Here is a 288,358-nt window from a genome sequence, read left to right on the forward strand (position 1 = left end):
GTCATTCAATCGTGTGGTGACAATTCTTTGATATCTACGTAATATAGTTCTTCATTGTCAGTCCTGACTCTTCCGTGTTCCTTTATTACTTGTCGTTTCGCTCTGCTTGGTTTCAGGTGCTGACGTTGGATCTAACCGGCGGCCTTTCGGCAGATGAGTGCCTCGCGCGTGGATTCAGGAAACCCGACCTGATATGCTCGTCGTGTAGGATTTTGCCTAATTTTGATCTCGACTTTCTCAAAGAAGACTGCAACAAATGCTGCGTGCAAACTGAGGAGCGAGTCACTGCAAAGGTAAATAACGTGATGACGTGCCGTGCATACGTTACGAGAATTGCTCACGGTGCTCCACTTAATAGTGTTCGTATTTTCTCACTTTGATCTCTAAACGCAAAACCAGGCATTTGAAAGAAAGGTAGGGACTTTCCTGCATGTTTCTATTTGTTTGTGTTGACTTCTGACACATGAATCTGCAAATTGCGGGTGTCGTGTCGTTATGTTTTGCGCATACGTGTCAGTATAGCAGCTCGAAGCTCTAGCCTCCGAAACGGTAAAACCTGCGACACCGCCTGTTACAGTAATTGAAGAAATATTTTGTGATTGCAGGAGCAAAACGAAAAAAAAAAAGGCATGTTTGATAGATAGCTGAATACAACTCCAGAAAGGAGGCAATTTGCTGAAGTCTAGAACTACTTAATTTTACATGCTGTTGTCTCTGCATACATACAAGGTTGTAGTGCAAATTGTGTACACTTGCATCACAGCAGCTTTGATTGGGGCAACAGTGACATATGCCATTGCGGTGATTATCTCTATGTAGTTGCCATCTTAAAGTTCAGTTTTTAACACAGGGCGTTTATATTTGCTTCATAATATGATGAGCTGCATTTGCCTTCATTAAATATTATTGCTTATTGTGTTCTTGCACATCTGTTTTATTTAAACTGCAGAGGTATGCCCGTGCTGTGCTGGAAGTATGTGCATGCAAGTTTGGACATATGCCTCAGATTGAAGGTAATGGAGTTTTACTCTTATCATAGAATTCACATGTAGAAGTGTTGACCAGTTTTTTCAGAGTGTTAATATGTCAAGAGGTGCTTCATCGTATTTTAGACTGCCACATAGTTCAGAAGTACACTGTCGTCCTTTATGAAAGGGAACACGCGAGCGCGCGGCCTGAGCTTTGCTGCGGCTGCCTACAGTGCCATCAACCGACAGCGAAAGAAAGCGCACCCGCTTTTGGCATCATCTATTGGCAAACAAAATAACGAGTCATGGCCGGTGGACAAGCGCTGCTAGATTACGCTCCCGCTTCGATCGCGCAGCGGGCGGTGCCGCCAAAAGCGGACGTGCTTTCTTCAGCTCTCGGTTGATGGTGCTGTACGCTAGCTGCCGCAGCGCTCAGGCCGCGCGCTCGCATGTTCCCTTTCATAAAGGACGACAGTGTATATTACTCTGCATCACAAGCACTGTCGTAGGGCTGCATGTATTGTCTTGTGAAACAATTTCACCGTTTTATGGGGATGTCAAACACTCTGGGAGAGCTACACTGACAAAAGAAAACAAATTTTGTCAGAACCGATCTCGTGATCAATTTTGACATTAATGGGATTAGCATTAGTATTGCCATTACTGGAACGTCATGTATGAGGCCACCGTCTATGCGAGTTTCTTAAAGGGCGCTGTGCCTTCAAAGGAATGACAGTATATGTGTCTGCAAGGTGTTGAGTGAGGCTGGGCCTCAAAATGTGTGGCTGCATGAATAAAGCTTATCTAAAACAAAACCTTCATAAACGGATCTCATTCACCTGTATTATATTCTAGATAGCTAAAAGTTAACTCGCTGGCAGGGCATAACCAGACGGTGAAAAAACAAGACAGACAACTAACTGTTGCAAATTGAATAGTGACCTTGTCGTCTGTCTTCCAGCTTTAGCAGCCGCTTGCTACTTTTTGCGTTTCGTAAAGTTGTACGTCAGTGCAGAAGTTTTCAAAGCTAAATGAAACTCCTTTCTCTGTAATGCTAAAAAAAATAGCCCATTACGTGCTGTTACAGTACAAGACTAACCATTGTGGTGCAAGGAATGCTTCTAGCCAGATGTGTCTCTGTAGTGTCTGGGCTGTTCGTGAACGATGCCAATTTGAATATGACACATCCCAGCATTCCCATGAATACAACAGCGTCGTAGCGCCAGTTTTCCCTCTAGGTAATCGTAAGAAACTCTATGGGGTCAAGCATGGAAGGCTGTGCCAAGGCTCATGTTCAGATTGTCACTTTCTGTTTGATGTTCTAGTGATTGCTGAGTGTGGGCATGCGTGCCTCAAATCTTAGCCGCCATAGCAGTTCATTAGTCACGGTGCTTGGCTGCTGGCCCAAACCATGCGGCTTCAATCTTGGCTGTGGCAGTCGCATTTTGGTGGTGGCAAAATGCTAGAGGCCCATGTACTGTGAGATGTCAGCGCACATGAAAGAGTCCAAGGTAGTCTAAATTATCCGGAGCCTTCCACTGTGACCTCCCTCGTAGCCCGAGTCGCTTTGGGAAGTTAAACCCCATAACCCAAACAGCCTTAAATGTTGCAACCTTGTACCGTTGGAGGACTTAACAATAGTGCAAACCTTTTTAATGCACCATTAAATTTATTCTATCTGCCACCATGCCCTGCCCGACTTTGTCGGAGAACTGCGAAGTAAACCACTTCAGCCCGGTGCCTCCAGCAACTCTGTTTTTTATTATTCCACGATGGATATATATACATACGCATGTGTCAGCTGACCTGATAAGGTGCATGCCTAGTGCCATCTATATTACACAAACATAACCACCGAATACCACGAACTTCAAGTACTGAATTTGTTTAGATTAATAAGTAATTCTTTCACTCGTTTGTTGTTAATTTCGTGATTATAGAATCGTTATGAAAGTTGAAAATAGTCAAAATTTCATCTTATGAATTTTGCACTAATACCCAAATACTGGTAGTGGTGCAGCAACAGCTCAAGTTGCTCATGAACCATTAAACTCTACTTAGCTAACCAAGAACTGGTAGGTCAATGTGACATAACGGATTTCAAAGTACTTTTCTTGTAGTCTGACCACATTGGCTCAATAAAAGTTCCAGAATATTGTCACGTTATGTCTCAGGTTTCCTCAGAACACAATCTAATGAATTTTGTAGTGATGATACAGGCCCTAACAGTGACAATCAAAATCTGATGTCACAGTGAGCTCATGCAGGAATGTCATGACAGCATTGACACCTGTCCTTTCTCTTTGAATCTTTTCTGGCGTACCAGACATCTCTGACGGCGAGAGTAATTTAGTAACACAAGTGAAATGATTTTTCTCTTTTCCCTTGAATGAAAAATATCTTGACTAAGCTTTATAGTGTGGGAATAATGCAGTAACTAAAATTATTGATGTAAAAATTGAACTTTAAAAAAGATTCAGGTCCATGACTATATTGACGACATATTTGTTCCACCCTCTTCGATCTTGAATAAATGAAATGCCAAACCTCTAATAAGAAGGAAAGTGCTGGTTCAGTTTGGGTTCAGTGCCCTCCAATTTTATTCTGGCTTAGTTCCAGTTTAGGAAATAGAAATTTACAGGGGTTTGCAAACCACTTAGCAACACTGAATCAGTTCACCATAGTAATCTTTATCTTGCACTGTGGTTACACATTGCACAGTACTATCGACTTGCATACGTCATGCGTGCACAAGTTCTATCAGGAACAAAAAAAAATTAGCTCGTTAGCACATGCGATATAGGGATAGATGGCTTTACCTAAAGATCAGACCAATTCAGTCTGATACAGCTACAGCAGGCATGCTTTAGGTAAACACTGCCATCATAGGTAGTGGTGTTGCAAAAGTGTTCAGTGCACAGTGTGGGTCTTCAACACATCCATGCTTGAGCTCCCTCTTTTCCATATTTATTTTTATTGTTGTTAATAGTGCCGAGTACAGGCAAAAGAGCAAAAATTTGTGAGGTTGCTGAAGTAGTGAAATTTTGAACCAGGTCAAGTAAAAATATGCGTGAAATCTACTTGGCGACGAAAGACTTGCTTACAGTAATAGTATACACGTGTGCCACACATGTGACCATCACGATTACATCTGGTGGCAAGAAGGTCACATAGAAGGTAAAAAAAAAAAAGCTGCAAAGTGATGTTGAGCAGTCTGTGACGTTTTTGACTGTGGGAAAATAGAGGGGTTCTCTGAAGCAGCAGGGAATAGGGTGATTTTGGCCCCCTGATGCTTGCAGCAAAACAATATTTGGCCAATTCGAGCATTGCCTGCAGATTGTGAACATTTTCTTGCCATATTCAACGAGTATTGCAGCACTACTTAAAGGAGTACTGACAAAATTTTGAAGGTGAGATAATTTGTGGGGTAGATTTGTTTGGACACACACACATCATCTACAAAATATTAATGGCCAATATAGCTTACAACATATTTAAAATCAATCTTAAAGTGCATGTCATGCAACTGTATGCGAAATGCCCCACCTTATGACGTCGACACCAACTTGGTTTTAGTGTAAACAACCAACTGCCACCTGCATCACGAGTTTTTTGTCTGATATGATTCAAGCGAGCACTCTCTCCTTACAGAACTTTTCCGTGGAAAGAGGGGGCACCTCCTTTATGGACTTGCACAGGAGTATAAAGGCTGACATCCTTGCCTGGGCAGTACATTTTTGGGGGGGTCACGCATATTTACAGCATCCTCGAGGTTATTATAGCAGCACCCAGGGAGGCTTCGTTGATAAGAGTTGTCAACACAGTGTTCATGTGAACGCAGTTTTGCGCGCTCACGTAGCCAGCTATGTTTACATGAAAACCATTCTGAGTCCAGCCTCACTCGGTGCTCTTTGAAACCGAAACTGCGACAGGGTTCTATAAAATTCTCTTCAAATAATTAACCGTCATGCGCTCGAGCAAACGAGGTTTTCAGCTGTGATAAGTGGGTCGTTAGCTACTTATTGCTGCAGAAAAAACAAGATGCAAAATATTTGTGTTGGTACTCCTTTAAAGCACTATATAGTGTATGAGTCAGTGGCGTAGTCAGGGAGCTGTCTGGAGGGTCACACCGCCCCCGAAGTTTCTACCTTTTGTATGTGTATACACTCAAACCTCGGTATAACGAACACAGATATAATGAATTATCGGTTATAACGAAGTAATTGAAGAATAGTCTTGTCATAGATACAGTGTTACAAATAATCAGTCATAATGAATTTTCAGATATAATTTTTGTGGCAGATGTGACTTTGTTATAAGGTTTGAGTGTGTATACATGCTCACATACAGACACACACGAACATACATAAAGGGGCCGTTGGACACCCCCCCCCCTCCCCCCCCAAGAGTTTTCTAGCTACACCAGAAAAAAAAAAGACCACGTGCTATGCGACGGAGCTGGCAAAGAAAGAGTGTTCCACACTTGCCGTCATGACTATGAGTGGCGCTGACTAATGCTCCCAGGTTTGCAGGCACATAAATACCTGATAAAGGTCGAGAAGAAGACCGCTGCCGTAAAATTAACGTCCCCTATACGTTCCTTGGCTTCATTATCTGTTGGTTTTCATTAAGGTTGTATCAAACAACGAAACGAGTTCTCAAAATTCTCTTCTTTGATCGGTATGAGTATGGTGACGGTACTAAGTTTACAAAATAGCCATCAGAGAAAAATGGCTGTGATGTTTACATGTATGACTACACTTTGCCTAAGCTTGTAAATAATGACAACTTTGGTTTTTCAGCATTTTGCCGTGGGCCCAAGCCAAAGCAGTTTCCCAACCTAAGCATCAAGTACCTAAGAGGTGCAGATCCAATCATCAAGCTCTATGATGAGACTGGAGAAGTGCAAGAGGAACTCAGCATTAAGAAGTGGGACACAGACACGATAGAGGAATTCCTGTTTGAGCACTTAGCTCCGTGACGTGGCTTGGGAAGCTTGGGTAGCAAATTTTCTGTAGATACGCATGAGGGTGTAAAAAATGGAGCTAACAGTTGAACCATGAATTCCTCCTGTAGGATACCTTTTTAATGCTGCTATTGCAGTAAGTGCCGACACATATTCAGGGCATATCGCGCCAAAATATTTCTGAACTGCTTTTATGCAGTGGTTGCAGTTTTGTGTTTGGCTCCTTCATATGCATGGAAGTCTTTAGGCACAGTTGAAGGGATGGGGAAAAATATATCTCCAGGCTCGTTTCTGAGATATATACAGACGTGTATAGTTTTTGTAAGGTAAGATTTTAACGTCTGTGCTAATGCGACTTTTGCAAATACTTTTTTTAACATCTGTGCTAACTCGACTTTTGCAAATGCTTTTTGAACTACTATAACTATAGCATTGTGTTAGGACTGGGACTGTTTTTGATGAGCGATGTGTTTACTGATGTTGAGAGTAAGCTTTATACATTGTACTGTTTCATTTACCAATACTTTATTGTTGAAAGCATTGTTTTTTTTTCTTGACAGTTAAATAAACCATTCTACATTGAATTCAAATGTTTGTTATGAGTATGGTGACGTTGGTACTTTCCATTCATTTACTGACCACCTAGCTGTTAGCAGCAGTGTATAAGCAGAAATTTGCATTGTCACATGGCAGCCGCTGGCATGATTGTCAAATGCACATTCTGTACATGTCAGACGGCGGTTACCAGCTTATTCAATGTCTTGAAGGCGGAATGAACCATGAAAACTGGTTTTGCTGTATATTGCATTGCAGCTGCATTGTAGGGCTAATTTTAGCCTGCTTTTTTGCTTTGGCTATTAACTTGTCACACTGACTGACTGCCATTTCCTTGTTTTACTTTGTGAAGCATAGAGGCACACTGTGAGGCAGTACAGTCTATGTGCACAGCCTCACCAACAACATCAGTGGCTATGATTGCCAGTGCAGAATTATGGATCATGCATTTTAAATATTGTCATTAACAGGCCTATTCTCACACCCTGGGCCTTTTGTGAGACTGTGACGTGCAGTCAGAATATGCAAGGAGGCAAAGCACTTCATGTATATTGGCCTACGCCTTGTTGATATGCCAGCATATACGTATACACTAAAAAAAAGGAATTGAAGGAGTGCAAGAGGCAGATGGTTCCAGATCTTGAACATGAATAGCCCACAAGACTTTGATAATGAAATACTAAAGATTAAAGGGGCCTTGCAACACTCTTTGGATATAGTCAGAAAGCAAGGCCAATCAGTAGTCAAGGCTCCTCTGAATATGTGAGCCAAAAATTATAGCACTGCGTGCAGCAGGGAATTTACAATAGTGTGTGAAAGACTGAAAAATTGCTCCCTCTCCTTTCGGCAAACTACGCTGCCAAAGGGACTGACTACGTAGTAAAACTGAGAGCTGGGCGAGTTGATATGAATTCATGTTGAAACTTTTTTAGCGCGCACAAAAGACGGAGGACATAGAAAGAAGGTACAAAACGAGCGCTTACAACTGATTTATTTTTTGAAAGCGACTAAACATATAAGCACAAATAATCATCACAAAGCATGCGCGGAGCAAGTCATGAGGCATATTAGCAGATTACAACAAGTTAACCACAGTTCAAAAAAGACATTTCTTTATCAGTAAGCGCCACCGATGGTTGACTAATACAATTTTTCCCACACCTACTTATATGGAAAGCTTCCGTGACTTCACGTGTTAGTTTATCATTATGAGCAAACAAAATGTCCGTCTCACTGAAAACAGGATTACAATGACATGATTTGCAATGATTGGACAAGTGCGAAAACATCTCTTTTCCCAAAGAACTGTTATGTTCTTTTAGACGAGTATTGATGCAGCGACCTGTTTGTCCGATATACATATTTCCACAAGTTAACGGTATCCTATAAACAACCCCTTTTCTGCATCCTATGAACTTAGAGTCTTCTTTTAGCCCACAACTACATTTTTTCTCTTTTTTGTTAAACTTTTTGGCAACTGCCTGGCACAACTGTTACACTTTTATGGGAGCGCTGAAAACAACATCAACGTCATACCTGCTGCCAACATTCTTCAAGGCATGAGAAAAATGATGAACGTAGGGCACAACTGCACAGCGCTTTTTTACTCTGTTCAGGCTGTTTCTTGAAGATGAATGCACACCCTTTACAATGCGTATTAGTTTATCAACCGCTCTGGTGATAACCGGTTCTGGGAAACCCGCTGACGTTAACCTACCTACTTGTTTAGAAAAGCTATCTTTCATTAAGTGACCGCAGGACTTCACTATAGCGCCTTTTAGGCACGACACTGCTATTCCGTTTTTTACGATTTTCGAATGCCCGGACTTGTAGTGGAGTAAGGGTTTTTCTGATCTAGGGCTGTACATCCAGCACATGTGGTTAGGTGAAATTCGCAATGATAGGTCTAGAAACTGTAGTTGTTTTTCTTTTGCTATCACATGGGTGAACTTGAGACCCAAGCCACATTCACGAAACATTTTTAATACATTCACCGTGTTAGGCCCATAATCAGCCCCATCAAATATAACCAAGAAATTATCAACAAAACGGAAGATTCTTTTTGCCAGACCGTGTACAGCACGGTGAATTTTCTGGTCCACTCGTGCTAGAAAAATGTTACTTAGTAAAGGTGCTACCTTCGAACCTATACATATGCCAGATTTTTGCACAAACATTTCTCCATTCCACCCGACAAAAGTGGAATTCAGGTAAAACAGTAGCATTTCCATGAAACTTTCCACTGAAATTCCGCATTCGTTCCTAAACTTGATTTCGTCATTATCTTCACAAATGCACAGTTTTACACTTTTCAGATAGCTTTTCTAAACAAGTAGGTAGGTTAACGTCAGCGGGTTTCCCAGAACCGGTTATCACCAGAGCGGTTGATAAACTAATACGCATTGTAAAGGGTGTGCATTCATCTTCAAGAAACAGCCTGAACAGAGTAAAAAAGCGCTGTGCAGTTGTGCCCTACGTTCATCATTTTTCTCATGCCTTGAAGAATGTTGGCAGCAGGTATGACGTTGATGTTGTTTTCAGCGCTCCCATAAAAGTGCAACAGTTGTGCCAGGCAGTTGCCAAAAAGTTTAACAAAAAAGAGAAAAAATGTAGTTGTGGGCTAAAAGAAGACTCTAAGTTCATAAGATGCAGAAAAGGGGTTGTTTATAGGATACCGTTAACTTGTGGAAATATGTATATCGGACAAACAGGTCGCTGCATCAATACTCGTCTAAAAGAACATAACAGTTCTTTGGGAAAAGAGACGTTTTCGCACTTGTCCAATCATTGCAAATCATGTCATTGTAATCCTGTTTTCAGTGAGACGGACATTTTGTTTGCTCATAATGATAAACTAACACGTGAAGTCACGGAAGCTTTCCATATAAGTAGGTGTGGGAAAAATTGTATTAGTCAACCATCGGTGGCACTTACTGATAAAGAAATGTCTTTTTTGAACTGTGGTTAACTTGTTGTAATCTGCTAATATGCCTCATGACTTGCTCCGCGCATGCTTTGTGATGATTATTTGTGCTTATATGTTTAGTCGCTTTCAAAAAATAAATCAGTTGTGAGTAAGCGCTCGTTTTGTACCTTCTTTCTGTGTCCTCCGTCTTTTGTGCGCGCTAAAAAAGTTTCAACATGACTACGTAGTGGAAGGGACAGACACATCCATTGGCTGATTTTGTGATTGTGAAAACATCCACAACGTAGCACTTCTATTGTTTTGTGTTCAATAATGAAAAAATATGTGTCTATATCTTTAAAAGCACTGAAATAGCATAAACATATTGCTTCTGGTCTCGATCAACATTCGTCTGCTTAATGTTTTGTTTTCTCCCAAGCAGGGTGTCTACTGAGCGGGTAAACCGGGAATTCTCGGGGATTTTGGATAGTCTGGAAATACTCAGGGAAGACTCAGGGAAATCTTGCTCCCATCGGGGAAAATCCACAGTATCCTTATTTAAAGGGAACGAAAGTCACGGTAACGCTGGCTCGAGATTTTGTGAGCGCATTCTTCAAATTGCTGGCCGCTGCGGCTGTGGGGAAAGGGCGCACCTCGATGCTCTGCTCGTCTCCCGGGCGGTGGAGTGGGAGAGAATCTGGCTAATGCGTAGCATACGGCAACCATGAACCATGGCACATCGTATCTCGCAATGTTGTCAGGGTGTTCTGTGACTACACGATGTATTCTTTGTCACGTGTGCTGTGCTTCAACGCCCCATACAGTGTTTTTGTTATCGCCACGTGTCAAGTAACAAGCATGATTAGTTGTAGAGGCTATAGCAGTAGATGTAACGAGCTTGAGTTATCTTGCAAGCGATCGCGATCGTTCAGGAAGCTGATGTCGTCGACAAGACTGGTATCTTGCAAGCCATCCCAGTAGGCAAGAAAAAAAGACGACGCTTGTTGGCAGTTATCGGAAAGCTCACTCGCTCTTATCCCGAGCTTGAAAGATGCTATTTGGGACTCTGTGAAGAATACAATAAATTTCCAGGCGAGAGCGAGCATAACTAACAGGCTCATTTACAGCAAGTTCAAAGCCTTTTAGGGGCGTAGCTCCTCTTAGTCTAACCTTGTCACGTCTCCGTTGTCCGGCGTAAACGGATCTCCCGTACAGTACGTGATATGTATCGCCCTCTCATCTCCTACGCTTCCCCCTCTTTCTCCTCTCCTACGGTTCCCCCCCCCCCCTATCTTGCCTCGCGGCGCAGCGGCGCCGACGCAGGCAGCGTCGCGAGGCAGCGTCGCGGCAGCGTCTTGATTGAAAAAACCGACCGCTCGCGCTGCACAACCGTTCACTGACCACCCCGTATATATAGGCACTGGATTTTGACCTCCAAGGTAGTGCGTGTGTGCGATTTCTCCTGTGCATGATTAAACAATGAAAATTCACAGCGTACATGTAAAATTAAAGTGAGCTGCAAGTCGTCATAACTCTCATCGAACCTTTAGTATAAGCGCGCCCGATCTCACGTCGGTGATGATATACTGGGCAGAATTCACGGAAGATTCACGGTTTACCGATGAACCTCCGCAGCTTCGCCCACTCATCATCATTCACTCCGTGGATATGCTGTGATTTTTTTTCTTTTTTTTTTTCGGTGAGGCCACTGCTGAAACAAGTTTTAGGCAGTCGACTGATGCTTTTTGGGGCTGTAGCTCGCATTTATCAGCCACTATTTATGTGGATGTTTTGCTACAAAGCTGAATTGCAATACTTTTCAGAGCCAATGCGTAGCGGTGACTGAAATTCGCACACCGGTATGGGTCCCACTCGCTGCATTCGGCACGCGATGTCGGAAAACAGAAACGTGGCCACCATAATCGGATGTGCCGTAATTCAGGCTGTGGCCGTGCTTCCATGCGATCTTAGCCCACAGCTATCTTGCTTTTTTTTTGCGACAGCAATTATATAGACATTCCAGGCGAATTTTCCTCCTTCGCCATGATCTTCCATGTCAAGTGCAAATCGCAGTTACATTATCCCGCGCGTCGTATACTCCATGTGCGAGTGAAAGCGCGTGAGCGCTGCCGACGAACGGGGCTCCAGCAGAGATGAAACGAGCCGACCGTCTCCTTCGCGCCATGGGCACATGGAGATAGGAGCCGGAGGGTTGGGGAGAGGGGGACTGCATGAGTCCGACAGGAAATGCGTACTAGACTTTGTACCACCGGGTGTGGTCGCGTGTGCCGCGGTATCTGTAGAGGGGATCAGCAGACGGCTCATGCTTTTGTAGGTGTTGTGTTCTAATTGTAAAACTTCCGTTGAAGCCATAGCAGTGGCGGATGCAGAGGTTGGGGGGGTGGGGTGCGATCGACCCCCCCCCCCCTGCCACTGAAGCCTGTGCCAGCCCCCGCACCCTCCCTTCAGTGCCTGTTGTCTACCTCCTTTTTGTCAGGCTGCCTGTAGAGCTTGCGCCCTTTGTCAGGTTGATTTGCTTACCACTGCCCAAAAGTGGTAAGGAGAATCTTATCCCCGCTCTCTACCTCTCTCCTCATCGCTCCACCCTTTCTTGCTTCCCTACGCACATTTCCAACGAAGGCTCCTGGGCACAGCCATAATCCCCTCTGGGCTGTTGTAAGTATGCGTGACCCCCCCAAAATTACACTGCTGAGGCTGTGGTGTCAGCCTTTGTACTCCACCCCTCTACCCAATCATATGATGGAACCCCCCCCTCCCCCATCCTAAAGAAGGCACCTGGATCCATCCCTGAGCCATAGATAGGTCACTTCTCTTACTGCAGCGGCTGTGTTTCCAGAAGGAGTGAGCTGCTAGCCTATATTCGTATAAAATTCCTATTTGTTGCTATCGGATTCATTATTTCACGCTCGCGGTGAAACTGTGACTCTTTTTTTCAAACGTGCGATGGTTTTCGATGTTGCGCATTCATGGAGAGCAGATGGTTCAGCTGAGCAACATGATAGCATCGGCGTCAAACTGCTCTGGGCAATGGGCGAGCATTTGATGACGAGCCACGGCAGCAGAATAAGTGCAATTGCGCGGTTGGTTAAACCTGTTTGTTTTGTCCTTACATGTGACACTCTGGCAAGGCATCTAATTGTGATTGCTGCACCTCAGGCTCAACAAAATTGATTTTTTCGTGCAAAAAAAAAGTTTTTTCACGTTGTCGTATTAGTCGTGCATTCTTGTGGCATTTTCAGTGTAAAATGAATTCTTCGGTAACTATGCCTTGCGTGAAAGATCGAATTTCAGTTTAACGAAGTTTCAATATAACGATGTCATTGCCGCTTTTACCGACTTCACTATATTGAGGTTTAACTGTACTCTGTACTATTCAAATGGGATTGAGTCATTTTTATTTTTAACGTGCACACTAGGGAGTGGCATCATCGAGCGACATGGTGTCTACCCATCTTGACATAAAACAAAGTTCTGTTTCACTCAGGGAATTGTAGCAGAAGCACTCAGGGAAAAGCTGGAAAGCTCAGGGAATTTAGTAATGTCAACTTGGTAAACACCCTGCCAAGTTCATGTGAGGCGGCACTGGGCGTATTGCACCCCTGCTATTTCCAACACTACATGCCCGAGTGGGTCACCTGTCTTGTACTGAGCCTGTTATGACAGTATTTAGCAGTGGATGTCGTCATTTTCAAAACCATCAGTACGTTTGCCTGTGCACACTTGCTTTCTCCTACATGCCTTGGCTGACATCGCTTGATGTTTATCCAATTGAAAGTTGAAACTACTACAAAATGCACTATTTGGATTTGCCTACTATCCATCGGTAAAGCTAATGCAGGACAAGGTCAGTGTGCACCATATGCTTACGTAGCTCGACCAAACTTTTGCACAACAATTTTGATTGTAATAATGTATGTACATTAAAATTATGGACATGATACACAGGGTGGTCAATGGGTATGGTCTGTGGATGATGTGATTTCGTCATAAAATGTAAAGAAATGGGTACAGCACTGTCGTCGCACCTCTGTCCTTGTGCACAAGGGCCAGGAGGCAAGTGCTTTGTGTAAAAGAAACTGTCACAGTAATGGCCTCTCGCAAGACGCTGTGCTGTGACCACACAGGTTCGTAAATCTTGCATATCTGTACTATACTACTACTATGCCATACTTATAACTTATTTAGAAACATTGTGACATCCAAGAAGTTCAGGGGTATCGGTCAGGGGTATCAGCACTTCATATAGAATGAACATGGCGTGATGTGGAATGCGTAACTTGTGCAATGAGTGAAAATGTTTGATGAGCTTATAAATGCACTCACGTGAGCAAAATGTGCAACACTGTTAGCGGTTCACTGCATTTATCACATGTTGGCTGTTCTTTCAGTAGGTAATTATGAGTGATGTGTGTGTGACCAATTCGAAGATGACAAAGGATTACTTCAGTAAAACGTTCTAGGTGGTTCAGGTCTCTCTACAGCCACACAACATTGTATTCATTTTATTCCATTAGTCATCACTAACCATGCATTCATAGTTGTGGGCATTGCAGTGAAAAAATCACATGAAAAACGATGCATAACTTCCTCCGACTGATGGAATCAGTTTCTCAGAGAAAATAGAGTTTTTAAATTAACCTTCACTGCACAGTGTATGCTGATTTCACTAGAGAAATTTTTTCACTCTGTGGCTGGCACAGCATAGCTGTAGTTGCTTTTGCGCCACTAAACCCAGCATAACTAACAATTTTGGTTGTGCTGTACAGGTACCACAGGTTGCCACCACAGGCTGCCAGTGTGCTCATTGTCATACCAGAAGCGTATAAACCCGTTCAAATAAAAAAAGGAGCAAATGCTGAACACCATGACTCGTGCTGGCGTACCTTCCTACCCCCTTGTGATTTCTTCCTCTTCAGAATCCGACACACTTGCCAGGACTAAAAAACAGTGAAAAGATCTTTCAGCCTGTGACAGATCTCTGTAATTCCGCTTATACTTTCCGGATTTCAGAAACTCTTGCGGCAAGAGATTTGTGAGGCAAACTCCTACAGTGAAGTCATTCGATAATTACTTTCGAAGGGGATCCTAGGTCTTTTAGAGGGTTTTTGCAATGTTGAAAAAAAGAAAGCGTGAATTACTTCTTGTACTGAAGGGTATCGGTTTACGAATCTTCTCGAGCAAGTTTTTATGCAAAAGCAGTAATGAGCTGAGAAATGGGTTTGCTTTTGTATATGATATAGTCGTACCACAGCACTACCTTTCTTGTAAATCCAGATGGCCTATGTAGGGCTAAGTAACTTTATAAACTGCTTCCAAGGGCATAATCTGTTTTTGTTTGCAACAAACGTGTATTTCATGTCAAAGGTCTCATCAAGCACACTATGTGCTCTGCCTAAAGTGCAGCCATCCAGATTCGCTGCTCTGATTTTAATTTTCTGGTTTGCATTTCCCGTGTCCACAATAGTAGCTGCTCTTATATGTAGAATATATATGTATATACACACTAGTTGCTCATTAATGCAGCCAATTGCTACCCATTAAAGCAACATAGGCTTTAATGAGACCAGTTAAAAGATGAGGAACAACGTAGGTAATACAGTTAAACCCATTTATAAAAAACGCGCACTGGGCAGCTGTTTTCGTCCATTATACGAGGTGTCTCTTACAAGCAGGGTACCGTGTTCTCATTTTCCGATCAACCCCTATTTCGATGTCTTATAACCCAATGGTCTGTTACATCTGCGCCTCATAATGGGGTTCAACTGTATATCGAGGCTACGCCATTTCTCCGCGAGGAATTCAGATTGGCTACTGGATACAAGCATCTGCCTAGGGCACTGCAGTGTTTTGAGTATGGTTGCAGATAGCATTAGTCACCACAATACGCTACACAAGGCACATCAGAAGATGCATACCATATATTATCCTGCCTTGCTCAGCAACTGTGTTCTGGCAAGACTCTGGGACACCGCCTCCCATCATGTGTGTCCTGTCCTGATTACACGTTGTCTGATGATGCTGCATGAAGCCACTTAAAGTAGTCGCAAATTTTAATGCGAAGCATTCTGTGGCTGTCCATCTGGGATTTTTCAAGATAATTTCATCATTTTTTGACTTGCCTCAAAACACCATATTCTAGGTGAAAATTGAGAACGGTTACTTTAGAAATGGGAAGTGCAGTATAATATTGTGCTAGTCAAACTAAAATAAAGTCGATCTCTAGTCAATGATTAATGATTCAAGTTTAATATTTCTCATGTTTTTGAGGAATGTGGCTCATAAAACAATGTTTTGATTAAAATCTGCATTGATTTGTCATTGTTCAATGGCCCTCTAAGCAACTATTTTTTTTAGAAGTTGAGTATTTCTCTTTGACTTGACGTATTTGGTTGTTCACTTCTTCACTATGCTTGCTGCTGTTCTGTGGTGTGGACACTGTGCAATCAAATCCAATGCTATGCCCTTAAAGCGTGAGAACAGAAATGTTTTAATGTCTGAGAGTTGTGAGGAGGCACTGCACTGGGGCTATAAAAACAGATGCTGCTTTGCTCCTTGCATCTGTTTTCTGCTAGCTGTCATATGTGTGCCTTGTTTTGTTAACTGCACAAGATGGGTCACCCGAAGAAATTGTTTTTCTAAACCAACTTGTTCGTTACGGCTAGGGTGCTTCACATTCGACTATTCCCGGCTAGGTTGTTTTGGCCTGGAATATTATAGTTGCATTTTTTTGGGGTCGATTTGTCTGTACTCAAATGCTGACTCACCCATGCTTTTCTCACCCTCTCCACTTTGTAATTTGTTGCACTGAAAGTTGTACCCATGTTGCACAGTGCCTGTCCATTCTCCCTGTGCAGGTGTGTTACTAATCTTGGAGGCATAGCTTTCAGTCTCCAGATATAGGTTTGTCATACTCATTTCATGGTGATGAGGCTACAGTATTGGCACTGCCCTGTGTGATTGCTTTTGACCCACAAATGGAACTCCTAGCTAGTAATGTCTTTTCTTTTTTTCTTTTTCGTCCTGCTGGAGGCAGTGTTCGTTTGTAACATATCATGATACAGACACAAAATACCCAGAGGAAGACAGTGTATACAGTACATTTGCTTTGATACTGCCCACCCCTGCCCGCTACACCAAAAATTCATAATTTTGCAAATTAACAAAGTACCCGCTACGCGTCAGTAATGTGTGCATCTACGCAACTGTACACTTTGTCAATGTTGTTGCTGATGATTAATTATGCCTGAGCACTTTGTAATGGGTGGGCCTTTAAACCATCTACTTGTAGCACAATTCACATTGTGTGATGCCTGGTGCAATTCTACGCTTCTGCCACACATTACATGTGTTAACATGACTCATCTTACTGCATGGTGCCTTTCCAAAACAATTTGAAGCACTGGTATGGCTCTGTGGTCGAACGCCTGACTGCCATGCAGAAGGGTTGGGTTCCTTTCCGACTCGGACTTGTGATTTTTATTGCATCCATCGAGATTTTACAGTGACACTGTTAGAGCCGAGCTGATTTGGGCACAGCGATGTTTGCAGTAGTGTTCTACAGAAATTGGGCAAGCTGCACTACTCACCTCCGGTCCACTACAAAATGAAAAAGCTGTCTATAACTAGCCTAGCGAGTGTGCCACAGAAATCAGGCGAGCCCCACTACTCGCCTCCGGATTGGGCACAGCGATGTTTGCAGCATAGCCCAGCTGGGAGAGGGCAAGTGCTTAGCTAGAGTGAAAACGCAGCATAAGCCAAGTGTAGGTGAGAGTGAAGCCTAGTGTAGCAAGGGAGGCGAAGGAGAGGGTAAATCAGAGCTAAGCAAACAGTTATCCAGGCAAGGGAGAGTGGAGAGAAGGTGGAGGCGAGGGGAGAAGTGCAGGTGGTCGAGCGGAGAGGAGAAGCTGTGGCGCATGTGGTAGGGCGGAGCCGGGCGAGCGAGAGCCTGCCCAGCTATGCCGAGCACAGTGGTGTGACGTTGATGATCGCGTCAGCTCTCCTGGGTAAAAGGCGGGAAGGTGGATGGCAGTGCTTAACTCCTCTACTTTGCCGAGCTTTGCATTACGTTGCGCTCCATCGCTGAGGCTTTAACTCAGATCCACTGTTCCTTGGTCTTTACGACATTAAAGGGACACTAAAGGCAAATATTAAGTCGACGTTGATTGTTGAAATAGCGGTCCAGAAACCTCGTAGTGCTACTTTTATGCCAAGGAAGTGCTTATTTTGAAAAAAAGTCACAGTTCCGCCGCAGCGGCGAAGCAATGAATGCGATAGCAATAAATTGTAATGTAACGCGAAGAACGGAAACCAGCTCGAAATTGCCAGCGCGTCGCTCGAGCCCAAAGGACACACGAAAAGAACGCACACAGGACGAGCGCGAACTATCATGCGTCACAGCTCGATACTTGAAGCGCACTGCTGAAACATAAAGCGCGCTCCTTTCGCAAACGCGGCCGCTGCAGCGGGCTCTCTCACTTCAGCGCGGACATCGCGGGGAAAGCACAAGACACACAATCCCCCGCTCCACCCGACCCTCGCCCTCCTCCTTCTTTCCTCGAGATAAGCGCACGAAGGCGACCACGCCCTGTAGGGCGAAGAGCAACGGCGTTCGCAGGAGCGGGGCGGCGACCTTTAAAGCCCAGCGCGCCATCTCGCTGGTAATGAAGAAACGCCTAAAAGCGCCTGCCGTCTCTGAGTCCGGCCAGCGGCAAAGGGCGTGCATATAACTCTCGCCGTTAGCTACCTAGACGATGTGCGTTTCGTGGCGTAGTGGCTAGCGCCGCGCGCTGCGGAGCGAGAAGTCCCTGGTTCGATTCCGCGCTTCGGAAGCATTTTTTCTGAATTTATTTTTCTTTGGGGCTTTATATATATATATATATATATATATATATATATATATATATATTGTTAAGCGGTTTATTGGACGGGACTCGGCGACAATTCGCTATGGCGACAGTCCAGGCCAGAGCACGGGCTCCGAGAGCGAGCGGCGTTTACAAGAGGACGATCCACTAGGAGCCGCTGGAGAACGCAACCGTTAAACAGTACCAATTGCTTCGCCACAATTACCCCGGGTACGAAAAGGGAGCCGTCCGGCGACCTAACAGCTCGTCACTATGAGTGGGTCATAGTAGGCCTTGAGGCGCTCCACGTTGACTATGTCGCGCCCTCGATGGCGCATGTCCGAAGCTGGTTCGATGGGTTCGATCAAGTAGTTGACCGGGGATGTGCGCTCGACGACCCGGTATGGGCCTTCGTATTTCGGCAGCAGTTTTGAAGAGAGGCCACTTGCAGTGGTAGGGACCGAGAGCCATACGAGCGCTCCAGGGAGGAACGTGGGCTCAGAAGTGGTGGTGCCGTCGCGAATGCTCTTCTGCAGCTCTTGTTCCTGCGTCGTAAATGTCTTGGCAAGCTCGCGACACTGTTCAGCAAGCCTGGCTGTGTCAGAAATAGGCGCACACTCAGATGGATCCGGCTTGTATGGAAGTATCGTGTCGATGGTGTGCGACAGGTGCCTTCCGTACAGTAAGAAGAAGGGTGAAAAACCAGTAGTGCTCTGAGGGGCGGTATTGTAGGCGTAGGTGACGAAGGGCAGAATGGCATCCCAATTGGTGTGATCGGCGGCGACGTACATTGACAGCATGTCGCCGAGCGTGCGGTTAAAGCGTTCGGTTAGGCCATTCGTCTGCGGGTGGTAAGCAGTAGTTTTGCGGTGAACAGCATGGCACTCTTTCAGAATGGCTTCCACGACTTCCGATAAGAAGACACGGCCTCGATCGCTGAGAAGCTCTTGGGGTGGACCGTGACGCAGTATGAATCTGTGTAGTAGGAAGGAGGGAACATCGCGCGCTGTAGCCGCTGGGAGGGCGGCGGTTTCGGCGTATCGCGTTAGATGGTCAACAGCGACGATGGCCCAGCGGTTACCAGCCGAAGTCAGAGGAAGGGGTCCATACAAATCGATGCCCACGCGCCCAAACGGACGGTTAGGGCAAGGTAATGGTTGCAGACCTGCTGGCGACACGTGCGTTGCAGGTTTTCGGCGCTGGCAATCGAGGCAGGAGCGAACGAACTTCTGCACGTAGCGGTACATCCCACGCCAGAAGTATCGTTGTCGTATGCGGTGGTAAGTTTTGGATACCCCAGAGTGCGCGCATTGCGGGTCAGAGTGGAAGGCTTCGCATATTTCAGAACGCAGACTGCGGGGTATGACTAGTAGCCACTGGCGGCCGTCGGCGTTGTAATTGCGTCGGCGCAGGAGGTCGTCACGAACGGCGAAATGGTGGGCTTGACGACGCAACGCGCGAGTGGATGGTGTTGCCGACGGATCAGTGAGCAAGTCGATCAGCGAGGTGATCCATTTATCCTTGCGCTGTTCGGTAGCGATGGTGTGAACGTTGATTGAAGCAACAGCCATGTGAGATACTGAGCAGGGGGCATTGTCGTCAGGCAAGGGAGAGCGCGAGAGGGCGTCGGCGTCAGCATGCTGGCGTCCGTTGCGGTAAAGCACGCGGATGTCGTAGTCCTGCAGGCGAAGTGCCCAGCGGGCGAGACGGCCTGAGGGATCCTTCAATGACGACAGCCAGCATAGTGCATGGTGGTCGGTGACGACATCAAATGGGCGACCATACAAATAAGGTCGAAACTTTGTAAGGGCCCATATGATCGCCAGGCACTCTTTTTCCGTTACTGAGTAATTGGTCTCGGCTCTGGTAAGCGTACGGCTTGCGTATGCCACGACATATTCGGGGAACCCTGGTTTGCGCTGCGCAAGGACAGCGCCGAGGCCTACACCGCTGGCGTCCGTGTGTACCTCCGTTGGGGCCGTAGGATCGTAGTGGCGTAGGATGGGAGGAGACGTCAACAAACGACGGAGCTTTGCGAACGCGTCGTCACACTCGGACGACCACGAATTTAGGGGTCCGTTACTTCCAAGGAGCTTCGTCAGCGGCGATATGATGGTGGCAAAGTTTCGTATGAAGCGTCGAAAGTACGAACACAGTCCTACGAAACTGCGCAGTTCTTTTACGGTCATAGGTTTGGGAAATTCGGCCACGGCCCGAAGCTTGGCCGGATCAGGAAGGATTCCGTCCTTGGACACGACGTAGCCGAGGATTGTCAGCTGCCGTGCTGCAAATCGGCACTTCTTCAGATTCAGTTGGAGGCCGGCGTTGCGCAAACGCGTCAAAACATGCCGCAGACGTTGGAGATGCGTGGAGAAGTCCGGAGCGAAAACCACGACGTCGTCGAGGTAACACAAGCACGTGTGCCATTTCAAGTTGCGCAGAACGGTGTCCATCATGCGCTCGAAGGTCGCGGGCGCATTACACCAAACGGCATGACGTTGAACTCGTACAAGCCGTCGGGCGTGACAAAGGCTGTCTTCGGTCGAGCGTCATCCGCCATGGGTACTTGCCAGTACCCCGAGCGCAAATCAAGAGACGAAAAGAATTCGGCTCCTTGCAGGCTGTCAATCGCGTCGTCGATTCGCGGCAGCGGATAAACATCCTTGCGAGTGATCTTGTTGAGCCGTCGGTAGTCCACACAGAACCGCACGGAACCGTCCTTCTTCGCAACGAGAACAACGGGAGAGGCCCATGGGCTGTCCGAGGGTCGAATAACGTCGCGTCGAAGCATATCGTCGACTTGCTCATTAATGACCCGGCGTTCTGCGGGAGACACGCGATATGGACGTTGCCGCAGTGGTGGTTGGGCGCCGGTGTCGATGCGATGCGTAACAGCGGAAGTGCGGCCGAGAGAAGTTTGCCCGACATCGAAAGAAGAACGAAATTCTTCCAGCAGGCACAGAAGTTGGGAACGCTGGACCGATGTGAGGTCGTCAGCAATGGAGGACCTAAGCACATCAGCAGGTGACGAATCGGACGCGGAAACAGCACTGAGCGTACCGGAACTGGGGCAGTGCGTGTCATCGGGTGCGTCCATAACTTGTGCGTCTTCGAGGGGTTCCACTCTGCCAAGACATTCCCCTCGCACCAACGTAACAATGTATGGAGATGGGTTGTTAACAAAAATAGCGGTGCTGCCCTGAGTGACTTGGACGGTCGCGAAAGGTACCAGCAAGCCTCTCCTTGTGCAAACGTGCTCAGATGCCGAAATGAGCGCAATGGTGTCGGAGAGACCGGCGCAGTCGACTGACACAGCCGTCGACGAGTTTGGAGGCACTTTGGTATCGTCTTTGACGAGGATCTTGCTCGATACCGATGAAGTGTATGCCGGCGTCAGATCTGAGAACGGGGAGAGTTCGATTTCGGCTTGTGCGCAATGAATTACGGCATCGTGGCGGGAGAGAAAATCCCATCCCAGGATGACGTCGTGAGAGCATGCAGCAATTATAATGAACTCGACGTCGTACAAAACGTCCTGAATGACGACGCGAGCTGTGCATATTGCTGTAGGATGAATTAGAGCACTGCACGGGCTCGGGCCTACCCGGAAACCCGGGCCCGGCCCGGCCCGTGGGCCGGGCCGGGCCGGGTAAAGTAGCTTTCACGGCGGGCCCGGGCCGGGCTCGGGCTTGAAGCTCCGGGCTTAGGGCCGGGCCCGGGTTTGAGGTGGCGGGCTTGGGTCGGGCCGGGTTGGACTTTTGTTCGGTTCTTGAATGGACACTATAGTGAAGCAGTGAATCGTTTTAGACTGATTAAGTGTACTCTAAGAACCCGAATATCATTATTTCGCCATCATAAGTTTATTATCAGACGAGAAAATGAAGGTCAAAATTCCATTTTTTAATGTCGCGCCGAAACTCCGAGCATGACGTCACGGATTTCAAACTGTATTTGTCATACTTGGGAGACATTGGCTCTATAGAATTTCCTGACACTCGGTATGTCAAGTCTATGGCCCCCTCAGAGGTTAATGTACTTAATTTTTAGTTATTAGAAACTACGTTGGCCTCAGTAGACGCTGTCAGAATCTATGATGTCACGGCGTCTGCTGCGCGAATTTCAAGGGGCATTTATCTTTTTGCGAGTGTTCTCACTTAACAAGAGTCTTGTCACGGGGATCGGGGTGATTTAGGCATTGCAAAAATAGTAATTTACTGATAATAGAAAAATTGTTTTGCTTTTCTAGTGCACCTTCAAGTTTGTTCCACATACGCTGTTCATACATATATGTTTCCCATTTTCGCTCGAAAAAAACGATTTTTTATGTGGGACAAGCTATTTGGATAAATTTCATTAGGGACAAGTACTGAACATGTTTTGCTCCTTGCATATGGGGCTACTTGACTTATCTTAAACTTATCTTATACAGTTAACATGTCGTTATTCTGTGTTTTATTTGCATTCGTTATTAGGATTATAAAACTGCGCTACAGTTACTCGAAATACGTAGTTAGGGGGGAGACAACCCCCCCTACCCTTTCCCTAAACCGATCCTTCCCTTTCCTAGACGTCTTCTTACCTTCAACTTTTCTTCAATAAAATTCAGTTGATAGTTTGCGCTTGTAGTGTCCACTTCGTTTCGTGTCTCCCGCCCTACCTTCAACTTCGTATTTCGCAGCAGTTGTGAGTGAGTGAATAAACTTTATTAAAAGTCCGGGCGAGGCGGGGGGAAGAGGGGATTAACCCCTGTCCCGTCCCACTCTCCGTCGATGATGGCGTCAGGTGACGGCTTGAAGCCCTTGGACCCGGGCGGCATCCTCGCAATTTTTATAATCATGAACAACCGACTAGCCCAATACCTCACTTTGCTTGCATTCGTTATCACTTCATATCCAAAATGCTAATGGGGGAGGGGATAGGTCGTATCAAATATCAGCTAACGTTGCCATTTAAGAGAAGAGCTTTCCGATATATCACATATGGGTCGTTTCTGAAGGGTATTTGGCGGCAGGAATCCAACAACATATCGATACCTATCTTGGATATGACTAAAGTCTGGACGCCGATTTTAAAATATAGAGTCTTGTTTCACGGTTATGTATCAACACGTGATAGCCGCAGGGGATGCCTCATGACAGCAAAGCTTTAGACCTGTCATGACTGTGTAGCTTAAAGGGGTACTGACACCATTTTACAGCGAAATCTGTTATGAGATCATTTCAACGGTAGTTTTTGGCGCCGTAGTTGTCCGCCGCCGCCGCCGCCGGTGTCCGTAACCACTATCGCTCGAAATAACAAAAAAAAACGAAATAAGAAAAAATTTCCAGGATGGAACGAGGTTCGAACCTGGGCCATATGCGTGGGAGCCCAGTGTTGTACCTCAGAGCCACGCCGGTGCTTGGAGCTGTCTTGCAAGAAGACGCAATACAGGCTTCATCTCAAGAAGGAACCACATTAACATATGCAATGTAGCGTGGTAGAAGAGTACAATAAGCACCAAGCGTCGCACAACGCGAATTCTGTAACCAGGCGTCACACGAGTGGGCTGTTGGATGCTTCCTACCCATTACAAGGGGCTCTGCAATAATTCTTCATTGTCATCAGGCACAACACCAACAAAGTGCGCATAATGCCTTACATGTTTTTTGCGGGTACCACGGCTCTCCGTTGAATGAAGAAAAATGGCAGAGTGGCTGTTTCCCTACTTCACGGAAATTATGATGAGTTATAGCGTAGTGGGTTCCTTGCAAGTGCACTTCCATTGGTTGCCTAGGGAGTCCATAAGCCCATCATACATTTCCTCAGGGTCTCAATAAAGTTCTTCCCTCCTCTCTCTGTCTCTCTTTTTCACGTCAATGTATGTTCTATTGCATGGTGGGAGAGTGAAATAGCGACCGGGCGTCACCTAATGCGAATTACGTAACTGGTGAGCCGTTTAAAGCTTCCAACCCATTACAAGGGCTGAGCCACAATTCTTCATCGTCATCAGTCGTCACGTAAACAAAGTGCACATAATGCCTTACATATTTGTAGCTGGAACCTCGCTTCTGCGCACAATGATGAATAATGGCGTTGTAGGTGGTTCCCAACTTCACATATATTGTGATTTATAGCGTGGTGGGTACCTTACTAGTGCACTTGTATTAGTAGGCCCAAGAGAGTTTACAACGGGCTCTAGAAATGCCGCTCTTCCAGCTTTCGCTGTGACTGTGCTGCGCTTTCCGCGCAGGCCTGGCGTTTTTTCGTAGGCGAGTTTGCTCTGCCATACAAATCTCCTATATGCAGTGACGGCTATGAGCAAGTGTGAAGCTCAGCAAATGCTGATAAGATGGTTTAATTTGATATTAAAGTCAATTTTTCCATGGCGCACCTACTGACATTGACAATAGCGTGACGTCAGGCTACAGTACAAATTCTGGTGACTTCACGCAGCAGTTTGACTAGTTGTGATGACGTTAGGTACCAAACCTGCCAAGATGGCCGCTTGTGCATCATCAAAACTTCCAAAATGGCCGCTTGTGCGTTGCCAACGGAGCCAGAATGCGGAGCGGCCGTGGAAACGTCACTATATATTGTGCGAGCACGCGACGAGAAGCTCATACCGTGTTGTGACGTCAAGATACAGTAGGAAACGAAACTAGCTTTTAAAAACACACTGTAATTAATTTTTCAGGGCGCACTCGCGCTTAGCACTACCTTTTCAAGGCTCTTGAGGGTTTAACCTTTCGTTTGACGCCAAAAAACGACAACTGGAAATATTCGTGTCAGTACCCCTTTAAAAACATACTTATCTAGAAAATGAAAAAAAAAAAATGAAACGAAGGCAGTAATGTGTGGGCCGCGGACCTGTAGGGAGAGGCCCTCAGGCCGCGTGTTTGGGTCCCCTGCGCTATACAGGTATAGTGTGAGAACTACACGATACTGCCGCGACACCGTTGGAATGTGGAGGAATAGCATAGGTTCAAACAGCATAAGGCGTGTGCCAAAACATATTTGCTTGACGAAATATTACGCTTGAAAAAAAAAAAAAAAAAAAAAAACGCCAGGCCTGCGCGGAAAGCGCAGCACAGTCACAGCGAAAGCTGGTACAGCGGCATTTCTAGAGCCCGTTGTAAACTCTCTTGGGCTTACTAATACAAGTACACTAGTAAGGTACCCACTACGCTATAAATCACAATATTTGTGAAGTTGGGAACCACCTACAACGCCATTATTCATCATTGTGCGCAGAAGCGAGGTTTCAGCTACACATATGTAAGGCATTATGTGCACTTTGTTTAGGTGACGACTGATGACGATGAAGAACTTTGGCTCAGCCCTTGTAATGGGTTGGAAGCTGTAAACGGCTCACCAGTTACGTAATTCGCATTAAGTGACGCCCGGTCGCTATTTCACTCTCCCACCATGCAATAGAACATACATTGACGTGAAAAAGAGAGACAGAGAGAGGAGGGAAGAACTTTATTGAGACCCTGAGGAAATGAATGATGGGCTTATGGGCTTCCTAGGCAACCAATGGAAGTGCACTTGCGAGGAACCCACTACGCTATAACTCATCATAATTTCCGTGAAGTAGGGAAACAGCCACTCTGCCATTTTTCTTCATTCAACGGAGAGCCGTGGTACCCGCTAAAAACATGTAAGGCATTATGCGCACTTTGTTGGTGTTGTGCCTGATGACAATGAAGAATTATTGCAGAGCCCCTTGTAATGGGTAGGAAGCATCCAACAGCCCACTCGTGTGACGCCTGGTTACAGAATTCGCGTTGTGCGACGCTTGGTGCTTATTGTATTCTTCTACCACGCTACATTGCATATGTTAATGTGGTTCCTTCTTGAGATGAAGCCTGTATAGCGTCTTCTTGCAAGGCAGTTCCAAGCACCGGCGTGGCTCTGAGGTACAACACTGGGCTCCCACGCAGAGGGCCCAGGTTCGAACCCCGTTCCATCCTGGAAATTTTTTCTTATTTCGTTTTGCAGCGGCGGCGGCCGCGGCGGCGGACAACTACGGCGCCGAAAACTACCGTTGAAATGATCTCATAACAGCTTTCGCTGTAAAAGCAATTACGAATTCCGTGCCGGGTGATGTCCCTTTACATCGAACCATATGCATCCATTGAGTAAGCGCCGAGAAGCTTATTGAAGCCTTTATTACCAAACTGTAACGAACACCGAAAATAGATCGAAATCACTTCGTCCACCTCCTGCCAATCGTATACCCGCGTAGTCCAGTGATCACCTTCTACCAGTACAGAATCGTTAGGAAGGCATAGAGCATTATGACAGAAACAAAAGAGCGCGGTGCAAGCCGTGCATAACATATGCTGCTGAAAACTGCAAGGAGAAGCCCTCAAAGAGGAGTTTTATTGGTCATACTGAATATTGTCACGACGTTCGGGAACGATAGAAATGAAGGGATAAGCTGCACAGCTACGTTCATTCTGCAAAGGTCCACAAAGACATCGTAAGTTTGCTTCACAATTCGCAAGGCCGGTGTTTACCCCTGCGGCTAGCGCATGTAGTGCAAGAAACTTTAGCGTGGCAGGATATGTCATACAACGGTAGATGGCGTGCTTAAAGCCGGAATCTCTAGATAATTTGATTTTTTTGCACAATAACACGCGAAGAAATAAGCCATAAATAATGCCACAAAAGACTTATGGACTGTATATAGTAGCACTGGTGTGATATATGAAAACAATGCTACCACAAATATTTTTTTTCGTCCTTTCGGGTGCCTATACGTATTTCTAATATTACATGTGGTGTACACGGTTAGTTATAATTTTTGTCTAGGTTAGTGTATTTACAACAAGGTAATAAACTTGGCTTTCGTCCTCTATCTTGCTGTGGCAAAGTGCTACAATGAAGACAGGCATTACATATCCAGAAGCCGGGTGCATAATTGCCTTTGGCGTTAGAGCATGTTTTAGGTTTAATTAAAGAGCTCAATAAAAACTAATTGAAGAGAGCATTCTGTTCTGTCTCCTCTGTTTTTATTGCGCTTCCTATCGAAACTAAACTCATGCTGCAAATCACTTTCCTTGCTGCAATACCTGCTACAAAACGCTCTTGATGATCCCCATTGCATATGCAAAAAAAAAAATACAGTTATAGTATACCATTGCCTAGCAAACCTTCATTGTACCCAGTATGTCCACGCAACTGTTTCCACAGTGAGCCCCTTTTTACACGAAATTACCGTAGGTTAAAGTAGAATTGTTAGCGAAACATTTGCCATTAAAGCGTAGATGTTTGCTACTTAAAACTTTGCTGTAGATTCTATGTTCTGGCAACACCACCTATATTATTGGATCGGGCCTATGTCGGGCCTGACGTGCGGTCGGGCCGGGCCGGGCCGGGTAGGCGAAATTTTTTCTCGGGTTCGGGCCGGGCCCGGGTCGCGCATTGAATAACCGGGCCGGGTTCGGGCGGGTAAACTTAAACGAGTTCCGGGCCCGGGCCGGGCCCGGGCCGAAAATCACGGCCCGTGCAGTGCTCTAGGATGAATACTCTGGGAGCTCGCTGTACGGAGAGACATCCCAGAAAGTGGCGTCCTCACTTTTCGCAGTAATCGGCTCAATTTTTGGTCCATAACGGATACGGCGGCTCCAGTGTCGACAAGGGCAGATGCGGGAACACCGTCGACAAACACGTCTATCACGTTCGATGGGCTTCGCTGAGGGCTTTCGCAGTTCGATAGCGTCGCAGCCCTTGCCTCCTGGACTGCGACGACTAGTTTTCCTGGTCGCGAGCGACCGGACGTGGGCGCATCGGCGACAGTGAGCGACGTCGTGGAGACGGAGAGCGCCGAGTAGATGGAGCTGGGCGTGACGTCGGCGACAGAGGCGTAGGTGGGGCGTAAAATGTGCGGTTTGACTGGCTGGTGGCGGGCGACACGACTTGAGGCGGTTGGACGCGATTGCAGTAACGCGCCACGTGGCCGGCGTAACCGCATGCGAAGCATATGGGGCGGTTGTCAGGTGTGCGCCATCGGTTTGCTGGAGCAGGGCCCGCCCATGGCGCAGAACGTGATTGACGGGGTGGCGACTGATATGACTGCATCGTTGGCTGCAGTCGTGGCCTCTGCATGACGTCGGCGTAGGTAGCCGGCACAGCCGCTTCGAAGGACTGATGTCTAGGGGCGGCTTCGGCGTAACTGTGTGGGGCTGCCGCAGGTGTTACTGGGGACGTCCTGGCGACAACTTGGGCGTAACTGAGTGGTGCAGGAGCTGGATGGTGCTGGTGGTACTCAGGCATGACCTCCGCGATTTCCTGCTCAATCACTCGACGGAGGGGAGGGAGAAGAGTGGTTGACGGCTGTTGAACGTACTGAGGTTGAGCAAAGTCCAGCAGCGAGAACTGGCGCGCAATTTCCTTGCGCACGAATGACTTCATGCACCTCTGCGAGCAAGGCGGAGTGGTCGGATATGGTCGACAAGCCAGCGAGCTCGGCGTCGCGGGATGGAGAGCGACGGGTCATCGACCGCTGCCGGCGCAGCTCCTCGTAGCTCTGGCAGAGCGTGATGACCTCGGCCACTGTGCTGGGGTTTTTGGCGAGCAGCATCGTGAAGGCATCGTCGTCGATGCCTTTCATAATGTGCCTCATCTTGTCAGATTCCGACATGGTGGCGTCGGCTTTCTTGCACAAATCGAGGATGTCTTCAATGTAGCTGGTAAAGGTTTCGCCGGCCTGCTGAGCTCGTTCTCGCAAACGCTGTTCGGCCTGCAGCTTACGAACGGCAGGGCGGCCAAACACGTTGATGATGGCGGTCTTGAAGTCGGACCACGTCGTAAAATCGGATGCGTGGTTGTTGTACCACAGGCCGGCCACACCCGCGAGGTAGAAAACCAAGTTGGTCAATTTTCCCGCCTCGTCCCATTTATTGGGGACACTCACGCGTTCATAGATCGCGAGCCAGTCCTCCACGTCGGTCCCATCTGCGCCAGTGAAGACTGGGGGGTCGCGGATACGAGGGACACCGGGGCATGAGGTCGGTGTAGGCGGAGGCGTCTGCTGGGCGGCGTCTTGAGGCATGGTAGCTGGTAGGGTACGGGATCGAAGCTCCAGAGGCATCGAATGGGAGCACAGCACTCTCCACCAATTTGTTAAGCGGTTTATTCAACGGGACTCGGCGACAATTCGCTATGGCGACAGTCCAGGCCAGAGCACGGGCTCCGACAGCGAGCGGCGTTTACAAGAGGACGATCCACTAGGAGCCGCTGGAGAACGCAACCGTTAAACAGTACCAATTGCTTCGCCACAATATATATATATATATATATATATATATATATATATATATATATATATATATATATATATATATATATATATATATATATATATATATATACGGTGAATGACGGCGACGGCAAAAATCAGCCGAGACTGTCCATATAATTGCTATCGCAATAATAAAATCACGTTTTAGTGGTCCGCATCGCGTTAGCGCACTTCAAATCACCCGCCTGAAATCGGACTTTCATACGTCACTGCTGCCGTGCCCAACGTTGCCCGCCTTTACTGCGCGGCCGTCGACACTAGTAGCAGCAGAGCGAAAGTAGCGGGACGCACAGCAGCAACAACGGCCATCGAAGCTTGCCGCAATCGACGCAATGGATGTGGACGGAGAACTTGGCAACGAGACATTGGCTCGCGACGCTGGGCTCCAATTCAGCGACTTGAGCCCCGATGAACGCGGCATGCTGCTGAGGGCTCGTAGAGCCGGCGTCGTTGCTTTCACGAGCGCGCAAAACACATGCGGCAGTACGCGATCCCGAAACTACAACTGAGACGCGACCGCGTGAGCCAGGGCTGGGCAAAGATACTTTGAAATTGTATCGCGATACGATACAAGATACTCGGGCAAGAAGTATTTCAGATACAGATACAAGATACTACAATACTGGTTGTATCCGATACGATACATTCGAAATGTATCTTAAGATACTTCGATACATTCGGAAATTTGTTTTTATATATCTATGCAATGTAGCACTAAACGCCTATGCACTAAATTATTCATTTGAAAATTTATTAACTGCTACCAATTTAGCTTCATTCGAATGAAATGTTTGTTAGTATCTGAAAAGCTTTGTACTTCTTGCTCAATGTATATTCGTTTCATTCCGAAACAACTTACTGGCGCTGCATTTGCTGCTTAAAGGAGTACTGACACGATTTTGAAGTGCAGCAAAACGGACGTTTTTGGTTTCTTTGGCATGTAGTATTAAGGCTCTCTCCACACCGTATCCGCGAAACACGTATAAGTATTTAAGTTTAATTTTAAAGCTTTTCCATCTCCCAGCATCTGCAAGGCAGCTTCACCGCATGGAGAGCCTTATGACGTTTCAAGTCAGCTCACTTGGTTTGCGAAGTCTGGGTTCTGCATGCAGCCTAAATCACAGAAATCGCTGTCGGAGGCACTGGACGACAGTTCACTCATCATGAACCACGTTCGACTGACAGCAAAGGACAGCAGGTGCATATTTCGTGGGTTGCAGTCTGCCCGTGACGTCACGGGCAGACTTGACACGTCACATTCTAGCCACCCTACCTGTAGGTAGCAGAGTTGCGCATCTGTCTTCCAAACGCCGCTAGCAACCACGCATTGCGGAGAAGCTGGCGCTCGGGCTAATTTTTGTATTTCTCTACGCCGCCGCTGCAGCGAAATGAATTAACACTATTCATCGACAGCCAATGTTTATCGCCGATCTTCGACACGCGAGACATGTTAATCGCCGACACGGTAGGCATGTCGCCTGCACAAACGGAGTGCGACTTCACCGCATAGCGTTGGTTGCTAGCCGGACCTATGCGCAACTCTGCTACCTAAAGGTAGCATATACAGTGACTCTACTTACTTGGCCGTAAACGTGTTGCGGTTTTCCTCAATAACGTATCACCGGACAGGTGTACGTCGCTACATGTGCAGCCCAGAAACATTTCAGACGTACAGTACACTTGCCCAAAGCGCCGCAGGACACCACCGCTGTTCACACTTATTGCCACTTACAGCTCCGATTATCTGGTGATTAGTAACAGTAACATAATTTAAGGAAGCCTGAAACAAGGAAAACAAATATATCTAAGTAAAATAAATAATCGGTTACGTATCAAACACCGCGAATAAGTATAGAAACACGATACAGGCGGCACTCACAAGAACTAATAATTGTTGCGTTTTACGCGTCCTAAAACCGCGATTTGATTACGAGAGACGGTGTAATGGAGGGCTCCGGAAATTTCTACCATCTAGGGTTCTAAAACCTGAATATAAGCACACGGGCCTCTGGAATTTTCCCTCCATCGAAATGCGGCCGCCGCGACCTTCGGGTCAGCAGTCAAGCACCATAACCACTAGACCACAGCGGCGGGTAACCCGGCCCTAACAGCTACGACAATTAAGTTCAGTGCCTATGGAAAACAGCGCAAAACAGTTCGTTGGCACGCTTGTCAGAATATTGTGCCTGGCGCAGCATAGCCTCGGCTGCTTTTGCGCCATAAAAAAAAAAAAAAAAAATCGAATTAACTAACTAGGCTTATCAGAAAAACGGAGCATATGGAATAACACTTTAAAAGGACTGAGTGTTGGGCGAGTTGGTAGTCCATTACTACGAAAAACTGCGCAAAATAAACAGGGACAGGTGAGACACACGCTTGTGCGTGTGTCTCACCTGTCCCTGTTTATTTTGCGCAGTTTTTCGTAGTAATGGAATAACACTGTTTCTCGTGTACCTTTGCTAACATAGTCAAGATGGCAAGATGGCTCCTAATCATTTACTTCATCATAATGCAAAGTCAATTTCGCTGTTTTACTTAGTACTAAGCAGGATTCTTGTTACTGTATACTACAGGCGCGCCCGGATTATTACATGTTTGTTCTCAACATCGCCTTTACATAACAGTAAGTTCAAGTGGAATATAAGTATCTAAACAGAAGAAGAAATGACGCAGACAGTTAAAAGTAAGGATAAAGCAAACAGCTTACTTTTGCAGAACGTTAAGGACATATCGCAGTGAGCAGACCGAAAAAAAAAAAAACAATATAGACATATATGGGTAATCTATTCGATGTAAAAGGACAGCTAAGAAAGAACTCTTGCTATCAGTCAAATTATGATTTTAAATCTCTTTGAATAAAAGAAAAAGAGACGTACGCCAAGATAGAGTCTGTTAGGTGAATGATTGCTCTGTTAGGTCCAGCATCGATACCGGCGGTGCTGTAGCTGTTAGAATGTTCTTTGCATATAAGTCAATCTCATTGCGTGTAAGACAAACTTACATCCACGAAATCCTTCAAATCACCGATTTGTAAAAGCCACGAGACGCGAAGCACCCCCCCCCCCCCCCCATTCTCGCATCCTTGAGCCTTCGTAACGATCACCACGCAAGAGAAATTTCGATCATGACACTACAGCGGCATCAGAATGTGTGCGTAAGACGCTGCACGCATTGCAGTACGCGGCACAGAACAGTGGCTAAGTGCCAAGTGTCATGGAACTCACACAACTAAAACAACGAGAAAACAAAAGGGTCAAAGCACTTCGCGCGCATGTTTTTCGAGACGACGCGCGCGTCAACACGTGACTTTGACCCACCAATAGGGGCGCTCAGAGCTCATAGCTTATCCTCGCTGGAAAGCTCTGGCGGAAGGATAAAATAATGTCACTGCCTTTAGTTTAATTCTGGTGGCAGCAGTATCAGCTTGAGAAGCGGAGTTCGGCCAACGTTTATTCTTTCGCACGGTAGTTGTCCGGTCGCAGTATCTTGTATCGTAAGATACACGATACATTCTTCAATGTATCGGAAATACAGATGCTGATACACGTCTTGCGAGACGTATCGTGATACAGATACAAGATACCCAAAGAGTATCTAAGATAGTATCTAAGATACATGCATCTTCGATACTGCCCAGCACTGGCGTGAGCGAAGCAGGGCGCCGGGCGAAGCGCAGTTCGGCGAAAACGGAACCTTTGAACCACGCGCGCCGTTCCCCATGGCAACGCCACAGAGGTTCTTTTTTCCATGAATCAAACGGAAACGAACAAACAACATTTTATCACGTCTTTTGATGCACGGAAGGTTCTATTTTTATTGCTGCTAGTTTGATTACTAGTGATTTATTGTAGGCAGACTATCTCACGTCATCGGGATCACTTCGAAAATGTCCCACTCGTGGCGCTCATCATGTGATATATTTAGCTTAATTTCTCGGTAAGTATAGGGCACTGCTGTTGATAATATTGCCGTTTTAGAAGTTGTCATACATTGAACTTTCACTCTGACATAAATTGTTATTTGCCTTTAGTGTCCCTTTAAAGGGGCCCTGCAACACTTTTCCAAGTAATCGACCGTCGCAAAAAATTTTACAATCTGTTAAGTACGAGTTACAGGGACTGCCGCGCTTTCTCTCTCCTTTTTGTACCAGTGAGCGCGCTGAACAAGGGGGGATGACAAGCGGGCAAGAAGTCGGTTTGTCAGCGCGCGTCATGACTTAGAGCACTTTCTTTTCTTTCTTCTTTTGTTCGAACGCGCGCCTTACTTTCAGTGTGATCACGAGCGAGCGCGCGGGCACTTCGCGGTTACGATGCTCAAATGAGGCAATGGCCGTGGACTTTGGGTTTATGGCATCATTAGTCGTGAGAAGAGCGAGTGATTTCTAGCTGAGTTAGAATTAATCGTATATTCCAGACCGCGTGCTGCGCTGTAACGTTTGACATGTCCTCAGGAGCCTCGACTACCGATGAGCAGCGTTTTCTGAATATGTTGAAAAAGTGTTGCAGGGCCCCCCTTAAAGGGACACTAAAGAGAAACAATGAATCGGTTTAGATCGATAAACTGTGCTCTGAGAACTCTCATGTCGTCATTTTGGCCCATCACAGGTTTATTAATAAAGGAGAAAATCAAGTTCAAAGTATAATTTTTAAATTTAGCGCCGAAATCTCTCCGTGTTACGTCACGGATTTCAAAGTGTATTTATCGTATTTTGGCGCCATTGGCTCAGCAAAAGTACCCCAAACTTGGTATGTTAAGTCTATGGCCCCTTCAGAGGACAATGTACTTCATTTTTACCGATTAGGAACTACGTACTCCCTAGTAGGCGCCGTCAAAACATGTGACGTCACGGCGAATGGTGCAGAAACTTCAAGGTGGCGTCGCCACCCACATTTTATTTTTGCGCGTTTTCTCGCTTACTAAGCGTCTTCTCGCAGCAAGCGTGGTGTTTTGGGTATCGTGAAAGAGTACTTTATTAATATGAGCAAAATCGTTTTGCTCTTTAGTGTTCCAAATTTAATTTCACTCACAACTGACGCCGACAACGACACCGGAATTTCTGCGGCACGGGCACTTTAAGGCTTTCGCGCTTAAAAAATATAGCGCCGCACCTGCGCTTGTGCGTACTGTGCCGAAGTTCACTATGTCCTCCTGCTTACACGCAATGGAGTGCTATTGGCCTGAACAATGTTCTTGGTTTGGCACCAAAAACCCCAAGCGCTCTTTCCAGATTGCCGTGGAATTCCTCTCCCTCGTTCCACCGATGTGATTTTACAGCAAAGCTGTATACGACTCATTGGTGGGATTTCTTCATGTCCGCCGACCGGAAACTCCCAGAAATAAGTGAATGAAACAAAATAAATGTTCCTGGCAGGGCTGTATATTCTATAGCCCGGGCCTACCCCGCTCCGAATAAGGCGAGTGTGAATTAACCAGTGGGCTGCACACCCATGCTTGCAGAAAGTGAATATGTACGTCTGAGTCATATGAAGAAAAACTCCCAGAAATAAATGAATGAGCCAAAATAAATTTCCTGGTGAGGCTGAATTCGAAACCGGGCCGCCGCGCTCCGAAGGTGAGCGTTTTGACCACTGGGCTGCACACCGGTCTTTTTTTTAAATTTTTTTTTAATTCTAAGCAGACACCATTAGCGTAGCCAGAAATTTTTTCAGGGTGGACCAACCATACTTTATGTATGTTCGTGTATATATATATATATATATATATATATTTCCCTGCAAAGTCGCAGCGTGTACAACAACATATGTCGTCCCCCAGAGTCGTCATCGGCAAAGGTTCAAGCCAAGCTCCAGCGTGTACAACAACATAGCGAACGACCACGTAGACATAGCCAGTTTCGGCCAGCGGAATTATATTTAACAAATTTCAAGACGAAGTTCCAGCGTGGCCGCGTCCGGCCACTCCGAAACAGTCACTGCCGCCCACCAGAGACACTGTCGGCAGCCCACCGCGCTCGCAGTCATGGCCGAGTGTGATGACCAAGAACGACGCTGGGCACCGGGCGCGCAGCCAGCATGCGAAGGCAGAGGAAGAAGAGGTCGGAGATTAGAACAGCTTGCCCGAGAAACGGGTGTTGTCTCTGTCTGAGTTCATTACAATATATATATATATATATATATATATATATATATATATATACTATGCAATACTGAAAATTGGGGGGGGGGGGGTTGTAGGGGGGCAAGTGAATGCTCTGACGCATACATTGTGACTCCATGAATCCGGTGTCTAGCAGGTTTTTGACAATAAAGGCGGCCGTGGACCCCTGATGTTGCTGTTTACTTCCCACGTCCGTTACCCTCAGAAAGCCGGGGACCAAAGCCAGGCCCGGCCATTGTGTTGAATAGGTTGTGGCCAGGCCGTTGTGAGATGCACATCATTTTCATTTAAAGGGGGGGGGGGGGGCGAGGGGGGCGTGCAGTGGAGCTCCGCACCCCTAATGGAGAACCAAGCGCACGCCTATGAGGAATCCGATTCTATCAATGTCTTTCCTACAGGTATGCTTTCTTAAAATCAGTACTACTCTAAATGTCTCTTGCTTTCCTAAATTGCTGAGCATGCAGTGAGCCCGCGAACTATGAAATATAGACGCTCCCGTGCGCAGCTACATAAACGCTTCCAAGCGAACTTTCATAGGTACACACGGCTGCAGTCGTTGTCGACTGGTCCAAACGGCATTTACGGAACATAAACATTGGAGCCAATGTCTTCCGGTACAGCGAGGCATTGTCGGCGCCGTGGCTTAGTTGGTTAAAGCGCCTGTCTAGTAAACAGGAGATCGTGAGTTCGAATCTCGCCGGTGCCTTTTATTTTTTTATGCGTTGATTTCATACGCTTATGTGTGTCAACAATTTTTCGTTTTATTTTTTTTTTTTGACGGGAAACGAATATGCTTATACATATTCGCTACAAATTTGCTGCGAAACATTTTTTTCGATGCAAAGCATTACAAGTTCTGCGCAAGGTCACGCAAGGTCATTAAAGCTTTCCGACTTATTTTCGGTCCACCTAAAAAAATAACTAAATAAATAAATAACGACTGTAGCTCACAAATTTCTCAGATGAATTCTACTTTTCGAAACTAGAGCAAGTAAGGGCTACTATTCTCGAAAATCATGAGGATATATATGCAGTGCCGGAATCTTGGTTTTCTGAGGTGTGTTAAGGCACTAAAGTAAGGATTCTGAAAATAGTATATCTTCATTATATGCGTCTTAAAGAGTCATTTATGGTGACTTAGAGGCATGTGTCGCGTGCCCTCTGGGCATCAAGCCAAAAACTTACGCATTCCAAATCCGAAGCACCGCTGTCTTCAGGCACGAGCCGCTACTTGGCAGGCAACTGCCGAGGAGGCGCGCGCATTGCCGGAAATGTTCGCACAATAGCTGATACAGGCGTCAGTGACAACTTGATGAATAAATTAATGAATTACATCACGGTAAGTCATTCGAATTTTGGTGCATTTTACCCTTTCTTTTTGAGCGTGCACGCACACACGCACACACATACATTACTTATGACTGGGCTTGTGCGAATAATATACCCATTGGCTAGACCACATGCTCTGGCGTTGCCCCTCGTTACGGGGCACGGACCAATTCAATGAAGACAAGTGGCTATCCGCTATCAAGAGCCCCGATGTCGGGGCTCAACTATGGGCTGTCCAGAGGGCCCACGATGCGGCGGTTGGGCTTGGCCTGACTGTCCCAACGTGGGAGCGGCCCGCTGCGCGTTGATTCGTGCACCTCAGGGCTTACAATAAAGTTTCGCATCCATCCATTGGTTCGAAGCCAGCTCGAAGCATATAGCAAGTTAGTAACCAGTATCGAGTAATCCTGAAGCGAATAGTTTGAATAGTTGTATCATTTGCATAAAACCTAGACACAGGTGCCAGATGTCAAATCATTAACAAAAATCTTTCAAGAAAAGCTAAACTTATTTTAAAAACACTGTTTTCAGATATCTTTATGAAAAAAAAAATACATCTTCGACATTCCTCACAAGTATAGGAACACAGAGAATAATTTTGCAGATGTCACTCATAGACACATACAAACGCTCGAGCGCTAGTATACGTGTTTAGATGGGTCTAGATGTGTCTTTTGTTTTCGTCTCAGTCGCGCTGCATATAACCAAATATGAAGCAACTCGCCCAAGTCAAAGTGCTACTGCTAGTATTTTAGGCTACTCTAATCAAGCACAATGTGTGCTTCAACCAAGTTTTCGGAATTTCCTTCAGGTATACCTTAAACCGCCGGGGTCCACCAAGACTTCAGTGACGTATTTCCGTCACGGAAAAAATGCACAAGATCAGATGGCAAATAAAAAAAGTTCCATCAACGGGAGTCGAACCCATGACCTCTCGATCCGTGACGACAGATGCCGGGCACGCTACCCACTGCGCGGCGGGCACACACTCTGGAGGCTTTACAAACGGTAGGTAGGTGTGGTTTGTAGAAGAAAAGGCGCCTAATTTCTGCAGCCCGGTCGGGAGCACGGCGCAGCGCCGTTTACAAACGCACCTCTTCTATCTCACACTTTCCTCTCACAGTGCTCTTGGTCGGCGGGGTGGTGTCGCCCTCTGGCAGCGGTAAAGTGAAGTAATGCATTATGAGTCTAGGGGTGTGCGAATATTCGAGTTTCGAATTCGAATCGAATAATACTTAATCGAGTAATCCGATTCGACTTTCGAATAGCTAGTATTCGAAGTTTCGAATAATTCGACAGGACGAATATCTAAAACGCAACAAAGACCAATGATGCAACTTGGTTAGGGTAGGGTGGTGTTATGCCAGGGCTCCCAACCCAAACTTCCTTGCTTCGACAAGGAATTCAAGCTGGTAAAACGTCTGACGCAACCAGCGTCGACACCCGCTGATGCAACGAAGCGGGAGTCTTACGCATTCGCCGGCAACTCCGGCGATGAGGCTGACTCAACCAGCGTCAACACCAGCTGATGCAACGAGGCGGGAGCCTTACGCAATCCCCGGCAACTCCGGCGCTGCGCCGGACGCAACCGACGGAAATCTCTCCCGCAACGTGCGGCAAGCCCTCCTCCCCGCGGATCCGGTTCGAGCCAGCGACCAACGGCGGTTCCTGATTGGAGGCTTCGCGCTCCTGGCTGATGCAAGCGATCGCCCAGGGCTATAAAAGAACCAAGCTGCGCGGAGAGAGGGAGACAGCGAGACAGCGAACGAAGAAGTCCCGGGTCGTCGTCGCACCGCTGTGCGAGCCAAATAAGCTGTCGGCCCCAGCGCCGAATATGTAAAGCCTCTGTATAGATGTATATAAATTTGCCTTAACTCACCGTCGCCTTGATCGCTCCTTCTATCAGCTCTGCGCAGAAGCAGTCGCAAGCTGAGACACCTGTTTCCCAACAGTGGATGGCAGCTGTGGGATCGGCCGGCGTCAGCTACCTCGATGCGGTGAGTGCCTGATGTTTTCCCTTCAGTTCACCAGACTTCTCTAGCACAGGTTATCGTAGTTTAGAGAAGGTTGTGTGAAGCATTGGAGTGAGCTTTGATTGTTTCGAGCCAAGTCGGAGCGCTTTGAAACCAAAGTTAATGCGGAAGGTGTAAACACGGCAGGTTGAGAATTGCTTGCGTGTCTTTCTAGTAGACTTATAGGGGATACGGCAAGTGGATTCTAACGAGGGCAAATAGCAAGAGGCTAGTGTGAACGATGGAGAACCTTAAAGTGAAGGAACTCATCGAAATTTGTGAAGAACTCGGCCTTACTCTGGGCCGTGCGAAGCGAAAGCAAGCGATCCTTGAGATCATGCAGAAGGAGGGAGTAACGGCTGAGGAAGTCGATGAGGCCTGGGCGGATATCAAAGAACGCCGCGAGGAGGCCGAAAGACGAGAACTTCGTGAGCGTGAAGAGGCGGAAAGGCGAGAACGCCGCGAGCGCGAGGAACGCGAAGAGCGCCTCGAGATGAAAAGAATAGAATTGGCGCTCCGTCAGTGTTCGCAAGCGCCTAGCGTAGCTTCTGCGACGGTTCAGGCTAGTGGACATAGAATTCGGGACCAACTGCCACCGTTCGTAGTGGGCGAGGACATGGCGAAGTATCTCGTGAAGTTCGAACACGTCTGCGATAGGAATGGCATCGAGCGGTCTCTTTGGGCACAGAACCTGTTAGCTCTACTTCCCGGAGAAGTATCCGACGTGATAACGTGCTTGTCGAGGGAGGCGTTTGAGAGCTATGACGAGGTTAAGGAGGCTCTGTTGAGAAGATATAAATTGTCACCCGAGGCTTTCCGGCAAAGGTTCCGGTATGCAAAAAGGGGGAATGAGTCAAACGTTGACTTCGCGTTTCGTCTTAAAGCCGATTTAATTGAATGGCTCAAGGGCGAAGATGTCTATGAAGATCGCGATAAAGTGGTAGAGTGCATAGCATTGGAGCAATTCTACCGCTGTATCGAGGATGATGTCAAGCTTTGGCTGCAGGATAAGCTTGGAGAAGTACAGCTAAACAAGGCAGCAGAGTTAGCTGAAGAGTACTACACTCGTAGAAACTTGCACAGTAGGGCCGTGCGTGTTGAAAAAGCTGAGAGAAAAGAGGGCTTTTCAAAAAAACCTGATGACCGGAAACATGCTCCGCACCGTAATTTTAGAAGAGACCCGTCTTTTACGAAGGAGACTGTGAGGGAAGGGCAAACGGAAGCGCAGAAGTCGAGTGAGCTTCCCAAAGAGCGCACTGATGCTACACGGGCGTTTGAGTCACGGAAGCCGCTAATCTGTTACAATTGCAAAAAAGAAGGGCACATCGCGGTAAATTGTAAACAAAAGGTTGCTTTCGCAACGATCCGTGAATCAGAAAAGAACATGCGGTTGTTAGAACCGTATATTCAGGAGATTAGCGTCAATGGGAAAACGTGTCGAGCACTTCGAGACTCAGCGGCAACTATGGACGTTGTCCATCCTTCATTAGTGTCTCCGAACGACTTGACAGGAGAATGCGCATGGATCAGGCAAGTCGCCGAGGAGCAGAGCACTTGCTTGCCGATCGCTACGGTGATCATTGAAGGCTCTTTCGGTAGGCTTCACACCGAAGCGGCTGTGTCTGCTGCTCTCCCAGATTGTTTTCCTTATCTTTTTTCGAACAACTCGGAGCAGCTTCTCAAAGAGCAGGGTAAATCGTTCTTTCCCAGCGTTGCGTACATGGCCCTCACGCGATCGCAAGCGCGGAAGCTTTCACAGGAACTTGATCTCGTTCCATGTAGTACGCCACCACCGGCAAAAGCGGTCGAGCTGCGTGACCTTGGCAGCGAGTCGAGCGAGCCTCGGACAGAAAACTCTCGGGGTGGGTTACTCGAGCCGCCGGCAGCGGAAGCGGGTAGCGTCGTCTCCGTCGGCGGAGAAACCGAAGTGGCGCCGTTGGGCGAGGCGGGCAATACGCTCAAGCCTGTAGCTGAAAGTTGGTGTGAGCTGTCGAGGGTTGATCGAGCGACGCTCATTCGAGAGCAGCGTGAAGACATCTCGATAAAAACGGAACGCGTAAAAGTGAGAGTAAAGAAAAAGAATGCCTCAGAGGACGAAGGAGCACAAGTTCTGACTTCTAGGGATGTAAGCGAAAGGGGTTCTGAGGTGATGTTGGAACAGTTGAACCTGGAGCCAAGGTTAAGTCAAGTCCAGAAGGAGGACTTGAGAAGAGTGTTTCTGAGTTTAAAGACGTGTTTTCCAGCCGTCCCGGAAAAACGACGGTTATTAAGCCCGACATCGAGCTCACATGTGAGGAACCAATCCGTAGTAAGCCATATCGATGTTCCCCTGTGCAGAAGCAGAGCATGAAGGAGGAAATCGATAGAATGCTTGAGTTGGGAGTCATAGTACCGGGTGAGAGTGACTATACATCTCCTCTAATCTTGGTTCAAGTGCCGGGAAAGGATCCTAGGCCATGCATCGATTATCGGCGCCTTAACGCCATAACTCGAGACCAGACCTATCCGATACCAAATCTAGAGGAAAGGGTGGAAACAGTGTCAAAGTCAAACTACATTTCCACGCTAGACCTCGTGCGAGGTTATTGGCAGGTCCCTCTTACCGAGCGTGCTAGCCGCTACGCCGCGTTCGTTTCTCCATTCGGAACGTATCGTCCCCTTATGCTGAGTTTTGGACTGAAAAATGCGCCTTATTGCTTTTCGGGTCTAATGGACCGCGTTCTTAATGGCCTGTCCGAGTTCGCACTGCCGTATCTCGACGATGTCGCCATCTTCTCGAACACCTGGGAAGAACATGTCGAACATTTACGAGTCGTGCTGAACAAGTTGAAAGAAGCGGGTCTTACAGCGAAACCTGCTAAATGTCACCTAGGATGCGGCGAGGTGTCTTACCTGGGACACGTTGTGGGGCGTGGCCAGCGTCGACCTTCAGAGATCAAGGTAGCCGCCGTCGTGAACTACCCACGACCAACCACCAAGTCTGAGATAAGGGCTTTCTTAGGGCTAGCGGGATACTATCAGCATTATGTGCAAAACTACTCTACCATTGCCAGCCCTCTAACTGACGCACTTCGAAAGTCGGAGCCAGTTAAAGTGACATGGGACTCGGAGAAAGAGAATGCGTTCTGCAAGCTTAAACAAGCCTTAAGCGAAAAACCCGTTCTCATGGCGCCTGACTTTTCCAAGGGCTTTATCATTCAGTGCGACGCGAGTGATCGCGGAATGGGAGCTATATTGTGCCAGGAAGATGACACTGGTCACGAAAGACCAGTTTTGTATTTAAGCCGAAAACTGAGCTGCAGGGAAGAGGCATATAGTACCTCTGAAAAGGAATGTGCCTGCCTCGTGTGGGCCGTTCAAAAGCTGGCCTGTTACGTCTCCGGTTCCAAGTTTGTGGTCGAAACGGACCACTGTCCTCTTACCTGGTTGAATAACATGTCGTCCAAAAGCGGCCGGTTATTAAGGTGGAGCATGATACTCCAACAGCACAACTTGAACGTTCGTTACAAGAAAGGAAAGCTAAACGCGAACGCAGACGCACTGAGTCGCGCGTTCTAATCAGTGCCGTCTTCGGCTATCCTTTCGGTTTTTCGCAGGCAAATTGGGGCAAAATTTTGTCCTCATTGCGGCCTCAGCTGAGCGCTTCCGTCCTGAGTGATCTCAAGGGGCCAACGTTATTTTGAATTCTGTTTCATTGCGTTTGTTACACGTGTAATATTTTGAGTTCTGCTTTTAAGAGTTTTGGTGTCCCACATGTGCCTCTTGATAAAGAGGGAACGAAATTTCGACAGGAACGTAGTTAGGAATGTATTATTCTATTTAGGTCTGGTGTTCTGTCGGGTGACCGAGGGCACTTGCTTGTGTCGTGTGTTGTTTGTTGTCGGACCGTTCTTGACAAGTTGCAGAACGATCAACAAGTGCTGATACGAAAGATCGTCAGAAGAGACGAGCAAAGCAAGTCGACACATCTTGGCGACAAGCCACTGGAGCCGGGATCCGGCCTGGCGACTGGGATCTGTTCACGGAACGAAGCGTGGAGCCAAATGAACCCATGGCCCTGGAGGTGAACCTGGATGGACCTGGCGAACGAGCGCGCCCGGCATCCGAGCCACGTGGAAGCAGCTCGTCTTACCGGCGCATTGTCTGGCGGCGGGGGTGCTGTTATGCCAGGGCTCCCAACCCAAACTTCCTTGCTTCGACAAGGAATTCAAGCTGGTAAAACGTCTGACGCAACCAGCGTCGACACCCGCTGATGCAACGAAGCGGGAGTCTTACGCATTCGCCGGCAACTCCGGCGATGAGGCTGACTCAACCAGCGTCAACACCAGCTGATGCAACGAGGCGGGAGCCTTACGCAATCCCCGGCAACTCCGGCGCTGCGCCGGACGCAACCGACGGAAATCTCTCCCGCAACGTGCGGCAAGCCCTCCTCCCCGCGGATCCGGTTCGAGCCAGCGACCAACGGCGGTTCCTGATTGGAGGCTTCGCGCTCCTGGCTGATGCAAGCGATCGCCCAGGGCTATAAAAGAACCAAGCTGCGCGGAGAGAGGGAGACAGCGAGACAGCGAACGAAGAAGTCCCGGGTCGTCGTCGCACCGCTGTGCGAGCCAAATAAGCTGTCGGCCCCAGCGCCGAATATGTAAAGCCTCTGTATAGATGTATATAAATTTGCCTTAACTCACCGTCGCCTTGATCGCTCCTTCTATCAGCTCTGCGCAGAAGCAGTCGCAAGCTGAGACACCTGTTTCCCAACAGTGGCTAAAACTAACGCTAACGTCGTTACAGTAGGCTTTTCGTTAAAACTGTCCCCGATATTTCGGTTCATAAGCGAGTGCATGTTTACTTTAAAAGAGATTTTGTCATTTCCGCACGTAATGACTCAAGCAAAAGAAGGCCAGGGAACAGTCTGGGAGACTGTCGAACTGCTAGCGTCAAAAAATAACCAGTACCCTGAGCTGAGACCTTATAGTCAAGAGGTTCAAAAATGCCAAGAAAGGATGATCCTTCGAAATACTGGAAAGAGCATGGAGCTGCACTTCATCCAGGTGTCACCGAAATTGCTTTGCGATACCTGCTACTGAGGTCCCCAGTGAGTATGCGTTTTCAACTGCAGGAAACACTGTAACATCACGGCGAGAGAGCCTGAATCCAGGTCATGTGGAACAGCTTGTGTTCCCGCGTAACAATTTGCAGCCTTTCGGTCGCAGTCGCTCACCGCGTTAGTAAAGTTTCTTCCCTTTTTGCCTAAGTACCGACAACTGCCTCTTCTCCCGGCCCTCTCTCACGCGCAGGCGGCGTCTGCCGCCATGTTCTTCCTAACTTTGAAGATTTACAAAGCCACGTACATTTAAGTACATTACCCACGCACCTTTCAGCGGACAATATGCGAACGCGACGCGCCTTTCTCCTCCTGCTAATCCCCCGTCATTAGTGAGCGGGGGACGCGTTTCACCAGGACCAGGCGCTGGAAAAGCGCGAGGAAGAACATGGCTACCGCAAACGTGCGTTAGCCAATGAGATTCGTCGGTGGCGCTTCAATGGTGGTCGGTACTTAGCAAGGAAGAGGAAAAATCTAGCGATTTACGCGTTAGGTGCTCGAGGACATGAGCAGATTTCATTTCTTTCAATTTTCAATAATTTTTTTTATTCGATATTCGATATTTTTGGCCACTATTCGGCCCTATTTGATTTGAATTCGATTCGAGATGAAATTTCACTATTCGCACACCCCTAATTATATGCCTAATTATGATCCTGGCCTCCGCGATCAGCTCCTGCAACGCGTCGTTGCTCTGCGTGCGTCCCATTCGGCGTGTTTGCAATAGAAGAAGTGCAATTTTGTCAACGCTTTGACACACCGCGAGGTGTCGACCTTATCCCAAGCCTCGTCCTCGCTCATAGCATCCATCCATATTGAAAACAGCTCTATAGCTCTGCGACGCGCGCCTGCGTTGCCTGGCTGTCACCGCGTTCACCGCTTACGCTCACCCCGAGAAAATATCGCGGCCGGTTAGAGGGTAGACACGACGCGCGTCGCGTTTCCCTCTAGTTCCGCCGTAATGTTCAATAACTCTTTAACATGCAGCGGGATGCCGCATGCCCAAGTTCTGCGTCCAGTCAGCGACATCTTCTGGCTGTGACTCCACTTTCTCTGATTACGCTCACACCGTTAACTACTACAGCTATACCACAAAAGTTTGTTTAATCATTGATCATGGACGTTAGTCGTCGGGATGGAGACGTGCCACGGAGCGTCAACGTGGGTGCATCCACGTTTAACGGTGCTATAGCTGCCAAACACCAACAGACATTGTGCAAGCTTTCTTATATCAATGTACTGTAAACATTCAACTACTTCTGTAAAGACACGGTTTATTTTCGTGTTATACCGATTCCTATGACCGAGGGATCAACCATGTTTTTTTTTCACATTTCACTCACAAAATACGGTGACGATCATCGTTGGCGAATGCGGCAGCGCTACGCCCCACGGGAACGCAACAAATAATAATAAAAAAGAAATATAATGTCACAATTTCCCACAATGGCGGCAACGAATGCGATAGCAACAAATTGGAATGTTATACGAAGTAAGGCTAGCAGCTAACTCATTTAGGATCCTACCTGGCCTAACTAAACAAACTCTGGCGGAAGGAAATGCGCCCGCTGCAGCGAAGAAGCGACCTTCGCAATATATAATAATAACTGTTGGGGTTTTACGTCCCAAAACCACGATATCATTGAGGGACGCCGTAGGGCTCCGGAAACTTGGACCATGTGGGGCTCTTTAACGTGCACCTAAATATAAGCACACGGGCCTCCAGCATTTTGCCTCTATCAAAATGCGGCCGCCGCGGCCGGGATTCAATCCCGCGAGAAGCCATCTTCGTGCTGTCTATGAGTTTATTTACGTAAATTGAATGGTGAGAACACATCACGTAGAAAGGTACGCGCCGTCTGCTGAACCCTGTCAAGATAGAGCGCGCGCGACCGCGCCTGGCCGGTCAAGGTGCGCAGTTCATGCCGGAGACACACAGCTTCCCACTCCGGGAACTCTCATGGGCCTTTCACGCTACGGAGGACGGCCGCTGCGTTTCCTCTTCGCTCGAGCCGCGATCGTCGGCCGCCCTCGCACGCTTACATTTGCACATGGTGTATATGTAGGGGACGCGCGTATCGCCTTTGAACTTTATACGGAAGCCCACGGCGACGGCGACAGCAAAACGGCGCCACGAGTGTCCACATAATTGCTATCGCAATAATAAGAATAATAATAGCTATAATCCTCTAATTTCCTTACCTTTCCGGTGCCTCCGTCGCTCGTCGTGATGTCAACTGGGTGCTCCTGGTGACGTCACCAGGATGGCAGTCGATTCTGATGCAGGCCTCCATGCATGCAGTTCGCACGTCTGCTCTTCCTCGTTATGCTGCTTGCTTGTGCGTCCAAACTGTTGCTTGTTTGGTTCAACATTCACAGTGCCACATTGCTCGCGTGTCAGGTGCATTCATTCTCTAATGTATTGTTTGACGGTGTGACTCAGGAGGGGCACATGGTACGGCAGCTGTACGTGGAGGTTAGTGGCACAGCCTCACGCTGCGTGCTGTTTGCCATTCGCAGGCCGACGTTGGTTTTGCTGGCGAATGGCAAGATTTCCGCGTCTCACAGAGACAGGGCGTGCCCAGTATGCTTCGGAGGAGTGGTCACTATGGATAAGCTATGCCGCCTTCGTCAGTCTCATCGGATGTGATCACCCGCCGTCGATGTCATCGCCACGCCTTTTCCTGGCTCGCTTCAAACATTGGCGTAGCCAGGGGCGTACGTGTGCGTATATACATATAATATACAGGGTGTTCAAAGCTAAGTTTTATGGATTTCTTAAAATTGAGCACTGGGAGGTACGTGAAAACCACCTTTGCAGATAAGTTTTTTATCCAGGGGGACTCAAAGTGAGACAATAATTATCGTTGTCAGCCGCCCAGTTAACTAAAACTGAATAATGAACTTTTTAATGAATGCAGCAAGCGGGCATGTTTCTTCTGAAAAGTTGGAGGCAGTCGCGTTTCTACACAGTTCCACTTGGACGAATCTTTCTGGCATGTCTGAGCCCCGAGATATCCCGCTGAAGTTTAGGCCGAATTGTGGTTAATTGCGTTGAATTTGGGGGATATTCATTACTTCGCAGTTATTACTAGAGGCCGCTTTTTCGAAATCTCGAAGCTGCAGTGGTTTCTTCGCATGAAGGACTTCAATTCTCCCATTTGACTTAACCGCCTAACTCCACTAATTAAAAAGTTAATTAACTTAGCTTTCTTAATTACTATCCCAAATGGTGTCTTCAACCATCATAAGATGCCTGCTGCTACAGAAAAAGCAATTGTGAAGACAGCGAGCAAATATAGCGTTTTCCTTATTTCTTTAGGATTTTGGACACATTTCTTGAAACACCCGGTATAGTACCATCGATAGTTCTGCATCACTACCTCTCTATGCGACACATGCATGGAATTGGAATCGATAGAGCACTTCCTTTAAGTGCGGAGCACTTCAGGGGCCCGAGCTGTCATGTGCTGTCATCGTATGCTGTCATCTAATGTCGTCGCTTGTCGTCACGCAGGCAAAACCATGCATTACGCAGCCATGTATATCATAGTCATGTTAGTATGGTATAGCAGGGGGTCGGGAAAGAGATGTGAGGGTGAGGAGGAGGGAAGGAATAAAGGGAGAGGGTAAATCGTAGCATAGCTATGTATGGCGTCACACAGGCAAAACCATGTATAGCACAGCCATGTAAGTATAGCAAGGGGGCGGGAAAGGGAAGCGATAGGTGAGCAGCAGTGATGTGAGGGTGAGGAGGATAGAAATGAGGAGAGGAAAAGGTAACGCATAATATAGCCAGCATAATATAACACATCAATGTGTAGTATAGTATAGCAATGTGTGGGAAAGGGAAGTGAGCTTGACGAGGAGGGAAAGGGGGAGGGTAGAGCATAGTATACCCATGTATAGTACCATATAGCAAGGGGTGGGAAGGAGGTGTGAGGAGGAGAGATGTGAGTGTGAGGAGGAGGGTAGGGTAAAGCATAGCATAGCCGTGTATAGTATAGTATAGCAAAAGAGTGGAAAAGGGAAGTGATAGTGAGGGGGAGAGATGTCGCTGAAGCGAGCATCGCTGAAGGGCAGGCGAATCCACTGCTGCGCACTTCCTACAGCTTTCACGTTGTGTCCAACTGCGCACATTTTTTTTTATCTTATCACAGGGCTCAAAGTCAGGAGGGGGATCTCGGGAGTGGCTCGGAAGAGGAGGCTTGTGTGTACGTGTGTGTGGGGAAGGGGGGAGGGGAGAGGACCCCCTCCCCCCTTTTCACGTGCCTGGTGATCAGAGTTGCCCCCAGCCCCTTGCCTGGTTATCAGCCATGCATGCACACATACATACCCCTCTCAAAAACACATAACGCACGTACAAGCTGTTCGTGTGGATTCTGGGGACCCCCTTGATGTTGAGTAAAGGAAGACTTTCAGCCCTGTCAGTCTGACCAGCCAGTGAAGAAGGTTAGTTGATGTTCCACATTTCCGCAAATTAAGTGTTGTTATTTCGGGCCTCAACTCTGTGTTTCAACCACATTAGATTTTATAAGTGAAATTAAACGATCACAGTGCTAATTCCTGTTTTTCAATCTTTGCTATCTTCCTTTTTTCGCTGCTTACATTAAGCTTCAATGAATTTAATTTATTCTCCAAAATCTTCTTTATTGCAGTCCTTGACCACTTTTTTCCGTGAACCTCGTTTATAATTTGATTCTGTTTGTCTGACTGCTTAGTCAAGTACTATTTTCATCTTTCTGGTCTTTCCTTTTGTATTTTGAGTTGTAATGATTAATGGTTATGCCGATGACGCGCTTGTTCAGCCACACAGACCAGGCTCGACGACTTGCACCGTTTCCTTCCACCACATCCTTCGCCTATCCCTGTAATGGGCACATGCCATGGTGCGTCACCATGATAATCGTCACTGTCATCATCAACACACAGTATTGCTATATTTATTTACACCTCTGACAATTCACAAACAATAGGGAATCGCTCGCCCCCAAATTACTGCTATCATCTCATCGTACACGAAAATCTAAAAATTAGGCTTGTTCGAATACTCGAAAGAATATTACAGTATTCGAATTCGCTTCGACACGAATTTAAATTCTAGGAAATTTCGAAGTATTCGAAATGAACGAATAGACCTAACAACCGCATGTAACCCCCTTTGTAAAGGTGGTTTCACTGCAGTGGAGGGGTGCTATATCGTGAATGCCCCTATCCAGAGGAAATCGGCACTGCCGCGAAGCCACACTTCAAAGTTAAACGAACATATATTACCTTCACATTGATTCATAATTTTTTAAAGTTTGTAGCGTCATCATCATCGCCATTCATCATCATCATCATTTTTACCACCTACGAGCCGCGCCTCTCGCGCAGCTCATGCGCAGAGCTCGAGGCGCGAGGAGTTGAGGAACGAGCTCACGCTCCTGGGGGCTGGACGCCGGCAGCCGCTGCCGCTCTGCTTGTACCAGGGCCTTCGAATAAAGTGGCGAGACTTCGGCACGGCCACGTCGGCCGCCCTCACGTCTACCTCTCTCGCTACAATTGGTGACCCGGAGAACACGCCCTTCGCCGAGCGGCCCCCTGCCATGCTTCCGCGACTCTGCCCGCCAGTGAAGCCGTTCCACCCGGCCTACCCCCGAGCGTGGTTTATGCAGCTCGATGCTATTCTCGCACTGAATGGCATCACGGCACAGCCGATGATGCACGCCGTCCTACTCCAAGCGCTGCCGGTTGAGCTACACCATCTTGCTGCCGCAACGACATCCAGCCCGCAGCCATACGACGACCTCTGCGCTGCGGTGCTGGCCCGCTACGGCGAGACGTACCGCCCGCTACCGGGGACCCGTGAGTTCCGGGTTTCCCCTCCGCCAACGCGAGCGGTACCACCCGGCCCGCAGCCCTCCTATGACCGCGACCTACCTTCCCCGGCTACGTCTCTTTCCACCTCTCGTCCGGCCACCAGCGCGGTGGTTCCCGCGCCGAACGACCCGCCCGACGATGTTCAGGATCCCACGCCCGAGGTTCCCGCGCCCGACGACGTTGCTGCTGCCAACGACCAGTCCGCCACGAGGTGCGTTTCTTCGACGCCCTCGGCCGACGGTCCATCAGCCATGCCCACCATCCGCCCGTCGTCCCTGTCCTCGCCGGCTCACGACACGTCCCTGACCTCGGCTTCCACGCTGGCTACCTTGCCGCCCGAACTGGAAGCTGACACGGACAACCTCTCGCCCACTGTTCGCCCCTCGCTCGCGGAGGTTTCGCCGTCGACGGTATCCGAGCACAACCTTTCACCGACCGCTAAGCTCTGCGCCTCTTGCCAGCAGCGACCAGCGTCGCCCTCGACGTGTACCGCAGCAGAAGTTCGTGCCCCTTACCAACTCCGGCCGCACTTGCAGGACGCTGCTACTATGACGGAAGCGCCTGAGGGCGACATGCCTGCTGGTTCGCCAATAGCAGAACAAGCCACACATGTGACGCCTGCCACGTCGGCCGGCATCCAGCATCCTGACCTGCGCACGAGCCCTCGTGTGCCACCTGCCCTGGGTGCTTCAACGCACACAGGTGCATCATCCGAGCCCGCAGCGACTACGCCTGCTCGGTGTCACCGCAGATTTGCTCCGGACCCCGTGGCACAAGATGCCGCCCACCCGACATGTGGCCACTGTGTAGGCGAGCTGTGCAGACCTCCTTCCCACGTCTACAGCCACCGTACTTGCCGGTATTTCGTCTCGCGCCGCAGACAGCGTGCGCGGAGTGCGCCCAGCAGTCACCGGCATTGTTGTGGCCTGTGCAACGCCTCTCCTCATGCCCACCCGACTTTCTGGGATCGGTTCCAACATGCAGAGAGTCGGGCGCTCTTGCTCCTGCCTACAGCGTCCATTCCTCGCGACCCCCGCCCGCTACGCAGCTCCCAGAGCCGCCCGCCAGAGAGCCACTGGTCTCCGATGGTCATCTCACGTTGACAATCTGGACTGCCCACGGACCCTATCGTTTCGCGACATGAACATTCTTGTATATACACCCCCATAGTTTTTCATTCCGGGCTCATTTCTGCGGGGGGGGGGGGGGGGGGGAGGGGGGAGTAATCTGTAGCGTCATCATCATCGCCATTCATCATCATCATTTTTACCACCTACGCGCCGCGCCTCTCGAGCAGCTCATGCGCAGAGCTCGAGGCGCGAGGAGTTGAGGAACGAGCTCACGCTCCTGGGGGCTGGACGCCGGCAGCCGCTGCCGCTCTGCTTGTACCAGGGCCTTCGAATAAAGTGGCGAGACTTCGGCACGGCCACGTCGGCCGCCCTCACGTCTACCTCTCTCGCTACAAGTTTAAAGGCTCATTATACCAGCTTATATGCTCTAATTATAGTAAATTTTAAAACGTAACGTATCTTACAGGTTATGACAAATATGCTCATTTTTCTGTATAATATGTGATATATACTATTCGAATTTGATTCTAAATTATTCGACCAAATCGCTATTCTCTTCGAATTCGCTTTGAACCTGAAATTTAGTATTCGCACAAGCTTACTAAAAATACATTCGAAAGGCAAAATGCTCACATTAGCATATTTTTTTACGTGTTTTTGAACTCGGTTTTCTAAGACCGTGAGTATACCTGTCATCGAATAGTCTCGTGTCATTTACCGAAGGAGCAGCGTAAAATTCTCTGTCGTGTCGGGACAGCATCTTCAAGGCTGGCCTTGCTTACGAATTCCCGAAGAGTTCGCAGGCCGTCGGCTTGGAGGTGCAGTCCACGCCTTCACTGAGGTGATACCGCGTTCCTCGTGTTTGTCCCTTACTGTCGCGATCCGAGACCTGTTGAATCACCCTTCGTATTTATTTTCTCATTCTTAGCGAGTGAGCAAGGCCTCGAGGAGCACAACGCACGAGACTGACGTAATGGCCGCGTCTCGATGAAAGCTCGTCCTCCCTGCGTGGAGGGAGCCTAATCGTCTCTGTAGTCAGTTTCATAAAGTTGTTCCCTCTCTTCTTTTTCAATGCGAAGCATTTCTTAACGAACCAAAGGCACTTTGAGCGTTTCTATCTACGTATCTACTAGCCGCCTACGTCTAGGTGCTCCCGTGATCGCCTCCTTAACTTGGTTAGACCGAAATTGGCATGGGACAGTAAGAGGGTTTGACGAATATGACTGTATGGTCATGACATGAATAACGTGAAAATCCTGTCGCGTACGTCGTCAAACCCTTTCCTCCAGACATGTGTGGCACATACCCGTATACCATGGGCCGCGGTATGCGGGTATGCGCCACAGGTGACTGACAGTTTATATCTACCCAGAGCAGCCATTTGTAACTTAAATGCGAGGGTGTTGAGAAAAATCGAAACCGACATCGGCAGCGTTGACCCGACGAATGCAAAGAATAAAAATCAGGATCCCAGCAGGAGTCGAACCCAAGCATTCTGCGTGCCAGTCAGGTATTCTACCACAGAGCCACGCCAGGTCTTGAAACTGCTTTGGAAAAAAACCCTGTGCAGGCGTAATGTCGGTGCAACGTCAATTGTGGTTGAAGTGCTGGTTATCTAATTTTATAACAAAGCAGTAAACATTACACATGTACTCATATGATACAGGCGTCATGTCGAGTTAACGTCAATTGTGCTTATAGTGTTGGCTCCGCTTTTATAGCAGTCTAATACAACTGTAACATTACATTTGTATCTCTGTAATTCAGCAAGCTATATTCAAGCGTTGACCGACCCCGGAGGAATACGCTAACACAAGTTACGTATGATATTCAGCACATCGCATCGTAAAGTGAACTTTGTTTAGATAATACTGACGTCTGTGCTCTAACGTGAGTGCTGACGTTACGTTAGATTAGAAGTTACCCTTTAAACGCCAGTGCAGTCGACGTGCCTGTTAAGCTCACGATGTGCACACTACTACACTAACAAAAACACGTCGATCCACCTCGTAACGCTTGTCTCAAGGCCAAAAAATGCAGCATAGACTACTCGCTGACTGCTTCTCATGAAACCGATTCCCACAAGGCGTGAGATTTGCCGAATTTTTAAGCTCTACAATCCTCTGCTTGTCTCTGCCGATATTGAACTTGCCTTTTACAAATATAGAAATATATTGCAATACAACTTTGGTTTGGCTCAGTTGATTCGTACTTTGACTTTTGAAGAGCAGCGCAAGAAAACACAAACAAAGAAGGCATGAGCACACGCGCCCGTCCTGTGTACTTGTGGATTCTATGTATTGCGTTTCTTGCGCTGCTCATCAAAACTCACGGGAATATAGTCAATTTCGACTGCCTAACAAAAGACGTGCGATACTTGGGCCCCACCTCTTCGTAGGCCTGGAGGCTGTTCCTGTAAATAAAGACTCTTTCACAGCCAGCGTTGCTTAGCAACGGGGTGCGAGTTTTTCCATCTCCACAACAAAGACACAAAGAGTGACTTATATGAGCTTTATTTCTTACAAAAATTAGGTTCGTTTGCGGCAGTATACAAATATTCGCTATGTACAAGTCATACTACACTGCACATAATATGACGATGAAGAGAATTTTTTTTTAGTTAGTGAACAAAGAACGGCCGGACTTTTCTCACTGTTTGTGGCAGCGTTTCCAATTACATTACGTTGCAATTGTTCTGTCAGTAAATTTGGCGCACTTCCACGTGCATGAAAATAAAAATGACTTACACGCCGGGACTACTCAGTTTGTGGCGCTTCCGAGAGATGCACAGTCATTCTGGAGTATGTAAGGGAAGTGATGCTTCGGCGAGAAAAAAAAATGCCGCTAAGCGCGAAAATCGAGTAGCTTGAATTGTTCAGTGAGTTGCTTGAAACATCGACGCGTTTCACATGCACGTACACAGAATATCTAAGTGCCCTAACATGACTGTACATCTATAGGTCCAGATTATAGTTTCGCTCGTGATGGAAATGACTCGTGCGACGACAAATACGACAGCAAAAAAAAAAAGAAAATACATATTACGGGGAAACGACACGACGAAAGACGCGTGTGACTTCTAGTGTTCAAGAATTTAAGCATACTGCCGCCGCGAAAAAACGGTCGAGAAAAAAAAAGTACACCTGAGTTAGTGCTCTCTCTCTCTCTTTCTTCTGACATTGTTATGGACACTGAGAGATGCAACCCTACAGGAGTGGAACAACGCGCGGCGCGAGTCTATAGCGACGACACCATGTTTTTCATAGGCCCTGCCCGGGGGGCCCAGATGATGCACGGTAGAGCCTGCTCTGTTTGTTGCGGGTTACAGAGGTGGAGAAGACGGAGTGTGTTCGCTGGGGCCCGGAGCCAGCACAAGCGGCAAAGGTTCGGTGCGCCGCTACGCGTTATAGTTAGGTGGTGCCCCTCCAAATGGTCTCTGCCACTACACACAGCTGCGCGTCGGGCAACGCAACCTTACGCGAGCTAAAACATGCGGGCTGCTACGACGCGCGAGCGACAACACGCGGTCGCCGCTATTTTCACGCCATCAAGTTTTCTCTCCACCTCCGGCAGTGCTCGGTCGTGCAAGCCGCGAACAGTTGGCGGCGGCTCGCCAGGCACGCCGCTCGAAGCAAGCCGCCGCGGTTTTGGCAATAGACTATTTGTTCTACATGTGTATAGCGCTACAAGTATTTTTTTTTTATCTGAGCATGCTCACAGGTTTGGGTCGCACGAAAGAGAAAAAGAAGAAAAGAGACACACACACGAAAACACACGCACAGATGTGGCCCACGCACGCGCGTGCTCGGTTCCCCAGTGTTCATCCGCATAGCGGAACGAGAGCCGATGCAGCGTGGTGGCGGCGACGGCGGCGGCGGGCGTGACGGCGGCTTGGAGAAGGCACTTTCTTTCGTCGCGGAATGCATCCACTCGCAGAGCACTGCACACCCAGTCTGTTCAACAGAGTCCAGCGTCTTGGGCTTCGTCACAAAGTCCAATGACTAAATGTGCGTAGCACTGGAAAAACAGAATGCGTGTTGCTCATTCGAAGAGCCAAGGAGGGAGGGAGGGACGCGAAGAAAAAAAAAAATAACAGTGAGGGTAAAAAGCACAACGCGCACTTGCGTAGTCCAAGAAGCCGTTCTTGGATGGGTGACGCCTTGGCTTTGCTTAATAGCGGCAGCACGTTGCCGGTTAGCGCTTATTAGTCATATGAGGCTTGCTGGTTGTTACTGGTGGCTGGCCGTCCGTCGTGGGAGGCCCGGTGGCACCTGCTGCGCCTTCTCGTTTCCCCTCTTTACGCCCGGTTGTTTTTTTTTCGTTTTTTTTTTTCGTTTTTTTTTTGCCAGCGTTTGCGTTAGGGCGAGGAAGTAGGAGAGGGAAAAAAAATTCTGACGCACTAGTCGGCGACGCTTATGCGGTCGGCTCATAACTCCGTCACAGGTTTGCTTCGTGACTGATGGGACCTTCTCGAAGACCAGCTCGTGAAGTTCGAACCAGTCATGTCAGATTTTCTGAAAGGGTGTTAACAGTTGGTTACTCTCCCATGCCGTTAAACCGGAAAACAAGAAAAAAAAAAATACGCACAACACAAAGCAGGCAATAAGTAAAAAAAAGCATGCAAAGTGTGTCAGGTGTGTTATAAAGCCCAGTGTTGTGATAACTTCGCGCCACGCTGTTGTTACACTGACTAGAGCAAAAAAACTGGTTAGCTTTGTCGCTGCAACCAGGCTCAATGTTTTGATCTATACGTAAAAATGTAGCAAAAACGGCCATGGTTCGCCCAGCTGCGCAGAAGCAAGACTACGACAGTCGCGATTCGTTACAGTATCTCTAGCTTTGTAAAATAATAAAAAAAAAGTACTGTATAAATATTTCGACCATAGGTGCACTCAATGTATATTACTTCCGCGAAATCTGAGTTCTGTCAAAGCTTTCCAACTGAATACGCTACAATGGATTCTAATGGTCTTGATTTTGCTGCTGTAGTGCGTGGAAGAGAGAAACGATACAATTGTCTTTGCTTCAATATTTTTTTTTTCACCAACGCAAAGAGCCGAAGAGCACAGTAACTAGGCTATGATAAATATATCGCTAATGCCGCAACGATTTTTTATGGCGTATACTTAAGGTATCGCGAAATTGATTATAACGATTCAGATGTCGCAGTGTGGGCAGATATAGCGGCGCCTGCGTGTTTCTTTTGTTATAGCGGGTACCTCTCGAAGCAAAGCCTGTCAGTAGCTGCCATTCTGACTTTTGCTGCAACAGCCATGCTATACACGTGTTGTCTGCATCGAAGGCGCGGCGTGAACAGTGCAAACACTTACACAGTCTCCACATCCCTATTGTCGTACCAGCCGTTCTCATTCTTTCCGTATCTCTCAAAGCGTGGGCTACGCGGCGGGTTGAGGGATGATGCGCCGTCAGGGGCAGTTTGCCGCAGTTTCATCCTGTTGTGTTTATTTACAGAGTAGGTGTCTGTGATGCTGTCATTGTAATCCATGCTGTAGAGACGAGGGAAGAGAAAAAAAAGAGGAAAGGCCACAGTTAAGGCGAGGAAAGTGACCAACGTAAACTTTGGCGACGACACCAACGTTTCAAGTTTTCACAAAGCATCTGCACCGACTCACTGCTGCTGTGATAGGTGCAAGTGCTTTGGGATAACAAGGGTTACGCTTCGTCACCGGGGGATCGTGAGGATAAAAAGACAACTTCACCGCACCACAACCTCTTTCGGAGAACACCTCAGACACCATGCCACGTGAGACGTATTAGTCGTGAGTGGGATCTTATGCGATAAGTTAGTTTCCACGAAGGCCCAGTCCCAACGTGTATGCACAGAGATTTAGATGGCGTGTGACAACGGTATTATTGTGCCGATTGAAACTTACCGGTTTGAGCGCATGAGGCTTACACTTCACGCGCGATTAGCTTCACCATTTTTCACGACGAGCTGAACTTCTCTAAATTGAACGCTCTTCAATAGAAAACTTTCTTCAGGTATAATGCCCCAATAATGTTTCGTGGTCATTGATGCGTCAAATTTCTTTTGCGAATGCGTTTCTGCATGAAGTTACAAACGAATAGCCTCAGGACTATTTTTTGAACGATGTATTGAGGACTACATACCGAGTTTACTGGGTCAGCTCTCTTGTCCCGGCTTTTCGAACGGAAAAAAGCCGTGGTATCGCTCGCTGAGCATTCCATGTTGCTGCCAGCTCAATATGCGAGTGTGAGTTTTTGAAGTCAGAGGTCCTGCGACACCCACCTAGACTGTCTAAATACCCGCCAAATTGTCGCATTTCTTGAAACCATTTGTAACCGTTTACAGAGCATAATCACTGTGACGCCCATAATGCAACTATAGGGGCGTTGAATAAATAAAAAAGAATGTCTCCTGTTTTCCACTCCAGTGTTATTCGTTCCTGGCAACCCTTCGCGCAACAGCGCTGGAGAATCGAGTACTGCGGTCCGACATCTAGTGAAATTGAATAATATATATATATATATATATATATATATATATATATATATATATAGTGTTACATGCTACGTCGAAAAGCCACAATCATGGAATGAAGAGACGCCGAATCGCCATTGTTTGGTGTTAATTTTAACACTTGGAATTCTCTTACGTGAATTAAAAAATTGGTACAAAGACTGTTTTCGCAGCTTGAATCCATCGCAATGCGGCCGCGCACCTATAGGATCGAATCTGTGACGTCATTCGCGCTCAGCAGCTGAATGGTAGCCATTGAAGTACAGCACCGGGTAAATATAAACAATTTTGACGCGTTTCCTCCAGCGATCTGCTCTCAGGCAGGCCTTTTCATTCTTCCGTAGTCACTCAAGTGACTTACAGGAACGGGGAAACTTCAACAATGTTGCACTTGTATTGCGTGACAACAGCCTTCTTTTAATTTTTCAGTTATAGATCGTCAAGCGAGAAACGTTTTCGGGGAAGTTATAAAGTTTAAAACAAGTTAGCTAGCTGAGCAAACGAGTTTGGTAGTAAGGTCATGTAAAACGGTAACTATACTTACGGAACGTCATCAACGTTGTTGTACTGCAGATTGGAGGGTGGCACTCCGATGGGCGGAGGGCCGGCCGAGACCCTCCCGCCGCCGTACGGGTTGGCCACTGCTTTGCCCATCAGTGGGTTCTTGATGCTGTACAACCGCTGCTGCTCCCAAGTTTTCTGGCGTTTACGAAGCTTCCTGGAAGGTACAAAAAAAGGGAAAAAAAAGCGCTACTTGTCGCGCGTCCCCTTTTGTCTGTTTCAGAGTACGACCATATACGACGACACATCTGGGTTGCGCCTCTCTCGCTTTTTTAGTGCAAGCAGACCGGGGTGTAAACGAGAAATCAAAGCGGCCGTCCTATGCAGCTGCTCGCAATCGCAGGTCTGCGCACAGGGGAAGGGGTTAGGGGGGGGGGGGCGCCCCCCTCCCCTAATCATCTAAGGGGGTGCCATGTATGCCCCGTGCGTTTACTCAGTCGGAGCTGTCCCGTTATTGTCTAACGTGCAAGGGCTACGGCCATGCAGGTTTTTGACGATGATGGCGGCCGAGCGCTGCTGATGTTGCATTCCAATTAAGAACTGTTGACCTCCCACCGTTACCTCCGGAAAGCCGATGACCAAACCAAAGACAGGCCGTTGGGAGAATAACGTCATTGCTTCATTTTTCATTTTTGCACCTATTGCGAAGCTTGTTTTATTTCGGACTTGACTGCTTAAAATGTACTGATGGGCTAGTTGGTGAGCCATGATTTTCGAATAGGCAGCGCACAAAAGGGCAACGAATATGTACACATAAAGAGACGCAAACACAAGCGCTGTTCGAAAGTCAGGACTTGACTGAATGAGTTGGGGGGGGGGGGGAGGGATGCGTTACGATGAAACTTCGCTCCCCCTAATGAGGAACCCTGCTCACGCCTATGATCACAATGGTTGACGTACAAACTATAAATTGTAAACAACCGGACATGGTTCATAACTGAGAGACGGGCAGAGAAACAGCACATCCAGAACTGCATATACAACTGGAAGGGCAACTGCTCGTGCGGACTATCAACTCAGCGGCGGCACTTACTTCCTCTGGCAGGAGGAGCATAGCAGCACAATGCCCAGCACGGCGCCCAGGAAAATGACGCTGCTTAGTGCGATGATGGCGATCTCGGTGGTGCCCATCTGACTGATCTTCTCCTGCACAGACACGCCCTGAATGCGCCGGATTCGGAACGTCTCCAGGTAGCGCACGATCACTTGCGAGTTCTCGTTGAGCACGCTGAAAAAAAAAAAAAGAAATCGAAATCGTCATTTAGCGAAGTATACGAGTGATGTGTGTGCGTCACATACCGCAAGCGCAGCTTAGTGTGTACTAATCGTAAAATTTAGGCGCAGATTTATTGCGCGTCGCCATGAGCGCACGCGCAGTGAGCGAGGAACAAACGGTGGATAGAGCTCGAACAGAAATAGTCCACGTACTTGAGCAGTGTGTCCGTGTCAACGATCTCATTGGTGTCCTTGTTGATTGCGTACAGGAATAAATCAGACCTGAAAAAATGAAAGAAACAATGTCATGATACATGCACTTGCCTCAAGCACATTTTTAAATAATAACAATAGGATGTATGGCATAGATAACTCTTTAATTTTGCTCATTTCACTGATAGCTTGTCTACGTGACCTGAAGCTCTATAGAAGCACAGATACTCATCTTCGTCAATAGTCCACAGCAGAAGTTTAAAAAAAAAATTACAGTCGACCGTATGTATACCACTCAAAGACCACCCAGATTTCAAGCATCTGATCACAGCAGCTTACGATTCTGGATGCTCCATTTCGTCCTCGTGATGTGGTTCCAGTTTCGCCATTTTCACTTGGAATCCCGTGATGTTACCGAGGTACCTGTTACGGAAGGAGAACGAATATATCAGCGCATGTGCACACACGCATATTATGTGTACGCCGAGCACCGTGGGCACGACTTATTCCTTAGTCTGCCGAAGAATACACTTGCGGTAAAATAAACAAAAGCGGCCACGTTCGGCAACGAGCAATCCTTACCCGAGTATTCTGTCAATGTGTTGCTCGACGTGCACCGGAGGAGTGTCAGTGACGAAAAGGACTAGTTTTGTTTCCGGCAGCACGTAAACCTGCAAGCGAGAGTAAAACAAGACACATTTTACGTTCGAGCGTTTGCGAATACGGGGAGAAAGTATATACACCAAGTCGTGTCTCAAAGTACAGGGAAAAAAAAAAAACAGGGTTGCTGCCTTGTACCGTATGTATAGATTGCAGAGAAAAAAAAAAAAGCCGGCAGATCCCACGCATTGTGGGAATCGATGTAATGCGAAGCAGCCAGCAAAGAGCTGCATACATCGTCTTGTATGTCACTGAGGAAAATGCGTGTCATGGTTTTCATTTTAACTCCTATTATTTATGTTCGTCACACAGTAAAGTCGCGGAATACCAATTTCGGGGTAGATCTCAAGCAAGCGAAACGGCCGCCAGCGCACCATGAGCGTGGCACGTAAGTCATGCTGTACATGACATGCGTGTCATGATTTTCATGTTAACTCGTGTGTTATTCATGTTCGTCACACAGTGACGTCACGCAATACCAATTTCGGGGTAGATCAAGTTAGCGAAACGGGCGCCAGCGCACCATGAGCGTGGCACGTAAGTCATGCTGTACATGACATGCGTGTCATGATTTTCATGTTAACTCGTGTCATTTATATTCGTCACACAGTCACGTCGCAAGATACCAATTTTGGTGTATATCAAGCTAGCGAAACGGCCGCCAGCGCACCATGAGCGTGGCATGTAAATCATGCTGTACATGACATGCGTGTCATGATTTTCATGTTATGACTTGTCATTTATGTTCGTCATACAGTCATGTTACGCCATACCAATTTTGGTGTACATTCGATGAACCAAGCGACCAGGAGAGCACAAAGTCGTAGGCGGCTAGATAGATAGATAGATAGATAGATAGATACGCTCAAAGTCGCAGAAGTTCGCTAAGAAATGCTTCGCATTTAATAAGAATTTTGGCCCTGTGCTTCAGAAAGCATCAGTTCGCGAGCGCCAGCCAATCGCGATAAGGAACATGTTATGAGTGATAGAGGCCCAGCGATGGACAAGAGTTTCTACCCGCCCATTTCTTCCTTTACCCGTCGCGATACGTGTAGTCTTTTTTTTTCTTTCTTCTCCCCTATGCGATCATTGTTTCACGTTTATATCTTGACACTAATATTGTATGACGCGCTTTTTTTTTTATTTATGTTCATTTCTGTTATTTCTGTTTGCATTCCATTCTACATTTATAACTTGGCGCTAATATTGTATAATACCGTACCTTTTGTTCTATTAATTTTCTGTCTTTGTATATCGTCACCCGCTACCCTATGCAATTCCTCGACGATTGAGCGTATGGAAATATAAATAACAATAGGTAGACACGAATGCTTTGAACATCGCGGTTTCCCGGCATCTGTTTTAGTGCGAGGACGGTTTGTGTAATATTGAGGGCTGTTTGGTGGCTGCTCTTGGAGGTGAAAAGCGCGCTTGTTGAAAGGAAGCAGAGGCGCTGCTATTAAACACATGGAGACGGAGAAATTTTTTAAAACTTTTAGCTCGAACAACACCAGGTTTCATGACGATTGTTTCATTTAAAAGTTAAACTGTATCGATTGTTTAAAAATAAACTTTTTATGCCTGCCATTGATTTTCTTAGAAATATTCTTGAAAAATTACAAAAATTCTGATACCTCAGCGATAAAAGTCAGAAGTATTTTACCTGCCAATGAAAAAAAAGCTGTCACAATTCTGTAAACTTCACCGAAAGCAGACAAAATCGATGCATTTTGCACCGCACTAATCGGCGAGTGAGAATTTTGCAAAACCTTCGTAAACATTGCAACAGTTTCATGTAAGCTGTAAATACGTCTATCAATTTTTGCCAGCTTTAAATGTTCCAACGAATGCATTCAATCGAACTCCTATGCGCTTGCTTTTGGTGGGAAGCTGCGAATGCATAATTTATGCGGCTACTTTTTCTATACAACCAACTTTCGAGACTTTAAAGAAAAAAAAAGTATTCCAGGCGCTAGGTCACAGTTGCGCGCCATACTATGACGCGAAGTGAACTTTTTCTCTAATACGGAAAAAATTTCATACTAATAGGTGCTGCGAGTTTTATAAAAAGCATTTCTGCAGGGGGAAATAGGAGTTGCCCTCGAACTCAGGCTCGCACTTGAAGACAGCACTTGCTTCACTGTTAATAAAGGCACAGTAATGTAAATAACGGTCCAATAACAGCCGGTTACCTGGGACACGAAGCAACAGTAAAGTATGACGGAATAAGACAAATAAGCAAGCCGCATGGCCAAGTTGTTTGCTTCTGCATGCTGTGGCCTTGAGGCAGTACATGCAAGTCACGCGGCACTTTTGCCATCACGTTAAGCCACCGCAGTGACGTAATGACAGAGACGGTCCTTCATAGTAGTTCGCACGACTTACAAAGACATTGGCTACGGCGGCGTTGCCTCCCTCGGAGCCCTCGCGGTCGACGGCCTTGACGTCGAATCCGTACATTTTGCCGCCGTCCAGGGAGAAGGTAACCACGGAGCGCACCACGCCAGTCAGTGGATCGATCTGGAACTTGGACGACGCGTCCTCGGGCTTCTGGATAATCTCGTAGCGGATGGCCCCGTTGAAACCCGTGTCGGCGTCAGTGGCCTGTCCGGGAGACGGTACAAAGAGTGCGCGTGAGAAGGATGCGCCAATAAGGGGAAAATTGAGCCAACTGAGGCCTCGTCTTAGGCGGTAAAGACAGACCGAAGACGACGGGAAGATTAAAGACGGATATACTAATGTGGAGTTTCTGGCGCAGTATATCAAAAGTGCGAGCCACAAGGGCACTCGAATGCATATGAAACGTTCTATATACTAATCGTAGCACCGTGCTTATTGCACTAACGTTTTACTGCCGCCTTGAAAGGACGGTAAAGCTTCCATAAGCGGGATGCCCGCTCTTTGAACTCTCTAATGGACTTCATTCAGTGGCCTAACATAACCTTGTGGAACGTCGCCGAAGTCGCTCTCACGAGCTCACCTTTCTAGAGTGATAGTGTGATCGGTGTATTTCCGGGTATCCCTGCTCGCTCAATGGAAATATCCATAATTGCTGAGCCTACGTTATAGAAGCGTGGTATCGATCGTAAGCGAGACAAGCGCGGTACTTGAAAACAAAACTAAAAAAGTGATATTGAGATTATTTATAAATGTGCTCCTCGAAGAACGGCGATGAGCTATAAATGAAATATTTGCAGATCAGGGAAACACTCGCCTATGCAAGTGCGCAGCTGGACAAATTTCGGTATATTTACGTTTCCGTCTGCCTGCGACTCTCCCGGTAACAATAAAATACGCGCCCCAGGTATAATCTGTTCTGGCGCTGATTTATACGTTCTTCACCGGTTATGTTGTTGTCTCATATAACGCACGTGCATCACTAAGAGCGGCATTAATTGCCACTCATTTAAACCTATAACTTACTCATACACACTCATGTGAGACCTTAGCACGCGGATCCTCTTTCTTCAAAAAATAAAAAAAGAAAGAAAGAAAAAGCAACGTTCACTGGACCGGTAGAGACAGAGAGGTGCTTGATTAAACGTGGGACGAGGTGGGGTGGCCCTATAGAACTTCCATTACCATAAGCTTGGTGCCCGAAACCTAAAGACCCAGTGAACTGATCGAGGTGTGCTTCTCAAGCTCGTATACAGCGAACATTCACTTGACATCTGTTATGGCTTGGCCAACAAGCGATAGACACTTGGGAAGGGACACTAAAAGAGCTCAGACAGACAGACGGGCATTGGCTCTCGGACGATAAGTTCAATAAGACACTATTGCATTTTTTTTTACGGAAGAAGGACATCCCGGCCACATCTAAAAAAAAAGGCACATATGCGGCAGAATAATGCTTACGAGAACGGAAATCTGGGCGAGTTCGTAAGAATGCATCATAGAGCAGGTAGCGCAAAAAATACGTTGACACAAGCCGGGACCTGTTCCTGCTCTATATGATGCGGCAGAATAACGTGCGCGAAAGGAAGAAAGAAAAAATCACTCACGTGTAACTTGGTGACTTGATAGCCGAAGGAAGCCTCGAGAGGCACGGCGGCCACGATGGGTTTGCCCTGGTGGTCGAACACGGGCGAGTTGTCGTTTTCGTCACCCACGTTTACCACGACGAGGGCCTCGTCGAAAGCGACATGCGCCGATTCCTCCTCGGACTTCTTGCCCTTCTTGGCCGCTGCAAACGCCAGGCGGCAAGTGAACGACTTATCGAACCATTACGCAAAATGATGTCTGTACGAACTATATATAGTATAATTAGGTGATATCCCTTCAACGTTGTCTGTCTAGCGCCGACACACGTTCTTATATGCTCGGGTTGGTGAAGATAAATCGTGTTAGTTCTTCGTCGACAGTGACACGAAAACGCAAAATGCCCACGCTAATGTATCACATTATTCTCATTTGCAGCTAAAATAAAATCTGTCACTTGTATTATTCACACTAACAATTTCTTATTGTTTTGAAACGAGAGCCTGCTAGGAGCGCTTTAGGCGAAACGGCGGCATACGTCGCTAAACTATCGCTGGCGAGAAATTCGAGACGCCGGACACACATACCACCTGCGTGTACGCATGACGGTTCTGTTTTCACGTTCTGAGCATGTGTACTGTACAAAACGTAGCGTTCGCACATCTTAAACGTGCGCATCTCTAAACCAATCTAATCTCGGACATGTATTTTACGCTGGACCTTGATTCGCTCTAGCGTGCACTTCAAAACACGTATACTTGCGCGAACTGAGGTCTTTCCGCGTTTTCTTTAAATCAAGGATTTGCTGTGGAGGTTAGATCTTATTTTGTGTCTTCAAATGTCAAAAAGGATAATCAAACTGAGTAATTGTCTAGCTGTCTTCCACGAATTCCCCTTTCTCGTGTATTTGGATAAGTGCGCTCGACGTAGAGTTGATTCTTATGTTCACCTCTAATTAGCAGGTAAACAATTGTGAACGCGAACTTGCATTCCGCAAGCCATAAGCGCCGCTGCTTTTTCGACACTACCGTTGTGTGCATGTCTGAAGAACAACAGCGCTCGACAGAAATGGCCAGGTGAACTCTGGATACAATGCGTATGTTCTCCCACAAGCCTTTATTTAAGCCTTGTTTGTTTGACTGTAAAATGGGGTGGTCGTGCTAAGTGCTAAGTGCGCATTGCTGAAGTTTAAGGTATGGGGATAAAAAAAATGCGTTCTTTTAGCGCACCCTAAAGGTGTGCGCATACTGGCCGTTTGCAGTTGTATTGACCAGTCCTGCGGCTCTACGGCGTGTGTATACCGCACTGGCGGCGCTGTCCCCGCTTTGACCACTTTATGAGCGGAGAGACTCTGCACTGTGCTGTATCGGGCAGTACTGTGAAGGTTCTCCATTACGACCAGCAGTGCGTGCCTGCCAAACTACGTCTCTCCTGGCGATTTCGTTGACTGGTGCTTTCGCCCATTTTCTTTACTTGGCAACTTACGATATTTTTCTCTAAAAGGTTTCTTGATCTCATAGACACACAGTAAAATAGTTGTAAACTTCAAGTACGCAGGAAAAAACAAACCTTGTCCCTTATGATTATTATTATCATTGTTTTGCAAGTTTGATTCTTATTGCGATCATATCTCGCGCAATCGCCGCAAAATGAAAACTTACAATATTGAATGAGAAAACGACACTTACCCGCGCTTTCTCGCACCGCTCGGCCCACTCGCTTCTTGTTCATGGCACGCACTTTGACCACATACTTGGGTATTGCTTCTCTGTCCAGGCTAGAGGTCACCGACAGTCGGCCTGTGTCGGGCTCGATAGCAAAGAGTCCTGTGGCGATAGAGATGACCACGTATTGACCGCGTAACCTAGGCGCTGTTGTGCTTCTTGTTATAGTAATAGTGCACCCTTTCGTGAGCTTTTGCGATCTCTAGCAATACTACTTAGCAAGTACACTTCTGCAATGTCACTCCTCACATGCCACCCTTGTGAGTTTAAGGAATACATTTTCGTGCGAGCTGAATCGTTTTGCTCGCTGCACAAATGTAGAAAATGGTCACTGCACATGATTCCCCAACTCCAAGGCCTAACGCCACAAGACACTTTAATTGACGAAATGGAAGGCAACCGCACTTCACTCTATATTACTGAGGTGCTGCTGCAATTACTGCCCCGATTTCAAAAACTGAGAAGAACATTCGTTGGCTAGAGTACTACATATTTGGTTATTAATTAATTGATGGTGGGGCTAACCCAAGTAGGCGTTATTACGCAAATATTATGAGCCACATTTCTTTCTTTATACATACGAGTGCTTGTGCGCATTCAGAAGTCTTCGGTACTCGAGAATGTTTCCTAGGAGCATCCTCCAACGAAATCGTGATGAAAAGTAAGTCGATAGCGAGGACATACGGGCTCACAGATAGCTCACAGATAGAGGCTAACGCTCACAGATAGCGAAAAAAAAAAAAAGAGATTTCCGAATTCGTGCGCCTCAGTGCATTAGAGACAAAAACTTACCGTTGTAATTGTTGCCAACTATCGCATACTGAACGGGCCTGTGAGCGATTTCTTCCGTTGCGTTCAGATCAAGGATGACCTGTGGCGCCAACTGATTTTCGAACACGAGCACCTCGTACATTCGAAGTGGGAACAAGCGCACTCCCTGTCCGCTACCGATGATGATGTTGACCTGAAATGAGAAGGAAATTATTGTTGTAGTTATAACCTCGTTAAGTATTTGCATAGGCTAAAAGTATAGAGTTGTAAGGTAGGGCGTGTTGGAGCCGTTGCTTCAGAGCACGGATAGATCTCAATTCGCATTTGTTCTTTCCATTTTCAAGATACAAGTACCTAAGGAGCAAACAGGCGTATGGCGCGCCGTCTGTATGCAAATGCTGTGCGACTAAGTGCCTACGTAGAACAATAAAGAGAAACGCCAAGACTTGTTTGTAGTGTAGCAAAACTACCCTGCAGACTAGTTGCGCTCTTTTCTGTCTTCCCGGGCTTGTATTCACAAAAAACGTCTTACGGTAAAAATGTTCGTAAGGGAATATTTCAGCCAATCACGATGCGGGACATATCATTAGCGAAGCCGAATGACCAATGGAAAAACGCACTTACGAAAGAGAAGTTTTATGAATTCGTCCCCTGTTACTTCTTTCTGCTTGCGCAGCGCGTCAAAAATTGTTTATAATGTCACTATCCACTTAAGCTTCAGTTAGTGCAACAGTGAGATATCAGACACTTAGACACACGCTCTCCGTTTCTTATAAAGAGACGGAAATTTAAAAACGCCGCTTCAAAACGTGAAAAAAAAAGAAGAAAAGTCTCTTTCGAAAGCAGAGAAAGCCCCCCGAGGCGTCGGCCTAGTGAAGTTGTTTTTAGTCTGGCATAACAAAGCCCCGGTAAGCCCTGTAGTCTGGTACGCAAGTGTCTGGTAAAACAACTCGCGAGGCTTTGTGCAAACCTAATCCACATACAAAACTCTCTGATCGCCCAATTACTGCAAGCTTAAGCTGCATGCAGAGGGTCCCAGCTGCTGCCGACGGTATATGCACGCGCGCTCACCTCGGCGTGGTCAGATTTGGGCGGGTCTCCGTCGTCGGTGGCCGACACGACGAGTCGGTAGTGGCTTTGATGGATGCTGTCCAGTGCCTTCGCCAGTCGAATTTCTCCCGTGTTAGGTTCCACCGAGAACGTATCTACCTCGTTGGGATCTGAAACAACGAAAATATCGGCAGCAAGTTTAACGCATGAGCTCATACACCGTGGCAAACAATTGGCACGGGCAACGCTGAACGCGGATAGCACGTGCCTTCGAGAGCAATGTTTACGGTCCCCAGTAATGGCCATCCTTCTGATGGTGAAAAATTCAGTGTTTGAATATGCAGAAAAAAAAAAAACAAAAACAGTGCGCGTGAGCTACATCGTTGAAACGCGAAACGGAACGCTTTCAGCGCATCCGCAAGGTACGCGTTGTCGATTCAACAATCAGACAATAGCTGCGCGTAATTATATGCCAGTCGAGTTCAGGAAACATCCGCAGCGTAAATGCAGATTGTGAGTTTCGTGTCGTGTACTAAGTATGAGGCGAAAACGATGTGAAAACCGCGGCGCTGGAGAATCACCGACCGTCATTATCTATATGACGTCTGTGAGAACGACGATATCGATGTTAGCGACTCTATGATTTGTTACAGTGCCGAAGTGAGCCTGCTTTGCCCCAGAAAAGGGTTTTATGGAACCTCACAATAGAGACACCATTCATATGATTGGTTCTACGAGCAAATGTCTCGCAAAGTTACGCTAGTTACAACTGCACAGTCATATTCGGCTTTTGAAAGCTGCGCGATGAGATTAATAAAGGTATACGGCATGTCCCGAAAGAAAATTAACACAAATAAAGGCGTCAACAGTTATGAGCGATGAACTTACTGTCTAGTGTGTAAAGGAAGTTGCCGGGTCCAGCGTCCAGGGTGTAGACGACGTCACCGACACGTGTGTTTTCGGCCACCTCGAGAGTGTAGACAGATTTGGGGAACTCTGGCACTACGTCGTTTCGATCGGTCACCGTGACCCACAGTTTGGCCATGGCGCTCATGCTGGGCTTGCCCTGGTCGTACGCAATCACGGTCATGTTGTAGAACTCCTGCTTCTCAAAGTCCAGCTTGCTCAATGTCCATACGGTGCCGTCTGTTAGGGGGACAAAAAACGCATGGTTAGCATAAACTTATAGAGAGCGGCTTTTTTTTTTGTACTCTGTGGCGCGATTTGGACCGCAGCTATTTATGGCTAAAGTTCCCGCGAAACCCGTTTCACGATGACTGTAGACGCTGATGCGCCTCCACATATCTGCTTGATGATATGCCGGAAGTAGCTGTTAGCGTAAACAATGTCAACATAACTTTAGTACATTTCAAAGTCTCTTAATACATCTCACAGTGTAATAGAAGTCGATTAAGAATTAATGATCAGTAGTAGTTCTCAGGGCTAGTTCTTCATTACGGTACATTTTTGATGAGTTGTCTCTACGCATTCTTAGGTGATTTGCCCTCACTGCCAGGGCTATCTAGCCGGGAGACGGAACGTATTATACAGACCTTTGCTGTCAATGTAGAATTTGTTGTCGTGTCCACCTCCAAGCTTGTAGAACACAAGGCCATTTTCACCAGTGTCAGGGTCGAAGGCGCGGATCTGGGTAACCTAAAATGTGAAAAAAAAACAATGAAACAATTCATACACGATTTACGAAAACAGAACACGATGCTTTGACGCTATAGAATTGGAACCAGAAAAAAACAACAACAACAGAAATAGAAACAAAAATGGTAGTCAGTGTCGCACCTTTTGGCCAGGGTCGAGGTTCTCTGGAATTTGAGCCAAGTACGGATCAGTGAAGAACCTTGGTTTCTCGTCATTGGCGTCTTCAACAGTCACAGTAATGTTCACTGTCGAGTTTTGAGGAGGGTCCCCGTTGTCCAAAGCCTGAATTCAGAAAAAAAAAGTATGACTTTTGTTGGCATGGTTCTAATGTCAGTAAAGAGAGACCTAAAATGGAAAAACAGATAAGTAAGTTTTACTTACAAGGACATGGAAATAGTACTTGAACTTGGTCTCCCTGTCTAGTATACCAGTGGCAAATAGTTCTCCTGTATGCACATCTACGTGGAACGGAAGATCTGCGAGAAACAATGAATATAGCGAAAACAATTAAACACACGTGTTAAGAATTGTGTACCCTTACTGAGCGAAGGTCGCATTACGTTGTAATTGCACGACACGCTGAAGTTAACGTACTTTCGCAAAATTTGCGCATGCTTCCACTTTATTCACGGTGCGGCCGTATATAATACTGGCCGCATAATCGAATAGCGACGGTATTTTATGCCCGCGCGACAAAATGCTGCGTGACAGAGTTGTACTCATGCGGTACAGAGTGGTACAGACCAAAGCATGCACTGCTGCCATTACAGCGGAGATGTGTACACGTGGCACGTACTCTGGTCTTTCCTGGCAACGATGGCGTAGTCGACGGCTCCGTTCTTTCCGCGGTCCTCGTCGACTGCCCGGAGCACACCAAGCCTGGCGCGCTGATCCTTGTAGTTGCCCTCGACAATGGTGAAGCTGTATTCGGGTTTCACGAAGGTAGGCTTGTGGTCGTTGACGTCCAGCACAGTGATGTTCACCACTATCAGGTTGGCCAGGCCACGGCCGTCAGAGGCGGATACATTGAGCAAGTACACCGTCTCGGGCTTCAGTGCGCCCACCACGAAGATCTCGCCTGCGAACGAGCGCACGTTATGGTTCACCTGTATTCTTTTCCAACACGAGCTTCCTTAGCAGAGCGGTTCTTGACATAGAGGCCTGTGCCGAGGCCGTTTTCAACGAGTCTCTCCATTCAAAGCAATGCACATGTTTTAGGTGTGACTACATGTAATTAAAAGTTCCGCATCATTGAATTCCATAAGACGGAACTCTCAGTCGACTCACATTAGTAAATATTGGTTCGATGACCATATTTGTTCACATTTATGCACTTATCGTATAACGACACCTGAACTGAAAGACCGAGAAGCCTGTCATTGCAACGTGTTTATGAATGTACTCTAATTTGCAGATAAGGAACAACATCTGCTGAGATCGAAGTGCTGTCATAGGCTGTGCATATGGGCGCATTGATGCGAACAGTCAGAACTCAGCGCAATGTGGAAATCGCAGCTTCATTAATCGCAGCTTGATTTGTATGAAGTCGGCAAATATTCGGGCTTCCAAATTTGCGTCCACTAATGAAAGCTGGGCTAAACGAAATTCATCAGCGCCGGTCTTGTACAAGTGCTCTCACCTCTTGTCAGTTTTTGCTCGGAACTTTTGTTTTTCTACTCTTCTAAACGTTTTGTTTGCAGAGTACGAAAAGAAAGCAACAAAAGATACACAAGCCGGAGAATAACGACGAGAATTCTCGGAAAGTTAAACATATGGTCCGTAATGAGTCTGTACAGCTAGCTTTTAGGGTGTCACACAACGTTTACCTAGTTCTTTTTTTTGCTTATCACACGTTGCTCTTGAAAGTTTGGCTTCATTGCGCGCAAACGTATACGTGGCTTGCAGTACTGACCCGTGGCTTACACTCAACGGGGCACATTCAACTCGGACAAAGCGCGACATTTCGAGCACCCAGCGTGTACAGCTCAAGAGACGCACCTGTCTGACGGTCGATGCGCACGTTGCCCCGGGCGCCGGACACGATGGAGTACTCGACCTTGGAGTTGGGCCCCTTCTCGTCAGCGTCGATGGCGGACACCTGGGCGACGCGGGCACCCGGCCGCGCTGTCTCCGGCAGCAGTACGCGCAAAGGTCCGTGCTGGAACGTGGGCGCGTTGTCGTTCTCGTCCTCCACCTTGATGGTCAGGTACGTGGTCGAAGAGAGGTTGCCCAGGTCTCGGGCGGTCACCTGAGCCACATCGCCGCCGCCACATTAGCTGACGCCACACGCCAAAGCACTCAAAGAAGAGCAAGAAGATAAAGAAAAAAAATGTTGGCAGATTAATGATGCACCGGAAGACACACTTATAGGCATACGGTCGTCATGTGCATGCGCATCGGTAAGCCTTTTCTATCCTACGATCAGTGCATGGAAAGCATGGGGGGGGGGGGTCTTGATAATCGAAGGGGGGAGCTGGCGCCGTGTCTGCCACACACCTTTACTTAGTCGGACCTGCCCCGTCATTCCACACAGGTTTTTTGACGGTAACGGTGGTCAAGAACCTCTGATATTGAATTTTAAGACCAGCTTACTTCACGCCTTTACCACCGGAAAGTGGGGGACCGAAGGCAGACCGTTGTAAAAAGCACGTCATCGCTTCATTTTCATTTTTTGCATCCATTGCGAAGCTTATTTTCTTTCGGACTCGATCATAGGGGGGGGGGGTGCCTTGAATCTTGTCCCCCCCCCTAATGGAGAACACCGCGCACGCATATGATGGCACGAGGAAAATCGCTTGGAAAATTTGATGTCGTCTTAGTGTAGCACAGACAGTGTGCCTATTGCCATGTTTTCTATCACATAGCACGATCAGCAATATGACGCAGTGTAAAAGAAGGAAGGTAGAAAACACTTTAAACTATCAAAATTTGAAAAAAAAAAAATGTCCCAGAGCAACAGTGACGCTTTGGCTCCCTTAACTCAATCACTATGAAAAGCGCGCACTTACGCGCCCCCGACTCCTCGATACGTTGAGAGACTCCCACGTTACCCTGAGATGTATTTCTGGTAAACTCTGAGAGAAAGCTAACTAGATTCTTGCGCCCAAAGGAACGGCCACAAAAAGGAAAGTACACATATAGAAAGTATTTTTTGTGTGTTTGTTTCCTGTATGAATCTCCTCATTTACCGTCGTGCACCAACTGGGCTAACAGCGTGCTTTTGAATGAGTTCTATGACGCCTCCATCACTCCTGAAAAATTTTGGAGAACGCCGATGCTCTACGTAAAGCCTTTTTTCCCTCTTCATCTAGAAGGTATACGGCGCGCTCACAACGTTAGTGCTGTGTCGCGTTTGTCAAAAAGCAAATTGTGTTTTAGAGGTAACCTCTACCACGGCCGGGCTAGCGAGCGCGCGCGTGCAGTCTAGCCCGGCCGTGCCTCTACAGAAGATCCTTGTAGAGGGTTACCAAACCCGGTCTTGCTTATATGTAGCTTGAAGCAGCGAATGATTAAAAAAAAAAAGCGGGAAATGGCGGCATTTTCGCGACGTGTTCGCCGGCCGACCTCTCTCGGCGCTCGTTTTCACTCTCCCATAAAGTCCCAGAGCCCCACCTCGACGGAGGCGCAACTGCTGTATTGCAACGTAGCAGATGATTCCATCTATTCTTACGCGAGTGGGATGGTCATATAGACTTTGTTGCTGGCAGTTTTTAGGCTATAAAATTGCACCTGAGAGGTTAATTTCAGCATGACGAAGGCAGAAAGCCCTGCGCTGCCGCCATTCTTGAAGAAGGAGTGGCGCGCTCATGAAACATGGTCACATCAGGCTCGGGAGGAGCGTTTGAATGAATAGATCGCAGCTTGAAGGATTCGGACATATTTAAGTAACGCTAAGAGGACCAGAACCAAAAGAACGCAGGACACGACGCTGTAAAGTTCCACTTTCGTGTTATGTGCGTGTCTTTTTTGGAATCACGTGCATTTTAAACATATCTGAATCTTGGGCACACCAGCTAGAGTAACTGTTTTCGGATGACGCAGTTTGACATTCGCGTTTGTGAGCTTCATCGGTGAAATACATCCGTTCGTGCTATCCCAACTTTCGCGTAGCTTTTAAGGTTATTTTATGTAGTCTTCCGAGCGCGAAGACATTTTTAACTCATTGCGTGGTTATCCGAGTCGGAAAGTGTTCAACAATATCGGTTCGTTTACGTCGAAACGTATGCTGAGCGAGCTCAGCGTTAGTGACCAAAGTCGGATAAGCCATCTCTGCAAGATGGAGAAAAAAAAAAAAAATACGTCGACGACTCCTTAGTATGCTCAGGCTTAGTCTATAAAGCAAATTTAAAATTATACCCCGCTGTTAATTTGTGTGAAAAGGGGGAGTGTATTTTCACTCAATACTGTATACTACAACTTTAAGGTGCACCAAGGAGATTCCATTGGCAGGTTAGATTAAAAATCTGCATCGACGGTTCGAAATGACAATCGCTGCGCGAGCCCTTCCTTAAATGGCACCATTTGTTCCAGTAGCTCGTGGGAAGTCGCCAAAGATGGCCACCCTACTGTCTCTTCTCGTTATGCCACATTTTCTCGCGTATAATCCGCACCCTCAACAACGATTCGCGGAAAAGTTTCCAAAAATGATCCCCTCGTATTTTTGCGAAGTTAGCTTTTTTGCATAGCTGACAAGCGCTGCCTTGAAGCCACCTTTGCAAACCGAAATTTGCGTTTTGTTTTGACTTTAGCTCCAAATTTTAAAATTGTTGGGCGGTTATACGCGAGAAAATACGGTATGTAATTTTTCTAAATGATGCATGGGGGGCCTTCGCTACTAATATCGGTGCACTGTGGCGTCTCAAAGCTTCCTCTTGTCTAGCTTGTAAATACAAACACTTATCTTCCGCCTTCGTCTAACGTGTTCAGCCATTAGTTATCACTGATAACTCCTCCTCCGCCACTTCTCTTTTGCGAGTGACGCGAGGCTTTTACGCGTCAAATTTTAACACATGGTGCAGACAAACGATTGAAAGGTACCCACCAAAAGCTCGTAGCGATCGGCCAGTTCACGGTCCAGGGCGGTGACTGGGTTCCCACCGCTGAAGATAACCACACCCGAGTCGAGGATAGTGAACAGGTCACTTCCCGAGCCGCCGAGAGAGTAGTGAACCACGGAGTTGTTGCCACTGTCGTTGTCGACGGCCATGATAGTCGGGTTCTGTCGAGAACAACAAGGAAAAACGGGACAGTGTCTCAGAGCACATAATCTGGGCAAACATTTTATCTTCACATCATTCCGAGATCACCTAACTTCACGGCTGCATGTTGCTCGACACACGAAACAAACAAGCGCAGTTTGTAGCAATGCATTCGTATCGACTAGCTAAGCTATGAACTTTGCTGAAGTGTCTACCGTTATCGGCGCACCCCACTGCACACAAATAAAAAGAGAGCTACATATTCTGTGCACTCTTTCATTCACTCGAACACTGTTACTGTGAGTTAAGAGCTGTAGTTTCCTGGACGTATAAGGAAGACTCCCACGTGATCATGTGGGTTTCTCCCTAAACGTGTGTACTCTGGCCCGTGTTACACCCAGTTTCTTGCTGCACGCAACGAAAGTTGTGATCTGAGTGCTACGTTGGCAGACAGCATTTGCTGCAGCGTTGTGTGCGAGGTCGCAACGGCGCACCAGCAAAGGTGCGCCTGGGCGATCTCGAAGACCGCGGCTGAAAATGCCGCTTAGCGAGCCCTCCGCGAGGTGGCGCGAGGCGACGCTGCATCCAATAGGGAGCATTCGTCGAATAGTTTGCATGATGATTCTCACATTATAGTGGAGTAGGATTCTTCGTTGTGTCCCGTGTACATTTTCAGCTTCCCACAGGTATGTACAAAACGGATCTTACGACACTATTAATTTGGGAACTTCTCTATCTGCGAGGACGGTTTCACTCTGAAAGCATTACCTGCTGACTTCAGCGAAACGGCTGTAGTGCAGTGGTTTAGAAAGTCCCGCGTGAGTTATAATTTTAACGTTGCGTAGCGCCATGGCCCAAACAACGTATGACGAACGGACGAATTCGAGTGCTCTTTCTCAGTCACCTAAACACTCTTTGATATAAGAGGGAACGTCGATTGCTCTAATGGTCCGCAATCATTAGAATCGCACTTCTGTGCAAGTTGCCAATAAGTAAGTGCATATAATATTGTTACGGATATATATATTTAGACAATCAAAGGAAATAATACTTTCTCAAGAGCTGCAATTTTTTTTTTCAAGAGCTTGTAAAAATGAACTTTTGTGAATACTTTGGGGTAGAGAGAAATAATATGCTACGTTCTGCGGAAATTGATTACAAAAGAAAGGAATACATTATGACAGAAGCTGCAGAACATGACAATGTATTTTAAGTCTATTTGTATATAATATCAGTAGCTTTCATTCGCGAGACAAAAAGGCAGCTTTTCACGCGCATACAAAGGAGATTTTCCCTGCGCTTCATGACTCGAACTGGCTATTTTGCATTTATTTCAACTACTCGAGTTGCAAGGCAGCCACGATAATAACATCCGCTTGTTTACTTAGTGAAATCGCTACGAAGAGTTGGCTTCTAGCATGTCATACATCGGCGAACAATAGTTTAGAAGGGAAAAAAACGTAAACGTGGGACCAATTCACAAAGCACTTCGTACGAAGGAGTGCTTTTAGATGCGAAGCAGCTTTTGCTCGGGGCTGTGTCTGTCGTCGGTGGGGGCGTCCGCGCTGCCCTGCACATGCGCCTACTCTCTCTCCCACTCTCCTCCTTTACGCAGGTGTTCGGTCTTCTTCTCTCCTCTCCTCCCCCGCGCTGCAGCCGCGGCGCAGCCTCTCCTTCCACGTGATGCAGCCGCGCCGCAGCCAAATGCAGCCTGTAACCCACTCTGTCCTCTCCCTCCCCCATTTCTTGTGTATATACGCGCGGGCGCTCGGTCGGCTTCCGTCATTCTCGCTTCGCTCCCGTTCAGATGAGTTGTAACGTCAACGTCGGCGCCACTCGTTCACTCGGCGCTAACGGAAAACAACGCACAAACAGAACGTAATGATAACACAAACACTAAATACAAACCTCAGACACTAACCGAAACGCCGAGTGAACGTAACGGAAAGTTGGTGTGCGCCCCCAATGCTGCTTCGCATTCCCTCATGGTTCCCTTGAGTAGGAGATGGTGTAATTTTTTTATAACAGGCGCCCGCGAACCGTCGTCGCAAACATAAGTGTAGATGATCGCAAACGCGCAAGCAATTCTTACGATTGAGGAGCTTGGCGAATTCGAACGATGATGAGTTCTTACCACTGTGACTAAAGTGCCCGGAGGTGAGTTTTCCCTGATGGTTCCTTGGTAAGACTGCATGAAGGTCGGTACTTCGTCGTTGACGTCGACGACCTCTACGGACACTTCGCTGACGCTCTGAAAATACGAGAAGTAACGTGTTACAATAGCGCGGTTTTGTTTCGGGTATTCATGGCAGCAAAGTTAAAATGTCTCGTTTTGCCCCCCCCCCCCCTCCCCTCTCCTTACCATGAAAACAAGAACTTCGAGGTTAAAGCACAGCAGGTTGAAAAAAAATTGAGTAATGACACCATAGCTTGAACCAACTAGCGTAATAACACAATTTTTCTGTGATACATACATAGGCGGAGAACGTGTACAACGGATGTCGCATATAATGACGATAACGTTCTGATAATCTGTCGCGTATAAACTGCACTCACCACTTTGGTCGTCGGTCGCTTCTCTTCCAACATGACCGTAAACGTGTACTTGCTTCTCTTCTCACGATCCAGACCGACCTTCGTGAATATCTCTCCATCCTGCAGTGGGAATCGCGGAGGATGAGTTACCGTTAGCGACATCTTTCCGCATACCGCTTCGCTACGAGCGGCTATAGGTATACTAAAGAAAGAGAGACAGCGATAGCGAAGTCGGTTACCTTGGTGATGTTGAAGAAGGGCCGCACTTCAGTGTTGATAATGCTGTAACGCATCTGGCTGTTGGCGCGAATGGTCCTCGTCTGGAGTTCAACTTGGCCCACGATGGCACCGGGGATGTTCTCGAGAACCTTGAACTTGTAGTGCAGCTGGTCAAACCTCGGATCGCGCTCCTCGGCTTCGCTGACGTAGATCTTCATGGGAGCCTGATTGATTACAAAAAGGAAAGTACTGATTACTCGGACTGCTCGTGATCCCGACCGGCGTTTCCGCACGGCGTCTGATTTCATTTCTTGACAGTGGTGCTTACTTGTCGGGTCAGAAAAGACTCAGCTAGGAAAGAAAGAAACAAAAACCTTCTGATTCACAACTATTTCCGTGCTTAGATGGACGCTGCGTTGAAGGTGGATCGACAGTGGGCAGACGACACGATTGCGCTTCAGCACTTACACTAGTAAGCACTATCGGAATCAAACACTTTGCGCCGCAGTTTCTGTTCAATCTTCGAGCACTAGCTTACTTGACGCATACTTCGGTGACAAGCTCGCTTAAGAGCGTCGGCGTGACAACAGTCGCTGTCCCAGCGCTCTCCACGTTGTTTCGGTTGGAAGTATTGCAGGGTATAGAACAAACGCGGGCACATTTTCGCAATTTTGACATAGGCTCGCGCGTTTTCGCCGTTGGAGAGCCAAAATGTCTTCCTTGGCCAATCAGTAATAGCCACAGGAAGAATGATGCTTTCATTTGTTAACGTTGTGAACGCGGCCGCATGAAATGTCCTGACACAGCTTACGGAGAACTTATCGAAACGCTTCACTAAACGATTATGTAGATACAGCCAGTACGCATAAAGAAAACGAAAATGAGTATTGGACGGATGATTCTCCTAGAAGCGAAAAATGAGAAAGCACTTCTTACCGCCGCTTTCCAGAGGCCGTCATTTGCTTCCACGGTCAGTGAGTACTCTTGGCTCTCCGAAATGTCGAGCGCTCGGGTGATGTTCACAGTTCCCAGAACGGGGTCAATCATGAAGGGCACTGCGGAAAACAGTATAGAGGGAGGTTACTATAGGTACGCAAGAAGCAGGCTTTCAGTGTACAGAACTGTTCACAGCACCGTTTGGCACCGTGTCATATTTCATATTTGTTATTGCTTTTAGACAATGAAGACTCTCGCAGAAAAAAAAAAAGGACCCCACGGTGTCTGTGGTGCGGTCAACGCTTGTTAGATTATAATGCTTAGCAGGTACCAGTATAACGCGGCATGGAGCCACTGATGACTACACGGCCTCGCTACTTCGAAGATGTGCAATTTTGAGACACTTTTGTACCGTCTTTGATAACGTGAAATTTCCATATTCTCACAGATATCAAAAACGAGATTTTTACTCTCTCAATTTTTTTTTGGTGCCGTTATGAACTACACATTCTTGTAAAAACAACATACAAACAAATATACACACAAACGATTTCGCCAACCCACGTCAAAACACTCAATCAATGGAATGAAAATTTTGTTTTCCACCAAGTGAAGATCTTAGCTTCTCTTAGTTTTACCGGACGCTGTACACTTGCAAACATCTTGTGATGCACACTCATATGTTTATAACTGCTTTATGATAGCTTCACGCGAACACTTATAGGGTAATCTGCTTTACCGAAAATACCTGAAATGTTCACGCTCCGCTTGAACGCTTCTGGCAATTGAAAGCGTAAAAAATAATCCGCTTGATCGGCACCGTAAGCGTAAAGAAGTAAAGAAAAACACTTGCAGATGCTCAGCGACGGAAACTTCAAAGTCAAATTAAAATATTTTATACGTGTTCTCCGACTCCGGTGTGTGGACAGCGTTGACGCTGCATACCGAGGACACGAAAAATGTCCCTTTTGCGATGTCTCAAAATCGTGTCAGTATACTCCTTTAAGTATAGATGTACCGACGCATAACTCATAAAGCAGGTTCAGTCGGATTCCGGCGATAAGTAAATACGTCGGGTTCTACTTGAGCCAGCGTTTGCTTAGAAGCTGTAGAGTTGCGTGAGTTATTCCTTGCTAGAAGAAAATAAAAAATAAAACTGCTTCATGTAAAACAACTGCCGAAAAGCGGTCAAGGTTTTGCAGTTACATAGACTTGAATTTGCGAGGTCACGTTGCAGGACTACGATTCACTTCACGAGTACAGCACATTTTGTCATGTAACAGCTTATCGTTTAATGAAAACGGTATCTATTTTAATCAGCATGGCAACAATATTATCTGCGTAAAGCGTGGAGTGCAAGCTTTCGGCCTCAACTTGACCGGCCGCTAAGAAGCAAAAACCCATTTGAGCGGAAGCGATCGATAGCTAACTTTTATCGCGATAGCAATTATATGGACACTCTCGGCGGGTATTTGCCGTCGCCGTGCCGTTACACATAAAACCCACAAAGAAAAATAGTCCAGAAGAAAATTTTTCAGCAGCACGCGACCGGGGATTCGAACCTGCTCGAATTTGTTGCTATTGCATTCATTGCTTCGCCCTTGCGGCGAAACTGACTTTTATACTACATAAAAAGAGAGAGAGAGAGAGAGAGAGAAACCTGACATACGTGTATTTTTGTGGCTTATACGTCGTCCATGTGCGATGACCCGGACGAAATGACTACAGCGGCAGGATATATATAGAGAGCCAAAATAACGGCCCGGTGTGGGCCAACAGGCAGCGAAGATACCGCGCGCCTTCTTTGGAAATGACGACTTCTCATCACCGACGTTGTCCTGCCGCACTGTGTTTTTTTTTTTTTTTTTCGCTCGACTCGCCTGAGTGCGTGCGGTGCCGGTCCCCGTTCCCTCTGTCATTATATTTCGTTCGAACTTCTCCCGAGCCTCTCCTCGGTGGCTGCGGACTTATCGCGCGAAAAAAAGAAACCGTCCAAGTGGAGAAACCGCGAAAGGAAAGCGATAAGGGTACATAAACAATTTTGAGGCCGTGCGACGAAGCGCAAAAGCTGGAAGAAAAAGAAAGAAGGTCTACCAAGCTGCTTTGTACGGATTTACAGTCAACAGGGCGCGCACAGAACGAAGGAAAATCGAAACCGCGATGTTATCGCTTCTGCGTTGCTCCGATCGAACGACGGATAAACCGCGCGCGTCGCGGCGCCGACGGAAAACCGCGTAGTCGTGTCATGTCGCGTTTTTTTTTTTCGTTTTTAATACTTATTTCTACCTTCTTTCTTTTACCTCGATCCAACAACCCCGTAGCAGGCTGATGCGGGATTATACCGCCCGCATCCGTTCCAAGATGTGTCGGCGCACGAACTGTGGAAGCCGACAACCAGATTGCAACATCGCAGAGGTGAAAGAAACTGGACGCTTTTATTATTGCCATGAGAATCGCGACGTTCTCAATCGTTATACATCGCGTGACGTCTCAGAATGTTGGGACTGTTAGTATGCATTTATGCTAACGTTAACCTTACCAACTCGACTAGCGCGAAATATGCGGTTTACGCGATAGCACCCTCCGGTTAAGTAAAACATGTACAACTCAAGAAGTAGTGCAAACGGTGAAATGTTTTTTTTTTTCAGGAGATCAGAGAGATATGGCACCACGCATGACCCAGACCAACTAATCGCAACCGTTCCCCCGGTCGCTGCTCTTGTGACCTGGACTGCGACTGCTTTGCATAATTATTTAGTCTAGCGCTAAAGCATACTGACGCACACGAAGACAAAGTACTGAAGGGTACAATAGCTAAGTGCACCGATATTATACAGGTATCAACTCCCAGCAAGCAGATATTGCAGAGTCATTCCAGCTTCAAATAATGTACGCCGACAGCAGAGCATACTTAGAAGAGCAGAGCGCACGAATATGTGCGCACTCTCGGTTGAAAATCAGTGTATGCATACCTATCTCTGCGTGGTATAGCCTGAGGGAACGCACCAATGCGGATTTTGTCATTTTATGAAGCACAGTAAGCAGCTGTACGCATGCGTCTATGCTACAGTTGATGCCGTAAAAATCGCAAATGTGCTGAGACGCATCGACACACGCACTAGTTCGAACACAAGTGCGGTCGCGCAGTTTTAACGTACCTCGTTTGCTGGTGCCCCGAGCAAATGAGTAGGTCATGTTGGTGTTCATCGGTGAGTCAGGATCTGTAGCTTTGACGGTGTCGATGACAGTGCCCACGGACGCACTCTCGGAAACGAACTCGTAGTAGGCCTCCTTCTCGAACTGCGGAGGGCTGTCGTTGACATCCTGGATGAAAACTGCAACCTGGGCGACAGAAATGAGCCTACAGTTAGAACACGGCGAACGAAGCGTGCTTGCTTTCGCAGTCGACTGCTGAATGCAAGTCACTGTTTGCATGCACTGTATGCAAGCAACTGTTTGAAGTCACGCATCGCAACGCGCATTTTTATGCAAGCGCGAGCTTCCGAATGCAAGCCGCATTTTCTGGAGCTAAGATTATGCGAAAAAACTAATAACAAAGACACAAGGCAATTCATGGAAGCCTCTCACTTTATTGACATGGTGCCTAAATGAACGACACTTTAACATTGCTCTATATCTCGGAGTTAAGCCCGCTGCAACTCGATGGATGTGACTTCGACGTGTTTGTGTGAGTGAATTTTAATTAGCTTCTGTGTGCGTACTACACTGTATCATTGCGCGCAGTGTTTGTTGAAATCGATTGGTACTCTGCACTCGGTCCTATCTCTGTTTCTCGTCTATACACGTAGCACGTACTTACACTTGCGCAGTCATTTATGTTAATGTAAGGCCACATACTACAACTATACATAGTCATGCTAGTCTACAACCACAAAGACTGTTCTTAAAGAAGGTGTAATGAGCGTTTCGACTACGTGATTAGATTCTTGAGCTTGTAGCTCGTGACGTCACCTCATCTCGAGCGCTAAATAGCTTACGGTTGTCGCGAACCGTCTTGAACGAACAAAGGAATGCCGACGTTTCACGCCGGAACTCGCCGAAGTAGCAACGACAAAACTATTCCATATAACATTTTATCTGCCAACTGTGCGTAGTACGCAGGTAGTACCTTCTATAGGCGTGCGTGACGGAAAGCGAAGCGCTTTCTCGGGCAACTTGTGTCATTTATACTTACAGTGGTGGAACCGGTCCTGGAGGGAGTTCCCATGTCCCTGGCTGCCACAATGACCAAGTGCAAAGCAGCGTCCGGAACCTTGTACTTGTCTCGGTCAAGTTCCGATACCACTCTGAGTACCGCCTGCACGATGAGGCACAGTATACTGACATGCGAGTTGGCATTTTCACGAAAAGGCTGCCTCGCGCAGCAAGCGATAAACAGCTATAGGTGGAACTCAAAATACACCTTATTAGAACTTGCTGTTAGGCTAGCTTGTAATATGTCACCTTGAAAATTAGGCGCAACCTGGCACTCCCTCACTCACACGCACATTCACACACGCAACTACTCACGACCACACCCCACAAACAGCGCTGTTTGTGGGGTGTGGTCGTGAGTAGTTGCGTGTGTGCATGAAAGTGTACCAGGTTGCGCCTAATTTTCAAGATTAAAAAGAAAAATGAACTCAAAAGAGTGTTCTGGCAAGGTTCGAGGACGAACGCCTTCATAGTGGCGTTAGCAGCAGGGCTACTACGAAGTGGGCGTGTCTCAAGCTCCACCGACTTTGTTTAATAGCGGTAAGTCAAACAAATAATTCCAAGTTAGTGAGCGAATTTTAGGTCAGTCACTGGTTTGTCACACATTTACTGAAGCTGGCCTGCGCTTGTAACATACTGAAAAAAAAAAAAAACCCCGACCATCTCTCGTCAGCGGCTTTGACACTGTAGTGCGAATACACATACGCGCATCTGTAGTATAGACTATATGTATTTGTAGAAGTACATATATGGGGCACGCATGCGGTACAAATACACGCCTGTGTATTTGTACCATAGTGCCTTAGTAGGGGCAATAATAATGGTGGTTAGATGCGTAGGAACCCAGACGAATTGATACACCTCTACTATAGCCACATTCACAAGAGCGGTGGACGGTGATTTATTTTCTCAAAAGATCAATCAGCACGATGAATATCTAAAACTACCCGAAAGAGTCGATCTTCCAAAGCTGATTTTGGAAGAGTTCCTTGTTTTGCACATTGATCATATTTAAATAGGAGCTTATATGTAAAGTGAGATGACGTGAATTATTTTTTTTTCTAATTTTACCGTAACATTGTGCGCAAAAAGGTGGGGACGACGCATCGTATGAACACCCTCTCGGGGTTTCCTTTAAAAAAAACAAAAAGAGCAAGAATGAATGGGAGAGATTTAGCAACTGCCTCTGAGCGTACCCCGTTTTCGTTTACGCCAAGTCTGAACTGGTTCTCGTTGTTGCCATCCACGATGTACAGCTCTACTTGTCTGTTGATTCCGTCGTCGTAGTCGGCGACAGGCAGCTGGACATAGGCACCAACGCTCGGCGGTCCTGCAAGAGTCGCACGGTGATGCGCGTCTCGATTATGCACCGAGGTAAGAACATCTGAAACTCGCGTTGCAACCGCGTCGAGTTTCACTGTCGAGCGTTACCTTTGTGCTGTTTTATACACAAGGCAGCTACTCCGGTTGGTCGCAGTTTAGTTTTTTGCGTTAGAGAGGTACGTGAACTTGACTAGTTTATGCGTATGCAAATACGGTTACCACTCGGCGCCGGCTGTGTGGAGACGAGTTCACATAATACTGTCGAGCAGCGAAAGGGCGGCCGAGAAAGGAGCCGATGTTGAGGCGCACGACGGACTGCGGCTATAGCTGGCCTCAACTCCCACTTATAGGACTTGTCAGTGTATATTATCGATTCAAGAGTACGGGCTTTTGGAACCGTAACATTCCGATCTGGATACCATATGGCTGAGCTATAGGAACTTGTCACTACGCCATTTTCTTTGTTTCTATCTAGCTGTCGCATTATTCGGTACATGCTTTACAATTATATTTTAGCGTATGTCAGTAGGCACCGGGGGAAAAAAAAAAAGAAACATCGTACCTGCTTGTGTAATCGACTTTTGCAGAAGTAACTTGGCTTTATTCGCCGAACGCACCTCAGTGCGGTATTTGGTATTTTATGCTACCTTACAACTGCAGGCTCGAACAAATGTGCCCGAGAAGACGGTTAGACTATAAATATTCCTGAATGGTCCTGCATTCTTACCTTCCGTGACATTCAGGTAGAAGGTGTCGTTGAGGAATGTGGGAGTCCAATCGTTCGTGTCCTTGATGACAATGTGAACACTCGCACGGCCCTACAGGGGAAGAAATATACGCGTGTCGTTTTCAGCTACATCCACACTCGCAGTCGAGTATCGCTCGACACGTTCTCGTACGATGTGCTCCGACGTACCGTGTTGTTCGCGGAATCGACGGCTAGGACCTTCAGCATGAAATCGGGCGTCTTTTCACGGTCCGGAATTATTCTGACCGATATGATGCCGGTGGTCTCGTCCATGCTGAAATCTTCCCCTTCGTTTCCTGCGGGGAGAAAAAAAAGTCACTCGGGAACAACGACACTGAATGATTGATCTGTTAAACTTTTAAGACGAGTGGCAACGCACCTTCTATAATATAGTATCGAATCTTTCCCAGATCCAAGCCATCACGATCAGCGGCGCTGAGATGAGTGACAGTCTGACCAGGTGGCGTATTCTGAAGACGAGCAGTACGAACAGTGGGTTAGCTCCCAGGCTATACAAACGATCGCTAATCGTTACAGCTAGAGTCATTCAATCTGCACCCACCTCTTCCAGCTCAACGACGTAGTCGTTTTGTTCGAACACGGGGCTGTTGTCGTTTACGTCTTCCACAAAGACCTTGACTCGGCTACTTCCTGAGCATTTGTAGTTGCTGGCGGTGACCTGTATTGCAAGTTGTACAAAATACTGCTAGAATCGTTCCTCTGCTCAACTTAAGCGTGAGAAATAAAAAAAAAGTATCTTGCCAATATTTGTCCATCAACAACTCTTCAACATTTCCCACTCATAAGAATGCGCACTTTTTGACTTACCGTTAGCGTGTAGACGCCTTGAAGAATAATCGGCATGCTATCCCGGTCCAGGGGTTTCTTCACTCTCAAAGAAATAAGGTTTTGCTTCGTGTCCAGCATGAAGTTGTCATCGGAGTTGTCTTCCGTGATTTGATACGATATCTAAGGGAGGAGCGAAAAACAATCAGCAAACAATAAGATGCAGCGTATAAAAATCACTTTCGGAGGTCTTGCGTTATGGCTAGAAAATGAGGCTGGTACAGATAAAATTGCGTAAAACGTCCTTGATACCTACCTTGCCAAACTTTTCAACATCTTCAGCGATGAGGTTAGGAAGCACGATAGTGTCAGGAGGTGAGTTTTCTTGAATGGAGGCGAAGTACTCCGTGAACGGGAACTTGGGACACCTGACGTTTTTGTCGGTCAAGCGAACAACAACCTAGAAAAAGAAAACAAAAAACAGGCAATTACAATTTTATTACCGACACGCGTATACATGACGGCTGCGGCTTATGAATATGAAGGGTAAAATACGTACGCCAGCTTCAGCTTGGTGCTGTGGGTCGTTCCTGTTGAGGGCCACCACCATGAAGTGGTAGACGGATTGCTTCTCCGCATCAAGTCGCGTAGTTGTAACAATTCTTCCCTGCACGAGAAAAAAAAAATGCGTAAAGGTTTGTAAGCTACGAACTTCCCGGTTTCCAGCGTAGCGAAAACCGATTTCCAGGAATAGTTAATGACGTGGAGGAACATCAATGCCATAACACCGCCAAGCTATAGAAATCACACAACTTTGTTTCTTCAGCAGAAAGTTGTAGAGTTGTCAAACCGATTGTTAAGGAGTGCAGACTTTAGGGCTAGTTGGTTCTTTGCTACAAATGACGCCATAGCGCTGGAAAGACGGGACTTAAAAGACGACGGGACGTGCGTTATCAAACCGTTTGCTAAACAAACCGCTTGTTGTTTGTCTAGCAGTCCAGCGGATCACATTTGACAACGGCTATGCGTGCTCCGCATTTGTAACGCGCCCTCGCGGCAAAACAGTTTTTGTTGGACTACTGAGGATTCACGTTACATTAACTTAGCTTGGAAACGGGGAAACGATCACTCTAATTTAGTCGGACTCTGAGACGAACTCAGGTGCGAGTTGACTTGCAGTGCCGTTTAAGGACGTGCTCAAGCCCTGGGCAGGTGCTCACGTCAGTCTTTCTCAGAGTACGCAACGAAAGCGCAGCTGAGCGCTATGATGGCGGGGGGCGTATAGTGGTTAATCTACCTTTTTTAGTAATCCTACCGTGTGGAAGTTGAAGCGTTACTGCTGTCCACAGAGCAAGCGATGAGTGCGAGCCCTGGCTGATATACGGCTAGGCGTGGCCGCGACCTCGTTCCCGTGAAAAAAGAAAAAAAAAAGAAAGAACGATACGAAGGTGCGCTGCAACTCACGGAGTCATGGTTGATTGAGAATCGGCGCACGTGTGAGCCGTCGTCTCCAGTGATGTTGTACCACACGGGGCTGCCGTTGGGCACCGTGGCTCGAGCCTCGAGAACGGTCGAGCCGGCCTCAATGACGGACGCCGAGTCCACCGTGTACTGGACTGCCGAGAAGGCCGGTGTCGGTTCGTCCACCGAGTCCTTGTACACCTCCACCCGCATCTCCACGGCGCTGCATGGATGCCGTTTTATGTTGCTTATTTTGTCGGGGAATAGAACTGAGTCCCTCTGTTTCCTTTCTTGTGAATTCAAGACACTGGAAAATCAATATGTGACCACTCCGCGTGGATGACTGGAATGCGGGCTGCTCGTTAATGTACTGTCGCACAATCTTAGTATGCATGACCGGAGCTATCAGGGCAGTGGCGTAGCCAGATATTTTTTTCGGGGGGGGGAGGCACTACTTTACGCAAAAACAAAAGCTGAGCTTACGACAAAACTAAATTACAAATATTGGTTACAAAGGCAAACTACCTTAATCCCAATAAGCTTTTCCATCTGCCTTTGTTACAGCGTTTTGTTCCGTATAATTTATATCATTGTTTGTTTAGCAAGTATATTTGTCGCGTCCGACGCGACTTAGGGAGAGTTCTGGCGGGCACGAAAGCATCAAAATCTAGACGGAGTGAAGGAAGCATTATAACGCAGTATTACCCCTTAGAAGTTAGCACTGTCGAGTGTAGCAAGTGTCTCGCCTGTAACGCTTGCTGTTTTTTCGCATTATACATATACTCTACGGAGTAGTCTGCGCTATTGTGAAGTGCTTAAAATAAATGAAACTTATTAAAGGGAAAACTAGACGCAGTCGGTTTCGTGGCAAGCTTTCAGTTTCCAGACAGTCAAGACTCGCAATCCTATTTCAATACTGTCTGCTCGCCAAATATAATTCGCAGTGAGTGCGTTGACAACTCTATTTTTTTTTTGCCATTTTGGTTCGTCATGAATGACTTCGCGAATGTGGAAATATATCGGCGCCCACCAGCCTGAATAACAAAGGACCAAAGCCAATCTGTCTGAAGTCCTCGGACCGCTATTGTGTGGCTTTGTATGCGCAGGCTAAATTGTTCTCGTCGCAGAGACGACGTATGCGGGCCGAGGTAGTCGAGGCGAGGAATTCCTCGTCTGCGTCACGTACCTCATGAGAGGATAAATGGAGCTGTCGGTAGCCACGATGCGCAGCAGCTCAGTTCCGGGCTGCAGCGGCTGAGTGGCGAACACCTGGCCCGTCTTGGGATGAATGGAGAAGCGCTGGCTCGGTGGGTGCAGCTCGAACTTGATGTCGTTGTTGCCACCCGCGGATGAGTCGAGATCGATCGCCTGTACTCGGTAGACGAGCTCGTTCTGCGACGTGGTTTCCGGAATCCTCAATAGCCGAGGCATGGACAGAAACTCGGGAGCGTTGTCGTTGACGTCGTTCACGGTGACCTGGAATAAAGGCAAAGCGAGGCACGATAAACCTGCTCGCTCTTTCTTGCTCGACGCGTTGATAGTCGTTCCTATCTTTCCATTATTTTCCCTCTTTTTGGCTGAGAGGCAACTTTGGCTGAAAGGGGAATCCGTAGTCGCGAGTACGTCATGGCGTATTAATAGGATAAAAGAACTTGGTACCGAAAGGTTTTATGAAGGATGGCTTTTCAGGAGGGAGCTTTTTTATCGCCTGCGTGATGGTTTTATTTTGCGGCAAAGCCTTATTTCCAACGAGAAAAATAATCACTGACGAAGTTAAGTTCCTCGATGAAGAGCAACGTTCCATGTAGTACTACTATGCGAGATGCCTTTCTTGTTGGGAATACATTCAGAAAACAACCATAATACCCGACTGGCCCAACTGACAACTGACGATCAAAATTTATTAGTATCTACAGTTTGTTTCTCTAAGCAAGTATAGAGTGACGTCCATTTCCAATAGGTGTGTTACCTTACCCTTAAGTTAAACTCGTAGGCAACTGATACTTCGTAGTGGCGTGTGGCTAGTTCTCGCTTATGGAACGGCATAACAAAAGCACGTGGACTCCACCTCAGCAGGCGACGTTGTAAATAAGCTGCCAATGCTTTCCGGTTAGTCATCACACCTCATCCAGGAGTCGAAAGGATATGAAGCGAATACGAGAGCTGGCTTCTGCCCACCCACCTGCACGATGGTCGTGGCGAACTGGGGCTCGGCGGCGTCGTCGCGTGCTTCGACAAACACCTCGAGGTGCTTGACCTGCTCGTAGTCGAGCGGCGCCACCAGCGTGATCTTGCCAGTCTGCGCATCGATGCGGAAGGTCTCGCGGCGTGTGGCCCGCGCGATGCGGTACAGCACCTTGCCCGCACTGCCCGGGTCCGGGTCCGAGGCATGCACCTGTACAAGTGGCACGTTGGCCGCATTCTCGTCCACGCTCACGCTGTACGCGAACCGGTCAAACACGGGCGGGCTGTTGTGCGTGCTCGAGACGCGGACCAGCAGCAAAGTCTTGCCGATGTTCGAGGCGGCGCCGTGGTCTTGCGCGAACACCTCCATCTCGTAGCTCAGGTTGCGCATGGCGTTGAGCGGCAGGCCGGCCGCCATTCGCACCAGGCCCGTCTTGGCGTCGATCTCGAATATTCCGTGCGTGTTCTTGATCCAGTAGGTGATCTCGCCGTTGTTGGCCACGTCCAGGTCGATGGCGTGCAGCTGGATGACCGAACGACCAGCCTGGGAGTCGTGCGGTATGCTGACAGTGTAGCGCTCCTTCTCGAAGCGCGGCGGGTTGTCGTTCTCGTCCACCACTTCGATGCTGACGGGCGCCTTCACGTCAAACTTGCCGTCGGACGCTGCCACGGCGAACTCGTACGAGTCGCGGCGCTCGCGGTCCAGCACCTGCGACGTGCACACGTCGCCCGTGCGTGCGTTCACCGTGAAGGGGACATCCTTGTTGAGGATCTCGTACGTCAGCTGGTCCACAGAGTCGCCGCTCTCGGCGTGAATCTGCAGATGGGAACGGCGCAGTCAGCGCGATGCGCAGTGCATGAGGCGTCAAGTAATATTAAATGCTGCTGAGCTTTACTTGAGTGCTGCAGCCTAGCTCTGGTGGCCGGTCAACAAACCCGAAGTTGTAATTTCAGAAAGCTACACTTACGCTCAGGAAGCAGTGCCCAGCCGGAAGGTTTTCAGGTAGTGATGCCGAGTAAGCTGTCTTCGAGAATGTCGGTGCATGGTCGTTGGAATCTAGGACATCAATGGTAACCATCGACAAGCCGTACAGAGGTGTGTTGTGAGCTGCAAAAGGACAAAGCGCACCTTACAGCAAGGCTGCAAAGTCGATGCACTGAAACATCTTGAAAGTGAACTTGGCGCACTTAGAGAGACAATGTAAACGCATGTACGTGTCAGAGCCAACATGCAGTGCGGGGAAACATAGAGAAACCAAATGGGATTCAAGTTAATGTTAATTCATATTTTGAGAACAAATCCCGTGTAAACGCGATAAAGGCGCAACCCACCGATGGCAAAGCTGACATACCTAAAGAAAAAAAGAATTATAACTCCAGGACTTTGATGTGAAAATAGAGAAAACGACCTTTTGCAAACGCGGTGCTGAGGTGGTACAACAGAGTTTATTGAGACTAATGGAGCTAGCCTACCCTGGCAGTGCATGCATTGTATATGATAAAGTACTTACAATCTTTGGCCTGTACCAGCATGACGAATTGTTTCTTGCGGTCGTAGTCAAGGAGATTAACTGTTGCAGGATTGACGCGGATATCGCCTGTCTGGTGGTCGATCAGGAATATGTTATCGTCGTTACCACTTGAGATGTTGTACGTAATGGTGTTGTTCTGCAGGTCCTTGTCCGTGGCGATGAGCTGGTAATAGATACAAGCTAACATGTAAAACGCACGCACAAATTACTCACCCAAACACGCTCGTATTCTGCTACTTCTATGGCGACTACGAACGCCTTCGTAGTCTTTACCACTGGACAGTAGTGACAACGCGCAACAGTTATGAGGCGAATAATATCTTCAGGAAAGTTGGTATAATTTAAAGCTATAGGGGTGATAAGCTGCAAAAGCAGAAAGTGAAATGTTGTTTTATTATGTCACGAGCATGAAATATACAGTTAACGCAAAAATTACGTTTTCATCCGCCGTGCCATCTGGCATACGTAATATTGCCTTGAAGCTTCCCTGCCCAAATTTTTGTAAACACGGTTTACTTCTGAGCGTATTTGGCAATGATAATCTGACAGGTTGTTCTTTTAGGGACAACTTTTATTTCTGATATCAGTAAGCTTAAAAAATGCAAATGTAGTGCAGTAATTGATATCATCATATTCTAATACGTGTCCGTCACCCGCCATATCAAGGGGCCCGTGAAGAAGAGCTTCCATAGTCTCGCTTACCTCTGAGCTCGCTTGGAAGGTCTCGCGACAATAGATAAAACCGCGTTTATTAACGGTAGCATGTGCTAGCATACTGATGTTTTTTCTTTTCTTCGTCCGCAGTCTGGGTAATTGCCACGAGTGGGGACAGCAGTCGCATGGAGAGTTAAAAGCAGCGTTATTTCACGACGATTCCAATGTGAAAGCAACCGAAGACACTGCTCTAACCATGTATGTGTTTCGAGAAGCTGCGGGCTGCGCCACCAATCTAATAAACATGGAGGGCGAGAGACGCACCTTGATGATGACGCGGTCGGTGGCATATTTCTCGAGCACGGTGCCCTTGTAGCTGGAGTGGGAGAAGACGGGCGGATAGTTGTTGACTTCCTTGACGTACACGGTCACCTGGACGCCCAGCGTGCGTGTCTCGGGCTGGCCGTCGTCTGTGGCCGCGACCACGAGCGCGTACTCGGTGCGAGAGTCCAGGTTCTTGCGCACGTACAGCTTGCCCGTGTCCGCCTCGATGCCGAAGTACTCTGCGCGGGCGTAGCAGTCAGCAGGTTACTGTGTATCGTTTTACTCTAGAATCGACAAGCTTAGCAACGTTGACGAGGGACTTACACTGTGCTTCTCACAGGGTAAGTAATGCGCCTGGCCATAACGATGACAGATACGAGGCTAAAGAAGCAAGGTTGAAGGCAGGGCGAGTTGGAAGGGATGAATACTTATTAATCAGCGCACAGACACACACGTAGAAATGACGGAGGTCTTGCCCTGTGTCCTTTCTACCTGTGTGTCTTTCGGCGGATATAAACACATCCGTTAACCCAGCATTAAGTATATTTATGTACGTACCTTGAAGTCGAACGAAACAATTTACGTGCCCCATATACTGCACAGTGTCATATACTGCATTCGGCTGTCATATACTGCACAGTGGCTGAGCACGCATTTCGTGCCACGGTAATGAATATTAAATGGTTGCTCTCTCTTTACTGAGGCAGTCCGCAATGCTTACTGCTCACGTCCAGAACATGTGTCTATTAACTAACTGTTGAAGCTCGTGCACATGTTTGCTCTCGTTAAACTCGTACTTTTTTTTGTGTTTGGGTGTGTTGGAATGTGCAGTGACCAGTTGAAGTGAGAGCTGGCTTGAGCGTGATGAGCCGTGAACACCGAGCGCTTCTGCGAGACAGGGGCCAATAAAATCGCCATCGTAAAGTGCCGTGAACCCACGGTGTTGCGGCATCCAGGAAGGTCGGCCCATGCAGCTTTCAACCATAGGAGGCACCTTTCGTTCTACGAAGAAGACGAGCGCTGCTAGGCTCGACCACACCCCTTTTCCTCCCTCCGCCCCCCTGCTTCCGGTATCTGGGTCGAATCGGTTGCGGAGACAGTGAAATATATCGCAACGGCGGCGGCGGAGCCTGGTTAAGCCCTTCCCTTGCCGAGACGTACAGCCCCGGTAGCAGCTGCAGCATCAGCAGCAACATCGGGGAGGGTCGGGAGAAGCAGCAGCAGCAACCAGCGTTAGAATGACGCACATTAATTTCTATACCGCGAATGGCGGAGAAATATGGCTCGCATCCCTCGCAGAAGCCTCCGAAGCGCGTATACACGCGGGCGGGGCAGAGAAGGAACAAAAATGAGCCACAGAATCGCAGACGCGCACACACCGAAAGAGAGAAGAAAAATAGGGCGACAACCTCGGGTGGGGTCGCTCGGTGGAGTAGCAACGACGGCGGACACAGTGGCAAGCAAAACGAATCACTGGTGCGTTTTTCCAGCGACAACAACAAGAGGAAGAGACGGAGATGCGGTGATGAACGCGTTTTGAGCCGAACAACGAAGGCGGCGGCATCCTGGCCGCGGGTGTATACACGCCGGTTCGACAAGCGGCACACGTATAGAGGAAGAGGAGGAGAGGGAGATGACGTCGCCCCCACCGAACGCCGCCGCTTGCTTGGGTCAGTAAAACATCTCAATCGGGCAGGTCCGCGGACACGAAATAACGGGCGCCGAAGCTGTTTCCGGCACGATCGTTACTGCGAATGCCGAAACCCCCGCGCTTGCCCGCGCCCCCCGGTTCCACCATCCTCTGCCCGAGCGTCTCAGCCTTTGCCGAAGGGGAACGGCGGAACGCGCACGTCGTTGTGGCGTTAATAAAGAGAGATAAGGAGGAAAGGAAAAGAGAAAGAAAGGGCAGTGAAGGGATGGAATGAAATAAGGCCACGCAGCCTGGCGAATAACGGCGCCAACTGCGTGCCGGCCGTAATTCTCAATAGGAAGTCTCGTCACGCCCAAGGCGAAGCGATACAGGCAAGAATAACGCCCGCGAGGTGGCGCGTATGGGCAAGCTGCGAGCTAGGAGAGAAGGCATGCGGATAGCAATCAGAAGGATACAAAAAAAAAATAATCATAGAGTAAGAGCAGATTTGAGGAATTTGGCCCGAAATGTCTAACACGCGCACGCGCCCACACATACAAACAGAAGCAGGCAATCATACAAATGCACATTCGCTTAGATTGGCGTCTGCACGACGGTCGTACGGGGAAATGTGCGCGAGCCGATAGGACAGCTCCAAACGAGAAAGTGCCTCAGTGATACTTAGCTCGCAAAAAGAAAAAAAAAAAAAACATGCGTGCGCTTCATTGGTATGCTATATCTAGCTCAGAGAAAAAAAAATATACCGAAGAAGGAAAAAGAGGAGCAATATTATGCACGTGGTAGAAAATATAGCGAAGCATGTTAAGTTACCTTTCTTCTTTGTTGTTGCGTAGTGAGGCAAGCGAACGTATATATATTGATCATTTCCCTCCATATACCCACCACCCGATCGTCTCTTCCTCACGGGCGTATACCTAAGGCACAGTAGTTACATCTGTGAAGGTCGAGATAAGGAGTGCAGAGAGTGTACAGAGCAGTGTGCCTCCCGCGGAGGCAGTTAAACGTTAAAATCGTCCAAGCGGCCAGAGATCCTGACAAACTTTTCCAGAGGCCTGTACAACTCGCAACCTCGTATATCTTCGCGCCGCGCTATTGTATGGGCACGCGAAAAATCAATACTCAGTGCGGCAGCCAATACGAGCGCATTAAACCATAGACAACATTCGCAATAGAACAACTTGGCTGGTGATAAGGCTGCTTAAAAAAAATCCATAGCGACAGCATTAAAGACAAGAGAGAAAAAAAAAGATAAAGAGAGAGGGGGACCAGCGCTGGAGTTCGTCGCCCTGTCCTGTCCTTTCCCTTCTGGTAATATATACAGGCTAGAAACAGCTCCGAATCGAACCGTTCTTATAGCAAGCAGAAAGGACGGGCGACCATGAATTGTGTATGGTACAACATCGCGAACGCTTTTGCAGTAGTCTTTCTCTCTCTCTCTCCAAATCGTCTATAGACGCATGGACTTATCGAGAATGAATGCGTGATTGTATAGACTGCGTGCTGCAGTGCCAGTGCAGTCACGCTTGGTAGCGAAACGATTAGGCAAATTCTGTAGCTAAGCCTTCAGTTAGATCTTGTACCACTACATTACCATCCACCCTTAACGGCCGGCTACGTAATCCCATTGAAAATGCGGTTGGAGCGGCGCTTCGACCACAGATGAATCTTGAAAAGCGCAGTAAAGAATGGAATCGCTGCAAAATGGACGGCCAATAAGTATTGCGGCATTTCCCCGTCTTTAGGAAGAGCAGCAAAAGGCGCCTATACTATATATACTAGACGCGCGGTCATTAAGGACAGAAGATGGCGGCTTTACGACGCTTTGCTTCCACTTTTGGTCCATCGCAAAAAAGATATATGATAAAACAATGGCGGCGAGAGGGAGGAGGAGGAGGAGGAGGGCTACGACGATGTGATTGACGAGGACGAAAAGAAGTTTAGGAGAATATAACGCGAGAGGACCAATTAATGAGGAAGCGCATTAAAGCGAGTGCGCGGGAACCGTTACACGGCCTACCTTAATGGAACCTGTATAAGCGAGGACGCTGGTGATTCTCTAATGCTCGGGCATTCCTTCTGAATAGGAACGGAACAAAAAGGCTAAAGACACGAGACACAACCTGAAAGGACCATTATTTTCTTGTCGCTTCTCTGTTTATCGTCGCTTATGCGCCTTTTTTTAAATTTTTCTCCTACATTCGGCGATATCAATTTTTCTTATCGCCTACAGTCGAGACGCAATAATTTTCTTTCTTCGTTTCCCTCGGAGGAACGACATATGTAGCTAAACGTGACAAACGCAGCTGCACCGGCTAAAATAAAAATAAAATCGAACCAAGTAAAGTAAACACTCGAGCATTCGGAAAATCGATTCAAACTTGAGATGTCCAAGAAATTCCACCGCCGTCGCCAGTACTTCGCATTGCGCTGTTTTTTCATGCTGTTCTTGCGTACGTGGATATAATGTATATATATAGGCGCGCCGACGGTTCCGGTTCGAGGCTTCGTCGCGTCGCCCGTGCTCCTTCGCTGATTGGGTTGCGATCACGAATAGCTTTGACATTGCCACTCACTTGCGTTCTCGCCGACTGAGAGTATAGGCGAATACGACAGGCGCAGTTTCATCTTTATCTCTCCAATGCTTCATTCGACACTGAGCCGTATCCAATTTGCTACCGTGTGCAAGCGGTGCTGCATTCCGTTGGTACTATTGGCTATACTCTCAAGGTGTCTGTCTTCGCAAAATAGAAAGAAAAGTAAGAAACATAGATGGAGAGTATACCTGGAGAAACATAGAGAGTATACCTGTGTCGCCGTCGGAGACGGTGTACGTGATCTTGTTTCCATCCTTGTCCAACGCCTGGATTTGACCCACGCTAGTGCCACGCGCCGCGTTTTCGGCCACGTAGAAATTGTACGGAAGGCCGATGAACTCGGGACTGTATTCGTTGATGTTCTGCACAGAAATGATGATGCTCGCCGACCTGTGGGCGAAAAAAAAAAACACAATGATGAAGCAACTTAACGGGTCCTCAGTTGAAGTACCACGCGAAGAGAGAGAGAGAGAGAGAGAGAGAGAGCGAAAGAAAGAAACGGAAAAGCCTGCAGGCGATCGACACCGATGTTATATGGTGTTACTAGTGGCGCTGCAAACAAACTGTTGCACCTGCGTCATTTGCTACACCAAGAGGCGTTTGTTGCCTTAACGCCGCTTGAGAATGTGTGTTGCATGAACTGAACCGTTCAATGGCTTTTTTTTTTCAGTTTAATTTAATTGTGGGGTTTAACGTCCCAAAACCATGATATGAGAGACGCCGTAGTGGAGAGCTCCGGAAATTTCGACCACCTGGGGTTCTTTAACGTGCATCTAAGTCTAGGTATACGGGCCTCGAGCCTCCATCGAAATGTGGCGGCCGCGGCCGGGATTCGATCCCGCAACCTTCGGGTCATCAGTCGAGCACCATTACTACAAGACCACCGTGGCGGGTTTTGTGTCGACCAAGGCGGTAAAAAAAAGGGAACAGCGACCAAACTTCCTTAATTAGCTTGCAGCGCATAACGCGTGGTAACAATTAGGGCTATGTTTGGAAGCATACCGATCATAGCGCGCGCGCAAATCAGACACCCTTTGATTTTATACCCAGCACTAGCTTTACGCGCGGAAACTTCAGTTCGCGCGTTATCTTGTTTTGCCAAGTATGGTGGAAACTGAGCAATTTTTTTTAAAAAAGGTTTTTTTTTTTTCAGGGCAGTATCTCGATTCTATAGCGGGTATTTACAGCTACGTTGCGCGAAGTCACTTTTGTGGCTCTATGTGGGGAGTCCGCTGAATGAAGACGAGCACCAAGCAACGAGTAATCCTCTCAACGGGCGTAACAAGAAGGAATAGCGCGGTTCGTTTAATGCGCACGCAAGGCGGTGAGTGATTCAGACCGGAAGACCGAGCAAGCGACGAGGCAACCTACGGTGTACATCGAGCCGCTCGAGCGTCATGAAATTTTGAACGGCACCCTGTGTGTACGAACGGCGGCGCCGAGGGAGCAGCGCTTGTTGGCTCGAAGAGCTAGCTTGCCTCCACGTCGTGAGGAAAAGGTCAGAAGTGAAACCGTATTGGAAACCATTAGAGCTGATTTCAGGATCAAAGACTTCATTTTTCACGGGAGCGTCGGGTACGCCAAACATCGCCTGCCAACTGTTGTTCCACGGTTTTCTCTTCTTTATTTTTTTTTTCTTTTCTCGTCTTAAACTGATCTCTGGCGTTTAGGTACTACGATTCGGCACCACACCACTCACGAATAGACGTTCGAGTTTTTTTTTTTTTGTAGATATTGTCTGGAAGAGCCGAAAACAAACAAGTAAAGAAAATGGTAATATGACGCAAGAAAACGAAGTAACGTCAGTGAGAATATACAGACAAAAAAAGTTGGATCGAGAAAGTGCATCTGCCAGAGATGAAGGGTTTGAATCGAGACTGGAGCGACCAATTTTCGTGCGAGGACTGAAAAGTTTCGCTCAAATAATGAATCCAATCTGAGGCACAAATGCAAAGGATGCACGCATCCAGTGTAAGAAATGCAAACAGAAAGGCGTTTAGTTTTCCGAATGGGGGAAAAAAAGAAAAAAAAAAGAAAGCTAGACAGTATAGAATCCGTCAAAACATCGAGTTGGCATCGTGTTTCCTATTTAATTTGTTCCTTTACCGAATCTTCGCGCAAATAAGATCTGGTTGCCTGGATGTACAGCCTCGGTTTTTATGTATGGAGAAACAAGTTCCAAAAAACATTGCCTTTGATATGTCTATAAACGTAAAAAGAAATCTGTGAAAACTTCGCGAAAACTAGAGACAAATGTTTTCTGCGGTGCTAGCAGAAGATATTCCGTACATTAGAGAGGCATATTCTCGCCGCGAAACGACTCCGTCACCGTTGTGTATGGCTTCGAAGAACGCGTTGGTGAGAGTCGTTATCTTGCTGTCGTGGTAGTAGTGATCACGAGGAAATGTGACGCATCGTCGGACAAACGTTTCGTCCTCCTTGTTTCTCCTCGGCTCTTTGGCGCACCGTCGCGCGATTCTTTACCGTAAAAGAGGTTAATTGAGAGAGCGGCAAATGTTTTATTTTTATAAAGTGATGCACCCTGAATTACTTTCGTCAGGCTTACCGTACAGAAGCCCTCCTCGCTACTCATCTTTCCAGTTTGCGATTTAACATTTTCCTTGAAGGGGTCATGAACCACCCCTCGGGCTTGGTGAGAAAAGACATCCTGCGGATAGCGGATTCTGTTATGAACAGAATCTACTACCCGCAGGAGGAACGAGACACTGCTATGAACATATAAGCCAAATCCTGCAGCCGTGCGCTGCTGTTCGGTGTCGCACAGCGTTTAGCATGCTATTGGTCAATAGCCGGCATAAATCAAGAGTGGCGTTTGGATGACATGCGCTTCTTGTCACATGGTGCCCCCACTTGCCAGCGCCTCTCTCCATAGTCTTCTAACGTTACACAGTGAGCCACACGCGTGCAGGAATTGTAACTGGAGAGAGTGTTTCACCACGCACGCTCAAGGTCGTGACGAGTGCTGACGTAACTTCTTTCCCTTGTGCCATCCCTTCCTGTGCAGCTCCCAGCGCGCCCTGTTAACTCCGCTCGTTCTCGACGGATTCGAGATATTTTTGCGGAAATCGATTCGGTGAGGCAATAAACTCCGATACTGAGGCCATTCGATGATTACTTGGAACAATGGTTCAGGACCCCTTTAAGAAAATCTAATTTGCGCTCGCAGTTTTAATCAACGGGCCGGAAGAAAGAGAACTCAACAAAACTGCGTTTCTGTTTTGCGCTTACCTGACGTTTGCAAAGAGAGAGAGAGAGAGAGATAAATCTCTGACATCATCTTTAAAGACGCGTATCACAGTTTTCTGAGCTGATGTGCCTACAATCGATTATCGCCTTCCCCCGATCTATTAGTATATATATATATATATATATATATATATATATATATATATATATATATATATATATATATATATATATATATATATATATATATATATATATATATATATATATATATATATATATATATATATATATATATTAGATATATATATATATATATATATATATATATATATATATATATATATTTTAATCTTTTCCTTATGCGTGTAAGCCGGCAGGCTATGTCCTCCGCACAACCGAGTTCCCAATGGCACGAACAGGCTACAGTTTGGAGACAGTTGGCCCTGCGGGAACATAATGACACAGTCTCCTTAACTACTTCTTGAACAACTTCTTTTGGTGTCTCGCCAGCTCTATTCTCGCTTTGTTCCGCGCTTTCGCTACATTAAACTTAGCCGCCACGATTCAGTACCAGAGAAAAAAAAACGAGAAAGAAAATCGTACGATGGAAGTGTTTTCTTCTTCTGCTAAGTAATAAAGTATGGGTATAGATACACACGTGTATCCCAAATAATACAGGCGATAAATAACGAAACTCTATAAACCACGTCGTTTATTTTCCATTTGTCTTGTGTGAGTTATTTCGTTCTATACTAGCCCACTCCTGCAATGGAACCTGAGAACTCGGCAATTACGCTGCGCGTGTCTGCGCGGAAGCCGGATGCGCGTATAGACATCGACGGTAGGTATCGTGACAAGTCTATATATATATATATATATATATATATATATATATATATATATATATATATATATATATATATATATATATATATATATATATATATATATATATATATATATAGAGAGAGAGAGAGAGAGAGAGAGAGAGATGAGGCAGTCTCCTTACCCGGTTTTGGGAGGAGTTCCGCCGTCGATAGCGAACACGGTAAACTCGTGCGTTTCTGCCGTTTCGTAGTCCAGGTCCGAGATGAGCGTCAGGGCCCCGGTCATGTTGTTCACGAAAAACTTATCCTGAAAGACGAAAAAAAAAAAGAAAGAAAACAGCGCACGAGGAAATTAAAAAAAAAGCAATCCAATTTTTTTTCCGGCTTTACTTTTCTACAGAATTTCATCCCTATCCGTTAAGAAACTGGAGGCCGAATTTGCAAAATATTTGTTGCGCCACGGTTGTTCGCAAGAGATGTCAGCCAATGGTGATGCTGGATTACCGAGGGCGGTCAGCCGATGGCAAAGAGAACTTACACAAAGTAAAAGCTTCGTAACCTTCGGCCCCTGAAGCAGAAATCACGAATCTTCTCGTTCGTAATTGTACTCTTTGCGACTGGCTGGATTCTTTGACCGTAATGGCATGCATGTCCGACTGAAATTTTATCTCGCAAAGATTCCTATAGCGTAGAAGGTTTTCGCCAGTAGGGGCCCTGGGGTCGTATCGATAAAAATACTCTTCTGTTAGAAAGTTTTTTGAAGAGAAAATTACAATCCGTTAATCATACATCGTACATATTATCAGTGAAGATATGAAAATTCGTGAACACGGGGTGCAGCCGACGTTTCTACAAGCGGAGTTGTCTTCTTCAAGGCTGCAACCTTGAAGCCTTGAAGAAGACAAGTCCAATTGTCGAAACGTCGGCTACACTCCGTGTTCACGAATTTTCATATCTTCAATCTTCCATCTTCCCCTGAACATCTACCTTTTTTTTTTTTGGATATTATCAGCGAAGGCATTCGGCAATTGTGAAGGGGTAAATACGAACAAAAATGTTCCTAAATTTGTCCCTTCGATCGCGAGAGAAAGCTGATTCATCAGTCTTCGCTCCGCGGTTGTTTTCTTGCCGTTAAGTGGTACACGTTATTTTATAATACAGTTAAATACAGTATTTAGGCCATTTTCACTCGCTCCCATCAAGATACGTAAAAGCTTTCATAATAGCTTTGCTGCTGACATAATAAGCTTACATTTATGAAGCACCCTGGCGATTCGCCGTTTATTGGTTTTTTTTTTCTTTTTTTTTTTTGCTAATGCTCAGAAAGCGTAGGAAAATTAGATTGGAGCTTGGCGCTCCACCACCGACGTTGCGCCTCGTCAGCTGTGTCTAATTTCTCGCGATGACGTGGCGCACTTCGTGCGGCTCACGAAGTGAACTGTAATAAGCTTCCGAGGTGAAAAAACTAAGAGACAACGCGCTGCCCGAGAAAGTTTAATCACCTACCTCACCTTCACCTTATCAGTGCGCTCGCTTGCCCTCCATCGAAGCCATGACAGGCTACAGCAGTTTGGACAACTACGTAAACCCTCACCAGCTGGTTTATATAATTGCGCATTTCGTTGAGACACTATGAAACAAAATTTGTACGTTTCTGGACGCGTTGTTGCAACCAATTGAAAGCGCAGGACGTTCAAAGAACCGTGAAACATTCCGTTAGACTACGCGCCTTCTTTGCAATTGGATTTTATATGCGAGGCTGGCTTCGAATTTGGACAATTTCCATATCAATCTAATGCTTCAAACCTTGCACGCCGACTGGGAAGTCGGCCACGAAAAGCAGCACCGCGCACGTGGATTATGTGGGAACTAAAGGCACGTAGAATGTATGCTTACTTATTCCACCTGTCATTATCATCAATTCGAGATTAGCTCACACATGTACCATCGCACGCATAAGTGGCCGTACAGCGGCGATGAATGACTCCTTCTTCCCACCCACAGTAAACTTGTGGAACATGCTTCCTAACGCCATTGCTTCCTGCTCAGATCGAGAAAGAAATCGCGAAGGTCGAACCCGCCACTTGCCCTGACAATATGCATCGACCATAGCGTGCTGTTAACTTGTCCTTGTATTAACGGTTCTCTTTCTCTTGTTTGATTTGTCATCAATCGTTTTTATTGTACTGTTTTGAAACACGTGTATGCCTCCTCCTTACGTAATGCCTTCGGGCCCTTAAGGGCGCAATAAATAAAATGAAACGAAATACCACTTCCTAATATCATTTGAAGTGTGGCACCCGAGATTATTCATTCGCTGAGAACGGTGATTTTCCATAAAACAAAAGATTTTTTTTTTCTTTTTAAACTGAAGCTGACAGCTCGCCGCTCGCGGCCGCGTCGTTCGGCGGCTATATTGCGTATGTGGGCTTGTTCAGAAGACGTGCTTTGTATTGGCCAACTCACCTCGGATCCCTCAATCATGAAGCGGACAATTTGGCCGTTGGGTCCAGCATCGATATCGCGTGCTTTGTAGAATGCCGGCAGTTCGGTCCCCAATGGGAGACTTTCAGGAAGCTCGAGGGCAAACTTCTCTGTAAGAGAAAAAAACAACAACACAGGAAGGCGTTCTCGTGTGTTACTTCGAGAGAGAAGATTAAACACATTCTCCAAAACATAATTGCATCCACACAAGTGTGGACAAAATAAAGCTCGTATTCACAAAGTACTCTGCGTCCTAGAAAATTAAGGGGCCTCGAATCGACCAATTCCAACGTTTCGGACAAAGGAAACTTCGTGTGCCCGGAATGACCTTGTCTAAAAATATATTCGCTGTCGCAACTTCACTGATTCTTTGACGCTGTATAATCGCACACGATCTGGTTTGTGATTACAGGAGCTAGATTAAGAAATGATATATTTTTTTTTTGTCCTGGCAGTCTTTTTGACATTGGCTGGTTGCCTTTCGCCACTAGTATACTTACCGCCACAATTAGCTCGCGCGCGTTTTTAGGGCGCTACAACTTTCGTCCGAGCATCCAAAAAGTAGTCTAAAATTGTTAACTCGAACAAAAAAAAAAAGCGGCAGAACGAAGACGAGCGCCGTGTTTGTCTCCTCTCGTCTTCGTCTCGTTCCTAGCGCTGTTTATTTTTTTTTTCATCAAGTTCAGCGATGCACCGACCGGCCCCAGTTCAGCACACTAATGCAGTAAAAGGTAAATAAATAAAAGACTGGCCTCCGCGCCTCACCTTAAGTGCAAACCTAAGCGTCAGCATTAACACGAGAGACATGCGCGTTTACTATCGACGCAGGTTATATCATCGCGTTACAACAGCCACTGTTTCTGAACATTCGAAGAAGTTCATCATTTCTTCCAGTACACGCGTGGTTACAGAAAGCAATGAGAACAAGAAGAATAGAGGGTTGTGGGCATTCCCTACACATCCATTCCTTCTTGCGCAGACAAAAGGCCGTATGAGAACGTTAATTGTATTTTTGCAGTTGCCGACAAGTTAAGGGATAATAATAATAAAAACTGTTGGGGTTTTGCGTCCCAAAACCACGACATGATTATGAGGGACGCCGTAGTGGAGGGCTCCGGAAATTTAGACCACCTGTGGTTCTTTAACGTGCACCTAAATCTAAGTATACACGGGCCTCAAGCATTTTCGCCTCAACAAGTTAAGGGAAGTTGTGCGCCTTCGTGCAAAGAAAGAAAGAGTAGGTGAACGAGAAGACTCCTGGCTGGTGTTACGTAAAACACACCGACAAGTTCGCAGAGTTCCGTATGGGCGTAGTACATACAAGGTTCCTTTTACCGGCCATCGCTTTAGGACAGACAGGTCGTTGCATCAGACAAAGAGTAGTTGAACACAGAAGGGAAGCTAACAAGAGGAACACTTGTCTAATCATTGTTGCGAGCGTAAAAGCACTTCAAAGTTTGATGACAGCGTAGCTTTATTCAGACGTAAGGACAGTAAGAAGCGTGCCTTCTACTCGAGGCTTGGCATAAACAGAAATATCACGTGATTTGACACATCCTTCTCATTATTTTAGTACAGATATCACGCCTGAAACGTTTTATCTCGCGTATCGGCGAGATAAAACGCTGCCTGTTCCCGATTGTCGGACGGCGCTTCCATGCGTGAGTATGCGCAAGTTATTTTTGTTTCAGTTGGTAGTCGCCGTTTATGTTCTCCCTCTCCGCTTGTGTTTGTGTCTACACGCCTGACTTATTTCTCTAGCACGAAGTTTCCACATTAGCTTTAACGCTACATTTTTGTTTCTTGTCGTGCCCCGTTTGCATCATCAACAAAAACGTCCGCCGATCGATTCGAAGGTTGCTCTAACGGGAAAATTATAAAATTATAGTAGCTGCTTCTCGTATCTCGAGATTCGAATTTTAAAAATTGGTCGTCAATTCGAAGTCCTCTGGAATAAGAAGAACAACAACAAGAAGAAGAGGATAAAAGCGAATAATGAGTTCTGGTAAGCGCCGTACGTATGCTTCTTTCTTTTCTTCCTTTTTTTTTTCGCGCTAATAATAACGCACGGCGGAGATTGCTTCAATTTCATGCGATTACGTGCAGTAAGCGTCGAGTGCTCTTCCTGAAACTCCGCATCGCGTGCAGAGCTCTGCTGCCTAGCAGCATGCTTCCTTGTCTGGTTAAAATTTTCTAATCGCCAAGCGGACGCTGAGAAGAAAAAAAAAAGAGCAGAAACGCCGTTATATGCGCGCTTGCTTTCAAAGGAAAATCGGAAACATTTTCTAAAATCGGATTATTGAAAGTCCGAGCATTTCTTTGTCCTAGCTTTATTTTTTTTTGCATTTTTCCGCTATTTTACGGGGCACTTATACTGCGTGCTCTGTGAGTGGAAAACACAGTTACTAAGGGTGTTCCTTCATTATAGCTCTTTTTTTTTCTTTTCTCCTGCGTACGTGTTCGATGAAGAGCGTTAAGTTCACTCAAAGCGAAACTGATCCTTTTGTCCGGCCTGCTGTGCCATAGAAACTCCCCTAGAAGTGCATTTCATGGTCAGAGCGAAGAACGCTCTTCAGCGGGATGGGGTTTCCGCGACGCGAAACGCCCGAAACACGTCTGGTTGCTACACGCTCTCTGGAACTATAGTGCAGCCAGAACACAGCACAATCGTGTTTCGCCACGCCCATTCCAGTATACATTTGGCGTGCACGTGCTCGGTATAGCGCGACGGATAGTTTCACTGCTGACAGCGTATGGGAGGCTGATTTAAGAGATTACCCACAGCGCCTGGTATGAGAACGCGACATCGTTAAAGGAATGTCGCTGTGGATACCCTCTGTAGTGTTTCGTAAAAAAACATTAAATACTAAGGGCCTAGAATATATTTTTCAATGCTTTAATACGGCGATAGCATGACAGTCGCCACGCGTGCAACGAGGAATGCGCTTAATGGCATTTTCCTTTCTGCGTTCTTTTACATTCGGTCCTTGTGATTAATCAAGTCCGACAGTTCCTTCTCGTCAGTCTTTCCTATCTGCCCTTCTCAAGCAAGAACATGCACAGTACTCTGTGTTACAGCATTTTCCAGCTTCTTTGCAAAGCGGAATCTTCCTTGACAGTGGTGCGTGCTCGTTTTTTGTGTTCAGCTCTTCACTTAGCCATATTTCGCTATAACTTTCGTAACAAACGTTCTCTCTCGTTAAGACATTTTTGCTCTGGGTCAGCCCTCTCTATATTCCTGCGATGTGTGAGTGATTAGGAATAGCTGGCGTCTGTTCTTACGGACTATTTTAGCGTACGATTGTTTTGCGAATAAATGTGCGGGTCACATCCTTCAGGCGACTACTTGTCGTGGCGGCAATCTGGGTATGATCGCACTGCATAGACACGGCGCAGTCCTCATAGCTGCAACCTGCAACATATATCATCAACGACTGCTATGGGTTTGGGCGACCTTATTCGCCATCTCCTACCATTCGCGCGAAACCGGCGCCATAGCTATGCCGGAGCGCTCTCGAGGATAAAATTGCTGGTGCACTCTCTGCTCGCCCCCCCCCCCCAAAAAAAAAAAAAAAAACACACAAACATAAATGTTATGGTGTGCAACCTGTGCTTCACTGTGCACCCTGCTTTCTAGGCGGTGGCATTGAAAACGGTGTTCGCCAACACATAGTCCACGACGATGACCCTTCACCCCGAGCGTGGTGAATACTGTAATTTTATTGCGGTCGATCTCGCGGACAGCCAAAATGGGGGGCCCTTTCGTGCACCTGTTCATTCGTGGAAGAGTGAGTGCGTGGCCTATGGTCACAGAAGAAGCCGTTGACTGTGACGCGCTTTCTTCGCACTTAGCAGAAACATTTTTCTTCGGCCGCACGTTCCTTCACGTGTTTTGCGCGAGTAATTAGTCCCTTTTGTTATACGCGGCCCTTAGACGAGTGGGGCAGAAAACTATATATTGTCTGCACGCAGGTAACAGAGGAGCGCGGGGTTACCTTCACCAAAGGTAGGCGCGTTGTCGTTCACATCGAGCACGTCGATGATGACGGGCACCGAGGTGTTGAATGGCGCGATGGATTGCAGGTCCCGCGCGAAGACTTTGAGCCGGAACTGGACTTGGTTCTCGGGGGGATCCCGGTCCACGCTGTCCATGAGAACGAGCTCGCCCGTGCTCGGGTTTATCCAGAATTTGCCTTGCGCATTGCCCTCGGCGATCCAAAAGGTCACCTGCGCACAGCGGAGGTCACAGATGAGTAATTATTGCTCGCGTTGTGCCACTTTTACCCGTCGCGCCGCGTTTACGCCTCAGAGAAATCATCGCCAATGTTTCCTCTCGTTCTTGCAAAAAAGAGTTACCTACAACCACATCATCGACGATGACCACACACTCCCTTTGGTACTTGGCCTACGCGAAAACCAACTGACGGCCAATCTCCCAGATCCCAAACGCACAGCGCATGCCTTTCTCTTTCCACTGCTTATTATTTTTTCAAGTGCATTAACCACCGGACTAATCACGTCATGTGATTACTCGTCGCTTCTCTTGAAACGTTTTACTTTGCTGCAGGTTGCGTTTTATGTTACTATTTCTGTAATAATTCCTAGATACAATTACTATGCGAGCAAGCGGCGTTTCTTAAATTTGTGACTGCTGTCTGCGTGATTGTGAGAACGTTGTTGTGACAGTTGTTACTTGGGGAATTCCCTGTTTCATGTCAATCTTGCACTTGTGAAAAGTGTACTGTACTGAAGACATTAAGATAGACTCGAAAAATAAAACTATATTAACCTTACAGACAGCTCAATCAGTGGACTGAGAGTGAATGAAAATTTAAAAAAAATGTTTCACTGTGTTTTGGTCCTTCTGAATTAATTACTGCCGCCTCATGAAAATTCAACTGAAGGGTTAATGTTGCCCCATAATTAAAGTGAGTATACATTATAGATTAAAGAATCCAAATAATGTCGCGATATACTTTCGTGCACACAAAATGTACCGAATTTACCTTGGCTTGTGCAACTGGGCCACGTAAAATGGCTGGGTAAAGAAGGCCTCTGCACAAGCTGAGTTCGATCAGAAATTATAACTATCACACCTTGTTACAGAAAATGGCTGGAATGCATTGCCTTTATTAAGAGAACTGCCCTCTATATAGCAGTTGCTGATATGCGCGCTTGCACTGTCATTGATGCCAGCGGTTCTCATTGTGAAGGCTCACACAATGATTCGCAAAGCCAGCGCAGCCGTGAAGTCAAAGTGCCAACCGATGCATGTACCATTTATCCCTTACTAAACAGACGTTGCCCTTCATTGTGAATTAAGAGGAGACATCGTTTTTGCCCCAAACCCATTGAACCAAGAAAGGTAAAAAAGATAGCTACGATGGCAAAGTGTGAGGCGCTCATTATCACGTACGCGTGACCGAATGCACCAACCTGCTGGTTTCCGGACTCTCTGTGCTGGTTGGTGGCGTTTAGGAAGCCGACAGTCTCGCTGCGCGTCGTGTTTTCCCAGATTCGGAAGTTGTAGGAGCTGCGCTCAAACGTCACAAGCTCGTCGTTCACGTCCTGCGGCAGCAAAGAGCGAGGAATGAGCGCGCCATATTCAAGCAATAAGGTTAGACAGAGACATTAGTATACGCTCGTTAAAATACTATTCCACCACTTGTTTCTTTGTACCACAGTTACATTTGTAAGATAAATATACCGGCCACATTTAAACAAGAATGAAAGTTCTGGGAGAAAAACAGAAACAAAGAGGGGCGGTACACATCGCCCTCATGGTAACCGTTGTCCTCCTAGGGACCTGGTAAAAATTACAAAATTAACCCTGAACTTAACACACATCCATCTATCTGCCGTGTTCTACACTTCGTTGGCGCCTTTGATAATTCGAGACTACACCGTTAACAGATGTTCGGTGCCGCGTATTATTCTATAAGACAAGTATATACAATATGTACTTTTGTACACACATTTACACGCAGGGTTCAGCTTGCGCATCTTTTCATTCCTTTCTCATTTTATTAGCTTCATGATTTCTACTTCCTATTATGCACGCTGTGGGTACGCGCACACATGGTATTTAGTCACTTGGCAGCTGCCGTTTTACCATTTGCTTGCTGCGAGAAAAATATATCGTACTCTTGAGGTTTTATTCGACGGTATACATAGAACACATTGTTCGTAACTTTGTTTCAGCTGTTCTATTCATCGTGTACTCTGAAGTATCAAAGCTACATTTTCCCCGTCTCAACGACGATTAAAGCCTAGGACAAAAGTCGACTTATCACTATTACCGTGCTCTACACTATACTTTACATCTGTCGCGTATAGGAGACACCTGCACGAAAACTGCAGCACATGACGCCAGAATTTCTGCTATTGCGAGGCCGCGTGTTTCGTGCCACTTGCGCGTGTACGCAGACACCAACTTCAGCGTCGCATACCTGGACCTTGACGATGAGGTTGACCACGGGGTTGCCCATTATGGCGGCGTTGGGGCCCTGGAACGGCTTGACGTTGAAGGCGGCCACCTGGAGCGCGTACTCGGGCTGCGTCTCAAAGTTGAGTCGCTTGATGGTGCTCACGGCTCCCGTGTCCTCGTTCACCGCGAACGCGCTGTCGTCGTTGCCGCCGATGATGCGGTACTTCATCACCGCGTTGTCGCCCAGGTCAGCGTCTTTGGCCTGCACATGCGTAATGCATTGTATAGTTCTAGCGCTCAGCTCTTACGCTTTGCTCAAGCTGTCAGTACCAAAAACAGCCTCTCAATGGAGCAGCGCATACGACGAAGACACAAGTTGAAGAAACAAAGAACAGGACAACGCTGTCCCGAGTTTTTTTCTTTCTTTTTCTTTTCCCCTTCCGACTAGTGTCTTCGTCGTTTGCGTTGTCCCATCAGGATGTCTGCAGACAAGCACCAACGGTTTGTCCAACGAAAGTGGTCAACAGCCTCTTGGATTAATACTGGTGCGTAGAAGCTGTACGCACTGCGCGCACAATCGTTGCGGGCACCACCTCTTGATCAACGCTGTATAGGATGGGGCACTTGATCAGTGCGGCGGAAAGCCGTCACAGTTTGAGAGCGTGAAATGCAAGCATGAAATGTAAGGTTCGCCTGCGAAAAGCAGCCAAGGTGTGCTTGTTATAATTCGGCGCTTGGAACGGCAGGAATGGCCCTTGTCCCAGGTCAAATATATGTACGTATATACATAATTTCTTACGTCATGTAGTTAGGTGTCTGCACCAAAGCATGATGAACTAACTGCCACGATATTATTGTATGCCTTCAGAGGGAAAAACAAACAAACAAAGAAATCGCGCTTGTTCTGTGAGCCCACGCGAACGCATTTTTTATAATTCGCCATGTGTGATAGCAAGAGACCTCGCGCTCTTTTCTCTGTTATTAATTCACGTTTAAGACCGCCGCGGTGCCTCTGTGGTTACAGTGCTCGGCTACTGACCTGAAAGGCGTGGGTTCGATCCCGGACTCGGTGGTCGCGTTTCGATGGAGGCGAAACGTAAGAGGCCCGTGTACAGTGCGATGTCAGCACATGCTAAAGAACCCCAGGTGGTCGAAATTAATCCGGAGCCTGCGTCTACCGCCCCTCTAACAGCCTGTGTCGCTTTGGGACGTTAAAACCCATAAACCAACCAATTTACATGTACACTATCAATGCATTCAAAAAATGCTTCATGGAAAATGAAAGGTATAAAATCGCGGTCTCACATTCATACAGGTCATCCAGGTGTGTGGAAAAATAACAAAATGATAAAGAAAGAAGGAAGGAAATAAAGCAAAGAAGCACGAATACGTGAAGACAAGTTAAAGCGCTCCAGTAAAATAAAGTATAGTGAAAAGAAGGGTGTGCGCGTCACACTTGCGCAACGGGTGCCTTAAGCAGTACGCACTCTTTAGAGCGTCGCCTACGATAAAAGATAACCACAAGAAAAAGCATCGCGTCCCCGTCGAAAACAATATGTGCCCGCGCGCGTATTGCATATCTAGCATTCTATATAATCTCGGTATAAAGCGCTTATGAGCGATGCGCCATGATAACAAACCAATTATGGAGCAGCACTTGATGTCGATCAAGATCGATAGTAATATTTTATCAAAGAACGACGGTTGCATGTGCTACTGAAATGAGTTGCGGCCTACGAATGCACAAATTCATGGTCTATCCTGCTTCGCGTCGACTGTGTAGAATGCGGCAATAAGTCTTTTATTTATTAACTGTATCGGAGTTCACTATCGATTATTTATAAACTAGCCTAGAGAGCTAGAAATAAAGCCAGGTAAGGGTGTATTACTATGGTTGTAAAAGACTACATTTAATCGACGGCCTATGTTTCTGCAGTTTAAGCGTAATTGATGTACGAAGTCTAAAATGCACTCAGAAGAAAGGGTGTCCAGAAATTAGCTATAAGAATAAAACAAAACGACAATACAATGGCAGTGAAAATCATTATAGTGGGACACGCCACGCGTTAATAACCGTTAATTGTTTTCACATCGCAAACTCTCAAAGCTGCCTGCAGGGTTATCACTTATAAGTGGTGCGCTAGCACTGCAGCCGCTTGCAGCCTCTTGGAGTAATTAATGAAGTGAGGAACTTTTTCGCGCGGAGGAGAACCGACAAGAAGTAATGACATCTCAAGGCTTAGAGAGGGAGAGAACGAGGTTGAGTGGAAGAAAAGAAAGACTTCAGCGGGGAACGAAAAAATACTAAGCCCTGACGCTCACTCAAATGGTTTCGCAAAAAAAAAAAAAAAAAGAGCACTGTTTCGCTACCGTCTGCGGCATGGGCGCCCCGGAAAACTTGGAGAAAAGTTTTCGAGCTGTCATATTCGCGGAACGCACCGGCAATACGGCACGGTGGCCGCCGCGAAACGACGTTTATGCAAATCGTAACGACTCAACGCCACATTGCTCCGCCAACGACAGATTCTTCGCGGCAGGAAAAGAAAGGCGCGTTTGTCTCAATCCGTTACGTTCGGACGCAGTCGGGCGCCCGCGCGTCTCAAATATATGCGAAAATGAAAATCGCCGAAAAGTTACGAACCGCTGGAAACTAGAACGAATCTTCCATGGAGACAAGGAGCTTTCCTACATTTCGAGCCCGAAGGCCGAACTCATTTTTCTTTCTTTCTTTTTATTTTTTTTTTCTCTTTCACTCTTCCTTTCGTGCTTTAACTGGTACCGGCTGCCATCCATTACCCGAACGACCGGGCCATTCGATACACATAGCGCTGTTTACGAGCCCCCATTGAGATGTAGCCGGCTCGGCGCGGAATCGTGCGACGAATCCAATCCGAAGCACTCTTCGCCGCTGCTGCATGCCGCCGTCAGTTTTGTTTGGCTCTCCGCGACAAACTCAAGTCGGCACAGAGCCGACGCGATTTCTCTAAAGCGCATGACGCCGGCCAGCAGTTTTACGCGGTCCGTGCTCGAGGAGGCCTCGCCGCGAAGACCTGGCCCATTTACAAGACGTTTGCGGCAGGCAAACAACATCGTGAGAAGTAGATTGATTGGTTAATCCAAACAAACGGCTGCTTCGCTGGCTTGCAACCTGTCAACTGCAGACGTCGCGCCGTTCAGTTCGAAACCGCCTTCTCTCGTGTTTTCTTTCAATCTGCAGGAACGGGGTCGAAGGCGTGTCTCTTTGGGGCACGGATGTAAGAGACTCGGCGCGCCGGTTCAGTAGCGAGTGCGTGTTCGCGCCCAGCTCCTCAGTGGGCCACGCCTTGTTTGCTCTATTGGCCTCCCTCTGTCGTGTATCAAAGGCTCCCCCCTCTCAATCGACTTGCGAGAACAAGTAATTCGATTCCGCGAGCAACAAAGGGCCACGCAGACAAATCAATGGCTCCATGACCTGCACGAAACGCTGCGAATGTATGCCAGTTCTAATAGCGGAAGCAGCAGTACCAAAGAATAATTAAATACTCTTTCTTTCTTTCTTTCTTTCTTTCTTTCTTTCTTTCTTTCTTTCTTTCTTTCTTTCTTTCTTTCTTTCTTTCTTTCTCTTTCTTTCTTTCTTTCTTTCTTTCTTTCTTTCTTTCTTTCTTTCTTTCTTTCTTTCTTTCTTTCTTTCTTTCTTTGAATAAACGAAAGCAACATTTTTACCATGAAGTTGCGTCGCCGAACACAATTCAAGACGGACATCGCTCCAACAGTTGAAACCAGTAAAATCCGGACGGCCCTCAGTACTGATGTAATAGACCTTTGATAGGACAGGAAAGAGAAAGAACTGTGGAGCCTACACCCTTAGCCTGCGCAGTGAGTGCCTGTGCAGATTACCTGGTTGGAGTGACCGCAGAACAAGCATACGTCTCTTCTATGTCATTCTAAAAAGACAGGGCGTGCAAACACGGACACAAGAAAGAAGTCAGGACACCACAAACGCCGACTAACAACTGAAGAGACGCACAACGGCTGAAAAGAAAGAAGGCACGAAACCAGCATGCGGAATTCATATGGAGGGTAAAACATCGAGAACTTCAACCATGTAAGAGGAAGATTATTTCTACTGTTTTACCGCAAAATAACTTGCTAGTCCTTGGAGGAGCTGCCTTAGAGGATAGTCACTGCAAAACCCTAGCCTTAGGTCCTAAATACTGTTTTAAGCCGAACCTGAAACCAATAGACGTTTTAAGTTTGCCGCGTACAATCACTAGACTTGTTCCTGAAGAAGAGCGTTCCCACTGCATTTCAGACTGCGTTGCTAGCATCAAGGGTTCTAATATGCATCTCAAGTGTTTTGATCCTATCCGGCCTTTGGTTAATTACTGTGTCGAGAAGAAACTCAGGCCAGTAGTTTCAGATAAGGAAGGGTATTTTGTAATTATGCCGGACAGTTTGTTCTCAGAAAAAGCATTAACAGCCATAGAAAAGAATTTTGGGACGGTAAAACTTAAGCCATCCGTAGTTAGGCAACGTGCTGTCGACCTTTTGTTAAGACATAATCTTGAGAGAATAGCTTGTAATGTCAAGAAGGCCAAATCACTTACTTTAGAATTGTTCTTTTCAGCCAAAACACATAAGAACGAGATTCCGTTTCGAGCAATCGTTTCAGAGCAAGGCACCTGGCAAGTCGCTGTATCTAGTTATTTGCAGAACTGCTTAACCTCTTTGAGTTTTTCAGACCCTTTTCGTATGTGTAATTCTCAGGCGCTAGTTCAGTTCCTCTCAGAGGAGAACCCCGGCTGTTGTAAGGCCTTTAGTATGGATATTGAAGACCTGTATTCTTTGCCGCATGATGACTTGTTAAAATGTGTTAATGAATGTATTAACGAACAAGAGCACCAGACAGTTTTCACCGAAAAATATGGTGTTTCTACCGGTGCATTTCTAGAAATCCTTTCCATGTATTTAAAGTCGACGCTGGTAGGTTGGAAGGAAGGCGTTTATGTGCAGAAATCAGGGATATGTATTGGTTCTAAAGTTGCTCCGGTTCTTAGTGATTTATACATTAGCAAGATTGACAATCTTTTGGAAGGCGCCTTAGGTAATTCGGTTATTAAGGTTTTTCGTTATGTGGACGATTACTTGATTTTTTGTAGTGGTGAGGACTTTGAAAAGGTGGTAACTTCCGCGAGCAAAAAATTTGAATTAAATGGAGGAGGACTAAGCTTTACTAAAGAGGTGCCTCAGAATAATGCAATACAATTTCTAGACATTTTCTTAACGTTCCAGAAGAACCACGTGTGTTGGCAGTATTCTCCTAGATCTTCGAAACCGCTGTTAAATTTTTCGTCAAAGCACTCGAAAGTTGTAAAAAACGGCATCACCATGTCTTGCCTTAAGTCAGCCCTCACCAAGTCGTGTGAGCACAAAATGAGTGATAGCTTTAACGCACAGGTTACACGTCTTTTAGATGTAGGGTATCCTCGTGACGCAGTGGCCACGGTCGCTGAACGTTTAAAGAAGTCTATTGTGTTAAGTCCAAGCATGGTTGCAGAAAGCGATAGGAAGAAACGTGTCGTAGGTATACCGTACATTCATCGCGTATCTCACAGGATAAAGAAAGTAGGAACTAGATACGGCGTTAATGTTGTTTTCACGGCTGCCAATAAGCTAGGTAAGATTTGTGCCGCTGTGCAGAGGAAGAATGAGGGAGTAAAAGACAAGAAGCGGACCGATATGTGTTTCGTAAAACACACCAACAAATTCACTGATTGCCGTACGAGTGTGGTGTATAAGATTCCTTTCAGCTGTGGCCGCTTCTACGTAGGACAGACGGGCCGATGCATCAACCAGAGATTGTTGGAACATAAGAGATCGCTTACAGGAGGCTCACCTTCTAATCTATCTTTACATTGTCGAGATTGTAAGTGCACGCCAAAATTTGATGAATGCGCAGTGTTGTACCGGCATAGAAATGAAGAAACGCGCCTGATGATTGAAGCATGGCATATCGAGAATAGTGGTAGTGCATGCGTGAGCCAACTGTCGATTAACTTGCATAAAGATGAAATCAAATGCCTTAACGGTTATCTTCCACGTAGACCACCACGCGTGCCGGATTGATAGGTTCGCCTGTTGCATGGGCATGCGCAGATAAGTTTTCGTGCCTTCTTTCTTTTCAGCCGTTGTGCGTCTCTTCAGTTGTTAGTCGGCGTTTGTGGTGTCCTGACTTCTTTCTTGTGTCCGTGTTTGCACGCCCTGTCTTTTTAGAATGAATACTTACCAACTAGCTCAGCTCTCTGTTATTCTAATCTTCTATGTCTGTCTCTCCTTTCTCCCATTTCGTCCACTTCATCTACCTGCCAATACTTCATCTGGCAAAGACGCCGCGCGACAAGTAGGTTGTTACGAAATGGCTTACCATCAGCTTGAAGACCTCTATGGGCGGGTCCTGTTCCTCGGGCACCTGGACGAAGAAGGTGTCGCCATCGAAGTATGGTGGGTTGTCGTTGATGTCCTCGACCTGGACGGCTACCGTGGTGGTGCCGCTAAGCTGCGGGATGCCGCCGTCGAATGCGATCACCAGGAACTCCAGCTTGGAGTCGCGCTCACGGTCCAGGCTGCGCTTAGTCACGATGTTGCCTTCCTCGTCCACCAAGAGCGCGCTATTGGCGTGCTCGCCCAAGATCGTGTAACGGATGGCTGCGTTGCGACCAGAGTCGCGGTCGATGGCCTGCGTGCACGTCGGTGTTCACTGTAGCTGCGTCTTTAGCTTAAAAAAAATCTAAAACAGTAATTTGTTCGAGTGCGGATAAGGGCTCTGTGCACCACTCTTTAAGCTTATATAAAAAAAACGCGCGAGAAGCCAAGTTGCATGTGCTTCTCAGTGCCTTTGAACTTCTGTATTTACGTGAGGCACGTAGCTTTAGCTCTGACCCCGCATTTCGTGGGTTCGTCGTGACATTTGCACGAGAGAGTTGTACGCTGTAAGTTTTGAATCTAGTGCGGATGCGCTGCCTGCGGCTAAACGAACGTTTTTTTTTTTTTTTCGCAAAGTCTGCGCTTCAAAAGCTTTTGTGAACAGAGACACATTATAGCATAACTATATTAGTGTGGAAAGCAGGAACGCAGGAACGCGTGTGTATATCGAAAAACCGCCAGTTACTCTTGCTAAGAAAGATTCTGCAAGGCCACCTCTTTCCTTATTAGTTAACCTTTCTTCTCATGGTGTTATTTGCTTAGTTAACTTGCGCGCGCTCAACTCTACATGCTTTTCTGAAATAAATGACAGCATTATAGATTTTTTTTGGTGCACCCAGGGGGCTCTGTCACAAACGTAGAGTTCTTTACTGTTATTTTAATCTTCATATTTATAATTTTTCTTCACGAATAAACTTCTAGTTCGGAGCCAGCGTACACGCGCGTCTCTTTCTCAGTACTTGCTTTATTTTGCGAGTGTTCTTTGAATATGAACTTCTTGTTCGCTGATAATGCTGATGATTGAGCAGGCTTTCGCCGTTCGGAAAGCATGAGCCCGTATTCCCAAAAAGCTCTTACGCTAGAGTTGGCTGTGAAAACAAATTTCAACCAATCCTCATGCTGGACGTGTTATTAGCGAAGGCGGGCAGACAATGGCAAAGAGCTGCTACGACCGAAAATCTTTATGAATTAGATTAAACACGACGAGACACGCGAGAAGACGACAAGATGCCGTTCTCGTTCACGCTTTCGGGCAACTCCTTAAATTAACTCAGAATCAATCTTTAATCGTTTAGTTAATACCACCTTTACGCTTCATTTGCTTTGCGTTGTCGATTAATTCGGCCTCGTGCTACCGTCTGCTAATTTCCTGGTAATTAATTTCGCATAAAAACAGCCTCGGATTTGCGGCGGTACCTGATTTAATTCTGTGATGTTCCACCATAAAGTTCCCCTTTAGGTGAACTCGTATACTGGCTTGTAGTGTTCCATTATTGACGTCTACGTACATAAAAAAAAAAGAAAACCCTTTCACGAGAATCAGTCTCCAAGGGGCTAGCGATACAGTCGCTTCTTCTCATTCTGCCACTCTCCGATATAGATGATAGCACGCCAGAATTCACACCGATACATTAAGAAAGTTTTCCGGCAGCTGCATCATCTAGCTCGGAAATCCGCCGGCTGTTCGGCGTCGTTAGCTCCGGTCACGGAGAAGCCTGCAGGTAGTATTACGTTCCTCCCTTGATGATCCGTGCAGCGCCCAAGTTAAAAAAGAAATGCCGATTGCATGCGGTGCACGAGAGAGCCGAAAGATGACGGCGGAATTTCGGTGTATAGCTACAAGCCTTTGAGGAGCACGGAAGCAGCTCGATACCATTGGCGGCGCGCTATCGGAGCAGGTCAGCATGCAGGCACGGCTCCTTCTAAACGACAGGCATCTGCTCTGCGATGCCGGGGAATCAGCGGCCGTCCGTCCGGGGCTAAGCGCTTTGCGGGCCGCGAATAAACGCCGCAGAAAAAAAAAGAAAAAAAAAACAGTCCGAAAAAGAGAGAGGAAGCGAAGGGGTGCAGCTGAACGTGCGGGACTCACCCTGATGGTTCCCACCGTCACGTTGTCGGTCATTTCCTCGACGACCGAGAAATTGTAGTAGTTGTGCGTGAACACGGGCTGCTGATCGTTGATGTCCACGACGTGCACGGTGAGTGGAGACACGGCCGTCTGTGAAAGGCAAGCGCGGAGATGCGCGGAATACAAATCATTACGGCACAGCCACCGGCTCACAAGAAGTGGCCGCGGCGGAGGCTGCTGCTGCAGCCAGCTCTCCACGAGCCAGCGCACGCGCCCCAAGCCGACAGAGGCTGCACAAGAAGCAGGCCTCGGGCCTCGGCTCCCCGCCGTTTCGCGTGCATGGTAACGGATCATAAGGCAGCGGACGCCTTTTTTGTATGGGCACCACGAATGGCTCGTAGTTCGTAATGGTCCGAGCGGCCGTACGACTCGCAGTACTATAACAGGCAAGATTCTTTGCTCGTGCGTGTGTGGTGGTGCGTGCGCATCTGTGTGTGCACTTGTGGGCTGCACGTGTGTCCGTTCGCTGCGGGCTCAAGGGTGTGCCTTGTGGGTGTGTTTTTAGTAATAGCAAGGCAGAAAGTTGGCCGGTCATTTGTTCCCAGTTTCCTCGGCGAGCTGGGCCACGTCAACCATTGGTGCAATTAGCAAGGGCTGATTTAGCTTGTTTCTTTCTTGTGTTCTTTTTTTTTTTCGGTTCGTGCTCATTGCCTTTTAGCCGGACGAGTAAGTTATGTGGCAGTCCAAACAGTTGATAATCCACTAGAGAGTCGTGCATAATTGGTGCGTGACAAGAATATGGCACAATGTTTGTTACTATGGCGTAATAGATTCGCCGAGGCCTTACGTGTGGAATGTTTGCTGACTCTGCTTGTTAACATGCTCCTGGCCGAAAAATGAGACAGCAATAACAAAACAGAGAACACCCATACATCTGGCGCGCGAAGTTACGACCACTATCTGCTACAGTCGCTTGAGTGAGACACATGTAGAACACATGCTATAGACGGTTTCAAGACTGCGATGGCAGGAGCACGTGGTGTACCCCAAGAAACTTCCGGTGACCTCATTTGTTATTCTGCAACATCGAAGCGTAAAGCGTTGTTTTAAGTTTTGTCAGAATAAGGGAATACTCCTTTTCCACTTTCACATAAAAGAAAGGCGCTTATAGTTAAGGAATAACTCTTTCAGTGTTGTGTGTAGCTTAGAAGAATATTTAATTCGAACATTTTCCTAGACACAGGGAGAAAAGTGTTGAAACTCTACGGGCTACTCGCCAAGTCTTTTGTTCCCCGCCAATTCTGCTAGCCAACGCCAGCGCACGAAACCGGAAGCGGTGCAGGGCCTGTGTTAGTAAACAGCGAAACCGTCAATAGTCTCGCGAGTTCACCGCAGCAACTGCTAGCGTCGACATTTGACTACGTACTGAGTTAGTACCGCATTTCGAATAAAGAGCCGACTCAACGAAATAAGCCACTACAAGGGATCATAGGTTTCCTCGCAGGTATCATTAGCCTGAGGCAGATCATATGACTTTGTTTGGCATTTCAACAAAGGAGGATCGTATGTAACGATGAATTCAGCGGTACGGACAAACAAACTTCATCTTTTTGCCCTGTTATCGGTATAGCGCATGTGAGGGAAATCAATAGTCCACGTCTTCGAAATTTTCCGCACTCGCAAAAAGCTGAACGCACCGAAATTACCTAGCGTCACTGCGACGCGGAGCGCAAATACGTTGCTTTGCCAGAGCCCTTCATTAAAGTCCTGTTGCGAGGCGCAGTTTGTGAAACAATTTTTGTCAAGCTTTCCCTCCGCGTATTCCATGGTCTTTGCACTCGAATAAACATACTTTTTCAGAGCCTGCGAAATATTGTCCAAATTGCAGCGATCTCGTGTCGCAGTAGAATGGAATTAATTGATGCAGTTCTTGTTGATATCGGCTTCGCTTCATTTGAAAGAACACCCCTAATTTTCTGTCTCATAATTTGCAAAAGCTGCTTGATTCACGTACTAATTAGCTTCTTCGTCTTGAATATTGAGTGCGTGTCTAAGCGAAGATATCCTAGTCCACAGTGACAAAATTTTTGCTCCCATACACGATAGGAAGTTTTGGAAATGGCTCACGCAACGCTTAAGACCCTGTAGGCGTTCTTTTGTACCCATTTTGCCTTCTTCCGTACATCCGGCGGATCGCGTGCGCTAACTTTAGATTGCGCAAAATCTTAACCTCCGTATTAATGTAAGGATTATATGCTTAACGTACGTTAAAGCCGTCGGAGACTTGAACCAATAGATCGTACGACTGTTTCTTCTCGTAGTCGAGGACAGCGCCGGTTGTTATGATACCCCTGAAAAAAAAAATGCGAAAGGAAAAATAGCGTTATGACTCGTACACTATAACATTCGGCAAGGTTCAGAGACCATCATTCCGGCATGATGATGTGTAATATTGATGGTTATTAGTTAACACGGCAATGTGTACTATTTTTCGAACTCAAAAAGTAATATCGATGAATTTACTCGACAAATGGTCTCGCGTGTTGCGCAAGAATAGCGGAATGCTCAGTGAACTGCAATAAAGGTACAAACGTGAGTGCTGCACAGCGCTTGTTCCTGCCGCGGACGGATCTTGGGAGGTGCTGAACGATGGCTGCCAAGTACGTGCGCCATCTCGACGAAGAAGTTTCCTGAATTTTTGTCTTATCCTTACACAGAGCGTCGCGTGTTCAATCAAAATCGCACGTGCGAAATCGTGCGACGGTTCTTGTTCAGGAGGCAGGTATACTCACGTGTAAGGATCCATGTGGAACGTCTCATCATCATTGCCAGCAATGATGGAGTACGTAAGCACCGTGTTGGCGTCCAAGTCCTTGGCCTACAAGAAAGAAATAAAATAGAGAGTCGCTATGACGCAGCCTATATAATAATCGCCGAGGCAACTTTATTCGACACAGCTTAGCACTGCAGGTGTCTTCGGCCACTCCTCGTGATTTCAACGCGGTGACGCCTTATAAATATGGAAAAAGCCTTGCAGCTCTTGCGGTAAAGATTCCTGCTGCACTGTGCACCCAACACTGCGACTGTCGCCCATGCGACCTCATTTCGCGTGAAAGAAGCCGCCACATCCGGGTTTGCCGGCGTAATTTTACAGAATTGTGTGAAAGATCTTCCGCGCTTCCCCGAACAGATGCGTGTAAGCCGCAGGGGAGGGAGCATGAAATTACACACGTTGGCACCGGGATACGTTGCTCCTGCGTGACATGCGCGCGACATAGATGGAACGAGGGTGATGATATTTTTACGAGATCAGGGAAAACATTAGCCTTTACCGTTGATCAAAGGGTCGGCGTTGCTCCCAAGATCTAGTCCAGAAAGATTGCACTACGTCAGTGAAGTGTGAACGATCGGCCTTCAGCAATTCTCATCAACCTTAGTGTAGTACGCGCTGAAGCCCCATAACAATATCAATCATTATGCTGCATCTTATATACAGCAAGCGCGACCGTACTGGATTTCTTCGTGACCGCCCGTTCAAATTGATGTGCGGTACAAGAGAGAGGGAGAAAGAGAGAGGCTTTCCACATGCATTGTGAAGGTCAAACAAACCAGTCATTAGCAAGGACACGAACAGCGTTGTCCCTGAATAATCAAATCACTGTTGCGCTTGTCCCCGTGCTCTCTCTTGTGAAAGTGTCTTTTTATTCGTGCAACCTTTTACTTCCAAACTACTGTTAGTACCGCTTATTTAATGGCGGTCCTCGAAGTGAGAGAGGGTTCATCGGTATACCCCCAAAGTGGCAGTTTGATGCGACAGTGTCTTCGCGCTGAATTTATAGCCGACACGCAGAGGTTTGTTGGGCGAGTCATTCTTTGTTCGTTGCGCTGTCTCCTAACGACGAGCTGTCGTTGTTCGCCAGCGAAGCAGCTGTATTGTTCCTGCCTCAATAGGCATCACACCAAGTATGGGCATCGCAAACAAACAAGCCCATTGCGTACATCAGCCACTGACGATCGTGTCTACAAAATAATATGGCTATTACTACTGTTTTGGTTTGTGGCGTATATACCATTGACGGAGAGCAATTAAGTGAAGAAAAGATGCTGGCTGGCTGGCAGCCATACACGTCGAGAAAAGTGGTAATAACTCAAACGAAAGCCCGCGAGACCGCATTGTCAGAGCGTCAAGTCTCCTCTCCAGCAAAGACGACGTCACAGGTCTCGTTTACCGCGTCACGGTGTCACCTGCAGCGCACCGATATGGTGAACATCAACGCGAACAACACGGGGATTCCCGCAAAACAGGGAGCGCGAAAAAAAAAGCAAGAACTACAAATATAGTGGGTTGCAACCTAAGAATAAATACAAGCTCCGCCCCCAGAACTGCGGCGCGCCTGTCATTCATCTGTGCAAGAGAGTGGTGCTAGGTGGTCCCCGTTCTAACCATAAGTACTTTTTCACTGTTAATATAAATACTACGCATAATATGAATTAAAGGTTAGTCGTCCCTACTAAAAATATTGCGTTTCACCTGGAAGTAATGGCGGAATCTTCGCTGAAATTTGCCACGAAGTTCGAGATTTTCGACCGAAAACTAGCGACACGAACATGTGTCTGTACGGGAAAATCACCTACCTGAAATATGCGAGAGGTGTTTGACGTCACGGGGACCTATGCAAATTTTCTCTGGGTCGGACCGCGACGGCTGGGGGCGGAGCTTACATTTATTCCTGTTGGTTGTAACCAACTACAGCAAAGCGCACCACGTGAAAAGTGAGGGAGAAAGAAAGAGCTCCTCACTATGACGTGGCTTCGATTTATGAGTTGAACGTTGCTTACAGGCGTTGGTCGAAGCAATGGCAGATTACCTCTGCTGTGGAAGGGTGGGTGGGGTTACCGGCTTCATCTCACCACCACCTCGCAACATTTCACTCGTTTCTGTCTCCGCTATCACTAAACCCTTTCCAAAAAAATGAAAAAAAAAAGGAAGACATTCATCCGGTATAGACCGCTCTCGGGACGGCACATTACCAAATTCCAGTGTATAACAAAAATTTCCTGCGGGATCCGGCCTGTGAATTTGTGGCTGTCGACGGCGAACGCGAATAGCGTTGCTATGGTAGCGTTGCGCTCTCTCGACGCGGCAGAGCACAGGAGCCCAACGTTACGCCCAACAACGAACGCCGTGTGTAGGCGGTGGAGGCGCGTTCACTACATAGGGTTGCACGAAGTTGTGTATACTCACCGACACCTGAGTGACGAGGGCCCCCGCGGGAAGCGATTCGCCGACGTGCGCCTCGTACGGGGCGCCCACAAACTCGGGGACGTTGTTGTTCACGTCGGTCACGTTCACGTGCACCACTGCCACGGCGGTCCTGTCGAGCAAAGGAAGACGCAATTTCTCACACTTCTCGCCCCGAATCATCGTGTGTGCGCGAGCGCGCCACTTTCTCCTTTATTCTCCAAGGAAGAAGAGGCGCGCGCGAGGCTTTGGAGAATTTTGGGAGATCAAGGATTCAGGCAGTTGTTGTGTGGCGTGCGCCGCGTGTCAAACTGCAGTAGTTTGTCTTCATTTCTGTCCCCTTCTTTTTTTTTGTTTTGTTTTTTACTTTCTATATCTAAACGTGTCCCCACTGAACGTTTCCGGGAGGCATTCTTCTTCGTTTTTCTTTTTTTTCTGGGGGGGTGGGGGGTGGGGATAGAAGGCTTACGTATATCGAAACAGATGACGAGCCGCAAGCGGCATGAGGAAGGAGGGGCATACGTGTCTACAATCTGAAACTCGAGATGGCTTAAATCCGTCGGAAGGGATCGACATTTAGAGATGCTCGCTGGTGTTTCGGGAACACGAACTGTGCGCCGCCCCTTCTCGACAAAAGAAAGCCGCGAGAATCCCTCGGCAGGCATTTACAGGGTTCTCGATCGGGATAAAATTTCCTGTCCCGTCTACTGCTTTTCGTCCTTGTCAAAAGACATCGTGGAGCGCACACATGTCAAAGTATGAATCTCCCTACCAACTCGCTCAAACTTTTATACTAGAGGGATAAAGTAAGTCCAACCGCTTCCTCCCCTTTCAAGTGAAAAAAAAAATAATAAAGCGAGTACGACAACTTTGAAAGCAATAGTCGGGACGAGTCACCGTGTACGCTGTTTCCCCGATGTATATGCATTCAAAAGTTGTCGTAGTCGTATTATACACATGAAAACGTACCAGTACGACTACTTTCAATGTACATATTTGCATATAGCTAGTGTTAGATTTCGCTCATCGAACGTTTCAATAATGACACACTGACAACTTTTCGTCAGTCAGTACATTTTTCGAAAAACCTTTTGAAATACGCGGATATCCGGTGCGGGCTGGTATCACCGGCATTGTATTTATTACACGGAACCGCGCACGCGTTCTTCGGTTTCCGAGTATTCAGCCCCGTGCAAGTACTGTTCCGATAGTTCAGAATTGGCGACACGGGGCAAATATTGGGCTCAGACACAGGGTACGAAAGTCCGCTCGAAATAAACATATTGACGAGTGCTATAGTGGTGGGGGCGGCTCCATGCAACGATTGAAATCTTCCTTCGAAGAACATCTTCTGTAATCGCACCTTGAAAAACTAGCGCTAACACCCGTGCCGCAACTAGCTGCACGTAACATGTACCAGCGGCAACATCAGATGGCGACAGCAGTTTAGAAACATACAGTGACAAAACAAACGCTCGAGATAAATGCATGCGCTGCGAAAAACTGACACTCAACTGCAGCTGAAATGTTTGCATGCGCAGTTCATAGTTAATATTTTTCGAGGTATACACTTGCAAACATTAGCGTGTCAATACCACCATATCGTGGCGATAGTACGAGCCGTTGTCAACTCGTCAGCTGCCGAATGGGCGAGTTGTACGAGAACGAAAGCATCACTGGCGTATCCAGGGGCGGGAAGGGGTTCAAGCCTCGACGTCCTCCCTAAACCTTTAAATTTCGCTTGTGTATATATACAGGCACACATACAAACACACGAACGAACATACATAAAAGGTGGTTCAACCCTCGTCCCCCCACCCGAACAAATTTTCCGGCTACGTCCCTGGTAAGCGTAACAGGATTAAACGCGTACACAGTTGACCGATAATTTAAAACGATGACGACGGAGAAAAGCACGGTACGTGGTCCCATAGAGAAATACGGCTGCGTAGTCTCATTAAAAAAAGAAAAGTTATCGCGCTACCTTCAAAGGCTTGCGTGCGAAAGTTCGTCACACAAGAGCGCGCCTGAGCGTGAAACAGTTTCACATTAAGCAAGCATCGCGCCCTACCCCCGACTAACAATGCTGTGATGGTCACTGGCCGGCCAGACGAGCAGCGAGCGCATGGCCCGTTCCAAAGGGCGAACGTGATTGAGCGCCGTCGGCGTCTGCTGTACGGGTCGCCGCTAGGCCATTGACATTCGACGTCGTGCACGTGTCCCGAGCCTGTAGGGCGAGCCGCGTGCGATGAGCGATGATGGTCTACGCGAATGTGGCGCAACGGCACTGCACCGCCACTCGACGAAAAAAAAAAATCAATCAATCAATCCTCACGGCTTCTGCTCAGCTTTGAGGTCACCGGCGTTGCACCGCCCATTCCAATGCGACACGAAAACAAAGCGCCAACGTCCTTTCCCTCACTCCCTACTTCACCCAAGTAGCCTGCAGCGCAGAGTCAGATAGGGTAAAAGATAACAGGATCCGAATTCGCAACGATTTTTTTCGTCCGCAAGTGCTACTTGCCATTGGCCAAACGGCTTCGCTCATGATATCCGTAGCGACCTGATTGGCTGAAATCTCCTCTAGCGTAAGCAGTGAATGCGGTTGGAGGGGTCGAATACACAAAGCTCGTCGTTCGTAAGTACTATTTGCCGTTGGCCTTTGCTGTATAATACGTCCAGCATCGAGATCGGCTGATATTTTGTCTTACGAACAATTATAGCGTAAGACAATATTTGAGCCAATCCTGATCCGAGCCCTAGGATTAGCAAATGCATCTAGCCAATGGCAACGCGTACTTACGAACGACAAGCTTTGTGTATTCTACTTCAGGTGCGCCTGAGTATTTTTTAAAACGTTAAGTAATGAACGTCAAATCATCGTCATCGAAAATGCCGAAATATTTCTTTTAATAGTTTCAAAATTATCTTCAATGACGTAGAAATTAACGAGAAAATGAACTGAAACAAAATCCGGGCGAGCTCATAAATTGGCACGTCGTGACAACTATGACTGCAAAGCATATATGTAAACTATATTGGTTGGTTTTCCGAATGCTGCCAAAAATTTTTAAAAGATCGGCTTTTCTAGAAAATAAACAAAGTTTTCATAAATATAAACTGTTAGGTGCTGCGGACGCCCATAAAAGTTGAAATCATACTAATCGTCTGTTAATTAACCAGGATCCACGAATTAGATTTATACTGAATTAAATCACAGTACGGCCGCCGTACTTGCAAGTTTACATTGAAAGAATGTATTGCCGTTTTTGGAAGAAAAGCCCGGTATACGTGCATCTTGCTATCATGGTTAAAAACTGCGCCCTGTTCCGCAGGAGTGCGCATTACAATGGAAGGGGGGTGGGGGGTTGGGGGGGGGGCGCAAACTCAGTCTCGTAACCTTCAATATTTTGCAAGCAGCACAACGAAGCATCGAGCTCATATCTCAGTTCAAATGACGACGAAGACCCGTGAAAACGTTGACTGTACGTAGAACAGCGTTAGATACCAGCTTATGGGAAGGCACGTATCTGTATAGTTCCTGTGTGTGGCGTAGGTTAAAATATGCAAGTCGAAATCAATGTTTCAGTGGACACAAATCATGCAGTGTGTGCAAGTGAGCTTTATATTTTATTGATTTATATAGTGACTGGCGCCAAAGGTGGCGAGGAAGGGAGAGGGTGTGCCGTGAGCTCCCCCCCCCTCTTTTCCCTCCCCCGCTCCACATTCTACCCTGGAAGCTCGAAGGTGCATGAAAAGATTTCGAGACTCAAGGTACTCTTTGGTTCCCCAAACTCTATCACACTGTCTATCGGGCTGGTATGAAATCCCGACCACAAGATACGTTTCAAGACTCCCACGTTATCTTGAGACGAATCTCTTTTGAATTCTTGAGAGGAAAAAAAAAAAGATAATCTTCTGTAAGAAAACTCGAGTGGCCAGCTGAAGAAGTCGTAATTTTTGCATTTTAATAAATAGACATAAAGGTAAACATTGGGATTGCTTTCACAAGAAAATTGAGTTTTGTTAACAAACACTATAGGTAAACTCCAAACCATTTATTGCATCACCAAAGAGGAAGAAGAGTACGAAAAGAAGAAAAAAAAATCACCTAATCGTAAACAAGCACGTTTGGATTTCTGTAGTCGATTGTCAAGCGAAACACTTTTCCTACCATGACCAGCAGACAGGTAGACGTCTTAAAAAGGTTCAACATAGACTAAAATGAATATTTTTTTTTTCTTTCGTCAAACATTTCAGAAGTTCCGTGAACTTTGCAATGAGACAAGTACAGAACCTAGGCAACTGCGGCACATTATGCGCGTGATACCGACTGCCCGTTTAAAAATTTTAGCAGCGGAGCTGTACTTGGGCTGGGCCTGACGACAGACGAGTGTCCGCGCTGGATGTCACGCTCCGGTTTCAAGATACACTCACAGATGGCGCAACTGCCTCGGTCGCGGACGAAGCGGTAGCCTCACAGTGAAACGTTCGACGTTTCACTGTGCTTGAGCGTGAATAGGATCTAAATTCGTCCCGCAAACCCCGGTTCCCAGACACACCCATAGGTGGCATTTATGCCTCGGTCGCGGACGAAGCGGCAGTCACAAGGGAAACACAGAAGAACCACAGTTACGCTGTTTCTGCAGATTTCACACTGGGTCGAAATGGGGTAAGTTTTTTTTTGCACACCGCGCACCTACAGCTATGCATTTTGCCTACGACGTACCGAGAATTTTGATTCGTCATTTTCGTTTTGCCTCAGTGGATACTTTTGCGCAGGCCGTCACTAGAATATCTTCACATTAATGATAAAAACAAGTAATCAAATATGGTCGACATTGCCGACGTAGGTCGACAATTTATAAAATACTCGCTTGCATTTGCCCCTTCCAGAGGCAAGAGAAGAAATCTTCGTGTTATGAGCACTTATACGCTCGCATGTTCGGGCCTTCAAACCAGATGTGCGAATTGAGCTCAGTGCCCTTTCGTAGAAATTTCTAAGTGTCCGTTGATTATCTTTTATGTGCGTTTGCGCTGTGATTATAATTAACCCTTGATTTTTACATTACACCTCAGCAATCTCCACATCCATCCCGTAGCTGCCAAGCACGAACTCTCGGAAACCTCACGTGAAAAAAATAAAGGCTGTCCGACTCCATTCAGGTGGTGATTTGTACCTAAGAAACTAAACATTTATGTTTCGAATAAAATATTCTCAGTCAGGTGTAAAGGCCGTACACAAAAGCTACTTAGGAAACCTGCTCAGTAGTCGGAAGCGTTTCCAAAAGTGTTGATATTTCAATTCGATTCGGTGATCACCTATTCGAATCGCATAGTCGATTCAGTTGAGAAAACCGCCATTCTTACAGCTCCATTGCATAGGCATACATAACACGCAAGTACACGGTATATTACATCGCACGTAGAGATCGCGCATATTCCAACCTTTGTTCATTCGGGGATGCCGTTTCTGAGACACAACGCACCCATGAACATGATTAGAAAAACTTATTTTTCGCACCATTTATGCCGCTACAGGCAACTCGCACAATGACAGCAAGTAATTCTCAGTATTTTTCAGCGGTGATATACGTACGTGCTTACATGGGATGCTGAGCAGGGCGAGTGCAAGAGTGTGGCGTTTTAAATTATTGTTATCGAAATTATTATTCTTGCGAGTACGACCAGGTCTTCCTTCGAGCAATGTTTTCTTTCCATTCCTCTCCCGCTATCTGGCAGCACTATGCGTGACACCTCTGTGTGCCTATACGGCCTGCGCACGTATCCGCTTATATATACACATAATAAGCCAGCGACAGCGTCAGTCAGGCCAGGACCGCGGTTTGCGACGTTTCCGGAACGCGAGGAATGCAATAGGAAAGGCCCGGCCGGCAAGGAGGATCGTCCAATCGACTCGCTTCACTTTCTTCGTGGGCAGCTTGCGAAAGTGGGGGACATGGACAGCCGGGATGACTAGAGAGGAGGAGAGCGAAGAAGGGTAAATAGTGAGCGCTCGCTCGGGGGGCGCGCGTGCGCGCGGCCATCAAACCAATCCGGACGATATTGTTCCGGCCGCGCTTTCCTCCCTGCTCCCCTGTTTTCCTTTCCAGCCGATTTTGTATTTCTCTTTGCCGGGCGGTGCTCTTCTCCGCTCGTGGCTAAGAGCCCCGGGTTCCGCTCCAACGTATGATTGCGAGCAGCCAGCTTTCCGCCCCCGCAGAGCATGCTCACACGCCAGGCAGCCCCCGCAGATCGCGACCGGCGAGTGACGGTTGCAGCGGCGGCGGCATTTGGGCGATTGCGCCAGCTCGATTTCGTCCGGACGGGACGACGGTGGTGGCGACGGCGTCCAGCCCCGGCCAGAGAAAACCGTGTCTCTCTCCCCTCACTTCGTCTCTCCTGCGTGATGATGACCCAGTGGCGAACGCCCGGCTCTAGCAGCGCTGTGTCCGCACGACCGGCAAAAAGAGGTTCTAACTCCGTACCCCCTCCCCCCCCCCTTTTCTTTTTCTCGGTCCTCTTCTCGTTGCTTCTTCTCCGCACGGTCAGAGTGAGTCTGTTTGCGTAAGTCAGCGGTGAGGCGGATGGATGTGGGCACACTCTCTGTGCACACTAATATCCGGCGGTGCTTGCTCCAGCACAGCGCTGTTGCTGACGCCGGTCGTGCGTGCGCCTGTCTGGTTGATTTGTCAGTGAGACCAAGGTGAACACGCCGTTGTAGCAGGGAATCGCCAAGCGCAAACATGGACAGAACCAAGATAAGCTAGATTTCTTAGTTTTTGTAACAATATACGCTTCCTCGGAAGCCTTTGCAACACCGACCCGCCATTTTTTTTTGTTTAGTTTAATTCGTCGAATGGTTTTGCAATCTTTTGTACAGCGGGCTGCGATGGTGGCCGGCTCACGGCGGCTCGCTGTTACGTCCGTTCGTAGGATTGCAGACTCTAAATGTGGTTCAGGAGCGGTCGCGATATGACTCATTACCACTTAGATAGAATGCAAGGCATCGTAAAGTTTATGGCGTAACGCCAGAAGAGCCTGCACTCAACAGTGCACAGATTGTCACCTCCTTTTATTTTTTAATTGGAAATGAAAGGGGGAAGGAGGGAAAGGACGGGGGGGGGGGAGCAATGAAGTAGTTAGTATCGGTATATCAGTTTTTCATTTTGTAAGACCGCCGCACGTACGTCTGCGTAGTTTTCGACATTCGGAGATCTGCCGTTATTGCGATTATCAGCTGGAAAGCGAAGAAAATCGCCGTATTATAGAAACCTGGAACTGGTGATACATCTTCAAATTTCTTTTTTTGAAACGTTACATCCGGAATTACCTTATCCGTTTTGTTTCTTTTGATATATTTTTTTCTGAGCTTGTTTTTGAGTTGTGAATCATTATGTACGCTGTGCCAATTAAAAAAATTAAAAAAGGTTAAATATGTGTACCCGACCCCCTCCTGCTATAACGCTCCTTTGAGCGAAATAAATTAATCGAAACGATCTTATAGCTTAGAGGTTAGATCCACAATGCAACTTATCCTCAAAGACTTAGTGACAACGGTCATTGAGTGGGTGTATTGCTGCCAGAGGTCTGTGGTCTATGCCAGGCAGTAAGCGCGACGTCTCACCTTCTCTCGTGGACGCTCTTGGCGACGTCGGAGGCGATGACGAAGAAAGTGTACCGGTCAGGCTTTACGGCGATTTCGCGGAACTGGTCCAGCACGTACACCGAGCCGTTGAACGGGTGTACGCCGAACGGTACCTTCGAGCTCAACGTGTCGTTCTGCTTGAAAAACACCACGCGCCCGTTGTCGCCCATGTCCGGATCCACCGCGACCACCTGAAAAAAAGCACGGTCACCGTCTTGTTATGCAATGCCTTTAATCCTACTATCGGCGCTAACACGCGGAGATGCACTACAGTGACGAATATACGCCTTAGAAAACGCACGCAGAGGAAAGAATGTAGATGCCGCTAACGGCAGCAGCATTACGCGCACCGATGTCCGTGTGTTTCTGAGCGACACTATACCAACGAATTCTGACCTTAGAATGGTTTTCGGCCTTGCTCAAAAGAAGCCGCACTGACAACAATAGTTTGTGGCTTTATCGCAGCAGAGCAGCTTTGTCAGTAATCAAAAACGTATTCGAGTCAAGAAGCTAAAAAAAAAGAAAATTGGCGGCGTATCTTCGTGCTTCTCTGCAAATGTCGTCGAAAGACGGTAGTCTTCTGCCAGCCGTTTCTGCGCCGTTTCAGCGCAGCCTAAGAAACACTAGGGTCTTTAGAATTACGTATCTACGTATTTTCTAGTAAAGGAACACACCACCGAATACTTACGTATTGATGTTGCACCTCAGATACGCATAATATTTGCTTTTTGATCGACAATGTTCACAAGGATAAACGCAGCTACCAGTTCAAGGTGGCTGGGCGTTCAGCAAAGCTTAAACTTCGGCCGGGTGGCTGAATCGTGTGACAGACAGATAGACCAAAATTTCTACGTTCAAGTATCCCAAGAAAGACTAAAAATGTCAGTGATCCGGAGCAGCGTGTGAACGGGAGGCTTTACTCTTTCCGCTTGGGCTGCACCCTGTTTCTGTCTGCAACATTACTCAAATAGAAAAGGAGGCTTGCGCCATACTCCCAGTCCACAACAGTTCAACAGCAAAACGGCTTCTTGCAGTCTAATGATTGTCAAACTGTGGTAAAACACGGGTCGAATTCCCAAAACTTCTCTTTTGTAAGTGCACTTTCCGATTGTTCAGCCGGCTTTGCTAATAATATGTTCCGCATCGTGATTGACTGAAATATTCTCTTACGAAAATTTTTAGCGTAAGACGGTTTTTTTTTGTGTGTGAATACGGGCCCAGGTGCACAACCCCCACCGTCGCAGCAGGTTTTCAAGTGCGCAAGGCTTCGTTTGCTTGTGCGATATATTGCACTGTTTTGTCAGTGAAACGCTACATTGACCTCTGGATGAATTGAGTCAAGAACCTACACGCATATGAAAGCACACACCTTCGCTTTATCTACGGGACCGTCATGCATCATGCAAAAACCTCTAAATTCTGCAGAAAAATAATTTAAGAGTTAAGTTTGCAGCAATGCAGTCAATGCATATTATACTTCCGACGTGCATTCTTCTGATCCCTAAACCAAAGCGCACGGTTGTACGTGGCTCTTCCAGACTGGCCTATTGGTCACCAGTGTACCGAGTTTATTTGTTTGCCCTACCGTGAGTTAAGGCTTACCTGACGGTGACCTTGCGACTCATTACGGGAATGCAAGTTGTTTAGGTGACCTCGCTCTGCTTTTTTCTATAGGTACTACTACCTGGACGCGAGCTCGGGTCAAAACATGTAGCGGACACATCCGGATTCTCCAATGAAAAAGTGCACTCTGATGCACAGCGGGACAAAAGGCATAAACACGCGAACTGACAAGGCTTCTCGATCGTCAGTTCATTTAATCATTGCCTGGCCGCCTTCGCTAACGGATGTCCCAACTACGATTTGGCTGGAGTTTTCACTTGCGAAGACTTAAGTAGGTGATGAGGCTGCTGTGAATACGGGACCTGGGACCGTATTCACACACACACGCAGGCAAAAAAAGAAAAAAAGAAAGACTTCTCGCATTTAATCTTAATCTACTTTTCTTTAATTCCAATCGCACCACATTGATGCCATAACCCAGAAAATACCTGAACCTTGGCACCATGGTCGACACAAAGACACAGAAGATAGTTATGGACGGAGCTGTCACAAATTCTCGAAGTAATCTTTGCTCGATGCTCCAGCGTTCGATACACAGCGCTCAACACGGTGCTTCTGACCTCAGGGTGTACAATGTCATGGTACTGTTGTATATACCGGTGACTTGCGTAAATAGCTTCCCAGGCACAGCACTGCATTGTTATCGTGTTTTGTCGGAATCGATTGCTTTCCACACAAGAAGGACTGGCCACGCATTACATATAAAATATAAGATGAATGCACTGCGGCCTGGATAACGCCGTAGAAAGAATGACGGAATATATATATATATATATTTTTTTTTCGTATGCCCATTCTGTCGAGATTTCCCTCTTATCTGCGCTGTGTGACACGAACATAATACGCGATGTCACTTTCGCGCTGGCCTCATGCCGAAGAAAACCAACGGCTTGGGGCACTTTGCGCAGCAGTTGCCTGGGACAGCTTTTACATCTTTTATATGTATATACAAGCATGTGTGTCGATCGCCTCGTTGCGCACTCCGTGAAAAGGACGCTGGCGTCCTTTTTCAAAGCTAGCATAAATGAGGTGCAACAAATTCGTCCCCTGAGGACGATCACCCCATTGTATAGCGCCGTTGAAGCACACCGATGCCTCGTGAAAGGAAGCAGTATAGGAGAAAAAGACAGAACAAGGTATGTCGCACCGAGCGTCGGAGAGTAAGGGGGAAGACCGAGGCGATCGAGGGTGATGGATCGGGCGCCCATTCAATAGTGCCGCCACTAAAGCCTCACGCGAGATCCCCGGACGCCTGTGCCCACTTTGATTGCCCGTATCGCGGAATATGAGCGCGAGGCGACCTTAATATCGGCCTGGTTTGCCCTATTTGTGTAGGGCCATCCGCAGCCAGCACCGGCGAGCAGGCCACCAGCCGCTCACTGCGAGATTACGCATGCTCTCGTTTTTGTCCTTTTTGTTTTCGAGATGGAAACAAACGAAGCGGATCGGGCTGAGGCACCTGAGCTCGTCGCTAATACAATAGAGTACCTCGCGAACGCCGGCGCGGTAGCTTATGGAGAATGGACACACGGCTCGCCCCTATTGTATTATAGGTCGGTCTCGTTTCTTTGCGCGTTTATGCTGCCTCGCTTGCCTTTCTTTACCTTCATTCCTACCCCTCCCCCCCCCCCACCTTTCCTCATGCTCTGTCGTCTTTCGCAGTCTATATTTAGCCACACACGTTGTGCTGGGTCCACCATCCCTACCCTCCTCTCAACCGTCGCCTGTACACACACGGCGCGTACGTGAGCTCGGTTTGTTTTGTCTTAACCCTACACACCGTGGGGGCGCATTTCCCCTTGACCTTACGCGCGACACTGTTGCGAGCGAGGAGCTCGTCTTCTTCGTCGTGCGTAGGAGAGGAGACCTAGTTGTCCTGCTCTGTCTGCCTCGTACACCTCCTCCTCTTCCCCCCCCCCCCCTTAGCGCAGCTCGTACCCTGTCCCATGCAGTGGTCTATCTAGCCCCGCCTGTATTGAGGCGTCGCCTCCAAAGACAGAGAGCAAGCGCTGTGCGTGTGCGGCAGGGAGCAAAGCAGTGAAAGAAACAACGAAAACAACAGCAGAAAAGAGACGACGACCTTTTGTTCGCCACTCAGAAACAATCAGCTTTTTCTTTCCTCTTCGATCGATTGTTTGTGCGTTCCTCCTTGTGAATGAAATGAGAACGAGAAGATGAAGAAAAGAGCCAGGCGCGAAGAGAGAAACGAACGCGCGGCTCCCGCCTAACAATGACGGGGATTCATGCGGCACGACGCCGCCATCGCTGTTATTTCTGTATGCCCCCGACCAGCGCCGCTGTTATTGCGTTCGCGCGCCAAAGAGCAGCAGCGCGCGATTCTCCGTCACCTCCGAAACAAAGACGTGCGGTGGTCCTCTGTTCTTTTTCCTCCAGCGCCATCTGTTTTCTTCTTCTTTTCACCATTCCTCGGCGCGTCACTTTTACCATCCTCCCTTTGCTTTTGGCGAAATAAGATGACAAAACTGCGCAGTAATCGACAAAGTTCTCAAGACTGGCTCACTTGTATGCGTACCCTGTGTTCGAAAACTTCCCCCTTTGTGTGTGCACGCCTGAGTGTGTCTGTACTTGGCGTTTCTTTTGCCTGACTGGGGGTGTTCGGGAAAAACAGAAAACGAATACGAAGAAAGCACTTATTATTTAATGTTCTTAGGCAACTATGTTATGCCTTCCACGGCAGGTGACGTTGCGCACTGCGTATTCTCCTGGACACGTTGTCTTCTAGGGATGCAGGAGGCAATGTGCAATAGTACTGAGCACGCATGCAGTTAGCACTGAGCGCGCTCACAACGGCGAGCTTTAAAGACTGCGGTTGTAAGCATGCTAGATCGGTGCAAATTAAGACCTTGCCTCTTTGTAAACACGTCACCAAAGATTTGGGGAGACACACAAAAAACGCTGCTACAAGTTCCATATAGGCACTGAACAACCATCGTCATTAATTTTTGCACGGCTTAATACTGAAGATGTATACCCTGCTTCTGTAACTTCGGCACGCATCTGCATAAACCTGGAAGTTGTAGGGGAATAAGACGAATGCAAAGCTTATTCAAGAAGAGCACTTACCGATCCGATCGTGGTTCCGGGTGGATCTGTTTCGGTGACGCTGAACACGTACACGCCTTCAGGCAGGAACTGTGGGTTGTTGTCGTTCGCGTCCAGCAGAGAGACCTCCACTACTGTGGTGCTGGCCTTGGCGTCCGGGTTCACATTCGGCTTCCGCTCCAGTGCGAGAACCTGTGGATGGAAACGGCCGAGTTACCACGGTGCAGTGAATAGCCGTCCGCCCAGGCGCGGCGTGAGGCCGAATATCCCCTAAACTACTCGCTTGTAAGTGTCCAGCTTCACCACTGGCCGGCCGGCTTCGCTAATGATGTGTCCGGCAGCAAGATCGGCTGCAAGTTTCTCTTACACGAACAATTCTAGCGTAAGGCTGTTTTGCGAATTTGAGTCGTGGTCTTCCGTATTGACGCTAGTAAAGGAGACTGGCTGCATAAATGGTGTAAGGTGGAGTAGCCATGATGGTGGGCGCAAGTGGCCTTGGTATTTAGTGAACGTTAAGTGTGAACTGAAACACCAGGGGTCGAAGTCACAAAGCGTTTATTTAATAGGTGCTCTTTGCCATCACCCAACTAACTTCCATAACAATATGTGCAACACCAACATTGGTGCTGTACATATTGTACAGATTGGTGCTGTGCATATTTCCCTTACGAACAGTTCTAGCGTTGGACGTTTTTATGAACACGGGCCCAGTTCTTTTGTGTTTTACTGTCGGCTTCGCTCGGTTACTTAGCTTGACGTTCGTTTTTTCCAGGTCGATGCGTCAGCTTAGAGAAACAGTTACAGAAACAGCTGGTTTATGAGGTTTAACGTCCCAAAGCGACTCGGGCTATTAGAGACGCCGTAGTGGATTGCTCCGGATAATTTCGACCACCTGGGCTCCTTTAAAGTGCACTGACACCGCACAGTACACGGGCTTCTAGCATTCCGCCTCCATTGAAACGCGACCGCCGCGGCAGTGATCGAGCCGGCGTCTTACGGGTCAGAGAACTATTTTAATGTTCTAATATATATTTATAAACCGGGGTAATTAAGTGCGAACATCGCACAAAGAAATGCGTTCCATCACAACGCAGTTCAGCATAGTAGCGGTAGGCGAGAAAGCGTTTGCATTGGCTTCTGAAAGAAATGTTATCTAAACCTGCAGGGCAATAGAAAATCAATGCGGGCTCCCATATCTGTCCACCTATAATGGAGTCAAAGGTCACGGCTTTAAAAATCTTATCCGCACCGTATTACCACTACAATGACGTCTCGAAAAGCTCGCATGATGAGCAGCGTGCCACTGACGTTGCAGGTGCCGCATTTCGATGGTAAACGGGATAAAGCGGAAGGAAAACCGTCGTACGCTCGTCGACATCCAGAGAAAACATCCCCTATTTTTTAGCTTAACGTTCACCACGGTGTGGCATGCACACAGCTGCCCATATGCAGGAACGGTAATGTGCGCGCTGAGTGGAAGCCGCAGAGCTTCTGCCCTGCTCCGGCAGAGCCAATCGAGCGGAGTGTGACGGCGCGTCAACTTGGCTTCGACGCCGAACGCACTTCACGACTCGGGAATGGCGTTAACCCTCCACAGAAAGCCCCCTTTTTTTTAACTAATGCTGCATATGACATTCTCTGGGATGCGACTTCGGAATTGACGAGCACTTATGCTACAGCGTGCCCTGCATCACCGCTCCTCCGGTGCGACCAGACTGCGCCGCCATTCGGCAATTTCGGGGTGCGTCGTACACGCGATGGACGAAGAGTGGAAGATTGCGCTTTAAGTGCCAATTTCCTAGACTCGAAAGGTCTGGGAACGAGTTTCGTTGACAGCGTTCGCCGCCGCGCGGAACCGCGTCTTTGGCGTAATGAGCGGAAGCATTTACGCGCGGTGAAAGGCTGTCGCGCCGGCCCGAGCGACCGCCGCTATAGCCCCGGTGGCGCTCTCTTTACGTCACTTGGCCACACTTTCACGGTGAAGGCTCGATTATGTCACGCGAAAAGAGGAGAGCGAAAGGGAGTCGAAAGGGCTTCCCAGTGGCTTCCTGGTGCCGACCGCTCTGCCGCTGTCCCACGAGCGGCGTCGTTAGTAACATGAGCTATAAAGGAAGTTACTCTGGGCCGTCACTTTCATCTTATTGTTGAGAGCTGCGTAAGCTCATCTGCGGTTTCTATTCCTTTCCTCCATCGTCAACCCACCTCTACATGGCGTGTACAACGTCGTAATTCCATCCCCGTTACGCCGTCTTTGTCAAACAATGGGCGGCCGCTTCTTCAGCGCAGGTATAAGAGAAGGTGAATTACAGAACTCTCGACGAGGCGCGCGGACATCGCCGTCCTTTAACGAGTCGCGAACAGCGAGAGGAATCACGCACGGTATCGCCAGACCACGCTGCTGGGCCAGTGGTGGTCAGACCGGAAGTTGTGTTCGTTACAGGCGCAACGTCGAAGTGAGGCGAGAGTGACCCATATTTACGCCTTCTCTTCGTCTTAGTTGGCTTGCATGCAACGTCCGGGGCACGAGCTGAAACGACGGCGCTTCTCGTATATATTTAAATGGGGCGTTCGTCACGAGAAAGTACCTTTGTAATAAGCTCCAAGCCGGGGACTGCATGTTTCTTTTTTTTTTTCTATTTTTTTTTGCTATTGCGTCCAACACGGCCTGCAGGCTCATCGAACAGAAATCACAGTATTTGCAGAACGGTGGCGCGTTGTGGCGTCGTTACTGCGAGCGTTAGTGGCAGCAACTTGTGGATGATTACGCGAATTAACGCTCAGACGTACGCAAGTGTGGACGAAGTGCGGGGCTGATCATTATTAGGGGAGAGCGCTTTTAACGTTTGAACAACCGCTGTACCTTGAAGACTGTTATCGATAATGCATGTGAGCAGCTTCTGGGCGTTTCGTCGGAGAGTGCGAATTCACTAGCGGAATAAGGTATGCAAAATTTTACGATATAGCCCGTTTGCCGTTTAAGGACTCCTATAGGGTTTATAAAACTATCCGGAACATTGTAATAACTATAGGAACATCAAATATGAAATTTTCCTCGGAAGTAAATATCTGTGAAGTGCGGAATAGTTTCAATAAAGCATAGCGGTAACCTTAATGTAAACTAACGAGTAACCATCTCCCTTGTTTTGGATATAGCGAAATTTAATGTCTGGACCGAAGCATACTCCACGGCTTCAAAAGAAAATAATTCTTGTAGAAAGCGTATCTCGCGCAAGCAAACGCCGTCGAGCCTCCGCTGTGCCTGGTCTTGCTTGATGGCCACGGCGCTGGGATACTGATAGCGGACGATTAACTGGAATGACGATTTTGTGAGTGGTTGCCACGGCCGTTTACTATTCACCGCTATATATAGGCGGGTTGCAAGCTCGGAATCCCGGCTGCCTTTGCGCACTGCTAATTGCGTCAATAAGCAGGGAGGACGAGAATATCTTCCGCACGTAACCTCCCCCACCTAACGACACCCCTTGCTCAGTTTATACGCACACATGTACCGTGTAGCATAACGGCATTGTTATCAAGCTTCCAAGTGGCGCGACGTATTCGAGCTCATTCGCAAATTGGTTATATGAATCGCCCGTCGTGAAAGTGTGTACTCTATCAGGTCAAGCACATTGCAACGCGCAGCTGTGTCGTCACGGGCGTGCCAGTAGTGCAAAAAAAGAAAAAAAAATATGGGAGTGCAAGTGCAACTCCGTAATGGGCTTCGATCATGCAGCCAAAGAACTGCAAGCTTTTTTTCTTTGTGGCTTTCTTGTGGTTATCTTGGCAGCGCTTCAGATAGGTTCATCTGTCGGCCGCAGGCTGCGCTCATGCCGCCGAGGCGTTCGGTTCGAACGACGCTCTGTGCAGGCGCGTGCATGATTTAGGGCATGACCGCCGCGAGCGCAGGCTGCCAGCGATTAACGTCACTTACTGCGGGAGCTGTGTTCGCGTATGTCGGGCCAACGCAGTGGCTCACTTCTTTTATATTACAGGAGCAGCAAGCGCGCAGGCCCTAATGAAAAATTGAACGGTCGCCCGAGATGGGCCGGTCATAAAGCATATATGCTAGAGGCCAATCAGAAGACGAATGGCGAGCTCCCCTTTAATACACTTCAATCGCCCCTTGGCATGGCTGCTGCGGATCCGGAGCCGAGTCGCTGATGTGCAGGCACGCTTGACCGCGCATTAGTGAAATCCTAACTTGAAAGTTGCATTAGGAGCCATTTGTCATGTAGCGAAACCCCAAAAATTCCCGCGCTTTCGTAAAAAAATGCCGCTTGCACGGAATTTTTGTTGTTCCTCTTGTCTGACCTTTTAAATGACCCAGATAACAATGCCGCAATGTTCAAGTAGAGCGAGACTACCGCAAGCACTAAATGCTTGGCTAGAATCTCTTTCGTTTAATATCGCTGCGTTTGACGTTCTCGCATTAGTCATCATACACATGAAAAAAAAAAAGTAGTCGGGTTGACTGCATCTATACTTTTCCTAGATTTATGCCTACTTATGGGCGCTGCGGGATGAAGGCTATTCCCAGCAATCTCCAATTACCCACATTTTATGATATCTCATTCACTCTTTTGCATGCAAACATTCTGATTTCATTGCACCACCCACTTCCCCGTCATTTTCGACTATGTACACTTCTTTTGGAACCATTTATCTTGCTCTAATAAGAGCAATGGTTATCTGCCGTAAGCATTACAAGGACTGTCCAATTAATTTTTTTCTTCTTAAGTCAAGATACGGAATATTCGTTGCCCCCGCTTACTTCCAATCTGCGCCACTGTCTTCCAGACTGTTAACGTTACGCCTAACGTTTATTTTTCCACCAATGGTTACGCGTTCGATAACTTCTTAAATATATACATATACATTTGTTAACCTCCACATTTTGCCCAATATCTTAGTACTGGTAGAAAAACAATGATCGTACACTTCTGTTTTAAAGGATTGCAGTAAGCTGCCGAACATGATTTGGTAATGCCTGCAATAAGCGCACTAAATGTTGTTTTTTTTGCTAATTTTCTTCGCAAGATAAAGGACCACTGTGAGGATTGGCCGGGATACGCATATTTTGCCCAAGTTACGGAGAGCCAGAATGCCAATCACGAATTCTCGTTCTTTTGCCAGTCTATTGAACATTAGCATTGTCTTCTGCATATTAATATGACACCCTAGCGCTTTCTCGGCTAGGAACGTGAAACTTTTGTTGCAAGTAATTTCCTGCATTAGTGAAAGTGTTATCTGTAAACCGTCAGTTCGTTTACATATGTCGGCAAAAAAATTGGAGCTCACTCAGACTCACTCAAGAAATATATTTTGCTCTGAGGGCTCACTCGGACTCAGTCTCACCAAAATTTTCCTCAACACGACTCATTCGGACTCAGACTCACTAAACTTTTTCTCAACCTGACTCACCAGGACTCAATCTCAGCAACATATTACTCAGCCGGACTCACTCAGACTCAGACTCATGGGTTGACCTGAGTTTGAGTGAGCTTCAGTGAGTCGACTCACGAGTCCGTTAGCGTGAAATTAGCTTTTTCAATCATGGTGTCAATGCTCTTTAACGCCAATATCTCCCATAATCGGTGCTCTACGATAGCCTTTTTGATATTGTACCTTCAAATACGAGTTATCAGTGGTTTCAATACAGTAAGGACATTTTTATGAAACACGCGACTCACGCGAGATATCTTTATCAAGAACATCCCGTGAAAGAGTTTGCGGGGGGAGGTCATGGTACCCCCCCTAACTCACGGTCATGGTAGTCATGGCAGTCACGATCATGGAGGTCATGGTACCCCCCCTAACTCACGCCTCTGATCAAAAATATGGAGGTGGCGCATGGACACTAGTGCGTTGAGATATGTGTGAATAGACTTGAGTATAAACGTAAGGCGATGTAAGGATGATGCTGAAGATAAGTAGATAGGAGTCGGACCGTAGGTCGGCAATAAAAGGTGGAGCTCACTCAGACTCACTCAAGAAATATATTTTGCGCTTAGGGCTCACTCAGACTCACCAATATTTTCCCCAACCGGACTCACTCGGACTGAGACTCACTATAATTTTTCTCAACCGGACTCACTCGGGCTCAAGCTCACCAAAGTATTACTTACGCGGACTCACTCATACTCAGACGCACGGCCCTATCTGTCTGAGTGAGACGACTCATGAGTGAGTTTGCCGACCTGTATATATTATATATATTCGCCTTTGATCCTCGCACCTAGCCCTTCACAATTTAACAGCTAGAATCGTTCTTTTAGGCACGCATTGAAAGGATTGTATCTCCTTGCCTGACTCCTTTCGTTATCGGCATTTTTTTTTTTACACTTTTCTTGAGGAGAACTAAAGTAGTTGTGCGATCTTTATGGTTATTCGCTAAGGTAGTCACTTATGCCGCCTGCACCTCTTGACAACACAATGCTCAGTACATGAATTCTGGTATTTCTAACGAATCGGGTGCATTTATGGAACACATTAAAGCCATACAAAGCGGCTCGTTGCACTCCAAAGATGTCTCCTTTACTTTTACCGCGCAGCAAGCCTGTCCTCTGGGCTGAGCGAAATAAAGTTATGCTCTCATTCTACTCCAAATTATCATGCGGAATATTCTGCATAATAATGAAAGCTAAGTAATGGGCCCCAAGGTTTTTCATCTGTTTAACGTCTCTTTTCTTGCGCATAAGAACAATACTGACATTCTTCCAACTCTCTAGCTTACTTGATTGCGTGGAGAAAGGGTCGCAAGCTTTTCACGTATAATAACCCCTCCGCCTTTAATTAAGTCTGTTAATCCATCTTCTGATGCCGCTTTTTCCCGGGACACGTCTTGCAAAACCTTTATCAACGTCGTCGCTAGTTACCTGTGAACATTATGTATCCTCTTCGTCACTGTTTCTAATCAAGGTTGGCTAGCTCTTCTGCGAACTGTACAATTCAGTATAAAAGTCCTTTGCTGCTTTTAATATCGATTCTGCTGATGGCATTGTCCTGCCTATGTTTTAGCGCAAACATCTTGCTCTTTTCTGTGCTAAGTTCTCTGCGGATTGACTTCTTGTTGAACCTATTTTTTTTTTGTTGCTTCCTTAACCTTTCCGACGTTATAATTTTGAATATAAGTTTTTTTGTTTATCGGTTTCGACAGGTCAGCCTGTTCTATGCCAACTCTTGAGTTTCACGCATTTGCATGCCTTGTGGTTTCCTTAGTACACCTTTGTTTTCCTAGGAGAGCTTACCTATTTGTTTCATCGGCGCTTTAATAGCAGTCTCTGAAAATCTGTCTAGTCGGGGGCACATTCATTATCACTGTTTCCTTCCTATTTCTGTTCGAAGGCAGCATATTTATCTTTGTGAGCACTAGCCGGAATTCGACTACATTTCCCCCCTTGTGCGCTTCCCGAGTTCGCCTGCTTCCTCTCGACTAATTTCGCAGTCTCTCTTAAAATGCCGAGAAATATTTAACCGCACTAACCTTTGATCACTGCCCCCTTTACTTTACTTAACAATCTTACATCCTACACACTGGTGGAGTCCGCACAGGGTATGAAATCTATTTAGGCCGTTCCCTCATTAAAGCTTTTTCGAGGTCCACTTCATGTTGTTGCGTTTCCGCAAGGAATTATTCATTATTCGGATTTGATGCCCCCTCCCCCCCCCACCACCACCACCGCAAAATCTATTAACGTACGCCCTTTTCCGTTCCTAGAGTCGAAGCCGTAGTTGAATGGTGCCCAGCCTGCTTTTACCGGCCACTTGCGCAGCGAAGCCGTTCATGGGTACATGAATATTTGATTTACACTTTCCTCATAGATTCAACATCTTCGTATAAATTTTACATTTATTCATAATCATGTCTGGACGTTAAAGCATCTATAGGTCTGTGACACCTTAGTCTGTATCTGCCGTTCAGCTTTATACTACAACGATTGGTGTATAGTCTATCGTGAATGCTCAGTAGCATACTGAACGCTGCCCGCTTTGTCCTTATGATTAAGAAACCATATCACCGCGTCCTCTCTCTTACATGGAAGACTTCTGTAGCAGAAGACGTGTCTATTAGTCAGCACTGTAAATGACCAGCCAGTTCTCCAACCGACCTCTGCGAACCTGTATAGTGTACTCCACCTTTAAAAAGACGCTTCAAGTTCTCTTTACAGAGTCCTTTCTTTTTTTTTTTCTTCGTAGCATAATACTCCGTAGTGGTCATGTACAAGTTTTACGAGCTGCAAACGCACAGCTTTTATATTTGGGGCAAAGATTTCCATAATCGCTCCGCGATACTTGAGTACATATATATAATGGTGCCTACCACCCACGCATGCACGCGCGTGCGCAAAGTGACGTTGATTATAATGAATATAAAGTGGGAAAAAGAAAGTATACTTGCAGTTTGTTGTTGGATTGAATCGTGCGCCAGATGCGTGGGCTCGTGCGTATAAACCGCGGGAAGAGCTCTGTATAGAGACTAATTGGAGCCCTCTGTCGGCATCCACGCATTTTCTACTTCGTTGCCCGCGCTTTCATTCGGCGAGTGTACGGAAAAAAAATTACTGCCTCTCTTGAAGAGCGATGCGGAGCTATCGCTACGCATGGCATGCAGCGGCTCTATACGTATATATAAGGGTGGGGTGAATGAATGCAAACGGTGAACATGCATCGGCTACGAAAGGTGCGAAGATACGTCTTGGAAAGACGATTTTTAAATGGGTGTGTTTATCTAGCGAGACGGCTATTGTACTCGGCGAATTGCTTTCTCACAGCAACCAGACTCTCCCATACGAAAGAGGGAAAAAAAAGAGAAAAAAAGAAACAGGAGGTAAAAGGGCCTTCTTCGTGCAGTTTACATTCGTTCGCCGGACCGCCTATACTCCCGACTGCGATGCCAAGTTTAAATGCCAATGTGACGTGGCCGGCCCATGGCTGCTCCCGTTTCGTTCACGCTCAAGTGCACCGTCTCATTTCGCGGAGTGAGTTGAGGCTGACATTTGTTATGGGAGCGATGTATGTATGGTCGCCGCGCAATACAGCCAAGATACTCAAGAGCGAGCGAACGGGAACGCGCGCGTGGGCCTCGTGTACATACATTCAGTGGGCCCCGCGCATCTGTCAGCAAGAACCTCGAAAACGCTTTGTCTGAACGCAACGAGTTGGTGCGTACGTGTCGGCCGAGATGAAGAATGAAAGCGCAAACTCAAATTTTTCTTCCCACGTGCGGCTATACATAAGATCTCGTCTCCCTATATTCTAAAAAAAAGTTTTTAGAATTGAAAAAAAGAACAGCTTCTCTCAGAGCCGCTTATCACGCGCGTTTCTCTATAGAAAGACCAGCCACAGGCCTAGCCATCGCCGAGTTTCCGAACGAACACCGCAGCGCCGTGCATTTCCCCAAGCGCCTATCTGTTCCGTTTAAGTGCGCCCTGTACACACTAGAGCCGTCGAGCGCGGTTTCGCGGTCTTTGCGCGCATGTTTAAGAAGAGCACGCGAGTGCACTTTCTTCTTACTTTTCGCGCAGACAGGCGCGCGCACGCGCTTCTTCAAATTGACCGCCGCTCGCTGGAGGAGCCCTCACGAAGAACACCATCGCTCGCGCGCGGGCGGGCCGTGGTGGTGGGCCAGTGGTCTCGGGCGGGGAGCGTGACCTCGGCGTTTTGCGGGGCGAAAACATGCCTCGGTCTAGTGGTGGAGCAAATAAAGAGAACGCAGCTCCAAACAAAAGGGGGGAAAAAAAAGCGGCACACGCTCTGTCGAGGAAGCGCAAGTGTCCATTTTTCAACTCCCTGGCCAAAAATGCAAAGCAGCGCCGCTTGAAAACTGCCGAAAAATGATGCGAGTGGCACTTCTTCCGCCCCCTTCATTTCGCGTGAATACTTTTGCTCTGCCAGCATACTGCTCGCTCTTCTCTCTTCCTCTCTCGCTTGGTTTCTGCGGTGCAACTCATGGCCTATATATCGCGAAAGGACCAATTTACCGAGGCACGGGAAAATTTGCGAGCGGCGGTATTGCAACAAAACTCTCGATATATATATATATATATATATATATATATATATATATATATATATATATATTATATATATATATATATATATATATATATATATATATATATCTGTGTGTGCTTGTTTGCCCTCCATGTCTCACTTTGCTCCTCGCTTGCAGCAGTGAAAATACATAAAAAAACGAAAGGAAATTTGTTAATGGGGAAAAGTGCTGAAAAATCAAAGCTTACTCTCTGGGCTCTGCGTAATTAATCCACAAGCTTGTTTAGCCCTCGCGCGCAACAGGACTCCGGGGAGGTGGCGGCGATAAACGAAGTATGGCACTTTATTGAAATAGATATGGAAGCCACGTTATGGTTATCACCTCGTGAAGAGGAACACTGCGGAACGAAGAAATACTGCGCAAGACCGGGGCAGTGGGTTTGAGCTCTTCGTTATACCCGGTTAGAACTACGAGCAGCACATAGCAGCGCTAAGAGCAGCCCTGTAAAACAGCACGCGCCAAGATGTACGCAGCGCAGTATATATTGTGATATGGCTGATATAAGGCCAACCCAAACTGTCAGTGCGAAACGACTAGCCGCCTTTTACCGGTGCACTATTTTACCGTTACACTATTTTTGCGGAACGAAATAAGTGTGCCAGTAGAACTCATGTCCTTTCAGGAACGGCGGCCACGGTGCACGGGCCCCTTTGTTTCGAAACAATTCCTATATTGATCCATCGTGCACGCTATGTGCGTGTCCGGCTCCGATAGAGCTCCAACCAGAAGAAGAGGGGGCTGAAACCATATAGGTTGTTCCAGCTAACGTTAGCCACGGTGCTGTTTGTTTTATTTTTTAGTTGTATTATTCTTCATAGCCAAGTTATCAATCCACAGTTATTGTTGACAAAAGTGTACAGATGAACGAAGACAGTATTTTTTTAATAACCGTGTATTGTACGAGTTTTTGCATGTATTTTCTTTATGCTTGGCTAAACTTAGCTGGAGAGCAACGTTATAACCGTGCTGCCTATTCCCGGAGCTGGTCATCATTGCGGGTAAACGTTTGTGACAGGCTACGTGATAGTAACGCGCTGGCGCTTTGTCTTGCGTTAGTGCGACCCCGTATGCAGTTCATTATCTTTGTAAATGAACATGTTTAGTCGAATGAAGGATCCACTAGCGTCAGAAACGCGAGAATTCGAACCATATATTCACAGTTACCGTAATCATTCGTCTTTTTCCTTGGCCAGTAAGCGCCGCTGTTTGGTGACTATTCTCGACTAAACGAGTTAGCGTCGTCAGCGCGCGTGCGCGCCCTGGCATCTGTTTCGAATTTTGGGTGATTGCAGTGGGTGCACTGCGCCCTTTCGCCCATAAAAGCGTCGAAGATATGTTCAAGGTTCTGTACACCCTTGAAAGGCTTGAATTTGTGCAAAAAACCACAACTGTATCTTTTTTTCTTTCTTTTTATGCGTTACGCTCGTCGCAATGGTTCGGGTCTTCCCGAACACACAACCTTCGCGTAATGCGAAGGCTGTGGGTTCGGTTCCCAGCGACAGCAATCTGTTTCTTTTCGCACTTTCCTTTCCCTTTGGCTCTTAATTAGTATACTTCAATTAAACATTGAAAATAACGCTGCCTATGGTTTACTTGGATTCGTTATCCGGTGGCTTCGTATGGTTGTCTGAAAATTTTTTTAAAGACAAGCAGGCTCCTCGATACATTCCCTTCCTTTCGTTTGTCTCTGTAACAGAGTTAATTCTCTTTATATAGAAGTTAATTTTCTCGACCAACAATGAGCGTATACCTGTATGAACGCCGAGTTTCCAGCTTTTCGCTCCGTCGTGTTTCGGCGATAATACGATTCCGGGGCACACGAAATATACATTTCACTTACGTCACGAGGAGAAAAGGAGGGAAATCTTTACTTCTCAACTCGTTCGGGATAGAGGAGAGAGTGCCAGGTACATCAGAGGTAGGAGAAAAACATGTATACCATCTCCCCCTTTACGCGACGTGATTGGCGCTGCCGTTGCGCATACAGCAGCGATAACGTGCGCACCTCTCGTCGCGTAACAGCGCGCACTGTTGATGCCGCGATAGGCGGCTGAAGTGTATATGTGTACTCACCCTCATGGTCAGCTTGTCAACCTTCTCCCTGTCCATCTTGGACGGATCCCGGACGCGAATCCAGCCTTCCTTCTCGTCGATCGTGAAGCCGCCCGTTTCGTCCACCAAATGGTACAGGAAGTCCGCGTTTTCGCCCTGCGCATAAAGAGAAGCTCTCGAAATCAGCGCTGATCGCATTTAGGGTACGTTGCTCGCGTCGTAAACGTAATTCTATGGCACGCGACTTCATGCGTATACCACCATGGCTTCCTCCACTCTTAGCTGCGCGCTCGTGCTTTGCCAACTTATGCAGTACACGACCAGGCAGACACCGCGAGCGATAACGCTGTATGTATGCAACTGCAATGCCTATGTTTATGTACTATGTTTATCTACTGCAATGCCAATGTTTATGTATTAGTGCTTATAATGCTGGGTACTTCTTGTGTTATTCTTGCATTCCTGTTATATGTTTCGGTGTATTGATAGTGTAATTCTTGTGTATTTTTTGTGTATTTCTTGTGTTTCATGTAATTCTTGTATTTTTGTAATATCATGCGATATATTTATAGTTTAATTCCGGTGTATTTCTTGTTTCTCCCGTTTTGTCACTGCCTGAAAAATGGGCAATGGACCCTGTCAAGCCTTGCTGGCTTTTAGTTCATTGTCCACGACATCGCTTGTATGTTGAAATAAATTTGATTTGATTGATTTGATTGATTTGATTTGATTCAGTGCTTGTAAGTCACGTTCTCGTCATAACTGCGGAAATCGGGCGTCAAACCCTATTTCCTCGAGTAAAATGTTACTGCTCGTAAACTAAAGTTGAATGAAACTTTCGGGGGGGGGGGGGGGGTGCTAGGAGACAATTGTTTACTAAGATGACGCTTAGGTTCGTGTTCATGGAAGCCTAGTGGCGTCGCGATGGGTTATTTGTAGCACCATGAGCGCCCCTCAACTTCTGATAGCCGCGAAATCAAAGCAACTATTCTGTGGCTTTAAAATACGGGCAGATAAAATTTAAAAAGACGGAAACGGAAAATGTGTACTTCAAACCTGAAGCGTGCGACCAGTGTTTCATTGAAAATAATTATGCGATTGTGGAAATCCAAGTTTGCTATTGCAGTATGGAACGGGAGTTTGTTAAGAGGCGCGTCACGGCTGACGCTTCACACTGCGCTACGTGGCTAAGCTAGTATACGCCTCTCTTAATTAATATACTGGTGGTTAAGGAGTACCAGACGCCGGCCCTGTATTGCGAGGCCACGTACTGTAGCAATCTCATTACGATAATCGAAACTATATACCCCCATGTGGAGATTGCGCTCTCTAAAAGTAAACCGTCGCTGCTCTGATAGTCGTAAAACACCCATGTTTGACGGGAAGCCAGCATCAGCTGCTAAATTTCGTGTGTTCGACACTAATGACGGCCGGTGCGTGCTATATATGCACGACAACGAGAACTCAATTATATGTATGTCGCTGGTAGATCGTCAGATATTCTTTATACAACTATGTGATAATGAAGGATGCTATTTCTTCTCAGTTTATTAGTTAATTATACTGGTCGTGTCTTGGATGGAAGTGATTAGATGCACTTAAACTAAATTCACCGCCAGTCTTCAAACAGTGTTTGGCCAGTGGCAATGGGACATAGCTGTACATACTCACGAAGTTTGAGTGATCAATTAGCTAACACGACATTTTCAGAGCACGCGCACTAGGCCTTTAGGTAGAAACGCTTAAAAACTTAAACGGCTAAAGAACTTACGCTGTCGACTTTACGGATAGGCTAACCATTTCGGAGTGTACACATAACGCTCTGAGCCAAGTTATTTGGGGTCAGCGATGCGGGAGCCAGACGCAGGCGCCGCACACTCACCGTGTCCCTGTCGATGGCGTGCACCTGGACGACGGTGAAGCCAGGCGGCAGGTTCTCCATGACGGTGATGTTGTACATGTCGTAGTCGAATACGGGCACGTTGTCGTTGATGTCGATCACCGACACCTCGACCTTGGTCAGCGCGTAGCGCAGCGAGTTGTCCATCTGTGTCGCCTGCGAACGCGGACAAAAAAGAAAACAAGAAAGGTTTTTAAAGGGGTGTAAAGGAAACCGGCAAATATGCACGATTACTCTGCATCTCTTTTGCAAACGCATATATCCGATCTATCTGTTAACTTCATGATTACTCGGTATGCGCGACTCACATGCTCGTGGATGGTTGCCTAGCCGGCAGGATTAATTAGTGAGCCTGTTTTGGCGCCTGCGCATAGTTTGCGAGGTGGTGCTCGTGTGCTTTTACACGTAATTACTTGCGGATAGGAATCTATGCTGTCCGCATGTAAAATGTGTTCAGTGCACCCTTAGTTAGGCTTGACTAAACACTTGCCGCAAGCAACATCATTATTTCGTTATATTTTCAATGGGTAAAAAGATAGGAAAGGAGTGCACTGTGAGATCGAGACAAGGATGCAGTTGGCTTGCTTGTTTTACCAAACAGGGAGTATTTCAAGACATGCAGAGGCACGTGCAATAAACGTCAATGACAAAACGATTCAGTCGGCACTTTACATTATCCAGAGTATATAGTGGTTCTCCGCCATGGATGTTTCAAGGACCCCTCGTATATCGGTGGAACACTAGTCGGCTCCGCCGTAATGCAAAAAGTGTTATGCGCTGAAGCATACCGAAACTCAGAAGGGGCCGCTGTCAAGGGACATATTGTGCCTTCAAAAAACGCGGCATTTTGTTTTCCAGGCATGGGTTTCGCGGACCCCCCCAAAATAACCTGGCGAACCCCCATTTATGAACCGCTGATCTAGAGTATACATCATGAGCAGAATTTACCACTATAGCCTTACGACTCTGGCTACGCCAATGGTACATACGGCAACGGCAAGTAATATTACAGCTGCATCTCTTTGCCACCCAAACCACGACCTGAGAGTGCCGGCTAAGCGAAGCTGAAGGAAGCTCCGTGCCATCACGGGTACCACCATGTCTATGCGAACGCTATGAAAGCATTGTCGCCGTCGGGTATTTGAAATATTCATTGCACTTAGAGTCTGTATAGTGTTTCTTTATCTATCTATCTATCTATCTATCTATCTATCTATCTATCTATCTATCTATTATTATTATTATTATTATTATATTATTATTATTATTATTATATTATTATTATTATTATTATTATTATTATTATTATTATTATTATTATTTAGATCAAAGTTGACGTTTTCTCTAGTGTAAAGGGTGCCTATTCCAGGGCCGACCGACTTTGAAGTGAACCTCAGATTAAACTTTGATTAACACAGTTGCGTGTAAATAAATTGCAGATCCCGTCTCTTCTCACACGCGTGGTATACGATGCCGACAGCGCGCAAATCGAATGGAACGGACCCCGTGCAAGAAGCGGTCCGTTAAAGCCATACGCCGGTCTTAGTTTAGCGGAAGGCATGCGAATACAAACAGGTACGGGAGGAGTCCCCGAGTGAGCTCTCGCGGAAACCTTGCACTAATTAAGAATTGACTGCCCATTCAGGTCGATATGAATTATCGCGATTCAGTGAGTATCCATCGGGGGCTCATGATTACGTCCAACTTTTACTAAAGTCGAAAAACAAGATAATGCGACTGTCGTCACAACGAATGGCCATTCCATGTAGCTGGAATCAAAACATCCGTTCTAGCGCAAGCAAAATGCTGCTCAAAAAAAAAAAAGAAAAAAAAAGGAAGAAGAAGAAAACAGGGCCCGAAAGCTTTTCATACTTCTTCGGAAAAAGAATAATCCGAAGCATAAATAAAAAAAAAGTGGAAGTAAAACGCTGCAGTTCAAGTGTATATAGTATAAACAGTGCCGCATTCAGTCAGGCATCGACCAGGTATACACCGTGCACAGCCGCTCGGATGCACGGTGGAAGTTTGTGTGGCATTCGAAAGTTGCTGCGACAGGTTTCGCGCGAAAAGGAAGCTTTTCTGTCTCTTCTTCGTGTTTTACTTATTCGGTCGCACTCGAGCGAAGGATCGACTCAACAAGCGTGCCGCTCGTGTGACACGAGAGAAAAACGCGCTAATCAGGCATGCACGCTGCAGTCACGGCCGGACGCACGCACGCGTTGTTGACGCCAGACTGAGCAGAAAATGCGGCGTCCAGTGCGCGTGAGAGAGAAAAGAAATAAGAAAAGCATTAAAGGAAGAAACTATACCGACGGGCCAACCCTTACAATTATTCTAGAAGTATACGCGATCGGAGAACTAAACATCTGAGTGCACGGAGATAATACAGTGAGAATGCGCTGGCAGATAGAGAGGGGGGCATTGCGAATATATATATATATATATATATATATATATATATATATATATATATATATATATATATATATATATATATATATATATATATATATATATATACAGCGAAAGCACGATCCACGAAGTAAAGAAACGGAAACACGATATTTACTCAACTTGCCGGCTGCAGCGGCGCTAATTAAATTTTTCTTACGGCGAGCTACTGTAATAAAGAGAGAGGCCTGGAAAAGAGAGGGCAAACTTCGCGAAGCCAGCTTTCGTCGCGCGCGAGCGCCGGCCGTGCGGTGCTCTCGTTTTTTTTTTTTTTTCCCGCTCAAGTTGGGAGGAAACGTGCAACGTGCGTTCGGAGAAGGCACACAGTCGTTCCAAACAAACGCACTGAAAGGAGACGGGATGGCAATATACCTATATCGCCGCCCGTTTCCTCCGCTGATACGCCTCTCGCTTTTTTTTCTCTATCTCGGTTCTTTTGTCTCGCGCGGTCGCACTCGCAGCCGACGCTTTGCCTACGTTGCATGCGTTGTTCGCGCACACACGAGCATGAAGAAACGGGACAAGAAGATACAGGAAGAAAGCAAAAGTCGGATCAGGATCGAGAAGTCCTTGTGTCCACGAGCAAAAAAAAAAAAAAAAAAAACGAAGACGGGGACAAGCTCAAGCGCGCGGGCTGCCCTGCCTTTCAGTGGCGCGAACAAATATGAGACGCGCCTGTCGCGTGCTCCAGCAAAATTGAAAGACGGGTGGTCCTGTGCCCTTTTGTTTCTTGTCTCTGGGTTCGCGAGAGAGGCCTGTCAGTGCTGCGAGGGTATAGGGATCGGGAGGAGAGGCGAAGGGAAGATGAGAGCAAAACAGGGCGAGCGCGCAAACTTGTTCGCGCGCCAGTTGGGGCGGCCCAGCGGTGCTGGTGTAACAAAAGCAACGGAGCGAAGATTTGGTGCGAGAGACGGGGCCCGGTTGCCGGGCCCCGGCAGCGCTGAAGGCTTGTCACTTCGACGAGCCCGAGCGAAGGAAACAAGCGCTCGGCGAGGGAGAGTTGGTTTGCTAATTTTGCCGCTGCGCGGCCCCCGCCGTCTTCTCTTATGGCACGGTCCGAAGCGAGATGCGGAAGGCAAATGAGACGGAGAGGCAAAATAAAGTAAAGGCATCACCCGTTCGCGCAGCTTACATCACCAAACTTTTTTCCCGGGGTAAAGCTGTTATGGAGGGCACTAATTAATTTTGCCCAAAGTTTTTATCTCGTCTTTCTAGGCACGTGTATACATTATGCGTACATACAGTGTTCGACTGGCACAGCCAGGATTACCCATGTCTGGAAGAAAGACAGACACCGCCCGCTGTCGAACGCCTACTTTTAGTATGAAAGCAAAATAAAGTTTTCTTTCTCTCTCTCTCTTCTCTGGTTTTTTTTTTTTTCCACATTTAACAGCACGCGTCCGCTTCCTCTGCGACATCACGCGCTATTCCTACGTACTCACTCCATCGATTCAACAGGAAAATCGGTAGGTCGATCCTTTGATAAAGAAGATCAAAGCGTGTTTTTAGAGCTCTCAAAACCGTACATACTAGTAATAATATTCAAATTCCAGAAGCAGCTATCTGTATAAGTGAAAGTGCCGCAGCTTTATTTTGGTAAGTACTCAGCCTGTACGTAACCTTTCCCGCATGCTTTCGAAGCGTGTTTGTGCAGTTCTGTATCTGTAGGTACTTAAGTGCCAGCATCGAAACAACTAGGAGTACACCGCTTCCAGGTGCCCTCTCTGTCAACGCGAATAACAGTGTTTAGCAGTAAGTATGTCAGTGCCTTTCGCGAGAAGACAAATATTCCTTTCAGTTGTAGTGAGTGACTAAACTTAGTAATTGTCATGTGCTCATTAACCCAAAGCGGCGAACAAACATGTTTTGCGGTCATGAATGAAGAGCGCTGGCCGTAAGTAAGCCTCTATGTTTGCAGTGAGCCCTTTGTGGCCAATTGTTTGGCTGAGCAAGACGAAGTTTGGCTGAGCACCACGAACAGCGTAATCAGAGTTCTTGCGTGCTGCGCGATTGACGCCGCAAAATGCACTATGTCTTTCCCGATGACTCACTTGCCGCTCGTTTCTGAGTCCACTTTGCTGTCCCTACGAAGACAGTCATCGATTTCGTTTCGGTGTTGTTCTCATGAAGGAAACCTCAAAGCAACTCAAGGTTAGAGCCAAGCAGGCTGAATATACAGAAGGCCGTGCAACAGATCGGTCAAGTGTCCCCGGACCACCGTTTACTGTTTTCAATGCTCCAGCATTTGAGGCAGGTGACGTGTTCGGTAAGTGTGTGTGTAGGTGATTCAGAGGGAACTCGCGATGGTATAAGGCGTGAGTGGCGGCCATTTCTGCAGCATCTCGTCGTCACTGGCTCCTGACAACTTCCGGCACCCCCGTTACCACCCCTGAGGGAAGCTGAAGTAATTCAGATGCGAGGCTGCAGCCCAGAGGCGTCGCCCGGAGTCTATTGCTAGTTCGTTCGCTCACTTATTTCCTTCTCACAAGAGCGTGGACGTTCTGCGAGACAGAAGCGATCTGGGCCAGTTATCAGATGGAACGGGCACGCTTTCTGCGAGTACGCAAGTAGTCGCCTGGCCACGGCTGCTGCGTGTCTATCTACTTTTTCTGTGTGGCAGTCGTTTCTGCCCAGAGTTATTAAGCGGCCGAAGGTTCTTATTGTCTCACTCTTGCTTTATTTGCCTTTGCGTGTACAACTATATAGCTTCTGTATACGATCGCAGATTGTCGCGATACGTTGCCTTTATAGCAGGGGCGCGACAAAGCGTATATAGCGAAACGCCCGTGCTTCAGCCGCGATGAATAGCTGCAGCACGAAGTCGTGGCCTTCCGTCAAACTCCGCACGTTGTGCGGGTGCTGCGCTCGATGTTAAATGGATTAAATCATTAACGAGATTCGTGAACTTCGCGGGTGTGCACAAAGAACAAAGAGGAGGGAGCCCGACAAACACAACAGGTAGAGAAAGCGTGCTTGAAAGAGTACCTGAGCACTGTTAAGTAGATTTCTTTTTGTTTTTTGTCGGCAATCTGCGTGTGCAAGGAGGAAGAAGGGAAGTTTGCTCTCAATCGACTAGAGTACTTACATAATCACATTATGATAACTAAGGCAGAAATTTGTGTACGGACTGAACGTTTGTCACGTCGGTTTGTCTGGCGTTACAGAACTTGAACAGATCTTTCGAAAAGAAAGATATAGCCCATTGCAGTAGTTGACTTGCATCTTTATGACAGTGATGTTCTTGGTCCCAATAGCTATAGTCTTGCCATTGCAAAAAGTTTCTGCAGCACATATAGCCCTTCAGGTTTGACAAAGCAGACACTGGCCTTCTTTCAGCGAAAGTCGCCGCAGCAAGCCTTAACGCCAACGCAGTGGTTTGATATAAAAACAAAACTTCCTTCATTTTGCTTGCCCTGTCTATCTCGCCTTTACTGTCTTACACCTTGCCTACCCGTGCTCTTTTAAAAGTACTTTTTATCCTTAAAGTTTGACGTTCTCGGCTTATAAATGCGACTAACAAAATCAGAAACAGCGGCGTTACATTGTACGAAATGGTTCACCGGAGAGCCGAATCCCGCTTTCAGTATTTCGCGGCATACAAACAAAAACGCCTTTGAATGCATATATACCTATACCACACAATGTTTCCTGTCGTAAGCACACGCGTGTGCCTTTCCTGTTACCCTCCGATCACTTCTTGGGAAGGAGCACAATCGACCGTTTCCACAGAACAGTTAGATTCATCGCGAATAACGTGACGGCTGTTTTCTATAGTCGCACAAAAATGTTAATACCAGGAAATCCTATTAAGCTTCGCGCGAAAGAGTGAGAGAACTTGCCGTGCGACGGCTGATTAAACTATAGACCGCTTTCCGCGATACGTTCGTTACCAACTCGCCTCGCTTCCACTCGACACGTGACGCGAAAACATAAGCCAACACGAACGAAGCGAAGAACGGAAAAGAGAGAGGCCGAGCGCTAACCAGCTTGTTCTTGCTTCTAGAGTCGCCCGGTTTTCCATTTAATACGGCGCGCGGTTATTGCCAACGGGTATCAAGCCATCAGCTGGAGCCGTCAGTTCCTGCGGGGATGGGGACGGGGGGAAGGGGGGGGGGTTGGCCGGAAGGAGGGCGTGCGCGACGACACCTCAGGCGCGATCCCGTTTTTCCGTTCGCCCCGGCTGTCAGTTGGGCTCTCCACGACACGCGGTTCCCCCAAGCAGCAGTAAGGTCCTAGATTAAACTACGATAGGCTCGTGTCGCGCGTTACCCAGAATGGGGCAAAATAAGTGCGGCTAAGAAGAAAGGGAAAAGTCGGGGCAAAGGCCGAAAGGCGAGGAGGGATGGAATCGAGAAAGCGAGCGGGGCCACGCGAGAAGAGAAAGTTGAGCAAAGAAGTCGTTGGGCCGCATTATCGCGGCCGTCCCGACTGCGTAGGCAGGCCTGTGCCCGGAGGAAAATACTCCGACCGGGCCATGGCGGGGTGGTCGTGTTGACTCTGGCCGCCGTGTTCTTCGGGAACAGCGTCGTCTGTCTCTGTCGATCACGCTGGGAAAGGGGCAGCGGTCTTCTTCTACGAAAACAGCGCCGCTCCAGAACTTTCTTCCGCTCCCCTTAGTTGCTAGCCTTCATTCGCCGTGTTCTCTTTATTTTTGATATTTTCATTCTCCTCTTACCGCGCTCCTTTTCTCTCGTTCACCCATTGCCGCTGTTCCTGGCTCTCGTGGTTCAGTCCTCTTGTCCTCGACTATTGTCTTCTTACTCCGAGTCACTTTTTCGCGCACATCAAGTACGGAAGAAAATTGTTTAATGTTCTTTTGTTTGTTTATGGCCCCATTCGGGGGCACTTCTTTCTCTCCCGATGACCTCGCCTTGTTCTCCTGCTGCTCTCGTCTTTTATTTAGTGCCCCGCATAGCGCCCTGCACGCAGCGGCCTTGTTCCGGCCTTTCAATGCCGTCTGCCGGCTTCGTCGCGACCCGATATTTACCGTGGCCCATCTAACAGTCTCCGTTCCGCTTCTCTCCGTCGCTTCGCCCTTTTCTTTCTCTTTCTGCGCTTTCTCTTCCTCGTGTAATTCATTGAGACCGATTTCTGATCGGGGAGCTAGCTGCGATGAGTCGGCCCAGCGTTAACGGTGGCTGTGCAGGGCTCCGGGAGATGGCCTCCAACTCATTATGTTATATAGTACCCCCCCCCTTCCCTTTACCGCCCGTGTCCATGCCGCCATCCCCAGTTTACTTCTTTCATTTTGTACCTTCAGTTTTTTTTTTGTTTGTTTTTTCGCTCGTGTTTTTCCTTCCTTTTCAGTCGTGGCAGCGGTGGCGCTAGAGTTTTCTGGTAGTTACAGGGGTCCACGTGGAGGAACAATGACGGCCGCCGTCCGAATCGACTTGTTCCGGCCGACTTCCGTCGTCTTCCGTCCAGCGCTCGGCGGGGAGAAGAGATAATCTGGCTCGGCGACGCGGCGGCACGGACGCGCTGCAGGATGCCCTCCTCTTTCTCATGCGGTCACTGCTCCCGGCGAGGACGACTGTACCATACGTGCGTGCACAATTCGCTCGCGGAAACGAAAATGACATCCTAGTTGAGCGGCATGCCCCAGCTTTCCACTTTTTCCCTCCACCCGCGACTTGGCCAAAACAAAAGGGTGTCTCACAAGTCGCGCGCGTTCCTGCAGCGGGAAGAGTTGCGTATGGACTCTGAAATGCGTAAAGAATGGCCGATAAAAACGGGCACCGCGGAAAACTTTTATACCCGTACACCGCGAGGAAGGAAGTATCGGAGGCTTATAGTCGCGATAACCCTCCGGTACTTACTCTATATAGTTCGATAGTCCTCCGATACGAAGCGAAAGTACGTCCTGATGAGGCCGGAGAACCAAACAGATACGAGAGCTGGATTTTAAGTGGAACTGGAGACAGCGTGGTAACCTATATACTCCTCATTGAAGTATGGCGATGTATTGTTAGATCCTTGAGGTTCAGCGACGGGAGGCGTGCGGCAAAAATGACTTGCAGAAGAGAACAAGCTTGGCTAAGAATGTGTGTATCGTCGTGCACACTGTCCTCAGCCGAACCTTCTACAGAAGCAAGCATTTCGCAGATATGAAGGTCGGTCACATGTGCCTGTACGAGAGCATACAACAAGGGCACTGGCCGCAAGTGTACAGTGCAACGTGATGACGAAGCAAAAAACAATCGATTAAAGAACTGGGCGCTTCCAGCGCGCGGCAGGACGTGAACGTATAAGTTTTAATTACATGGAAGTCGTATCTAGAATATAACAAAATTCGTCGAGCTTTACCCGGGCAACAATACCTTCATTTGGACGAGCTGGTTCATCTTGACAGTGTTCATAAAACGCACAACAAAAGGAACACATGCGCCAGTCCTGTCGAATGTGTTCTTTTCGTCTTTTGCGCGTTTTATGAAAACTGTCTTCACCCGCGTTCCGCGATGACCAGCGAAAGAGGCGCTCTCTCCACGGTTAATACCACGTGCCGATATATCTGTCACGCAGCAACGACGTAGGCCCCGCAGGAGAGATTAATGCTCGTGCTCGGCAACCATTAGCCTTGCAACATTCTGGTGCCTATCATATCTGCCTGACGATCGCACTTCCGCTCCATGTGGCGTATAGCGAAGGCTAACCGTGCACACGCGATATACGAAGAGCCGCCGCTCGCGCAGCATTTTAACACCGCTAATGTTCACCTGGAGGGCATAGCTACCGTAACAGCGGCTTCGTCGCACAAGAAGTGTAGCAGACGCCTGGGTGGCGAACATTAAGGTCCGAGCGAACGAAGCGTGCAAGAACAGACAGGCCGCTCCGTGCGTCACGAGCCACAGCCTGCCTGCGTCCAATCAAGCGGCTCGACGACTCCCTTTTTCCTGGGCTCAAAGTTCTATATATTTTTTTTCGTCTCCTCCAACGCTCGCCCTCCTGTATGATCCCGGAAACCGCGGTCAGAAGCGCAAGAGGCGCACAGAAAAAAAAAAAAAGCACCAGGCGGTGCGCAGACCAGAGCCGCAACTCCGAGACGCTTCTCGTCACTGCAGTAATGATGTCCCACTTTTGCTGGCGCGCTTTGTATGACTGGCCGCGCGTACCAGTGAGCCTGTGTCATTACCGGCTCACACAATAAAACACAGAAATGGTAGGCCGGAGGCGACGGACGGGGGGCATCCCCCACCCACCCGGTCGAGCCCAGAGCTCCGGAACCGAGCTGATGAGGACGGCGGCAAGAAAGGCACGGCTTTGTGCCCAACGAGCGCCCGTGCTGCGGGACTTGGCGATTCTCGGGATGATTAGAGAATCGCCAAGGCCGAGGCGAAAACAAAACGTCGTGGAAACAAAAGGAAAGAAAAGTACGAGCGTAACACTCTTAACGCGTGGTCGCGACTCGTACGACGTGATTCCGAAGCTAATTGCCGCATAACGGGCAACTTTTCATCTTTGTCTGCCCCGTCGAGTCACATTTATTTCTTCCCCTTTTGTTGTAGAAATGACGCCGTTAGATAAGGATGACCACGAAATGGCTAGGCACGCTAATATACAAAAAAATTTCTCTGGCCTGCGAAGGCTGGTTGGTATTGTGTATGCCATGCCTCGGGTTTACTATACCATCTCGATGACTTGCCTGGCTGGCTGTCTAAACGAGCCCTGACTCAACGTCTCATTAACCGTGCAAATGGGATAAGAAGCAAATTTACGCAACAAATATGAATCAAAAGTCGAATCAGGACATCGACGAGCTGGCGAAAATTATCTACAAAGTGCGTTCACTGGAACAGGAGACAGTGATAAAAGCCCTGCGCAAGCTGAACTCTTTGTTGAGTTGGTGCACACGCTCTTTTGAATACGTCGGCGTATGTGCGGTGTAGTTCATGCTTCCACCCGTGAGCGAACAACGTACGCATATGATCGTATACATGCGGGCTATCGTAATGCCGGTCATTAAACGGCCAGTGGCGAGATATTATGAAATAAGGGAGCACGCGCTTTGCGTTTATGGGTTAGCGTAGGAAAAAAAAAAAACTACCTTACGTCAACTTTTATCTGAATAGCAAGCTGAACATTTGCTCGTATCGTGCATTGGGATAAGTCAGGAAACAAAGTAGAGTAAGATTAAAAGAGTCGCGCATGCTCACTTGAGAAGAGATTCAAATGAGAGAAATAAGTGAAAGGAAAGGAAAAAAAATAAGGAAACACGCGCTGAAAAGTGAATGAGAGAACGAACAAACATGTTAATGCGTTTTCAAAGTATGCACGTTAAGTAATGTGATATGAGCATGACGACTAGTAGAAGTCTGCGAATAGTGATTGTTGAGACCGAATCGAATACGAACCGAATAGTGTCAGAAGCGAACCTAATCGAACACTATTTAGAATATTGAATGGTCTCTTTTACAACTATATCATACGATGTTCTCATAATTCTAACATTAGAAGTACAAATGGAGCATCAGGAAGAACTTAGCAGACTCTTCGCACGCACATACCTATATACCCAGAGAGTGCGAATCACAGTTGTATGGTCGGTAAAGTCTGGCTCCTCGAGTGGATTGTAGCCTGTTGCACTTATTTAGCTTTCAGGTTGTGTGCCTTATGTTACGCCCGTGGCGGCGAAAGCTTTTGCACAATGTTGGTGTTTACTTCAGTGCAGCTGACATAAAATATTTGAATTTACGAATAGCGGCCACTGGATTCGAAAAGCGAATCGAAGAAGACACTCTCCGATTCGATATTATCGAATATTTGCGCATCGCTAAACTAATGAGAAAAACCTTCCGTCAGCAAATAAAGATTTTCAGGCTTTGTACCTGAAATAACAATAATTCATCGGCTTTTCCGTGCCCGAAGCGCGATACGATTACGAGGCGCGCGGTATAGTGGAGGGTTCCGGATTAATATCGATCACCCGGGGCTCATTAACGTGCACCTAAACCCAAATACACGAGCGTATTTGCATTTAGCCCCTATCGAAAGGCGGCCGCCGCGGCCGGGATACGAACCTGTGTCATCGAGCTTAGCAGTGGAACACCTTAGCCGATAAGCTGCCACGGCGGGTTATACGCCGGAGTCTCTTAAATGCTCCTTTCACCCGCTTGCTTGTCTGTGACTTGTGGAGGCGTTCAAAGCCTTTCGACTGCGTACGTGCGAGCGCGTACTAATAAAGTCCCCATTCCGACGCTTTTGCGTATGAACTGCAGATTCAAACCGTGTAGCACGAACGGTGGCGCGAATTTGAGTGAAGCTATAGTCCTGATTCTTCATGACCCCGTTAGCTTCAGCTTAGTCCTGTCCAAAAAATATATTATTTTCCAGCATGCGCATCACATAACCAAGTATTTGGAGCAGACTCGTAAAATACTATAAAACATTAGCTTCTACTCCGTCTTTTAGTCCCGTCTACAGACAATCCCTGCAGCTTCGCAGTTCTATTGCAACGCCTTTTTTTGCACTGTGCCGTGAGAACAGTCTAGCATACTCCGCACACTTAGACACCGCGAACTTGAAACAAAATTCAAAACTGTGTGTTAGTGTATATAGCTTAACTATAGCTTGTCACTTTCCGAGGCAAAGTGACCGATCGTTGCGGCTCGTTCGAGAAAAGGCGTGCAGAACGGAGGTTTGAAGGTGAAAGGCACCACGCGTATACGTGCGCCATCTGTGCAACGCGGTGCTGACGTTTATGCAACGAGCATGCGTAGACGCAAGACATTTGGCGCAGCCGTAGTGACGAAAACAAGCTGCAGGGAACCGCTGAAGCCTGTGCCTTGCAAGTGCATACACCAGAATTTACAGCGCTGTCAGCTGGCAACAACCTTTTGCCGGGGGAACGAACGACCACTATATCGCATGCTTGCCTCCAGTGTTCACTAACGATCAGCTGTCACGTCATCAAATCCGCTACCCCTGCGTTGACCGTGTCGGCGGGTGATAACTTGGATCAAGATTACACATATGCTTGCTCTAAACGCGGACAAGAGAGATAAAAAAGAACTTCTGTGGATAACTACATAATAATTATTGGGGTTTAACATCCCAAAACCACGACATAATTATGAGGTACGCTGGTACGCTGTAGTAGAGGACTCCAGAAATTTCGACCACCTGGGTTTCTTTAACGTGCGCCTAATATTAACTACACGGGCCTCAAGAATTTTCGCCGGTATACATCGAAAATGCGGCCGTCGCAGCCGGAATTCGATCCTGCGACCTCCGGGTCAGCAGTCGAGCACCATAACCACTAGACCACCAAGGAGGGTAGTGGATAACTAGAGTTTATAAGCCAAGTTATATGACCCTGAACTGAAATTTTAATTAGTGGCGTGGAAATTCTAAGTCATGTTTTCCTGCGCCCCGCATGTACGTATTTTGTAAAAAAGAAAGGGAATTGGGTGAGATGTGACTGAGAAGTACTTGATGGGCTAATCGGCTCATCCTGTCTTACTGGCCATAAAGCTATGACCACATAGCGCGAAACGACGTAATAAGGAGGTGGAAGGAACAGTTTTAAAAGTAAGTTTTAAGCACTGCAGCGTACACTGCATTTAGTAGCGAACTTTTTCACCCCGTGTCTGGCTCAGCATAGCCTGCAGTCGTTCTTGCGCCATTGCACCCTACTTAACTAACTAAAACAACATTCATTCTCTCTCGTTATTTCGTTGTTCCTTGCTAGGCGGCATTAGTTTTATGGCCAGCAAGATAGTGAGATGTGACTGTTCGGATGTATGGCTCTTGTGTTTTTTGCTTCACTAAATGCTCGCTTTAATTCGCAGCTATGCCAACTCGCCGAGTCCACTATTCTTCTCAGTGTCGTAATTAGCTATAGCGCGTCTCGGCTCATTTTCGACCTAAATGGAAAGTTTCTCGTCATTGGAGTATCTTTCGTGTAAGTGACGCAGCTGAATGGGTAGACGTGTTGATATATCACCACCATCTCATTATTACCCATATTCGAAAATATTTAAATAGTTACAGGTATTGCTGGACGACGCTGTAGGATCGTAATTCGGTTCCCTCTTGTTATGCAGGAAAACCAAACCAAACCGCGTAGACAGTATTTTCGCAGTGTCGAGTCGCCCACGCTTGGACACCGGAACAATGCCTCCTTCATGTGTTGACTTAGCGAGCAGAACCACGCTCTTCAGTCCGTGAAGTGGAATTCCATTCCATACTTACGAATCTACGTGACGAGCCAGACACCCTCGTTTCAATTACCTTGCCGACGTCTGAAGTAATTAGATCCTTTTATACGCTGTCCTTCCACTTTGTAGACCATCTTCCTGGTCACTACAGCTTGTTTTCTTTTTATTAGCGGCAAGCAGGCCCAGTTCACTACCAAGAGATCGACATCTCCGATTAGAAAAAGGAAATCTTGGGACAGAAGGGTCATAAAGCGCCTCTCGAAGCAGCAAGAAAATGGATTATGCTCTGTTGTGGGAATGCTAAGGGAACCGTAACGAAAGGTTTCTTTTGGTACCGACCAAGGAAACCAGTCGCCACCGTACTAACCATGTAAGCGAGTCATGGTGATCAGACAAAGGACATAAAAAAAAGGCGTCAGTAGAAAGAAAGAGCGTACGATCTCAGGAACCGGAAAGACAGCCATGAGAGAGAAGAGGCGAAGAGGGCGGCGAAACGCGGCTCCTGGTCCCAATATTGCAGGCAAGCGTCAACATGGAAGAACGGAGGCGGCGACAGGCAGGCATGCCCACCGGCGGAGGTCTCCTTCGCAGAGTCGAGGAAAGCGTGCACAAAAAGAAAATCCAGATTGGGATGTCGAGTAGAAAGAAGCGCAGGCATGCTCGGGCTCGATACGGAGGCGTATCTGTATGAAGAAGAAGACGAAAGAGCGGAGAAGAACGGCAGAAACATCGTACAGGGTCTTCCCAGCGTGGTACGTTCCTGAGCTCGCTTTTTTTTTCCCCCTCTGAGAGCTGTTCTTGTCTCATCACCCCGGTGGGTCGGCAAGAAGATGCTCGGTTTTCGTGCGTGTGCAGCCACGGACAGCCTACGCTTACTTGGTCCACGCGACCAAAGACCCGTGTCGGAGGCGATCGAGGCGGAAAACTAAGGACAACAACGCTACTGCGTCGCCAGGGATGCTGCGGGTGACGCTGTCAGCGTCAGGCGTTGCTGACATATCCCTCCGCACCAGCGGCGCGTGCCGCTGCATACCCGTGCTTGGAGAGAAGGCGTCCCGCGCAGCACCAATGCAGCTGTGACGCAGCGCGCCATTCCTAGAAGAAGCGCTGGGAAAGCAAGACCGAGCAAGCACTCGCGGCGATCTTTCTTTGCTCGCTGTATTGATCGGGAGCCCCAGGACAGGCCAAGTTAGAGAGGCCTCGATGCCTACCCGCTAGACCAGGCGGACCGGCGCGGAGACCGCGGCACCCTCCGCACTGCGAAGGTAAAAATACATGAAGAAAAAACGAGGAGGTGAAGAATACGCCGGAAATAGGGTAGCGACGAGGCATTTACGGGATAACTGTCCTCTAGAATATTCGTAACCAAGCCATCTCGGATCATCCGGTATACCGATTCAGTTGGCTTCCGAGTTATTCGCTATGCCCTCGCTTCCATATATACAGCTTGCCTTAATTCCTCTCTGAAGGTGCATACTTGCTCGTCGCATAACGTCGTCATATATGAGTGACATGGAAGTCGAGGAGGCTTTGTCGACGTAGAGCACTGCGCTCGGTTCTTGCGTCCCCAAATACCCGCAGTTTGCATATGTTTGGTGCCGGTTTTAGTGTCTCCTGAATTATATCGAAGACGCCCTACGGAACCCAGGAATCGACCCAGCTCTGTGTGTTTATATATATATAAACACACACACACGCTCGTTGTTCCGGTGTCTTCTTCGTAAAACTGTCCATTGCTTTTACTTCAGGCCTATCGGTTTTTCCTTCTTCGACGCGGTGGCGAAAATGGGGATCAGAAGGCCCCTGGGTTAGAGTTGCGTGTCTACACGACGCACCGCCAACGAGGACGATATGAAATCCGTGTTTTATCGGCAGTAAACGCCGCGTGAGTTTCGCAACACACGACGGTTTACGGTGGGGCGAGATAAAAAAATAAAATAGACCGGGGTTGCGTAAACAATACAGGTTGAGCGCGTTCGCCCACGGGAGCACGAGAAAAAGAGGCGCAAAGAGGAAAAGTGACGAAGAGTGAAGCGCGAAGTTGCCCGCTGGCCATGGCACGCTCGTTCCAGCGTCGGCAGTGTTTTCGCACGGCGCGAAGAGCCATCAAATCCATGAAAGTTTCGAGTCGGGCTATGGCTCGTACGTGTCGAAAAAAAAAAAAAATGGGAGCAGGCGCGCGCTAGACTATGAGCAAAGAGAACAGCCTAAGGAGGCTATATAGCTGCCAACTTGAGGCGAGCTATTGGGCCATTTCTCCGGGATTGACCACCCGTGGGCAGTATTTTCGTTTTTCGCCGTCCGCCAGCGTATATACAGCGGACCCAACGCAAAGAAGCGCCGCACGCACGAGAGGGAGAAAGGAGGACAGCCAGGGACCATAAACAAAAACAGGCGCGTTAGCCGTAAAGGAGTAATTTACGGGTATATCTCGCGTTATACGAGTACGGCCGGGCACAAGCAGCGCGGCCGCTGTGGTGGCGTCAGGGAGGGCAACCAAGGCCGGTGGAGATGCGGGAATGACTAGGAGGAGGTGGCAAAGCGCAAACAAAATGGACGGCTTTTCTCCTTGGTGCGCCGGGATTTACGTTCCTCCACCCGCCCCCTCCCGTTCCCCAACCGCCCCACAGGCCGACCGACTGACCAAGCCAACCACCCACCGGCCGCCTACGTAGATGACGAGAGTAGAGCTCCCAGTATATATACGCCGCAGCATCGCGCTCACGCACGCTGAGGCAACACTCGCTACGGCTCGCGGGACTGCGAAGCTGACGCGGCGATCCGGCCGCCTTATATCAGCGCTTCGGTCCGCACGCTTTTGTCCGGCCGCTTGCCCTCTCTACACTCGGCTGGGCCAACAACAACGCTATCAACGAACGGCGCACTTCTCCGTCGTTTATGGGCAAGTGATCCTTCGGGGGAAGGTATTAGAAGCAGCCAAAACAATGGGCTGCTTGCGCTTGAGCGTGAATATGAGGTATATCTGTTTCTATTTACGACGTTTCCAGTATATACCGCCGTTGCGGCCGCATTCTCGGCGCGCTCCACCGACGAAGATGAATGACCGGCCGCTGCGCTGTGCGGGGACAAATATTAACTCCTTCCACCACCTTCCACTATTTCTTTCCACGTTACCTCCAGCGGCCAACCCTCTCCGATGTGAGAGGAAAAGAAAATGACGTGGAGGGAGTGGTAACGGGTCAATGCGTGCCTAACGAAGGATGCTCTTGCGGAAGACGAGCGACGGCCAGGCACGAATGGGGGGGACGCTGGATTCCGCCCGCCCAGAACAATCGTCGTTTTGATTCGCCACTACTTATGGCACGTCGTTCCGTTTCTTTTTTTCCTCGATTTGCAGCGAACACAAATCTGACGGCTCTTCTTGGGGACTTCGTTTGCTGCTATTGTGAACGTTGGTGCTGTATGCGATTGAGCGAATAGCACAAGCTGACGTCGCCGCTTCTGCGGCACGCTATTCGCCCTTGCACCGCGGTACGTCACTACCGGTATACACCCCTCCCAGCCTTCAAGGGCGGGTGACGTTAAAGAGCAATGCACAACGATGAGGACGTGGTCTTGTTTTTCTTTTTCCTTCTTTCTTCTTTTTGCTGCCTTGAATCGCGAGGCAAGAATATAGTCCATTGTTGTCATAAAACGTTCGCTCCCTTATCGGCTCTTTGATAATTGCTCCGTATTTTCCCCATACTCATACTAATGACCGAAAGCAACAATAAAACGAAATAATTTTATCTTTCTAATTAAAGTGCCGCCGAAACGTCATCATTGTAGCAGCTAAATCCCATCGTAATGTTCGTCCCCATAGCTAACTCCCACTGGCTTAAAACATCTAAACAAGTGGCACTGGCCATTCGTAACCAAACTGCAGGCTTCGCCAGTGTATACATCGGTCAACTTTTTTAACGATAGCTTGTAAACTTCCTCTCTTTGTCGAAATAACTCTGCTTCATCGCCAAAGTCCTGTTAATACTACAAATGAAGGCGTTATTTCATAGATATAGTTCATTAAACCATTTTCGTTGGACTAGAACGCGAGATGTAAAGCCCAACCCCCCCCCCCCCCCCCTTGGTTTTTTATAATAGAAGTTGAGCCTGCCTTGTTTTTTTTTTTTGGGGGGGGGGGTGTTTATAGGCAACAACGTAAAAAAAAAAAGAAATACTCGTGACATTCCCAGCTGCGTTGTACACGTGCTTTTTTCTCTCGACTCGCTTTCTCATATGTTTGCAGCGCACAGTTCGCTACTACATTTACTTTTTTTCCGAAAAGGGCGGCCTCCGCTTCCTCTGCCCCCTCACTTACGCGCACACACACATTTCCTTCATTATGCATAAGAGAATGAGGGGCCTGCACTTAATTCAGTCTCGACCGGCCTTTGAGCTGCCTAAATTAACCGGAGTTGGGCAACTGATCAATTTCCTGCTCCCACTAGTGTCCGTCAAGCTCACACTGCACCAACCTGCAGCGCAATTGTTTTTCATGCATTCGCCAGCTTTTTCTTTCCCTCTATTTCGTTCTTGCCGATATCTCTCTACGTCTGTGACCTGGCCTTCGGGCTTGCGTTAAGGCAGCTTGAGTGTCATCGCTGAAATGTGTTAGTGAGAAACGCCTGCTCTGTTTCGTCACTCATCTCACGTATATATACGCCTTTCCTCCACAACGCTGCTTTTGATGATCGACGGTACGGAGTTTAAGCACTCGCCCGCACAGGTGTTGAGATGGTTAGTAAATAAGTGGCTACGTGCTCAGCCTCACTCGTGCTTTCTGGCGCAGAAGCATGGGCAAGTGTGCCGGCACAGGGGACGTCATCCCGTGCGGCGATGGCACCTTGACGTACTAGCTATATACTCGGTTAGAGCCTAAGAAAAAAATGGAGGTTTAGTCCACAGAACCACGACGCGCCTGCTCTTCACCCACCTGTGAAAGACAGTCGTGCTAGCTGGTTTCCGCTCGAACCGTAAGTGCTTGTTCTCGGTTAATGTAAATACTACGCGTATTAGTAAAAGGTTCGTCGTTACTACCTGAAACATTACGTTTGGCTGAGCAGCGATGTGAGAATCCCTGAAGAAATTTAGCAGGACGTTCAAGTTTGCGATCTAAAACCAGCGACACAGACTTGTGTCTGTATGAGAAAGTCAACTATCTGAAACATTCCAGAAGTGCTTGACGTCCCAAAATTGAGCAAGCGCTATTGGATGAAGCATTTATGCAAACTCTCGGTGAGAAGGACAGCGATGGCAGTGGGCGGAGTTGACATCTTTTTTTCTTAAGCTGTAACTGAGTATAGCTAGCATGCGTAAACATTAAGTGCTGGCGCGCCGACCACAAATGATGATAAATGAAAACGCGCCCCACGGGCCCTGCAACACTTTTTCAGCATGGTCAGAAAACGCTGCCGATCGGTAGACGAGGTTCCTGAGAAAACGCGAGCCAAATGCTATAGCGCAGCATACGGCCTGGAATTTACAATTAATTCTTAAAGTTAGCTAGAAATCGCTCACTCTTCCCTCGACAAATGATGCCATAAACCCAATTCACCGCCCCATAAACACAAAGTCCACGGCTATTGGCTGATTTGAGCGTCGTGTGCTGCATAGTTACCGCGGCCGCCGCGGGATGCCGCCACGTGTCCGCGCGTTCACTCCCGATCACACTCAAAGTAAGGGGCGCGTTCGAAGAAGAAAAAAATTGACCGCGTATCTGCGTGCTTCGCTGCAAATGTCGTCGAAAGACGATAGAGGAGGCGCTGCGTGAGATATGGACGCCATCTGGCAATACGTCGGGAAACATGAGCTTGGGCAGAACCCAGGGCTACTGCTAGGTAGCAGCACCATAGCGTCGGCAGAGGGCTTTTTCATGCATAGCGTCCCATTTTCAGTGCAGCCGCATTTTCAGCGCAGCCTAAGAAACACAAGGGTCTTTAGAATTACGTATCTATGTATTTTCTAGTAAAGGAACACACCGCCAAATACTAAGTATTGACGTTGCGCCTCAGATATGCGTAATATTTGCTTTTTCATCGCGAATGTTCACAAGTATGAACGCAGCTACCAGTTCAAGATGGCTGGGCGTTCAGCAAGTGCTTAAACTTTGGCCAGGTGGCCGAATCGTGTGACAGACAGACAAGCCAGAATTTCTGCGTTGAAAGAGGGACTATCGTCTTTAAAAAGAAAGAAAAGTGCTCAAAGTCATGAAGAGCGCTCACGAACGGACGTAGCTTCTTGCCCAGTTGTCACCCCCCCCCCCCTCCCCTGCGTAGCACTCAGCGTGCTCGCTGGTACGAAAGGAGAGAGAAAGCACTTAAAGCGTGCGACAAATCCCTGTAACTCCGCTCGTACTTGACGGATTATAAAAAAAAATTGCGGAAGTCGATTCGAAGGGCAATGAATCCTGTAATGAAGACATTCGTTGATTGCTTGGAAAAGTGTTGCAGGTACATGCGCATGGTAAGTGCTACCATGCGCATTTCTCATTTTGTCTTCGTTTCAGCGATGGTCAGTGCCGCAATCGCGTATGGTTTCTATGGTAAGGTTTCTATTGACTCTGCGGCCGTACTTGGTAAACCTGTTTACAGAATTGCTTAACGTATGTGTACAGACGTTATCAGGAAAGTATAGGAACCTATTTGGTAGCAGCCGATGCTAGGCGTCACTATACATTGTGGGCTGTTGGGAGCATAAAAGAAAATTGCAAAAATTGATGCTTGTCTGTAGTCATTATAATAATAATAATAATAATAATAATAATAATAATAATAATAATAATAATAATAATAATAATAATAATAATAATAATAATAATAATTATTATTATTATATTATTATTATTATTATTATTATTATTATTAGTAGTAGTAGTAGTAGTAGTAGTAGTAGTAGTAGTAGTAGTCGTAGTAGTAGTAGTATTTTGCTACTAGACCAATACTGGTTGAGCCACGCGCTTCCGGTCGCCAAACGCTCGAACGAAGAGCGTAAGAAGCGGCGGCTGGCCGCGCGGATCTTCCATCAGATTCTCATCACGGGCGAGCAGGATGGAGCGCGTTGGCCTTTGCAGGTATTGACTCACAGCGGCATATCCTCAGTATGGGATTCCTCTTCGATTGATCTCAAATTAGACGAGCCGCTTCAATTACGACGCTCTTCTCGTTCGCCTGTATTCTTTTTTCTGTTTGTTCCCTGATCCTTTAGAATAGTAATTGCTCAAGCACGTGGATCACTGTGACGGGCGCGCGCGGGCCAGGCGCCTGCATATACGTGCGCCACTTGACACTTGATTAATGACGCTCGGCCCAGCCATCTACGAATCTGTCGATGCAGCGCGCAGGCTGCGATGGTAATGAGCCATTGTTCCTTCCGCGGCTCATCTCGGAGCGTGGCGCCGGCGACTGGGCGTTCGCTGCGTGGCGCAAACTGATGAAAAAAAGATGGCAGAGGAAACGCATTGTGTCTCGGCCCATCGCGTGCAAATCAAGGACACTGCAGACGAAGAGCGCACGCGCACGCTTTCTGAGTTCTAGTGGGCCCTCATTGGAACGTGAGCAGTCGCATAGCGTATTATAAGCGCGGCACCGCATGCACCCGAGAGTGGGCCGCAGAAATCAACATAAGCCCCCTGGGTCCTGCGGGCACAGGAAGCTTGGACAGGCGTGCGCTGTGTACGGCACTGCATTAAAGATTGCACGTGGTACAGCAGCGGAGCAAGGGGACGTGACGACACCTTGACACAGCGTATGCTGCGGTAACACGAGAAGAAAGAAAGAAAGAAAGAAAGAAAGAAAGAAAGAAAGAAAGAAAGAAAGAAGAAAGAAAAGAAAGAAAGAAGGAAGAAAGAAAGAAAGAAAGAAAGAAAGAAAGAAAGAAAGAAAGAAAGAAAGAAAGAAAGAAAGAAAGAAAGAAAGAAAGAAAGAAAGGCCGACTGCATCAACCGCTTCCGTTAATATCACCCTCTTTTCTCTGAAGCTGCTTTCGCTTCATTCGGCACGAGGCAGCGTTGCATGATGCGCCGCAAAAGCACTATGTAGCGAAAGTGCATGTAGGACTCCGTAGGAAATGAAGCGCCCTTCTTGAGAGGTGGCGACCTCATTGTTTCAGTAGGGGAACAAAAAATGCCGCGTGCGTTCATCATAGTGGTACAGCGCGAACCTATTTCGTGCACAAAGACGACCAGGGAAGCGCAGTCGTCGCTGGCGATAAATATAGCGACAGTCGGTACAGGCCGGCGCCATAAAGTAACTGGATATTTTACTATACCCCCATTCAACTACACGCGCGTTCGTTTCCAAGCAGCATGACACAACACGAAGGCTTGTTTTCTCGCACCGAAGAAAGCAGGGAGCTGAGCTGCTTTGCACGATGCCGCGGAAAACTTCGGTGTGCTCTCGTTGATTCTTGCGCAGCAACGAGGACCGTGATACAACTCTTGCGCTCACTTAGTCTCCGCGATGATAGAGTCACTTGATTCACGCTGCGGCGTCCGGGACTCTCCAGCACGCGAAGCCCCAGCGTTGCGTTGTTTGCCGGAAGGCGCGGAACGTAACCTCGTGCTGGCGCTTAAGCAACGGCCTGTACTTGCGCTTAGGAACCGTGATGTCGGAAAGCACCGATGCGTGTAGCATTGCCGCCGTTTCAGAGGCCGACGAAATGGCATTGCAGGTGTCCCCAGACAAGCACGGCAGCAAACGACGCGCACTTATGTGGCTGGAACGATGCTAACGAAGACGCACGATACGCTGCGCAGAGCGAGAGCCATGCTTACACCCCCTAACCAGAGACTCAGCTGTAATGTAAGAAGAAGAAGAAGAAGAGAGAAAGTGTGCGTGTGCGACACAGGTGGGCATTACCGCTCACGGAGCACGCGGGGACACCTTGTTTAAGCTAATCAGAATTTATTGCGCACTCGGTTTACGCTCGTACAATTTGCCTCTACGACGTCCCTGCAAAATACTAAAGAAGTTGAAAAAAAATTGGTCTGCGCAAGCGAGAACGAGGAAAAAACGCTGGTGCGCTAGTATTGTGCACACCTGGCACAGAATGACTTTCGCAAAACTGCCTCTCCGCCCCCTCGCGTCAAGCGTGCCGAGGTCTTGCCGGGCTCCGGTATAATCGCCACGCGGTAGTCAGCCGAGTGGGCGAAGCCGTAACGGGCGCCGTGCCTCAGCGCAAATTCCCGAAACGACCGCAGCAGCGCAACGCACGTATAGCACCCGTGTGCTGCAGAGAAGCATAGCGCCGACCTTTTCCAGCACGCAGAAGGCCGTGCTCGACGGAGAAGCCACCGGCGCGAGCAAAAGCCTCGACCCCGGCTCTCATCCCTGTGCCCTCGACCAACACTGAATCCCGGGAGACGCGGCGCAGAAGCGGGCCCCAGATCGTTAAACTCCGGCAATTAGTAAATACATTCCAGTTTCTCGAGAGGCAAAGAGGCAGTTATCCAGTGGCGGCCGTTGGCGGCAGCATCCGGCCGCTAAGTTGGGGCTGCGCTGAGAACGCTGCAACGTGCCCCGCCAACGCCGTCGTTTCAACGACCTCACCGCAAGAGAGAGAAAAAAATAAAATAAAGGAGACGCCCGCCCCACCTTCTGGTTCAGTGCATTCGCGGCGCGTGGTTGAAAAGTGGCGTCGAACGAAAGGCGCGCACAGACTTCACTTTCCTCCGACCACGCCAGCACGGTCCGCAAAAGGAGCGCTGCGAGCCGCGAAGGCAACCTGGAGGTGGAGAGCGGGTGCGAAGCCTAACTGCTCCCGGAAGTGCCATAAGCTTTGCGCCGAAGAGGGCACCGGAAATTAGGCACGTATTACAGCGGCTAACTGCGGGGCTGCTCTCCTGCCGGATGCCGGCCGATCTTGGATGGGCCACGGAGAACAAAAGAACGGACTGCTAGAGCTGACTGGAACTGCCCTCTTCGCAGAGCCCATAAAGATCAGCCCGAAATGATAAACCTCGTGGACCAAGACAGAAATAGAATTTCCTGCTTGCGCCGCACTGGCTTGGCGCAGACTTGCCAGCGTTCAAATAAGTATTCCGAGTTAAGCTCACTACAGCATCACCCGCCGTTTGGAGCGAAGTTGAGAGCAACTTTCGACAATCCGGAACGAAGGCGTGGGCCGATGTTGGAAGCAAGGGAAGCGCCGGAAAGGCTTGCTAAGGCGAGTCACGGCGTTAATAATGGCGGGTCGTTGTATCGAAACGACGATATGAAGCTACGAAAGAAATCTCCCACAGTACATCCACAAGGGGGAAAAGTATACCTTTCGGCTTCGTATTGGAATCGGTATCCCGCTTTGCATTGAATCCAGACAGCGATGTCACTGGGTCGTCACGGGATGAGCACTTGCGCTTTTCGTCGACCCAAGCAGGCGTAAACATGGCTGTGCACTTCCTGAGAGCTTCCATTGACGACATACGAGCTTATGTCGTTTCATGTATTGTTGTGTGTCCGTGTTCTTTGCGCCACAAATTGTCGATGGTGCATAGCCAGAGAGCCGAGACAGCCACAATTTTGAAACTGCAGCTTTGCATACCCCCCCCCCCCCCGTTTTTTTTTTCAACAGGAATCTCAACAGTATGTCTCCATTGATTGGTCGAGAATGAACGACGTGAAAAAGTGCTGAGCATTCCATCGTATCGTGAAGCTCGACACTGGGACGTGTTGACGGAGAGGCTCAATCATGCTCTACTGTCGACTGGCTTTGTATAGTTTGCAATACAATATCATTCGGACAATGAAATTTCAGTCACTGGTGTACGGCACACAGCCCACGCGTTGTCTTCTCTGCTAATCTGCTGCCAATACGTTAGGTGGGCTTGGAATGAAAGCATCTACACGGGCTATCAACACAACGCAGCGTTTGTGCGAACACCGGGGTCTGGTACCTACACAAAAGTCGTCATTGATACTGAGTTCTGACACGTAGTAAGGACAGCATTATGGGGGCTAGCATTATCGCAAATGATGTTCTAGGATATGTGGCTGCTTCGGTTGAGTATATTTGTACTGAACTGAAAGCCGTGTGCGGGCATCAAAGGTCGAATTGCCAGAAGCCTGCCTTCTTGTCTGTCATCTGAAAACTTGCGCTGCTACCTGTTCATACTTCATCTTTTATCGCATGTGGAATGCAAACTCTCGGCACGTAAGCACAGTTAGGGCACCGAAGAGCTAATGCAAGGCAGTCTGGGTCAATTGACAAAGCTATTCTTTCGTGAGTGTTTTTTGCTACTGGCTGGCCGCCTTCGCTAATGATATGCCAAGCGCCAGGACTGGCTGTGATTTTGCCATACTAATAATTATAGCGCAAGGGGCTTTTTTTCTTCTGTAAATTCGGACCCGTGCATCTTGAAATCTCCAACGCGGGAGGCGATTATGATGAGCTTAGGCGTCCGAATTCTAAAAAGCTGTTAAAGTATAGAAACTCCGATCACGCCGACTATACACACAGTTATCAACTGTATCGGTAAGGTGCAGCAGCGGTATTATTCGAGACATCTCTCATGTTCTCCCTGATTAATCAATGCAAGCTGATTAATGAAAACACCAACTAGCCTGCACTGACACCCTTGTTCAGCAAGCTTGTCCTTCTCCCAAGCTACTGTTACGTTTCTCTCCATTAGCAAGGCGGATGTTGTCATGGTCTGCCTTTGTACAAATGGTCCTGAAGGCTTTCCATATGACGTTGCTTTGTTTTTTTTTTTCATCCTTCCTTTGTCAATTTTTCATTTGATCTTTTTGTCTCGTCTCGTGCTTCCTCATAATTCCGCGTCTACTTTTGTGACTGTTCTTGTGACCAACCATTTACGTCACTCACAGAAAAACAAAGTAAAAATAAGAACAAGGAAACGAAGCAATGCGCGTCCGGGGGGGGGGGGGTGCAAGTAAATGAGAACTCGGCTAGAAGTGCTTCGCCCCCCCTCCCCTCCCCCCTTATATATATAAGGAAAAAAGAAATAAGCAGCACTATCATGAGCGCTAGCCGTAACTTAACGTTCACACAAAAATAAAAGATTACCGACAAGAAAAATGTCGTCGCACACCTGTTCGTCTCGAAGGTGCAACAGCCAACGCACGACGGTTGAAAGAAAGAGAGAGAGCGAGAGAAAGATGAAGGCAGGCGACGGGAAGAGGGACAGCAACCAAAGCAGGAGGCGGCTGGTGCCTGCCTGATTGCCGACTCTGCTGCATGCATAGGTACACAGGTAACGTAATTTATATACGCCCGACTGCGGGGCACTGCCGCAGCCAGCTCTCGGTGGTATAAGCACGCAGGAATGTCCGTTATATTGACCTCGATACGCCTTTTTGGCCTCCTCTCCGCCTGCGCTGGCGAGATGAAGTCGTGGCTGATGCCTCGACGGCGAGAGGGGGTTCCTCTTGCCGCGAGGCGAAACCACTCGCTCCTTACGCCCCTTTCCTCCTGCTCCTCCTCTCGTCGGCTCAATCCTTCCTTCGCCTTTGTTCTCTGACCTTACACAACTCCTTTGTTGGTCGGAATGCGAACTGGCCATCCGTCAGACTGCCTAGGGGCACTTTCTCGCCGGCGGCGCTCGCTGTGCCCAGTGTGCGGTTGATTGATTACGCGGCCGGAATAAAAACCGCTCCGAGCTTCTTTCTCCGCGGCGGCCCACGGCCAACCACTCTCGCTCTTCGCGCAGCGACGCGGCGGCCATCGCTTATGTGCCGCAATCTTGGCTCCGGCGCCGCCGAACCAACAGTCGGCGCTCGCGCCCCGAACCAAGAGTGGCCCGGCTCGGCTTCAAGTGCGCTCGAGGGTCCGTCGCGAGGAGCATCAAGAGTGGGAAGCCGTTTGTCCAGCGGCGGAGGACCCTTATTTTTGTTGGGCAGCCAGCTAGTTTGAGTAAAGTTAGGTCGCCGCGGCAGCCACTTCCGCGTTCCTTCTTTCCTTTCTCGTTTCCTCGCGACCTTGTTGCGGAAATCTTGGGCGCGGAATATAAGCTAAAAGTGTTCTTCATGGCGAAGAAAAAAAAGAAAGAAAAAAAAACACCCTATGGGGATTATAAAAGGATCTCTGCCAGAAGCGTTCAAGTTCAGAGTTAGAAATCTGGTTTGAGACGATTTAGATTGGTGGGGCCCATTTAAACATTTTTGTTTTTTCGCGTCGCGAGCAGTGCCGCTCCTTCTCCGGAACACCATTTGCGGAGTACACGTATTTCCACTTTAGTTCCCGTTTAAGAAAAGAGCGCATCTGTCTAATATCGAACCGAGCACCTGTCGACGTTAGTGTGGGCATATATCCTGCCTCGGGAAATAGAGCCGGCGCGCGCATACGTTCAAGAAGAAAAAAGTGCTCTGTCGGCAGTATATGAGCTGGTTTAGTCATATATACAGCCGACCAGAGCCGTGTATATACATAAATGCTTATGGCGAGCGTACAAAAATCTCTGCCACTGAACAAATGTTACGATTTATGCAGTAGTCACTTTTTTTTTTTTTTTGCAACAGGAACCATGCATACAACTCTGTGCAGATGTCGTTGTCTGCGGATAGCACTATTTATTTTTTTCGCCACTGTTGCAGTACATGGTAATTTAGTGGAAAAACTGATCCAAACGAATCACTAGTCAGATGTAATTCCACATTCCAGTAAGTGACGATAACTGCTCAGTTTGAAAACAATGTAGTTAAAGTCTTGTCAGAGCGACAGCGTTTCCTTTTCATTCGAACGGCCTTCGCGTTGCTTTCTCTCGTCTGCGTAGAGACGCAGTTCGGATACGATATATAAGGCGAACAAATAGAATGCGCGAAAGACAAATGTCCCATGGGGAACCGCACTAGGTTCTCAGTTTAAGGAGAAAATTTAGCGCAGGAAACGCACGTTGCAGTAATTCGTGGCATTGATAAAAAAAGTCCGCAGTAAGCAGGATCCGCAAAAGTTGTTAGTGTCCTTAGCTACGAAGAGGCTGAATCTATATGTCATGACATTACGGTGGTCGAGACGAATTACTGATCATGACTCGGCATTCAAGTTAATGAATATGCTCACTAATATCAGAGGCCGTGTTAATGCGACAGCACTACTTGGTATTTCGTAAATTATTTTTCTCTTTATTTCTCTATTTTGCTGATAGGTATAGGTCCTATCGCATAATTTTGTACTTTTACAAGCGAGACAACCCAGCATTCGAAAGCTTTTCTTAAAATTTTCATACCATTTCTGAGCTCCAAAGTATTTGAAATATGAGATCAATTTTACAAGCCACCAGACAATGCCCTTACGCACGACTGAGCACCTTGAAGAGGTAAACTTTTTAGAGAGCGCGCACAACGCACAAATGTGTGATGTAAAGATACATAATATCGCTGCGTTTTGTCTATAAGTGTAACGATTGCTGCAATAAACGGACCTCGAATCCGGTTATTGCATTCGTTTTGCTCACTCCTCTTAGTTACGGAGGCGCCGTGTAGAGAGCACGCGGCCTACAGATGACGCCACGATGCGTACGAACCGGTATCCCTAGCTGCTTCTCGCTATCATCCTTTCAGGCTCGAACAACTTCCGGCACTTGTTCCATGGTTAGCAGCGATTGGAATTTAATAAGCTCTGACGAACCGACGAGGAGCGCATAACCGGTCAGACAAGCGTTTAGAGCTTGAGGAGAAGAAAGGTGTACCGGACGAAGTGAAAGACAAAGAAAAAAGAACGCGTATGCGGTTGAACTGGGAGAGTGCGGAGGCGTAGTAAAAGAGCCGTTATGTCTCTGCGCTTGTTTTCAAAAGAAACAAGTTCTGAGAGCTCTAAACGCAGCTCAGAAATGAGATCACGTAGTTGACGTGAGTGAAGAAGAGGTTGCTTCGCCCAACGCCGTCGACGCACCGTGCACGCATTCCGCGGGCAGGAAAATGGCGCGACGCATAACAAGAGTTCACTGCTTCCTCTATATATACATCGCGTTGCCGCACACTCACTAAAGTTTGAGCAGACGGGCCTCGTGACTTCGTTACGGCAACGCATTTAAATAGGACGCAGGCGGAAGTATGCGTGCACGCTTTCCGTGTGTATGCAAAGGCACTTCCGACGGCTGCTGCTGCCAGGAGGGGATGAACGTGCTTGTGCGATCTACCTTCGTGCAAACGACGTTGTTTGCCCCGCTTAACCAACGCCCGCATTTATTTTTTGAACGTGTAATACTATCCGACGCGGCTTCTTTCCTCCGCCGCAGCGTATTTGAAAGGGAATTGGGCTTTTGCGAGAGGGAGAGAGAGTTCTAAGAAATCCACTTTCGGTGAACGTCACACAACGCAGCAGAGCATGAGCGACCAGTGCCTGCGCATTCCCGACATGCAAACAAGACGTCTGCCGCACCGGTGCCGTCAGACGCAGCTTCCAAGCCCAGTTACAACGGAGAACACGCTTTGAGCCTTTTTCGTGGCACGTGAACAGCTCGTATATACCTCAATATCGCATCTCTGCCGCTTCTCATTTTCTCCAGGCCTGAACGACCCTATCTGCCCTGAGCATGCCGTCGAAGCAGCTTGCTGCCCCGACTGCCTTTGTCGCTGCCTACTCATGAAAAGCGATGGTGCTCGGGGCTCCTGCATAGAACGGCGTGTTACCTCTCTTCTGTTGGCTTTTACCTGTTTTGGCGCATCCCGATGCTTATAAGCGCGTCGATATAGCCTTGTGTCCATGTACGTCCCGGCGACAACCATTGATGTCATTGCTATAGAGTCTGATTCCCTTTCTTTTCTTTTGGTTTGTTTTAATACTGTCTAGGACGAACGAAAGAGCCACTAATGAGCTCCTGTCAAAAGTGACGTGTAGTGTTAGCGTGTTTCAAATAACACTAAATATTCGATTGCAACAACTGCAATGAAGAACGGAGAATTGAGTTTGTAGAACGGAGAACGTTGGGAGCACTGCTCGTTTATGTTGTTTTCAGTCAACTGGCAGTTAACATATAAATGATAACTGTTTCATCCACGTTTCTTTTCCTCCACGCAAACACTGAATTTTATCGCTTATGATTTCTTAGCGTGAATTCGTTATCATCTTTGCTTCCAAATAGGTCGTATGCGCGCTACTCTTACCAGTAAAAGTAAGTAAAGATCTCTTACTACTCATCCTAATTCAGTCTAAGGGGCGGATGGCATTCGACGTGGTCCATGCTACAGGGAGGGAGCAATGGAACACTGGCTATAAACGCCCGCATCTAAAGCAGCATGAAGAAATAGCACTTTAAAACCGCGGACCTGGCTCGAGCCGTAGAGGAGCGAAGCAGACGCTGCGTCTACCCGAACGTGCACCGGGGGAAGAATGGTGGGATGACAACAGGAAGAAAAACGCGGAAAGCCTCCGCAGCTCTCCTGACACGCAAGATGGGCCCAAGTGACCCCTTGCGAAAGGATCGGTCTCTGAAGAGCCCGCACCGAGAGCGAAAGTGAGAGGCGGAACCAGTAGACCGCTCGCTCGCCGACGCTGCTATCTGATCGAAGCCAGGCCGAGCTAAACATCCGCACCATTGGCCTTGCAACGCGTTGGATGATAGGAGGGGAGTGTTACGCAGGGGCCGTCGAGACGCCGCTGTGGGTTGAGCGTGGCGGTACGCAAACGGACAGCACGCGGGGAGCTGGAGCGAAACCGCCTCAAAAAGGAACTAAACACAAAAATAACGCGAGGGATATGTGCGCAGAGCCGAGGCGTGCAGCGCGTCATTTGGTCGGCTGGTGGTGCGAGAATCGGTACGACGTGGCGCGCTGTTGGGTTCCTGTTCCGTGTGAACTCGAGCGTGAACCTGCAAGGTGTCTCTCCTTCGCCCTTGCATGGCGGCTATACTGAAGGGAAAGGGCATCTCGGCGTGCGTCCAGTTACCGATGCCGAAAAAACTGGGCCTGTCTTGTTTCCTCGCGAAGCCCAGAGGTCCGTGTCCCACTTGTAGCGTATTCTTAGAGGGACGCGTACGGGGATGTCGGCTGCTTGTTGTTTGCTCGTTCGCTGCTTCGATCTGGCTGCCTATCGACGTGAGAGTGGGACGCGGCATCGAATTGATACGGCCTGCAGTAATCACTCACTCGCTATAAGACGGTCGTTTTGCATCACGCCGAGAATCTCATTTCTGCTGACCGTTCGTTTTAATTTTGTTCGTCTTATTCATTTTTATCGCTCCGTTTTGTCATGGCGAGGCTTAAATCTTGCGATCTTTACAAGCTGGTATGTTAGGTAAGGGAACTTTTGCCACAAAGGATTTCTTTTTTTGTGCGCAAACATGAAAACCTTCTAGGAACCTGCCTGCGGCCCCCGCAGTACGGACGCCGTTCTTTAGAAGGTATAAAGTATGGGGAAAAAAAAAAAGAAGAACGGTACTTTCGTTATCATTCACGCCTATTTTGTACGATTACTTTTCGCTCAACCAACTGTGAGGCTAGCTCTACGCCAAGTATATTTCCCTTCAGCTTTGCCCCCATGACCACTACCTCTTTCCGAGACACGCTCCAGAAGTGGAGGGCGCGATGATCAATGTGCAGTAACCCATAGTTCCATCAGCGAACGGAAGCCGTGGCTCGTGCGTGCGTGAGAGCAAGTATACGTGCGCGCGTCTACTTATATACGTAAAGGTATAAGTCTAAAAAAACAGAAACCGCGGACGTCCCCGGACTTGAGAAGGCGTTCCCTCGGCGCGAAAATGTTCCTGCAAACCCGGATGCGGCACGTCCCAGGGCGTATGTCTCATCAACGTCCGCACGAAGCAATCAATAACCAGCTTGACACCAGACAGAAGATGGGACGGGTCACGCTTCGAGGGGCGTCGCGTTTCCCCGCAGGACAGATCGGTGCGTGCTATAGGCCGCATCGACGATGCAGTCTTCAGCGACTCCCTTCCATGCCTCGGCAACTACTCCTCCCGCTTCTCTATAACCCTCTGCCCTTATTCGTTTCCTTTACTTGTATATCGGTGTATACGAGTTGCTCGGGCGCAACAGATGGGATCACGAAGCATGCATGAGTTACTGCAATAAGGGAGACGCGAAAGTTTAGTAGTTGGACGGATCCCTGACCTTTCACGCGAAACCGCAGAAGTGCCGTGCCAGCAGCCAAGGGAAAATTTCCACGTTGTGCCTTCGCTTCAGCATTATACGACGAGACGGAGAAGCAACCGCAGCGAATGCTTAAAGAAGCCGAGGCGCGTCTTCGGCCAGACTCGCTAAAAACTTGAGTAATTCGGAAAACTTCGCTCACACTCCGTCGATTATTGCAAAACGAGCAGTCAAAGTTATGCTCGAAGGCCCGAGGAAAGAAGGCGAAGTAAAAAAATGAAATACTAATGAAAAGGGAGAGCATACAGGCCGGTCGTAAGAAAAGCAGAGAGATTGCGCCACAAGAATGAGTGCTTTATGATAAAGACCAGCCTTTTTAATATTGATAATAGCAAAAAAAGTTGCATCACGAACTTAAGTGACGTATAGACTATCTGTACAACTAAAATGTGAAAGATAAGAGCGGCCTTCGCTAATTATCGCCCGTCGTTAAAGCGGACTATAACATTTCTTGCACGAAGCATGACGGGAAATGCTTCGGTTTCGTGAGAGAGCTGGAGACGAACAGAATAGCATGAGCTTAACGCTGACTTTTGTTTCGATTACATGAAAAAAAAAGAAAAGACCGGTACTGGAATGCTGGAAATGCTCAACGTTTCTGGTATTCCAGTAGGACGGTATGCTCGCTTACATTCTCCCGAGTGACGTAATCCTCGCAGCCATCATTTGACCATCATTACTGCATACAAGAGTAGTGGCAGCAATGTTTCGAGATCATATAGACATAATATACCGATGTTTCGAAATGTTCTTCATACTCTCTGCGCGGCAATTCACAGCTGATCTCACGGCTGTGGGAATAACGCCAGTCATTAAGCATGAAACGAATTGTCAGGAGAATACGCCTTGATATATATATATATATATATATATTATAAAGACGTTTATTAGCGGGCACTCGGCGACGATAAACGACTGCGACAGTCAAGGCGGGGTGCCGACTCTGAGCGCGAGGAGCGTGCTGTCCCAGAAGAGCGGAAGAGGACGACCCACTAGTAAGCGCTCGAGAGGGCGACCCATTACAGGCTTCCAACGCTTCGCTACAATTACCCCGGGTACGAAAAGGGAGCCGCCTGGCGACCTAACTGCTCGTCACTATGAGCGGGTCATGGTAGGGTTTCAGGCGCTCCACGTTGACAATGTCGCGCCCTCGACGGCGCATGTCCGAAGATGGTTCAAGGGGTTCGATCACGTAGTTGACCGGGGACGTGCGTTCGACGACACGGTAGGGGCCGTCGTATTTCGGCAGTAGTTTTGAAGAGAGGCCAGGTGCAGTGGTAGGGACCGAGAGCCATACGAGTGCTCCAGGGAGGAACGTGGGCGCAGAAGTAGTGGTGTCACCGCGAATGCTCTTCTGCCGCTCTTGGTCATTCGTAGTAAATGTCTTGGCAAGCTCCCGACACTCCTCAGCGAGTCTTGCTGTGGCAGAAATAGGCGCACACTCAGACGGGTCCGGCTTGTAGGGAAGGATTGTGTCGATCGTGTGCGACGGGTGCCTGCCGTACAATAAGAAAAAGGGCGAGAAACCAGTAGTGCTCTGCGGGGCGGTATTATAGGCGTAGGTGACAAAAGGCAGAATGGCATCCCAATTTGTGTGATCGGGGGCGACGTACATCGAGAGCATGTCGCCGAGCGTGCGGTTAAAGCGTTCGGTGAGGCCATTTGTCTGCGGGTGGTAAGCAGTAGTTTTCCGGTGAACCACGTTGCACTCTTTGAGAATGGCTTCGACGACTTCGGACAAGAAGACACGACCTCGATCGCTGAGCAGCTCCTGGGGTGGACCGTGGCGCAGCATGAATCGGTGCAGCAGGAAGGAGGCAACATCGCGCGCTGTAGCCGCTGGGAGGGCGGCAGTTTCGGCGTATCGCGTAAGGTGGTCAACAGCGACGATGGCCCAGCGGTTACCAGCCGACGTTAGAGGAAGTGGTCCATACAAATCGATGCCAACGCGCCCAAACGGCCGGTCAGGGCAAGGTAGAGGTTGCAGACATGCCGGCGACAGGTGCGTTGAAGTTTTGCGGCGCTGACAATCGATGCAGGAGCGAACGAACTTCTGCACGTAGCGGTACATCCCTCGCCAAAAGTACCGTTGGCGAAAGCGGTGGTAGGTTTTCGATACCCCAGAGTGTGCACACTGCGGGTCAGAGTGGAACGACTCGCATATGTCAGAACGCAGACTGCGGGGTATTACGAGTAGCCACTGGCGGCCGTCGCCGTAATTGCGTCGGTGGAGGAGGTCGTCGCGAACGGCGAAATGGTGCGCTTGACGACGCAATGCGCGAGTGGATGGTGTCACCGATGGATCACTCAGCAAGGCTATCAGTGAGGCAATCCAGTGATCCTTGCGCTGTTCAGTGGCGATGGTTTGAATGTCGATAGACGAAACGGCATTGTGAGTCACTGAGCTGGAAGTATTGTCGTCAGGCAAGGGGGAGCGCGAGAGTGCGTCGGCGTCAGCATGCTGGCGTCCGTTGCGGTACAGCACGCGGATATCGTAGTCCTGTAGGCGAAGTGCCCAGCGGGCGAGGCGGCCTGAGGGATCCTTCAATGACGACAACCAGCATAGTGCATGATGGTCGGTGATGACATCAAATGGGCGACCATACAAATAAGGTCGGAATTTCGTAAGGGCCCAGATGATCGCCAGGCATTCCTTTTCGGTGACGGTGTAATTGGTCTCGGCTTTAGTAAGCGTACGACTTGCATATGCCACGACATATTCAGGGAACCCTGGTTTGCGCTGCGCAAGGACAGCGCCAAGGCCAACACCGCTAGCGTCTGTGTGTACCTCTGTAGGGGCCGCAGGGTCGTAGTGGCGTAGTATGGGAGGCGACGTCAACAAACGACGGAGCTTTGCGAAAGCGTCGTCGCACTCCGACGACCACGAATGGAGGGGCCCGTTACTTCCGAGAAGCTTCGTCAGTGGCGATATGATAGTCGCGAAATTTCGAATGAAGCGCCGAAAGTAGGAACACAGTCCTACGAAACTGCGCAGTTCTTTGACGGTCGTAGGTTTGGGGAACTCAGTCACGGCCCGAAGCTTGGCGGGATCAGGAAGAATTCCGTCCTTGGACACGACGTAGCCGAGGATTGTCAGCTGCCGTGCTGCAAACCGGCACTTCTTTAGATTCAGTTGCAGACCGGCGTCGCTCAAACGCGTCAAAACATGCCGTAGGCGTTGAAGATGCGTGGAGAAGTCCGGAGCAAACACGACGACGTCGTCGAGGTAGCACAAGCACGTGTGCCATTTCAGGTTGCGCAGAACGGTATCCATCATGCGCTCAAAGGTGGCGGGCGCATTACACAGCCCAAACGGCATGACGTTAAATTCGTACAGGCCGTCGGGCGTGACAAAGGCGGTCTTCGGTCGAGCGTCATCAGCCATAGGTACTTGCCAGTACCCTGAGCGCAAATCGAGAGATGAAAATCGAGAGATGCGAGAGGTACGGGGATCGATACCCAGCACCTCCACCAAATTATAAAGACGTTTATTAGCGGGCACTCGGCGACGATAAACGACTGCGACAGTCAAGGCGGGGTGCCGACTCTGAGCGCGAGGAGCGTGCTGTCCCAGAAGAGCGGAAGAGGACGACCCACTAGTAAGCGCTCGAGAGGGCGACCCATTACAGGCTTCCAACGCTTCGCTACAATATATATATAAAGTGGTGGCACGGCCGTTCACGATGAAGAATCACTCACCTGAACTTGAAGAGTGAAGACAGGGGTAGGCAAGGCTTCGAGATCCACTTCTCGAACCATGAATAGTTCGGCAGTCTGTTCTTGAAGCTCGAAGATTCCCAGTTCGTTTCCTGTCAGGAAAGACCCGCGAAAATGTTAAAGCTTGGCCGTTGCATTATCGCCCGCAAAATGCAGCGCCGAGTGCAACATCGATAATGCAACAACAGAATGATACATGGTTTCGCTTTAGCTCGTGGGCGTTGCGTGAAGTCCTTGATGGGGCGAGTATAAGAGCTCATAAAGCGGGCCATTTATTGGGCTAATAAAAGCATTGAAAAAAAAAAGAAAGACGACTGCTACTGGTGAGAGTGACAGTACCACGTTAAGGTACACCGGTGAAACGACTTTGCTTTTTGTTCACCTTAGTGCAGAAAACGGCTGCCCTTTTGTAGGCTCAAGTAAAAACTCTATTAAACATGTCCTTAAGAAGTGACGCGTACAAGGATGGGACACAGCAAGAAACTAAGACGAACGCCGATCCTTTCTTGTGTAGCGAAGTACAGTTGAAGTCGGTGGTTTTTCTCGCTGCATCCCACAGTAATACGCGTCAATGAAGTCACGTTTCACGAAGCCAGTAACCAACTGGCTTCGTGAAACAACGCTCCTTAAGCGAAACATGGGAGGCAAAAGCGAAAATAATCGTTAAATGTATGCCGCCTTGAGGGTGGGAAAAAAGTTTCATATTTCACACACATTAGGGACTCGTGTTGATATGTCAACTTCCTGTATCATCGTGTTACCTCATTACTATAGAGCGCCGCTGCCACCGAACGAAACACGCGCCGTCTTTTCTCCAGCTATGATACCTCGCGATGGTGACTTGTAAAACTGCTGCAGTGGAAATAAATGAAGACAGGAAGTGCTGCTCGCAACGTTTTATGCGAACACGTATAGTAGATGCAGCATTTTAAAATTTTCACTGAATACGCAGAATCAAATGCAATATTTACTGTAGGGCTGACACTAGCTCCTATTTGGATACTATTAAGGCGTTTAAGCACGGCCACTCAACCTCCATAGGAAAAAAAAAATCTAAATGTATTTACTGCTGGAACTACTAGACGGGTTAATGTCGCTATGGGGTAAGCAGGGGTGTTTTCGTAAGCATTTTTTACGACGATGATCTGCCAATATAGCAGAATACTTAGGAGTTGCGGCAGCGACGTTTTACCCTTTTTAAGCGAAGATTGCTGGCGCAGCTGGACTTTGCGCTGTCTCTACAAACAAAACGAGAGGGGGAGAAAAATGCCATTCCAATATATTGAAGGAGTTTGGGCAGCCTACGAGAGGTGCGGACGAACGTCAGATGGGGGTCGCCTGGAAGATTGCGAGAGCCGTGCGTCGCCGGTCGCGAGGTCAGACTCGTTCGTTTGACGCCACCCGTATTGCTAACAGTCACGAAGACGGGTCACGCCGATCGAGCCAACTGCGGCGCCGACAATTTTGGCGGTGCGGCGCTCTCGAGCCGAAGGCTCGAACAGCCTCCGCGCAGCAATAAGACGGAGGAGGCACGCCGCTTGTGCAGCGCGAGACAAAGCCCTCCCGAAATGATTGCGTTCCTGGCGAGAATAACGGATCGGGCCTTTGCGACACCGCGAGATAGACGTCGCACCATCGAAGTGGTGGTGGCTGGGGGGGGGGGGGGGGGGGGGGGGGGGGGAGAGAGAACTGCGCGCCTCGAGGGCGAACCGTCACAACAAAACCCCGCCTGTAGGCGACCGCTTCTTCTGTACGCTCTTGCTTGCTTTATTTTCCATCTCGCCCACCTCACTCCGGGCACGCACTCGCGAAGATGACGCCGGCCCGAGATGTCGCCTTTCGCCTCCTCCTCGCCCGTTCATTTATTTCCTTCCACCGCTGCAGTGCACTTATCTCGCAGGGCGCATCAATCTTGAACAAAAGAAACGCAGCAGTCGAAAACAAAGGGGCGCGGGAAAAGACACGTCAGCAAAAAAAAAAAAAAATGTGTACAGGGAGGACTCGGCACGCACAGTATAGAAGACGGGGTGCGAAGATCCGACCCTTCTCAGTTGTGACAGGCGAGGAAATGAAGGCTTCTTGTAATCGCCGAGCCGCTTGAAGACGGGCGAAACGGGATGGGCGGCAGAACTCTCGCGACAGAGTTTTCAGCTGCGGGTTAAACGCTAAGGCCCGAAAAAAATTCAGCCTGGTAAGAATTGCTACGGTCGTAGTATATGTGTGCGACAAAAAAAAAAAAAAAATGCCTTGTCTCCGAGTCCTTCTACAACTTCTTTTTTCTCTCTCTCTTATTACCCTCATCGGTGTACTTTCGGAACTAAAGACGAGTTTTCTGGCCGCAAAATTTTGCGGTCGCGAGCTGGACAGCCGTGCTGGCCGAGTCCTCACGACCCAGCGTACTCCTTTCATCTGTGCCGGGAAACGCGCCGGGCTTACCGTGAATGATGGAGTAGCGGAGAGGGGCGTTGATTCCCAGGTCCTGGTCGAACGCGTTCACCGGTGCGTCCGTCTGAACCTTGACCCGGAGTCGAGCGCCCTGCGCGAAACAAGCGCGCGTAGCGCTTACTTGCGAGCCACTGGAGCGTACATACGGGCGCACAGCCATAGCAGACGCAAACAACTCAACCTCAGAAAATGAGGTATCAGCACTTCTGGATTCCGTGCAGTGTTCTCGAAGTATAAGGCGTCTGCGACAGTTTACTCGCGCTTCGGCAAGCTCATTTCATTGTTGCACGCACGTAGGTGCTGCAAGATGAGGCAGTTTTGAACAAAATAGAATGAAGAAATGATAGAGTCTCTGCACAGTTGCCCTAACCATGGCTTATCGCTACGGCGAGGAAGAAGTGATGAGTAGGCGATTGTCTGTGACGTGCAGGATACTTCGTCAGCGAGGTATATCTTGCAATAAAGGTGCGAAATAATGCAGCAGTGTTCCACTATTGTGCATTATCCTGCAGTATTCTGTACTAATGCAATGTCCTGCACTATTAGTGCAGGATAATGCAGAAGAGACTACGAAGATAGCGCCATGATTCCTACGCTGTGTGGTCGCGCAACAGCGGCCGAACGAGAGCAATAGAGGAATTATTTAGAGTTATCTTATTAAGAACCAAACTGCCCTATGAAGTGCATTTGCATGTATAGTTGAATGTAGATCTTAAAGACTCGTATATACTGCCTTATACTATGCCTATAAAGTATACAGTAAGACACGTAAGACATAACACGAGGACAAAAACTGGTGCTCACCGTGATTACCGCAGCTTCGGTGACGTTCGCCTTGTAGAGCTGGCGCGTAAACACAGGATTCTGGTCGTCGGCGTCTTTCACACGGATCGTAACGCTCGTCACAGACTGGAAGCTTTCGGGAGAACCGTGGTCCTGCGAATGGTGTAGAGGCACAGGAGCTTAATAGCATCTTCAGTACAGAGACTGCATGTGCAGCGACGCGAGCACCGTGAAGTTAGCTAGTCCATCACGCACAAGTTTCGGCAGGATATTGTTGAGGCGAGCTTATTTTGCTAAATGGTGTCATATATGCGCAGCCTCCCATTTAAGCAATATGAAATACTTGTAGTAGAAACTCGGCTCAGTTCGACGTTTGAAGTGCATTTCAGCATGAAGTAAATTTTTAAATACACTTAGCATAATAGTATATATGGGTATAGCAGCCGCACCAGTTCGGTAATATAAGTGTACCGTTATGCGCCTTAAATAGAAAGTTGAAATATAACGGGAAAATGCGCAGAAAAGTCACCGTATGTCTTGTTTTTGTATGCATTGCCGTGAAGGCCGCTCCATTTGAACCGTGAACATGCTTTTCGAGTGCAACTTCACCAACAGTCACACTTTTATTATTATTATTTTTGTTCTTCATATAAAATCTCCGCGAAATGATCAAAGCACACACAAAGCAAGCGCCAACGACAGTTTCTTTAACTACCAGGTCGGAATAACATAACGCGATTTTATTCGTTTCATTGCCGCGTTTCGACAGCGGTATAGGAACGGCGCTTCGAGTAATATCAGTTAAGTTAGGCTGTCGTTACCGGTGGATAAAAAAAAATAGAATCGGGCAAAACGAATGGACGAGTTGTACATTCTTTAAATGTAATTGTACTACTTTCCAGCGAACGAAAGCAAAGGGCCAGTAACTGTAAGTGAAGGTGTTCAAGTAGAGAGAGAGTAACGACATGCCCAAGATGCAATGCGCCGTTTTGTACACTCTTGTAAGTCATTGATGGGAGGGTTAAAAGGGGGGTGGCATCGCAACGCGGCACGTCACCCACCTACCCGGCGCTTTGATCGTTGCGTATCTCTCGTAGTTTGAGGATCTCGAGGACATGAAACGCGGGCCACCAAACTCGTTAGCGTTCCTTCGCTGCGTCTGTTCAGCGACAGAGTCATTATCCCCGTGTCGTTCGGGAGAACCGAAGGCGTGATTTATGTCTCGTCGTTTTGCTCAGTTCCGTGCGAGCGTAGTAGACATTGCTCGAGCCGCTGCTGCCCACTTAGCGTCCGCCACATGTACGCCCCAACGCGCGCCGGCGACGAATGGTTGCCGCGCTGTCTGACAAACGACCCGCGCCGCTCGCTGGCCGCGCTGGACCCAATGGGGCGCGAACAAGGCCGCGGCTCAGGAGAGGTGCTTCGGCACCGTTTCCCCGCTGCGTATATAGCGCCGTCGAGCTGCTTATACGGCGTTCGCGCTACGTGTCCGGAATGTTCCGCAGCCACGTGCGGGCTTCGTTCGACAGGCCCCGGAAACGATACGGGCCGCCTGATGAAAGGCCTTTGTCACGTCCGGGCACGTAAATGCCGCCTAATTCGTGTATGTAGTACCGCCCTTTTTTCTCACGGCCTTCCGACCTTTTCAACACAGGCACGTCGACCGTCAACTGTCTTTCCTGTGGTTACGCTCGGGCCGTTTGTTGCAGACAGAACTGCTCGCGCCTTTTGCGATTTCATGCTGCTTTTCACAAAAGGAAAGGCGTGGGGTCGGGGGGATGTAAAATTTAACTCCACCAATGTTAAGCATTTTCTGCTAAGAGCAGATTAGCGAGCGCGGTATAGCGCCGCAATGGAATTTTCGAAGATGCATCTCTTACCCCTTATGAGGTACGCTATTGGAACGTCAGCCGTAGGGACTTCAAAACGGCGCAAGCATCGATGCAAGATTTTTGAACGTCCACTTTTCATAACTTGCGAAAGGCAGAAGGCAAGCGAGACGAAAAACACACCTACAAGACGAAGTAGAGTGTGTTCATAATCTATTATCAACCTTACTTTACGTTTCCAGCATTATAACTCACATAAGATGTAAAGCACGAAGGAACGAAGCTGAAAGTCATGTCGGCAGAGTTCGTCGGACTTGTCAACTCTGCGAGCAAAAAGTCGTCCCGACTACGGCCTCCAGTATGTATAATTCTGAATTCACAATGGGCCATACTCTAAGCATATAATTTATCAGATTGATAGAACATGGATTAAAAAAAAAGAATGGTGTGGCAGGAAGCGGACTTCTGTACTAATGCTCATATATTTCGGTGCACGTTCGCAGGTTCGCTACACCATGAAGCTGCGTCTAAAGAATGTCTGGCAGGTTATAAAGAAGGTCCTGATTAAGTTGTTTCATTTTTGAACTGCCGCCGTAAGCCTCCCACCCTCTTTTTATGTTTTGGCGGTGCTTTTGTCTTCCCTGTCCACTTCTTTCTGCTCTTGTTATGCCGAGATAGTCCTGGCCCAGCTAAGATCTTTCGCTGTCCCTTCTGAACGGAGAGGGAGTCGGATGCGAGTCCTCTTCAGCAACGTTCATGCAGTGCACTCGAGCACGCGGCGGAGCACGAATGGAAAGCTCGGAGTGATTCCTGTTTCGCGAATGCGCGCCATCACGAGAGCCATCAATCTGCGCCGGCCCCACATAAGAGTCGAATCTCAACTACTTGGTATTTTGGCGGAGCGTTTTCTGCCACCGTCACGCTCTCCGCACTCTACCTCGCTTGTTTGCCTTCCATCTATATATATAGTCATGGATCGCGTGTGGACCCGGAATGCCTGGGCTAAATTGCCAGTAAAAGTGGAAGTTCGGGGGGGGGGGGGGGGGAAGCTGCCCTAAATCTAAAACAGATGCGACATCGGCGCGCTCGCTACTAAAGTACAATGAAACACACTTCGCGAGGAACTTCTTAGACAAGAGGACCCCTCCTAGTGAGCCATCTATCTTCATTGCTCGTGCGAGGTCTCAGAGGAGGCATCCGGGCCTGCCGCTGAGGCAGCAAGCAAATCTCTTCTGTATTCCCGGCTCTGATCCCATCCTTATCGTTTTCTTTTCCTTCTCGCCCATCCGCGGCTCCAGCTCAGACATGGAGAGAGCGCTAAGCCACCGCACACGATGCAATTAGCGCTTCATTACAGGGGATGTTCGTGCGCGAGCGCATAGCGGGTGGAGACAAGCGGGGCGGGGGAAGCTCATCATTGTCATTCAGCCTCTCGACCTGAAAGACGTCTGCACTGCTCTATCCCTACAGGCTCACAGAGGAGAGTCGCGCACAAACGAGGAAAAGATGAAGAGGGCACGGACAAACGAGAACAAAAAAAATGGGGGGGGGGGGATGGAAAGTGAGACCGCCAAAAATTGCCCTCTGAGGTGGCGCTTCGAGGCGGAAAGCGCAGTTGAGAAAAACGAGGATCTCGGAAATTAAGTTGCGCGGCTCGCGCCGCGACCGACAGCGCTGCAGGATCGACTTCAGCGGCTAGAGTATGAAGCGCGCATGCGTTGGTCCCCGACAGAATGCGAAAGGGAATGTTGTCGGCTGGCATTTCACAGCGCTCGCTGCGATAGGCGCTGACTTTACCGCACAAATAAAAAAAAAAAAGAAGAAGAAAGTCACAGTGGGGACCACGGTTGTATGTAGTGCGGAAGAATGGCTGCACGTTGGAATCATTTTCGACCGTTTGATGATGCGGGGTGTGTGACGTAACTGCGCTTGACTGTATTTAAGGTGGGCAAAATGTCTTTGTCAAGCGAAACAACTGTCGTCGTACACAGCCGTTGTTTCTTTTGCTTGTTTCATAACTAACATAAGAGCGCTTATTATAAACGCACTGGTTTCTGCTTACCGACGCTGAGCGCGCGTATAGTAAGGAAGTTTTGTGTTACTGTTAGCCTTTTAAGTAAAAAAATTAAAGGATAGACCAACGGATGTTGGCGTCACGTTCAGCTGAGTTAACTAGAGTCACGATGTGGTGAAATAGTTGGATTCCTTTGTTTTTTTTTTCTGTTACTATAACTTACTTCGGACTTTAAATGAATTCGCGTCGCTTTAAATTTCCGCTAAGTAAAGCAAGTTCCCGTACTTTTCTTGATGTGATCGATCTTTGTTGCATCATTCTTCCCTATAGGCTTCCGCTGACATGAAGGAAATAGGTTTTCATATTAACTTCGCAGACTCAACAAGGAGTAAAGCAGAACAGACAAAAGCGAGGAGCGCTGTATACACTTCCCCGCTTCCGCCTTTTACATTTCGTCGTTCTGCGAAGTACTACGAAACCCTCACCAACTATAGCCTGCCTGTCAACCATTTCGCAATACTTTCTTCAGTTTCTTCAGTTCGGGCTGCAATCAAAGTAGCCTTACAGTGTACGCAAACTTCGTTCAAACCACGTGTCTAAAGACCATTCGTTTTCCGCCGGTTCGTCTGCTGACGGCAGCAGCGTTGTAAATTCTTTATTCTAACATCCTATTCATTGTTTATCTGAATCCCCAACAATACTTGGCGGGTATTGTATAGAGGGCAGGGATCACGGCCATGATAAAATATAGGTGACGAAACTTCTCAGCACACGCAACTAAACATGGAATAGAGAAAGCATGTGAGACCGCTGGAAAGGAACTTTTATCGCAAAAAATTACTGTACTTTGTCAGAAGATGTTTACAAAAGCAAGCAATTCTGTTAATACTAATATGTAGACGTTAACAGATTAGCAAATACTTCAGAATGTCTACTAATATTTCACCATCAGTACCCTGCAATTCTATGTAAATGAGGAGATTTATGGTTGAATGGCGTGAAGTAGAGGTAAATGACGGGGAAAAAAGTGTGGTCGGGCATATTCACGAAACAGTTTGTAAGCAAGAACGGTCCAAAAGAACACGCACTACCAATCCGAATTGCGCAAAGGTGTCCGGCCGATGACGATATGGGAACTCTTGTCCACAGCCCGAATTCAGAATGACTTTCATTCTCTCTCACTCTCATTGGCTGGCCACCTTGGCTAATTATATGTCCAATGTTACGGCCCTGGTTAACCTATACGACTAATGAGTGCACATTACGAAAACTTCTACGCCTAAATTGCTCTTTACCGGCCACCTCAGCTAGTAGTATATCTGGTATCCCGATTACCTGGTACCTGCACTTAGGAACTGTAATACCGTGAGAACCTCACCACCCACCCCGTTTTGTTAGATTTTTTTTTGAAGATTACAAATCTAGAAGCAGCGCAAATATACAAGGCTGCCCTAAGCTTTTGCGCAATCCCCGCGCAATGCTCTGCACCGAACGGGGGCAACCCACTCGCGAGCTATGCCGATGTCGCAGCTGACCACGTAAAAATGAGGGCGCAGGCATAGCCGGGACGCGTGTAAATATATACGAAAGCAAGCGCGCATGGCCGGAGGCATAATGCCATTGTTTGCGAAGTACAATGAGCAACTGTCCGGACCTCGCGCTCGTGACTCCGTCATAAACGCTGGGGTGGTTCTCCCGCATGAGCCCATTTAAGCGCGGTCGTTGCGTAATCGCTTAGCTCCGCATACTACGAGCGACCACTTATTGCAACTAATTAGAAAAAGAAAATCGGGTTGAATAGTGGCCCTCCTCCACTTCTGATTTTGTTGTCGCACCTTGATGCGACGTACCATTCGGGCGACTTCAGAACTTCCTGACTAGCAGCATCTTCTTTTTGAAGTCGTCACCACAGACAAGGTACATAGAAAGGACCGCTACGCTTGCCGGGCATGCTGTTCGCAAAAGCATTCACGAATACAACTGCGTGTGCTCTACCACGTTTCTTTCTTCGTTTTTCCCCCTTCTTTCGAGCATGAAAGCAGGCATGAATGGAAGCATGAAAGAAATGATACAGAGTAAGAGTGTCGTGCTTACCCGCGCTTGAATTTCAAGCCGATATTCTCTAGGTCCGTGGTCATAGTCTAGAGGCTTGTTGATGACGATGATTCCCTCCAGGGGGTCGGACAAGGCGAAGGAATTGTTCTCGTTGCCGCCCTGCAAGTATGCGCGCAAGATTGTCAAACAAACAAACAAACAAACAAACAAACAAACAAACAAACAAACAAACAAACAAACAAACAAACAAACAAACAAACAAACAAACAAACAAACAAACAAACAAACAAACAAACAACACTTCGCAGCAACCCGACGTGGTTGTATGTGCACATACATATTTGTGCTCGCCAACGTACCGTGTGTATATATGCAAAACGCAAGAGACACTCTGCGCTTGCCTCGACTTTCAGCAATGAGCGGGCAGAATTTGCCGCGGCAAGCAACTGGTTTTGAACGTTTCCTTCTAGCTATAAACAAACGCGGGGAGCACTGAATCGCACGCTCAATAATAGTGGTCGCGGATGCCCTTACAAGTTTCGTAACAAAAACAAAAGAAAGTAATCGGTGTGATGCCGGGCGTGGCAAAAACAATACACCCGCTGTTGTAGCTCAGCAGGTAAAGCGTCGTGCTGCCATGATCGAGGACGCGGGTTCGATTCCCGGCCACGGCGGCCGCATATCGATGGGGCCGAAACGCAAGAATGGTTTTGTACTTAGATGCAGGTGTACTTAAATTTACGCTAAAGAAATCCAGGTGGTCAAACTGAACCCGGAGTCGCCCGCTACGACCAGCCTCGTAATCATATCGCGGTTTTGGCGCGCAAACCCTCGCAAGAAGAATAAGCGACTTTAAAGCAAGTATAAAGAAACGTTCAGACTCATTTTGAAATGCCACCAACCTCATTTCATGTTTTGCGGATATATACTTGAGCGAAAGCCTAACATTTCTGGCTCTTTGAGAGCGGGGGGCGGCTGGGGAGGTCACTGCGTGGCTATCGGCGCCGAATATGCATGGTTAGGTAAGCTGTCATAGAGGGGCGCACAGAGCAATATATATCACTCCACTTCTTATCTCCCCCCCCCTCCTTTTTTCTCTAATTACAAACGTCAAATTGAACTGGGCAAAATGAGACTAAGAGAGCAGCGTGTTTAAATGGGCGTCCACTCCTCAAAACAGCCCAAGTGTTGGTCAAGAAGCCAGACACTGTTTCATCCGCGTTTCGAGGAGGCAAATGTTTGGGATGAAAATGCCGTTTCGCGAGTGAGTAGCGTGTGCGGTTGATGCACGCGGCTGTGGCTTCACAGCACTCTAATGCAGTATACATGGCACGTTGCCCACTTCCTAGAATAACAATAGCTCAAGCGACATAGTCGCGTATACTGTTCTCGCGCCGCGAAAAATTATTTACGCTCACAATCAGGCAAACTGTAGAGCCTGTGCACTTACTTGTGTAGTAATGCGAGCCAGGCAGCTTAAACGGATTAGACGGAGTGAAAATCCGGGATCTTCGCGTAGAGCGCTGAGGCCCCACGGGTGGCTCAAATTGTGTGGAGTAGGCTTACTAAAACTCTCCGGCTGACTTTGCTTGGAAGAAAGGTAGGTATATGTGTACTTGTCTTTTTTTTTTGTTCAAAGCTTGTTTGAAAAGCAGAGACGTAGCACTTTGGAGGGGCAGCTAAAGCGTGCGTTAACTTGCAGAAAGAAATTAGCTTTCGTGTGAACAACGAAAGAAGGGAATTTTAAGGGCTCGTTTCTTTGTTCATGCAACCTTAATGAAAACCAGCAGGTGATGAACCCAAGGAAGGTATACGGGACGTTAACTGTACTGTTTTAACTGCATTGCAGTAATTACGATATAAACCCGAAGAAAGTAAAGTAGGCGAAAAGACAACTTGCCATCTGCAGGGAGCGAACCTGCAACCCTCGGATAACGCGCCCTATGCTCTATATACCAAATGAGCTACGGCGGCGGTCATCGTTTCATCCACTTTATCGGGAATTTATGTGCATGCACACCTGGGAGAGCAGCCAACGCCGCTCGTAGCCATGACGGCGAGTGTGGAACACTCGCCGTCATGGCTACGAGCAGCGCTGTGTAAAGCCCGTCTGTGTAAAGCCGTCATGTGCAAAGGTCTATACAAGAGTGTGTGGACTATGTTGGTCGACCGACGTAATGTCTACGCAGGGCGCTGGTTCGCCGCCGGCTTCGGATCGAATCAACAGACGATTTTTTCAAGTTGACGGTCATATTGCTAAAATCAGTATTGTTGGCTTAAAAAAAAGTTCTGCGTGTATAAGGCGTTACGTGTCGTTTAATTACGTGTCGTAAGTTCAGACACGCAAGCTTGAGGGAGAAAATTATTTTTTTACCGCGAACTAAGTTTCACGCAGTGTGCACGTTATATACGATTACTAGAGCGATGAGGAATACCGCGTTATTAACACGCGCAGGGTACTCCTCGAATACTCGCCTAACGCGCATCTCGTTTAGCTAGCAAGCTCTACCATAGAGGGCTTCAGCATAGCGATATATTAGGTATTCTACAGCGATACGCCTCCATAACACATTACCTACGCATACAAAGCTTTCCCCACGCATGCGAATATACGTGAATACAGTGAAAGAAGGTGCCCACGTTAAGGTATTGAAGTAACGTTTCAAGTCTTCGAGGTCACATTAAATATCGCATGAAATTTTCCTCTCTGTTGCTCAACTTCATTTAGCAGCGAATGCCTTGCCCGTGTTCATTCCACTCATTATGAGGCGTCAACAATGGCGACTTGAGTGACGTCAAGATGAAAGTACGTAACACTGAGTCACTCATAATGTTTAGGCGAACATTCTGCCACCGCACTGTGCCCACGTTCTTTCCTAGAGATAACATTGCGAAAATTTATAATATTAGGTTTTACATAGATGCAGCGGTTTCAACTGAAGATTTGTTCTGTTCACGCCTGCATTGTATATAAGCGGTAGTTTCATAGTAGGTAGCGTTCATCTATATGCATTATTAAATAATTAAGTAATAGAGGGGAGCGCAAGAACTGCGCGGGTGAGCGGGGGGGGAGGGTGGGATGCGTTCCGCCAGGACTGAATACGGCTGCCTGGTCTTTCTTGGAAACGCGCGTGTATAGTGCCGGAAACACACATAGACAACATCCCAGCACAGCGGAAGCATTCTATATTTCTTTCAGTCTTCATTGACACGTGAAGATAAGGCGAGCGAGCGCCGTCCATTCAGCGTGTTTGTTGTGCGTGCTCTGACGAGCGATCGCACCAGAACGGAAGAGAACAAGAAAGGAACGAACGCAAACAGCACCACTTACCACAATGGCATACGTGACGTCAGAGTTTGGTGTGTTCGGCTTGTCACGGTCAATGGCGTGCACGCCTCGGAAGACAGTCAGTCCTACTGGTGTCAGCTGCACAGATAAAAGGGGGGAGGGGGGGACGAAAAAACGACAGAATTAAGGTAAGCAAATCGAGAATGGGGAACGTGCAACACCGGACACATATGCAGGAAATGGGCTTCAGCGCCAGGCGAGAACTTATACCCGCGGTAGTCTTTCAGCACTACGGAGAATCGGAAAGCGTGCGCTCGGCCATCGATTGATACAAGCCGTTTTGGAGAGCGCGTTCGTTAAAGGCTTTCTGACATGACCCCGATACAGATTCCCGCCTGATTACAACTTTGTTTCGCGAGCGTTAGTGGCCTTCTGGGGGTGACCCATGGATTCGTGGAAACCGTCCCTCTGCAGTATGTATACTGGAGCGTCACACGTGGTGAGGCATCCAAGCGCACAATTTAATTTCTGTTTCTGATTCATGCAAATGCGACTTATGTAGTCCCACGCACACGAGCCAAAGGAAGTCGAATCTGGACTTTGCGGATCCGAATGCGTGTGCGCGGAGCGGGGCATTCAGCCTGTGTCTGTGACTTAGCCGCTTCAGACATTCCCACACGCGGACGCAGATTATTTTCTATCCTATAGTAACGCTACAAGAGTAAGCTTAATTCAAGTGCGCCGTTATAGAGAAAAAAACAAAAAAAAAACAAGAAAAGCAGTGTGAAATGACAAGCAGCAGCACAGATTATCCCCCATGGTAACAGCTGGGAACGTCTCAAAAGAACGACTCACGCGAGTTTTAACTTCATTGTTTAAACAGCGCAAAAAGACGAAGACACGAGAAGGAGGTCCAGCGCCTGTCCTGTGTAGTCCTCCTTCTCGTGTCTTCGTCTTTTTGCGCTGTTTAAACAATGAAGTTAAACCAACTAGCCCAATTTTACACACTGTTGCGAGTTTTAAGAACGCCAATATATATATATATATATATATATATATATATATATATATATATATATATATATATATATATATATATATATATATATATATATATATATATGGCCATCCCGCAGCGCCCCATGACCCATATATGGCGGCCAGCACAATGTAAGCACAATGTTTGTTCCTGCTTTTGTTCATTGCTAGCCTGATGTGTCGCTTAAAGGGACACTAAAGGCAAATATTAAGTCGACGTTGATTGTTGAAATAGCGGTCCAGAAACCTCGTAGGGCTGCTTTTGTGCCAAGGAAGTGCTTATTTTGAAATAAAATCACGTTTTTAGTGGTCCGCATCGCGTTAGCGCTCTTCAAATCTCCCGCCTGAAAATACGACTTTCATACGTCACTGCTGCCGTGCCCAACGTTGCCCGCTTTAACAGCGCGGCTGCCGACACTAGTAGCAGCCGAGCGGAAGTAGCGGGACCCACAGTAGCAACAACGGTGCTGCGGCAAAGACTTGCTTGGATGGGCACATTCAAAGCCTTGACCAAGTTGCGGTTGGTCTCGTAATCATCAGTACGAAAGGGTAGCGAGCACACACGCAGAGGTTTTGACTGTTTAGCACACTGGCGCAATGGCATGCCACTAAGCCACTTCGAGCGTAAGGGTTCATTCCGCGGCACCCAGTGAAAAGACACACCGGTTTCCTTGCTGCAGCACTGGCGTTGTGCACCATTCGGGCATCCGGCAATATCACACGCATGCGGCATTTTGTCGAACTTTCTGTCAGTGCGACTTTCACGAGCGCGCAAAAGACGCACGGCAGTACGAGATCCCGAAACTACCACTGATACGGGCGAGGCGCAGTTCGGCGAAAACGGAACCTTTGGACCACGCGCGCCGTTCCCCATGGCAACGCCACGGAGCTTTTGTTTTCCATGAATCAAGCGGAAACGAACAAACGGCATTTTATTACGGCTTTTGATGCTCGGAATGTTCTTTTTTTACTGCTGCTAGTTTGATTACTAGTGACTTATTGTAGGCCGACTTCCATACGTCGTCGGGATCACTTCGAAAATGTCCCACTCATGGCGCTCATCATGTGATACATTTAGCTTAATTTCTCGGTAAGTAGGGCACTGCTGTTGATAATATTGCCGTTTTAGAAGTTGTCATACATTGGGCTTTCACTATTACATAAATTGTTATTTGCCTTTAGTGTCCCTTTAAAGATAGAGCGATGCAGAAGTGGTACACAGACTAATAATCCTCTCAAACAACGAGATGGTCGCCATAGGTAGAAGAACCAACTGAATGGTCAGCTTTCAAAACGGTAAGTGTAGCAGAACGCGTGATTTCACGCTCGTTTTGACTGGAGGTAGAGTTGCGTGGATCGCTCTTTTCCTGTGTTCATTTAAGGGTACAGTTTCGTGCCATAAGGGCCAGAGATAATCAGTGAGAAAACAATATACGCGTAAGGAGAATTATTTTCTCGTTGATGCATACTGGCATGAGCGAAAAAGCGGTGTTCAGTGAAGAGACATAGAACTTGCGCACGTAAGTGTCTTTGCATATACTTTTTTTTTCTTGCGTTCTTTTGCAAGCTCCGTAGATTTTGTCAGTGGCGTATAGGCAGAAATACGCCACTGGATTTCGTCGCTTAACTTTGGGTGTGAAGAACCCAAAGTTCGCCCCGCCACGGTGGTCTAGTGGTTATGGCGCTCGAGTGCTGACCCGCAGGTCGCGGGATCGAATCCCGGCCGCGGCGGCTGCATTTTCGATGGAGGCGAAAATGTTTGAGTCCCGTGTGCTTAGATTTAGGTGCACGTTAAAGAACCCCAGGTGGTCGAAATTTCCGGAACCCTCCAGTATATACGGCGTCTCTCATAATCATATCGAGGTTCTGGGACGTTAAACCCCAGACATTTTTATTAACCCAAAGTTCCGTGATGACAATGGGAGCAAGCCTGAACGCGAAGCCTTCGTGAGCGATAAGCTGCTGGCAGCTCACCGCAGAATGTGGCTTTATTAAAGACCGATTGCGAACACGAATCGCATTGCACGCAGCCTGGCTTCTTTTTAACCTGCGGAGCTTTCTTTTTTTTTTCTGTCGTCTGGTCGGATACAAGTGTTACGAACGAATCTTTGTCGCAGACAACTCTATCCGTGATGCGGAAAAGAAAGACGCCACCCGCGAGTGTTCTTTATGACGCTGAAATCTCCCTCATTAATTAATTACCACGAACGCTCCATATTCTTCGAAGCTCGTTTCAGTTACTTCGAAGAGCAGGAAATTAAACGGAAGTGGACCGCACTGAATGCGAATTCTCAATCATGACGACAATGCATTACGTGACAGAGCTCTCGCAGAAATTACAGGAAACAATGCAGCGACATCAATAGACAGTTATAGTTTAGCGTTAGCGTGATAGCGGGCGTTAAGGGAATAGCGTTAGCGTGCCGCGAACATTCGTGGCGGACAGTACGTTTTGGTTTACCGAGACAGCGTTTAGGTGCCCAAGCTAGAACGGTGGCTCTCCTAACGGGTGAATGCGTTAGGCAAATGAAGTTAGGCATGGGGACGTTCGAAATGGGAAGCGATATCAAAAACTACGCCAATTTATCCGTAATACTCAGTCATCGAAGGTATACCTGAAGGCAAGCGAACTTAGCGAAGCCATTTTACACAGTCGTTTGCTAGGAAAGAAGTGGATCCGTCGACATCAACGCCCATGTCGGTGGGACACGCGCGGCGCGACATGGACGGGGTTCTTGTCAGATATAGATTACTATAGTTTGCCAGTGGTTTCGCTATAGACCTCGTTGAACGTGACAGCCGCGCGCATCATCGATGGGCGGCTGCCCCTCTGTCTCGTGGGTGCCGCAGCCGCCAACAGGGGCGCATGGTTCGCATGGTTGAAGACTTTCACGCGATGCGGAGAATGGGATGCTTACGGCGACGGAAGCGAGGCAGAGAGGCCAGATCTCGTGGTTTACGACGATTCACAATCACAGAGTGAAAAAAAGAAAACAGCGGTGGCTTGAGAGAGGCAGAGAGGCCAGATCTCGTGGTTTACCACGATTCACAGTCACAGAGTGAAAAAAAGAAAACAGCGGTGGCTTGAGAGGAAGGCGTGAGGACCCGGACCCGCATCACACGCGGCTTAGAGAAAAAGAAAAAAAAAGTGGCTTGTGGTAAAGCTCGAAAGGCGCTCTCTCTTGGCTACAATGGTTATTGTCCGAATCTATTGCTTGACAAGAAAATGAGCGTCAAGTTTCGCGCATGTTTCTTTCTTTTTTTTTTAATTGTTTATTCGTTAGGTTGATAGAAGCGTTCCGACGTTATACGCTTTTCTGCCTGTCTTCTTTTGCGTGTTTCAAAAAATATTGTTGCTGCATGGGCACGCAGAGATGTCTTTTCGTTGTGTGGAACTGACTCAAACACTTCATCTTCTTGCACACAGCGTATCGCGTAATTTCCGAGAACATCTTCCGAGCCATGCGATAACAGTTCATCGAATTCAAAGAACAAAAGCAATAGAAAAACTAAACGCTTTCCTGAATTTCTCTGAATAACGATTCCGATGGCATGCGAGTTGCACCGTGAGGTGGCACAGTCATTAAAGTTGCGAGTAAAACTTTTCGCTTTGACCCGTTGGTAGAGAAGTCATTTTCACGCTTGAAAAAAAATCTAAAGAAGAAAGAAACGTGAACCCGGCAGCAATGACCGACATAGGGTTACCACGGGAGAAGACCTGGCCGAAATCCGCGAGCATGTCTGCCGCGGACGGAGCACACGAGTATACCGTGGCGCTATGCGAAGGGCACCGCCTATACCATGTGTGCACACATAAAAGAGGGCAAGCGGCTTGGGTCAATATAGACATGTATGGATCCGGTGGAACGCCTGCCAATTACGGAAGAGCAAAGAAGCAGAGCAGCAGGGAGGCAAGCAGCTGGGCTTTAGCTCGGAGTGGCACGCCGTCCTGCCGCCGATAAGAACGAGGAAGAGACAAAAAAAAAAAATACAGAGACGGCGGAACGCACAAAGATCGAAAACACAAGCGATGATAAGAGGAAGGAGGTGATCGGCTTGAAAGAAACCGTGTCCTCGACCACCGGAATAAATAAAGAGTATAGGACCGATGAGAGAGAGAGAGAGAGAGATAGAAGAGGGCCCGCTGATGCAGTCGTTCGGGCAGAACTACGTTTTCTTATTTTTCAGGGGACATCGTGCAGCCGGACGATACGGCAGTACGCACGCGGACCGTAGGAGAGGAGGATGTTATAGTGGGTGGCGTTGCCAGTGTCGGCGCAGGAAGGGAGAAGGGGGTTAAGGGTCACGTCTCAACGATTCCTCAAGGAGAGGGCGCGAACCGAGGTGCGAACCGAGGCTTAGTGAAAGCCGAGCTGAATCGGGGCGCGGGAAAGGGCGGAGTGCAGTCCGCGAAGGGACCAGAAAATAGCGGAAACGCCGGGATGAGGAGAAGCGGCGCAGCGTGCAAAGGTGGTTGTGTTCGCAGCACTCCAGCGCGGCGGCGACCGCCCCTCTCACGTCCCATCGAAACGAGCCGGACCTGGCCAGAGCGGTGTGCACGAAGCGTTCCCCGGGGGGTCGTCGTCTTCGCCGACGGAGCGGGGCTGTGCTCTCGCGGTTTTTCGTTCTCTCCTCCGCATCACTCTGGCGGCTCTCCAGATGCACTGCCTCGCGATGAAAAAGCCGCGTGACGGCCGGCCCATTGCACTTTCCTCACCTTGTGTCCACGGCTGCGCGGTCAGTGCAAATAACAGACGAACACGCGACGCGGCCGCTGCACAGATTTTTTTTCGAACGCACCGTCTGGACCACGCGCATCGGACCGCCCTACATGCCGTGCCGCGCTGACGTGCGCCAAGTAACGCGGGAAGGCCGACATCGACTTTTGCTCCCGAATACGCACCGTTTATTCCTCCTTGCTGTTAGACGTATATTTTTCCGTCTTGTACTGCTGTAGAGGTAAGCACTGGCTGTACGAATGAATTGAATGGGAACAAAACGCACACAGACGCAAAATCGAACACCGCATCCGTTGCACGTCCCTCCGCGATGCGTATTATAGGTTCGCCAGCGGTTACACCGGTCCTGAGAGGGAGCAGAATATAGGAAAAACGTGTAACGTCGTGTGTTCTCGAGCGGGAGGTTTCAGCGACGCACGCCTCTGAGTACTGCGGACGTTCTTACAGCGGTAGGCCGTCTGGCTTTATAGATGTCCTTGAAGGAGTCTTGAGCAGATTTGAGCATGCACTAACACTGGTAAGCAGGGAGCATGACATCATAACAGCGTGCCTTTTCACGTACCTGAACGAACGAACAAGTCAAAATGTCTCTGCACGTAAAAGTCAAGATCTGAAAAACACTATTCATAATCACGACGTCGTCATACTCACGCCTTCGTTGATATTTTAAAAGCATATAAAATCTTTTGGGCATATGCAGTGTGCGGCCAGTACAATTATCGCTAAATTTCCACTGTCGCGCGGAAGCAGCCGGAGGCCACTCGACCGCAGCAGTGACAATATAACGGCAAGCTCCGATCTCAGCTTAATATTCAGTCACAGACTCACTTCTCCCGCTTGCAAATATAAACATGGCTTAGTTATCAGAGTGACATTCGCAACATAGTGTCGTTCTCTATATTAAGGACAGCCAGAGAATGGGCCGCCTTGTGTACGTCCAGGAAAGACAGCCTCCCAAAAGAGCCTGTATCTGCGAAAGCAGCAGAAGCAGCAGCCGCAGGACAGCGCGCTGAGCGAGCGAGAAACCGTGGCTCCCTTGCAGTGGAATGCGGCAGAATAGAGCCATATGCGGGGTCGCAAAAGGCAGGGGAGCATGGCTCGATTATTAAACGGGCCCAGAGACGAAGCTGCGGCGCTGCATTCCCTCGCCAGCGCGCTGGGCTCGCTCTCGCTAGAATAAGCCCAGTGGCAGGGCCTGACGGGCCGTGAAATTGTTATCTACGCCGCAAGACGACGTCGGCAGCGCGCTTCAACTGTCTCGTCCCGGCTTCGGCTAACGATAGCTCGCGTATAGTGTAAGCGTGACGCCTCTGGCGACACATTGTGAGGCAGGCATGGACGATGGGAGAGTGGGGGGGGGGGGGGGGGAATGAAAGTTCCAAGGCCGAAAAGTCTGAGTACGGTGTACAGAGTGAGAATGGAGCGGAAGTCGTGCTCATCGAGATGTGCAGGTGTGAGGTGGCGCCGTTTTTTTTTTTTTTTCACGTTCATGCCAGTACACTACACACCCTTAAAGTCCGCTGCAAGGTGGACGTTCACGCGATTGGCTACAGAGCTGACAGACTGGTGGACGAACAAACGCGAATTATCGCTCATTAAGTCCGACAAGGGGGAGGAGTTACAGCTTTGTGTGTCATGTAGGAAAGACAGCTTTTTCTTGTTGGACGTTGGTTCGTGGGGGATGGAAGAAGCCACTAAGCGCATCATATATGTATATTAATTTCACATCTATCTGCGCATATGGAAATTTATGAAATTTTTTTGGGAAACTCACCTCGTCCACTTCAAGGTGGTAGGGCACGTTCTGGAACTCTGGAGCGTGGTCGTTCACGTCCTGGATGTAGACGGTGACAGGCAGAAAGGCTTCGTCCTGCAGAGACACAACAGGGAGGTTATGCGCGACCTATACACTTTCTGAGCGGGGATTCGTGTTTTCTTGTTCGCTTAACCGAGCCCCTTCGCTATATTATAATCAACATGACAGCGAGAGCTCTTAGATTGCTAATACACACTCGTGGGACTGTACGTTTCAACAAAATGGTTCACACGCTGCACGCGTGTCACAGGCTATCTTAACGAGCTCATCCTCTACCAAACGCCTGCTTGAGCGAGTTCGATGTATGGGCAACTGGTGGCGCCACTGCCCAATCTATCAGAAACAACTTCCGCAAGGCATGCATCGTGGCTCAGGTGCATAAACCTGACATGCAGCTTAACTTGGCGCTGAAGTCACACTTACATTAATATCAATTTCCGTACGTTTTGTGTCGAACGCCCCGCTAAACTTAAGCGTTATTTCCGGCTTTCGCAACAACCGTAGATGATACTGGATCATCCATTTGTTTCGTCTTCTTTATTTTTTCCCCCAATAAGTATGAGTCGACTTACCGTTCCCGAAGCTCCTCGGCAGGTAAGCTTGAACTTCAAGACGCTCTGAGGATCGGGCTGTAAAGAAAGGATGGAACAGGATCCTCGTCAATTATGAATGTGCGCAAGAGCAGGTCTTGCGCAAATATTGTGCGCCGATTGCGTGCAAGCGTTCTATGTCGCACACACATAGTGTACTCATGAAACCCCGTGATTGACACATGTATTCTGCACGCACGTTTCCCTTCTGTCGGTGCGATAGTAACTGATTAGGATTCCAACGTAACACACCCGTTTTGGCCACAGTTCGCCCGCTCATTTGTTCGTGAGACCACGACACAAATTCTGCATTGCTAGCGGCGTTACAAAAGAGACAAGAAGCACGTGCGCAAAGGCGACGACGAAACCTGATTAGCGCTTCTCGGTGTGCTCAGACTTGGCCAAAACAATGACCGTAATCAAGCCATTTCTGCGGGCGCAGTGATCACTCATTTCTCTTTCTTTCTTTCTCAAAGAGAAATTCCGCTTAACTCTCTCTGTGCCCTCGCAGCGCCTTGCTGATAAAGGGTTCGCGGTTGCGTGAGAAGCAGCTCCATTCACGTCTTTGCTCTTTCGGCTGCCACCGCGACGCGCTTGTTGTCCCTGCATGGTTGTGCATTGTCTTATAACGCAAACCGCGAGCGCGCCTAAGAGCTGTTATTTAAGCCCTCCTCGAAAGTTGTCTCGCATACCGCCGTGCGCTATAGAGGGTCGGCTGACCCACGGGAATTTATTAAGGGCTTATGAGGGTTAATGGGTGCGCGAGATCGCGCCACTTAGGCGCCATGGGAATAGGTGCAGCGTTCATCACGCCCCATCATTCCCCGTCCGAAACGCTCGGTGCATAGCCGTCGCCCGCTCGCACGACCCGACCCGATTTTGCTTTTGAGAGTGGCTTTAAAATGACCTCCTCAGGACGTAACCCTCGAGTCTCGACGTTGAGCTGCACCATAGGACAACTTACAGCCCAGCCTGCAGTTACGAAGTGCCGCTTGTTGCGTAACTTGAGTCAAGTAATGCGGTAACAGGCTAAATTAAGGTAACGTTGCGGCTGTATGAGGCGTCACTGCGCAGACGGCTTCAAAAAAAAAAAAAAAACGCAGTAGCTTCGCACCGTGTTTCGTGGCTGTTTTAACAGACGTGACGCGTTCGCTCTGTCATCAGATGTACAATTAATTCGCACCGTTTCGTAGGGCAGAATTACAACCGATTTTGCTCCGTGCGTCCCGAAAGACGTGGAAAGAAGAGTATGTAGTTAAAGTTATCTAAACGAATTGACACAGGCCTGTGGCCTAAGCTGTAGGTGCACGGGACAGCTCTGTATGAAGACACACTGTTCATACATCTCTTCTTAGAGTTCGTGAATTACCGGCCTGTAGACGAGACGTGCGAATGAAGCGAGAATTGCTTCCGTGCCTGTATTGGTGGCAAATAAACCGCGCCCAGCATACGCGACAACAAAAGTGAATCAACAAAATAATAGAGTGAAAGTACGGAGGTTGCTTAAACTGTTGGAGTGCGACACTCCTGGACGTGATTAATATTTGTGCCCGCGAGCGATTTACGCTACCAAGCTGCACTCTGCGGTGCGAACCCTATGTATTACCATCGGCTCGAGAGAATTGCGTGAATGCATGTTTCATGAAGCTTACTGCACGCGGAACTACCGAACAAGGGAATAGCAGGGAACCGCTGCCTTTCGTGGTACGCGGGGGCCGTAAGCGTAGGCTGTTGTTTATTCAGCCCGTCCTTATAGCGCGTCACGAATTGTTCAGCCGCCGAGAACCCTTTACCAGGCGTGCCATTCGGTGAATGTCGCAGAGCCTAAGTGTAGTGCGTGCTTTGCGAACAATTAGCACTAACACTACAGGCGGAGTTTCAAGGTCTGAGACCACTTACGAACACAAGCCTTCTGTATAGGGCACGCAAGAGATTAAAAGGATCTCCAAGCAGCCTTATGCCTCAGTGAGACAGACAGGCCGAAATGCTGCCGTTAAATTAGTGCAATATTACTAGCGTTAGCGATGAGATATGAAACGTCACGTACACATGCACAAAACGGGCGCGTACAACCAGCCACACGCGCCCATTCGTGGATACACACTCTAAACAAATTATTCATCGCTTGTTCGAGGCCTTACGTCCTGAAGGAAGCCTCACTCAGTTTAGGCGACAGTGATGCTTTGGATGCATTGCTTAGCGGTCGTCGACCGCGAAAGCGACTTACCCGGTCAACCAGGTCTTCCAGCGACTTGGCGACTTTTATGGAGACAGTGCGGTCGTCGATGTCCTCGTGTCGGAAATAGTTGATATCGCTTAAGCTGTTGTCCATTGCTTCAACGCGCAGGTCCCGTCGTGGGTGCACTTCCACCCTGAAGACTTCTTGTCCTGCACGAGGGAAGGAAAAAGAAGCAAGATATTACCTTTTACACCGCGTTCTAAAGCAGGCGCGCGTATGAAATGACATTTTGGTTGCATCACCCCAATGTATGTAGCTAACCTTCATCTTTCTCTACTTCTGGCTTACCGTGAAATCAACAGGCACTTTCTTGTGTTGTTTGTTTGTTTGTTTGTTTCTCTTCATGCATTTGATTTCACGATAGACGGCAATATGCAGTCGTCACCGCCTTCACTCGCATACGTGCTTAATATTTATCATTGCCTCTGAAATATGCATTCTATAATTGTTGCATAATACAAACGATCAGCATAACACACAGTGCCACAGGTGAAAGGTCAATGGATAAAAATCCGAAATTGCCATACGAGCGATTTGTTTCCTCTTAGTTAACTAAAACGAAACCCTGCAACAGCCGAGACTAGTCATTATTCGCGTGAGATCCGTACCCGCCAGAAAGATCCTAATGCATCGTTCCTTCTTTACCTATACAAGCGAGTTAATAATGAGGCCCACGAAATCGACCAAGTCGACGTTCTAATTACGTCGCTAATTCGCAAGTCACAAAGTTATTTTCGTGCTCGAATATTTAGGAAGATGCAGGAAAGAGCTTCACCGCTAGTTCCCTTTGTCGCTGCCGTCGGCTCCCAGATACGGGCGAGCGACAAAGACGAAAGCCAAGGTTCGCCTCGTGACCGAGCGTGCGCACGCCATTTAACCCCTGCACGCAGGCACGCTCTCATTCCATTCCCGATTCCGGAGCCGGGTATGTTGGGTCGTCTTCTGTGCGGCCAGCCAAGGGCAACGCGAGGCGGATCCTGCTAGGACCTCTCTCTACCAGAAGAAACCATCGCAGCCACGTGAGGAGGCCTCCGCCACGCCAGCCCTTGGCCAAAATTTATTCTTTTTTTTCTTTTTACTTCGGAAAACTGGCCGCCCGCAAGCACCGCGCCGATATGGCCCACAACAGGGACTACTACAGCATCTTGGGCGTGAGCCGCAATGCCACTTCATCGGATATCAGCAAGGCGTACAAGGCTCTCGCCTTGCAGTGGCATCCGGACAAGTACGAAGGCAGCAAGGACAAGGCGGAGCGTATGTTTCGCCTCATATCGGAAGCCCACGGCGTGCTGAGCAACGATTCGTCGCGCCAGCGGTACGACAATCACCTCCGAAAGAGTGCGATCCAAGCGATTCCGCCGACCCCTTCAAGCTCTCTACGAGCCTACTGCTACGTCGTGCCCACCTACCCCCGCCAGAGTCCTGCTCCCCAGCCGTCATGCTCGTACACGACACAACATAACCCATTGGCCACTATCCCACAGTTCTCAATGACCAGCGTGTACGGGCCGCCACCCCAACAGCACCAGCCAGTGGTGACCTACAACATGTACCAGCCGTCCACCTCGCAGTACATTCCTGTGACAACGTACGTGCCGAAGCAGGCAGTGTCCATGACGACCTACGTGCCTGCCACGTCATCGGCGCCCACACCCTACTATCCGACTCCTCCCACCACGACCAACGTCTCGGTGCTGCGCCTACCATTGGACTACGAGCGTCAGACTTCTACACGCATCATACACGGGACACGCATGGACCTCGAGGTGATCAAGGAGAATGCCGCGGAGATTGTGAACGTCTACGAGAACGGAGTGCTCACCCAGAGCACCTACCGACGCACCCGGCCCCACTCTTCGTAGACTTCGGTTATGGGGACAAGGACTCGCCTGCAGCTGAAAATAGCGCAAGCCCTCGACGGAAGGTTCATGGGACTTTTTTAAGATTACCGCGGAGGAAAAGGAAAACACTCTACGGTGGACTCGGGGGAACTCTTAAGATTGTCACAGAATAAAGGGAGTCGGCCAAATGCGTTGAGTCTGAATTCGGTTTCGTGTGGTTTCTCGGAGTTGAGAATTCCGATGAAACACGCGGCAGGCACATTACACTATTCTCTGTCTGGGTCCGCATTCGCAAAGCATTCTTATGCTAGAATTGTTCGTAAGATGAAATCTCAACTAATCTAGTGCTGGATACTGTATTAGCGAAGGTAGCCCACCAATGGGAAATAGCACTTACCAACAAATGCCTCTGCGAATGTGGTTCCTGGTTCTTTGAGTAACTTAACCCCTTTTATGTGTGTGAGGACGTATAGTATACGGTTTTATCCCGGACTTCGTGTTGGAGTTCAGAGAGAGGCGGGTAAGCGGTAGTCTTTATCGGCGATTGTTTTTATTGCTCGCTCGACTGTTCTCTTACCAAAATGGCTGATTGATTCATAATACTTGAAATACGAGCGCGTAACTTAAACAGGGACTTAGGAAGACAAGGACGAGGGCGTTCCCTTACACGTAAATTCCGACTTGCCCTGAAATCCTGTACAGCGGCAGTTCACTGAGTGCTTGTCGCATTGCCAAGAAGCACCACGATTCTCCGTGATCGGCTGCCACGTCTTATCGACGCTTACGAGAAGGCGGAGCATCGTGTCTTGAATGTGTCCTTCCACGCCCATTCTGTAGGTTCACGTAAATTCTGGAACATTCTTGAAGCCATCACGATGTTGTTGTTGTTTTACCCTCTGCCACATCGTTCATACCCACTCCGGAGGATTGGCCAAGAATTGATCTTATGAATTTTTAAATGTATTTTGAGTATTGAATGTTGATAAGAATAAAAATGAATGAATGAATGAAGAAAAATGTACGCAACTAGGAAAGAGTGCAATAATTGTTTTTCAAATCGGACACTTTAATCATTGTCCCGAATAATAATAATAATAATAATAATAATAATAATAATAATAATAATAATAATAATAATAATAATAATAATAATAATAATAATAATAATAATAATCAAAAACGTTTTTCTTTTGATTTATTTTTTAAGTCATAACTATTATAAGAATACTTATACAAGTGGGAATTTAAAGTCGTATTCGCTTTGTTACGATTTCATTTCACTTCGTCCTATAGAGAATGGCGCGAGCCCACTATGGGGGCTGTGTACAAGAAGACGCTTTATCTTGGCCAGAAGAGCTTCCCTAGAAAGCTCGCCCCCGCAGTGGGCACACAACAATTCAGAGAAGAAAATAGAAACAAAACAAAACGAATGCTTGCCTATTCTGAGCAGTTTAAAAGGCTGTGTCGTCTTGATCTATCGCCGTCCGTGTGCTTCTTTGCACTTTACTGTTCTGAATTATGTACTACCAGCAAGGCCATCAGCCTGTCATTTTAAAAGGCTGATTGCGTTTTAACGTTGCGTCATTGGCATAGCGGATAACTGGATCAAATGTTTTCAGGAAGCCACTATTCACTTTGGCTTACTACTCGGTACATGAGGTTGTCGATGATGTAAAACTGCCTAGAATACAAGCACAACCAGACCCCACAAGGAATGATTATCAAGCTAGGTGCGGCCACTGCCTTCAAACGCCTATTACGAGCGTCGGAAATGCTCAGAAGGAAACTCGCTGGCTTTTTCCAACAGCATTGCAAGAAAATCCTTTCATAACGCGCTGTTAGCAGGGAAAATTGACAACCACCCATCTATCTGCTCCTTTCTGTTGTCCTGTCTCGTTGCGCTACTCACGATGGTTTATATGTCCAAAAACCAACTCGCCCAGCAGTGAAACCTTTTAAACCAACTGTTCGTAGCACGAAGCCTTTTCGTCCCAGACCAGGACGAATTTTTCGGCAACTAAAAGGCTTTCTTTCTGGGAAATCCGTATGGATTTCCCTGTGGCTTCGTGCTACAAACGAGTGGCTGTCAATTTTTCTTTTCTTCACCCTTCCCGCTACGTTGCGGGATTCCGCAGAACTCATTGGCAATAATGTGCTGTTAGCAGTTTGCTTTTACATCACGCTTTCCGAGCGACGGCAGAGAGTTATCATCGTCGGATTTGGGCCGTGCTAAGGTATATATTGCGAATGACGAGTCTAAAGGAATCGTTTGACTTGCTTTTATTCCTTACGCATCATGCACTGCTCCCGTTTGGCCGGTCCCTATAGAGGGTTTCACTGTTTACTAACACAGGCCCTGGACCGCTTCCGGTTTCCTGCGCTGGCGTAGGCTAGCAGGATTGGAGGGGAACAAAAGCCTTGGCGAGTAGCCCGTAGAGTTTCAACACTTTTCTCCCTGTGTCTAGCAAAATATTTGAATTAAATATTCTTCTAAGCTACACACAACACTAAAAGAGTTACTCTTTAACTATAGGCGCCTTTCTTTTATGTGAAACTGGAAAAAGAGTATTCCCTTACTCTGACAAATCTTTAAAAAACGCTTTACGCTTCGGTGTTTTGCAGAATAATAAATGAGGTGACCGGAAGTTTCTTGGGGTACACCACGTGCTCCTGCTATCGCAATCTTGAAACCGTCTATAATAACGGAGATGGAGCGCGCCGTTAGGAGCAGTGACGAAGCGCAAAAAAAAGAAAAAAAAAGAACAGCACTCAAAGGGAATCTTTACGTTATCCCGGACTTCTTTCCAGAAGTCTCCTTCAGAATTATCTCTCAGCAGGTCAAACTTCATTAACTTCAGAGGCATACGAATTTCAAGGAAACAATAGCTGTTTGTTTCGTGCTAAACTTGGTTCAGGCTTGCAATCAGGTTTGATCTGGTGTGCTCGTATTGTGGTATCTCACACGGCGCATCAAGCAGCATACGCGGCTTGTGTTTCTCTAGATGCCTCCGAAGACAGCGTTGAACAAGCGTTCTTAACTTATTTGTATAAATATCTCGGTCGCAGTGCCATTGCCTTTCTGAGTAAAGTACAGCATCGTTCACTCAATTTTTATGTGCTAAATTTGGTTAAAGATGCTCCTATTCCACCGATATTTCTTTGATACCTTGTTGCATTATCATCTCCCTAAATTTTGCCTAAACAGGTCTCGTCTGATCCCTTTCTCTCTGTACTGTGTCCGGGATGATTACGAGACGACCGATGCTCTTTCTTTCTCGTCCCAGAGGAAAGGATTTAGCAAATTTCCCTTCACAGATTCGGTCTGAATCTGTTTATATTTTTTCCTGCTCTGCTTCTGTTTAAACATCGACTCTTAATTTCAGCCGCATTTATGTTTGCTGGGGCGTGTGGTACATTTTACACATTCTATGCGATTCCCATGCTAACTTCGTTTCCCTTTTCTTTCCAAATGCTTTCGTATACTCTCTCCTAGATTCATTTTTTTACCTTGTAGTTGATCTATGGTAAAATTTAGTTTCGCCTTCATCCCATTGTCAACGCTTATAATATGCACGTTTAACTTAAAATTGCTGATGCCTTCGGGCATTAGTCAACAAATTTTAAAATTTCGCGGTGGGATAGCTGCCCACCCGACGCTTTATTGCGTACAGCTACTGTGAGGAATTGGATATTGTAAGAAGTAAAGTATGCATTTTTAAAATAATAAATTAAGTATAGTAAGGTATCAACACGCATTATTTGAGGTGAACAACAATCGGGGACTTGGGCTTGCGAGAAGAGTAAAGAAGAACAACAAGAAGGAGTTCAACAATGCAAATGGTTGTATTAAAAATTAAATCCCAGAAGCGAACAGTTCCACACGTGCCTCAAAATTACAGTCGACGCATTATGCCCTGTTTCTATTTGCGCAATCCGCGATTACATTTATCATTAGATTACATGTATCATTATCCGGTGTACGCAGAACAGCTAAACATTCGCATTCTTCGCTCTGTTGAGTCCTACACTTGTGTCACATAAGTTCTCAGCTCGCTTTGTTTCGTTCACGTTCGCTAGATGGATTCTCGGGCAACTGCAACACGCAGCATGACATTTGATGCGAAGATTCTTCGCTATAGTGTCACACTGAATTCACTGCATTCAAAGATGAGATGTGCCGCGTTTGTGGGCCGCCAACAGCGCCACCCCCCTTTGAGAGGTTACGAAACATGGTTTATTTACTCTAAAATTGGGATTCAATAACAATAACTGTTCTTTCAAATTGCAGCAGTAAACACTAGTAGCATATAAAAGTTTTAAGACAACATGATTCTTGGCCGATCCTCCTGAGTGGGTAGGTGCCAATCGTCCCAGAAGCATCATCACCACCACCATCTAAATTCTCACAATAGAACAGCGTCCGTTCCTCTTCCGACTGATCGGCTAACAGAGAGGGCCAGGCGCCCCAAAATTATGCATCTGGGCTAGCTGCTGTGACAAGTCGCGAACCCCGCCAGCAGCACGATGCTGGACTACTACAAAATCCTGGGCGTCCAGCAAACGGCCCCGCTGGAGGAGATCAAGAAGGCGTACCGGCGGCTGTGCCTGCGCTGGCACCCGGACAAGAACCCGGACAACAAGGAGAGAGCCGAGCAGAACTTCCGCAGCGTGGTGCAGGCCTACCAGACGCTGTCGGACGAGAAGAAGCGCAGGGACTACGACTACCAGTGTGCCCTGTTGCGCGGCCGGGCTCGCCATCCGCCACGGAGGCAGGCGGCCCCAAGCCCCTTCACGACGCTCGAGGAAATCATCAAGGGTATCCACCGCAGGTCCTGGGAGACTGGTGCGGCGCCCCCGGACGGCTCTGGAGCGAGTGCGTCCTCCCATACGTCCACGCCGTCGGCGTTCGCGGCCAGCAAGCCGTCCGGTACCCGGCGCCACGGCGGCTTCCACGCGGGCATCCGGGTGGAGACCGGCGCGGACGGGTTCCGCATGGTGCACCACTGTACACTGGGCCGCGGCGCGATGCCGACGACCACGCGTGTGACGCACACCTCGTTCTCCGTGCACAAGCCGGCCTCATCGGCGACGGCGGCCGTGGTCGGGCACCACCGGCCCGCCATCCCCTCTAGCCGGCCCAGGCTGTACGAGGTACGCACAGTCATCTGTGACGGCGTCCAGAGGGTGTGCTGCTATGAGGACGGGGTCAGGGTGTCCACCGTCGCCCGCCCCGTGGCCCCCGTGCGTCAGGTGAGCGCCGCGTAGGTGGCCTGGTGTGTCGCAGTGTGAGAAAGGAGACGTGTGCTTCTTGTCAGGGAGGCTTTTTTTTTCTCTTTTCGGGACGGTTTCATGTGTCTAACATAAAGAGCGGACGCATTATATGGCTGACTCATTCCAAGTCCTTAAAATTCACCCGTGAGTCACGAGAACGCAATCAAAACTGCATTGTTCACTGTTCTATTGAACAGCTCAAGAATATTTGTTATACGTATGATTTACGCGGATTAGTTTCCCGAAGCGACTCGGGCTGAGAGAGGCGCTGTAGCGGAAGGCTTCGGATAATAGACATCTTTAGCTGAGCGTTTACGATCCGCTGCGCTCAGACCTGCGTATGCTAGCGTATTACACACAAACGCGTAGAAGGAATTGTAGTGCGCGTGACGTGATTTACACGCAGACGCGTAGAAGGAACTGTATATCGCGTCGCAGAACGAGCAGCGGAACGTAGAACGCACCTTTCACTCCGCTTGTGAAGTCGATTGAGCGGAGCGTGAAGGTGCGTCCACTTGGTTTCGCCGTCGTTTTGCAGCCATGAGCTGACCGCCTCTCGGCAAGACGTACTCGTCAAAAACGTGATATCTATGCATTCCCTGCACTATCGCGTCCCGAAAGTGGTGGCTACGTTTTCATTTCAAATAGATCAACGTTCGTAAACAAATCGTGCTCGCCCTTAGCGCTGTCTGTGGAGTGCGATAACAATCCAAGATTTGAAAGAGTTGATATGCATTATTTATCGCATATTCCACAACTTCATCTACGTCATCTGCTTCAATTGATAAAGATATCGCGGCAAAAGTGGAATCCGAAACCATCGTATTCGATCGACCTCCATCACTCAAGGCCTGTTCATGCCTTCGCTCTGCAGCATCGATCATTTGTTCTTAGCATGTTTAAGGGTACTAAGGTTGCTGAGCGCAAGCGTCTAGACACGGGGTGCGTTTCTCAAATTTCGTGCACTTTCTTGGAAGGCTGAAGAAACTTGAACCGCAGTAGCTATCATGAGGGAAATAAATTATTTAGATACATTTGCCAACAGGTGCAACTTTTTCACTTAGGATTTTGCATTTAAAGTATTTTGTGAAATGCGTTTTTTATTAATTATTGATAAATAATTAGAGCCGCCACGGTAGTGGATACAGTGCTCGGCTGCTCGACCCGAAAGACGCGGGTTCGATCCCGACAGCGGCGGTCGCATTTTGATAGCGGCGAAATGCTAGAGGCCCGTGTGCGGCGTGATGTCAGTTCACGTTAAAGAGCTCGAGGTGGTCGAAATTATCTGGAGTGATCCACCACGTCATCTCTCATAGCCTGACTCTCTTTGGGGCTCTTAAACCCAGAAACCAACGATAATTTACTACCTAAACTTGCCGTAAAGAAATACTCTGTTTCCTAAAAGGAAGGTGAAAAAAAAAAAAATCTCTTAGTGACCCTTATACATTCGCCTAAGACGACTCGAAGGCGAAGTCAATCTGGTGTGGCTTTCGCCTTCGAGTTGTGAGGCTACTTCATCATTATAATCATCATCGGAGCTTGAGCGGTAACGGGAGTGAGTAGCCGCGCACTTTGTTGGTGCTGTGGCTGATGATGATGGTAATGAATTACAGCTGAACCCTTTGTAACGGGCTGGCAGCTTTCAACCACCCGCTCGTCAGGCGATTCACATGGCGTGACGCCAGGCGCGATTCTACGCTTCTGCCACGCAATATCGCATCTGTTAACGCGACTGCTTGCCCGAAATGCGACTGTACAGGGTCCTTTTTTTTTTTTCAGAACGTTGTCAAGCACTGGCGTGGCTCTATGGTAGAATACTTGAATGCCACGCAGAATACCTGGCTTCGATTGCGGCTCGAACCCAGATTTTTATCTTATTTTTAATTGAGGTAACGTTGGTTCTTATACCGCACGCCGCGCTTTTCTTCTGATGAGGCACTTAAGGCTTTCGCCTTAACAAGCTCGTTGCCTTTTCGTAAAGCAAACGTGGGTTTTCCGAAGGCTTGGCACGAGTTAGCTGAACTACCCCGCATGGTCCACTGGTGTTAGGTTAATCTGGAAGCTCGGAAGGTGTGAGTTTGGTGGTAGTGATAAGCTGTACTGATGCTGCGCATGCACATAAGGGCCTTATTTATGCTCGGGCTCGCGCGGTGCATTGCGTTGAAGGGAAGTGAGAATGCAAGGAAGTACTGAGTGCAAACAGCGTGTCGTTATGCAGTGCACTTTGGTCGCTCCTCCTAGACGCCAAATGGGCAACGGAGACGATAAAGCGACAACCCAGACCGGTGCTATAGTACTAGCCTACGCGCTGGCATTTGGGTGCCGCTCGGTATTCCACGCCGCTAGGCGCTCTCTCGGAAGCCTCCGTTTGACGGTCTCACCACAATTCAAAAGTGTATTGTGGTGAAGCTTACATAAAGTTGCGCGGCCAGTCCGCAAAGCTTACAGTATACCGCAGACGGTTTACTTAATTTTCCTTAATCATCCTCTTATCACTTTCATAAGCACCTTTATAAAAGCCAGCACTTTAGGCCACTTACTAGTTTACCCAGCACGCAAGTAATACATGTGCACGTTTAATTTCTTAACTCAGCATTGTCAAAGAAAGAATAGAGTGTAGCGTTCCTTTTCGCAGCTCACCGTAATGAGCTTCGTGAGTGGCCGGAATTGGCAATGTCGGCAGAAAAGCCTCCAATTTCAGCAGCCGCCTTGAATTCTAATAAGAGCTTAACAAACGCTAATTACTCGCGCTTGTAAGAAACGTCGCCTGCACGGAAAGACCGTGGCGCGGCTTTAGGCGGTCTATGGTATTGTGTATATGCGCTTGCACACACGCGCACAAGTACCGCAAGAATTGTGAGAACAGTGCCTACACAGGGTGTTTTTTTTTTTCCTTTTTTTTTCGTTGTCGTCTTTGTCGCGAGCAACAATGCTTAAGTTGTGGTTCCTGGTGTAGTTGTAAGGCGTTGTACGCGACGCTGCTCTTTCAGATCGTTCCAGGCGCAGCCCATTCTTATGCAGTTCAGCATTCTAGCGCGCATTAAAGCAGGCGTGGGCAAGGACGAATACGCCCGTAACCTTTGGAAAGCAAAAAAAGGAAAAAAAAATCGCGCGACGCGTGACTCATATTGCACGGTTGGCAGGAGAAGCTACAGCGCTGCCGGCCCACGCTGTGCTTCCACGCCGGCTGCTCTAAGAGTCCCGACACGTTTCGAGCTGTGTAAGGATGAACGGCGGGGAGAGAATCCTGCACTTTCTGCGTAACGCCTCGCGCATTCCACGACCTTGGTGCTCCCGGCAAAAGGGGCCTCTCAAGAGTGCCAGATAGCAGATTCTGATCTGACTCGGTTCTTATTCCCCGCTACAGAAGAATGAGAAGAAACGGTGCCAGTTTTCGCGCATTTCTTTCTTTCTTTCTTTTTTCCGTCTTCGGAAAGTCGCCGAGGACCGCATATTGCAGGAAGTGCTTCTACGACCGTTCACGTTTTAGGCCTGTACGTATATATGAAGGAGTGGGCCCCTAGGGCGTGTAATTCCCCTTCTTTGTATGCGTGAGATTACTATAGCATGAAATCCGCCATCTGAAGTGCGCTCGCGCCTCGGTGTGAACATTCCGCTGAGCGTGCGTGGACGTGAAGGTTCGCGCTTTCAGGAGCTCAACTGCAAGAACTCGCCTGGAAATAACATCGCGCGCGAGCTGAGTGACCTCTACTCATATCTCATCGATGAAAACGAGCTATAGCCGAGGAAGCGTCCACTCCGCACTGCACAGCGCATGCGCTGAGCCCTTAGTACTTACATTCTTGTCGCCTAAACTGATCCACAACCACCCAGGATGTGTCATGACATTGTTAGTGGGAATTGAAAGGCTCTGAATTAGAGTGAGAATTGAGCATGCTTTTGGCGGCGATTTAAGTTGGATTTTGCAATTTTAAACTAGCACGGGAAGTCGGCAAGAAAAATAGATAAATAAAACAGTACGTCGTGATAAATTGCGGAGAAGTCTTGGTATAGCTCAAGGAGGATGGTAGTACATAGTCGGCTGTTATTTGGTGCACCATACTCAGTTTTAAATATTGCAGCCTTGGTGTTATATGCGCATTTGCACTTCCTTATGGAGTGCGTATTAAGGAAAAAAAAAACATTCACGTTGACGAGCGGCGTTGCCTTTGCGCCAACGAGTGGAAAGGCAGACTCCTGGCGTTCCTCATTGCATGTCGGCTCACGTGAGTGTTTCTTCTTTTTTTTTACGCTCGTGACCTTGCTAATGAGTGTATCCGAGTTCGGCGGCCTATGATTCAACACATCAGCAAACATGAACTGCGAGAACATCCGCTTGATGAACGAATATTACTTCCTTATACAGTTACCTTCCCACAAATGCCGGCACATAATTTCTATTGCGCTCACCTATATCACTTCAGCGCGTTTCGTAAGCATGACTTCATCCTTGCTGCAGACGGAAAAATTCCGATACAGAGTGTTCCACGTATTTGCCGCGCAACCTCTGACGGGCAAGCCGTGCGGTGCACTAAAGAGACCGGTACACGATTAAAATTAGTTGCGAGACCCTTTCAGCATGCGTGAACGCTGTAGACGACATAAAGAGTTCCTGAGAAGTGCTCTTTAATTTTTTTTTTGTCACGTTAATGACCGGTGTCATAACCAGGGCTGTTGCGTTCCCGACAATCCAAAAGACAGACGAGGCACGCGAATTTCGGCGTCGTAGTTCTTCTTTTTATTGATGTACTCTACGTTTCTATATAAGGACTGTACGCCTGTTGCATTTACTTTTCCAGCCTGACACGCATCCCATGGTACTGACCCATCGGAACGGATCCTGAAGCCTCTGTGCAACTGCGAGAAGCCGGAAGACCAACGTTGTTTTGCTTCACCGGTCAAGTAATGGGATTTTTTTTCCCCTTAAACATTGAATAAACAGGGCGCCTTTGTAAACGTTAACGTTTCTCTAGTTATCACTATCGGCCGCAATTCATGTTATTTGCAATCACTTTGGCATGCAGCGTGAATGTCGGTTTGCGAAGTAACGGCGTTTCTCTATGGTGGACTAAATCATTGCCCGCTGATTCGTGGCAAACTTTTTTGCTTGAAGTAATTTTCTGCTGACTGCAAAGTAACGTTACGCTTAAGCGTTTTCTTATTTTTTTTTACCCGTCCATCACCGGCTGAGATTAAGTATAGCTTGCGTTGAGAAAAGCTGGAATAGCGTTGGTGCAAAAGAGCGCTGCATGATTTTAAAAGATAATACGACATGCACAAAATGAATAGTGAACATTTTTTTTCTTTTTGCTTTCATGTTTAAGTATCTTGATGTCGCATAAGACGTATAACCCTATACTAGGTACCTGCGCGCGTGTTTCGTACGCGAGCAGAGAGTTAATCGAAAACCTTCCACAAGAGCAATGTTAGCTACTTTTTTTGACAAAGCTGTGAAGTGTGTGGACTATGGCTTCGGAACCCGCAAATTTGGGTCTCGGATTCTTGACTTGAGACTGCACCACAAAATACGCGAGAATTTTCGTAAACTTCGTGGTGCAATATAAGGGACCAGAGTGTTCAAAGACTCTTTGAGACAAACGGCAGCAGAGCCGATTTTTAAACATTTACCGGTACTGTTACATAAGCACAATAACAAGCGCACCTCAGACACATTTATCTGCCTGTACTTTTCCCATGAAGACGAGTTCTCATAGAACCGATTTAGACCGAGATGTAATTCTGCCAAGGTCTCTAAGTGTACATTAGTGTAAAGCCGTTTTAGATATCTTGAAAGGTGAGAGCAATTCGACGGTCGAAGAAAATTTTAAGGCAACGTGCCAGCAAACGATAAACTCGTCGCTTGGGATGCCAGAATACGAAAAAAAAAAATTAAGAAAGATGAGACAAGCAGACAATGAAATAACAGTGCCCGAACGTATTCATACAGGGCCCGCCTCGTGATCGCAAAAGTCGGTATTGAATAACTGCGCCATGTTTTAGCTGTGCAGTGTTTTATAGTGCCATCAATAAATTATAACGTGGTTTATCGATGATTATCTCCCAGCGCCGGTATATGCTTGAGAGATACATTCCTAAATCGACGACCGTCTTCGTAGCGCCTCATCAAATGAAGATAGCATATAGGCAACGCCGCCGTGCTTGATACACTGCCTGATGTTTAGCCTACATAGGCCGATCTGATTCTCTTTAGTCCCAGTCGCTGGACCTTCCTCAGTTATTATGTAGTTTCTTTGGCGCGAGCTAAGTACGCCGTATCTAATATACCCGCGTGTCGCTCCCAATTCGAGCCCCCTGGTACAGACAGTTGAGAACGCGATTCCGGAACAAGCTCGCCGGCATTCGAACCTGCCTCTCCTCCGCGTAATGAGCATGACTCGCCCCGTACCACTTTACTCTCCAGCCTATTCCTTGGCCACAAATCTAGCGGGCGCAATCATTGTTCAAAGCTCCGCCAGCGGTATCCAGGCTTTCGTGCGACTCAAGCGGGAGCGCATTTTCCGAGAACGGCTTTTAGCTCGGAATTCCATTCCATCGCATCATTATTCTAATGCGCACTCGCGCGCATCCCACTGCCGGCGAAGCGAGTTGGCTTGGTCCGCTACGCATCGCACAGCTCACGGAGGAGAGACCGCTTCTCCTAAATAGCGGTGGCTCTTGGTTCTTTTGCTCGTGCCTTTAAGCGATCCAGCGTTGTAGTGGCGCGCACGTAACGCAATGCCTTCATGCGTATGCGAGAGGCCTAAAAACTATACGCACCGAGCGGTTGCTAAAACCCTTTTCGGCCCCGCCCTTACAGTGGCCCGCCATCGCTGCAGCCGAGTTTTGGGGAGCGCGCAGGATTATTCCCTTCATCAAGGCATGGCGGGTTCTTCTCGCCACGCGTGTGCCCCTCTTCAGACGCGCATGCCTACGCAGACGAAACAACCGGGCCGCCGCCAGTAATTTCGGGCTCGTCCGTCGAACGCAACCCCTCCGCCCTTCCTCGGTTCCGTACCGACAGGGCGCTCGCTTATTAGGGCGCAGCCAAAGAGCCCCGTTTTACGACGGGCGGCGAAGGGGGCAACTCATTTGAATAATGCCTGCCACCGGGATCTCCGCCATCCTCCCGAAAAAAGCGGGCCCCTGGCCCGAGCGCGCATGTGTGCGCGACCCGCCGTCGCACTGTGCTCCATCCATGGAAGTTGCAGGCACGCGGAACCATGCGCGCACTCGCCGAGCTCTGCACCAACGCGCGCCGCAGCGCCGGGCTTTGGAGCCAGGGCACTGCAGCCCTTTGCGCACGTACTTCAGAAAACTCGCCATCTCGCGATTGCGTCGTGCACCCGCCGAGATTTTCGAGAGAACTCGCAGGCGCCGAGGCCGCCCGCACGCTCTCGCGCACTCTCTGCTTGGTGCGCGTACACTTTTGCGTCCGCAGTGCGCGCGAAGCAGCATTTCGTCCTTTGCGCCGCGGCGACTGCGTTTTCCTTTATTGGTCGCGAGACCGAGGCCTGTAATTGCGCGCCAAAGTGCATTAGGAAGCCAGGCGCAGGCGTGCGTGCGGGCGAGCGAGCGAGAATATACGAGGGATGTGTGGTAGCCCAACGGCTTGTTGCTCTCACGTTCGCTCTGAGCACCGGCCTGATTGTCTCGTCGCGTCGCGAGCCGCGGCGTGGGCGCGGAATGCGACTCTCAGTGGAATACTAAAAGAGCGGCAGGCTGTTTCAATGGAGTCCGCGTTTCGCAACATTTCTTAAGCGCGGCACTTCTCCGGGACCTTTCTTGTCCGAGAGAGTTTCTCATTAGCGTCTGCTTGCGGTGCCTCGTTTCACCGCGTCCCCCCCCACATATGTGGCGACTACGATACGCGCTAAGAGCGAAGTTGAGACATGCAAGCCACACGGAGCCTAATGAGAGCACATGCGCTGCGCAACCTGAAATTTATGGAATCCAGCGACAGTGCAGACGAAATTACAACGCGATATTTTCGTCGCGCAAGCTTGCGCTGAATTGCAAATGTGCTACATTAACGGCGCGGCGCCTTATTATTAGCGTTGCCCGGCCATCCGTTGCTAGTTTTGGTTTAAGAAAACACGAAAGCTCTCTTGCAACTAGGTGTTCATTTTTTTGTTTGTTTGTTTTGTTCTTACTAGACATAAATGTGCGCATTGCGTTGTCGTTGGAGATTGTAGCGCTATATTCTCAAGCACAGTATCTTAACGTGCAACGTATCGAACCGAGGTTAGAGGAATACGGGCACGTTGAGCTTAAGAAGCGGTTATACGCACAAGCACACGCTCAGTTGCCGTGGCGTTCTGCTGCTGCATGAGCACGAAGTCGCAGATTCGATGCCGGCCGAAGTGACCGCATTCCGAAGCCGGAATACAAGAACGTTGCTTTACTTATATTTATTGTACGTCTCAGAACCCCAGAACGTCGATGTTAATCCTGAGCACTTCACTACAGCGTCTCCTTAGCCTCCGAGTTCCTTTGTGAAGTCTGATTCCATTATTTGAGCGTGATTTTTATGTGCAATAAATTAGCAGCTACTAAAAGGACGTCATACTTTGTGAGATATCACATAATTTTACGCGGCACATGTGCACACATTCAGATTTTGAAAACACTTAAAAACGTCACCTGTGTGGAAGGACCGTACGTTACCAGAAAGACAAGTGAAAGGCTGTCCGTGCAAGAGTACATTATATAGTTTCGTTGTCCTGTCGCACGGAGCAGACCACTGCTGGTTCTCATGATCGAACGAAGAGATTGCTTAGTAGCCGTTGCTGGTTCTTGAAGCTAGCGGTGTCGCAACTCACCAGTAGCTGCTGCCACGTAGCAGCTTAACGAATTCGACGACGAGCTTCCCGGGTTTTGCTTACTAAACGGTGTAGTCGGTTTTTTCATTTTATAAAACATCTGGATAACGTACAATGCTAAGGCATTGTAAAAACGCATTTCTGGCACAATGGATGGGTGAAATTGTTGCGTTTTGAAGGGACATCGATGAACCCCCAGTTTAAAGAATAAAACACTTTTGCCTACATGTACGTCATGCGTGCTTTGGGGACTTAATTTGTAAGTTAGATGGACCGGTGGAATTTTCCCTCCTTTTTTAATGGAGGTACTCACTGCGTTCATTAAACAATATTTGTTTAATACTGGCTTCACCGCAGTATAAATGTGCAGTGCGGTGAAGCATACACAATGCATTGCGGTGAAAGGAACGGAAGAGTTTGAGCAAGTACTGAGTGCAAACAACGTGTCACAACGTGCCTTGACCACTCCTCCAGGACACCAAAGGGGCAACGGAGACGGCAAGGCTGGAACTCTGACTGGTTCTAGCATTGGTCTATGCTCTGCCGCTTAGGTGCACTGGAGATTCTGCGCCACTATTACCTCAGGGGCTCTCCCGGTCTCTCATGTGCTCTCAAGCTTGCCGGTCTCACCGCAACTCAACCATGCACTGAGGTGAAGCCTATCAAATAACATCAGTTACCATGGGACGCATACAAAGCCCTTGGCCTTCCTATATATTCTGGGTAACGGGTAATTTCGACAAGCTTCATGATATAGAAGGTAACTTCGAACGTACGCGTTCACATTCATTAGAACAACATAGGTAGAGTTGGGTCAAGCACGGCAGGAAAGCCCCTTTTAAGTCCTGGATAGATATTGAACGCGCGTGTTTGATCTTTATCTGTATTAGTATAAACATTGCGTGTAATCGGCCATGTGAGACTGAAGAAGTAAGATGCAGTAACTACATTCTGCGGAGTGAAATGATATTCAAGACACATACGAACGTTGACCGCTGCTTTCGTTTAACACATAGCTGGCCCCAGAGACTGCTCTAAATTAGGCGAACTGAGTTCGACACTAGGTCGGTGTCTGGAACGCTGGATGTTGGCTACGTATCTGGCTTGGTCCAGATTTTAGCATCAGGCGAAAGTTAGTACTCAGCGAATGCCGCTAATGCGTGGTTTCTTTTTATCGGTGGTCTGCTAATAGTTTTTTCTGATGTTGCGGAAAGCATTCTTGGCAACATTCATTCTACCGTGAAGACAGGTGAATGTTAAGGTGAAGGGGACGGTTCGATCGTTGGCAGTTTGCGCCGGGGCTTACGTAGCGCTCGCTTCGCGTGATTCCCTTTCATGCAATATCCGCAACACCGCGCATTTCCGCGGAACTCATTCGCCAAGTCATCTGCGTCGCAACGTGTGATAGAAACAAAGGGCGAATATTTCCCTGGCACATATCTCGGTGTACGGAAATATGGCGCCAGCGTCGTTACGCAGCGCGGTTGAACCGCGACGCAATGTGGAATGGTGCATTGCACAGACGCTATCGTGTAGAAGTACGAACGACGTGGTACATTATCTGGAGTATCGTTCCGGAAACCGAGCCGCGGATAGTATATACTTGCGGCGTACACCTAAAGGACACAGCACATCTGTCTGAAGCATCTATAACCGCAAACATTAGCAAGCATGCCCCATATACATATCTTAGACTTTGTAAGAAGAAAGCGAAACTACGTTGTCCTTTTTTGCAGGGGCGTAGCCAGAAATATTTTTCGGGGGGTGGGGGGGGGGGGGGGTTCAACCATACTTTATGTATGCTCGTGCGTGCGTTTGTGTGTGTGCGTGTATATATACGCAAGCAAAACTGAAAAATTTCGGGGGGGGGGGGGTTGAATTCCCCCCTTCCTTGGCTACGCCCCTGCTTTTTTGTATGTCTGAGAAAGTTACTGCTTCTTTTCTTCCTCCAACTTACCAACTTGGATGTTTTCCGAGACTCTCTCGAAGCGTCTGTTTTCTCCCAACGGGTAGAACTGGCATGCTGCAAAGATAGAAAAAAAAAGAAAGAAAAAAGTTAGGGCGGCGACATTAAAGCAGTTGCACACATCAAAAGAAAAAAGAAAAGGCAAGAGGAAAGATGAGAGAAGTAATGGAAAAGACGGTAAAAGAGGGTGTACAATTAGGAACAAGTGAGGAACGAAAAAAAAAAAGAACGAAATAGAGCGAGAGTCACGAAAGCCAGAACGCGTATCTTTAACGTCGCTACTAATGTAATTGAAGTCGCAGCACTTTTAACCACGGAGGATCAAAGACGACGAAAGGGAGAAAGAGCGAGAGAAAATAAATGGGGCAAAAAAGAAGATGCCGCGGTGGGCAAAAGCAAAGCCGCGAAGCGCTCGGGCGCACAATGCCTCGGGCGCGCACCAAGCGTAGCCCGGTCCAGTGTCGTTTTTCCCGCCAGGCGGCAAGATTGCACCGGCGACAAAGACGCCAACTGCGATATCGGCCTAATAAGAAGCCCAAACAGGCCGGGCAGCGTCCCCAAACTAATCACGGCGGCGCCTCGGTGCGCGCCGGTGGGATTACTGTCACCGGCGCAGGTTGATGCGAGGGGTGCCCGAAATCAATTCTCCGGGCGAGCTACGGCGTATATTTGACAAGACCTTTATCGGAGCGCCCGGATGAGGCGCAGATGGAAAACAAGCCTCGGAAGACACGTTCGCCGGCAGCCGCGAAAAAAAAGAGCGGGAAGCAGTGCTGCCGCAATGCGCACCGAATGCCTCGCGGGCTTCCTGTATAGCTGTTACTAGAAATCCGAGCTGAGGCAGCACGATTAGCGGTATCTTTTAGAGGTAGCGATAGCCATGAACGGGGATGACGGGGGGAGAAAGGGAGGTAAGTTCCACGGACGGCCTACAGATGAATCATCTGCGTGAGTTTGCACAAGTTCGAGCCTCCTTTTCGTGCAGATTAAGCGGACAAGGGTGTAAGCTGTTCTCGTCTTCGTTGGTGTGTACTGAATGTGCGTGTTTCCATCCCTGAAATGTGGCTATCAGAAAGGCCACAGCCAAATGCCTCCGTTACTTTAGACCGCATCAGGGCATTGTAGCCCAGGACCTTACTTCGGATGCTGTTTTGATGATGATGGTAATGGTGATGATGACGTATGGTGCTTAATGGCGCAAGGGCCAGTGACGGCCAAAGGGCACCGAGCCGATGCTGTTTTGAGCCTTCCTGTGTAACCTGGAATGTCTGAACTTCCTACTCATAAGTGTTACATGTCACTGGTTGCCCTCCTCCGCTAAAGATATGTACAGTGTCGGAATCGACTGGAATTAGTTCTTGCGAACAGTTCTAGCATATGAGCTTTCAGCGAATGCGGCGGGCGCAGTAACGCATTCTTTCGGAACGATGTATGAGTATGAATTAGAATTTAATAGGTCGTTTTTCAAAGGAGAGTGCTCGTGACAGCTTCAAACGTGGATCTCGTGGAAACAAAGCCGCCGCTTACGTCGCCTTTACTTTAATGTTTCAGCTGTACACCATGGCTCTTCAGTCCTGGTGCAGCATTTATCGGTTAGAAAATTATACAGCGTTATATACAATTAATCGTGTAATGTAACTTCTTGTAAGTTCCTTATTTTAACGACGAAAAAAATTATATAAAAAATTGGCACCCGATTTCCCCGCTCCATGCGCCAGGTCCCTACAATGTTTTCGAGGAATTCTGTCAATGTGGGTGACCATGAAATTTCTAGGATATTGCGCCCGACAAGTGTTAAGCTGCCGATCTACGGGAAAAGCTGGACGTGAATTTTCTATAGTTCGAGAAAGTTATTTGCATCATTCACGCAAACAGCACGCCTGAGAGTCACAGTGCGACGCTTTGTATGAATGTCTGAAGCTGGAATAATTATGCAGCTAAAGTATACTAAACTTCGTTCGCGCAGCGGCCGGAGTTGAATTGTTATACCTATACAAGCACTCTTCGTGCATAACGGGCTCTCTGACCAACGCGGCGACCGGGGGCTCCCTGCGAGGCAGTATGTAGTCGGTTATACAAGTACTTTCATGTCTCGAATACTCGCCCCGGCATTTTTTTTCCCCGTCGCTCTCGCTGCGAGTAAACAACGCACGCTCGAGCCCGGCTACAAAGTGAGAAAGAGCCACGCACGCGATATACACGTCGCATGTATACGCATCGAACTTCACGCACGCTTCGGAGCAATCGCGACGCCAAGAATATACAAATCGTACAAATCATCAAAGACAACAGCCGCTGCCTTTAGTCCTTTCGAGTTTGGCGCAAGGCAAAGCCCCGAAAGAGAAGCGAGGAGGTTGGAGATGGTCTCGCAACGTCCGGACCGGAAGGCGATTCTCGCTGTGCGTCCTCCGCTTGTTGGAAAGGGGTTGGCAGCGAGGGTGAAGCTCCAGCACTCGCATCCGAGCAGCATAAATCGTCCCGTATCGCAGCTTACAAAAAAAAAAAAATGAAAGCACAACGACAAAGAATTGCTCGCTCTCTCTCTCGGTGGAGCTTCTTCCCCGCTGGCGACGACGGTGTGTGCACGAGCCCAACGGCATAGCCAAGCCGGCGCTGGCGAGCGAGCGAGGTCGTTTGTGCGAGACGTGTCCCGATTTTCGGAACAGGAAAGAATGATTGCTCGCGCTGGCCCGTCTTCGCAACCGCGGAAAGAAGGGGGTTCCGCCGGCGTGGCTTCGCTTCTCCTCCGACGGAGCGAGCCCCGACAATTGCGGCCTACGAGACGCTGAAACCCGCGCGCATGGTGGCGACGTCGAAGTGGAGAGCGCGGCTGCATGCGGCCGCCGCGTCGGGATGCGCGGGCTTACAAAAGTCGCGCGAGTCGCGCGCCGCGGAGATTATATCGCAACTTTTCGGCGAAACGTTGTTCCCCGTGCAAGCACACATGAACCGTCGGCGTCGCGCGCTTCACTAAGTGCAAGATGATAGGAAGTGACGTTAGTTACGATTCGGACCGTCCTTCGAAGCCCGTTTCATTGCCGCCTTCCTAATCGACGTCGAGACATCGGACCTTTGTGCGGGAACACACATCTAATCACTGACGCGCTTCTCTTCTTGCAAGCTACTGTAGCTGCGTTTGAGCGTGCTTCTGGCACAAGCTGCACGATTTAGTCTAGGCTTGGCATGCCGCCGCCAGTGGGCGCCTTCATTAACCTTGCTGGAGCTTAAAAAAAAAATGAACGCCGTGAGCTGGATTAAGAGATGAGGAAACAGCGAAAAGCGCTTATGGCAAAAGTCGCGCGTGTATTTCCGCTTAATAAGAATCTATATTGAACGAGCATTATAGTGGCTACAATTGAGATCTGTACCGGTATACGCTCTGAAGATGCTATATTTATAATGACGGGCAACATTTCACCGACGACTCCTTTTTTTTTTTTTTTGCTGAGGTGGAAATCTAAAGTGTATTCTTTATTTGTTACGACACCTACAATAGATGCAAAGTGCGGCGAATTTCGCTTAGCCACGTGGCGATTTATGCGTTACGTTATTTTATTCCACCTTTTCTCTCTGTCGACTCATTATGTATTTATTGCATGCCTTCTTATTCGCAGCCCGCGGCCAAGTTGGCAGAAAGCGGGTGCCAATAGAACGCCGAAGATTACTTCTTTTTTTTTCTTGAAGAAGCGATTAATTTCAGTCGTGTGCAGACTTATAAGGTACGTATTAAAATTTAAAAATAATTACACTAAGTAAAACACCACATATTCGTAGTAACGCTCGTTCAAGCTTGCTCCCTTGTATACTTCTCGTAACTATCTACTTCCACGCACGAGCAGCAGAAAGAGCGTCAACTCTTCGACCTTGGCACAAAATCCTGAACGCATTCTCGCGCGTTAGAACGAAGAAAAAAAAAAAGGAATAAGGAGAAGAGTGGTCGTACGGACGCAGTCTATTGAGTTTTTCGGCGGATTATTCGGTAAGTGCACTGTCTCGACGCGGGTTTTCACGTCCTTTCTTTTCGTGTGTCGCCGTGACACGAGCAAAGCGCGCTTTCGCAGAATGTTTAGAATATATAGCTATAGACCGAAACTCAGGCGTCTCGAAAGGCAGCCAAGCGTTTTGGCAACAACAACAAAAAATAAAGCGGCGGATCAGCCTTTGGAAATTAACATTGCAGGCGAAGTGCAGAAACGTGTACCGCTAATACGTACAGGCGAAGCTGAGCGACGATTTCGATACACGCTGGCGACATAATTCGCGCGTTGAGCCAACTGGTTAAAAGTGCGATAGAGAGCTTTTCGTGCCTTCTTTCGTTTTCTGCTTTGTTTATTACGCTCTCGGGAGAAACAACGGCGAAGTTTGATGCAGTGGTGCTTCATCTCAGTCTCCTTTTCAACTTATGCTTCTTTTTTGCCAGCCCGGGCAGGAAAAGACGTGCGTGGTAATTTGCCACCGATACGTAGCATCATGCGCGCGACATGCAGCTATGTTTTAGGCACGAGGTCTGGGCTTAAATATTTATGCCCTTTATATAAACATACTAAGAGAGAGAGAGAGCCTTTCGGAACTCAACTTTTTGCCACTTTTTGTCAGGCAGCGATGTTAGGCGTGCATAACTCAACTATACGCATCCGCATCCACGTGTGTACCAAAATACAAAAAACAAAACAATCAAACAAACGTAATGCAGCTCAAGGTTCACCACTGTTATAGAACGCTATCGAGTGGCTAATCGCGCATAATTTCGATATACTGATTTATCGTTCCCGTAATTACGTATGCGGCGTATACGATTGGGCGAGACATACCGAAATATATAAAAGGTACACAACGCAAATGAAAGACAGGCACCATGCGCCTCTTATCTGTTGCGCTCGTTTTGCATCGTGTTGCTAGGATGACACAGACGTGGCATATTGCTTTAGACATCGCTGCTTGCGTTCTTGCGAACATAGCCTAGCCGATCGTCGACGTGCCCTATACCAGCTGGAGGTTACGAAAATCGGTTGGCAATGTCTGTTGCTCGTCCCCACTGCGATGTGTGAAGATCCGGCAGTTACGAGCGAATCTGTTATTGCATTTTTATTTGTCAGGCATTCAGTCAACTTGACGAAAGAGGCTCTCCGTCGAGTCAATTGTATAAAGCGGAATCAGCGCCTATATCATGTATCCTAGTATAGAAAGCTGATGAAAGCTCCTTGTAACTGACCCATGGTCATCCGATATTGCGCTCTTCGTTGCATAATGCGTATTCGAGAAACATAAGGGAAAAAATAAAAACAATCTTATGAATAAGTGTATCCGCAACATCCTTTGTTCGGTACAATCTCATTAACATGTAAAAAGGCGAAAGATACGGTGCCCAGTTGAAGGGACAAGGCTGAGGCTCTCATTAACATATATGCGCGCACCCGCAAGTTTTTCTTTTTCCAGTGTAGCGCGTAAATTTTGCGTTCTACACAAAACAGGAGGCTTTATGATTTCCAAAGAAAAAACAAAACAATACAGTGGGGTCGAAGCGTGGCAACAGTCGCTCTGTACACGGTTACCCTTCATCCGTGTTGTGTCAAAAATAAAGAAAGGAACATTCGACCCAACGTGTGCGACGGCGCCTGTTGTAGGGAATAAAAGCAGGCCGCCACACGGGCAAATTGTCGCGGAAACAACTCAATTTCACGCGGCCGCGGCCGACGTTTACGATCCGAAGGCGTCGTTCGAGACGAATATATACGGGCTTGCTGAATCGGCGTCATCCGTGGCTGTGGAGGAGCCTCGTTGCCTGCGGGGCAGGAACGCGCTCGTGCACGCTCGGCCGCTTGCATGACACCAGCGGGCACTCTGTCCGTCGCTCGTATTTTTTTTTAATTTCTATTAATTTTTTTCTGCTATGTCGTAAAGCGAAGGGTAGGTGCTCCCTTATAAATCGGCAGTGGCACAGGCGGCTAAACATTTCGCGCTTGCCGGTGCTGCTTCGTTCACGCCAGTCGAGAAAGTGAGCGAGACAAGGCACGGCGAAAGCGACATAAATGTCTAACCGCCACAGTATACCTCTTCGCGGAACGCCACGTGTAACGCTTTACCGCATTTCTTTGTGGCGTTGGGGGAAGCAACCTTCCAGGATGATGATTTTTTTTTTTTTAAGCGAAGCTCTTAGGCGTCCGTTCCTGCGTTGAGCGGCGTCGCCGTTGGCATCGGCGGCGTAACCGATAGAGCGAACGACGACGAAAGAGAGAGAATGCAGAGTCTGTCGATATCACGAACCACTGGCCTCTAACCTCGCTTTCTTCCTACGTCACGTGCGCTGGCCCCTCGGTGCATGCAGGGCTGGTGCGTGCACTGCGGCTGGCTTCGCTTGTCGTAACGGGGCTGTCAGGGTTTCGCTTGGTTCGCGACGCCTGCAATGCACAGAGTGGTGTGCGTAGACCTCTAGCGCTGGCAGTTTCTGTGGCGACACGTAACGAATGGCCTCATGCGGCGTTGCGTCTTAAAAGACTGATCATAGCGACAAAATAATACGCTGCAAACACAACAATTTCTGGTGTTTGTGCGGGTTCGCAGTGCAGCTTCGTCTTCTGCGTTTAGAAAAGTAGCATTGCTGCGAAATTTAAGCCATCACGGACAAATGCATTGTAGGAAGCAAAGTTATAAGGGTGTCCCAAGCCACGTGCATGAAAAGCAGTCAAAGTCATGTACTGTCCATCCTTTCCACGGTATCTCAACGATGGAAGCGCCATGCTGCAATCGGGCTTACAGCGTCACGACTGAAACTGGCCGTTTGTGTGCTATACCTTGTACCACCGTGTCCTTTTACGACAATGAAATGGAAGCGATGCGTGAAAAAGAGGTGAAGAAAGCTGGATCAGCGCGTGCTTGCAGAAGCCTGTCCAATGTAACGGTAACGCCGTTAATCTCAAGCAGGCAACTGTGAAGAGGCGTAACTACAGACTGATGATGCGAGCCTAGCAACCGCGTATTTGTTTTACAACTGAACGCGTCTGAGCTTAGGTAATTAAATTATACGCATAGGCACTCGTCAGCGAGCCAGCCAGTCAGATCTAAAAGAATACGACCGTTGAAACAAAGCATGCATGCGTCGAACTTCTCCCGATGAGTTCAGTGGCATGAGAGTGAGCTCGGCCCGGCTGTCGAGCTATGCAGATATGTGCGGGGTCTGGAGGGCAGGAAGCTCGTCAGCGGTTGCCGGTCGAATTATTTCTCGTTTGCTGACACGCGGGCCACGTGAACACGCGAGAGATTCGATTTTGGCGGCAAACAGAACAGGCGGCCTTGTAACGGAGAAGCCCGCTACCGCGCGTCCCCACCGCTCCTGCGGCCGGGCTAACAGCAGCGCGCCACTTTTACTTCCGCTAATTCCCCCGAAGCGCTTCTTCGAACGACGTATAAGCCCGTGGTGTTAGCCCAATAACGGGCTTCTGCTTCCCCGCAGTACGTCTGTCTGGCACGGAAGGAGAGGGAGGCACGGGTGCGAAGCGGGAAAGCTCGCCACCAGGCGCGCCAGCCGGAAAGAGCTAACGCAGGGCGGATGCTCCTGGCTTTTCGCACAAGCGTTGTCGTTTACGTTTGCTTCAGCCACACTGTCGCTTCGCTTCCGTAGTTTGCTTGCTTTCTGGCCCATTGTTTCCATTTGCTCCAGGAAACCAGAGAGTCGCCGCGACGTCGGAGCCGAGTCGTCGTTGAGAGGTATTTATTTGCGGCGACAGGATTCTCTCTCCTCTGGCGCTGGTTTCGTGTTTACTCTTCGGTGCCTCCGAGGCGCCTGAAAATGTTCCAGCGGCCACTTCTGCTCGACAAAAGCGGGACGTAATAAACGAGCCAACGCTAATGTTAAAAGGCGAGAAGCTATCGCTGCTTCCAGCGGTAGATCGTCAGGCTTGCGGACCCGTGAGCTGGTTCTCCTTAGTCGGCGAGTACTGCACGCTGGCGGTGGTGCGAGGCGAATAGCGCACTGTCATTCAGCCGGTCGGCAAGAATGCAGCGCTCTTCATTCTTGCAAGGTAGCTTGTGTAGGACGCGAGACATCGCTCTCGCAGTATACAGGTAGCTCATCAATAATTATGATCCGGGGCCGGCGAAAGAAAAAAAAATTAATGTCTCATTCACACATTACGCATAACACGGTTCCGGATCGATCCGGAAGTAAGCTTCTCGTGGTCGGGTTCCGGGTTACACGCAAGAAGAAGAACAGAGATGGCCGGCCAACTCGTGCGGTGAGGTTTTGCAGGCGCGCGTGCAAACCGCACAGTAAGCAATACAAGCGCGCGGGGTTCCTAACCACATAACGACTTCCTAATTACAGTTCACTTCCTCTTCCCCGTTTCGCTTTCTCCGTTTGCTTCGTCGAGAGTTGAACGTGTTTCGCTGCTTTTGCTCCAATAATTTTGCGCCTTCTGCGTGCATCCTTTCTTTTGCGTGAGATTTTTTTTTACCTTTTCTTTTCTCGGGCCAAGCGTGTTCTCTTTCGGTAGTCGTTCTTTCTAGTATTTTTTGCAGGCATTGTTCCTCGTTGAATTTCCTCTTTTTCAGAGCCAGCGAAAAGGGTACGTTGGTCTGGGTGAGATGACTGCAGCGCGCGCTCATTCTTCTACGCTACTCGAATAACGCCGATCTGGCTGCATTATTAGCGCCATCAGCGGAAACAGCCGCCCTGCTAGGGTCTTTCTGCTCATTTCTTTTTTTTTTTTTTTTTCCAACCACCTCGCGTGCGCCCGCGCGATTCTTTAGTGCCGCCGCGTGCGGGGTGAAACAAAAGGAACGCTAAACGGTGCCGGAGCAACAGATAAAAAGAGGAGGGTGTGGCACAGTCGAGGCCTCGGATGTGACGACTACAAAAGTAAAAGAAAACACACAAAGAGTCGGTTCTACAGTTTCCTACTTTAGGAGCGTCGGGCGCTGAAAAAACAAAAAGTGGGTGGGGTGGTGAGGCAGCAAGGACAAAGAAAACTCAACAGGACAACGGGAACGATTCGACGAAACTGAGAGGAGAAGAAGAAAAGGAGCGTGCCAGTTTCTCTTATTTTATTTTTTGCCCCGCTCTTATTACGAGAGGAGAGGGGATCGGCACGGCAGGAAGACCGGCTGCGGAGAAAGTGTACTTGCTGACTTTTCAAATAACTTCCGCAAACCGGGTTAGCAAGAAAACGGTTCGCCATGCAGAACGAAACGCACGCCCTTTCTTCCGAGGATGCGGTATGCTTTACAGAAAAAAGGAAGCGGGAAGAAAGAGCGGGAGAAAAATTGCACGTATCGCACCAAAAACGGAAATGTAGTTTCCCGGAATGGTAAAAGCGAACTATCATCGAACGACGATGAAAAGGTTAGAAGCAGTAAAAAAGAAAGAAAGAATAGCGGTACCGATGGGAAGCGCGTGATTCTAGCACCTCCAGGTCGGTGATATAGTTCGGAAACAAAAGAGCTTTGCACGCTTTGCGTGTTTTCTGTGTGCGGTGATGCCGTGGCGCTGCAGACTGACTTAAGACGTCTAGACCTGCTTGAAGGGTTCGTTCATCATCGGTGTTCTACTTGCTTTACGAAGCGCGTCGTATCAATAAGAACGATACGCAATCACCGCGCCGAACATTGCTACTGAAGTTTTTGTTTTACTTACATTAGCATTTTGCTTAGGCGTCGTAAACCATCTAAGTCACTCGGAAAAGATGGTGCACCTGCAGATTTCTTTGCTTCTTTTCTAATCAATGTCTCCGTTATGACATGCCTTCGACGATGCCGCGACGTGCTCGTTTGGAATGAGAAACGAACTTCGGCTCAATATGTAACATAGGTGCACGTAACGGTGTGCGAAAGCGGCCGCATAAAACATCAATAGTTAGGCGATGGTCAAGAGAGTGCTCAAATTTCGTACGTATCTTTTTATTGACAAGTACGTAAAATTCACGTCAGGAAATGAGCCCTAAAATGCTTTTTTTCTTAGGCGAAACAATAAAACAGGTGCTCAGAGGAAACTGAGAAGCGTGACAACGAGCTACATACAGTATAATTCGCCGCAAATGAGGCAAAAGGAAGACCGCCTTCTGAGTGACGAAGCGACAAGGATTTTACTCATACCTCGGGATGACCCGAGTCGCCGGGTACACGGTCATGCCGTTCTGTGTTGGTAGCAGCCTTTAATCAGCATTGCCATACGGGAAGTTTTTTCTCGACCAGCTCGGTACAGAGCAACCGCGTGCCGGGATGTATTGCGTCATTACCGTAGCAGTCGTTTTGCCTCGTTATGTGCGAGAGCACGGGGGGGGGGGGGGGTTTCTTTCGAACGAATATTTGGACATCTAGGCAACGCGTACTGTGCAACGCTCGGAAAAAAGATTCCGCGTTAAGTGAGCACGCGCTGTCGCTTACACGGGTCGCGGCGGAAGAAGCCGAGGAGCGACGACGCGTTGTCGGACGATTTCCGCAGTCGTTAACACGTTCGCGCGCGGTTACAAAATCTCGCTTTGAAAAGCCGCGCTTTGCGGAGGCAGTGTTCAGCGCCCTCTCGTCCTGGTGCAAACGCTAGGACCAAGCGCTGTAAAAACGAGCGTGCTCGAGAGAGAGAGAGAGAAAGGCTGTTATCGCTAGTTTTACTGCCGTCGTACGGGCGCCGGCACCGCACGCCCGAGCACTTGACATCACACGAGTGAGTGCTGAAGAAATAAATGGGCCCGCGCGAGAAAGCGCGGCTGCCGCCAGATTCTGCCTTCGAGAATGAATGTTTATACGCGACTGCTGTGCGGGCAAACAGTCGAGCAAGCCAAGTGAAAATATCTGCCTCTTATAACGGCGCGTGTGGCGCATTAAAGAGAGAAGGCCTATATAGGTGCGCGGGGCTTGGAAGGCTTTCCTCTCGCCTCCATTCTTCACAATATCCCCCCTCCCCCCTCACATCACTGCTAGCCTTTTCACCTTTTTTTTTTTTTCAACTCTTACCCTCGTCGTATTTCCTTCCCCTAGCGCTTAAATCAGCGCCATCATTTAAACGAATGCGTCTGCTAACATGACCATAAAGGCGTTCTCTCCCACCTGTTGCTCAGTTCCGCGCTACTGTTTCGCTTTCGTTTTCGGAGCAAGCGTCCCGGAAGGAAAATGAGCTGTACTGCACTGTAGATGCAAAGCAGGCCTGGACCTTTACTTTTTTTCCCCCTCTCAACTTGATTAAACGGTGTCGTTTTGGCAAACGATGAACAGGGGCGCGTATGTTTAATAAGAAAAAAAAAAAAAGCGCCGCCACTTTACAAAACGGCAAAGCGCATTTTATGGCGACTTCTTTAACTTGGGATAGCTACTTATCAGCCAGGGTCCGGGCTACCCATCACGTTACGTACCATTACGATGCAACAATAAACTCATTAGAATATTAGCGAACGAGAATATATAAATGGAACTTGCACGAGGGGGACAGTGTATGTGCACATAGAGACGAGGGATGGAATAATTACGCTTGCAAAATGTTTTAATTGCCAAATGGCAAGTAATTAGCAAATAGCAGGCGACACGTGCACGTAGAGTGACGAGGCTTGAATGTAGGAGGTTACATGCACAGGTGGTGCAGCAAAGGCGAGGTGCAAGTGCGGCTATTGAGGCAACGTCATGCGCACATTGCGACCACTTAGGCGCAATAAGTCACAGAAGCGGAGCGGGTTCTTTGACAAACGTTCTCTCAAATGTTTCGCTGCCTCTGGAGCTATATGGGACCCCCGGGTGAACCGGCTGCGTGCGAAGGCTCCCTAATGACAGCTCTCTCGCAAAGCACTTGGAGGCAGTGCTTAGAGCTCGTGATATACGAGAAAGCGGCACAATCATTCCTCATTCGCCCCAACCCCCAGAGCGCTTCTCTCATCAGCCGTGATCCGCCCTCGCGTAAACACGCGCACTTTTTGAGGGATTTCTTATAGGGCCAACTGCTACAACCACACAAAAACAAAAAGCGTCGGGTGCGTTTCCCCATTTGCCGTGTGGCCGCGATCGCGCACTCCGGAAGCGCCAGCCAAGCGCTTTCGCATTTTTCTCGCCCACACTTTCCTCGCCAAAGCCGTTCGCGCAGGTGTAGCCCCCAGGGGCGGACGAGCTGCCTGCATCAAGAAACGCGCCGCGGTCCCTTTGGATATCAGCTTGCGGCGCCGCTTAGCGCTCGCGAATATGCATACGCGCCGCTCTCGCCTGCGGCAGCTCGACAGCCGAAAGTGCATCGTTGTCGCTCAATCGGCGTCGTCGTCGAGCGAAAGAGGCGGCCGGTGTCGTTCGGCGCCCGCATTTAAGCGTCGGCAGCAGCGGCGCATCTCGCACGCCGCTGATGGTTGTTCTGCCTTTCGCCGTCGCTCGTTCGTGCCCGTGCCGCTGCAAGCAACGGGGGGCGCATTAGCCGGCTCCCGCGGAGCGTGCATAACACGGCCCATCAGAGCTGATCGCGGCCGACGCCGAGGAGCCGCCGGCGGCTTTAAAGAAAACAGGCCTCGCAGGAGAGCGGCCTCATTTTTCATCGAGTGGAAAACGCAGCACAGCGCGGCGACCGCTCTGCAACGCTGGCGCGCAGACGCCAAGTGGGGGAATAAAGAAAAGGGGGGGGGGTGTTCTCCAGGCGACTCCTGCCACCGCTGTAGCAGCATGATGAAAAATGTAGCGTGCCAACTGCCTCGGCTGGCCTTAAATCTCCGCCGCGCGTGGCTCGAGCTCTGGTCCACCACGGCTCAGGCGCGTGCACGCTTTCGCGTCTCTTGGCAGCAGCAGCAGCAGCAGCGGAACCGGCGTCTCATATATGGCAGCACTTCACTCGGGGTCTCTCAAGCCTCACTAACTTCCTCGCCGACAGCGCGCCATTTCCAACTTTCTTCTTCGAGGATTGTTTTCAGGGGAAAAAGAAAGAGAAAAGCGATAAAAAAGGCTCATTACGAGCCTCTCTCTAGCTGTATACTTTTCGCCCGGCTACTCCTAGTTCGGAGTTGATCGAGCATGCAGAAACGACTTTTGCACCGCAACTCCCAAACTTTATTTTCTCGCTCTTCATTTCCGCTTGACAGTTTGCCTCGTTATACTTTTCACACCCCTTTGCTGTCTTTCAATTCTCCACGCACGCAAGTATGTTCTCTTCTTTTGCCATCAGTGCATTGTGATCACACGACTTTTTTATTTTCATTCCGCTTCCCCTCACCGTTCTTTTCGTTCTTTATTCCACGCCTGCTCCGCGCGTTAGAACGGTTACTTATGCGCGTACATTCATTATATTTCGCCAGCGGCCGCGCTTTAATTTTTCACCTCCCTAATGCGGCTTTATACTATCCGCCACTTGCGAGCGCCGCCGCTGCAATTCACTGCCTTCAGTCTCATCTGGCGAACAGGTGCCCTAATTTCAGCTCTCTCTCAGCACAGCAGCAGCCACTCCGGGCGGATTTCTTCTGCCCCAGCACTTACGCTTTCGATGATCACCGCAAAGCGCGTAGAATAGCGTGCCGTCAATAAGAGCGAGACGCGAGTATAAAGAAAACGGGAACGAACCGAGGTATAGGGGAGCAAGATAAACAGAACGGCTGAGTGGTGCAATCTGCTGCATATAGCGTTCTTTCACGCCACGTCTTTCCACCCGCAGCGTGATCGTCTTAAACAAGAAGGCAATCTGGCAGCTCATCTTACGCGATAGCGCATGAAATATGAACGCTTTTTTCGTGACCGAGTTCTTTTCTTGTTTTTTTTTTTCGGCTGACGCAGCGTCGGGTGGCGGCGAGAGGCAGAAAATATGGACAGGATAATTTTGAGCAAGCCCGCCCGTAGCGTAGACTGTAGGAAGCAGGACGGGAGACGAAGACGCCATAAGATTAAACAAGCCCGCGAAGCTTGCGTTTCGAGACTTCTATTTGAGTAACTCTTCGATCAAGGTGCAGAAATTTTCCAGTCACTCGCTTTCTTCTCGTGGTTTAGTTAATCGGTTCCTCGAAATCGCCGTTCTGGCGCAGTTACGTTTGACACTAACGAATCGAGGAACGCCGATTCCTACGAGCGGAAATGAGACTACGAGTAAGTAAATAAGTGAATAAATGGGCGGAGTCCTCTCAACAGCAGTCGTTCCCAACGTCCTTTCGGACTTTATAAGGAAGCAAACTCAATTGCATTAGCGCAATCTCCTGCATCGTGTGATCCATTCGGGAGAGAAATAGCGGAGAACCATACAGCAGCGTGCAGCACTTCCACAAACTTCTGGTGTCAGTATGACAAAGAGCAGGAGCGCACACTTAAAAACTTCAAGGGCAGCGGTAACGTTGTACAGACCACTTCCGGGCAAGGTCAGTGCCGAGGAAGTACACTGTACACGCGCCGACTTGATAAGCTCGAAGTAAGAGCGGGAAATAAGAAGAGTAACTCGAAGGGAGAGAATTTCCTGCTAGTGTTTTGCTTCTTTTCTTTTTCTTCGCTCTTTATTCCGTGCGGTCAGCGTCGTGTATCTTTAGTGATTACTTCGCTCTTCGCGTGCTCTTGCCCGGGCCTAAACCGGAAACGATGGGCGTGCCAGAGGCCCGCGCCGCGTATAGTGTCCGAGGAAGCGGGCTACGCGACCTGGGCTCTTCTGGAGAAGTGATACAGGCCAGGCGTCTAGCTGTCCGCCCGAACTCCGGCCAGCGTAGCACACGTGCGCAGCAGGGTATACTATAGGCGCATTTGTCAGGGCCGAACCAAAAACGAGACCAAAACACGCTCGATTTGCGGTCACGCACTATGGGCAGACCGGAAGGGTGCGGAATGCACTCCTTCCGGTTGGAGCTCACGTGTACGTGTGAGCAGCCACATACGGTAATTGCCGCGGAAACTTAGCAGCCGACGAGCGTCTGCTGTACGCCGTCGTCGCGTACCGAATTGTACTGAAAACGAGTATCGTGAAAAATCAAGGCGAAAGGCATACGCGTTAAGCGGCGGAGTTCCGCGCTGGCAGCGCCTTTGTTCTTGATTCGTGCGCGACTTTACTGATGAATGCGACGAAAGATACGAGCGTACCAGGGGCGTAGCCAAGGGGGGGGGGAGGTTGAACCCCCCCCCCCGAAAATTTTCAGTTTTGCTTGCGTATATATACACGCACACATACAAACACGCGCACGAACCTACATAAAGTATGGTTGAACCCCCCCACCCCCCCCCCCCCCAAAAAAAAAAATTCTGGCAACGCCTCTGGAGCGTACACAGTCGAGATACGCGTGTGTACATTTGTAACTGTACTATACTGAACCAGGAAAGAAACATGTGGGTGTATTATGATTTAGTTTGTGCCCCTCACAGTGACTATAGAAATTATGCAAGGAAAGTTCACGGTGCGTGTTTTGGACCACGTGGTGACAATGCCGTCGCTTCTTGTGCGTGAGTAATTGTGCTGTTCCTCATAATCGTAATGCGCTTGCCTAGCCACCGCCTTTGCTCGCGAAGGACGACGGCGCACCCACTGCCAACGCTCATGTGATGGGCCGCATACCGATTCACACACAAAAAGCTACATACAAGCTCTTACTCAGATGCAGTGTCTTTACAAAAGCCTTTGTTGCAAGGCATTACTAGACAATGTTTATACATTGTCCAGACGTATACGGACCGAAAACGCATTTGAAGCTCAGGACACTGAGAGTTACAGCGAAGAGTTATCGTCACCGTAGGCAATTTTATATTGTCAGAGAAATTAGCTCCTGCATCGCTACGTGAAGTGTGAGATATAGTTTTTTACTGACCACATGATCGCTTCGGTGTTGTTGGAAATCATCGCACCGACGTACCTATACCGGATGTCAAAATGCAATACCCGTGTACTTAGATTTCGGTGTGCGCTAAAGAACCCCTGGTCGTCAAAACTAATCCGGAGTGCCACACTATACGGCGTGCCTCATAACCTTGTCATAGTTTCGGCACGTGTAACCCCGCAAGCGAAATTTTTATTAACACACACACGCGCGCGCGCGCACGCAAGAACTATCGAGCGAACGCGCATTATCATAAAGAGCTTCACGCAGTTAAATTTGTGCGAATAACGAAAACACTCGTGTCATTCCGCTTTCTCCCTGTGTGAGCTTTAAGCTCCAGTTGCACACGACAATATCGTACTTAATTATTTGTATTAATATAGCACAAAGGCAAACAACAAAGCCGTTATATATCGCTTCGTGTAGCCTTTCTCTCTCGATATGGTTTTATGATTAGCGTCAACGCCAACAGCGCTAATACCGAACGGTAAAATAAGAACTGTGTGATGAATGCAGGGAGCCGGTGAAGCCGCATTTGTGAGGCAAAATTGTTTGTGCATGAGGTCGAGAACGCTGCCTTCACGAATTGCACCAAACGCTCTCTGATCGAGCCCCTGCTTCTGGGATTATTCTGGGTAAAACACTGGGTTATAGTAACTGAATAGAAACTAACCACGTGGGTTAATTAAACTGAAGCTCCGTCTAAATCTCGCGCACTTCTAATCGTATACACGCCACATTCAAATCATTATTCGCCTTCGTCCATTTAAAAAAAAAAAATGAAAGGAAAGAACTCTTCGCCCCAGATAAAAAAAAAAAGAAACGTGTTTGTGTTCGAGCGCGTCCTTGCACATAATTAAAGAGTGGTAATGACTGGGATTCGAAAAAGACTTCGTCCACTCCGTATAATTTCACACTGGGGTATGGAAAACTTGGAGCGCATCGCTTGCAGAAATATACCTACCAACGATAAAGGTTATCTGTGTTAGCCTTCAGTGATTAAAGCGCCATTCTGCTCGTTGCTTTAAAAAAAATGCCAATGTTTTTATAATAGCTGCATTGACCTGCGTATGAATAACCGCGGCTGTATCTTGAGCGAAGCAACGATCGATGATTGCGGTTGGATATGCCTGCAGCTGACGAGAGTAATTAAAAATACTTTCTTAGGGGCGCCTCGAAGTATCACCATTTTCTCTGTCGGTCTGTTTTATCGGAGTCCTTTTTTTTCTGCGCAACGAAAGTACCAACACGACGATTTTTTCGATAACTAAAAATAAAAAAAAAAAAAAGAAAGACGGCAGAGTCGGCAGACCTTGAAGGCACCCACCGCAGCCGTGCGCCGGCGCCCTAGATGTGCTTTTTACACGCCGCATCGCTCCCTCTGTAACAACCGCTCGAAGCACTATTTTCTTAGACCGTGTTATTGAGGAGGGGAGGGGGGGGGGGGGGCTGTAAAAGAAAACAGGTCCTTCCAGTCGATATCGGCTCCTGGTTGTACTCCGCACCACGGGCGTTGCTGCGTGGAGGGTCTGGCTCGAGAAAAGGAGTATAAAAATTCCGGTGCAGCTGAACAATCGAAGGCGCAACGAACGGCAACTTGCGGCGGCTGCTTTCCTGATTACTTTCTTTCGCGAGGCCTCTCGACCTTTCTCTCAGCGACTTATAAAGGTGCGGCGGCCTGTTTAGCAGAATGGAACGAATATACGCGAAAAAAAAAAAAAATAGCGCCACAGCATCCCGTACACGTGTGGCTCAGGTAAGGAAAGAAACTGCGCAGTTTTGCGAGAAAATTATAGCCACCGATATAGATTCTACTTCGTCCTTTCTTTCGCTGCTCGCTCGGCTGTGCCGCCAATTTTTAGAGGGTTGCCTCTGGGGGGACGTGCGATATGGCTGGAGGAAGAAAAATAACGTAAACTCTCCGCGAGAGAGCGCGTAAGGAATTGGAACGAACGGCATGCAAAATCAGTCAGTGAAAGTGCACGGATGAAAAAAGGATACCGCAGCAACAACGCAATCTTTTGAGGGCGTTTGCAACAAGAGCACGTGCGCTATATATACGTAACCGAAATTGCAGGCATATACACAAGCCGAGAGAGAGAGAGAGAGAGAAAAAAAAAGAGAGAAAACGTCCTTGTTGTTATAAGTTCCGTGGAAATTTTGCTGGATGAGCCGCTCTCTGTTCCTCGCATATTTCGCCTTGAAACAAATTAGGCCTACTGCTAAAGCAAACAACCCTTTTCATTGGATATAGGACAACGGAAATTACTCCCATAGTTTCGTAAAACACTGCAACTGCGTGTTACTGGGCTTGACCAAAACTATACTGCTAAATCAGCAAGTGCTGCGAAGCGAAGGAGCGGTGAGCGGCGCAGCTCTCATTCGTGTGTAGCAAACATTTCGCTCTGCCGGGAGAGCGAAATGTTCACAAAGACGGCATTGTTTAAGCATTTCATTCGAATGCGCTTTACCCATTCGCATACATACTTACCTTACTTTTTTATTTTTTTTTGGTCGCGATACTGGTGATCGTGCTCGCTGTTAATGAGCACGGTACTGTCGGAGTAACAAGCGAACGCAATATACGTAATATAAACAACAACGAAAAATCCCCGGGAGTCTACATGGTACATTAATTCGATGCCACAAAAACGAAAAAAATAATAAAGACGCAGTCTTTATTATCTTTAGTCAAGGTTTGCGCGGCCATCGTTCGATTGTCTCCTGTGTTGTGACGGGGAGATTAAGTGCGCAGTCGTTTGCACAATGGCATACACTCTAGGGTGCTAATAATTGCAGATAAGTTGCTGTCTCTTCGAAACCATGCATGCAGCGAGCTCCCTTACGGGCGCTTTTCAATTACGCCGTACAATTATTTCCTACGCATGCGCAGTTCTGAGAGCGAAGGAAACTTTTTTCTTTTTTTCTTCGAACATATCCACAGACATCTAGCCTTGTCGCCGAATTAGTGCCTCGTGAGTCGCATGTATTAACATACTCATTCGTATCAGAGGGAATCACGGTTCACTTTTCTTTTTCTTTTTTCTTGTCGCGACGGGCTGCTTTCATTACTTTGGGGAAGAGTTGGGATAATAATAATAATAATAATAATAATAATAATAATAATAATAATAATAATAATAATAATAATAATAATAATAATAATAATAATAATAATTATTATTATTATTATTATTATTATTATTATTATTATTATTATTATTATTATTATTATTATTCCAACACGCTGTTGCCGATGACAACATATTGAGACGCGGTACTCAGCAAATGTTAGCAGTTGTGAACATATATTGCAGTCATCTTGGCGGTATTTTTTGTTCGGTTATTTCATTCGGCCACTTTTATTTTCCTTTTTTTTTAATAATTGGAGATATAGACAAAGAGAGAGAGTCGATCCATGAAACAAGTATATACTTCAATACGTAACACAGACGCAAAGAATTCTTGCTCTCTGTACTATTAGGGTAAATAAATAAATTAATTAATGCAACTTAATTTTGCTTTGGGTGCACAGGGAAGAGCCTCAGAGAGACAAATTGTTCCCTGAGCTCTTCAATATACGCCTCATCTTCCATAACGCATTGCGCAGCTTCGGGACGTTAGACCTCATAATCAAGTTATTTTAATTTGTGTAATCAAGTTTCGATGACGCCATCGACACGTTCGTCGAATCATGCAAGACACACTGGACGGTCAACTTGTGCCAGCACGAGCGTGCCAGCTGAAGAACACGACGGGAGCGGAATTTCGGGAGCGATGGTACCGCACGTCACAGTTAATGGCCACGACGGGAAACACATCTTTTGATAGAAGAGTGCGCCATCCTCAATTTCAGGCCTGACACCGGAACCCCAAGCGAAGATGGAAAGACTTGGGAGGGAAAAGTGAAAGGTCTGGTAGCCGGAAAAGGGTGTAGTCTGAGTGAAAAGCCGAGAGGTATTCGCATTGTGCTCAGGAAGAACATTATTCTGAAGACTCTGAAAACTCAATCCATCAACCGGCCGTGTTCGTTACCCGAACCCCTTTTCCAGGAGTTGGCAATATTTAAGTTTCGTGTACGCACGCTAATGGGCTCACCTGCAGTATTTCCGGCAGCGCGTGGTGATGTCACTCAAATGACATAAGAGTCACGGTGCACACCGCAGAAAATAAAGCGAGGAAGATAGCGGCTTGCGGGGACTATTTGGTTCAGCCATTTTCCTTCCCGAACGTACAGGCTCATTATAATCATGGTCTCCTGCGGATGACAGGTAGTCCACATAAGAACGGGTTCTCGTTGCCCTGACAGGCCTATCCGGTATAACGGTACGTCGGACATTGCATTTTATATATAGCGACAGCTCTCAAAGCGCGGTTTTCCGCGTCATGGACAGGCGCTCGGGTAAATCGAGAGCGGCGGGGCACAGCCTGCGAAGGGGGGACAGGCTGCGCCTTGACTTCCAGCCGCCGAAGGAGCGAGAAACTTGGCGCTGACGAGATAAGAACGGCGATGGCACAAATGTCGCGGCGCTGTCATTGAGCCGATCTCGCTCCGCGAGCGCGCGTGTATTACGCTTTGTCTCGGTAAATACTGCACCGCAGAACGTCCTGATTGAGTGACACTGGTTTGGACGTGTGTGTCTTGCTCAACACAATCGCGGAACACTAACGTGTGTCTTGGTTTTTTTTTTTTTTTTGTCTCGCTGGCTTTTTGTCAACTCGCCCACATCAAGCTCCTTCTTGCTCCATGGCTGTTTCTTTTATCGCATTAGATCGTGGGTTTGAACTTCTGAAGCAGCACTAGCTGAGCTCCTGGTAATCGCAAGCGATGGAACAGAGTGCTAGCGTTCGTGCTTTTAGTGCGCGTCTATACACCGAGTCAAAAGAAAAACCGTGGAATGAAAAAAAAAAAATGCCGTCGACAGCTTCTTACGAGACAGCCTCCATCACCGAGTGCATATATACTGTCTTATGAATACATACATAAAAAAAATCTGCAAATGCAAGAACGCTTGATGTTGCAACGCTTGATGTTATATCATCTCGTACGACGTGCCGTCAATGCGAATAAGTGGGAAGGTATTACCACCAGAAATTTGGTACGCGTCGCCAGACGATAAAAAGCGGTGAAATGGGGCTTCCTCGCGTGTCCTTTCTCGAGGGCTTCGGTTGAAAAGCAACACAAGGCGGTTCTCGACTACCGGCATCACGGCGCCTCGTATAGGCAAACACTTTCCGGCAATGCACCAAGAGATGAAAAAAAGGCGGCGTCGGCCCTTATAATCGTTCGATCGGCGTCCTTCTGCGCGCCGCACACACGTATATACGCACGCATGGGCGCGCGTAACGAATCCGGCGCGGAGAAAATGCCCGTAACGAGGGCCGCATTGCGGGCACATCTACGTAGGGCGTCGGCTTGCCACCGTATGGTGGCCACGGGAAAGCAAAAGGGCCTTCAGCAGTACGTACGACGCCTCGGCAGTGCGCCGGAAACGCGAGCTGCTGCCACCTCGCGCACGGAACACACGCGCGGTGCCGAAAGGCGCACCGATATATCATCGGTCCCGTTAGGCGACCTCGCGACGGACGCGGGTGGGGATAGTATGGAAGGATTAGCCGGCTTACGTGACGCGCGCGCGGCTCAATTTTGCTCCTTACTCGACGCAACCGCCGCAGTCTCCGAGTGAGTGGCGCCCAAACTCAATCCGTTGTTTTACTTTCAGAGAAACGGATGAAGTCTTCGGAAAGAACTCCGAAAATTGCTGCTGCCGCCAAGGGGAGGTTGGATGCAGAGTTGTATGTGGCTATGCTCATAGGCGTGTGCACAGGGCCCCCCCCCCCCCTAATCACCTAAGAGGGGGGGGGGGGCAAAATCTGCCCCGTACATTGACCCTTGTAGTCACCTAAGAGGGGGGGGGGGGCGCAAAATCTGCCCCATACATTGACTTAGTAGGGTGGGGGGGCGCTGCGATGAACCTTCGCCCCCCCCCCCCCTAATGGGGAACCCTGCGCACGCCTATGGCTATGCTCCCCTGCGAGTGCGAATTTAAGCTCTTGCGGTATGGCAGAACGTATTGTCACGAGGGGTGGCTTGGCACCTATTGTGATCTTCTACGGACAACTGAGAGTGTGCAGCGTACAGAATGTGAATATTACACTTCGACGATTTTGAGGCCTTCCGAACGTCTGCAAATTATAGGAAACAGGTAACAGACGCTACAATGCACAGTGCACGTCTGTGTAGCGATGAAGCCAACTAATTGGTATTCTGGTTGAATAACGTCACTGGCGCCTAAGCCCAGCGCAGTTCTCATAGAGTGCGCGAAAGCTTATAAAGTGAGCAAAATGTGTGTTCCTTGAAAGAATCTCTTCATGCAAGTGCTCTGTTTTTATCTATACGTAATGCGGCCTTCAATCATTCGCTTTTGAGACAAATAGCTTTCTGTAAGCGCTTCTCACGAAAGAGTGTCTCCAGTGCAGAGCTCTCCAGAAGTAGAAAAAAAGAGCCGCTGCTGCGTGTTAATGTTGAGAATATCTACTTTGTGATCTTAGTCACCGTCCTATCTACCCTTACCAAACTCGTCAAATTAGAGCACTTCTGCGGCTGCGACGCTATACAGCTAGCTCACGGCGAGGCACGCCGCATTGTTTGCCCACCACAGCGTGCGCTCGAAACGAGAACGCAGCTAAGCGACAGAAAAGAAAGAAAAGGAAAGGAGGAACGGAAAGAAGGCAACCCGAAGAGATCGTGGAGAGGTGCCAGAACAGAACCCGAGCAATGGGCGCCGCGCGCCGTTGCTTCTGCGGCTTTTTCTATGGCAGCAGTGTTCTGATATGACGGCGCTCTTTCACATCGCGCAACGGCGGCCCCCTTTCTTGCCCCAACCCTGCCCATTGGTCTGCCCCGTCTCGCCTGCCGCCGCCGCCTCTGCCCGTGCAATGCAAACAAAGGCCGACGGAGCTGCGCAAGATGTGTGTATACGCGTATGTATACGCACACACAGACGCAATAAGCTATACGAAGACAGTGCACCACCGACGATGCGCGGGTGCTGCAACACCGTCGCCAGAGCATCGCTGGGCCTCGCGAACGCAGTCGTCGTCACGGTTGGCCGCGCACACTCCCGTTTGGCTCGGAGAAAAAGAATCTAAGGAGGGGGGGTGACCACCGCCGACGCCAGTGTTCCGCTCGGCTGGCGCTGCTGCTGGCCAGCGAAGAACGCGCGCCCGTCTCGACGACGTTGAGCCTTTCGCGCCGTCTCTCTCGCTCAAGGCAATGGTCGTCGCCGGCCGTATGCCGGGCTCGGTGCACCCTCCCGGCTCACACGTACTGCACTACATTGGGCCCCCCGCTTCCTCGCACCGCCGTGGCAACCGTGATGAAACGGCGACGGACGTATCAAAACGAGGATCGTTGAACCTGCCGCCAAGCTGTTGCGAGTGTAGAAGTGGAAAAGATAGCGCACCTGTAACCCTCCCCCCCCCCCCCCGTTTCCCTCATATAGCACTCTCCCTCACCTAACTCACTTGTGTGTCAGCCGCGGCGTGGTGCACAAAATCGGCGTTCAATCCTCTCCGCAAGCTCGCCTGACCAGAGACTGTGCGGGTGGGCTATGGTATATACACTGCCTCTTGCGGAGAGCTGTCGGTAGGTGATATATATATATATATATATATATATATATATATATATATATATATATATATATATATATATATATATATATATATATATATATATATATATATATATATATATATATATACGCGCGGCAATGAAAAAAAAAGTCAAATTTATTTGTTTGAGAGGTCATGGAACTTGCTCTAGAGCAAATGCACGCACGTAGTTTTGTGACGTGAGTAGGTCAGACTTTTCGTATGGGTTTGGCGCAGACGAACCGCTTTCACACGTATCTGAATTGTGGCATATAGGCTGTATATATGAAAGTGTTCCCTTCGCTCGAATTATTCCTCTTGTAGCAGAGCATAAATACAACCCGGTACCCGGGAAGGAATGACCTAATATGCGCTGGCGTCGCGGCATTTGTAAACACTCCAACGAATCACGCAGCTCACTCCATTACTGCAGGCGTCATCATCACTTATGAGAGATATACAGATTTGCTTGCAAATTACAGATCTTATTAGTCCGCTGTTCTTTTACTGCGTTGTTAGTTGTAGCAGATTTGTTGTATGGACAAACGATAGAAAAGTCTCTCTGTTGTGCACCACCCGCATAAAAACTGAAAGGTGGAGAGGCGGGATCCGATATGATCTGATCTGCCCTTTTCACATTACGTCTCGGAGCCACGCTCTTGCAAATATCATTTTCACACTGCCGCCACTCACGGCACCACAATGTGTCCTTTGATTATCAGGTAAGAACACGCCTTTCTTTCGGGACCAGCAGTATATAACACGAGAGCGATGCCATTGGGAATGGGCATCGCAGAGGTCATACCGCTCTTATATTGCATCACGGCGCGTCGTTTGCGAGGTGGATTGCATTATGTGCCGCGTCTGCGTACAAGACGAGAAAGACGCCGGGAAGACGCCGTGGGCATGTGGACGCGGAAGCGTGCCGCCGTTCGCTTGCGAGTATCGTGCGGTGCCGAGTACCCTGTCCCATGTTCCAGCAACGCCGGACATGTCACCGCTGCGTCGTACAAGGGAAGTCCAGCGCTCTCGGCGACTCTGGTTACATTTCGTCTATATTTAGCGACACCGTCACAAGGAAATACAAAGTTGTGCGAGGAGTATACGCGCGCAGTACGGACGGTCACATCAACATAGCAAACAAAGCAAAACAAAACGCGGAGTAGCGCACACGCTGTCACAGACATTGTAACGTGACGTTCCGCACATTCGCACGCGTTCAGAAAAAGTGTGTATACGGGCCGTTTCTCACGAGCATCTGGGACGACGCCTTTAGCCAAGGCTTTGACAAGCACCTTCCTGGAAAGGCTCGCTGTAAAGGACTGTTGCAGCCTTATACCGCGGTGTCACCATTCTTGAAAGTATGATATGCTGGCGCAGCAAAATGAAATGTCAGTGACAGAGATGCATCCTGAGGGTTCTCTTAAAGGGCCCCTCACCAGGTTTGACAATTTTGAGCTGACGAGCGCAATCCATGCACTAGGCGTTCACCATTACGTCTGCCAAAATTTGCAACGCTACGCGCCGCGTAAATGGGTCAAATTTCAAGCTGAACGCTGCTTGCCCTCCTTCTCGCGTCCACGCGCCCAGAGAATGAGGGGATGACGTGCATGAGAGAATGGCCCTACGTAGATAGTAGTGCTGTGACGTCGCTCCTCTACGTAGACGAGTGTGCTCTGACGTCGCCAACAGTAGCACGTGACACTGCGATAATTATTTAACACGACGCGTAGTTTTTGTAATTTGTTGCTTGAGTGGATGAATAAAACTTGAGAGCAATAATAAAACACACAAACGGAATGTGTGCGTTTTCTTTTTTTAATTTTTACTGCGAATCGCAGCGAGATTCGAGACTAATCTACCTCCGTTTCGCACGCGTTCGTGTTCTCGCGCTTTGCGCATCGTGCAGACGCCACCCTTTACAACGAAACTAATTTTCTACTGCGTTCCAGCGCTCATTAGGCTCATTTATCCTCCCGTGTCTAAATAGATGTTCATGCGGCACACCGCTAGTCTCGCGTCCGCACAAATGTTGCAGCTTTCGTGCTCAGTAATAGGTTGAAAGCCAAGTGATCGGCGAGGGCGCATTCGGCATAACTTGCAGAGATGAAGCACAAAGAACGCCGCCACAACACCGCTCGCGTCTCGGGGGCTCGGGCTGGTTCGGGCGCGTCATGCGCTCGTGACATTCTGTGCGCATGACGTATTCATGCGTATGCGTTATGTGATCCTTCCGCTCGCGTGCCGAAGAGGGCAGGGAAGGGATTTGGCTTGCGAAGGCTACGCGGGGCGAGCGGCGAGGGTTTGCAGCTCGCCTCCTCGCATCATGGTTTAGCGCCGCTACCAATTATTGTTTTTCTCAGCTTCTAACCGACCGATTAGAAAAATTCTTGTGGCATAATGCTCTTTATTGGGCTCGCAACAACTTGCAATGTGTAACTAAAATTCGTTAGGTCACCTGGTGAGGGGCCCTTTAAGGCACGCAGAGGTTGCACCTATTCGACACAGTCAATAACACGGTGCCAGGGCAGTCTACATCTCTGATCGACATTTTAAACAATGAAAACCCGACAATTAAAGAGAAAACAGCAAGTTTCCCCTTAAAGGGGTCATGAAGCACCCCTTGGGCTTGTTGAAAAAACACATCCTGCGGAAAGCTGACACGGCTATGAACTGCTCAGCCAAATATTGCAGTCGTGCGCGCCGCGTAATGGCCACAAGCGGAGCGCGAAGTTGCCGTTTCCCCAGGCACCCTCTTTTCAAACAGAGGCCGGTTCTCACTCTCGGCGGTGGGCGGGGCGTCTGTCCGTTTACGTCGCGGATCTGTCCGTTTACGTCGCAAGAGACATAGCATGCTTATTGGCCGATAGCCGACGTAAATCGAGAGCGGCGTTCGGATCAGATGCGCTTCTTGCCGCGGGGTGCCGCCACTTGCCGGCGCCGCACTCCTCAGTACACGGTAACCGCACTCGCGCAAGCGAATCACAGCGGGAGAGCGATCGCGTTTCATGACGCGCGCTGACGTAACTTCTTTCCCCCATGCCATCCCTCCCTGTCTAGCTTCTAGTGCGCTCGTCGGCACGAGAAAAGAGAGAAAGCGCTGGGAGCGTGCGCCAAACCCCCGTAACTCCGCTGATTCTTGACGGATTCGAGAAATTTTTGCGGCAATCGATTCGGGAGGCAGTACACTCCGATACTGAGGTCATTAGATCATTACTTGGAAAAGTGGTTCATGACCCCTTTAACTCGAATGCCGGATGAGCAAACCGAGTTCGTTCCATTTTTAGCCAGGCATGTGACAGATCAATGTGGGCCTACGTACTTAACACGCAGCGTGTTTCTCCGAACCGAAACGGTATAAACTAGGAGAAACGAGGCACAACTATATGTGGCCATCACTGTGGATCGCTTAATATAAACATGCGGCCTGTCAGCAAATTAAGAGTTATATCGTCGTACACGGGGTCCATGTCAACATTCTCTCTCTCTCTCGTTCTTGCCCCTTTTTTTCTTTTCCCATCCTGTGGGGTTCCCCTCGGCCATTAGAAAGAGCGCGTCCAAACACAACGCGTTAATTCTGCTGATAACGTCGCGGTGCGCTAGACACAAATTTTCATTCTGTGGGCACTGGAGCGCAAGAAGCACTAGACGCCCTTGTTTTCGAGGCTAATAACGGGCCCGAGGAGAGGGCCTCGTTTCATTCATGCTGCTTGGCACCCTGACACGTGCCTAATTAAACGGCAACAATGGCGAGCTTTATATAAGTAAGCCCCACGATGGGAACGCTTTGTTCTTCTTTTCCTCCGTCCACCCGCCTTTGCGTAAATCGTCCGCCTCCGTTTCTCACTATCGGACACGTGTTATCTTCGATCAAGAGCCACTCGTGTCGCTGACACCTTCTTTCGTCTTTTTTTAATAAATTGTATGAGGAAGCCCAAGCGGCCGCGACCTCCGTGTGGATGAGGTCGCGAGAAGGGGATGCCTGGAAGCGAGCCGCGGTAGGCGTAACAAGTAAGTATGAAGGTAGAAAGGAAGGAATATGTCACTTTTGCTTTATAACGGTTAAGGCAATTTATTCTTCTGCAAGACCTGTCGTAACCTTAGCCGAACTTTGGCAGATGTTGATTTTCTTTATTTTTTTTTTTTTTTTGCCTGAACGGTGTCGTCTTGAAGAAAGTATGTACGCAGCAACGGATACCACCCGTGCTGTTTTGTAAGGTATAGGAACCAAGGCTACCGACTAAAACTTTTTTGACAGCTCTTAGCTCACAGGCACAACGGCGTTAACAAGTAAAAGTATCGTATAGCACTCGGCAGGCGTATAGTCGCTCACATCGCCCGCCTTCCATGGAGCAGCAGCCAACGCCAGCTCTTTAGGCCTCCTCCCCGCCCCTTTGCATCCCGTAAACGTCTATCACACGGAAACTTTTGTTACGCGAAGCAGCGAATGATACCAAATGAACACACACAAAAAATTAGCCTCCAAACTACAATGTTCCCACTTGCAATTTGTCCAGATGGCAATAAAACGCGCAGAGTTGTTATCGAGACTTCCCTATATTCCGAGCACTGTCGCGTTGACGTATGAACGAATGAACGACGTAAGTTGGCAGACAGCCAGTGTGTAAACGCACGTGTTCATGCGAACACAGTTGAAGATGTCGTATACACAAACGCCATGCGAACAAAAAAAGAAAAAAAAAAGAACTACGACTAATAATAATGCTAACGACAGACAATGACGCTGAGAACAATTTCAAACCACTGCTTTCAAAGCAGCGACGAGCACGTGCGTACAACGCGTCGTTTGAGTTTGAACAACCGTAACACAATTTCGTGGCTGCGTCTGTATCAGGAACGCGTACATACAACCGTACTTTACGTAAATTACATCCCACGTTGTAAGTTCCGTCCTCGTCGGGTGTAAATATGCATATCGTTCGCGCATCATTCACAGCCACCCTGAAATCTCGTAGAGGATTGCGCCTTTTAATCTAGCAATTCAGAATCAAAAATGAAAGGATGGGGAGAGATCACAAAGCCGCGCGGTGACTGTGCGCGGACCGAGCAGTCACGAACGCCGGATCGAATCCCTGACAAAGAAAAGCTCGTACCAATGGGATTGCCGCATAGGGCTACGCCTGCGTCTGTTTTATTCTTTCTTCGTTAATTTCTTTATTTCTTTACCGCGTGCGCGTACCGTTTGCAGTTAAGCACTTGGACGTGTACATCGCTGTTGAGCGCATACGCACCTGACGACCGACTCTCTTGTCCATCGCCACGGCACTGTGCCAGCTCTCCATCGTCGCCTTAAATAATCGCTTTTCGATACTAGCGGCGACGATTCAATTACGACCGTCAATTCAATAATAATAATATCTGGGGTTTAACGTCCCAAAACCACGATATGATTATGAGAGACGCCGTAGTGGAGGACTCCGGAAACTTCGACCACCTGGGGTTCTTTTACGTGCACCTAAATCTAAGTACACGGGCCTCAAACATTTTCGCCTCCATCGAAAATGCACCCGCCGCGGCGGGGATTCGATCCCGCGACCTTCGGATGAGCAGTCGAGCGCCATAACCACTAGACCACCGTGGCGGGGCACGACCGTCAATTCAATAGCCGCTCTTGTTTTGCTTTTAAGGAGAAGAACGGGGAGGTTCTCAGCCTTGCCTGCTCCTTGACTTTGTGCGCTTGGGTCCCTCGCAGTATCGTAAACGGACGCGGAGCAAGCAGCTTACGGCCGCCTCTGCATACGAGTCGCCACCGCAATCGGCCCTTTGCTGCTCCTTCGTGGGGATAGCATCTGTTCGGAACTCGCAGAACTGGGTTTAAGAATAGCGGCAAAAGCAACACGCGTAGGGAAAAGCGGTGCATGATCGCTAGGCTCACGCAGTACCTTTAAAGAAAACTGTCACTGCACGCGCATGCGCGCGCGAGAAATACAAGCAAAAGGTCGAAGAGAAGCTAGAAAGCGCGATCGCTTTTGCCCAGTTTGCATACACGCGCCCGCCGGAGCTGCAGCTTTTCCCGTTGCCCGGTCCGTTCTCCGTTACCCTTCGGCGAGCTCTGTCGCCACGCTTCGCCAGATCCCGCGAGTGTTCAAAAGAATGCGATGGCACCGCCTGGGCCACGTTTCTTCCGCTATTTTCCGGCAGCGACAGTTTCAGGCTCGCATCGATGTGTATTTTTTTGTGTTATGTTCTGTTTTCTTATTTTGTTCGTGCACGCGCACGTGGACTGCTTCGCTTGCACAATGAGCGGGCGAAAACGGACAAACTGTGAAGAAGAAAAGGAAAACTGTAGGCACAAAGTTAGAGTGAGGAAAAGGTAGACGGTAGAAACAAAACAAAGAAGTGTGTGTGTGGGGGGGGGGGGGGGGACGCAGAGATGACACAATTGAGCAAAATTGAGCCGAGCCCTGGGGTTCACGGTGATTCGGGTTTCAGGCGGTGTGCAAATGCCGGTGGCTGGTTTCCGCAGATGCGCCGAACGCAGATGCGACAAAACCGCAGCGACAGCTGTAGGGGTTTTGAAAGATAACGTTGCCTCGTCGATTCAGCGAGAAATGTTTTTTCTCATGATTGAAATGCGATGGCAGATGACGGTTGTTATTTCCCCAAAACCAAAAAGGAAAAAGAAGGAAGAAAAAAACACGTAAACATTAATTCGCACACGTTATGAGGTACTGTCGCATCTGTTGTTGGGTCAGACGATTGAACCTTTGTGTGCACACGTGGTGCGTGCATGTGTGTGCGATTATCGCGTGTGTGTGAACCGCCTGTGCGCTCTTTCGTATGTCGGAGCCGTTACACTCTCGACTCAACGCTGGCCGTTTATTACGAAGCAGACACGTGCTTTCAAAACATCCCGCGGCAACATCTTTTATGGGTGTCGACGAGAGAGAGAGAGATAGCTAAAGAATACTAAAAAAGAACGAAATGAAAATGAGAGCACGTTTCTGTTATGACGTAATTACTGTCTAAATGGTCGTAGTAATTCTGTACCATTGACTGGCCTGCAAAAATGAAAGTCTAGTTTTCATTGCTCTGCCTTTGTATTAAAGAATCATACGAATATGTGGCTTTATTTATGGGACATTGCAGTACGTCACATCACAAGGAAGTATCCTTATGTCCACATAAAGGCGGCTTATAGCGTGCATACATTGATGATAAACTATTCGTGGCGCATCATTCTTTAGTACACAATGATTTATCAGAGTAATCATGTGCATGAAGGAGCAGAACATACCTCGGTATTGCTAATTGTATTATCGGTAGTGCTCGTCCGTGTTAGTATGCCTGCATTTACATAACGAGTTACGTATGCCAACATGCTGCAACATCAAGTCTTTCTAATGATATCAGAGCAATTTAGCATAGCGTTACCGTTATCCGCTGCCTCGATTGGCATGCACGGTGTTTACTGGGTTTTCGGTACTCGCCGCTATAACTCCCGACAAAGTTTAACGGGACCGCTTTCATCGATCTACCGTCATTGCGTAACAATGCGCCAGCGTCAAGGCGGCCCTCTTTGAACCTAGTTTGCATCACACTGACTGGATTAACTTATGCGCGTAAGTGAGGTGGGTCCCAATTAAGAGTGCGCGCCGAAATTCCCCAGATCAACGCTCCCCTTTAAGGAGTGAATATGCTGAGCTTTATTGCGCACCCTGTGTGCAAGGCCGTGCAAGGCCGTCTTCGTGCGGCACAGTCACTGTACCAGTGAAGCAGTGCCTGTTTTTAAGAAGCGAAACAACTTCTCCTGTCCTACAAAACCCTTTGTGGATGTTTTCAAATGCACTACTATATACATAAAGACTAAAACCGCGTATTTTGCGTTAGGAAGCGAAACTATAGCATGACCTTCATTTGCGTCACTTCACTTACAGTTTCACCTGTTTTCAAACTCGTATCGCACGCTTACGGTGAATACAGAACCCATGAGGGCTCTTGTATTTGGTAGAAGTTGCAAGCTGCGTTTTATTTTTATGATCTCTTACTCAGTTGGTTTTGGATTGTCGTTTTTACGGCGGTGACACTAATTGAAGTCATTGGACGAGTCTTGTCTGCTGCATCTATTTATTAAAGACATCATGAACCATGTCGCTCTCTAATGCAGGGTCTAAAGAAAGCTGATCTAAATTGGTAGTACTAGCGACTCGTATTCGTATGATGCTGATCCAACTACTGGGACTGCTACATACACAGCGTCGCCTGGCGGCAGGTATAAACCTTTGAGTGAGCAGAAGTCCTCTGCAAGTCAGCGCCGCCGACTGGATGTATCGAAATGAAGTTTATCCACCCCTAATTATCGACATGTCGAAACTGCAAGCGAGCTGCGGCACGTGGTTAAGGGCACGTAATGCAGTGCTTTTTTTTTCTCCAAACCGAGGCTCTCATTGACGCAGCCGCCGTCTAATTGGCGCCACTCAGCTTTCTAGACTCCAATTAGAACGACTGCTTTGGACCACGGCAAGGCTGCGTGCACGTGTTTTTATTTTATGAACGCACAAAAAACGGACAGAGTTTAAGCAATCAGCTTAAATCAGCCATAACTTTTATCAGTGTCTGAATACGAGCACATGGACAGCACTTGCGTGAAATTGGGGTCATCATCCCATACTTGAAAGGAAGCCCCGATTACTGGTACGAAGCGAAGGGCGGATTTCGCACGATTTCCACCGCACGGTCAGTGACTTTCCGGTGGGTTTAATATAGTGCATGTAAGTACGTTTGGAAGCATGACTGGGGCAGCGCATTTGTACTGAACAACAACGAGTATGTTGTTACGTCCGCAAATAGTTTAGAGTTAAACCCCATATTCGTAAGAAATGCCACGTGACGTGCAACAGAAATGTTATACATGGACGTGAATACACGTGACGCAAACATGCAAGCTTCGCACGGCGGGCAACTATGGATCTCTGATTTGCGGAAAACTTTTTTTTTTTTGTCATCGTCAGGATTCGCATCCCGTCAAGTCAGAAACTAAGCGTTCGCGCGCGAGCCGCCCGTCGAAAACTGGTTCGCGGAGAAGCTTTCGACATAAGCAGGCGCTGCGCGCTCGGGGGAAAAAAATAATTAAAATAACAATAAAACAGCAACGGTCTCGACGCTACGCGACGTTTTTCTGGAAAAGAAGAGAGATGACACGACGCCTGTCATCTCCCGGCGACACAAAAGAGGCCGCGCAGTTCTGCCTCGTCTCGCTTCGGACCGTCTTGCTTGCTTCTTTGGTTTCTCCCTTTTAAGCCTCGAAAGTATATACTGCTTATATAGCTTTTAAGTAGTGCCACGCTGGGACGTGTTTCTTGTTTTTTTTTTTCCTGCACACGCCACTCTGGTCCGCTGTCTTCTTCGTTTTCCCGTCTCACACGAGAAGCAACAACACGCGCTTGCACGCGCCCGTGACAAGTATACGGGAAGAAAGCGAAAATGCCAGGCAGGAAGAGACAGAGAGGGCGCAAAAAAAAAAAAGCAGTCTGAAACAATACAGCGCGGGATGGGAAGGAGGAAGAAGAGAGAGAGAGAGAGTAAAAAAAAAAGCGCGTTCTGCGAGAGCCGAACTCTGTGTCCTGTTCCTTATTTACATAGGCGCGTACGAGAAAAGGCAGGTCGAATACGCCTCCTTCCTTCCGCCTTCCTTCACTTGCAGCCGCGTAGTCCTCGCTGCGGCTTACAAAACACGAGAAAATCGCCTTTCACTCGCTGGTCTCGCGGGTGCCTTATCTGTTTTTGGCATATTGGGGCACGGGGAGGGGGCAGCGGGAATATGCTATGAACTGGCGCAGGCTAAAGCGCGCGGGACCTGCTGCGAGTGTACGAAACCTTTTATTTTTGTTTGTTTTTCTTGTTCACTTCCATTCTCTGACAGCGCCTTGTCTATGCTGACCTCTCTAGCTCTTTGTTTCTCCTGATATATATATTTTTTGCGCTTTTATTCCTTCGAGAGAAGACCCTTGTTTCCAGCGTGCAAGCACACCGCTGTGCTCAAGTCGAAGCTCTTTAAGGGGGCGCCTAACTACATATGCCAGCAGCAAAGCGGCTCGCATACGCCCAACGCGCGGGCCCCCAGAAAAAAAAAAGACAAATTGCGCGACGGAAGAAGTAATGAACGGCGCCATAAGTGGGCCTCGCTATATACAGGATAGGAAACTTTGAGCGCTTTATTAATTTGACGGACAAGGAGGAGAAGGTTCTCTCCCGTTTGTCTACCACGGCTCTTGTCTTTTTGTTTTTTCTCTCGCGCCTTTGGCCGCTCTACCGAATTCTCGCGTTAAGGCTTCACGCACCCGAAGTGACGCCGTCGACTTAGCCTTACACCTGCGCGCGACCTGAGAAAAGAGATAAGAGCCCCCCGCGTTAGGAAACCGGCTAGAGTATATACGCGATCCAGGAAGCCTGGGGCCGTAAGAGGAGAACGGTATACGGGCCCGAATCAGACAAAAAAAAACTCAGTTTTGCTCTTTGGAGTGATCATAGATGAGTTTCTGTCTAGAAGCTAACGGCGCCGTGTTGTTCCTGTTCTTTTTTTTTTTTTTTGACCTGAGTTTTACGACTATATAGCCGCAAGGTAATCACCATTGTTCCGTCGACAGCCACGCAACAAAGTATTGCGAAACAAGAACTGTTTCGTGGCCACATTGGTGCATAACAAGAAAAAAAGGCAAGAAAAGAAGAGTGATGCTCGCATGCTGTACCGTTAAACGACTTTTCGAGCCTTTTTTGTTTGTTTGTTTTCTTATTTTTCTTTTAAGCACTATATATCGAACACTTGGCTGGGAATATCGCGGACCACCGAATTCCTCTACACCTCCTAGGGGTCCCTCGAACGGCCTGCAGAAAAGCGGAATATAGTTTCATCAGCTGCACATCAATGAAGGTAGCTAGTCGATTGCGTAAATAGAAAACTGTGGCAAAAAAAGTTTTTTGCATCACCACAAAAGAAAAGAGGCTTGTGGGACCAGCACGCTTCGTTTGAACTATTGGAAATCATTCTTCGGGAAAGGGTGCCACGGACCGTGCCGCTCGCCCTGAAGGCCACGAACGTCAGCACCACCGGTCAGCAACAGCAGCAGCGGCAATATGGCTGCCGCCGCAAACCAGTGGCAGAAAAGTTTAGGAGAGATGAAACAGGAGGGAAAGAATAAAAACAAAGGCGCGCAATAGGAATGAAGCGCCACAAAAAATAAAAACAACGCAGTCTTTGCTAAAAGAAAAAAAGAAGGCCAGTGTTGCGCTGGAATTCTGCAGTGGCACGGGTGCAGCGGGAACGGCCGGTGGACGGCAAGAAAACCGTGCTCCTCCCCTGGTGCCGCTGCCTCCGCCGCTGCGCACGGCTGCTGTGCAACGGAGCGATTCCAGAGCGGCGGTGCGGCTGCAGGGCCAGACGCCGATCTCTCCGACGTTTTCGCTCAAACTGTTGTTGCCGCGCCAATAAATATCGCTCTCGAGCGCGCGCCTTGGCTCATGCTGGAGCGTGGAATGAAGCGGCGCGGGCTGACAAAGAGAAAACAGCAAACGAAGAAAACGCAGGCACGCGGCAAGGTTCTTGCGCGTATAGAAAGGCGCGCTGTAAAAAAGGGGCGCGCGCTTTTTTGTGCGCCACTGAGATGCAAGGCAATGCCGCGAACGTGAGCGCACCGGAACGCAACTGGGCAAGGCTCGATTGCACGGCGCGAGGCAGGCGGTTCGCGCGAGAATTCACGACCTGAGGCGGACCACGAAGCTTGTCGCGACGTCAGGATCACTACACGACACAGCGTGTGTCGATAACGCCTACCACGTACAGTTACCACTCGCCTGCACTGCCAACTCAGCAAAGCGGTTTTCCGACTGCGCGAATTTCTTTGGGGGCAAGCAAGTTCACGAAAGTCTTTAGAGGCGGATCAAAATGTGCGTATGCTTTGCAATCACCTTACGAGACTAGCCATGTCCACATTCACTCGTGCGGTGCAGTGTCGTGCGGTGTAGTGTCGTGGGTTGCGTATACTGCACGAGCGGAGATCACGTGTAGCGGGAAATCGCGAAGTTTTGACGGGCGCCACGCCAAGCACGGACTTTGTACTCGTACCTTCTGAAGGAATTGGGGGCGTGGAGCAATACAGCGCTTGTACGGAGGAAACCAAAGGCGAGAAAGCAACCGCTCTCGCTTTCGAACTCGGTGTGGTTTAGGAGCCCTTTAAAGAAGTCAGGCGCTCTAAAGTATACCGTCGCTACGGCGTGTCTCGCAATAACATTGTGGTTTTAGCATGTACAACATCAGAATGTAATTTATTTGTTCCTCATCCTTCTGATGGCGGTAGCTCTTTTAGCGTATATACTTTCCATGTGAATAGCTTGCGTATAGTGCGTAGACAGATCGCAGGGCCGTCATGCGAACGAGATCGAGCAGATCACGGCAAAAAATGTCACACTGCATGTTTCGTCGTAAACTCGGTGACTGGGGCATACATAAGTGAGTAACAAACAAACAGCAAGGCAGAAAGAGAGAGAGAGAGTGGAAGAGAGGAAAAGGTACATGCCGTTCATGAAATCCCTGCAAGTAAAAAAAGGGAGGGTGAAATCAATCGGCAAGTGCACCGAATATAACTTTACGTGCACAGGCTGATAAATCGAGCCGGTAATATAACGTCTTTTTATGCGGGACTCGTCGAAAGTGGGAGGACGTGCGAAACTGCATATTGGCGCATGCGCAGCGTGTATCAAAGCCGTAAAATGGGGAATCCTTGTGTGGCTGCGCGAAATTTTCCTCGTCCTGCAGCATGCAGCTTTTCCTTCGCCTGCATTTATTCTGGATAGTATCGACAACCGCGTTACCCCATGTGTTTCGCACGCACGGCACGTCACTCCTCAGAGCTTTCGGCATAGCTGCGAAGTGACTGCTTGTCGTACTGAATGATCTTACCCACGCCTCAGGGGATAAGAAAAATTGTTCCTTTTGGAACTGTTTGGCAGGCATGCTTTGTTGGTATTCCAACTATACATTGACAATGCGCGCTTACGTTCAACTAGCCGTGCCATATGCGCCAATACTTGTATCGAGGTCGCACGTGAAAGACATAATAAAAGAAAAATTCGATTCCTCAGAAGCGCTTTCGTTTTGTGTGTCTTTTCTTTCGTGAAATCTTCCAGATATTCTTGTTTATTCAAATCTATGCATAATCGCCAGACATGCACTCTAAGCCGCAAAGGACGAAAAGGGGTTTGTGGTTCGTCCTTTTGGGGGGTAACTGCACTGCCACAACCATTACTCCCTAAAGGATGAACGATTCGTCCTTTAGGGAGTAACTGTCAGGGGACGAACTGTTAGTCCTCAGTTGTTTTGAGGGGCGAAATGTCGGGGTGTAAAAGCTACCCCTTTTATGGTGTAACTGATTTATTCCTCTTTTTGCATGGTAGCTGCGGAGGGACGAACTGTTACCCCTGATGGGAGTAACAGTTGCTCCTTCTCGATAAAAAAAAATCAATTTATTACAGTTTCTGGTTGAATTACCGAGAATTTGAAGGTTGATACATGCATTTGACGACATATACAATTAATACACAGAAATAAATTCAGAAGTAAACTACAGAAAATTCACAACAAACACACAGGATTCTAACTCGTCACCATTGAATCAGCAGTCGCGTACGCTAACCACTATACCACACGCCAGTACGTAGCGGAGTGAATATTACTGGGGCTATATATGTACAGGTACCGTGTGGAAGCTGCACGTTCTGCCATGTTAGTCAAAGTAGCAAGATTCCTTGTATTAGACTTCAGCCTTCAGTGTTTCGCAAGCAACCATTCGGTGATGACGTTCATGAAAATGTAAAATGCGTTCGACTGGTTTTTCTGCGCGCGTGTATCGAGCGAATTTGGGCGCGTGATGAATGTATGTATATATAAACGTTCTCAAATATGCTCCCGTCGCTGTGCCAAGCTTGCTGGCTTCTCGCTGTAGATAACACGGTTGGTTATATTGTTCAGCGAAAATGTCTGTTTAATGACAAAAAAAAAACGAAAACGTCTAAAGATACAACCAAGTTTATTCAACGACTCGCGTCAATTCTGCAGCATCGTGCGTACACATAAATTGAACAACTTTGTTGAATACAGAAGATAGGATGGCCCTGCATTATAGGCGAGACAATGAAAAGTGCAATGTTTTATCCGAATGGATGCTGTCCAGCCGACGTCAGGAAGTGCAACAGCACCATCGACAGCTGCTGAGAGCGTGTTCGTAGCTGCACGATGTTGAAGACGTTTCTCAGGAGGCGCAACGCTCCCATTCATCGATTTCCTGAAAGAGTATAATTGCAGAAGCATTAATATTTCCGGCAGAACTGTTCGTGCACTTGCAGTCACGTCACAAGGCGTCTGTTAGAAACGCTGTAAGCGTAAAAATTAGACGAAAACTGCTCCTTCACAGAACCTGTCATAGTGCAATGGAACAGTTTAGAATGTGTTAGCAAGTTCAAAAAACACGTCCTCGAGTTTAACGTTTCACGCTTTCACAGCGACACGCTAGTGGGCCCACTTATTTATCAATAAAGCTTGCCCTTCATTTGAGAGATAGAAAAATTTAATGATTCCTAGCATCGCTACAAACGAGCGAAATCGCCGATGTCGTCGCCGACTGCCTGTGTTAGCGGTGCTAAGCCTTTAGCTAGACATACTATTTTAACAGCCAATCTTCCCAAATGACTTGTTTACCTTGCAATAGAAAATATTGTGCGGAGTTTACGTGAATCTTCTTTTAAAAAGTCGCGAAAAGTTCTGATAAACAACGTTTATTTGGGCAGCACTGAAAACAAAACTATTTTTGAACAGCTGTACTTGCTACAGCTAACGTTAAGCCTTCACCGAGGTTACGATGGCCCAACCATCATGCTTGTAATTCTATAGCAGGCGGGGCAGCACTCGCAACGCTGTATAGCGCGAGCTCATCAATCATGCGTGTTTTGTTCGCGCAGAACGCGAATGTTAAAGAAGCGGTGACCGTTACATATGAACTGCACACAGGTAAAATCACGCGGAGTGATGGCAGCCTTGTTTACACTCACCTCTCAGGCGATGCCCCAGTCGGCGCGTAGCATTTCGATAGCGTAGCACTTCATTCCAGTAGCAGATCACGTTTACCACAGCGCTAAGATGATTCAGTGCACCACAAGTGACAGTAATCGCAGCCACGAAACGAGAACACATCCACAACACACCGCAAAGCCGCCGAGTCCTAGCTTGCCGCGCATACGACGAGAACACTACGCCGCGCATTGATACAGCTTGGGCGCGAGCACATTTTTTTGTGTGTGGGAGCTTTTTCACATTTGTTTATTATTATGCCATATGAACGATATTACTTTACTTCTGCCGCAGTTGCCGTAGTTGAAAAGACCGTTTACACCTAAATAAACTGTTAACAGTTGATTTCTTTAGCGGACTCTTTGAATACGCGCATGCTGACCATTCGTTCAAGGCCGCCACTGCTCCGGAAAGTTCCATGGGAGTAAACGTTGCTCCCTGTGGTCTAACAGTTCCTCCCTCGCTTTGCACACAGCACCCTCGTCTTGCAGTTAATCCCTCCGGGGAGTAACTACCTGTTGCGGGGACGAAATGCAGCACTTACTCCCATTTCGCACCTTTGCGGCTTAGAGTGTGGTTCAACACCGGACAGCATTAGTAGTCGGTCGATAGATATAGCCATCTGTAATACAGTGATAAATGCACCGGTCACCGGCTTTGTTTCCTATGGAATTACGCGAAGAAGCAACAAACGTTGCTTTAACATTATCACTGCAACAAATACACGCCATCAAGCACATCACTCTTAACAAACTGAACTTAACAATCCAAAAACCGCTTCCTTTGATCCTGTCTTCTATTTTAAATCGAGCGAGAGAAGAGTTTTCCGTAGCTCATCTTCCACCCGCTTCCACAATCGGACTTTTTTCCTTGTCTGTTCGAGGTAAATGAACCGTATAACCAACTATAGTGCCCCTCCACTAAACTGACGCTTCCGCATCCGCCAAGAGGGTTTTAACACCCTGTGCCCCGTGATGTCGCTCAGGAAGTCTCGCGCACGGGATGTCCAAACGCGAAGCCCGCGCCTCCTTGCTGCCGTGGCTAATCAGGGCCGGCTCAGAGGCGGGACGGCCATTACGTTGAAGGAGCACGTTGCTGTAATCTCGTGTACAGCGAACGTCCGTCCTCCGACGATATAGCCTTCCTCCCGAGTGGCTTATTTGCAACCCATAGGTGTATGCGCGATCGGACAGAGTTCTCCGGTCTGGGTGACATAGTAAACAAGGAGACAGGAAAGTGCTCTGCGCATACGGCGCAACCTCGGCCATGTAATCCCAAAGGCACACGGTAGTCCAACCCCCGAACTCAGGCACGCAACACACATACGCAAGCACACACCCGCGCACACACAAACACAGAGCATTAGATAGAGAGAAATAGAGGGATGGGAGTAATCAAGCAAAGTGGCAAAGCTTCGGCGACCTGGACGAGAAGCCTAAGAAGGATTACCGCTTGCTTCATGTAGAGCAACTAATTTTCTCAGCACTGGCGAAGCGCGAAAGGCGTACGTGACTTTCGCATGGCGGCCGCGACTAAGCACTTCTGTCGGGTGCACGCGGAAATAGTGTGAGTGCGGGGCGACTAGGATGATCAGGATGGCAACTCGGCGCACACTGTTTGCCCCACTGCGGAGCCGCCTTCTGACGGACGGAGGTCTTGCCGACGGCGGCACAGTGGGCGGCGAGTTACCATGCTGCTATAACTCTATAGACGGGCATTTGTCGTGGTTCGGTCAGATCCTACTCTTCCTCGTCGAGAATGAGTCCGCGTGATATTCTTGCGGTAGTTGCATAGAGATGGAGTATAGCTGCCATGGCTATTCTGTGTCAATCGGACCCGCCGCGGTGGTGTAGTGGTTATGGTGCTCGACTGCTGACCCGGAAGTCGTGGGATCGAATCCCGGCCGCGGCGGCCGCATTTTCGATGGAGGCGAAAATGCTTGAGGCCCGTGTATTTAGATTTAGGTGCACGTTAAAGAACCCCCAGGTGGTCGAAATTTCCGGAGCCCTCCACTACGGCGTCCCTCATAATCATATCGTGGTTTTGGGACGCTTAAACCCCAACAATTGTAATTGTCTATATCAGTCGGTTTCGTCTCCGGAAGCCGGCGTGAACAGCTTTGGGACGCCACCGAATAAGATGAGAATTATTTCTTCCAATGAGTTTTTAACACGTACACTCTAGCGGCAAGCGTTGCAAAACCATATGTGTCGACGCCGGTGCTATTATATGCATTGGCCACATTTTTTTTTCGATGCCGTAGCAGACGGCGCTTCAGAAAAAAAAAAGGAAATAAAACAAACAAACCCGGTGATCACAAGGCGCGTAGTTTGGTTGCCGTTCTACGTTCTGGTCGTATGATTTCACACAAAGAAACAAGTGCGAATGCGGTATGTAGGCAAAACCGCTTCGGTATGCACCAACGGTAGCGCCACCTTACTGTTTGGGTATCGCGGACAAAGCACTAGCAGGAATGACTTAAGCAGGGGCGAACTATATATAACAAGATGTGGAGCATTTTTGTTGTTGTCGTCAACCGCTTGAATAAGCTGCGACACGTGACTTCATCTGCGGGACGTTTTTGTACTGCGGCAATGTCCGAAGATCCAGCTGCACCCACTAAGGCGTTCATTGCACTTCTGAGCTATACTTGACTTAATGAGGCTGTGAATTCGGGTGCAATCTACGCACCAATTAGAAGGTCATGTTAGGAAGCAACATGACTCGTCGCATGACTCCTCGCAGAAGAAAAAGTGGGTTATAGAATGGAGCTCCTTGCGCTTATATGAATGCCAATTCATTAGTTATTGTTTTTTTTTATTATTTTGTTGATAGAATAGGAAAGCATGAGTGCGAGAAAAAGTTAGAGCTATTAAGCGGAATAATGGGTGTTGCACGTGCGCTACACGAAAACAACGGCGCAGTCTGTAAGGCTTGTGTGACAGAAGGCGTGCTCCGTGTGGGTAAAATTCGCTCTTCCTGCAAGAGAGGGGCCAGACGCAAATAAGCGAACCAATGAAACCGGCGCGTAACAGGGCAAACGGTGCGGAAGAAAGGCGACGGAGGAAAGGGGGGCGCAAAGGGCAGCCAGCGGCGTTGTGCGCTGAGCGATGTAAACACACAGAGACGCGGTGGCGGAGATAAGCATCCTTCTCAGCGGGTCCGACAGCTGTACACCAGCCGGACGAATCCAAAAGTAATGCAGGCGACGGCTGGAAGGAGGCACCGCTGACAAGAGGGCAAGAACGAGAAGATCAACAAGAGGTGTGCTGGAATGAAGCACTGCAGACGAGAGAAAGCTCGGCAGAAAAAGGCAGCTATCGGGCGACGGGGCACGAATCCACGCGTTGCAAGCAACGGATATGATAATAGCAAGAAGATAGATAGAGTGAGAGAAGAAGAAAGGAGGAAATACCATCTTCCGGGGAACTTGAGCAAAGCGCGAGCGGCGACTCACCTCCCTATCTGCGAGAGAGTTTGAATTTTCCTGTGCCGTAATTGCATTTTACGTCGTCGCGCCTCTTTCGAGGGAGCAAGTGTAAATCAACACTCCCGCGTTTTTCTTTTTTTTTTTTTAATCGCCGTTTTACTTGGGGTTCCGAATGCCGTCGGTGCTTCCTTCTCTTATTTCGGCGCTTACTGCGTGCCCGCCTTATTCTCAACTTGCGGTGCGGACAAGGCTGCTTACGTGAAAATAATAAAACAAAAAATACCGGGGCTAACATGCGTGTCGCGCGTGCGCGCTCCGAGTGAGAGCGCGCGGCCGCCTGTATACGCAACCCGCGCACGAGCGCTGACAATGGTGGCGGCGTGTATAGCGTCCATATCTATCTTGCCCCCGGCGTGATCCCCCTCCCTCCGTCTGTGGCGCGCTCGTCTTTGCACCTGAGATTTAGGGCGCCAATCCCTCCTGTCACGAACGACGGGCTCGAAGGAATGTAAAACGGCCGCGATGGCGGTGGGGGCCTCGTCGAAGAAACGGGAAAACTGGAAGCGACGGCCTGCGCACATATTGCGGCGACGGCGGCGGCGTTCTCGCGCGGTGAGTCCTCAGATCAGAGCACTATCAGCGACCTGCTGCGCTCGTTTCTCTGTAGCATGTCTATAGCTCGGCTCGCAAGCAGCGTTTGTGCGCGCCTATCGGCCACGAAAATGAAATGAACAGCTCAGTCAAGCAATACTGTCGTCGCATCACGAGAGTGAATGAAAGATAGAAAACAACAACACCAACAACAGCAACAAAATAGGACACACCTAAGGGACACGTCCAAGAACGTTGAAAGCCGTCAGATAGACGACATCGGGATCAAGGGAACCCATGCTTTCGAATACAAAGCTGTATCGGAAAGGATATCGAAGTACTGGGTTCAAATTTTATTTATTTATTTATTTATTTATTTATTTATTTATTTATTTATTTATTTATTTATTTATTTATTTATTTATTATACGACGAAGGCACAAGAGAGAGAGAGAGGCTCTTTATTAGAAAAATAGAGATTTTTGCTGGCGTCTGTATACCGCTTGCATGCTACTCTGTGTAGGGATGGGGAATGGGATTGACAGACTAAAGAAGAGAGGGAAGGAAATAATAATAAAAAGAAAGAAAGGCGAAGTAATGCACATTATCATACATGTATATTTGCAGGAAGCTCTACCACACAGCAGCGAAATGTCTGTATCAAATCATATTCCGATTTTTTAAGGTTACTTCTCATGTCTGACGTAACAGAGAAGGCGTCAAGGGGCACAACAAAATGAAGTTCTGCAATGAACACCCGGTGAGTGCCAATCCGATATTCGGCATTTAACTGCCACCGTCTGACTTGTCCGTGCAAGCTCCTATCCCTCATCAACGTTTGCGCTAATTGCGTGCAATGGCAGCCGAAAGTGGTTTTGAACCTTTCCCTTTACTGGCGCGGCCTTTTCTGTTTGGTTACATTGCGCGCGTGCGTTTCCTGCGAGCGGAGTGGCCGTATAAGTTATTGCTATCGCTCCCCAATCGTATTTTCTTTGCGCGTGGAAAGCAGTGTTCGGCTGCGGCCCGTTGTTATAGCGGCTTCTTATTAATGATTCATGAGGTCAGCGCGCACACGCTGCGCGTGCATACGGGACCCCGGAACCAGGAACTCTCACGCTCTTTTCCCGACTACTTTCAGCGGCATTGGTTCGTCCTTTATCGCTTCTGAAAACAAGATATCACGTGTTGCTTTGAACCGTAATCGAAGCGTCATACACTAGCGGCTTTTCCGGAGAAAAGGGAAACCTGCATCAAGCGTGTTGTAATATCGTGCCTGTACGGTACGGAATGGCACAACGCGTGGTTATTGAAAGTGACGAGTGCAGAAAGAAAAGGGTTATGATGGACACTCCTCTGTATATATCTTTTTGTAGGCTTCGCGCTATCCTTCAGAAACGGATTAAGTTACATTAAGTTAGATCTATTAGTAAAGCGGATGGGGATCTTGTTTGGGGCACGGACGACATTAGTGGAAAGAGGATTGACATTAATTCAAGGTTATTACTCATGCTCGTAGAGGTGTGTTGGTCTTTCGTATATGAATAAACTGTGTATAACAACTTACTAGCAAAAATAGTCATGGCAGAAGTAAATGTGTAATATAATTTTGTCACCTGCTTAATGTTGACGTTTTTTTGATCAACTTAATCACTCGGTCAATAGATCTTATCATTTACGTTGGTCACTCTTTGTGTGAAAGGCGGTGGCCAGTCCTACATTCACACAGCGCTCCCGTTGCGTCAATTAAGCGTGATAGCAATGTGTATCAGCATAAAGTCATTTTTGTTCGTGTCTTCAAGCCGGCTCATCAGAGTCAAAGCGGCGTGCATCACCTGTGTGTGACGCTTACCGTGATTGCATATAAACTCGAGGTGCCGCGAGAGAGTGACTGAGTCGTGCAAGCGGGCCAAATATTAATTCGCGAGTCTCAAAAACGCGTGAGCGAGTAATATCGCCTAGCAAACAAGCAAAGTAGATATACGTCAGCTGTCCTCGTGATCTAGATTTTTCACTACCAAACAGTATTGCGCGTACTTTGCGCTAACTATATAGATTGAGCATCATGTTCGCAGCGGAGTATATGAATAGCCATGTATACAGTCGAGCGTGAAAAACAGTGTAGTCTGGACAAATTTGATTAATGAACGATCACCTGATCGTTCTGCCGCATTCGAGAAAAGAAAAAAATAACAAGTAAATAGAAGGAGCAAACCACGCGTGTGAGCTTCATCGCCATGACATCTGGAATGCGGGAGCGAAGCGAGATGCCTTTGGGCACTTCCATGTAGAACGCAATGCGCTCTGGTCACTTCGATGAAAGCTATACCGTTCGCAGGCTTCGCCGCCGCGCACGCGTAGCTCTCGCCGGTCGTTTTGGTGTTGATCGCGCTCTATCGGACGCGTGAAATCGGGAGTGCTGGACTGAATCGTCGCTCGCTCGCGCACCACTGACGCGTACACAGTGCGGCCATAATGTCGGATCGGAAGCGACGAAACGGCGATGCAATCTGCGACAGCTTTTGCCACGCGTGAATCCACGAGAGGATCCCGCTCGCGATCTAGGCCGAGCACACACAACACGCATGCGAACAGGCGTTGCGGAAATTAAAGTCACCCAGCGCGGCAGCATTTTTTTTTTTTTGCGCGTCATGTGGGTGTAGGTTTGAATGTGCATAGCAATTCATTCGGCAGCTCAAATCCCTCAGCGCGCGGGTGCGCATTTAAGCCTCATATCGTCGCACACAGACCGAGAGACGGCGATGACCAGCTCCGCTCCATTCCCGGCCTATGTATGTATAGGTCGGTGCTATACAGAGATGAAATTCGTGCCTCTTTACTGGTGTATATAGGTGCTCACACGTGGCGGCTCCTCTATGCGCAGTCACACGTTTCGCGCCGCGATAGTGGGGTTCAGGACTTGTTTCGACGCAACGAGCACACGCTAAATATGCCCGAGTGGGGTAGGGTGTGTTGCGAAGTTCGATTCCTGATTATGTATACGCACGCACGCCACGTCCATAACACACGCAAGAGGCACGTATTTCGTGTAAGTATTGTGAGAAGGGGTCACCTCAGCGTGGAAATTTTAATCAGGTAGAACGCATATGGAGACATACATCATAGGTCATGTTTCGCCTTTACACAAAAGGTCTGAAGCGGCGGAAAAGCGAAATAAAGATAGACCGAAATATTATTCGTTGCTGCAGTTAGGAGTGACAAAGCACTTGGCGCCGCCTTAATGTAGCTATAGCGGATGGAAATCGAAGCGTTCGGCGTGACGTGTACCGAGCATGCGCCTGGTGTGTAGATTTGTGGTGACGTGTTTCTGACGAAATGAATATCAGTGGGCATCCATCTTAGTGATGAAGAAAAGAGGTTGACGATCTCATCATCTTTCGTGATTATCAGAAATACCCCTCAAGCGACTTTGTGCTGTGCGTATGTCGCGCGTTCATCTCTACAAATAACGTGTTAAACTTAGCTAAAATTCCAACGCCACGAGACCGAGTCTTGTCACAACGTTCATCAGTAACGTTCGTACTTGTTTTACAAACTTGCGAGCGCTTGGTGTTTATGCTATATATGTAGTCTAGCAGCTGGACGATGATTGCATGTTATGCTTTCCAGTATTCTTTATTTTTCTCAGCCTTAAGCCTCCCTCTTCATTCCGTATCTTTAGAAAATCTCATCTGATCCTGTTTCAATGCGTTGCAAGTAAACAGCGTGGCCACACGTACAGAGCTTTCGTGCTACGAGTCATCGAAATGCGCTCGTATATCTGCGGCATTGTGCAACGCTCGCTGCAAAACGAAGTTTACGGTTCCTCTGAGACAACACGCGCCTGCGTCCGAAGCAAATAAGCCCTTCAGGGCACCTGTTCTGTGCATAGCTGCATCGCATCAAATGAAAAGGGGGTTGAAGAAAAGAGGAAACGAAAATGTGGTGAGAACCGATACATGCGGAGTAATTTCTAACTGCTTTGGGGGAAAAAAACGCGTGTGAAATGACCCCGAGCCCCTCATTTCTGCGGCAACGATGATGGAGCTCCGTCAATGCTCTTCCGAAACAAAAGCGAGAGCTCAGCTCGCATCGTCGAGGGTTAAAGCGTATAAACACGCTTCACTCGGAACTTTTCTGACAGCATGCACTCCAGCGAGGCCGCGCGGATCGTCTGATTGAAATTTTTGCCGGAGTGCTTTGACGATTCGCGCGCTCACCCGTACCCAAAGAACGCGGGACACGTGCGGTGCGACTGGCTCGCGCTGCCGTCTCGTATTGTGAAATTTTCTATAGGTTCAACGCTGAGGAAACAACTGTCTGCATACGCGAGTCCGTGCCAACGGTTGCAGTTCTGGTGGCTCCAAGGTACGCGGCTGCGAAAGTAAGATGGTGCAGGAATGCGCGACCAGCGTTAGATTTCGGCCTCAAAGATACCTGAGCGGCAGTTTGCACTGATACCTTTGACGGGGCTTAGTATGTAAGCTGATTTCTTTCAGGTCAATGGCTATAGCGCCGTACAGCAGCCCTGATGGAGAATCAGTTCATTGGTACTCGGAGGAATTAATTGCAAGCTTGCGCTATCATTTATAGGGGGCTTGAACGTGTGTTGCGTTATAGCGCACTTAAGACAGTTCCACTGTTGACCTACACATCTACGCCATCGGAAGGGATGGAGGGCAAAGTTGTGCTGAAGTTCTCATCATACCAAAACGAAAGCGTAACTCATCGTATCTGCGTAAATCAACGTTTAAAGGTTGACTAAGCATGTGAAAACACATTGGCATGTCTCCTTCTGACTTAGAAGGGCATAGCGGCTCGGGGCAGTTGGTATACTGCATGATCTTTAGCCTAACAGCGCGGAAACACAAGGAAAGACAAGGCGTCACCTCTTGTCTTTCGTTGTGTTTCCGCGCTATTGCGCTAAATATATCTTTCTGGCTTGTGTTACTGTAGGCAATTACGCACACGCGGAAATAAAGCATTGAACACAGGCGTTTTTAACGTTTAAATTACATTATTGTTTTATTTTTTTTTTCACTGCAGAGATTACACTACAGGCCTGACGCCCATCGGAGAAGAGAAGAAACGCCGCGTTGACTCAATCGACTTTTTAATAAAAGTTCGAACCGTAGATTTCTTTGCAAGCAATTTCGTCTTAGTTTAGCAGCTTGTAACAGAACCGCGCTTTTTTTTTTTGCTTGCTCATTTTATTATTACTCTCTGTACAAACTCCTCTTGCGCAAAACACACCGGTGACGTTCGCTCTTTGCTTTTTCACTCTTATTACGTCGATGCTTAAAATGCGCACTCAATTGGATCAGCCCCTTGAGCATATTGACGCAACCCCCGGTGTCTGGTCGACGTAATTTCCTTCTTGCATATTTGTTCCGGGCCCTCGGTTCGGTCATCTGCTGGACGCGGCGTTTTCTTTGAACTCGCATTAAACATGCTCGATGAACATCTGTGGCCCCGTTTAAATATTAAAAACTTGGATAAAAAAAAAAAACGAGAACAATTTTCTTCCCTCGTTGGGGCCGCCAACCAATCAGAAGCGCGCTGCGCATTCGCGCTGACCGAAGACTTTTACGCCGAAAGGCGCGTTTAACTTCGTTTCCGAAACCCGTTCTCGAAACTCTCTTTTTGTGGTCATAATGAAGCGCATGCGTCGGGTTCTGTTTCGTTTTAATTTTGAGTGGCCCTCTCGCGGGCGGAGCGCGTTCTTTATTAAGTATAATCTTTATTTCCTTCCGCCGCACACTGCTGCCATTCCGCTGCAGTGCGGTCTGCATATACGCATCCCATTTCTCGCTTTTGTACGCATGCGGGTATGTCTGTTTGTTTGCCGCACACAGACCGTCTTGTTTCGAGCGCCCCATTTGTTATTCATCGCGATTATTCCTCTTTTGTTCGAAACGTGCAACAATACTTCGATTTTAATCTCGACGCGCTCGCAATAGAAAAATAAAAAGAAACGAAACAGGAAAAAAGGATTTCACTTCCAGGTATAACTGCGAATTCCTTCCCGTCTTTGTTTCGAGGAAGGATAGCAAAAAAAGGAAAGAGAAATCGGAGAACTCTCGAGAAAGTTGCAACGAAATATGAAAAAGTGAGGGAAAAAAAATCGCGGCACCGCACACTATGCTGAATGCAGCAGCTGTATATGCCCCGCACGGAGAGGAGCATCCCGAGATTCGCTAGAGCTGCTCCATATCCGTCGCTCTATAACGCGGGCGCGTAGCTGAAGCTCGCTGCGAGAAATCCAGAGGTACGGAAACAGAAGCCGCCATTTGAATTTAGTGTGCCTTCTTCACTCCGACGTATATACGTGAAGTCGAACAGTGCTTCACGCCGTCACTGTACTGGGCCACGTCGTATTGCTGCTCGCTTCACGCTGCAGTCGAGTATAGAAATCGCATTCTGACAAACCACTCCACACTCGCTCTAGATTCGTTTCCCTTCTTGCTTACCTTGCCTAAGAGGATGAGTGGACGGAAAGATCTCACAAGGGACATTGATCTACGGCGCAAAGAAGAAGAAAAGTTGAAAAAAAAAGGAAAGAAACGGTGCTTGCCTCAGGGTAAGGCGACGAATTTCCACCTTATTATAGCTTCATTCCGCGCGCCTCTGCTGTATAGTGCTGCTATTTTAACCTTGATTTAACTCCGAACGCGACAGCCGCCCCGGAGGGATGCCTTTAATGGACTGCCCGGCTTAGCAGCGAATAATTTATCGAGAGAGGCGAGTGCTCTTCGGCACACACCGGAGCGTCGATGCATTCCGAGCTTACGGCCGGGCAGCCCGAGGCACGTCGTCCTCGAAAGGGCGTACGAAACCGCGTGACGCTCCTATACTGCCACGCCGCATCACAGAGAAGGTGTATACACACGCCACCGTTATACCTTCGCGTTGCGTCTTTCTTTCTTCTTACTCTTCCTGCTCGTCGACGTTGCCAGTGTAACCGAGACGCTCCTATAAGAGTTTTTATTTATTTATTTCTATTATTTTTTACTTATTTCGAACAACGCGCGCGCCCACGCCGGGGCTTCGTGAAAGCTCGTGCGACATCCATACGCCCGCGTTGCCTCGCGCACACAATGGCTCGCTTTCTCTCGCTGCTGCAGGGGCGGCGTACGCAAGAACGAGACAACGAGGAAGCGGCCCGTCGTCCCTCGCATACACGCATGACGGCCGGCGCGGGATGCCGTCGCGAGGAACGTGAACCCATTCCGGTCACGCGCGCCTCCGCGGCGGCATCGACGTCGCTGCCAGCCGTTCGCTTCAGCCCGCCGCCGAAGGATCTTTTATAATCCGGCGACACGGGAGATCACCGCACTGTCGCCACAGTATACTACACGCGGAGAGCTGCGCCTCTCGGCAGAGCTGCGCAGCAGAGGGAGACGTATGCCGATATACGCTTTCGAATTGTGGCAACGCGGCGGGGAGACGCATAGCGATTTCTTATCGAAAAAAAAAAAAAAGAGTCTTCGGGATTGTTGCCGCTGTTTTGTTTTCCCCCTCGATTCTCTTCATTTTGTTTTGTTTTAAATAGGTTTCTCTTTGCCATTTCATCTTCTTTTTTTTTTCGCATAAATGGTGGCGCTGTACACAGCTCCATGGGTTCGGTATATTACCGCGCACCTCGAGGCGCCGCGGCTTTGCTTGCGACTTGGCCTCGCTCTATCTCGCGCTCGACGTCCGTGTGTATGCGCGCGATGCCAGAGAGATACAAGCGAGGCGGATAGCGTTCGCGCGCCCTGCGCTTACCTGCGGGCGCGGCAGAAACGGAGCGGCGGCGCGCCGCAGGCGTTGTGCGAGTGCGAGGCCTCGACTGTAAGGTCGTGCGGCGCGGTATTCGTCGATTGCACTCCCTGCTGCAGGCACCGAGCGCGCGCTCAGCCGCCGCGATACGTACGTGCGCCGAAAGCGCCCTCGCATTCGCCGCGCAAAGCGACCGAGATGGCTCGGTCTGCAGATATCTCTCTGCGCATAAAAGCTGGGGAAAAAAAAATCTCGCCACGATCTCGCGCACTGACAACGCGCAGCAACACAATGAACGCAGCGATTTCGATTCTTCGGAGAAAAAGAAAAGTGCCTCTGCCAAGAGCGACCGTTGCGAGAAACCCGCCAGCGAAGTGGCATGCAAAGCCACGGGACCTGCGAAGTTGTCCTGTATCCTTTTATAATGCTAATGAAACTTGGATAACTTGGAAGTTCGCCCGCCTGAATAGGGGACAGCTACAGTTAAAAATACATAAAAAGACCAGGAGAGAACCAAGGCACGTAAGCGTGCGAAATGCTTGAAATTTGTCGCTGTTTTCGGTTACGAGCATCGCGTCGGGGCTTGATAAGGATACCTAAAGCTGACGTCGTATTCATTGGAAAAGTTCCTTATCTCTGGCACTCTCGGAAGACGTTCGCAAGAGTGAGCCAACGTGATGCCGATGAACATAACTGGGTCTTCATAATCGTCGTGCGTTTAGGCAACGCGTGCGTGCTCTACGGCGACTGTGCAGCGGCCGCATCAAGCGCCCACTCGTTTGCCGAGTGTTTCGCCGCCGCCTCGATCTCCACAGTTCTCGTTCGCAGTCCGGTCGTGGCGGACCAGGAAGCTGCTCTGACCTCCACTCGCTCAGTGTGTGTGTATATATATGTATATGTATTTCTTTTTTTTTTTTTGCTTTGTCTGTTCTCGTTTTCGCGCTTCAACCCTTTTGAACGGTGCGTCTTGCATAATGCTCGGTGCGCTCGTGCAAGGGACAGTCGACGGCTCGGAACAATGAAAGCGCGCACGCAAGCGCCGTCACATTGGGACAGTAGCGAACAACACACACGCTCCGGCAGGAATTCGACCGCAGCAGTAAGCGGGGACGATGAAGTGCGCAGAGAAAACAGATCACTAACAAATATCACATAGGTAATGCACACCGTAGCTTAATAATATATCCGTGCATCAGTTAAGTAAAACAGTGCGAGAGAGAGACAGAGATAGGAGCGTCTAATCAGCATTAAAAAAATGGAGCTAAATGTAAATCGGGAGGTTTCCTTTTACGTCTATGGTATATCGCGAGCAGTGACTGCACATTTGCGTGATTTGTGAATACCAGATGATACGCGCGCACTTATAAGAGCAGATCGGTGTATACTTGCTTATGGCTTGACGCCTCCTGCGCATGAGGCAATTGCTTCCACCGAGACGCTTCGCAACAGCGATTCAGGCGGTGTGTGTCGCACATGCAGCGCCTTTACGCGCCGAGCAGAAGTCCCGTGTAGCGTTCCGAAATACCTGATTAAGATTGCGAAGACGCCGTATGTTGCAATCATAAATGCCTGCGAAGGGGAAAGCTGTCTGGTCGCTAGTCTGCTGGAGAAACAAGAACGTCCCACTTGCATTAAATGCCAAATCCACTTTTCGCCTTCGCAGCGAGCTCCTTGAGGTTGAATCTCTTCTATTTTTCTTTGTTTTTCTTACTCTCGGTCGTAAATTTCGCTGAAGTCCCTGCATTCCAGCAGCAACGGCCTCGGGGGAAGAAAAACCAGAAGGATGTGCGCACGCTTGAAGAGGATTCGCTGGCATAGCGTAGGCAGGACGCACCGTGTTGCGACTTGTTTTTCACGCTCTATTTCTAAGACAAATGCATGCGCCATCCTGTGAACTAATTCTGAGGCATGTGTACTTGCTCCCATTGCCCTCATATACCGTAATAATTTTTTTTTCGCACCTTACGAAAAACGCTGTCCCTGACCGTTTCTGTGCGCAACGTCGGCGTTGCATAACGACCCCGTATAACGACTCGTGTTTAGCCTTCTCGCCGTCTCCTTTTTCTTTCGCGTTAACTTTCCTTACGCGTTGATGCTCCCTGAACTTCACTCTCTGAACTTCGCGCTTCGTAAACGTGTCATCATGCTCCGGTTAAGCAGCCGCTACGCAACCAAACGTTGCATATGCTAACATGGTTTACAAATATGCGAGAGACCGAAACGAAGTTCTGTGCAACAACACCACTACATCGAAGGCGCCCGGCAGCTGTTTATAGTGACGTATTCAACTGTTAAGTTTACCGACAGAGCGCTTCTATAAAAATATCGTCCGTAGGCAGTGTGCTTCTCAAAACTATAGGTTGTCGGTTCGATTCCTGGCCACTGCGGCAGCAGTCCGATGATTGCGGAACGCGAGAACGCTCGTGTATCGCGCTTTGGGCGCCCGTTATGCGATTCCTGGGGCCCAGAATTAATTTGGGGCTCCCACTACGGCGTCTCTCATGGCTCGTAGGTTGCTCTGAGACGTTAAACGTGTAATTTAACATGGACATGTTGCGGTTGTTGACGATTCATGTGCAACAACAAACATGAATGCGATCCCATGGAAATTAGCACAGGCTTCATTGTCGGGCATACTTCATTTGGACGGCTTGTCTAACTCGCTTCTCATTTTCAATGCTCATCTGGTTTCAAAGTACAATGAACAGTTACAACACTCTTATCACCATAAAGTGGGCTTATAACCTGCAGTTCTCGCACTGAGACGACAAATCATCACACTAAGCCTGTAATCGCCGCCACTAATAGAACACAACAACGTACCCGTACACCCCTATTAGGCATTGAAACTGTACGTCGTTCCATTTTTTTTCAGTTTTTCTGTTCGAGTGATGTGTGATTTGCAGCACGCAAGTGCTCTAAAGTTCGCAGCCGTACCATCAAAATGTTCAACGCTGTCTTGTCTAACCTCTTGGCTGATGGTCTGTACCTGAAGTACGCTTGTAATTTTAGTGAATATGGAATTCTTTGCACTTTAAAGTGGGTGTAGAGCATTAACGTGCATGGTACTTCTTTAAATGTTTCCATCCTGGTTTCTGAAAGTCTGCACAATCGAGCCATTTCTATAGTCACTGCTGCGCGCTCCTTTCCGGTTGTAGAAGGTAGTTAACCAAATTGTGTACGTAAATTTATCAGTTAAAGCGTAAATGCTATTTGCTTGCGGAGCGGACGCTAAGAATTTAAGGAAAAATGGATTCTGCAATGAAAGCAGTGCGCGAGTGGCAGTCGGCGCGATTTCCTTGCTCAGGTTGTATGTAAAATAAAGAAAAAAAAGGTTGTACGTATTTTATGCGTTTTCCTCGCATTCTGCGACCTGAGCAAAGAGAAACAGGGTTAGCCGGAAACAAGCGGGCGCCTCATCTCTTTGTTTGACTTGTGCGATGCACAAGCTGGCGACAACGCTCCATCATTCTCTCACTGCGCTTCTTCGGCACAGCAGCGCGCGCGCCAGCAAGCGACGACGATGAGCCAGCTGGCGAGAAGAGGGAGCTGAGATGAGGAATGAATCATGTTTCCCATCGATCCAGGACGATGTCACTTCTGTTGTTGTTGTCTTCGACTTCGATCTTTTATCTCCCAGCGGCCGCCTTTCCCTTCTCCGCTATATATCCCAAGCGAGAGCGCTCTTTTACCTTGCTGCTTCCTGTGCGCAAGGCATCGCCTCAGTGCTCCGGAGCCAGCGTAGCTGCACAGCGCGAACCGGAAGGAGCAGCTCGGTGGCCAAGCTTTTGTTACTGTGTTAATGAGTTCTACGCCAGGGATGAAGGCGCGCACCAAGCCCGGGTGCGCGATAATTTGCGAGTCATTAGCGCACGGTAGAATGGGCCGCCAAAGCGCAAACAAGCCGGAGCCGGGATAACAAGGTTTCACTGGTGTGACGATCATTTTATTTTCATTGTATTCTCACCTTTGTTCAGCCGTGCCATCCTCACTTTTAAGTCTTTGTTTTCCCAACTCGCATTGCCCGCTCTCCACACAGCCAGTTATGCCTTTTTTTTCCTCGCACTTCACTGTCTGCAAACTTTTTTTTCCCCTCTGCCTTACTTCATCCTTACCTGTGTCACGTTATGCACTTGATCCGCTACTCCACCTTTCCAAAAATAGTGACCCGCCGTTTAGGTTTGCCACATACTGTCTACGCTTAGAGCCATGTTCCTCAGCGCGCAGTGGTCACCGCCACAAACCTCACAATGCTCCTTATGATCGCCCATCTGATCCAATGGGTGAGGTGCGAACGTGTTCCATTTATTGGCTGCTTCCAAGCACCGTTCCTGAATGACGAGCTGAGACTTCTTGCCTAACTCGACTTAAACCATTGGACACAGTGTTGCGAAGTTCTCGGGCAGGAGGTTCAACGATGACGTCCTCTCAATGCACATGGTCCCTTTATATATGCGTATGTTGACAAGATCGTTTCTTTTGCTAGATATGGTCCTGAGAATGCACACGAACGACAGCTTCTTAGTGATACTGAATTAATTGTTATTCATCTAAGAAACATCATTACACAACACAGAAACGCAAGACAAACTTTTCGCATTTGACACCTCCGATGTCGCACTTTCATTCTAGGGTTGACTGCTTCCGTTACATAATTAACTCATGGTAAAACTCTGAGAAATATAGCGTGGAACATGTAACTGTAGAACGAAGGGTTCGAGAGAGTCTAGTTAAACGTCAGGCATGTCATAAGTTGACGCTACCTGGGCGGCATCGTAACCCGTTCTACATTGAAGCTTGAACAGTGTCATCCGCAAGGCAAAAATGCTAAAACTCTTAAAATAGATAGATAGATAGATAGATAGATAGATAGATAGATAGATAGATAGATAGATAGATAGATAGATAGATAGATAGATAGATAGATAGATAGATAGATAGATAGATAGATAGATAGATAGATAGATAGATAGATAGATAGATAGATAGATAGATAGATAGATAGATAGATAGATAGATAGATAGATAGATAGATAGATAGATAGATAGATAGATAGATAGATAGATATAAACGAGTTAGCCTCAGCGTGGTTCAACCACTTGCGCCAAGATAAAGCCCCTGCTGGGTTTCACTCATCACTTGAACTTCTTTTCTTTCCACAAAGGCATCGGCAAAGAAATCGTTGCGATCGCTTTACAGCATCCACAAATGCACAGCGGGGAGCTGGCGGCGGCGGTGTCTTTCTTATTCTAATTTTCTTTCTTTTTTTCGCGCTTTCAAGTCACACACACTGCCCCCTTAGGAGGCTCCAAAGCGGCGCCCGTCCCACGAGCGTTCTCTGCGAGCGCACTCCGCTCGGTGCGCATTTTTGGCACTCTTGTTTGCACGGTTTAAATCAAGACCCGCACTCCAACTAGTCAACTACGTCGACGAAGAAGAAATAACGATTTCTTCGGGGCCCTTTACGTTTCACCCCCGTCCTTCTTATTCATCGCGCTCTCATCGCTTACTTCTTTTTTCTTAGTTATGCCGCCTTCAGCAAATTTTCTGTCTGCGGCACTCGGGCTTTTTTAGGTGTGCGCGTATGCGTGTGCGCGGCCGAAGTCGAACGGTATATTTCATTTGTGTGCTTTCATGCGTGCCGCGCCGCTTCTCTTGCTCCGGGATGTGGCGAGAAGGTACGAGAAGTTCGGAGCTGCTTGGTCGAAAAGAAAGAAAAAGTGGGGGCGGCCGAGCGACCTTTGTGCAGCCAGCGTGTAACCTCCACCATCACCATGCAGCGCTCGTCCCTGTTTTTCTTGTTTTTCGTGAGCTGCCTCCGCAGCCTGAAAGCTCTCGCCTGGGCTGTGCGAGCCATTAAAGCTGGGGGATGCAGGCATTGCAAAGTGAAACGAAATGAAAGAATAAGCGGGCATACGCGGGCAACATAAGGAAAGCGAGTGCAGAGAAAAATGACAGCGAATGAAACGAGCGTCTAAAAAAAGGACACTCAAAAGAAAAAGAAGAAAAAAAAGAGAATGGTAACAGAAGAGAGGAGTTATGCTGGGGAGCAAAGAAGAACGCAAGTGTCAATAAGGCGGTTTCGAGAAAGACATAAGAAAGAAGTGACGAAATAGGACGGTGGGGGGCGGAGAATGAGGGGGTGTCGCAGCGAAGGTGCCGCAAGAGGTGAGTGCGAAGCAGTTCACCGTGAAATATATATCCCACTAAGCAACATCGCGCTTGGGGGCGCCGCTTTGAAAGTATAACGTAATAAGTGAGACACGGAGAGAACGCGATATAAAGGCGGAGAGAAATAAGTGAGGAGTAGAAGAATTGGGCGGACGATGCGAGGGCCTCCCTCTCGCAGCTGGAGCAGCAGCAGCAGCTTGTTTGCTTAGACGAGCGAGCAGCACCGGCGGCTGTGCGTCCCTTTTAACCCTGGAGTGATTTTGACGACTCTAGCCTCGGCTGCCTTTATGGGTTCACGAGCCGAGCAGCGCCGAATAGGTGGCGCAGGCTGCCGACCCTGAGTCGCGATGCGTGTAAGAAGCGCAGCCTTCTGTTGAGAAGCGCTGCATGGAAATGCAGTCGACGTCGAGATAAACACACGTCGCAAGGTCTCCATGCGTAAGGCTACGCGGAGAGTCAGGAAGAAGAAAAGGAATGTCCTGTATGGAAGCCAGACACGCTCAGAAACGGGAGGTTATAGGCAGATGGCCTGGAAGCAACAAACTGTTGTCTTTTACGGTGCCGCACAATGCCAGTCACATTAAGCGCAGCCTCCCGATCGCGCGCAACGCACGCGCCAGCATATACATGTATACGCGACAGCGCGCGCATGCGCACGCGGCTCGCATGACAGACAACGAGCAACGACGCCAGTAACTTGCAACACGCAGTAACAGCGTAACAGCAGCGGCGAATAAACGCCCGAGCACGTCCTTCCTTCAAATCAGGTTCGCGACAGCGCAAGTCATTTCTGGCGCCTCGGCATAAAGACTGGCGCATTGATGGAGCATCACTTTCGCGAGCGCGCGACTCGCGAGGTCGCCTTTGAAGTTCGGGTGGCGAAAAGAAAATGACAAGTTTTGAGTGAAATAAAAAATAACAAATAAACGAAACTATCGCATTCGCCACAAAGAGCAATATTCATTGCGACGATGGCTTGCAAGCACGTGCGCGTCGGTATTTTCATAGTATAAACTACTTGCAAACCCTCCGTGCACGGCGTAGAACAATAACGTGACCTGTGAATAAAGAAAACGAAGTCTAATTTCCTTATATTACATTCTGAGACGGTTGCTCATCCGCACTGCTTTATTTGTATCAATTTTACTTGAAACGTTCCTTGGCAACTAGCAGGTCACTTCGTTCGCGCGAAAGGAACAAAAATAGAAAAAAAAAATATTATTCAGCTCTAGAAAGGTTGCTGATTGACATGTTTTCATGTCTACTTAGAGACAAATTTTTTTTACTGGTGCCTAAGTAAAGCTCAGGAGCCCTCTGCGGCATATTGTGTCAAACTGCGGAACATCAGGGGATCAGTGGAGTTGGAGTAGCTTGCTGAAATAAAACTTGTTGAGATGGTCCGTGTTAACGAAATAAGACTGTAAGCTGAGAAGCCATTTTTCATCACAGTCAGAGGGTGACCCACGAAGAGTTTTTTTTTTCCTTTAATTTTTCTTTCGCGTGCTCTCTCTTCCTGGAATGATGAGCCTCAAGTTCACTGCAATTTGCTGTCATCATCAAGAAAAAAAAAAGGAAAAAAGAAAGAAAAGATGGCCATTGCAGTCATCCTAAGCTCCATTCGCTATGATGTCATACCGAAGTGTGCCTGCAAGCTTGAATCCCTCATGAATAATTTCGTTGGATTTTCTCAAGAAAAGAAACTAGCGGCGTCTTAAAGATCAGGAATCTTGTCTTCAGTTCTTGCTTCTTTTTTTTTTCGTTCTCCGGCTCAGTGACGAATACCAGCGAATCTTAGCTGTGACTGCCGCATACTCGTCCTACGTTGCAGTATGTAGGAGTTATCGAGCGCTAGAATATGAAATGTTTGCAAAGCTTAACAACGGAAATGTAGTGGTCATGAATACTACAGTGAGTGTGCATAAGCTACTTTTTAAAAACATATTCAAGAGCTTGCGGTGAGGTTATCTTTAATTTCCTCGAGATACGGATGGCTTTATATATAAGTATATAAATAGGCGATAAAAGACAGGGAACAAACAACGAAGGGGGATACCGGGAGAAGCACAACGGAAAGTAGCTACAACATAGCGCTTCTCCTCGTCAACCCACAGCTTACCCACACACATCACAAACACGCACGCGCTTACAAGTGTAGTCTGCACGCTTAGGTAATCTCCCATTGCCCTGCACAGCATGCATTACCGACGAGCGAGAGGACGCTCGGCGGCCCAGACACGCCACTTTAGTGAAGTACGGACAACCGCACATTCCGGCGGCTGATTGAATCGCAGCGAGAGGCCGGCCATTGAGACCTTGCAGAAACGTTGCCTCCGGGAGCCCAGTACTGACGGCGACTCCTAATGCTGTACCAGGCGTGCGTATATTGGACGCTGAGATCATCGCCGTGATTGCGAGCCCGATTCCCTTCCCGAGCGTCTGAATGCGAACGGAGGGCAGCGTGCGATAGGTCCCGAGGCATCGAACAACGGCGAGGGACGCCCAAAACCTGTTCGAGGCGAGTCCATTTATAGACCATTCCGCTGGCGACTGCAGCGGCACTCGCCGTATGCGTCTGCGGCCGCCACTTTCGCTCCAGCAGAGAAGCCGCTGCTACTTGGAGGGGCCACGTGCGCGCGCCGTTGTTTGGGGACGCCACTTCCTCGTCGAGTGTTTCGCTTTCACAGAAAGCTGAGCCGTGTGGTGTGCTACGTCCCGCTTCGCTTGAGCGGCCAACTTTGCACACCACCGTTTCAGGGGCGGCACGTGCAGCCGCCGCCGCCGGTCGCCCGGCAACATGGCGATTACTCGTAATTGCAGCCGATCGCTTGGGATTCCAAAACTGATTCGGTCCGTGCTAAGAGGTCTTAACGGAAGCACGCTTCGCGCCTGAGAAGGCGCTGGCAGCAGAAGCTATATAGTGTGTGTGTAGCGGAGGAACCCGAATGGACTTACAAGTGGCCGCGGCTTTCTTTCTTCACACCTGAGATATCCAATTTACGCACTCGACGAATAGTTTTCCTTGAACTACAGATGCCTATATGTCTGAACACCTTGTCTGTCCAACTATAGTGCAGCGTTCTCCGCAATGTCAAAGAACTAACCGGCTGACCGCGGATGAAAGCATTTTGTCACGCCTTCTTTACTTCCGCCTGATTTATTTATTTTGTCATAGGCTATCACGTTTTGCAGTGTGTTTTTTTTTTCTTTCCCACGAAAGCACGTGTTTTACATTTACACTATTTTTAAACGGCACGTATCTACTATAAGGAAGCCGGACAACGTCAAGTGACGCAGTCAGGAAGGCGTATCTCGTTGCGACGCGCCGAGAGTCGCACTATGCCCGGTACATTTCCTATAGTCACAGCCACTCCGAAAGCAGTAACACGAGAGCTTGATACGTCCGTCTATCTATCTGGGTCCCCAGGAAGCGTCCACCTTTCTCCGCGGATCTCTTGAGCGCAGTAGTAAACCAGTTCAGCGTGTAGCATCCCTTGCGCGTGTCGGCGAGTCTGAATCGGTGCTATACAGAGTCAGTCTGCTACGTTTTCCTGCTGTATCGCGCCCAGGGCGCGTTCTGTACGTGTCGGCGTACAAGCGTGGGAGCGACGATACTTGGAAGGCGCACAGGTGGCGATGGAATACAGATGAACAGCAAAACAAACGGTTAAATAAAACGAGAAGCGAAGCGGTATCTTGACCCGACTGTAGAGACCGGCGGCGGCGCTTACACGAGGAAGAAAGCCGGTCTCGTGGGCCGAACCCTTGTCCCTCTTTCACGGCTTCAGGCTGGTCTTTTGTTCTCACCGTCGAACCGCTCATTCTCTCACAACCGATGCCCCTGTGTCTCCTATGCGCTTCGTGCAGCCTCCACAAACAGCTCACGACTCCGCGCTTGGGATTTTCGTCATTTTCTATACTTTAATTCAAGCTGCAGCTCGTGTTCTATACTGAGCCGATGCATCGACGGCAGTCGTTGCTCTTTCCCACGCAAGCGCACGTGCATTAGCGCTCGGTTAAGTTGTCAGCGGTGACCAAACGATGGGTATAAGGCAAGGTTCGATTTTAAGAAGAAAACTGCATTGAACTGAAATTACAAGTGAATCGACCGGTTACAAGTGAAGGAAGAAAACGGGACTCGGTGCTGGAGCTCGTACAGTTGCGTCCGACGCCACTCGTGTCTCGGTTCGCTCTCTCTTCCTCTCCGGCGAGGCGTTGCTGCGCGTTCCCGGCTCGCAGTCTGACTTTTGTTGTTTCTTGTGCGGGGCCGAAATGTCTCGGTGAATTCGAGCTGCAGCCAGCGCTCCCGGATTTAGCCCATCGTCTCTGTTTGGGCTCCAAGCACGTACGCTGTAACATAGCGGCCGCGTGAACTCGATGCACGTCATATAAACACAGCGACCGTGTGAACTCGAGGCACGTTATAAACACAACGGCCGTGTGAGCTCGAGTCCCGCTGACACGGCCCTCCCGAAAATTGCGCCTGTCCTCAGGCGCACGTGTCCGTTCGGCGGCGAGGGGTTCCGTAACCTCTAGGAGCGGTTCTTTATATCTCCGAAAGCTGCTCCACGTTGACGATTTTTGGTTGATCTTGCCCGCTGCGTGGGGTACTCTCTTGATCTCGGCCCTGTAGTGTTTCACGGCCGTTGACGATTGCTTGGTGAGCGTCGGTCCACACGATAAGAACGTCCTTGCCAGAAGATGCCGTAGCTTGTGCGTGAGTTTTGTACACTTCGGTATGAACTTTCGGTAGTGGTTAGCGAAACTGCAGGAAGGAGTAAAGCTTCTTTGCGTTGCGATGCGCTCGAACTTCTCGACAGCGGCAATCTGGAGTCGTCCAGTGTTCGTCCTTCGGCGAAGATCACGTACCCAGGAAAGATACTTTGTCTTGAATCAACTGGCATTTCCGGAGATCCATCTTCAAGCCGTTGATTAACGACTCTCCTGAGTGCCTTCGTTCAGCAAATCCAAAGCCTCCCTCACTGTTGTGGCTTCCTGCCCGACATCGTTCCATGTACGTGGATGTCCTAGGTACGCCGTCGAACGTGCGACGCATGACTCTTTGCATGGTTTGAGGAGCCTTTGCAAAACCCAAATGCCATTCGGAGGTATCGTACTTTCCATCTGGAGTGACGAATGCGGTCTTGTGGACGTCGTCTGGCTTCATTCGTATCGTCAGAAATGCCGCCTTCACGTCCAACACAGCCGATCCGTCACGCATGACATCGTCAATCACGTCTTCCATGACAGGCATTGGATAAGAAGTGGTTGATAGTTTTCTCGATGAGCTTGCGATAATCGTGTACCATTCTTCGTGGAGGTCGTCGGGTGGTGCGGTTGGTCGACGACTATCGTCGGAGCGCCGGTATTCGCTTTCGCTCGGCCTTATGACTGCCTTGTCGAGGTAATCATGCACTTGCTCTCGTATGAACTATTGCGATCAGCCGGTGAGCACCTATACGGCCTCGATTGATACGGGGTATATCGTCTCTGAGTTCGATGCTGTGTTCAGTGTGAGGACACACGCCCAGTGTCAGCTTTGGAGGTAAACGCTTGGTGATGCCTAAAGACAGAATGGCGCGAAGTTCGTCCTCTCTGCTTCGGTGGCATCCTTTGTTATCCTCCGTGTGGCGTCTTCAACCAGACTCATGAAGTCTTCTTCGGGGTGCGGGGCAATTTCGTGTTGAGCCGCACGAACCCGTCGTCCTCGGAAAACGCTCTCATTCGATTGCCTGCAGAATGACGCGATAAGTGCTTCCCCGGTGCGGTGCGGTGTGCCTTGTTTCGGGGGGTGTCCACTTCGGACGATGAAGATTTTCCGGTGGTCATCGACTGGGACGATGGTCACATCGTTTGACGTGTGAAACGTTACTCTACGCTGGCGACTCGTCGCCAGTCCGAGCCAAGAATCAGGTCGATGCCGCTGGGCAGTTCCGTTACCACGGACGTCTTCGAGTCGCACATTCGTGGTGCCCAGTGTCACATTAATCGTCGCGGCGAGAGTTGGACGTATACTGCGGTTGAGCACTTCAATGTCCTCGCGCGAGACCCATGCGTGCGTGGGAATGTCGTCAGTCAGAAGGCGTGACACTCATGATGGATATGTTGGCGCACACTGTCAATGCATACGCGGACGGTTCGGTTGTTAGCAGTACCGGACACGATTGGTAATGTGCCGCCCGTCGAATGCAAAAACACAGTTCGCTTTGCCTCGCTGATGCAGTCCTGTTCCGTAGTTGCTGTTGTCCCTCTTCGCTCGTTTCTCGTCCGCTCTGATCGTTGCTGGCGTTTTCGCGCTTTGCTACAATCACGGACAGGTGACCGATGTCGCCGCAGTTGAAGCACGAACGAGCAGAGGTTGGCCGCGGGCGCGGAGCTCCCGAAGAATCGCTGCGCGAGTTGGCCGTCGGCAAGTTGGCAGAGCTGCTGGCTGGTAACCCGCTGGCTTGAAACCCTGACCACGGCTCGTTTGTCGACGGTGGCGGACTCTTATCGTTTGTCGGCACACACGGTGATGATTGGGGTAGGGCGCCCTGCGCGTCAAGTGCAAAGCCGCTCTGTCGATCAGTTCAGTCACGGTGACGCAGAGTTGTGCTGCAGGGGTTGGCCCATGTGTCGTTCCTCGATTGCCGACTGAGAATAGGGAAATTTCGTGTCTTCCTCTGCTAGACGGTACAGGCGCCATGTTTGAGAATGCGTTCTTTGAGTACATGTACTCGACGAGGGTCTCGTGCCTCCTGAAGGCGTCGCTTTCGTCTGCAGTTCGAGGAACCCATGCATTGTCGCTTCGTTTGAAGCGGAGGAGAGTGAGCGCGTCCTTCTACATTGCTCCCAGGTGTCATGCTGTGAGCCGTAGGCGCTGTGCCAATCTTTGGCAGATCCCGTCAGGCGGCTCGCTGCCGTCACCAACGTGAGCGATGGCGTCCAGTGGGCGAGCCGCTGCGATTCTCTCCACTTGCGCATCCATTCGTGGGCAATTTGATGCGGTGTCCCATCGAATGTGGGGATCGAGGATGACGTGTCGCTTGTGGAGTGAATCTGGATCGGGCTCGT

At 48.2% G+C, this 288,358-nt stretch overlaps 4 protein-coding genes and 1 non-coding gene across 7 annotated transcripts in view; 4 read left to right on the forward strand and 1 right to left on the reverse strand.

Annotated features, from left to right (window-relative positions):
• Positions 1–6,518, forward strand: part of LOC119397439 (selenoprotein F) — a 6,840-nt gene extending 322 nt beyond the window's left edge. The window contains exons 2-4 of one of the 2 annotated variants that reach the window (XM_037664873.2): positions 117–293; positions 950–1,013; positions 5,771–6,518. In XM_037664873.2, the coding sequence (XP_037520801.1) occupies positions 117–293; positions 950–1,013; positions 5,771–5,949 (420 nt within the window). In that variant the 3' untranslated portion in view covers positions 5,950–6,518. The remainder of the gene's footprint in view (positions 1–116; positions 294–949; positions 1,014–5,770) is intronic. The other variant, XM_049416306.1, reaches the window with a different exon arrangement.
• A 29,776-nt stretch (positions 6,519–36,294) lies between these two features.
• Positions 36,295–36,368, forward strand: Trnat-agu (transfer RNA threonine (anticodon AGU)). Its single transcript has one exon. It is a non-coding gene; the product is annotated as a tRNA-Thr (tRNA).
• A 17,161-nt stretch (positions 36,369–53,529) lies between these two features.
• LOC119397454 (protocadherin Fat 4) lies at positions 53,530–224,954 on the reverse strand. 2 transcript variants are annotated; one of them, XM_037664890.2, is made up of 63 exons: positions 224,892–224,954; positions 206,992–207,152; positions 204,747–204,803; positions 204,133–204,228; positions 196,624–196,719; positions 193,332–193,451; positions 187,416–187,547; positions 186,603–186,702; positions 184,149–184,258; positions 148,769–148,942; positions 146,908–147,042; positions 134,802–134,972; positions 130,074–130,285; positions 122,450–122,579; positions 119,997–120,082; positions 119,471–119,555; positions 117,226–117,354; positions 115,078–115,389; positions 108,697–108,936; positions 107,684–107,815; positions 106,243–106,474; positions 102,230–102,357; positions 99,946–100,070; positions 95,938–96,116; positions 91,482–91,720; positions 90,483–90,666; positions 89,940–90,079; positions 88,970–89,788; positions 87,974–88,263; positions 86,791–87,010; positions 85,886–85,993; positions 85,643–85,786; positions 85,369–85,509; positions 85,103–85,219; positions 84,920–85,010; positions 84,709–84,836; positions 84,520–84,610; positions 83,666–83,799; positions 82,450–82,572; positions 81,413–81,596; positions 78,255–78,373; positions 77,339–77,542; positions 77,121–77,219; positions 76,699–76,815; positions 74,408–74,584; positions 71,365–71,614; positions 70,163–70,444; positions 69,748–69,842; positions 69,508–69,648; positions 69,264–69,366; positions 68,599–68,856; positions 67,732–67,880; positions 66,682–66,853; positions 65,854–65,991; positions 64,189–64,370; positions 62,570–62,788; positions 60,107–60,195; positions 59,864–59,947; positions 59,525–59,593; positions 59,130–59,324; positions 58,080–58,253; positions 56,364–56,540; positions 53,530–55,050 (listed from the first exon to the last, which is right to left on the reverse strand). In XM_037664890.2, the coding sequence occupies exons 2-63, from the start codon at positions 207,094–207,096 to the stop codon at positions 55,035–55,037; spliced, it is 9,948 nt and encodes a 3,315-aa protein (XP_037520818.2). In that variant the 5' UTR covers positions 207,097–207,152; positions 224,892–224,954; the 3' UTR covers positions 53,530–55,034. The 2 variants fall into 2 exon arrangements, with proteins under 2 accessions (XP_037520818.2, XP_037520825.2); XM_037664897.2 differs by lacking the exon at positions 56,364–56,540.
• Positions 207,862–209,024, forward strand: LOC119397477 (dnaJ homolog subfamily B member 2). The gene has a single exon (XM_037664906.2). The coding sequence runs from the start codon at positions 208,119–208,121 to the stop codon at positions 208,863–208,865; it is 747 nt and encodes a 248-aa protein (XP_037520834.1). The 5' UTR covers positions 207,862–208,118; the 3' UTR covers positions 208,866–209,024.
• On the forward strand, positions 213,299–214,109 carry LOC125757013 (dnaJ homolog subfamily B member 8-like). The gene has a single exon (XM_049412081.1). The coding sequence runs from the start codon at positions 213,369–213,371 to the stop codon at positions 214,107–214,109; it is 741 nt and encodes a 246-aa protein (XP_049268038.1). The 5' UTR covers positions 213,299–213,368.
• Positions 224,955–288,358: the final 63,404 nt, after the last annotated feature.

This window comes from Rhipicephalus sanguineus, chromosome 1 (genome assembly GCF_013339695.2).
Source record: "Rhipicephalus sanguineus isolate Rsan-2018 chromosome 1, BIME_Rsan_1.4, whole genome shotgun sequence".
In the NCBI taxonomy this organism is placed as follows: domain Eukaryota; kingdom Metazoa; phylum Arthropoda; class Arachnida; order Ixodida; family Ixodidae; genus Rhipicephalus; species Rhipicephalus sanguineus.

Bases quoted from the DNA above. Each gene is read 5' to 3' on its own strand.
- LOC119397454 (XM_037664890.2), bottom strand. From the start codon at position 207,096: ATGGACAACAGCTTAAGCGATATCAACTATTTCCGACACGAGGACATC. The intron at 102,358-106,242 runs GTAACCCCGCGC...TTTCTCTTACAG, and splicing joins CGCGCCTACCTTTGGTGAAG to AGAAGTTTGCCCTCGAGCTT. The intron at 69,367-69,507 runs GTGCGACACTGA...TTCACATTTTAG, and splicing joins ACCTCGACCCTGGCCAAAAG to GTTACCCAGATCCGCGCCTT.
- LOC119397477 (XM_037664906.2), top strand. From the start codon at position 208,119: ATGGCCCACAACAGGGACTACTACAGCATCTTGGGCGTGAGCCGCAAT.
- LOC125757013 (XM_049412081.1), top strand. From the start codon at position 213,369: ATGCTGGACTACTACAAAATCCTGGGCGTCCAGCAAACGGCCCCGCTG.